Raw genomic sequence first — 288358 nt, 5'->3', positions numbered from 1 at the left:
GGCTTTCCACCAGACTCACTATTGTTAAGCAAATATATGAAGCCGCTAAGAAGAACGTCACAAACATAATCCATGCAGCGAAATCTGCCCACTACAGTACTAAGATCATGGAAAGCTCCAGCTGCAAAGAGCTTTTCGAGATTACTAACAAGCTAGTGTCAAGGAACAAATGTACACCACTTCCTTCCAACTAATGTTCTCTCCAGTCGACCTTCTGGACCTGCTTACATATTTCTTCCGTGACAAAGTACAAACCATTAGAGATAAGCTTGACAACACAATCTCAATTGACTCGTCGTCACCATACAGTTGGGAGACATAATTTCAGCGGCAACCAATAGCAGCATTTGAACCTATCTCTATGGATTTAGTACGTACAGTCATGATGAAGAGTTCACCAAAGTCATGTGAACTTGATCCAATTCCAACATCACTGCTGCTTGAGTGCATAGATCCAGTATTGCCTTCACTAACTGATGCTATTAATACCTCTCTCTCATCTGGGGAATTCCCATCATTTTTCAAAATTGCCATTCTAAAGCCTCTGCTGAAGAAACTACCACCCAGATTATACTCTCCTATTCATATAAAAGAAAACTTAGAAAAGGTTGTTCTATCCCAGCTTTATCTCATCTGAATTCAAACAGTCGTTTTAGCAATGTACAATCTGCATATCGTCCTTGCCCCAGCCAGTACTGAAACTACTCTTCTAAAAGTAGTTAATGACATTCTCTCTGCTTTAGATAGCGACAAGATTACAGTCCTCACCCTCCTTGATTTTTCTGCAGAATTTGACACAATAGGCCATGATGTATTACTTCACCATCTCCAGCATGTATTTGCATTCATGACACAGCCTTACTGTGGTTCAAGTCCTACTTGGTCAACAGGACACAAATTGTGTCTGCAAATGGAATACACTCCAGCCCAGTTAATCTATGTTGTGGTGTTCCACAAAGGCGTGGTCTTGGTCCTGTTCTCTTCATTCTATACATTCAGCCGCTCTCAAATGTCATAGATCATCATCCAGTGTCTCACCAACTGTACGCTGATTACACCCAAATATACTAATATGGCCACCCAACTGAAGTTGATGCTACTATCCAAGGTGTAGAGAGGTGCATTTCTGAGGTGAAATCATGGATGACAAATAATAAGCTGCAGATGAATGATGATACAACTGAGGCCATTCTGATCACCACACAAAGACTTTCTCATTCACATCCTTTACCTCAAACAATAAATATCAGCAACACCAACATTATATTCACATAGTCAGTACGAAACTTAGGTGTTACTCTGGACAGTACTCTCACATTGCACCAACATGTCCTGAACATATGTAAGGCTGCATATCTTGAGCTGAGACGCATAGGCTCCATTCACAAATATCTTTCAGTTGATGACACTAAAACACTTGCGTGTTCATTAGCACTTTCAAGACTGGACTATTGTAACTCAATTCAGTCTGGTTCATCTCAATATCTGCTCCAGAAACTTAAAAAAAGTTAAAAACACAGTTGCTCGGATCATACTTAGAGTACCACGATCAGAGCACACCTCCCCGCTGCTCTGTACCCTACACTGGCTATCGACTCGATCCAGAATCAAACACAAAATTTGTTCTCTGTGCTACGTTTCAATGACGAACTCCAGTCCAACATACCTATCCGACCTCACACATGTGTACACACCAGCAAGATAATTACGCTCCTCTTCTGACAATCGTATACTCAATATTCCCACTATGAAAGCAAAGTCATATGGACAACGTTCTTTTGCATACCAAGGCCCATCAACATGGAATTAATTGCCCACTGAACTCAGAAACAAAGACACAGTGATCCCATTCAAGAATGTTCTTCAATCTCACTTATTTCGACAGCAAGAACAAACTTAAAGACCCAATAATGTTTCCTACCTTAAATATTTTCAGCATGTTTTTTATGTTTTCTAATTTCATGGTGTTTATGTTTTGTAATCACATCATTAGATATGTTTTGTTTTGTTATAGTGTTGTCTAATATTGTAACACGCTTAGAACTTCCAAAGATTAGGCGCTATACAAAGTCCTCATTATTATTATTATTATTATTATTATTATTGTTACAGTTGACATCCATTCGCATTCAATTTTATGAGCCAGTTTTACTTAGCAAAACAAAGAAGATTTTGGTTTTGTGACGGGTTGAAAATCAATACATTAAAACGAAACGATGTACTCTAAATTCGTTTAGTTTCCTTGATATAATTCTCGCATGTTTTAGAAAAAGTTTAATATTTGTCGGTTCTTAAATGCGTTGTCTGGAGAAGAAATCTTATTGTTTCCTTAGAAAAAGCATTGAAAAATAGTTAATTATAAATTATGTTTCCATTTGAATTGCAGAAAGCCATTCAGTTGAAGAAAAGGTTAATGAACGAATATCAAAAATAATTTAGAATGGAAAATATTGACCTCAAAATTTGTGTTTAATGCTTTCTGAATTGGTTCCGTTACCCATTCGATCAGTATTACACTGTGCAAGACATGAAGGAACTTTTTGATACTATAAACGTCTCTGATTCTAAGAAATGACTCTGATAGTATCACCTTGAATGTTTTAAAGTTTATGTACCGTCATTCATACTCAATCCCTTTTCATCTAAATCTTCATTGACATTTACATTCCCCGTTGAACGGGAAGCATTGTATATTACCCTTACCATCTCATCGCTTTGCTTTTAACTGTTTGATTTTATTATCTCTAGTCGATAAGAAACCTTTTATCAGCTGTTGTTAATGCTAAGCATAATTTTTTATACGGCGCTAAATAGCCTAACAGTGCTGGTGTGCCGTACAACTAAAATCAATCAATCAATCAATCAATCAATCAATCAGTCAATCAATCATGATCCATTGAAGATACTCAGTGAGACCACTTACCAGGTATGGAACGACCATATCGCCTTTCTCCCTGCAATGAAGACTGTAGGGTCGCCAAAATGGTAGAAAAATTCCTTATCGGGTGACCCAGGTATGATACAGGGATCAGACAAATTCAATTTTAAAAATCTTGTTTATGCATGAGTGCGTTGATAATATATATATATATATATATATATATATATATATATATATATATATATATATATATATATATATATATATATATATATATATATATGTGTGTGTGTGTGTGTGTGTGTGTGTGTGTGTGTGTAGTTGTATGTCAGTAGTTAAGTGGGGCACATTAGGGACAATGGGACTTAGCATTAAAAAGACCCCTGGGTCAGATTAGGGACAATGGAAATTTAACATGGAGAGAAATCGTGGGTCACTTTAGGGACAATGGGAATTTAACATAGAGTTTGGGTCTGTCTAGGGACAAGGGAAATTAACATGGGGAATAGAGTTTGGGCTTTTGGGATTTTTTTTTTTTTTTTAAATTTTTTTAAATTTAAATTTAAATTTAAATTTAAATTTAAAAAAAAGGGGTAGGCAATGGAAAGACTATCTCTTTTCGAGAAATATGGCTGGCCCTGAAAAGGGCCTTTGGGTTTATGTTAATGTATTCATTAACATAAATGGTACCGCATTGGTCTTCTTCTTGTCCTTAGGCTACGTCTCACTGTTGGTCCGTAAATCAGCACTCTTTTCAGGCATCCTTGTCTTTCTACGTAGATCCTACGTATCCACAGGCTGGTGTTTGTCCTGTGGACAACGGTCCACTTGGATCGGACATACATGGGTATGTCCGTCCGGAACATCATGGAAGACACAAGCGTAGAAGATTGCACATCGGTCCACATCTTGAAGCAACGAAAACAAGTGAATCAATGCACTGAACTGCGCTTATTTATAGGTAGAGGCAGGATTGAAACGGATTGAGTTCATTCACCAATCCAAACACGCGTTACAAAATTCAGTCAGCCCGCATCCAATCCGAAGAGAGCAGTCTGTGACGTCAGTTGGTCTATATAGATTCGCTAGCGCTTGTGTGCAGTCAATCTATGCGACAGTGATTCAACATGACGGAAACTCAGAAAACGATCCATTGGGGTGCACCAGCAGGGGAGACTGCCCAAGAGAACCCGGACTTACTTTCAGAAGAGGTACATTGGGATTTTGTGGATTTTCTTACCTCGCAAGAATTTGTTCCGGAACCTTCGTTACCTTCTTCATTACCGCAAGTGGAGAATTTTAGACAGAGACAGAAAGAAGAATTGAAGAAATTTATGCAACGACAAAAGGAAGCGGAACAAGCTTTTCTCCTACAGCAACAGCAACAGCAACAGCAACAAGAAGAGGTAAGAAAAAAACAACAGCAACAACAGCAAGAAGAAGTAGCAGCAAAGAAACAAGAGGGTGAAAATCAAACGGCTACGGTACTGTTGGACATTTTAGCGGAGTTAAGAAGTCTGAAACAAATGTATCAGACTTCTTTATCACGACCGAAGAGAATACGACCTTCCCGAGCTAAACACGCCAAATCTGTGACTAAGCCTGTCGTACCACCCTTAGTGATTTCAACCCAATCATCAGAAGTAGGCCTTGGCCGTGGCAAAGGCTTAAGGCAGTTAAAGTTGATTGGTTAAACTCACCCCTACACCAAAATAAAAAGGCCCTTTTCAGGGCCACCCACATTTCTCGAAAAGAAATACAATTTCAATTTGCCAATAACTCAAAAATAAACCCCACTCATTTTACCCTTATAGTACGTGTCTGTGTATGAGTGCGTGAGTGTAGCTTCTTATTTTAAAATCAAAACTCAAAGACACTTACCTTATATCATTCATGTATTCTTTTATCCATTTTTTACAATCCAATTCACAATTCACCACAGAACACTTTAATTAAAAGTTCATTGACTTCTTCTTTCTCCTTGTTTAGTCTCTCTGTTTTTTGAATTTCTTCACCGTTTTTTCCTCATTTTCTTCCCTTCTTCTTTTCTTCTCCTGTTTCTTTGCTTCTTTTAAATAGAATTGTCTTCTTTCTTCCTCTTCTTCCTCTGAAGAATCCCTCTCTTCTTTCGAAGAATCCCTCTCTTCTTCCGAAGAATCCCTCTCTTCTTCTGAAGAATCCTTCTTTTCTTCTGACTCCTCTTGTTTCTTTTTTGGGCAATCTGGAGACCAATGTCCTTTTTCTTTACAATAATAACAGGTATCTTGACTTTTGTCTTTTTTAGCCCCTGTTTTTTTTTCTTTTTTGACGGTCTGGACACTCTGAAGACCAATGCCCTTTCTTCTGACAGATATAGCAAGTATCCTGACTCTTATCTCGAAAGGAAGGAGAGTAGTCCGTCGGCTGGTCTGAAGAGAATTTTCTAATGACCCCTCGCAAAGCTCTGACGAAACGTTCCATCTGGGCAGTCTCTTCCATCGTTCTCCTCGGTTTGAGAGTGAAATGAATAGTGAAAGGACAAGACACAAACTTTTTATATACGCTGGTTTGCCATGACTATAAATTAGTCTATGGTGTTTGAACTTGAGTCATTTGACGTTTTGCACTCAAGATGAAACGATCCCATTCATTCGAGAAGAAAGAAGAAGAAGAAAGTAAGAGGCAGAAACGTGATCTATCGCCTCGTACCAGGGCCGAAATCTTGGCACAAATTCATGCCAGTGATTTTGAAGAGGACATGAGTGAACCAGAATCCGAACCCTCTAAACCAAGTTCACCACCCTTAGTCAACCCTGAAAAGTACTATTCCATTCGAGAGACGGAAAAGCGCTCCTCTAGAAAATTTAGAACCACGGCTTACACCTACACGGTGAAGTTTAAAGATTTCAAGGCCGACGTACCCTTGGAGAAAGCAGAAGTGTTTATCACCGAGATGTGGGATTCTTTGCTCACCGCACTCAAGCGACAATGTCAACCCAAAGAAGACGATCGCTTGACACTATCCATAGATCACGACGGTTTGAAATCCCCTGTTTGGATCGAGTTTAGCAGACCCGCAGAACTAACCCCTTCCAAAGTCATGGACAAGATTCAACACGTACAACAATCTAATGACCAGTTTGACATCACCGATGGTAAAGCCACACTGAAAATGGCTCACGTCTCTCTTCCTCAAGGGACAGGACGCAGAAAGGTCCTACTGGTGAACGACCTTCGCAACACCAAAAAGAGTCTCGTCCGAATTAACAACCCTCAAGACCAGATGTGTTTAGCCCGTGGCATCGTGGTGGGACGAACCTATGCCAACAAGAACGACACGGTAGAATGGAAAAGAACCTGGGAGAACATTCGAAAATCGAACCGAACCAAACAACGAAACGAAGCAGAACTCCTGTTGCAACAAGCTGGCCTGTCCAAAGACACACCCTGTGGCATTCCTGAGATGCAAAAATTGCAAGATGCCCTAGCTCCACGCTACACCTTGAAAGTGCACCCTCAAGAAATGCGCGGGTCACTGTTGTTTCGAGGCCAGGATTTTAAGGACGGAAAATACATTCACCTTTATTATCACGATGACCATTTCGATACCATTACCAGTATCACCGGATTCCTGGGATACAGTTATTATTGTGAGAAATGTGATTATGGTTATAACAATCGAGAGCAACACAAGAATTGTGGATTGAAATGCCCAGGATGTTTGGCCTCTCCACCCTGTCTGAGCGAAGAACCAGTGCCTTGTTCGACTTGTCTGCGCACGTTTGTCAGCCCTGCCTGTTACCAGCAACATTTGAAAACACAAGGTTCACAGAAGAAATGTGCTTGTCAACTCCTGAGATTGTGCCCTACGTGTGGACAAGGCATACTTACCAACAATGCCAAGGCACACGTATGTCAAGGAAAGAAAAAATGTCACATTTGTCACCACATCGTGGACTTGGAACACGAATGTTACGTGCAAAAATACCAACCCCCACCAGAGAAAGAGGACGATCACAAGAAGAAAGGCAATTTCATCTTTTTTCGATTTCGAATGCATGCAAGAGACTGGCATTCACATTCCTAATTTCTGCGTGGCTCATCGAGCGTGCGAGAAGTGCATTCAAGAACCTATCTTCAGTCATTGCCCTCACTGCAGCAAGATTCCTGGAGGGCGTGAAAAAATCTTTCGGGGACCGAACACGTTAGCCGATTTTGCCCAATGGGTCTTAAACCCCATCGACAAGACGTGGAGCCAAGAGGACATCGAACGTTACGGAGATTGTCATCGTCATGCCACGGTGATGGCTCACAATTTCTCCGGATACGATGGACAGTTTCTTTTGAGGTACTATACGGAACATGGCACCGAACGTCCTAAAGTGATTTTGAACGGAGCCAAAATCATTTTCATGCAAGTGGGACAAGTGCAGTTTAAACATTCAATGAGTTACTTGGCCATGCCTTTGAGTCGAATGCCTAAAACGTTTGGAATGACAGAAATGGCTAAAGGGTACTTTCCACACTTTTTCAATACGGAAGCCAATCAACACGCCGTTCTGCCCCATTTGCCTGAGGCTCACTATTACGACCCCGACAGCATGCGTACCGAACAACGAGAAGCTTTCTACGCTTGGTACCAGGCTCATGCCTCTGACCCCTTCGACTTTCAGGAAGAAATGTTAAAGTATTGTCGTTCCGACGTGGACATTTTACGACGTTGCTGTGGAAAATTTCGAGAACTGTTCATGGAACACGGAGGGGTCGATCCTTTGAAAGAAGCTTGCACCATTGCCAAAGCGTGTTCCTTAGTGTACCGCCAACGATTCATGCCTGAAAACACCGTGGCTGTCATCAGTCCTCAAACGACCCACTATGTCAAGCATCAATACTCGGTCAAAGCCCTACGTTGGTTACATTACTTGTGCGACAAGGAAGACAAATGGATTCAGCATGCCCGCAACGGAGGAGGCGAAAAGACCATCGGAACGTATTCGGTAGATGGCTGGGACTTAGAAAACCCCAAGATCGTGTACGAGTTTAACGGTTGCTTATTTCACGGATGTCCCGTCTGTCACCCTGACCGTGACACTAAAAATCAGTTTTTGCAACGAACCATGGAAGATTTGTACCAGGACACTTGTCAGCGACGCCTAAAGTTAGAACAGCAAGGATACCAAGTGGTGGAAATGTGGGAACACGAGTACGATCACCGTATGAAAACCGATCCCGAGTTTAAACGCCTCGTGGAAAGTTACCAGTTCATGGACCCGTTGAACCCGAGGGATAGTTTGTACGGAGGAAGGACCAATGCCACCTGTTTGCTGTACCAAGCCGACGAAGAGAAAGGAGAAGAAATCAAATACTTGGACGTGTGTTCGCTGTATCCCTACGTGTGCAAATATTGTCGCTTTCCTGTAGGGCACCCGCAATTGTTCACGGAACACATCGACCTGAAAAACATTCGACAATACGAAGGCTTGATCAAGTGTAAAGTTTTGCCTCCCACGAACCTATACCATCCCGTCTTACCTCACCATTGTCAAGGCAAACTGATGTTTCCCTTGTGCCGTACTTGTGCCGAAACGTGCAACCAGGACCAACCTTGCCATCACAGCCAGGAAGAACGTGCCTTGACGGGAACCTGGGTCAGCGTGGAATTGTTCAAAGCTCTGGACATGGGATACCAACTGTTAGAAGTGTACGAAATTTGCCACTTTCCCAAGACACAACAGTACCACAAGGGTGACCCTACTCAGAAAGGCATTTTCGCCGACTACGTGGATGCCTTTTTGAAACTGAAACAAGAAGCCAGCGGCTATCCTTCCTGGTGTCACACTCCCGAAGACCAAATACAATTCAAAGAGAAATACTACGCACAAGAAGGCATCTCTTTAGACCACATCGAAAAAAACGAAGGCAGGCGATCGTTTGCCAAAGTGATGTTAAATTGCTTGTGGGGTAAAATGGCACAACGACCGTGTTTACCCAAGACGGAATATTTGACAGAACCTTCCCGCTACTTCCAGATGATTCACGACAAAACCAAATACATGAAACACGTGGACGTCGTTCGAGAGGATTTGATCTTGGTCAATTACGAAGAAGATCTGGACTTTGTACAAGACGACCCTTTTGGAAATGTCATCATTGCGGCTTACGTGACAGCTCATGCTCGCTTAAAATTGTACGAAGCTTTAGAACTGTTAGAAGAACGCGTCCTGTACTTTGACACGGACAGTTGCATTTACATCCATCACCCGATTCAACAGCACCCTGACATCGAAGGAGACCGTTTAGGAGCCTGGACAGACGAGCATCCCGACGACAAGATTCTAAGTTTCGTCAGTGGTGGTCCCAAAAATTACGGCTACGAATACCGGGACAAACAAGGAGAAGTGCACACGACGTGCAAAGTGAAAGGACTGACTCTGAATCATCGTACCAGTCGAGTGGTCAACTTTGGGGTATTGAAAGAAGCCTTGCAATCGGGAGAGGATGGAAACTTTAAAGTGACCACCTATCAACCGAACAAGATTGTACGTTTACCCACTCACCACATCGTCAGTCGACCCTTGGAAAAAGTCTATCAAATTGTATACCAGAAGCGAGTGCGACTTCCCAATCACTTCACCTTACCGTACGGTCACGTCGGTATTGGTCTGTATATGAAAAGGAACCCTAGGCAAGATCGATAGTTCATTGTTCATTGAAGTAACTTACCATGTCGTTGACGAAGAAGAAACCAGATTGGTTAGGAGTCAAATGTTGGACATCACCGAGACCAGGGTTTTGAGGCTTGGACACAAGAGGTGGCCCAGTATGCACGAGAGTTATTCAAGGAAAAAAGTTACTTTTAAACCTGTGTTAGTGACGGTGCCAGAAGAACCCGTCACCCAGGACAGGACTGTCGTGGACAGGCCTGAAAGACCCTTTCGGGAGGACACTTGTGTGTCCTTACCCCTACTATAGAACTGGTTAGAACTTTACCCAAAACATGTTGTACAGACACATGTGTTTATTCCACGTTCATGGTTATCATGTGCCTTTTATTCTTGTACCTAAGCCTTTGGCTTTTATGCATTTTTGTCTTTCGTATTCATGTTTGAAACATTCAATAAACGTGTTCTGAAAAAGTATATAAACTCTTGTCTTGTTTGTTTTTCGTGTCACAAGTGACATTTCTCACACCATGGCTACCTCTACTGTCTCTGCTCCCTCTTCCTCTACTGTCAAAGTCATCGACGAACACTTAGATCGTGCCAGTTGGGAGGCTTTGTATCTTCGCCATCCCTTTAACATGCTCATTGCTGGACCTAGCGGTTCAGGCAAAACTGAATTCGTCAAACGTTTGATCGAACATAAACATCATTTGATCGATCGACCCCCTCAACGAATCGTGTGGTGTTACAAAGAGTGGCAATCGGCGTACAGCCTCTTGCGAGAAAGTCAAGGCGATTCCATCGTGTTTGTGGAAGGCATTCCTAAAGAAGACGACGGCATCGTCTCTGACTCCCGTCTAACCCATTTGGTCATTTTCGACGACATGTTAGGAGAAGACGAAGAAGAAATTAAACTGTGGTTCACGCGCAAAGAGCATCACCGTAATGCCAGTGTCGTTTACATCACCCAAAATTTGTTTCAACAAAGTAAAGCCCATCGCACCATCAGTCTCAATGCGCATTACGTGGTCTTGTTTAAAAGCCCTCGAGATAAATCGCAAGTGCAAGTCTTAGCCAAACAGTTAGGAACGCCTTGGCTGACTCAGGCGTACGACGATGCCACTCAAACTCCACACGCCTATTTACTCGTCGATTTGAAGCCTACGACTCCCGAGGATTTGCGATTTCGTACCCACTTGTTTCACCACTGGTGCCAAGACGGAGGGCCTGTCCTGTACACGTCTCCGTCCTCGACTTCATTTCACTCCCCATAAAAAAATCTATAAAAACCTCAGACCCTTTTTCGTCTGTCTCACTCTCAGTGCGAACATGACGTCCCTTCAGTCGCATCTTCCCGTCAAATTGATGGCATCAGTCGAGAAAAAGATCCACAAACACGAGCTCGTGTCTTAGAAGCTAGTCTCAAAGAAGTCTTACGATGGTTCACGGTGACGGCACGTCAATTACTCCAAGGAATCATTCAGATTCCTCATCAAACCAAACGCTTTTTCGATCGAAACAAAGTCGCTTTGGTCCAACTGGCCGATCGCCGCATCGACACTCAAACCAAAAAACAAATCATTTTGAAACCTGGAGGGAGCGGTACTCTAGGAGGGGTCATCATTCGCTCACTCTTAAGATGGGATCCTAATGCCCCCAAAGTTATACCCAAGACAAAAGTCCAACGAATCCCCAAGAAGAAAAAGACCAGGTCCCCAAGGAGAACTTCTCCAGTGGCAGGACCCTCCTCTGACCAGACACCACCACCACCCCGGAAAAAGAAAAGAAGCCCCCAGAAAAAGAAAAGTCCACAGAAAACTATCCGCAAGAGAGGCACTTCGGCCAGGACGCAACCTTACACTCGCAAACCACGACCTGCCACGGCAGTGACTGCGTCTCCGGCAGCTTCACGTTTGTCCACTTCTCCGTTAATGACACCCAGAACTGAAGAGTACTTGGAGACGTTGATCACACCAAGAACTTCTCCGTTGATGACCCCCAAAAGAACTTCCCCAGTGGCAGGACCTTCCAATTTAGTGGCAGTGGCTGCTGCTCACAAAGTACCTTCTCCCAAAATCAAAGTTCAAGAAAGATCGGGCATGTTACAAAGTTTACTGGATTTGTCCAAGCAAGAACTGGCTCGATTTAGTCCGTTACGTACCCCTGCACGACGTGTCATGCCTGTCCTCAAACTAATACGACGTCAAGACAATCAGTGGCGACGCGTTCCAGTATAAAAAAGGCCTGTGACCAAGTCGGGTATCAGTGTTTTTTGGTGCTCCTGAAGACTCAAAGATGTCACCCTCCAGAAAACCCCAAGGAAAGAAAAGGAAAGGACTGCCACCACGTTTAGCCAAACATGGGGACGTTATCTGTCCTGTCCAAAGCTTCTCCACCCCTACGAAAAAAACTCATTCAAACAGCCTCCAAAGAGGTCATCGATACCGTGTGCGAATGTTGTTTGAACGTTTTGAAAGGCACGATCCCTTTGTCCAAACACCAGAAACAATGCTTAGGCAAACATCGTCACGTTCTTCGCCAAATGGTTCAAAAGAAAATTCCCATTCGTCAAAAAAAGAAGATGTTAGTGCAACGTGGAGGTATTTTACCTCTCTTGTTAGGCCCCATACTGAAAGGAGTCTTGGGAACCATGTTGGGAGGACTGGTGGGAGCAAGATAAAAAGGCCTCGGAAGTTCCAAGATCTCAGAATCGACCCCTGACAACCCCATGGAAGGACGAAAACTAGCTTTAGTGCCTTACAAACGATGGATGGAATACCGTCGGTGGCAAGAACAACACACCCCGCATTTACCTCCCAATCCCCATTTGAGCGAGATGTCCCAGTTACAACACGAATTGCAGTCCTTGATGGATCGCCAAGATTTGTCCGAAACAGAAAAATACAAAAGTACGGTCAACTCTTGCAACGACTGCAACTCTTTCACCAGAAAGCTTTAGACGAAACAGCTCTACCCACTCTGAAAGATTTTAAGACCTTGATGAAAAGTCCAGCACCAGTACCAGTACCAGTACCAGTACCACCAGTACCCGTGACCAAGACAGAAAAAGGAGAAGAAGAGGAAGGGTTTCAAACTCCACCAGAAAAAGTACGCAAGTTAACAACACCACCTACCTCCAGAATTGGATGGATTAAAAAGATGATGGCCACCCCTTCTTCCTCACAAGAGAAAAAGAAAGTGAAGACAGAAGTGAAGACAGAAGTGAAACAAGAACCGATATCCCCCGCTCAGACATCCTTCTCCACTTCGACACCTATTGCTGGCCGCACACGCAAAGCATTGCATTCCAAGAAAGTACCCCAAGAGAAAAAGAGTAGCATCCTCCAAGAGTGGGTGTCTTATTAACACACCAACCAACACAAAAAAATGGAAAAAGTCTTAGCCAGCATTTACTACGATCCCTCCCATCCTGCAGGTTACGCAGGAGTTCAAAAATTGTATCGTGCTGCCAAAACGCGACTGAAAAGTCTCCGTTTACCTCAAGTGCAACGATGGTTACAAGAACAAGCTACCTACACTTTACACAAACCCATTCGACGCAAGTTTGCCAGAAGTCGCACCCGAGTGGAAGGCATCGATCATCAATGGCAAGCCGATTTAGCCGATGTCTCTCATTTGGTCAGCTACAATCGTGGCTACAAATATTTGTTTTGTGTCATCGACGTCTTTTCCAAATTTGCCTGGGTCGTATCCTTGACTTCCAAATCGAGCAGCGAGTTAGTGCGAGCCCTGCAACGGGTGTTGAAACAAAGCGGTCGTCACCCTCTTCGATGGCAAACGGACAAAGGCACCGAATTTCTGAACCAAGCTTTCCAAAAAGAATTAAAGAAACGTGACATTCATTTTTTTACCACCGAGAATCCCGAAACCAAAGCCAGCATCGTGGAACGTTTTCAACGCACTTTGAAAGAACGCATGTGGAAATATTTTACGCATCACCACACTCTGAAGTACATCGACATCTTACCGCACCTGGTGCAAGCGTACAACCAATCTTACCATCGAAGCATCGGACGTGCCCCGCAAGACGTGACTCCCGACAACGAAGTGCTGGTGTTTGAGCGCCTGTTTGGTACGTCCCCGACGAGGGCTGTCCCCAAGAAAAGTGGAGTGTTGGCCATAGGAGATTGGGTGCGCATTGGCAAAACCAAACGCACTTTCGACAAAGGTTACTTACCTAACTGGACGACCGAATTGTTTCGCGTCACTGGACGAGTGCATGGCCGTCATCCTGCCGTCTATAAATTGGAAGACATGAACGGAGAAGTGCTCAAAGGAACGTTTTATTTGCCCGAGTTACAACGTGTCACCAAAAAAGAAGACGACGTGTACGACATCGAAAGCATTCTCGAACGCAGAACCCGTAAAGTGGGCAAACGACGTATCAAAGAAGTCAAAGTACGTTGGAAAGGATATCCACCCAGTTTTGATTCTTGGATCGACGCTTCGCAAGTCATCGACTATAAAAAGAAGTGACCATCATGCCCTTTCACACAGCAGACGCAGCTACGTCGACCACTCCTCCTTCACCTAGTTCTTCTGTGCAAGATTTACAAAAACAACCCTTGTGGGTGTGGTGTGGAGAACGTGTGCCTAAAACGCAAATCGTCTTTTTCTGCCAAATCTTCGTGGTGTATTGTGTCATCGGGGCAGCCATCGCCAATTTGAGTTTGCAACAAGGAGACAAACAATTGTGGACCATTTTATTGAGCAGTTGCATCGGTTACCTGCTTCCTAATCCCTCCCTGAAATTCACCTCGAACGGGAACCCCGGGAACCTTGTGTCCAGTGCCAGTGCCAGTCACCTCTTCAATCACAACCAGAACCCCATTTTAGACGGAGACACGCCTCTGACGTCCAGTAACCCCTCGGACAGCCACAGAACTCTGGAATTATGAGTCACCAAAACCAATTTTACTTAACCTTACCCAGTGACAGTTCCATGGAGGTGTTTCCCAAGAACACGTTGTGCTGTTACACGGCCAAATTACCTCAAGCCATCCAGTTAGATCACGAAGCCCATTGGGAAGTGGCTTTAGTAGAAATGATTCACCCGACCCAAGTCCTCAATGTCCTTCCCAATCAAAATTTGTTTGATGTGGAAGTTCATGACGAGCAAATGCAACAGTGGATGGATAGCAATGTCAAATATGACAAGAAAACCCGTACACAAAAGTACACCACCTATCACTTGTTCATTCCCCCAGGCTATTATTTTAGTGGTCAACATTTGGTCAGCACCATAACCTCCAGGTTTAATGTCGTGTTTCTGAAAGCTTTGGAGCATGTCAACAAAAATGTCACCATGGAGTACCACAAAGCAGCTCGTCGCTTCTTGATGAAATTTGAACGGAGTAAAATCCTGTCCATTTTATTTTGTCCTGAATTGTTTGACATGTTGGGCGGAGACATGGACATGAGAAAGACCATGATCAAGAAAAACGAATTACCCATCGTTTACGACAACGAGTCTTTTAGCAAGTTATTTCGTGCCCCGGTAGAACTGAACCAAGGACTGAATTTGATGTTCGTGTATTCCGATGTGGTGGAGTACAACGTGGTGGGACACACCTCCGTACCGTTACTGCGTGTCATTCCTTTCAAAGTGGATTCTGCCACGAACACTGACGAGGAAGGTGGAAACACTTACCACGTCCACCGCGAATTTGTCCATCCTCACTATTTGCCTGTCAGTAAGTCGTATTTGGACACGGTCAACATTGCTATAAAAGGAGATCTGGGACAAAATATTCCATTCACCAAAGGAAAAGTCACGGTGAAACTCCATTTTCGAAAACGGTTCTCTCACGACTCTTAAGTCATGTATCCAGTGTACCGAGGGGTTGCTCGACAGCGAGGACACGGCTTAGGAGATATGTTAAAATCGGCCTTTCGTTCGGTGGCCCCGGTGTTGAAACCGATGGTGACACGCGGATTGCACGCCTTGAAAGATGCGGCACTGACGCAAGGCAAAGAATTTCTCCAAAATGTCATCATCGACAAACAAAACCCTAAAGAAGCCTTCATGAGGGCAGGCAAAAATGTCTTGCTACAAACGGGCAAAGACATTTTAGGCCGACGAGAAACACCTATAAATGCCCTGCACGCTACCGAGTCAGGCATTCAGCAAGGACAAGGCAGAAAGAGACGACGAAGAAAACACCCTTTCACCAGACTTCAAGCGAGAAAGGCCAAGAAAAGAAGAACCGTTCGAGACTTAGACGTTTTCGATTATTGAGAAAAGAGACAAAAAAATGATGCACCGAGAATCTTGCGCTTGTTCCAAGACGGAACTGGATCTGTTTGCCATGCCCCCCACCATGATGACGATGCAAGAATCCCAGTGGGTGGAATTTCACCCCGTCTCCTCACTGACCGATTCCGCTCCCATCGAGTTTGAAATCAAAGGACAGCCCGAAGATTACATCGATCTGAATAGCAGTTACTTGTACCTGAAAGTCAAAATTCTAGATAAGACTGGAGGTGCTATAGACGATGAAGCAGTAGCTCCCGTCAACAATTTCATGCATTCCTTGTTCAGTGGAGTGGACTTGTATTTGAATAACAAACTGGTTAGTAGCAGCATGGATACTTACCCTTATCGTGCCTACCTGGAAAATCTCTTGACGTACGGAATAGATGCCAAGAACACTCATCTCAATGCCTGTGTGGTATGGGAAGCTGACGAACCTACCAAGTTTGAAATATTGGAAACTGATGAAAAGAAGACAACAATGATGGATTTGTAGAACGAAGAAAGAGAATCACGGGAGCCGACACAAGTTTAGAACTGATGGATCGTTTGCATTTGGACATGTGGTTGCAAGAAAAGTATTTGCTGAACGGGGTGGATGTCCGCCTGAGACTGAATCGTAGCAGTGCCGCTTTCCATTTGATGGCTGATAGTGACGGTTACAAAACCAAAATCCTAGAAGCCAGACTCTACGTACGCCGTGTGGAAGTGTTACCTAAAGTGGGAAACGACATCAGTCAGACGTTGAGCAGAACGACCGCCAAGTATCCCATACGACGCGTGGAAGTGAAAACCTTCACCATTCCCAAGGGACAGCGATCCATGATCGAAGATCATCTGTTCCAAGGACAGTTACCCAAACGTTTGATCGTTGGTATCGTCGAGAATACAGCCTTCAACGGAGCTGCCGAAAAAAATCCTTTCTACTTTCAACACTTTGGCGTGTCCAAAATCAAAGTCAGTCGCGATGGCAAGACCTTGTGTACCCGACCTTTCGAACCTGACTTTAAAAAGAAGAATTACTTGAGATCGTACTTGTCTTTGTACGAAGCCACCGGACAGTTAGGAACCAATACCAGTCACGGTATTACGTACGAGGATTATGCAGGAGGCTACGCTTTGTGGGCTTTCGATTTCACTCCAGACCAAGGCAGCGACGAGGGACATTTCCACCCTATAAAATCCGGCCAGATTCGTGTGGAAATTCAGTTTAAAGACCGAGACCCTGATGAAACGGTGAACGTCATCCTGTATGCAGAATTCGATAATACCATAGAAATCAACAGTTTGAGAGAAGTCATCCTAGATTACTAGAAACCATGGAAGACTGTTATCCCTCTTTACCTAGTGGAGAAACTTTTAGTGTTGCATTGTTGTTAAAAAATGTTAGAGTTGTTGTTGTTTAGTGTTAAGTGATTTTTGAATAAAAAATGTTGTGTTTTGAAAAAATTGTTTGATGATATATTGTTGGATTATTGTTAAAAATGTTAGAGTTGTTGTTTAGTGTTAAGTGATTTTTGAATAAAAAATGTTGTGTTTTGAAAAAAAATGCCTTTGTCTTTTGTTTAGCTATAAGAATGTTGGATTGATGCTCTTTCATTTCTTACTATCCCTCTCATGACACTCACTAAACGTTGCTACTCAAAAACCGTGTGGGGGATGTTTTCCTTCACGTCCGCGCTTTGACTTTAAGAACCGGGTTGTTTCCAGTCTAACCATCCATTGTCGACTCATCCTCCTAAGAAGATGTGCTCCAAACTAGCTAAACTCAACGAAGCCTACGTGAATTTGCATACGGTCAGACACAGTCTGATACCGAAGCCAGAAGAAATAGAGAATGTGAGAATGTTAAAAATCACTGAAGACCTGATAGAAGAGCTCTTCAGAGAAGAAATGAACAGGGAAAAAGAAGAATGGACAGAGAAGTACAGACTTCAGAGACAGCAGCAACAACAACAACAAGAGCAGCAGCAGCAACCTGAAGCTGACAGAGGCTTTGTCGATTGTCGTATCGACACCAAAGAGTTCTTCTTCTCTTTCCGAAGAAGCAGACCTATCGCCAGAAAGTCTATCCTCAGAGGACATCGCATTCTTAGAAACTAAAAAGAATGCCATAGCAAACAAAAAAAACCCAGCCCTTTTCAGGGCTACCCAATACTCTAGAAAAGAAATAACAATAGATTTACCAATGTGTGTAGGTAGAGTAGTGTGAAAATAAACACTAACTCTTTTTTAAAAAAAATGTGAGGGTATGTGTTTGTGTGTTTGTGTTTGTAAGTGGTTAAGTAAGTTGGTATGGATAGTAGATTAAAATGATGTCTTTTTTTTTTTTGGTGTTTGAGGTGTAAATTTGGGGTTAGATTGGATTGCTTTGCGTATGTGGATAGTCTATTGAAGTGATTTATAAAAAAATTTTAAAATAGTGATGGGTAGCATAAAAAGTGAGTGAGTGTTTCGTTTAGGTCCACGCGTTGTTGTTTTTTGGTCATGATGTAGGTAAGATCAATTTTATGTTTTTTGGGGATGTTTTCCTTCACGTCCGCGCTTTCACTATAAATTGAAACTCGTTCGGCAGTCCAGCTACCCTTGTTGATTGATCAACACCAAAAATGAACACGAGACTGGAGAAACTGTTGGAACTTCATGTGCATCTGGAATATGCCAGGCGCATATTAAATGAACTGGCCGCGGAAGCCATTGTGGAGGAGGGAAGGATAAGAGAGGAGGAGGAAAGAAGAAACAAAGAAGAGGAGGAGAGAAGATATAAAGAAGAAGAGGAAAGAAGATACAAAGAGGAAGAGAGAAGATACAAAGAAGAGGAGGAGGAGGAAAAGGAGAGAAGAAGAAGAAATTTCAGAATCCCAGAGAGTGAAAATTGGGATTCTGAAGCGACATATCCTGCCTCTGCTCTCTCCCCCAAAAAGGTAAAAAGTAACTGGGGGACAAGATGTGTATGCGGCGCCAGGCCTGGAAGGTGCCACCATTAACCAGGTGTCCATGAAGTTCCAAACAAAAAAACAGCCCTTTTCAGGGCTACCCAATACTCTAGAAAAGAAATAACGATCGATTTGCCAATGTGTGTAGGTAGAGTAGTGTGATTATAAACACTAACTCTTTTTTAAGATAGTGTGAGGGTATGTGTTTGTGTGTTGGTGCTTGTAAGAGCTAAGGTATGTTTGTGGGAATTTCTTTATTGTTTCTTAGCGTAGGTGAAGAGTATAGTTAGGGTTCTGTAAGCGCTCACGTACGATTGTGTGGATAGTAGATTATGGATTAGTTTATTGTTCTTAGCGTATGTGGAGAGTATAGTTTGGGTTTTGTAACCGCTCACGTACGATTGTGTGGATAGTAGATTATGGATTCGTTTATTGTTTCTTAGCGTATGTGTTTGTGTGTTTGTGTTTGTGTTTGTACCCGCTCACGTACGATTGTGTGAATAGTAGATTATGGATTTGTTTATTGTTCTTAGCGTATGTGAAGAGTATAGTTTGGGTTTTGTAAGCGCTCACGTAAGATTGTGTGGATAGTAGATTATGGATTTTGTTTATTGTTTCTTAGCGTATGTGGAGAGTATAGTTTGGATTTTTATTATATGAAATGAGAAAGTATAGTTTGGGTTTTATTATATGAAATGAAAAAGTAGGGGGATGTTTTCCTTCACGTCCGCGCTTTTCGTATAAGAACCCACAGTATTCGTCGTTCAAACCATTCTGCAAAGAATAAAAAAAGAAGATGGCTTCTAACCAAATGGACAAAATGGAAAAATTGCAAAACGTCCTCGACAATTTAGGAATGATAGAGCAAATGCTGGTTAACCTAAACGAGGATCACTATTCTTATAGTCCCCATCGAGTGAAGATGGAGATAAACAATTTACTAAAAATGAAGGTAATCATCAGTGATCTGTTGAAAGAAATAAAGGAGGAGAAGGAGGATGAAGAGGAAAGGATAAGGATGAGAGCATGGAATGAAAAAATTGAAAAAGAAGAAGAAAATGAAAAGAGGAAGAAAGAAGAGGAGGAAGAGAAGAAGAAAGAAGAGCAGGAGAAAAAAAAGAAAGAAAAGAAGAGAAAGAGTGTTGGAGATAAAATAAGAACTTGGTGGAGAAAAAGAAGAAACTAGAAGCAGAAGAAGAAGAAGAAGAAAACCCAAAGGCCCTTTTCAGGGCCAGCCATATTTCTCGAAAAGAGATAGCCTTTCCATTGCCTACCCCTTTTTTTAAAATTTAAATTTAAATTTAAATTTAAATTTAAAAAAATTTGAAAAAAAAAAAAAAAAATTCCAAAAGCCCAAACTCTATTCCCCATGTTAATTTCCCTTGTCCCTAGACAGACCCAAACTCTATGTTAAATTCCCATTGTCCCTAAAGTGACCCACGATTTCTCTCCATGTTAAATTTCCATTGTCCCTAATCTGACCCAGGGGTCTTTTTAATGCTAAGTCCCATTGTCCCTAATGTGCCCCACTTAACTACTTATGTCATGTCCTTGTCATTCTCGTGTCTACTATTTCACTTTGCTGCCATTCATCTCCATAAGGAGGAAATAAATATCAGCAGTATTGGCTATTAATTTAATTATTTACATATGTCTGTGTGTAGTCGTAATTTGTTTCTTTATTTATTCATCTACTGATTTATTCTTCCCTACATATTGTGCATCAAATAAATAAATAACTTGAGTGCTGCAAAATCTTTGAAACAGTATTTGAACAGAACTAATTACTGTATGTGTTTTGGTCCGAGTGGGCGGATAGAACTGGTTTGATACGGCGTGGGAATGTCTAGGTTATCCGGTCAAGACGTTATGTTCCTACGCCGTATCAAACGAGTTCATTGACCTGACACGGAAAAATACTTATTTGGTTTTGTCTTTATAAAATATCTCCTTTTCATTCGCACATTCTTTTAAAGTTTTTAATAAAAGATATGATACATCCCTAGTGTACTGAACTGCGTGCAGGGCTAGTTACGAAACTGTTGCATCATCGGTCTGTCTGCATTGCAGATATTGAGCTATTACAGACAAGCTGACTTTTATCCTAACGTCAGAGCAGAGGTTTTGAACCAGTATATGACCCTTTTTCTGACACTCTACGTATTGAATAGGCAGTCCACTTCCAACTAATTTTATTAGAAAAATTGTAGGTCCTTCCACTTAAACTTACTAGCTCCTTAATTGCTCCTTAAAATATAATTTCGCAGATTTTATGTTTGAAACTCTGAAGCTGAATCGGATTTTAACTAAGTTTGGTATTGTAGATGATTTACGTTGTGGAATTTCTCCTGGGAATTAAACACAGGGTAAAGTATTCTCAGAATATGGGGCGTTTCAAATCAGACCTTGAATCTTGACATAACTCCATGAGTCTTTCCTGCTTTGTCTGGATTTTAAAAAAAAAATTTGATTCAAGATTTTAAAGGCAAAGTACTGCTCTCTCTCTCTCTCTCTCTCTCTCTCATGTTTGATGTCACTTTGCACTTCATATTTATCTCAGAATTCATTGTCAAATATTGTCCAAAATATTGTCGTCCACCTGCGTATTAACTGTTCTTTGCTATTTACCGGCAAATACATCTATTTCCACACAATATAACTGCATTTCTTAAAATTACGAGAGCATTATTTTTGAATAATTTAAAAATATAGCAATAAATCAATCCCGAAATTTTATGAGTGGACTATAATTATATTTAATGATATTTAATGTTGTAAAACTAGTTCCAGGCTGTGTGTGCAATACGGAAATTATTGGTTTCCGATACGGAAATTTGAAGCGTGCGATACTAAATCACACGTTGAACATATATGTATATATCTCTCGCCAGATTAGTCATGTGAGATTGAAAGATTATGTAATAAATTACAATATATGATACTTGATATTTTATTTTCTTTCTTTCATTCATTCTTCCTTTCATTTTTAATTTAGTGGCTAGAGTGTGCGCTCGGTTGCGGGAGGTCATAGGTTCGATCCCTGGCCGAGTCATACCAACGACCTACAAAAATGATACAAACAGCTGCCTCGCTTGGCGCTCAGCATTACGAGGTTAGTGTTAGGACTGGTCGGCCTGGTGTCAAGATAATGTGACTGGGTAGGACATCATGCTACATGTCTGCGGCATGATGACCCAGTGCTAGACATCACTATAACCTGTCACACTTCAGACATCGTAGCGATATGACTGAAAAATTGTTAAAGCTACGTTAAAAATCCTAATCACACACACACACACACACACACTCTCTCTCTCTCTCTCTCTCTCTCTCTCTCTCTCTCTCTTTTAATTTATTTGCTTTATAGGAAGAAGTTAAAATAATGTAGGCAACAATAGTGTTTCTTTACATTTATATTAATCTTTACTTATTTTTGTGTTTATCTTTTATTTCGATTTTGAAACTCTATGTTATAAAAAGATTAAGTGATTACATTATGAGGAAGAAAAACGAAAAATATATTAATATTTAGAAGTAGACAAATTTAGACAGCTAAAGAAATGGAAGTAATTAAATGTATTTTTTTAAATGATTGAAAACAAAACAAAACAGAATTTAAGGATTTTTTTAAAGTCCCTAATAAAATCAAGCTCATGCCACAAGTATTTTTTTAAATTACAATTGCTTTTGTCTGTATTAGCTTGTTCGAAGTTTTTAATCTATGTTTATGATTTATTTAGTTAGATACTAGTTGTTTGTAAACATTATTCAAATATTTTGTTCTGTTCCTTTCGCACTTGACAATGTTACAAATTTAAAATGTTCAATCATTTGAAATATGCATGAAAGAAAATAATGTAAACATAAAATCAGAAATTTCTATAACATAGATCAATTATATTTACAGGTTAGATTTAAGGTCTACATTCGCTTGTTATTCATAATTTCTCTAGATAATACGAGAGTTTTCAAACGAATAAAAATCGCAACATTAAAATAGTCATTCCTCCGAATTGCATGAGATAAGGAGCATATCACACAACGTTAAGGTTTTATCTGACTTGGCAAGCTTCTTTTTGCTAAGAAATCTTTACATTAAAAACGTCTTTCTTTCATGTTTTATCTAATTTGGCTACCTCTTTTTCTAAGATATCGTTTTATTGAAAATGTCTTCCTTCCAGGTTATATCTAACTTGCCAAGCTCTTTTTATAAGAACTCTTTATATTAAAAAAATGTCTTTCTTCCAAGTTTCAGCAAACTTGCCAAACTAATTTTTATAAGAAATCTTTATATTAAAAAATGTCTTTCATCAAGGTTTTATCTAGCTTGGCAAGCTCTTTTTCTAAGAAATATTTGCAATAAAAATGTCTTTCTTTCATGTTTTATCTAACCTAACAACCTCTTTATCTAAGAAATCTTCACATTAAAAAAAGTCTTTCTGGCAGGTTTTATTTGACTTGGTAACCTCATCGTCTAAGAAATATTTACATTAAAAATGTTTTCTTTCAGGTTTTATTTATCTGTCCAACCTCTTTTTATAAGAAATCTTTATGTTAAAAATGTCTTTCTTTCAGGTTTTATCTAACCTGACAACTTCTTTATCTAAGAAACCTCTACATTAAAAAATATGTCTTTCTTTCATTTTTTATTTATCTGGCCAACCTCTTTTCTAAGAAATCTTTATATTAAAAAAATGTTCATTCTTTCAGGTTTTTAAAAATCTAACCTGACAACCTCTTTATCTAAGAAATCTTTACATTAAAAAATGTATTTCTTTCAGGTTTTTATCTAACTTGGTGACCTCTTTTTCTAAGAAATCTTCACGATAAAAATTTCCTTCTTTCAGGTTTATTCTTACTTGGCAAGCTCTTTTTCTAAGAAACATTTATATTAAAAAATTTCTTTCTTTCAGTATTTTCTAACCTGAAAATCTCATTTTTTAAAATCTCTTTACTTTAAAAAATGTATTTTTTCATTTAAGTTTTATCTGACTTGGTAACCTCTTTTTCTAAGAAATGTTTATTTAAAAAAATGTCTTTCTTTTAAGTTTTATCTAACCTAACAACCTCTTTATCAAATATATCTTTACATTAAATAAAAAGTCTTTTTTGTGGACACTTCTTTTTTTTACCAGAGACATATACAGCACGTGTAATATGTGTGATATAAGATTTGGGTAATCACAAAATAACATATGGCACCTGGCACACGACAGTGCCCATTATCATAATTGCTAGTATTTCATATATCCAAAGCGATTAGAATTTCTCGAGAAACACAGAGAGAATATTTCAAAAGGAATTATATGGCTCAGTATTCTATTTCACTATCAGTTCACTTTTTGGCGAATCAACAAAACTGTTGGTTGTATGCGTTCAGGGAGGACCAAGTTAGACCGTTTTGAGTCAGTGTAACGTTTGCTCTAGTCCAATGCATCCCCCTCACATGTTTTATTTGTGATGCTAGAATGTTTACTCATACGTAATACAAAGAGCGTTGAACAGTGAGGGAAAAGATCAGCAAGAGAGCAATAAAAAAGAAAACAGTAGACCACGTTAATTTTGAAGGACATACATTAGCTAGCTCTATTCAAAATGCAATAAACAAGGAAAAAGACCATTGTACGGCAATAAAATTACAGTGTTGACATTCATCTGTTTTTGAATAGGAAAGGTATTCCTCTTGTTAAAAAGAATACAAAGGGAAGTAAATATTACTGAATATATTTCACTGACAATGCGTCACACTTACAGTGTGTCAGAGTTTCCTCTGACCCTTGCCACCCCATTTTTTGATATTTGGAAATTTATTTTGGAGTGTAGCGTCAGAGGCCATGGCCTATCGAAAAGTTGGAATTCGCCCACACCATTTGGTGTCCGCATAGGGTAGCCGCTTTAGGGGCCGTCCATTTAGTACGTACGCATGTGTGTGGGGGGTGGGGGGGGGAGGGTAACCCAACTGCATACGCTTGTGTGTGTGTGTGGGGGGGTCTGCTGATAATGTACGGACGCATAGGAAACGGGGGTGGGGTGGGGGTGGGATGAAGCCTCGATAATAATTTGTTTAATGCGTAGCCTGTTTGACTAGGTTCAGTCGGGGTTTGAATTTTAGCGGCCACTAGACAAACGGTTTAAAGTTGTGCAGCTTATTTCTTTGATGCAGCCAGACATTCGACGTCGGTGAACTAGCTGTTTTACACGTTAATATTATTATTCCTTTTTGGATTCTTCTATAGAATTCAGGAGGGGGAAGGGTGTGTCAAACGTACCTACGCAGGTGGGTATATATGTAAAAAAGTACGCATGTGTACAGGGAGCGGAGGAGGGGTAAAGCTTTGCCAGATTTTTGCGTACGTACTAAATGGATGACCCCTTACTAGCCAGCCTGTCGAACTTGAACGACCTTTTATAAAGATATAATATGGTTTATTTTCTTAGAAGTTGCGATTAGCATTCGTTAGATACTTAAGCCGTTGACCGATGGGACTAAACTACAGCGTTGATGAAACTGGAGCTCGCCATTCTACATGCTACAATCGCAATTTCTGAGAAAATAAATGATATTCCTATCGATTTCATGCAGGTGTATCTTGATGAAAAAGGGTGAGATATCTGGCTTGGGATTAGATTATAACAAAGACACTGTAAGCAATTTTGCGAATGAGATCTTTATTTATAATGTAAATTAAAATGAATTAATTTAGCACCAAACTCGTGCACATTAATTCCATCAAAAGATTTAACTAAATGATGCGTACTGAGTTACACAACTGCTACAAGAAAATGATATCGTCACTAACTTATCAAAATACGTACCTTAAACGAGCATTTAATAACGTATATAACTTAAAAACAAATACAACTGTTTTATGGGTCTATCACCTAGGATGATCAACGTTTCATTTACCAGTAAGTGTATCAAAGTATAAGATATATATATATATATATATATATATATATATATATATATATATATATATATATATATATATATATATATATATATATATATATATATATATATCTTATGTACGCTGTATTAATGATATACCACGAGATGGAAACGAGGATTGCCGAGTTTCCTTTAATGAAAAATTTATACATCGAGTGGTATATCATTGATATAGCGTATATACCATACACACACATACACACACACACACACATATATCACATACACATATTTGCCCTTTGAATAGAGTTATGATATGCTCCGGGCAACTGTGTATTGACCGAGTGAATTAACTTCTCACATTCCTGCGAGTGTGTCCGCTACAAAATCTAGTTTTACCCCTTTCCTTGTTGTTCACAATCACGTATGAACATTGTTAAGTTGATTATTTTCTTTCTGAATTTCTATTTTTATTCACAATTATTAAATCTATCTAAGACGCACTCATGATTTAAACATGAAATATGGTTTTTGTGAAGGAAGTAATGCACTAAAAACACTGTTTTTGTACACTGAACTTGAACTATCTGGCATTCACGTATTGGTGTATGGAAATTAGCGTGGAATAGAAACTAAGCGAAATGACAAACCAACAAGAGGTAATTAAAATATTTTAATATATGGACGAGCAGCAGAGGGGGCGAATCCCACAACTTTCAGAAGCCTCCAAACGCCGAAATAAGCCCTTTATAAAACCAGCGCTTCATTGTAAATGCAATTGTCGCCGCGTTTTGTTGTCGTTTCCCCCAGAAGGGGCGCCCCCTACAACTTCAGTGACTTTGTCGCCGACGCGAAAATGACGCGATGACGAAGTCATCATTGTCGCCGTTGTTGCTGCGTGCTGTTGTCGTCGCCCCATATGCTGCTGTGAATTAAAAATTTAAGTTAACAATAATGGCCAACATTGGAGAAGCGCATTCCGCTAGACTAGCTCGAGAGCGACTAGAAGCAATAAAAAAATTTCTTCCTGTGAGAGATTCTGTAAGACAAAAATTACAAGCGCGGCAGGAAGCACAAGTTGAATTTGCGACAGGTGCAGAACAATTATTTAAACCCGTCACAACAGCTACTGAGAAAGCTGCGGCGGTCACCAAAGAAGCTTTACTGGGAGATCCTAGCGATGAAACAAAGGGTATTCTTCCAGTGCTAAAACAAACCGCCAAGCAGACTGAAAAAATTGCTAGAAGAACTAAAAAAAAACAGAAAAACTTTTACAAGATCTTCCAACTGATATAGCTGCAGCTCAACCCGGTGAAGAAATACTTGAAGGCATTGAACAAATTCGTGCTGAACTTGCGTCTAAACCAATAAAGGGAAATATTGGATTGATTTCAAAATTTAGGGGGGATTTTATTGAAGATATTAGAAATACTAAAAGAAAAGAATTGCCTGAAAAAATATTAATTAGTATATTTGATAAGCCTAATATCTTAAAATCCGGTTTTGAAGGAGTAACCGACGACAATCTTATTAAGTGGATATATCGCATATATAAAAACAAAAAACAGGCCAGAGATGATGATTTAGAATACAGAATTCTTGATGAAGAAGTAAAGAGACTTTATAAGGAATAAATAAAACAACTAGAAGCCCAGCAGGAACTTTCTCCACCTCTGCAACAGATAGAACAACAACAGTCTTCTTCGCCGGAACTTAGAAAAGAGGAGTTTCTTAAAAAAGCAAGATCCTTATCTAAGAAAAGCACGACAGAAGGAGCAACTGGCAGTGGTTTGGGAATTACTTGTCCTGATAATATCATTAACGATGTATCACGGTTAGAAGTTCTCATCGGAGGAAGACGTGCCGGAAACAACTCTCCGGAAATCATTAATGAAGCCGCTGATATTTGCCAGCGATTATTTCGCGGCGGCATCATGGATACTAGCATCTATCGAGAACTTATTGATGAACTCGCGGACAGCGATTAGAGAAATAACAATTAAATAAAATGATTGTACACAATTCCCATCGTAGACCAGTTATGGTCAGGGTTGTAAACTCACGAGTACCCGTATACAGGATGGCTTACGGAAACGGACTTGGTGATGTTGTTCAGGGTTTATTCGCAAGGATGGCTCCTAAAGCAATACCGATCGCAAAACAATTATCAATGAAGGCTATTGATGTTATTCGTGATAAAGCTACTAGCGCTGTTGGTGGCGCCGCCGGTAAAGCATTCCTGGCAATCAAGGACAGACTAGCGCGACTAATACGCAGACCTCAAAAGGGTTCACCGCCGGTAAAATTATCAGCCACCGTAGACATGCCTGCAGATGTTAGAAAAGTAGTAAACGAAGCCGCAAATCAAAAAACTGGCAGCGCTAATATACCCTGAAGCAATAAACACAAGTTTGGTGGCGGGGAGTGGTCTTCGTTTTAGACGATAACTTCTATAATAAAATGTTTAAACGGGAATCCGACTCAGCATTTGACATAGACGAACCGGTCCTTAAAAATGAATCAGTGCGTGATTATCAGTATTATTCTTATGACGCACGAAACCAAAATCAACGAGAGTGAATTGAATTACAGGTTCAAGATACAAGTAGATATTTCTTGCCCGCTGGAGCATTTATTGAAGTGGAAGGTGAAATTATAAAAACAGATGATACAGTATACGGGAATGATGTTGAAATCGGTTTTGTCAATACCGGAATTATGGCCTTGTTTAGTAGCGCCATATATATGATTGATGGAAAAAATATCGAATCGATTCAGAATGATGTCGATATTGCTACAACAATAATTGGTCTAGCGAGATATTCTGATGATTATGCAAGATCAGCTGGTCCATCAATGATGTTTGCCAAGGACACTTCTGATTTTCCTAACAGTGATCAGTACAATATTAGACGACCAAGAAATAATGCCAACAACGCTGACGCTGATGTGTGGCCGGTGGTTCATGGTGCTAATGCAGAATTTAATTTGGGTTTTCATACACGTAGACAAATGTTAAGCGTTGGTCGTATACATTTTTCATGTGCCATTCCGCTGTCGCATATCTTTGGATTTTGCAGAGACGTCAGAAAGGTAATTTTTGGAGCAAAACATACGGTCGTGCTTGTTAGAAAAAATGACGATAATGATGCTTTATGGTGACCTCTAGGTGACGCTGGTAAGGTAGAAATAAAAAACCTATCACTGTGGATGCCGGTAATGACTCCAGCAATTGCTGAAGAACAGCGACTGTTTTCTTTTATGGATCAAGGTGGTAAATTGTTGTTATCGTGGCTTACAACAACCACAGATAGTATTCAGAGTAATAATAATGGTTTATTTACATGGCATATAGCATCACAGCAGGGAGTTTCTGTACCGCGACATATTTTTATTGCTCTTCAGGATGTTACACGAGTAAATTCACAAACACGGAGTCATATGATATTTGATCAACTTGGTATCACTGACGTTTCTCTGAGAATAAACGGACATCAAGAACCGTCTGAGAACATACTGCTAAATTTTGGTAATAATCATGTTGCACGTGCATATCAACGATTTGACGAAATATCTAGCGCGTGATCTAAATATCGATACTGGTTTGCAAATATCACAATTGGATTTTATCTCTCATTATCCAATCTATTACTTCTCACTAGAGCATCTTGATTTAACTAGACAGTCTGTCGTTGATGTGCACTTTCGGGCTAATGTGGATAGAGGAGCTATAGCTAATTACAGAGCAATCGCGGTCATTCTCAGCGATAAAGCAATGTTGATGGAAGGTACAGGGGGTCGAATGAGAGTCATTGATGCACCAGTAGAAAACATTTAACAATTAGATCAATCGCTCTACAATAAATGTCATACAGTCACGTTAATGTCACTCTGACTCCTGGTCAGGCCAAGAAACTACAATCGAAGCACGCAAGCACATGTGGGGCAACGATAACACTAAACAATGATCAGATTACAGGCGGTCCAGACAAGCTATCGCTGACTAAAACACAACTTAATCATTTCAATAAAGCAAAACAAGCAAAAACTGGGGTTCAACTTAGTTTTGCTCCAAAAGCCATCAGCGACATGATTAAGACTGGCGGTATATTTCCTCTTCTTGCGGCGATACCAGCACTGATAGCTGCTGCTGCCCCAGCTGTTGCTAAAGCCGCCGCGTTAGGAGCTGTTGCAACAGCTGCTGGAATGGCACTGAAAAAGGCGACAGGGAAAGGATACAAAAAAGGGACGAGGGTTAAGACTTCCAGGAACTTCACCATCATGGTACCCAAAACGATTCTAAGTGTTTTTACTCCGATGTCCAATTTTGATTTGCTCGATGCTGTTAAACAATTAAATATACAAAATTTCAGAGGCGTCTTTATGCGAGATCAGCTACCACGACAACCGAATAATCCAGAAACTGGAATTATTAATCTTGATAACAGCGATGGTCCAGGAACTAGCGAAGGCAGCATCAACGACAACACTGGATGCGCAACAATACATATATGATCAGGTACGCGAATGGCAGTCAGAGTTAAAAAATACCATCAACGAATGCACAGCAAAGGTTAAAAAATACAAGCGACGTGTGATCGTGTTAGACACAATAGTGTATTCAGTGTCAGCGTTAGTTGCATCCACAGGAGTATTATTGTCTGCGTTAACACCAGTGACAACTGCAATCACAGCTACCGCTGTGGTCACAATTACAGTTTCAGCATCAACGACAATTGCAGGAGTTGCTAATATTAACGCGAAAAAAATATCTTCATGTGCGCTAAGAAAATTGCACGAGTATGAAAAGTTATACAGCGCGGCCTTGAGCGCCTACTCGAAATTGTCGTCGCTGATATCATCTTGTCTTGACGATACAACAATATCAGATTCCGAATTCGCCGAAATGGCAAAGATGTATGAAGACTACACTCAAAGTATAAAGTACTTCGATTTGAAACGACGGCAGATAAATAACAATGTCAACGACATCGACGGAATTAATTCAGCAGATAGTCGTAAATACAAGCCCGGCGCGAACATCTTTGTTAACAGTAACCTCAACTAAGCCAGAATTCAATATTAATTTTCCAACTGTGATTCCAGTAAGTGAGATTTCGTTAGCACAATTACGAGTATATCACAGTTGGCCCAATATCAGATCAGCGTCGTTTGGTGACAATCCATGGTAGTAACTAAGGACAGCACAACATATAGTATTTACAGTATTTACAGTAGTAACTAAGGACAGCACAACATATAGTATTTGCACTATTTACAGTAGGATATAGTATGGACGGCACAACATATAGTATTTACACTATTTACAGTAGGATATAGTATGGACGGCACAGACAGATACAGGGTTATATTCTACGCCCAACAAAGTAGCACGCCCTCCCCCAAAATCAATCCCGCGGAGTGCAAAAGGACACCCTGTTAGGGCGATAACGCGAGAAGTAGTGCAACTTTGTTGGGTTTGAAAGCCCCTGCATAATTCGGACGCTATAGTATATAAACCGACTGATACTTGGAAGTTCAAAAATAGGTCACTCGGTTTTTCGTGCTTGTTTTCTTAAATATAATCGCAGAAAAAATACAGATGAACCATAAAACCGAACAAATGTAATAAAATAAAGATTTCATCTGTGAAAAAAAATATTATTTATTGTACGCCCGCCCGTGTGATAGTATTTGATAAAATCACCTTGACGAAGTCACCTTGACGAAGTCACCTTGACGAAGTCAAAGGGGAAGTAATTGGAGATCGTATAGGTAATACGGAGAACCGTTTACCCGTCTGTAGTGTATATCGTTACAGTTAACAAATTCTAAGCCGCATTTAAATTCTGAACCGAATTTTAACACAGAATTTGAAAAATACCTGCACTTCTAAACGCGGAAGTGTTATAGACTGTGACTCAATTGTTATACCGCTCTGGGTATTGCACAGTCTCAAGGAATGTAACATTCTTCCGCTGTTCAGCGGCATTGACACACACACGTTACGAAATATACATCAGACTTGGTGCAGCGGCGATATGGATGTAAATACGTTTAAACATTTCTTTAGTCGTGCTCAGGCAAAACCACATGGATTTGTAACGATAAACTTACATGATCCTCGAACACAGTATCGAGTTGGGTTAGATACAATTTTCAGCTAGAGAGCAGCAGAGGGGGCGACGACAACAGTACGCAGCAACAACGGCGACAATGATGACTTCGTCATCGCGTCATTTTCGCGTCGGCGACAAAGTCACTGAAGTTGTAGGGGGCGCCCCTTCTGGGGGAAACGACAACAAAACGTTCGATTTTATAGGTGTCAGGCAGGGACATGAAGGAAAACATCCCTTGCAATAACTTCACATATTAGCTACTATCCACACAGAAGGGTAGGGTATAAAAAAAACAATTCTCACTCATGCGACAGATAAATCTAGCTGTTTTGCTAACCTTACTTTTCTTATCTCAGTCTAGTCATCTCAGACCAGTCGTCTCAGTCAAGATGTCTACACGCTCAGAACTACTTAAAAAAAACCGTGTTGTCTTCTGCTGTGCCTGACGAAGTTGTTCTAAAATCAAACAACAACGACAAATATATAAAAAATATAGTAACTTAAGGTCAATCCATCTTCGAGAACACACCATACAAAAACATTACGAGAGAGACAAAGACACACGCATACGATGTCGAGCTTTTTGATATTATACTAGTTCGTTCCACACATCATGGTAAATTTTATCCTATATGCAGGCCTAGCTCAGTACATTTTTCAGGTCAGCGTCATTAAATGTTGCTAAAGCTACCTAACTAGTTTTAAATACTTCGTGTAAAACAAATTAAATACTGTTAGCTACATTTAATGACGCTGACCAGAAAATTGACTGTGCTACAGATATAAAATTCTCAATGCTGTGCGAAATGAACTACGACCGAAAACACTGATCTATGCGTTATACTCTTGACAGCCTCCCAACTCTCTTAACAACTACGTCAAACGTATAACAGCCAGAAATGTGTTGTGTCGAACATGCTTTATTCTAATTTTGTTCAGCATATCCATTGTGCCCCAGTTGAATAAAAAATATACTTACAACATTTAATGACAAATAATGCACTTACCAGCCAGAAGAATAATTTATCAGTCAACACATTAATCCATAAGCAAATTCCACTGTAGCACTTGCCATATTTCCAAGACAGAAACATAAATTTTGAAAGAATCCGTGAACTTGAAAGTTTCGCACATGGTTATCCGCTAGGGTCCGTATTTGGAGGGTCTTTTATACACGGGGGTAATTTTACAATCAATATGAAGGACAATACAAGTATGTCACAAACAGTTTCACCCTATCCTCGCATAAACAAACACACACACACACACAGTCACATCAGGAGAGGAGTGAGTGTTTATAATCATACTGCTCTACATACACACAAATTGGCAACTTGAATAGTCTATTTTCTAGAGATCTGGGTAGCCCTAAAAAGGGCTTTTTTTCAGAACTCCAAATACACATTTCTTAATGGTGGCACCTCTCTGGTCTGGCGCTACAGACACATCGCCGGCTCCAGTCCTGTTCCCAGTTCGGGCTTGCTCTTGGGAGCGCAAAGGATGGTTGATTGACTTCATGACCCTAATCTTCTGTTTGTGGGATTCTGAAGTGTTCTTGTCTCATATGGCACACCCGCGGATGAAGAAATTGTGGCGCTGGTAGTGGCTGCGCTGCATGGTAGAGGTTATGGTGCTGATAGTGGCTGTTGTGCCGATGGTGGCTGAGGTGCTAGTAGTGGTTCTGGAGATGATTGACCATTGCCTTCACCTCACACACAGGTCTTAGCATCAGGTGAGGAAGGATCTCTCTTTTCTTTTTCTCCTCCACTTCTTTCCTTTTCTCCTCTTCCTTCTCCTCTCTCCTGTTTTTTTTTTCGGCTATGGCTTCTATCGCCATCTCGTCTAAAATGCGCCCCGCATACTCCAGGTGCATTTGGAGTTCTATCAATTTCGCTATTCTGTTGTTCATCTTCTTTAGTTGATACGTCAGCACTGGGTAGCCAGACTATATTTCAATCAATTAAGGATTTAAGTCGCCTACGTAACTAATGCTTTCGCGACTGGTTAAGTCTCGAAGGTCGATATTTTCAACTGATCGGGACTGTAGGAAATGGAGCCACTACAGCCCCGCTTTTATGTGCAAAGGTCGCACTTTTTAATTCATAAACATGTATGGCCGAGATAAGGAAGCAAGATCCCGCGGGACGCGAAACTCCACAGGAAAGCTGTACGCCCAGAAACGGCAATGCGCGTAAAATCAAATCAAGTCCAGCTGTACTAGTGGACAGAAATCTATTCCAATGGTGCGTAAGCCACTCGTGTAATTTTCCTAATCCTTTGAGTTGTGTAATTTCATTACTATTTTTAATTAAAGTTGGAATTTGGTGTACATGGTGTACTTTTGATTTTCCGAAAAGTTGTCAATCAGCTGGGGGTCAGGCACCCTATACATGTTTGGGTCACGCTGTGTTTATTTTCGGTTTTCACGTTTCATGGTGGCATACAAAGGATCGGGTTAGGGCTGTGGGGATACAGCTTTTATCGAAAGAGGTCTTCAATAGCCAAAGGAAGAACCTCATATAGATTGGCAATTTGAAAGTCGATGTCCGTTTTCCTCTTTACTCCTTCTTCATTCTGTGTTACCCTCTTTCTTTCTTCTTCTTGCTGTTGTAGTGTTTGGCAGTTTTTTTGGAGTTTGCAGTTCTGCTTCGACTCGACTTCCATTGCCTTAGATCTTGATGTTTGCGACTGGTCTTTAATCGCCATGATTCAGCCAGACTGACAAACGCTTCCCTATATATATATTAGTGAAGCGCGGACGTAAATGAAAACATCACGTGACACCAAAAAAAACTCACAAGGCCCATATTATCACAAAAACATTGAACGCACGATCCTAAAAGAAACACTCGCTCACTTTTTTAATTACAATCACTGACTAAAAAAACCACAGATTTAACGGAAAAGCTACGGACACGAAGTGATTTGAGACACACTCCTATTTTTTGACTTTAAAAAAAAACAAGTGCATATTGACTAGTATCTAATTTCTAGAGTATTGAGGTAGCTCTGAAAAAGGCTGTTGTTGTGGACGAGGAGTTATGACAATCTGTTATTGTCTAAGATTGCGTCCCTGTCTGGCGGCAGGCTTTCCCACAGGATAAGGTCTGCTTCTTCTGTTGATTTCTATGATATCATCGAATTCGGCATTCGCTATCACGTTCAACGTGTTATTCTATGGGTATTGGCTTTGCAAACTGAAGATCCACAGAAATATGGCCGGATTTTATAGGGTGGAAATGTCCCTCGTCGCTGCCTTAGTCTGGAGTGAAATCAAAGGTGCACAAAGTGTAACCTTATGCATATTCCTCGTACATAATACCGTGACTGGTGTTGGTCCCTAACTGTCTCGTGGCTTCGTACAGGGACAAGTACGATCTCAAGCAATTCTTCTTCTCGTCACAAGTCAGGTTAGAATGGTCTGGTACAGAAGGTTGACTTCGATTTTGGACGCGTTGTAGTGCTTTAACTATAAATGATTTACCTCGAAGGTTCCATTGAAGGCTGTAGTTTTCACGATACAAATGATCAAACGTTTGGGTAACCGTCCTTGGAACGGATGATCTTCGATCATCGATTGATGTGCAGCCGAAATTATACAAGTTTACACTTCCACGCGTTGTATCGGATACATGGCGGTCGTTCTGCTCAAAGTGTGAATGATGTCGTTTTCCACTGTAGGTAACACTTCCAGATGTCGTACGTAGAGTCTGGCTTCTTGGAGGAATGTTTTGTAATAGGCAGTCTTAGCTATCAATTGGAAAGCGACACTGCTACGATTCAGTCTCAGGCGGACATCCACACCGTTCAGCAAATACTTTTCTTGTGACCACATACCCAAATGCAAACAATCCATCAGTTATAAAATGTCTGGTCCTTTGATTTGGTTTCTTCCTTCGATAAATCTTCATTTAGGATCATTCTTTGGATCCCTTTTGGTTTCGTCGAAATGGCCTTGCGTGTCAGGTTTCTATACCACACAAGCATCCCGATGAGTATTCTTGACTTCTTTTCCGTAAGTCAAGAGATTTTCCAGGTACGATAGGTAAGGGTAAATAACCATGCTACTACTGGTGGGTGGCATGGCCAACAGATCCAGTTCCGACTTGGAACAGTCGCAAGACTATGTGTGTGTTTTTTAATAATAAAAAACGTCTAAGTCTCGGACGGTTCTTCTTTTCCTTGCATTTCTAGCTCTGGAGGTGTGAGGCCTCTGGAAGGGTGTCTTCTCTGTCTCTGTCTGCCTTATCCTTGCTGTGACATTAAGGAAGTATGAATGCCTGACTCGGCATCGTGCCGGTATTTGTAGAAGTTTCTCGACGACCCAAATTCTCTTTACGCGTTTGAAGCACGACATTTTTGGTTGCTCTCAAGAAGCTTCTTTAGGGTTTTGTTTGTCGATTATGACATTTTGGAGAAATTCTTTGCCGTGCGTCCATGTGGCATCTTTCAAGGCGCGCAATCCTCGTGTCACATTCGGTTTCAAAGCCGGTGCCACCGAACGAAAGGCCGATTTCAGCATATCTCCTAAACCATGTCCTTGTTGTCGAACGACTCCTTGGTACACTGGATACATGACGTACAACTCGTTAGAGAATCGTTTTCGAAAATGAAGTTTCACCGAGACTTTCGTTTTGGAGAATGGAATATTTTGTCCCAGATATCCTTTTATAGCAATGTTGACAGTGCTGAAATACGACTTACTGACGGGCAGATAGTGAAAATGTACAAATTCGCCGTGAACGTGATAGGTGTTTCCACCCTCCTCGTCAGTAATCGTGGTAGACTGCACTTTAAAAGGAATGACATGTGGTAACGGTACGGAGGTGTGTCCCACCACTTTGTACTCCACAACATCGGAGTACAGAAACATCAAATTGAGGCCTTGGTTCAGTTCTACAGGGGATCCAAAAGTCCTGTGAAAATCCATATTGTTGTTGATCTTCGGCCTTATTCTGTACTACCATCCTTAAACGTACACCCAAAATTTCAAACAAATTAAACTTAAACCTGATGGACAACTTTCTTTATCCTGAAATATCACCATTAGGCGACGAGCCACTTTATGGTACTCAATCTTAACACTTTGTTTTGATCTGTTCAGGGCTTTGTCAAACGCTGCCTCGAACCTGTCAGCAATTATGTCCATCAAAAGTTCACCGCTAAAATAATAGCCTGACGAAATTTGTATAATATAGATGCTTAATGATGGATTTTATTCATCACTTTTGCAATTTGACATAACACGATTTCGACCTGGAAATTGTTTTGAGTTTCAGTGATGTTTTTGATCTGTGTATGGTAAATCACTTCCACCAAAGCCACATCCCAATGGCCTGATGGAATTTGGCGGGTAACAACACAAATTATTGTTGGGAATCACCTCCAAAGAACTGTCACTGGGTAACGTTAAGTAAAATTGGTTACTGTTGTTCGTGATTACAGATTTCTGCTGTTATCCGAGGGGTCATTCGAAATCAGAGGAGTGTCTAAAAGAGGATTATTGTGGTTATAATTGGAGTGGTGACTGACTTTGGACACAAGACTCCTGTTCTTCGCTTTAGATGAGTATTTTGGGAAGGATTGGGAAGAAGTTAACCGATGCACTGCTCAGTAAAATGGTCCAAAATTGTTTGTTTCCTTGATGCAAACTCAAATTGGTAATGGCAGCACCGATGACACAATACGCCACACAGATTTGGCAGATAAAGACGATTTGAGTTTTAGGCACACTTTCTCCACACCATACCCGCAGGTGTGTTTTTGTAGATCTTGCAGAGGAGAACTGGGTGAATGAGTAGTTACGGTTGTAGTGGCAGCTGAGTGTTGAAGGTCATTACGGTCACATTTTTTTAATCAGTTACTTGCGAATCGTCTATCTAAGAATCAAATCTGGGACGATAACCTTTCCAACGTACTTGGACTTCTTTGACACGTCGTTTTCCCACTTTACGAGTTCTTCGTTCGAGAATGCTTTCAATGTCGTACACTTCGTCTCTTTTTTGGTCACGCGTTGTAACTCCGGCAAGCAAAACGTTCCTTTTCACACTTCTAATTTATAGACGACAATGTGGATGACGACCACGCACTCGTCTAGTGACATGAAACAATTCAGTTGTCCAGTTGGGTAAGTAACCTTTGTCGAAAGTGCATATGGTTTACCAATGCGTACCCTTTCTCCTGCTTCCACCACTCCACCTTTCGCGGGGACAGTCACTGTCGATGACATACCAAACAGTCGATCAAAAACAGTCACTTCATTGTCGGGAGTCACTTCTTGGGGGAATATCCCATGCTCCAATGGTAAGGTTGTACACTTGGACCAGGTACGGTAAAATAACGTTCTACATGAAAGTGTGTTGATGCGTAAACTATTTATACATGCTTTCTTTCAATGTGCGTTGAAACAGTTCAACCATGGTGACATTGGTTTCGGGATTCTCGGAGGTGAAACAATGAATGTTACGTTTTTTAATTCTTGTTGGAAAGCTTGGTTCAGAAATTTGGTGAATTTGTCGGTTTGACACCGCAAAAGGTGACTACCACTGTGTCAGTTACACGACCAAAGCGAATTGGGAAAAGACGTCGATGACACAAAACAAATATTTATAGCCATACTTGTAGGTGAACAAATGTGAGGCGTCGGCTAAATCAGCTTGCCATTGATGATCGATGCCCTCAGCTCGGTTGTGACTTCTGGGAAATTTTCGTCGAATGGGTTTGTGTAAAGTGTATGTGGCTTGTTCTTGTAACCATCGTTGCACTTGAGGTAAACGGACATTTTTCAGTCGGGTTTTAGCAGTACGATACAATTTCTGAACTTGTCCGTAACCTGCAGGATGGGCTGGATCGTAGTAAATGCTGACTAACACCTTCTCCATTTTTAATAAGTCACCCACTCTTCGCTGATGCTACTTTGGATAGGGCGAAATGGTGTTTTGGAAAGGCTTTACGTGTCCTATGCGCCACGGGAATAGAAGCCGAGGGTAGTTGTGATGGTGGCGGTAATGGGATGGCTTTCGTATTGATTCTTTTCGGACTTCTGGTTTCCCTTTGTTTTTTTTTTACTTCTGCTGAAGGAGAAGTGGACATCATCTTTTTAAACCAAGATCTTCTCGTTTGGAAGTGGGAAAAATGGTCAACAAGGACGCTGAAATCTTACTAGAAATATGGCTGCTGGTGGCATTTAAAAGATTTATCGTGCCTCTTCTTCCTCACTATTCCGTGGCGCTGTGTATGTCTTGTCCGCTGGGGGTAGTCGTGTTGGTGATGAACTTTTCATCATGGCCTTAAAATCTTTCGGAATCGGCAGAGCTGTTTCGTCTATAGCTTTCTGGTGACAAAGTTTCAACAGTTGACCGTACCTTTGCAATTTTTCTGTTTCGGACAAATCGTTGCGATCCATCAACGATTGCAATTCGTGTTGTAACTGGGGCATCGCAGTCAAATGAGGATTGGGAGGCCAATGATCGGACACTTCTTGCCAACAATGGTATTTTTTCGTCTATTTTGAAAGTAGAGGAAGAGGTAACGGAGACAGCAGGTGTAGCCATAGTGTAGGAAATGCCACTTTTGACAAAAAGACAAACAAGACAAGAGTGTTTATACTTTTTGTCATGACACGTTTATTGATTTTATGTAAGAATGAACAACACGAAAGACAAAAATACATAAAAGCCAAATGGTTCAGTACAGCGATAAAATACACATCAAAACGATCAAAGTGGAATATAGAAAAATGACTGTGCAACATTTTTCTGGTATTAGAAAAGGTGTCATAATAACAGTTCGTAATGTTCTTACATACTTTTACATTGGGTACAGTCACACAGGTGTCCTCCCTGAATGACCTTTTGGGTTTTCCTCGGAGACGTTCTTTTTTAACACTGTCACTAACACAGGTTTAAGAATTACTTTTGCCATTAGACTTTTAAATTAGGACCACAGCTCTTGGGTATAATTGGCCACTTCCTTGGTTTTCCTCTGTGACGGTTTTTTTTTCTAACTTTGTCACTAACACAGGTTTAAAAGTTACTTTTTCTACTGGACGTTTGAATTTAGGACCACAAATCTTAGGCGTAATTGGCCACTTCTTTGGTCCAAGCCTCGAAACCCCAACTTTTCCAGTCACGTAGTCTTTCCAGTCCAATACTTCACAAGTTACACACACATTTTCGTGTACATCTTCCTTACATAAAAGTTGACGCATCTTTTTTCCCCGTAGAGGTCGAGAAGTATCCAGATGAAAGCGCCAGGCGTTTAGCAGAATGAATCTCTCGTGGACATTTAAAGGTACTACTTTCATGTTTTGGGGGGTACCCACTGTACATAACGTAAAGAGCCCACAAGGAATCGGCTGGTAAACGAATTCCCAGAAAGCAAGTCACTAAGACACACACCACACGACGAGCCAAATTGATGGGATACAGTGCTTGTAAAAAGAGATGGTAATCTTCCTCAGTTCGAATACTGTCATTGATTTCCTTCCACCTCAATCATTGTATCACAAGTGATAAAGGTTGTGGCAAGGCAGTCCATTTTTATACCTCTTTTATCGGAGGTAATAAGTGTACTTTTTGCACATAACCGGTCGTACTCCAGTAGCGAATCCAAACTTTTTAGTCACTAATTCACAAACCACACATCACACAGAAATTTGATAGCATAAAATATTTTGGTAATCCTCTCACTCTTCTCCGGAACTCATTGTAGTATGGACACCTTGTAAGTAGAAGGAGGGGTAGCCACAAACGTATTTTGGTCCTCGCCCAGTTTAACAATGTCTGACCATTGGAACGATTTTAAATGAATCAGTTCTCATATAGCATTCATATACCAGGTTTTCCAACATTGGTGACGTAACAAATCTAATTGTTCTTTGCGTTGAACTTGTATTTTGACAAGCTCTTGGTAAATGCGTTCTCTCAACTCTAGAGGCAGACCACAAATGTTCTCTTGTAAAGTATCCATGATTATGTCAGTCCGTATTTATACCCATGTTGAGGTCACTTCTAATTGTCCTTTATTATTTAAAATCTTCTCCTAGAGCGAAAGTAAAGAACATAGTGGGAAATTTCTGACCACTGCCATTTAGGGTAACGGTCAAAAATGGTAATAAAATCTTCTGATATAAAGCGGAACGCAGACTTGATCCAGAAAAAACTGACGAGTTTGTTGTTTTTTGTCAATTTGTTCTTGTGAATTTCTCGACACAAAAGTTCCTCAATCACCAATAAAGATTTTGCTCTGACAAGTCCCTGTCAAACTTTCTTGTAGATCTTTGTGTGCAATTTGTTTGGAAATACTTTAATATTTTTGTAATGCGGTTTAAATTCTTGTCTAGATGTTGTCCGACGCTTGACTCCTAGCCAGTCTGGTTCCTTAAACGACATGGTATGCCACTTCAATGACTAGAGTCCCACTAAAGGTAGGTAGCGACAATGCGGAGACCATCGAGCATATTCCAGGTACCCCGAATCTTCTGTTCCCACTCGTGAAGTGAAACACCGCTACTGAAGCACACGACTTTATCCTCTTCGCCAAAGTAGAAAAACCCGGCTCTGGCTAATTCTTCGGGGGTAGGTCCTCCCAGATATTTGGGCCACTTTCATTGTAACGTTTGAAAACGACTTTTAAAGTCACAGTACTCAGGCAAAGGAACGGGGTACTGATATTCGTCTTTCACATGTTCATTTCGACGATGGTACAGTAAAATCCGCATGAGTTTGCTCATTTTTTGGATGACATCCGTAGGGTGGTAGACGCATAGTCTCGCGTGTAGGTTGACATCCACCACAAAACCAATACAAAGTCCACGATAATGAGTATCATCGCTTTCACTTTAATCAGGTTTGACATGCACAGAATCACTTTCCGTGGTAGGTATAGTAGTAGTGGTATTAGTAGTTATAGCAAAGTTCCCATGATGTGATACTGAATCGCTGAGGTGACATAGTACGACATCCCTGCAAACGCAAGGTACAGCATCACACTCCACTTGAGAATTCCCGAACTTGAATGATGTCTGTTTAAAAGTATTCATTTTTCTCGGCTGGTCTTTGTAGTTACAATGAGATATCGATCTTGGACGTTTTCCCTTTGTATATGCGGACCAATATCGACGTGTCCATACGGCAAAAGTGAAGTAGTAGGAAAGTCGTTTTCGCTTGTGGTACACGATTCGATACACTTTTTCCAAAGGTCGACTGACAATTTGGTTTGCGGGTAAAACGTACAATCTTTTGCGGTTCATAAGTGGTCACTTTAAAGTTTCCATCCTGTCCAGAATGCAAACCTTCTTTCAGCACACCAAAATTCGCCACTCGACCTTTGCGATAATTGAAAGTCAATCCTTTCACTTAACACTCCGTATGCACTTCTCCTTGTTTGTCCTGGTATAAGTAGCCGTAATGTTTAAGACCGATACTAGCAAAACTTATAATCTTGTCGCCGAGATGTTCGTCCTTCCATGCTCATAAACTGTCTCTTTCGATATTAAGGTAACAGTGACCTAGGCGATCGATGTATATGCAACTGTCCGTGTCAAAATACAACACACTATCTTCAAACAGATCTATAACTTCGTACAATATTTAGCTAGCATGGGCCGTCACATAAGCCCCAATGATGAGGGAATAGTACACTGACTGGTGGGAGGCAATACTTTACATTTAATCAATCCTTCGTACTGTCGAATGTTGTTCCAGGTTGATGTGTTCAGTCAGCAATTGCGCGTGCCCTGCTTGAAAGTGACAGTATTTGTACACGTAATGTAACAGCGAACACACGTCCAAGTATTTGATTTCTTCTCCTTTCTCTTCATCGACGTGGTACAGCATACAGGTGGCATTCGTCCATCCTCCATCCAAACTGTCCCGCAGTTTCAGGGGGTTCTGGAACTAGTATCTTTCCACAATACGTTTAAACTCGGTACCAGTTTTCAAACGGTAATCGTAAATTTGTTCCCACATATCCATCACTTGGTATCGTTGCTGTTCTAACTTCAAACGCCGCTGACAAGTCTTCCATGGTACGTTGTCAAAACTGACTTTAGTGCCACGTTGAGGGCAACAGAGGGGATATCCGTGAAATAAGCATCCGTTAAACTCGTACACGATATTTTAGCCTCCTCGGTTTTGGGCATGTTGGATCCATTTGTTTTCCGTGCTGCACAAGTAATGTTGCCAGCGTAGGAACCGAGTATCGACGTTTGACAAAGTTCGTTGTTTGAGGGCTTATGACAACCAGTGTGTTTTCGGCCATGAATCGTTGGCGATACATTAAGGAACACGCTTTGGCAACGGTGCATTCTTCTTTCAAAGGATCTGTCCCATCGTGTTCCATAGATGAATCTCAAAATTGTCCACAGCAACGGGGTCGTAGTAGTGAGCCTCAGGCAAATGGGTTAGAAAAGGGTAGAACGTTGTACTGATTGCCTTCAGTATTGAAAAGGTGCGGAAAAAGCCTTTAATCATTTTTGTCATTCCAAACGTTTTAGGCATTTGACTCAAAGGCAAGGCCAAGTAACTCATCGAATCTTTAAACTGCATTTGTCATACTTGCACGGAAAGGATTTTGGCTCCATTCAAATTCACTTTAGGTCTTTCGGTACTCTGTGAAGAAATTGTCCATCGCATCCCGACAAATTTTGAGCTATCACCGTGGCATGGCAATGACAATCTCCGTAATGTTCGATGTCCTCTTGGCTCTATGTCTCGTCGATATGGTTTAAGATCCATTAGGCGAAATCGGCTAGCGTGTCCGGTCCGCGAAAGATTTTCCAGGAATCTTTCTACAGTGAGGGCTATGACTAAAGATATGTTTTAGGATGCATCTCTCGCACGCTCGGTGCATGTATTCGAAATCGAAAAAGATGAAATTGACTTTCTTCTGGTTATTTTCCTCTTCATGTTGGAAATGGTATTTTTAAATGCAGCATTCGTGTTCCAAGTCAGTGATATGGTTTCTTTCCTGAACATACCTGTGCCTTGGCACTATTGGTACGTATGCCTTGTCCAAGGGCACAATCACAGCAGTTGACAAGCATTTTTCTGCTGTGAACCTTGCGCTTTCAAATGTTGTTGGTAACAGGTACGGCTAATTAATGTTAGCTGACAAGCAGGGTAGTGCACTCGTTCTTGTCCATCGTCAATCCTGTGTTTAGAGGCCGAATATTCCTCGCATTTCAATCCACAACGCTTGTGTTGATCTTGATTAATATAGCCATATTTACATTTCTCACAATAAGATCTGTATCCCAGGAATCCAATGATACTGGTAATGGCATTGAAATGTTCATCGTGACGATAGACGTGAATGTATTTTCCGTCTTTGAAATCTTTGCCATGAAACCACAGAGGTCTGTGCACTTCTTGAGGGTGTACTTTCAAGGTGTAGCATAGAGCTGAGACATCTTACAGTTTTCGCACTTCAGGAAGGCTACAAGCAGTGTCTTTGGATAACCCCGCTTGCTGTCATAGGAATTCTGCTTCACTTCGTTGTTTGGCTCGGTCCGATTGTTGAATAGTTTTCCAGGCTCTTTTCCATTCTGCCGTGTCGTTCTTGTCGGCAGAGGTTTGTCTCACTACGATGTCATGGGTTAAACACAATACATCTGGCGATGGGGTTGTTAATTTGGACGAGGATCTTTTTGGAGCTACGAATGTCCTCCACCAATAACACCTTTTTGCGTCCTCTCCCTTGGGGAAGAGGCACGTGTGTCATGAACAGTGTCGCTTTCCCACTGGTGATGTGAAACTTGTCGTTCGATTTTTGTACGTGTTGAATCTTATCAATGACTTTGGAATGTGTCAATTCTGCTGGGCTACTAAATCCGATCCAAACGGGTGACTACAAACTGATGTGATGAATGGAAAGTCTCAAGCGATCATTTTCTTTGGGTTCACATTGTCGTTTTGGTGTGGTTAACTAAGGTTCCCACACATCGATGATGAACTCTTCTGCTTTCTCCAGCGGTGCGAATGACTTGAAATCTTTAAACTTCAGCGTGTAAGTGTGAGGCGAAGTTCTAAATTTTCTAGAGCAGCTCTTTTCCGTCTCTCGAACATGGTTGTACTTTTCAGGGCTTACTAATGGTGGTGAATTTTGTTTTGGTGTAGACCGTCTGGGTCTGGATTCGGGCTCACTATGACATCTTCAAAACTGCTGGCATGAATTTAAGCCAAGACGTCAGCGACTGTGCGAGACGATAGGTCACGTTTCTGTCTCGTACTTTCTGATCCATTCTCCACGAAATGATGCGATCATTTCATCTTGACTGCACAAAGTCAAATGACTACATTTTAAACGCCATGGTCTCCTATATATTCATGCCAGACCAGTGTCTGTCCTATATAAAGGGTCAGTGTATTTCCTTCCAGTATTGATTTCACTCTCAAAACTACCAGAACGATGGAAGAGCCAGCACAGATCGAACTTCTGATCAGAGTTTTTCGAGGTGTCATAAGAAAGTGTTCTTCAGACAAGCCGATGGACTACTCCAACTCCTTTCGAGGTAAAAATCAAGATATTTGCTATATTTGTAAGAAAAAAGAACATTAGGCTACATGATGTCCATACCGTCAAAAAAGCATGACAGGTGTCAGAAGAGACAAAAGTCAAGACACCTGTTATCGTTGTCAAGAGAAAGTACATTGGTCTTCAGTCTGTCCTATGAAACATCAGAAGCAACAGGAAGAGAGGGGTTCCGAACGGGAAGAAGTAGAGGCACGTCTAGAAAGACAAAAAAAAGAGAAGAAAAGTAAAAGAGGAGAAAGTGAGGAATGAGAGGGAAAATGCGTGAAAGTAAATAAATTTAAACAAACCAGAGAGAGCGAACAAAGACACAGAAGAAGTCTATGAACTTTTTAATGTGCTATGTTGTAAATTGGATCATAAATTTTGTACCAGAATATACCAGAGAGAAAACGTGTCTCTTGGTTTTGATTTTTTAGAATAAGGACCTACACTCCCACACTCACACACGTACATCATGGAGCAAAATAAGGGGTTTTGAGTTTTAGTTGATTTTGGCAAATGAATGCTTTCTCTTTTCGAGATAAAATGGGTGGCCCTGAAAAGGATCGTTGGGTGTTTGTTTTTAAGAAAAACAAACTCAGGAACGGGACGTATTCAGCTTTAACTGCCCTAAACTTTTGCTACGGCCAAGGTCTATTTCTGGACTTGCTCCTTTTGATGATTTGATAGAAATCACTATGGTGGGTCTCTCAGCCTTGTAAGAGGGTTAGGCTGTTTGGATCGGCAAGGTCTTTTTCTCTTGGGTTGTATTAAAAGGTCTGATACATTTGCTTCAGACTCCCTAGCTCTGCTAAAATGTCTAAGAGTACCGTATCCGTTCGACTTTAATTTTCTTCCTTCTCTCCTAGACCTTGTTGCTTTGCTTCTGCTTCTTCTTGCTGTTGTTTCCTTCTTCTTGCCTCTTTTTCTTCTCGCTGTTGCTGTTGAAGAAGAAAAGCTTGTTCTGGATTTTATTTTCCTGCTGCTGTGAAAATTTATCCAATTCTTCTTTCTGTCTCTGTTTAAAATCATCGACGTGTGGTAAGGAAGGGGAAGGTGGTGAAGGTACTGGTAACGGAACATATTCTTGCGAAGAAGAGAGAAAATCTACTAAAGACAGACTCCGCAATGTAATGACTTTTGTAACGCGTGTTAGGATTGGGCAAAAATCTCAATCCTTTTCGATCCGCTCTTCCACTATAAATATCCCCGGTTCACTTCATTCCATTCACCTGTTCTCGTCACAAGATGTAGAATAACGTTGAGTCATCTACTATCGTATCGTCGATGCTGTTCCGCACGGACTTACCCATGTATGTCAAATCATCAGGGACAATCATCAAGATCACCGATACGAGCGTTTGGAAAAGAAGGATCTATGTAGAGAGACAAGGTTGTTTGAGGGGTGAGTCCTCATCTACGGTCCAGAAGTCAGACGAAGTTCGAGGAAGAGAATAAGACCTATCTGATGCTCTCTGTGTTAACGGAATGATTTCAACAAAAACACAAAGGCCCATTTTAGTCGATTTTATATGTTAGGTGGGACAGATTGATGTTCAACAATATCTCTCTCTCTCTCTCTCTCTCTCTCTCTCTCTCTCTCTATATATATATATATATATATATGTGTGTGTGTGTGTGTGTGTGTGTGTGTGTGTGTGTGTGTGTGATTAATAGTTAAGTTTTAAGTGTGTCTGCTATCATTTTGTGCAGTTTCCTGAATTTGGGGCCCGGTAGAGTGATAAAAATATCAGAGAAAAAAAATAAAAATTAAACATAGCTGACAGTAGTACGCAAATGAAAATAATTAATCACATTTACAGTCCTTCGATACACGTAAATATTTACAGCAGACAATTTAGCATTAATTCTATTATTATGCAAATCCTAATGTTATTGTGTACAGCAAACGAAAACCCCAATGTTGAATTCTGATTCTAATTCTGAGTCCAGACACAAAACTGTACGCTAATAAGGGATCTGCTCCCAATACTTTTGTTGACGAATGAAATCACAAAGCATTTTGACATTAAAACACTTCTCTTCCGTCTTATATTTCTAGTACGATATTAGGCAGTCATCAAAAACTACGCTGTTATTATCGTTAACATATTTTTCGCCGTTTCAATATGTCAATTAACTAAATTGCATCTTTACCAAATGTAGACGAATTTCAAATGTCAGTTATACTGAGTTTTAAAACTAATTTCTCTGACAAAATGACAGATAATATATTTTCAATATAGACTAATAACTTCAGCCTCGCAATACAAGCCCACAACGCGATGTATTGATTACCAAGGGAATAAAATTGGGGTTTGGTGCAATTTCCAGGAAAACGGTGTTTTGTTCAATTATCTGGAAAGTCATACCTCGGGGACATTTAACACTTATCCTTGTCTAATCAGTGTTTGTATTAAAGGTAATCCTAGGAATTATTAATGATTGCTTCATTTGAAAACGAGAAGCCGGCGAATGTTTGTTTTTTATAACATTAAAATTTCCACCTGATGCTTTTGTTTATAGGGTTTTACCAGTGAATTTTCTCAGGAAATGCAAATGAAGTTTAGAATAACATTAACCACTGATAAAACGATAATGTCGTCTAATATGGTAATAGGGGAATATCGAAAAACTACACGATAAGTTGTGTTAACATTTTTTTTATACCACCTTCCACAGCATTATTCTCTTCCCGCTCTCCTTGTTCAATATTCATATAAACACCTTTTCAAGAATTCTTTTGAAGAATTTATTTATTTATTAATTATTTTGCTTTTTTGTCAGCAGTAGAAGATACATATTTCTCGTTCGATTATCCTATATCCTAAATAAACACAAAAGGGGAAATAAATAATCTAAACAAGTCATACATTAAAGGATGTTGGGTGTAACGATTGTTGTTTTGATCCCTTTTTTGTTGCTCGAATGACCTTATCAGCAGCAATGGATTACAGGTGAGCATATGTTATAGAGTTTGTACTGTTTGATGTTGTGGTACAATGGGGCGAGCTTATGATCCCCATGCATATCTAACTATACCACAACATTCAATAATACAACCACTATAATTTATTCATTGTATACCACAACTTATTAAATAATTAACCGTTCAATAAACATAGGAAGATTTCGTCATTTGAAAAGTAACCGTGATGAATACTAGTAAAGTGTACGACGGGACATGGCGTCATTTGATAAACAAGCTTATGTGTAAGCAAAAGCGCTTACTGTAACATTTCCAAGTCTTGTTGAACGAGACAATCGGGTAACTCCGTGGGATCTTAGCTGATTCTATCTCCTAAACCAGGCTTTCCCAAAAATTGGAAAAGCAGTTTCATTGCTCATTATATAGCATAATATTTTACCTGGTTGTGATGATAAGATGACGTAATGTACATGGACAATTTCATTAACTGATTCAGACACACATCATGCATCAGCATCTGTTTTAAATTATATCCTTTTTGTGTTTTCAGTATTATGTTGGATTCAAGATTGCAGAAAATACATCTTGAACAATTTTGAGATAGTGAGAGATCTCTTCATGGTTTCAGTTTTATCGAAGGGTCTTCTGGCTGTAACCGAATTTATAATGAAACATTGTACCAGACCAGGCTCTCACGGAACCACGCGATAGTCTGATTGAACGGAAATAAATATTTCCAACGTGTTTATTTTTCTCAGATTGGAGCTTGATGAAAAATCGGAATAGTCTCGTGTCTTTCCGATGTGAGACGGATGGCCTCTACATATTGCAAAGGACTCAGAGGCATTCGTAGAGATACATCCCAAATTTGTAAGCTTTTAGCGGACGAAATTCCGGCTCGATGGGCAGAAAAAGCAGATCTTTAAAAAAATGATCGTTGTTATAAACAATACTAGATACCGTTTCAACCATCGATAAAATTCACTTTAGTTTTTAATCTTATTCCTTCAACCTTTCAAGAACATAAATGACAAAATCATTCGCTTTAATAGTACTAAACTATTGCTTATATTGCCGTCAATACTAATACGTCATCGAGTCATTGTTGAATCAGTTTGATATAATAAAACGCGGGCGTGAGGGGAGTTCACAATGGACACAGTTTACATCCGAGGTCGTTTTCTAGCATGCAACGAAAAGAGCCGAGAGAATTCATTTTGGCATGATGATAGACTTATTTTGACATTAAGTTACGTTACAACAATTTTATTTAGTCTAACATCTCTTTAGCAGCGCTCAGTAAGTATCTGACAACCTCCAATAAGTGTAAAATGTGCTAAATTATCACATTAGTCATTTGCACAAGAAGTCGCGAGTTGATTATATAATAACTACATATTACCATGTTTCTACTGGTTGATATTATGAGAGATACTGAAATATAACGGTTCGAGCGTGCGAGCAATTTATTAAAAACAGTTGGAACGAGCATGCAAGCCATTACTTAAAATGAGTTAATGGATAACGTACTACTCCGTATAGGAAAAAGAAATGTATATTATACATGCTATATGCAGTGCATTAGGGAGGATTTATATGTGAAACTATTGTTACAGTACAGACACTGTCCCAAAGCTACCTCGGGGACAATGCTAAATTCATCATTAATAGTACTAGAATATTATAATGTCACTGGAACACAAGATTTGATGATGTCATCATTGAAAACATAAGAAGCTAACACCACGATATGTCGGAATGTCTTCAGCCCAAGGTTGCCCTTCAGCATATATTCCAGTGCCACAGCTGATCATCAGTATTCACCCGAGTCCCCTCTTTGAACCTAATGTACACATTTTCGTTTCAGATCCCCTTAAAAAAAAGCAGGACTGCCTCTCTTTATTCCCTCTCAAATCAATTTGTGCGTCACGTGCGGATGTTGTTGTTATTAGATTAGTCACTAACGGAATTTGTCGATTGTATAATATCCCTACTTTTGGAGCATTCCGGAAAAAAATCGGAATTATTTGCGACTTCGTTGACTGAAATACGGGTAGCACCTCTTTATTCCAAACTAAATTTTCGAAAGTTGTTTAACCATAAAATCTCGACTATTTCAAAGAACAGTTTATGTCAGACAGCTTTTGTAACAAATCAATTTCTTCCTTTCAAACTCTAATTGGATTGAAATATTGGTGAAATTTACGAGAAACTTTGACATTGGGACTTTAATTCTGTCAGAGCCTTATCTTACCTCGTTTCCAATTATGCATCTCAATAGCTATCAAATCTTTCGTTATAAAGAGAAATATCTACTTATTTTGAAAGAGAATATTTTACCAGGGTTTATGATCATTTAAAGAAGTCGATAAAATATGAACGTTTCTGCGCCGGTACTCCATGGGGCTAGGGAACAGCAACAAATAAAACTTTTTCTGTCTCTCACTAAATTCGGAGCTGACATGGTTTTTTTTTTTTTTTTTTTTTTGTATATTATGGATTATGAAAAACAGAATTCCGTCGAGACTGAATATAATTGCAATTTTATCTGCTTAAACAGTTGCATGGCTACGGCCAGGGCAGGCATTCGTTACCATCTCAATTATTGATTATGAAATCCAGTGATTTGTTTAACACGAGTAATTACTGCTTTTAAGGGAATTTGTAGTGAGGGTGAGTGCATTCACTTTGTCAGAACTTAAACTTTCAATGCACATCTTAATTGTATGATATAAAGTTTGTATTTCTAAAATTTAATACTAATATAGTTTAAAGTAAACCTATTAATTCCTGTTTGTTGATTACTTTGCACATTAAATGTCGTCAAAACATTGAAAACAATATTGAAAGCTATGGACTTTTACTCTGATTGCCGGGTACTAAACTAGGATAAGGAAAGAGGACGTCGGTCCATTATTACAAATAGCAGTGTAGTACGACTGTACAAGCGCAGCGGTCATTGTGATATTTGTGAGATCACATCCCTCGACATTCACTCCAGTGTGTACTCTATCACTTCTTTACACTGTCCTCTTCTAGTAACGTGCCCGTACTTAAACAATGATTCTGCAGTATGGATTTTGCGGGGTGTATACTATATCGTGACTTTTCATGAAATATGAAAGTAGAATGATTGAAATAAAGCAAGTAATCGCCATGTTATAAGATGAATGTAATTTTTCACCCCAATACCATCGCTTTGACAAGGTAACACAGACATTTGTTCGTTTGTATGACCTCTCTTTTTGACTTTTCGTTTAAACGGCAACATGTTTTATTCATGATCCGATTCTGCTTACATATATATCACGAGGAAAGAATATATCTATTGACGGTCAAGGAGTTCGAAAGTGACAGAGAACAATTTTTTTTCTTCTGCTCCAGATGGGTTGTTATTGGCTACAAATGCTTACATCTACAATACTATCAATTACTGTCAATATATAAATTGGCATCAGACAAAGGAAATATGTTTAACATAGAATGTAAATAATGTTACGAATGTGGAGGTCAAAACACCAAAGGTCAAGGTCAAATTGGTCAATCTCTAATTTTATCTTGTATGTCTATGGTAGACATTAGACTTTCAGTCAGATGCAACGTTGAGGATAGTATATCCAGGCGTAACGTCTTCAATATTTAGGGTTACAGTGTTACGATCTGTATGAGAGGACAATATGTCTTCTTTTTAATCGTGTGTTGTTATGATATAAACGAGATAATACCGTTCTTTCACTTAATGACGATTGAGGTGTTATATCGTCAAGAATTCAGTGAGATCAAAATAGGAGTTTCGTTTGCTTCTTGGGAATAACAGCTCATAATCAATTTCTAACTGCCGTACAAAGTCCAAAAGTACGATAAGTACGAGCATTCTATATTCCTTTTCTTTTTCGTCTTCTTTATTATTATTATTATTATTATTATTATTATTATTATTATTATTATTTAAAATTGCTCCCAACAGGATCTCTGATGACAATCAACAACTATGCTTCCTAGGTTTGTTAAACATGTGGCCTGTAAGTCAGTGAAGAAAAGATGATTTTTTTTCGAATAGAACAAAATCGCAGAGATGATTTGTCTATCGTGGCGATTGCGTATCGATCACACATACCTGACTGATGCATTCCTCCTGAATGTTAATTCTCGAATTAAGTGCATACCATGCCAGCGTGTTCTGTCAGTGGAACGCATTCGTGTCGAGTGTGTATATTTATACACTGTTAAGACAAAAGTAATTTGACGTGTATCGATTTATACACTGTTAAGACAGAAGTAATTTGACGTGTGTCGATTTATACACTGTTAAGACAGAAGTAATTTAACGTGAACTGCGTGAAGAGACTGTATGTTTTATATACCCGATTTTTACCACACGTATTAAGAAATGTATTGGTATTAACTTTATTTTTTATTTTATATGCATTTTACTGAAATTTAACTTCTTTATGTTTTATATTTCATCTTGTTTTGCTTGATTTCGTCATTTATTCAGAAGGATTTATCTTCATAATATACATGCAATTAATTATACATTTTTGGAACCTTACGTTTAATTGGAATCATGTAGCCAGTTGTGTGCTGATGTGCCGTACAACTCCATACATAATCGAATTAAATTTTCAGCGAGTCAGTGGGATAAAAGATTATCTCTCCATCTATTTGGGCCTACCATATGGCTGCTGGGTTTAGTCATACCCGACTTATCCATGAGTATACAAAGTAAGTCAATCTGATGCCGTACCCTTCACGCTGTCTCAGTGCTGGGCAGAATCTGGATATTTTATACTTTTTTCACTTGGCTCTTTTGGCAATGGAATATGCAGACTAATGCGTAATTCAAAACTGGAACAACATAAATATCAAACAGGTTTTAGAAAATTCATTAATATTTAAGTAATATTTTTTTTCCAAATTAAAATTAAGCATATACATTGCCTTTGAGGCTTTATCAGCCAAAGTTTGTTGAGCTGTGAATAATTTTCCATTGCTTCTGAAAACATGACCAAGGTAATTAAAATTTTCAACCACACCAATATTACTCACGACTATATTCCATACTTCGTGTTGTCTTAAGGGACCAACTTTTCTAAAGATCATAACCTAAGTTTTATCAAAATATTTAGATCCCATTTACTTCAGTAGTCATGTAAATTATGTATGATCTTTTGCAAACCCTCTATTGTTAACAAACAGTATCAAAAATAAAGACAACTCGACTAACTCTATACTGATATCTCCCGCATTCATGGGCGCCAGCACATAAGGGCAAGGAAGGCACTCACCCCCACCCCCCCATTTCACATCTAAACAGGTTTTGGCCTAAATCCGTAAAACAACTTAATAGGTGACTACTGTATGTCCCCGCCCCCAATACTGATGTAGAATTAGCCTTCAACGTGCTTCCTTATCTACAGCAAATAACGTAGTATATAGTATCGGTGACAAAACTTCAAGTCGACGCGGACGCTCTTACCACTAGGCCACCGGAGCGGTCGCTTTTGTTTTCATTAAAGAAATTCCAGAATTTCCTGGGATTTGAATTTTTGTATTAGATAACTCATGCGATAATTTTCATTTACAATTCAACTTTGCCTTACTTACACAATTCTCATTTTTAAAAAATTGTTACAAACAATTGCTCTAAATTTTTTCGATAGATTAATAATTGATCAAATAGCCTATATCTACTATCCTTCCTCCTTACACACACACACACACACAGATTCATAACGGCGAAAATTCAAAACGGTTTCCCAAAGTTTCGAGCTGAACAAGTTCTTCGTAAGGGGAAATATTAACTTACAAATATAAACCCAACACTATCACACACTCTAATCAAACGTATGTACGCCTACTAGTTAGAATCACTAGGTTCAATTTACAACAAGAGATAAAACAATACAAAGTTATGCAAAAATAATAGATAGACACACACGGGCGCTTGTGTCTTTCACATAACGAACCAGTATACAAATAATAATAATATATATATATATATATATATATATATATATATATATATATATATATATATATATATATATATATATTTATACCACATCCATTAAAAATAACATGGCCTTTGAAGTGTTGGTATAAAGCAATTTGATATACCAATAGTATTGGTATACCAAATTGTGATTTGCCCATGGCGTATGAATACGCATAACGAAGATGTTTTTATAGCTATTATACTCTCTAACCATGGATATGAATTTCTTGTAATATTACATTTAAAAAGGAAAAAATAACAAAATAATGATTTTCTTGTAAAATATTTTATAGAAACTGTGGTTTAACAACTCTGTACATTTTGGTTTCAGGGGAGTGAATGAACATTACAATCTGAAATGGGGGGATGTTACACTAAAGAAGGATGTGAATGGCCTCGCATATCTTAACTCAGTGAAAGGCAGACAAAAACAAGAAGAGGAGACAATGTCAAGGACATCAGGGATATTAATCCTAAGATGTATGAAAACAAAAACGACAAAGAGAGAGATCCACCTGCTATCTACAAACGGTATGCTGAGCTAAGACGAGCAGACTTTTGTCAACGTGAAGATCCTTTCTATATTGCGCCCAACACTATGCCAAACTTAGCGACAAACCCAAAATGGTTTAGGAAACAAGTCGTTGGAATTAACAAACTTGGATGCATCATGAAAAAAATGAAAGAGAAGGCAAATATTACAGAAAGAAAGAAATTAACAAACACAAGTAGCCGCAAGTACTTAATTCAGAAGTTAAGAGACAAAAACATTCCCCCAACTGATATCATGCAAATTTCTGGCCACAAAAACGTGCAGTCTATAAACGGCTACTCAAACATTAGTGAACAACAACAACAGACGTACTCCAATTACCTGAGCAACACCGACCACCCAAGTAATGATGATGTTAACACCCACCCCACAACAAAGAAATTTCCAGCTGCACAGCTGCAGACTGCAGTATATCAAGTTCCCAAACGTGTAATATTCAGCAGAATCAGATTATCAGCAACCCATTCTACGGATCAAACATCACCGTACAAAATATGTTTGTTATGAACCTAACCGAAAACATGAACGAGATCCCTAACTGGGTCAACTTTCAACAGGTGAATTCTCAAACAGGGTCCACACAGCGGAAACGTAGGAGAATTATTGAAAGTGACACTGACAGTCAGTAGTAATAACGAAATATGGACATAAACGATATCAATGAAATGTGGTTAAGGTTAAATTGTTTAATTACCTATTGTTCCTTCATTATTTTGATGTTGTTTGGCTCGAATCGTACTGTTCTATAGATGCAAATGCCCGCCCTGTTACTGTTCATGACAACGAACACTGCAAATTAAATGTTTACATGCACATTATTAAAAATATTTTGAATGTTAACTATCAGCCTTGTGTTTTCATTTCATTAATATTGCTAAAGGAAACATATATAAATTAATATGAATGAAGTGTACAGGAAAGTATGAATAATTACAGAACTTCTTTTTTGAGCGTACATACATGCGAGGGGTTGTGAAGAGTTAACTCCCCTAAAGTGCGCTGTTTGTGGCCCTTCAGTTTTATATTCCATATAAAATGAAAACTTTGATGTGGTATAAATAAAATATATGTATAGTATGTACGCTTTATCAATGATATACCACTCGTTGTATACATTTTTCATTAAAAGGAAACTCGGGCAAGCCTCGTTTCCTTTTAATGAAAAATGTATACATCTCGTGGTACTTTTAATGAAAAATGTATACATCTCGTGGTATATCATTGATACAGCGTACATACTATACATACATACATATATATATATATATATATATATATATATATATATATATATATATATATATATATATATATATATATATATATATATATATATATATATATATATCAGCTTTACGAAACAATTGTTTGTTGGTGTAGTAGTCAATAAGTCAATATTATATTTAAAAGTAAGAATCATCAAACAATCTGTATGATTTTATCATTTCTTGTGTTTAGGTCTAGTAGAAGCATCAGGTGAAAGCATTGATTTGTAACGTCTAATATTTTAGTATATTTTACGTGTCACATACATATGGTACTTAAGGAGCTTTTAGCTCTATTTTGAACATTTTTTCACAACTGAGTCACTTACACACACACACACAGACACTAAAAAAGACAGATTATATATATATATATATATATATATATATATATATATATATATATATATATATATATATATATATATGTATATATATATATATATATATATATCACACCGAATATATTTTGGAAAGATGCTCATCTCAAATATGTGTTTTTAAAAGAATGTGGATATCTTTTAAAAAAATCAAGTATTCTGTAGTGACGTAGTTTCCTGAATATCTTTCAAAATCACTTGTACTATAGTGACTTTTTGTTTGAGTACTAACATGAGTATCTTACTGATACAAGCATAAGTGTTGACATATTTCTACACAGCTAAACTGGATGCTGGCACTAATGCTAGATCGGAAATGGTTAATAAACAATTATTGACTAAAGTATCTGCGTCATATCAAGAGAGTGTTTCTATGAATGGTTTCAACGTCCATTGACGTATCTCAGCAGAGTGCTGACAGTATTGCAAGAACGGAAATAAGGTATTAACTACATCGCGTGTAGATACATGAGTGGTGACCTCTTCCACTGACCAAAAATATGATAAATCCATCGGAGTTAGTGCATTAGGGAGCACATGTACGCAGTTTGAATGTTAAAATTCTATTGAACTATGAGACTTTCATATGTTTGTGATCGAAAACTTTAGTGAGTCAAGCAAATAATGTATTCGTAATTTTTCGATTCTGTACTTATATGATTAACGGCTTTATTATTCCGCTGATGAGAATATGTTTATATATTTTACAATAATTTTTGGACAGCAAGTATCGTTTAAACTGTAGCTCGTATATACTGTTTCAGATTGTTTCTTTTGCGATACTAAGAACTGCATTGATACCCAGAAAATAAAATAAAAAGAGTTATATTTTCGTTAACACATTTCTTGCGGTTGATAAAGTAGAAACTGTTTGGGTACTACAATATTAGAAAGTGGTAGTAGTACGAAACTGACGATTTTGCCCCACTGGCCAACTTTACGGCCTTTCCACCCGTGCTCGTTTCTACCCATGACGACCATTTAGCCCTTATGTGAACGTTCTCTGTTGTTCAATTTTAATTTTGAGCTCAAACAACCAAACAGAACACGTAACGTGAGTGACATATTATATGGTGGATAAAGTGCGATAACACTCTCTAGTGATTGTGAAAACGATAAAAACAAAAATCCTGCAGAGAGTGATGTACTCACACAGGCAAGTCTATGATACCGATCAATATACGAAAGCTGCATGATTGTTTTTGTGATAGACTTTTTATACTTGCAATTCCGCGCTGTTTATTATTTGTAACTGTCTCTGATTTTCCATTTCTGCTAGCACAGTCTCAAACTAGTCGGCAATGATTATTTTATCCCCCACGGCTACATAGTACAATTTACTGAGAGCATTTAGACTATTATGTGTGGCCGCAAACAATTCGGAATAGACGCTTAGTCGAAAATGTAGTTGTATCGAAATTAGTTTTGCTCGCACCACCGGACATCAGTTACTATCAGTATAGCTCCCACAACAATATCGATTGGTGTACCTACAATGGTTGGTGTTATCATTATTTCGGTCACACCAAGATCACAGATAGCATCTAAGACTAAACACGCGCGTTTGTATTTCACGATCAGCGTGGTACTCTTGGTAATTTAATTTTGCTGCTGTTGTTTTGCTTTGTTTATTTTTTAACTTCGGTACGACTGAAGGTCCGTCATAGTTCTACTATTAATAATACAATCATGTATTGCAGCACAGTCAGACGCTGTTCGGGCTCATCATCACGCGGAGGCACAATACGCACGTGTACCTTTAGCCAATTACTATTTTGTACCGGCACAGTCGTCGTACAATTATAAAAATGTCTGCCTCGGGAATAATAAAACCTCCCACGATTGTGCGTTCTGGCGGTTTGGCACCCCTTTCATGCAAGAACACACCGATTGCACCAGAACCGTTGACATCTAACAATCATCTTTGTCCAATAATTGTTAACCGAACAAGTTCATCCTTGTTACAGTCGAAACCTTTCTTTTCTTAGCTGAGTTAATATTGGTTTAAACTACGCAATGGTGAACGTAACTGGGGTGGATATATCGGTGAATGACACTACCCCATTGTACAAACAACGCTGGAGTGTTTTTACACCTGATCCGGTTAGGATAATCAAGTATGTTCCGGACTCGCGCACCTTTAAAATGTAAGGTTTAAGACTATCAAATTCATTTCTATCAAGACAAAAGAACATACGTCAGCCTTTTTTCTGAGGTTACCGCATTAAATGGTTTCTCTTCTACTTTGGATAGTTTTCCTGTAAATCCGGTCCGACAACTACGCATGGTGCGATCCACGTATTGTTTCACCCGACATAGCCTTTGATATAAACGTGACGACACGCCGCTGTATGATTCCATCGTTGTCAGTGAACTCAACCAGATTCTCCACTATAAAGTTATCTTTCAACTTGACAGTAATGTATTAAATGTCGACGCATGAGGCTTTCCGTTTTTAGTTTAGGCTTCAAAAATTAACAAGTTCACGTGAATCGTCACCAAGAACACGTCCACTTTGATGGCAAATTGGCACAGATCCACATTACCACCTGTCGTTGAGCTGAATAACGTCCTTAAATGTTCATAGACATTGACGTATAATATCATATGTACTTTTATTTGAAATCAGTAAGTGCTTGTAGTGCAGCTAAACGCTCCAGTGCACGCAACTCATCATTGATAAAATAACCATCCAACCGTGCTTGTACTGGCATAGTCGAATGAAACATCCGTTTTTTACCGTGCTTGAAGAAATAATTAAAAAAAACTGCAACGCAGTCCAGTGGAGTCAAACTACAAACTATATTGAGGTGTTACCAGGTATGTGACCTAGTGAGTTCCAGGGCCTGTTGTTGAATCCAAATTGACGATGCCAGTTTCATGTGTATGTGGAACTATCAATGCAAGTTTCATCTAACATTTTTTTTTATTTTAAAAAACAGTTTAAAATGAATGATCAATTTCGCCACCGCGAGTAAATGAAGATCGGTCAATGGACACTTGAGAAGATTTTTCTGCGACCTGATCGAAGATCTTTGCCTGAGCGTATACGATGACTCGTGAGTGGTAATCGAATGCCCCTTCTTTTTTAAACCGTCACCCACTGCCGTTTTCAGCGCCATCCCGAATGCAGTTCCAACAGCCCATAACGCTGAAGCTTTTGCAACCACTGGAGCCGCAGCTACCAACAATTCCGGAATCGTTGGAATGAATAGAAATATTCCGCAAGTCTTTTGCTTGTGTGGCATTTCTGACTTGAGAGATTCAAATTGCCTATGAGTAACCACTTTGGATTGAAAACCCAATTCGATTAAAACCTTTGAAATTAACTAACTTGCATATGTGGCATTTTTGACTTGAGAGATTAAAATTGTCTATGAGTATCCACTTTGGATTGAAAACCCAATTCGATTAAAACCTTTGAAATTAACTAACTTGGTCCATTAGACTACCGTCCGAAAGGAGTACTCGAATATTTCTTAAAAGAGACCACAAAGCTTTAACAAGTCACTCAGACCTTGTATTGTTTTATTGTTATTTCGGAAGATATATGTGCACTACGTACACTAAATTCTAAAATAGTTCAGAATAGGAAAATTTAAATCTGGTCAGCTAGATCCTAGATAAGATATGTGGCTTACACACAGTTGTATTGAATACCCCGAAAATAAGACGATTAGGCAGAATTTGAACGTTGGTACATCTGTGGTGTTTCAGAGAGGTTTCTCTCACGTTTGGGAATCCCGGCATGATTTGTCCTCCTTTTCCTGGCCCACACATAGTAATTAAGTATCATGTCGTGTATTCATTTATTTGTAAATGGCTTGATCTTTTCTTCGAAAAATTAATTAGTGTGTCGTGTACACATACTTAATTCTGCAAGTGCGTGTTATGCAAGCATTTGAGTTGTAAACAGTTCAATTTAGAAAGCTGAATAGTGTGCTATAATCCAAGCGATTAAATGGATACAAACTAACCAGACCCCGACATCAGTTACTCGGTGTGTTACGAACAATGGAACTGAGCAGCTCTAACGTTAGAGAAAGTTTGACTCGAGATGTTTGATTGAGATATAAAATCCAGACCAAATTAAACAGAATGTAGAATACTGTAATACTGATATCCCTGGAAATAAAAAGGTAGTCAGAGAAAGAGTCCAGAGGTGTACAGCATGATCAAGTAGAAAGATAATCAAATATGGCAGAGAATGTGATAGAAAACAAAATAGGGTGCATACTATGCAATTAATAAAAGCGAATCCGTAGAAAATCCCTCGCCACAAACATGAAAAACCCTTTGGAATCGAAAATGATAAACATAATAAAAACTGGTAGAACACCCCTAACCAACAGTCATATTTTCGACAACTACCCCAAAAATATCCAAGAAAGAAAAAAATTCTAGGAAAGAAAATAACAACTAAAAGCCCATCAAGGCATCCGGATTTCCATAAAGCAAGAAACATCATCGATACGGTGTATATAAAAATTTCCTGGCGTGCATCTCTGATATTATCAAGAAAGGAAAGATATGATCGTCTGACAGGGACACAAGCGCTGAAATAAAAGAAAAAATAACAAACACTAATCTAAGAGATATGGCAAAGAACTGACAACAGGAGAAAAAGTAACGATATTAGCATTACCTTCAGCAAGATAACTCAGATTGAGAACTTATAATTAACAACAGAAATTACCTTAAAATTAGCTCACCTGATTTGTCGGGATAGAGAGAGGATGGTCTCTGTCCAAGGGGAGAGCATAGATAGACTGGTCCCAATACGTCACCTGGCTCAATCACCTCTTTCACGGGAAATGGGAAACTACACTCCTGTATAAAGACATTTAAGGGAAAGCCCCAAAAATTGAACTTTAATGTAACTAGTTAAACTAAACATACCATCCAAGGAAGGTAACTATATTAATAAACATCATAGCTTCCCCACTCCATAAATATGTAATTTTAAGCACGGTTTGTCCTGTATTTCAATATCTCCTTTTAAATCTCCTCTTCACCCAAATCTCCAACACTTCCCAGTTCGCATGGCTTCACTGGCAAAGCACATGTGTACTCCAACTCCACGAATACTACTACTACTCCTCTCTCTCCTCCCCCTCCCCCTCCCCCTACCCCCTCTCTCTCTCTCTCTGTGTTCTATCCTTTACTCCGCACTTCTCACTCCATTAGGTGGCAGTAGCATGTGAGGATCAAAGGAATATTATAAAAAGGTAACTTTTACGCTAAAGGAAACTTATAAAAGACTATCAGGACCAGCTGCAAAATGTGGCTATGTAGAGAAAAATAAGAACTTCTTTAGATGACCCACTCAGCTGACGCACACATACCTGAGATTAAAAAGTTGACAGAAATGTAGACCATTAGGGTACCACTACACAATGCAGTGCCTGATTAACAAAGCTCCCCAAAATCTAGCAACAAGCATTGCCACCATGGCAAAACTAATTCTAAATTATTAAAATTAGACAATATAAGCTGGTTATTAGCCAGGTCATCAGGTTCATAAGGTAATAACGATTGGTTAAATTATGAACAAATCCAACATTAAAGGTGATTGTGTTTACAAAAGCAAAGGATGTTTTGTCTTTGGAAAGTGCTAATAAAACAGTTACTAATAGGAATAATAAACATATATACCATAATAAAGTGCATAGTAAGTCATGGGGGTGGGGGTGGGGGAGAATGTAAGCTAGCAACAACAAAAAAAAAAACATACTGTAAAAAATGTTCACCCGCAGCTTAGCACACACCAAATTAAAGATGATGATCTTTTCTGCTAGCAAAATTTACAAAACACAAAAATCTGAAAATTCTCAAACCTCTTAGGAGAAAAGCTCAAGATAAACTAAGAAACATGCTAAACAAATCGAAGCAAAAATGCTGGTCAATAATAAACAATTTGACTAAAGCAAATGATATCATGCCTATCGAAATGAACACATTTTATGATTATTTTTTGGAGCATAAATGTATCCATTGAGAATAATGATGAGACAGATAAAAATGAGGAACCATTAAATATAGAACACTCCATAGTAATAAATGAACCATTTTTTCCCCTAGAAAATGCTCAGAGTACTAAGAAATTTTAGTACAGGCGTTGTTCCAGAAAAATAGACACCAGGGTTCATTAAACCGATATATAAAAATAAGGGAGATAAATCATATCCTACCAGTTATAAGCCAATTACTCTACTGAGTTGTTTTGGCAAGGTATTTATCGCTGTTCTTAACAATATCATTTCGCTTTTACCAGAAGAAAACAATTTACTATCTTAGGCACAGACAACTTATCGAAAAGGATACTAACAACTGATAGTTTTTCGTCTCTCATTCCATAATGGAGCTTTCAAAAGAAGACATACACCATTGTTTTTCACTATTGTGATTTTTCTATGGCTTCCGATTGGGTATGGCAAGTTGGCATATGTAGAAATTAACACTGGTATAAATGGGAAAACACTCAATGCAATAATAAGTATGCATATGGATGTAAAATCTTTTATATTCCACGATGGAAAGATATGAATGCTATTTACGTGTAGTCAAGGCGTTAGACAAGTCGAGAATCTGTCTTCTGTATTATTTGCCTTATATCTAAATGATATTGAGAAACACCTTTTGAGCTCGAATTCTAATTGCATTACAGTTGATTTTCCGGATTAAAATAAACCGAGATATTTATAACTATTTATTTTACTCTATGCAGACGACAGAGATGTATTTTCAGTTAACTTAAGCGTTATGAAAAATAATCTAAAATTACTCTTTAATTAGTGCCAAAAATATAAGCTTATTAGTATTATCATCAGCAAAAACGAATATTATGATTTTTGGGAAATGTAAAATCAGGAAAAAAAGGAGACACGGAACTTGAATTTTTAAAATAAATTATAAGTATTTAGGGCTGACCCTAAGGGGAATTGTAAATATTTGTCGGGAATTAAGAAAATAATTAGCTAATACATGAAAGCTATCTACCTTCTTAAGAAAAGAATATTAAATCTGATCTTTCTTGTCGATTGTCAGCTTAAATGTTGTGATATGATAACAGTTCCAATTATGACATATGCGGCTGAGATCTCTGTTTTGAGATATTAGATATGACGGAACGTTTTCTTAACATATTCTACAATATGTGCCAAATGTAAAATAATTCACCCCATATATATATATATATATATATATATATATATATATATATATATATATATATATATATATATATATACACATATACTCTATGATGGGCTTCGTAGAACCTACACCTGTAAATAAAAATGAAAATTGTCTACTATACCTTAAATCTCATTAAAGGTAAGCAAACAAAACGACTTAATCTAATGAATCTGATGCTATTGGAGGATTATAATGATGGTTTAGACAGAAGCAGATGGGTTGAGAGCATTCAAAACATCCTATCGGAAATTGGGTTTCAATTAATTAGGTTAATTAAAACATTTTTAACAAATGCTGGCTACATACAATATTTAAGGAAAGACTTCATGATCTGTTTATACAAAGATGGGTATCATCCATTCTTAACTCAACAAAAGCTTTAATATATATATATATATATATATATATATATATATATATATATATATATATATATATATATATATATATAATAAACTTTGAACGTAGCTTTAACAAGGTGAGTGGTCTGCGGTGTGGCAGTTCTGTGGCATCATGCCGCATACATGTGACATCATGTCCCACCCAGTCACATTATCTTGACACAAGACCATCCAGTCCTTACACTAACATCTTAATCTGAGCGCAGAGCGAGGCAGTGCTAGCACCAATTTTAGAAGTATTTCGGTATGACTCGACCGGGGTTAGAACTCATGACTTCCCGCATGCGAACCACTTAGGCCACCGGAACGGTCCTTCAAAACGGAAAATAAGAACATTATTTGTTATAAGGCAAATATGTGTTAAAAGACCTATAAAAATAAGGCAAATATAATATAACTTCGAAAATGTAATCACTGAAGATGGGTAAATTAGCCTTGATATGTTGTTGTTGTTGTTGTAGGGTTTAACGCCATTTTTCAGCACACGATAGGCTATACATGGCGGCCAGTAAAAATGGTGGAGGCAGAACCCAGTAAAACCCCGGAAAGAACCACCGACCCACGAGAAGCTATTGGCAAGCTTTCTCACATACCCATGTTGGCTGAAAGCCTTGATATGAAAGACTTACGTGCGTGGATGATAAACTTTATTATCTAATTGAATGAAGCTATTCAGAGAACAAAGAAAACGTCTACTACCCATGTACCTCTATACGAGATAAAATTTACCAAAGTTTAAATGATAAATGGATTCTGAGAAACTTGGTGTTTTAAGAAATCAATTAAAAAATATTGATATTATTTGATCAAAATTACGTTAATTTAAAAAATCTCTGCTCGATATGTTTAATGATCTTTCTTTATATAAGGAAGACAAATGTAGCAAAGGCTCATAATTGTAAGTCAATGATTTGCTAGAGATTAATCTGTGTTCCGTATATAGTAATGTATAACCTGTCTTCCCAAATATACCACCATCTTTGTAGTCACGTTTCAACATAATCTTATCCCATTTGAGTAATGAATGTAATAATGTAACACTATTGTCAAGTCAAATTGCATTTGCTGTGAGAAACAAATTATATTGTTCATGACCAAAATTAACAGGTCATCTCACGCACTCACATCTAAATATTCCCTACACGCTTTGTTCTATAATAATTGTGCTATGATAATAAGATTATCAACAAGTTTAGTATGTGCTTGTTAACTTCTCATATAGTAACTATCATCATCAATAGCGATCATATGCATTTCCGACCCTACCAATTATAAAAGACACATTAAACTATACAAATATTTAATTATGTGTGCATAAGTCCAACAGTGACTAACTCTGCATAATTCATGATCTATATGTTCATATATTTATAAAGCAAGTACAAGTTCTAACACAATTGTCTAATAAATTCATTTATACATTACGATGCAAAATAGTACCAAATTACTCCAACCAATTTTGATTCCAGTCTAACAATCTACATACGTTAATCTTGCATGTTAAGAATTCGCTGTACGGTACGTTACGATATGTTGATAATTAGCTAAACATGGAATAAGCCATTCCTAATAAATTATGAAAGTACGACAAATGAGGGCGAAGATATGTTATTTCTAACAGCCTTTGTTCTCAAATCCAAAGCTAGAATTTTATTAGAATTCCTTCCCACCTTTTAACGAGCGAACGACTAGGAGTACAGTCTAATGCCTCGGTACCTATCTATGCTCCATCCATGGCGTGGTTCTCACATGTACCGATTGAAAAATTTATTGAGTCCGAACATATAAGTGGTTGCTTAATGAGACTCCGCCATAGATTTGACTCTCTCAGTTTTTATTTAATACGGTCTGGTCTCTTTGAAAATTGTCTTGGGGTAATTTATTACTTACTTGTTAAAATTAGGTTTCCAGTCCCCAACTTACCAACTTTGTAAATGTCGCGCCTTTAATCAAAACAACCATCAATGTACAGCTTATCCTGAGTAAATGAAACTGGTCATTCTGCTTCATTTTTCTGAATCCTGGTAGATACCTGTCAAACTTTATCAATCAGAGAATGAATATATCTGTCATGTTGAACAATTCATTGGCACTTTCTTGTGTTGTCTGTAAATTGTTGATTTTTCCTTTGCATATCTTTGGCTAAATACAGCATCATATTCCTTCTCCAGTTGTTCAATCTCTTTCCGAATCCCTTCTGACAATGGTTGTGGAAAATCCTCTTCCTCTTCTGGCACACGTTTGAGAGTCATCGGTGAAAAGTTGAAGTTTGCAGCTGCTTCATCTGCATTACCCATCATCATTGATGAAACTTCCGTAGAATTGTGGGGTGAGTTTGATTCTGAATAATCAGAGAATCTGCCATCTTTAATTCTACCATCTGGATTTTTCTTTCGCCGTTATGCAAGCTGATTGTCAGCTGCAAAGAATTCATAATTTATAGTAGTTTTAATTCTTTAAAAAATTCATGGCAATACTTGAGTTCACATTTCAGAAGGGTGCTGGTATATGGAACAGCAACAATCACATTTTATCAGTGAAATTAAATTCCCAGCTCTATATTTATTTAGCTAGAAGAATATAACATATTTTGTGCTCTCCATTTTAGCAACCAAACATTTTAAGTTAATTTTATTTTATTTATTGTTTGAGCTTAAGGGAGGTGATATGTTGTCTGATTTCGATTTTTAACATAGCTTCAAAAACGTTTCTTTCATATCGTTACAATTTCCACAGTGTGGCAGTTTATGGTAACATCTAGCACTGGGTCATTATGGCCCAGACATGTAGCATCATGTCCCACCCACTCACATTATCCTGACATCAGGTCAACCAGTCCTAACTTTAACCTCGAAGGTTGATTGCCGAGCGAAGCTAGTATCATTTTTAAAAGCTTTTGGTATCAAACCTGCTACCTCCTGCATCCGAGGTGGAGTCGGCAGGTTCGACTATTCTCAGAGCAATCTTTTCTTCAATTGCTTCCCTTACCATCTGCAGCTTCGCTTGGGGCAAAAGTAGTACGGTATCTCGGAATTGCATAAATCCTTTTATTTATTAAATACATGTACTCGGGTTTCGTGTTTTTTTAGTACAAAGTTACCCGAGGGTGATTTATGTATATTGTACAAAGATTTCGAAATAGTGAGTTCGGTTCATCCCATGCCGCACGTGCGAAATGCTTTCGATGGGAAGAACCGAATACTTCTGGTGCACAGACGATGTATTGCGGAATCGTCTGTGTATAAAATATAATTATTGTACTACCACGTTTATGTTTGTAAATTTTCTATATAGCTTTGGCTTACGTAATGTCATGCAAATATTTTCTATTCTTGTTTGTAACTTAGCAAGAGATTTATATCAGCAATATTTAAAGTTGCATGTTAAGAAACGTTTAGCACCGTAGGATTCTTGTCGGACACGGTTAGGTTCACTTCTGAACTTGTGTATTGCTTTGTAATTATTGTGCCGATGATATAATCTATGTAGCTTACCGTATAGAACGTCATTACGTTTTATCGTACATACCCGTGCCATGCATAGTACACAGTGTTAGATGTATTTTCAACTGATCGGAGTGATCGGAGTCAACGTGGCACCAGTTACAGAGCTAACTATAGAAGCTGATTATATCAGCTGTGAAGCTGAACCATATCAGCCGTAGAGCTGAGTAAACAGTGTTGTTGGTCGAGTAGCAGGCGATCGGGCTTTGCTGACCGATAATGGTGGGCACTGATTGCTTGATTGACCAACATGGAATACTGACTGCTTGATTCACCAGTGTGACTGGTGGCCAAGTGTGCTGGTGACGGAGTGTGTAACTCCACACATGTAATCTTTTAGCCGTCGGCTAACTTTTAGAGTTTGCAATACCCAGTGTGTTTTTGGGACTGTAAATATATTCTGTACATTTGTCCATTTATGTCTGCATCATTTTCACTATTTGAGTGAATTCATTTTTACTATATGAGTAAAATATCACAGTTTTACTATTTGAGCCAAACTTATCATTCTTTCGTTGTTAAATCACGATGAATCATTCACCCCTCGTCCTTGTACTGTGTAAGGTAATTTATTTATATTTTCATTATTAACTTCGTTCTGATTATGTTAATTGATCCAACATTTGGATATTATCTATGCACGCATTAATCACAATTGTTTTCTCATTTAAGTCATTTATTATTAAACATTGCATTTGTATCACCATCAGTAGTGTTCTGTTGTAAGTCCGAAATCACACGGTTATCTTGTTACATAAGGTTTCCGTTGAGCTGGCTGGTCGTCCACTAGCTTTAAGATGAACTCGCCTAGTGACGTTCTCCCTGGTAGCTCCGTAAGTTCATCGGAATACCCTGACAGCAACGTCTCTACCTCCTTTCACTTCTCCCTAATCCGCCTTCGTCAACGGATAGTTCGCAACGGTGTTTTCCGTGGCCTCTCATTCTATATGTTTCTTAAGGAGATTGGCGTGGTAAAGTTCTTCTTTAGTCAGTAGCCATATTCAGTAGGTTTGACCACCTAACCGTCCCGGTTACGACGTCCGGCCCTCTCCACGAAACATGTAGCTTGTTGTGTTTTGGGAGCAACAGCAGCAACACATTGCCTCCGTCCTGGTACTCGCATGGTTTAGCGCGTTTATTGTAGTATCTCGCCTAACGAGATTCCGCCTGCTTGAGATTCTCCTTTGCTAACGTATAAGCTTATTCCAGTTTTTTTTACGCAAGTCAGTGAAATACTGATATGTCGTACGTACCTTTTGAACAACGTGGTCGTCAGTCCACAACTGCCTCAGTACCGCGATATGACCTCGTACGGTCCTCCCATATCGGAGTTCATGGGGGGGGGGGGGGAGGGACCCCAAACTCGCTTGTGGCACTTCCCAACATGCAAATAGCATGACCGGAATATACCGATTCCAATCCTTAGGACGGCCTTCATACACCTTCTTAAGAATGTTCTTCAGAGTCCCGTTACACTGGTGGCTTTTGGTTGAGTGTTTAATCGACATTAGTCAGTTCACCTCCTCCATCACGTGAATCATGAATTACGTCCCCTGGTTAATCAGGATCTCGTCGCGCATCCCGACTCGCGACCAAATCCCAAGCAGATCTTCAGAGACGGTTTCCGAATCGATATTGCGCAACGCAACAGCCTCCAGATAGCGACAGGTTTATTTGGACACTACGGTGGTCAGCAATCGGTCGTCCATTCCCTCCAGGATTTAAAATAGCGTCATCTATATATGCTGATCTAACTTCTACTCGCAGGTTTATGTTGTAATGACTTTTACTTTCTATGACAATTATATGACAATTAACAAAATGAATTAGAATTAGAATTTTATAGGAGACTTTTAATAGGATCCAAACCTTTAGAAGCTTGAACAAACAGGCCTACAAACTGTAATTAGATACCAGATTATATGTATCAGACGCAGTCAGCACAGCTTGTGGTGGATTTTGTGGGAACATTTCAATTGAAAATTAAATTTGTAGTAGAAATTATCATTTATACTTGAACGTATTTACCTAAATATACCTTTACACTGATTGCTAACGCACAAAATCCCCACATACGAATGGCCATGCATAATTTCAAGCTTTTCTCTTTTAGTCAACGCAAATAGATATCCGAATGCTACATGGTATCTAGGATATTATCATGTAATTGTATGGTCGTTTTCTGTCGTCAGAAAGGACATTTATAAATTTCAGAAGGAAGATCTCAGATGCATGTCAATGTCATTACACGACATCAGAATAATATTACCGATTAATATACGCTGTAGAGTATTCTTAAAATCTGCGTTATACTGCAAAATAATATGAAATATTTATCAGTTCGTCACCAGTTTCATTCGTAGTATAAATTGCAATGTTTCATCTATTTAACAAAAATCTCCCTAGTTGACGTGGCTAACAATATCACTACTAACACAGACTAACTCTACGGACGGTCATTTTTTGAGTTGCGACAGTATTGTTATGTGAAGATTTTTCTCATGACCTTCTTCTCACGTCTTGCAATGAGAAGAATTTACTCATAACTTAAGAAGTGTCTTTGTCCATGGAGAGAGAGAGAGAGAGAGAGAGAGAGAGAGAGAGTTCAGTCTCTTTTAACAAAGCTTACCTGTATTGAAGACAGACCTCTCTGATTCTTGATGAACGAACTGATTTGCTTTGGTCTCAATTTATACTTGATTTTTTTATATCTAATCTCAAGGCCAAATATGGACATTCGTCTATCTATATATTGTGTTTTATTCATTTCGAATCAGAGTACGGCTTCTGTCTCCACCACTGATATTCTCTATGTCTGTGTACCTCATCAGACAGAAAATCTGCTGTTTCTATTATACTCAGCAAAATGGAATTTGCTTGTTTAGCATCACACTGGCTGGCTTAGAATGGAAAAGAATTGTTATATAGTGCAAGAGATTTTTTTACAATTTCATATAAAAGCACAATTTTTATTAAAATAATACACTTGTAGTCCTGAAATAAAAAAAATGATTTCAATATAATTTAGTGAAAAATTGCTTTAAATACCATTTAGTGAAAAATTACTTTCGATACAATTTAAAGAAAATTTCAATTCTAATAATTTTACCCAGAAATTCTTTCCTAATAGTATTAATTATTGTGATCAATACTGAATTAAAAAGGATTAAATTAAGAATCACAAGACTATACATGTCAACTGAAATGGTCTCATTTCAATTCAACCTGGGGTGGAAGGTCCTGAAAAGCAGTAAAACCAGGTAATATTCTCTCTGAAACACTAGTGGCAGAGAAGTTTCGAGAAAAGCGAGAGAATGCCTGTGTGAAAGAGTGATTCCGAATAACAGCAAGAGTAAGGAAAGATGAATGTTAATTTACATTATGGGACTCAGGATAATTATATATATAAAATCGAAACCAGTCTGGGAAAACGTCAATATAAAATAGGTCATATACAGGTTTGAAGGGTCTCGATTGGTAGATAATATCAAGTAACATTTTATTAAACAGGATCATCTGAGAGTTGGTCTTCTATGGAAGTGGATAAAAGAGGCTATGTTTCCTTCATGCAATTTAATCTTTTTACAAACTTGTCTTCGGACCACTCGGTACTGAAAGTATCCTCTGATTGAGGGGAGGAATTGGAAACACGTTTCGTACATATTTAGATTAAAACAAACATGCAGTTCTTATAATTTTCTTCACACAAAAGCTTATATCAAAGATGAGTCTAGGCTATTAATGTAAATTACAGGACAGTAGAACTGAATTTAGGCGTCACATACAAGTCCAATTTGCAGTTAAAATTAGCCAAGAGAAGGAATTGGTTGATATATTTTTACAAGGATAAACGAGTTTCAGTTCGATAAAAGATTTTGAGAGTGGGATTGCAAACACATAAAACTAATACTGGTAGAAATATACATAAACACCACCATTGCAAGGATATTCACTGGGCAAATGCAAAAATGAAATAAACAACAGTATTAGCAACAAAACTTGTATTTGCAATAATAATGTCGGCTTTCTGTGGCATTTTCTTTTGAAGTCGTTACAACTGTATCCGAGTTATATAAATAAATTTGTATGCCAGACACATGAACTACGCCAAGGACACATTTATATGCAGGTAAAGGCGCTTTTCTAATATATTGTCTAAAATGTTACTGCAAACTGCAACATACACTAAGTGATGTCATGCTTTCGACAGTATCCGCATATACTTATTTTGATGTAGAAGCCACGCCATGGATTTGTGATTTTCATAGTTCCCACTCTAGACCAATCAGTTGTTTCTGCCACAAAACGCACATCGTTTCACCATAACGAAGATTTTCTTGCAGGATCGCCTGAATCTGATGTCTAAGAGAACATAAATGATGGGATTGGCCACGTTATTTAAAAAGTAGAGTCTGAAGAAAAATGCAAATAAAGCAAACCCACGTGGTGACAGTGTGAACACCATCGCCACCTTAATGGAAAGGCCACAGTAGATGATATAGGTGACGATAAATATGACTGTCAGAATGAACCAAATCAGGGTCTTGTATGGGAAATGTCGAAATCCAAATCCTGACGTTTGGCGGTTGAACATTCGTCGTTTTGCGGCTGCATCATTAGTGGACAATCGGCGGCCAGTCGAAGAGAAATTGCTGAAGACGCTACTTTGTTTTCGGAGGGTTTTCCTTGGTTGCTGTTGTTCTTGTTGTTGCTCAGCTTCAGTCTGAACTCCGCCGCTCGAATTGTTGACATCTTCAGGTCCAATGAAGACTTCATTGACGTTGGATTCCTTTACTGATGAGTCGAACGATCTGCTGCTTGAATCGAATCTTAGAGTGTTACCCGCAGTATGGGCTCCCCAGTTCTTAACGATGACCCTTCCTATCATTATGTACATAAAAATACAAGCTATTGAAACAATCCCTTGCAAAATGAATAAAACATACTTGTACACATCTCTCCACACGCTTTTCTGATATTTTTTCTCCGCTCCACAGAGGTATACTACTGTACGACCACCATACACGTTCTTCATCGGAGCACTTTCTATGCCACACATCTGGGCTGCGGGCCACGATAAGATAATCGAGAACAGAATACATCCCATGCACAGTTTAAGCGCTAAAGACGGCCAAATCTGCCTTTTCATGGGTTGATGCACTTTTCTAAATCTGTCAATTGATATCAGGGTCAGAGTTAGAGCTGCAGAACTAGAACCAAAGACATTGAAATAGCATTTAATTTTGCAAGCAGCTTCACTCTCAAAGGAAAAGTAATGAACGTGTTTCGCAACCTCTGCGGGGATGAGTGAAACACACGTTATTAGGTCTACGACGGCAAGACATAAGACGAAAATTTTGAAGTTACTGTTTTTGTACTCACGGCTGATTGAGAATACAAGAATAACAATAATATTGCCGACGACGCCGATGACCGCCAGGATAGCGAGAAAGACAGTTAACGGAAGAAGCGCTTTTGAATACCTTGCGTTTAGATGATCCAGACTCTCATATTTGCTTGCTGACGATATGTTATTCGTTTCGTTATCCATTATGCTTACGTTTGAGTTTTCTGTGTAATTCGAATTAATGTTCATTGTAGTATTCTTCAAACAATGTCAGCTAGAAATGCCTCTTATCCAGTACCGTAGATAACTACTCCAAACAGTCGTTCTCTTCTAAGCACCACTGACTTATCATGAAAGTTACTAATAGTTATTAGTTATTTAAGATCGGTACGTCCATGTATATGTATACACATATACATTATTCATCGCTAGCTGTAAATAACATTTGCAAACAATGAAAATTTACAGAAATTGAGCCTCGAAATTCAAACACAGATTCGAGCTTGTGCATCCTACATTTAAACCATGATTCGAATTTGATATCTCCTTTGTGAAATACGTGTAGAAATAAAGGCAAAGATTTCATATATCAATAGTCCGGAAAATGTATGAAGGCTTTCGAAGAAATATCCAGAAATGTGAATCACTACAAGCACTAGTGAATGTGCTTTTTACTCACAGATGTCACACAAAGCTTGTACAGAAACAATCTCGCTAACTGAGGCGTCTGCCTCAGTTATATATACTGTAACATTTATTGACAAGGAGGCGCATGTTCCTATTGGCTCGTAAATTAGACACAATTAACAAGCATTTTATAACAGGTCAAGCGGGAAATATATTCGAATGATAGACCTTTACTTGGTTGTGCATTTATGCTTCATTGATAGGTATAGACAGTTCGACTTGGCTCGAGGGAAATAAGAAATTTAGAAATTTGCCAATTACCATTTTCATTATAACGTTATTAATATTTTTATTATTATTATTATTATTATTAAAAGGTACCAAATAGCCTATTTTTCAGCACCACTGACTTATCATGAAAGCCACAGGCTGACAATTTCCCAGCAAAACCATAAATGAATACAGTAACAACTGAACGTCTTACTGACTAGATCACTTTTGTATCAAAGTCAATGGTCGGTAATTTAAAACCATGCACTCTCCATTGTCCAAGGCGTTCCACTCTGCTGTGGTTAATTTTAAACAATTTCGCCTGCGACGCATGGGCAAAAGGTAAAGCATTGCTTCTGAAAAATATGTTAAAAACTCGCTGGTGTAGTGCTTGCTGTTGCTGGTGATTAATTAATGTTATCGGCATTCACTCTAGACCCCTGAAACTATTATATTAAAATTATATAAAAGTTGATGATGTTCGTCAAATCAGCTGAAATCGTTCCAGTCATGTTAAAACGCTCATTTTACAATCATTAGATAAAGTCTTCTTTCTTTTTCTACGTCACTCATTTTTTTCTCAAAAGCCTAAATGATTAGCCCCACCCACCCCAACCCCAGAACACTCCATCATAATAATCGCTATGACTTTAAATCTATAGAAATTTTGAAAATATCAATTTACTTATGTCAATTATTTTCTTGTGATTAATGTCATTGGTTGCATACATATTATGATTGCTCTAACGTATTTAAAGATGTTATTAGAACTTGGCGCTACAGTATTTATGGTGAATATGAATGCTATTTTTTAGCTGTTAAAAGCGACAATTCCCTTTTAACTGTGCATAAACGTGATTGCAGTCCCAACCTAATGGCGTATATTAATGAACTCTGATTCTAACACACGTTATAATGGTTCTACTGAATTCAATGTAGATTTGAATGTAATAGCTTATGTTGATATGTGTGTGTGTGTGTGTGTGTGTGTGTGTGTGTGTGAGAGAGAGAGAGAGAGAGAGGGAGAGAGAGAGAGAGACTATGAAATACAATAAGCTGCCGGAAAAGTGAGAGCGTAACATAAGAGCACAATAATGATCCATCCCCTAAATATCTGTACATGATGATGACAGCTTCAAGGTATAATACAGTTCTTAAATTCAGGTCGATTGCTTAAATCTTAGGCCACAACCTAAACATGTCTAGGCACTATAGTTATCGAAATCATCCTTTCCAACCAATGTTTTATCCTGGTTTAAAACAATGTTGTTTTTAATTACAGAAGCCGATACGTCAGGAAAAATGCTATAATCATTATTATTGTAAGCAACCAGATATGACGGAAAATAAGTTGTGTTCTTTGTATTATTCCAATAACATGTGATACTACTACTCCTACTACTACTACTACTACTAATAATAATAATAATGGTAGTATTAGTAGTAGTAATGCCTATAATAACAATAACAAAACCGACTCCAACAACACTAATAATAATAACGATAACAACATTAAAAGAAGAAGTAAAAGAAAAAGTGCTAATAGATACTTAGAGCTGAAAGAGAACCAAAATTAATGGAGATGTATTTATTTCATACGTAAGTTTTGAAGCCATAATCTTTCAGGGCAAACACAGTTATGGAGTCGTCTTCTATGCCTGAAGAAAATAACTTAGTGTAACATTTTAATTATCTCGATGTTGAGAGTATATATATATATATATATATATATATAGAGAGAGAGAGAGAGAGAGAGAGAGAGAGAGAGAGAGACAGAAAGACAGACAGACAGACTATTTGTATAATATATATGCTGTATCAATTATATTCCATGACATGTATAAATTCAGCAAGCATCGTTTCTTTTTAATGAGAAATGTGTACAACGAGTGCTATATCATTAATACAGCGTACATACTATACATATATGCTATTTATATCACATACATATTTGTCCATTGAACGGAGTTAGGATTGACTACAGGAAACAGTGTATTGATCGAGTGAATGAACTCCTCACATCCTTGTTGATTGTGCCCGTTACAAAATGTTGTTATGTGTCTTTTGTGGCTATGTAAAATCATCTTTGCAAATTGATAAGTTGATTGTTTTCTTTTTTGAGTTTCCATTTTTAGAAACTCATGGTTACAGTCTGAATATACCACCCCATTTTTTTTAACCACCACCAAACGATTTCAATAATGGAATTCTTTAATATGTCAAAAAGTACACAGATCAATCAATTCATCCATTGATTTATATTTTGTCACCAGACTGTGACCAAAGTGGCCCTAACACTTTATAATGCATAAGAGATTTTCCATACTAAGACAGCGCCCTATTGCGTACACTATGGGAGAGTCTATTTTTCGATTTGGTAACTGCCGGATAATTCCGTAACTACCAAAATGTTGAGAGTTTAGAGTTATATCCCTTTGCACACATGACCAGATAAATTACATCGCTTGTTAAATCCATGTGAAAGACAAGTTTGTAATTCTCATTCTTTTCCTTTGGCTGATTCGACATTGTAAATATCGGAAGCAGACGACGTAGTATTTTTCCTTCTATGTACATACTTGTGTAGTCATGCTTACACCCTATCGCGTTAAGGCCCATCTGAACATAATAGTGTTTGAAATTATAAATCAGTAAATGAACTAAGTTATGTGTATCTTTAAATCTCATTTGTGATTTTCCTTTTTTTAATCGGTGGGAGGGGGTACAAACAAATGGGCAGACATATCCAGAGAAACACTAAACTGAGCCATTCATGTACCGGCACATGGAAATTAGTGTGGAAATAGAAACTAAGCGAAATGGCCAAGTTTGATCTAAGTCATTATTATGCTTTAATTAACATTACTACTGGCCACAATACTGTTTCTCTTGACCATATAATTGGTTCTGTCTCTCCCTGAGAGAGAGAGAGAGAGTTTTGGACATGTTCATAATTAATAATAAATGTCATTGATTTTACAACATTATAATAAGTTTAAGAAACGACAACAACAACAAAAACAATGCATTGTATGTGTGGCTCGTAACCAATAAATTTACAGTATAGCGTCCACAGGCTATTGTAATTTTGTATCATTGATGATATAAATACTGTAGAGAAATGACAAGGGAAATGCACACATACAGTTACGACGAATCACATCCTTGTAGGTTACTTGGTTTAAAATCAGTTTCAAGGTTTACGTCCACCACAAATCCTTTTGCTCTCTCACTCCAGATTTCTGCGTATTTTGACCCTTACGCTTGAGAGGGGAAGGGGAAACGAAAAAAAAAAACCACAAAAAAGCCAAAGCAAAAAAAAAAAACAACAGGATTGCGATGAAATTGTGTACGACGTTAATTCATTTATAAAAAACGGTGATTATTAATACCCTTTTTTAAAACGTTATTTTGAAACGTCACTAATGATTAATGAGTGGAAATTCATCATTGATCTATAGGTCTAGAAACGACAGCACACAGCTGCAAGAACGTTTATATATGCCAATTATTGTGCAATAAACGGATCACAATTTAATATTCCAAAAGTATTGATAAAAAAACTTGCTTTATACCAACACTTTAAAATCCTTGAGATGAGTTGAAGTAATGACTGTAATAATGTAATAATGCTGTCAATCTGAGTTATATTGCATTTGCTGTGATACAAAAATTACATTGTCCATGGATGATGTACACGCATGCAAAATGAGGTACTAATATTTTCCTCATATGTTTCGCACTGTATCCTGAGTGGAGTAAATAAGTTGTCATTGTCATTGAATGAAACGTTTCTGCACTAACTTTCTTCTCTATTCCCAACCTTAACTAACAATCCTCAAACAATAGCCACAACTAGAGGAGTTTTCCAGACGGATGCTCAGATATTAAATAAGGTGCAGGACAGCAGTATTTACTTGTGGCAAATGAAAAGAAAAATTAAATCCTGGAGCCCACAAAAGACGTCGACGCTCACTACTACTGCACATTTTCCTCCTTGCCTCTCCTGGACATGGGTATTTAATAAGTGTGCTGTGCACACAGGAAACTTGACCAAGCCTATCAGTTGGATGGAACGAGTGTAGCACCTCCTGGATCGGGTACAATAAATGGGGTGCAGCAGCACCTGAGACTGAAAAAATCTCTCCGTAAATTGCTAAACAATTAATCAGTAAATCAAATAGAAGAAGGAATATGTGAAAATCAAGAGGGCGTGGGGAGAAGAATGGAGTCTGAAGGAATGATTAATGAAACATTCATATACAAATCTATGTGAGAGTTAGTGGTTTTTTTATCGTAAGGTACTGAAATACTGACTGTGAGATAACCTGTATTTTTGACAAGTCTGATCTTTTTTTGGTTTGCAGATTTGTATGACACCTGCTCTGTTCGCTTCATAATTAACATACATCGGATGTTCTTAAATTCATCGAGATCAATATCTTTTTCAGCTTGTTCCATATATAAATTTATCTTCTTCTAAAGAACATTATTTTTTTAGCAGTGGAGATTCTTTCGAGATAGTCTCTTGTGGTTTTTATTCTTATGTCATCAGAAGCGTTTCGTATCTCGTAATATCCATGTAGTGCTCAATATTTTCGTCCACCACAAGATACACATAATTGTGTTTTCCACTTGAAGCCAACTCCGCAGTTTAATCCTGGTTGTGGTCCAAGAATACCACGATGGACATTAGCCATGGGATAATCACATTACTCAACACGATAATTTTTTCCACATGGTGTGACTGATCCGATCATTATCCACTGACAAATATATTTTGCCTATTGCATATTATATTATTGGAAAAAGTTCAACCGAACAATCACTTTACCTAATTACATAATAATAAGTAATACTACTGTTGCAAAGCAGCTGAGAGAACAGTATTTTAAACTAGCTGGAATAACATCACCTTTTCCAAGGTCGAAAATGGCACAACAGTTTACAAAATAAATAAATGAACCGCCAGTGAAATTGAGAGATTATCGGCAAAGGAACCAAAAAAGGAAGCAAACAAGTTTTTCTAACCAAAACGAAAGAGATTGGACCACAAAACACCAATAAATTTGACTAACAGATTACTAGGTGACAAAAAAGTCCACAATTTGAATTACAGTTAGATGAATTTATCAAAATGGCAACAATTGAGTTTGCGTAAGATGTTGTGTCTCGTGTTTTTTTTTAAAATAACATTTAGGACAGACAGCGATGGTATTTTAGTTGACTCCACCATGAACGACAAACGAGCAGCGAATATTATTAACAATCTTGTGAATGACGGCAAAAACATATTCAGAATTTTTTTTATTGTCGAACACGTCAGCCAAGATGGTCCAACTTGGATTATTCGTGATAAGCCTGACCCTGTGAAGAATCACGGCGACAAAACAATGTCGTTAGAGTGGACAAAAACTCCAAACCAGTCACGTTTCCCGGAATAGACAAACCATATTACAATAACGTGTATCCAGTGTCCGTTGTTGTTTATGCACTATTTAAATAATCCCGATATTAATGTTCTTGCCCCGATGCGCTGTCACGGGTACAGGCACACTAAATTGTGTCTTTCAGCGTGTCAGAGAACATTTTATTAACTTGAGACGTGGAAATGGACTAACAGAATAACGAATACAAATAGACGAATGAGAAGATATTCTTATCCACGGAGCCAAAATAAATGACGTAACAGTGATGGAATATCACTGAAGTTTCCGATCGTGGTAAAAACAATGACAAACGAGATTTTGTATAATTCTGGCACATAATATAGTAAGGGCACCCAAATAGCGATTATATACATATACCATAATTCATACGTCTGGACTGAATCATTAACAAAATTTCCACTAGAGAGAACAAATAGATTTTAAGACAGCGATATTTTTGAGGAGATATTTAATATTAGTGCGCGTGAGACTGTATCTGTCTGGCTATTTCACAGTGCCGACGAAGATTTATCTGGCGCAAATTTGTCTGCCACAGATGAATCAACATTTGAACAGTTTGTGTTACTGTCTGGTATACTTTATCGGAAGCAATCTCTCCAACGTGAGATGAAAGAGATTGAGGTAAAATATGTCATCGACGATGACGAATTATTCACATACTGTTTTACTTGGTCGACTGTTCTGGCTCATCTAGCACAACAAAAATATCCATGGCTTCCAAATACAAAGGAATTTCTTAACGATATATCAGGATCTTGTGTCGAGTTTGGACATGGTGGTCTCTGGAACACAAAATATATTTCCCCCTTAATGACAATTTGGCATTTGATCCGGCGGGGTTTATTGGATGCGGTGAATGTCAACCGTATTTTGAACGATTCGAACATCCAACACACGAAATGACCAGAGTAGCAATAAACGACTCACTACCTTGTTATAAATTGTACTATTACGGTGTTTATTAGAGAGTGGTATTTTAACGTAGCTGACTGTAACTTCTGCGATAATATCATGCAGGCCACATATATATCTGGCTTCCTCAAGATGATAAAGATATGTGCAGAAAATTATTGATAAATATATATTCTTTGCGTCATCTGTTACTAAACGCAGCTGGACAAGAGTAATTATGGACCCAGCATAACGTGATTTTGTGATCGCAGGTACAAAGTCGGGAGGAGCATTGATGTCGCGGCAAAGTGCAATCACAAAAGACCGAACACATATTGGCACAATAGGCAGCTACTACGACGGTGACTCGCCGCAGTACATTCATCGGAGGTCTTCGATTCTCGCATATTCGTCAGTAAACCTGTCATCGATGATTAAACGACGATAAGCTGTTTGACTCGCATGGATTCTTTTTACATAAATCAATCAAAAATGGATCTTGTGAAACCGTTTACCGATGTCAGTGATAATCTGGGTTGGGGTAATTGGATTTGGATTTTTAACTCAGCTTTCACAATTATTCAGTCATATCGCTACTATGTCTATCGTGTGGCAGTTTATAGTGATGCCTAACACTGGGGCATCATGTCGCAGACATGAAGAATAGTGTCCCATCCAGTCACATTATCCTGAAACCAGGCCGACCAGTCCTAACACTAATGCTAAGCGCCAAGTGAGGCAGATGTTAGTATCATTTTTGTAAGTGTTTGGTAAGACTCGACCGGGGATTATTTGAGATTCACAAAGAAATATTTTCAGCTCTGCCAATTCCACCTCCACGCTTGAAATTTCATGTGTAGTTACACTCCAGACGGGAACAGTTTCTCTTGCTGAATCACCTTCACGTTCACCAGGATCATATGTGTCAACGGTTACAGCTTAGCGCTGGGTCCGGCATTGGACGTGTTTTTTCGCAATTACCTCAATGGGTTTCATGTTACTTTCACGAGTGACTTCATTGTTTGACGTGGCCACCGCATGAGGTAGTCTCGGAAACCATAGTCGGGATCTGTCCTTGCTCAGTAATTCCTGTGCGTATTGATGTCCAAACAATCGCACAGCGAGTGTTAGGTATAATCGTTCAACGATTTACTGACCACGATGTAATGCACTGTGTCCACGTCTGATTTTAACGTCATATTGTTTCATCATCATCGTTACTGCACCAATAAATTAATTGCCGAGATGAACCTGTAGCAACTGTGGACATCGCAGGTCTATGAGTTGATAATTCGTTCAAACGCGTCTGCGACTTCAGTTGCTGTTTTAGGCGGCTTCGTTTCATTTCATCTACTTGCAACGTCGGCGTCAGTCAACGGGTATTGGTAAGTGCGCCGTTTAAGTGAGGTGCCAATGACATCATGTGGTAAAAACAAGATATCTTTCTGATGAACTTCATTGTGTGTGCTGATATCAAACCGTCCACGCTGATCCGTTTTGGGACATGACAGTTTAATTTGTCATATTGCCTGTCGTGACAACCAATCTTTGGCGACAGCAAGTGTGACACCTGCTGGATCGGCGAGTTTGCTGATCGCTGCTGTAACTCTCTAATATCCTCTTGGACCAAAATAAATCGACTCCATTATGTAATTATCGGACAATTAATTGCCTGTACCCACCGCTAACCTGCCACTCATTGCCGATGTTATCAACCAATTAGCGAGTGATTTTCGTACGTTCTGTTATTATCGAATTCAGCGCGCGAATCAGCCCGACGTCTGTGATATATAATTCTTGCAGATCCTTGTTTTTGTACGAGACATTATGAGTATGGCACACTTGATCAGTCGCATTTACCGGAAATTCTCTTGGTTTTGGTTGATTTCTTTTGTCAAGTCTAATAGCAAGTCGGGTTCCAGAACCACAACCATTATATATTAATTAGACTTGGTGTCCCGGCGACATGGCCAATAATAAATTTAAGACATTTTGCACATAATTAGAAAACTCTTGCATGAATTCATCACAATAAGTTTACTCGAGTTAGGAACACGTTATCGAATTTGTCTCGATTAAATCTTGTATTAAAGAAATGTAGTTATTGTATAATGAACCAAGAAATATTAATGATAATATGTTTAAGATTGAACAATTACAGCAAGATTGTCTCGTGCTTCAACTTGATGCTGATAAAAATCAACGATGATTTTGAGATGATACAGCAGTGGAAGAGGGTAAATATACACTAGCGGCACTGCATATGTTTATCAAATTACTCCATCGCGAAAGGGAATTGTCATCGGCGGATTTACACGAACAACATGAGATATCTCAGTTTGTTCCACTGGCAAGCGCTATTGAAGATTACAGATCTCTCGACAATATAATACTGGAGTGGCTGTAAGTGTTTGTGCAAGACAGCTAAAAGAAAACGTGTGTTGGAATCCGCTAATGAATCTGGATCCGCCAAGGTGGAATATCAACTTCACCGGTACCAAAAAATAAATTATAAAAAGTGATCTGTTATATTTTTTGTTTATAATTCTTTTTTTTACTGTTGGCCGTTTCACGGCGGACCATTGCATGGTTGACCATTTCATGGTCTGTCACGCACATACAAACTAACAGTCTATTCTTCACCGCAAGCTTCAATTAAATTACCGTCTTGGTTGGTTAGACGAAAACGTAGTGATGGATTATGACAGGATTAACGGGTACCGACACTATGAAATGACCCAGCGGGACATCTGAAGAAAAGCTTAAAGAACATATCCCTTCTGGTCTTGCCATTGGGATGCTTGCCCAGACGAGACAAAACTACCATCGACTATATCACATATGAGATTTACGGAAATCGGCGATGTGATATTGACAAAGCCAGGCGGTACATGGCGACCACCACCGTTGGATCGTTATCTGGAGGTCCTCGTGTCTTCTCCCATGTAGTATGAATCTTTGGAAAATATTTATCAGTTAGATCATTGAGATCCTCATTTTAAACGCACTCAGTTGGCATTCGGTAATCTTATAATGATCAAGAAATAACTTTTTAAAACCGGAAGTTTTACAGGTTGTTTCGATAGCCATTTAAATGTGTTAAACTGCAAGCATCGGCTCATATATGGTTTATATGTCGTACTGTAATAATGATTTCTTCTTTAATATGATTATTCGGTTATTCAATCACATACTTCTCAATAGCGCCCGTAGATTACGCTGTATATGTTCATATTCCTGCGGAATCCTGTTGACAGTTTCTTCTATTTGAGAAGCATTCAGTGTACGATAGTCATGTTTGTGTAACTACTCAGAGAATGGGTCCCTGTATTCTGTTTCATTTTGTAAAGCAATATCCTGTTTGTGAATAATTACATCGCGATGGTTGTGGTTTTCCATTATAAATCGGTACTGCCAGAGGCCAACCCAGCACAGTTCTGATCGACAACTTATATATGTCAACGGCGGCACTCATGTTGGTTCATGTACTTTGATTCTTTTCTTTTTATATATTTGTTTCTATGCTGATGCTCATCATTGATCTGTTTGATTTGATATGATCCTTTAGGAAAACAAACAACTTCATATACAGAGCCCGATCCATCAGAACTGGTTTTATGTGAGAATATCAGCAAATTGTTAGCGTAATCCACCAAATGATTTTTCTCTGATATTTGGCCAACTATACTAAAGTTGTAATTCTGCCAATGTGATTTCAAATGACCGACTATTAGGAGCTTTTATCGGAGTTGGAAAACCAATATTAAATTCCGACCGCGTTGACGTTACTGATATCGTTGTGGTAGTCAGAGGTGTTGTGTTAGCGATAATCTATTGCATTCGTGTTTTCATTTTTGCTGTCATTGTTATCTGTTCGGCGGATTCTACATTTGGCTTTGGCATATTTGCATTCTTTTGAAGCCGATAATAAATATCCCTAATTGCAGCAAATTCATTGTCTGATATTGCACCGTCCTTTAACCCCACTGATAATATCGATGATATATTTACGCGACGAATTTTAGACACCCTAATACGTCGTTGCGGTTCAGTCTTTTATCTACTGTTTCTAGTATGAATGTTTCTTCGGTATTTTGATTCAACATGACAGGGACGGTTCTAGAAAATCTGTTGGTCGAATGACGCTATGAAAATATGGTAAATATCCTAAATCGCGTAGCGTTAAACACAGAGAGCCTGTACACCCCGGTGACCTCAGCGGTATGTCTAATGTAGCTGTTTTGCTGTGACCATGTTTCTGATCCAGACGTTAATATGCTTAAAAGGAAACTTATGAGCAACAGTAGCGGTAATCTTTTTGATTTTGTAGTAGATGTTGCCGAGTCTCACAGAGCCGAATGTCGACGACATTTGGAACTGAAAAATACCATTAGCGGCTTTTTTCATGTTTCTGCGAAATCCGAAAACACGTTCACATGATTATTATGTTCAGATTTGAATGCGGCCAATCCTTCACTGATTGTTATTAACGAGGGCACTCACGTGTAACAGATATTCCTTAAATATCTACCATTATAAATTATTAAACCTGCTTAAAACGACGCTGTCTTATGTATACACGTGCACGACTTAATTAGGCGGAGCTGATGACCATGACACGGAGTTAAGTACAGGAAGTACTTGTAGACCGCATACTGGTGGATCCATTAATATCTGTGTTGGTAATGTTGAACACTAGACAAACTTTCTAGATAATCCTATGATATACTGTAAAAATTCTTATTGTGGTGCCAATTCATACGAATTGAAATAAATAACACCGCGTGGATCTACCGCGTATACAACCCAAGGAGAACTAGCTCGGCCATCGAGATGTATGATACCAATTTCAACACAGTTTGGTTTTTTGTCGGTAACTGATTACACATGAAAATAACTCTGAAGTTTTTTATATTTAGTCGCAAAGCAGCATCAAGTAAATCAAAATTGAACATGGGAAACTTTCAACGAAGCGTCCCTGGCAGTCTCAGATGTTGACCGTACCAGTTCCTGGCAATCTTAAACCGTGTCCCTTTTTTTTATATCTTTAAGCATTTTTCATGTTGCTTTTTCAGTGCCATGCCGGTAGTAGTTCCAACGGCACACAGTGCAGCTGCTTTTTCAACAGCTAGAGCTGTAGCAGCAATCAGAGCTAGCAACTCCACTAAAAGTGGAAATATGAAACCGGTGTTTGCATACTGCTGATCGTATTCGTGGAAAGATCAAAGTTTAGATTTATTAGCGTCATTAGAGTGTTTGAGTTCACTTCACTCAGCGATAATTTAATTCGCACTTGCAACGCCGGTTATTTCAGAGATATTTTTGCCCCAAGATTCTTCTTTGATGTCGATTGCAACTTTTTATCTCACCAGGTGTCAGAGTAACGTTGACATGATAATTTGACATAATAATATCATTAATGATCCAAAAACGTGCTTGGAAAACACTTACATGTTTTCCATCGACGCATCAATGACTCTCATTCGCCCATCAACACCTTCAGGCAACATTGTTTTGTCTGACAGTATAACAACGATTATTGTGCAACTACTAGGACCAGCAGTTGTATTATTGACAGTAGCTCGCACGTGTATGATATGCTCGTGCTACTTTGTTTTCTTCGAAGCTTAGTAGTATGGCTTCAGATTTTCCGAATGTCCGTTTCTTCTCAGAGAAGATGTCAAATACCGTTGAGTTTCATAAAAATAAAATGATGAGGTGGTCTGAATAATGATTTTTCGGACTACAATGGAGCCTTTTTATTTTTTTAAAAAAAAACATTATTTCCCAAATTTGTCAAATTAATTCTTGATTTGACTTATAACATGGTACTATCGATGCACAAGAGGAGTCCAGTTATTTTTACAACATTAGCGATACTTGGGTCTAATTATTTATCACGATCTGGATATCCTATATAAGCAGTCACTATAGGGTTCTCACAGAGTTATTTTTAATGAGCTTCTTCCGCAAATTGGGCAAGAGTTTTTGTTTTAACAGGTTAAGGTTCTGGTGCAGCAATATCCCGTACATCACCAATCTTAGAAGCATTTGATCGATATCTATATTGCTTGCTGGATTTCTTGCTGTGATCATGGTTGAACAGCAGCTATTTCAGCTGGAAGCTCTCGGATATATTTTTTATTTATTTCTGCTATTTTCCCTGTAGCTTTAGTTTGTTCCATCACCTTTGGTGGCTTTTGGACTGGTTTATTTGGCCGCTGTTTGACAGAATCATGTAGTGGGAGACTTATTTCTTAAATGCATTGAGTCTTTCTCTAGCTAATTTAGATGTGTGAGATGCCTTAGTAAGAGCCAAATCACCATTACTATACTACTACAACAATTGTATTACTTTTCCTAAGTCAGTGAGTATCTAAATGTAACGTATTTTTTTCTTAACCAACTGTAATTGTCGGAAAAGGCTCTTCTTGCCAGAACATAGAATAACCAGTCATGTGATTAGTAACAGCCAAAAATAACACACAGCTGAAATTACAAAAAAAAACACCCTTGGCCGACTAAATACAAATTATGCCTGTACGGCGGAAGAGGTGTGGTCAAGTGGATACCTAGTCAGCAACTAACATTTTTTCTGTGCGTGTGAAAAATGCAAAATTTCATATCAGTGATGAATAAATATTACAAATGGATATTTAGATTCAGAAATAAACTTAGTTATAAATTATCTATAGTCAGCGACTAAAGTTATTGATTTTTCGCTAAATAACATTACTAGTGACGCGTAAATATAACACACGGCTCACATCAACACAATAGGCAATTAGCCGACAGAATGCAAAATATACATAGCAGAAGTGTGGTTCAAATATGATCTTTTTGTGTGAATATCACCGCTTATATATTTTATTTCATCAATTCTCAAGTACGTGGATAGTTATACATTATTTCTAGTCCTCAGATAAAGTTATTGATTTATCGTCAACAGGTATTTCTTTATGGATTACGTTTTACCAGATATGCATCGAACTCGCAATAATCTTGCGGTAAAAACGGTTGGGTTTACATGTCGATTGTGAATCTTCGTGTGTTCGAACACCGCGCTGGGCCTACCGTCTCTTGGGTTACGATAAAATTATAATGCGGAGGTGGGGGTGGCGCCCCAAGTTCTCGAAAATCAACAGGAAAACGTACTGATCTTTAAACATTTGCGCACGCCGTACACCACGGTAAACAACGTGGTGATGCGATTTTGCACTCCTCGGGTCTCGCTTGGGGGTGGGTGTGCAAAAAATTCTATCCTGTTGACCGTAAAGTCATGCTCGGAAGAATTCTAGGACAACCTTCTGAATATCCAGTATCTCGTTTCGCATCTAGATTTTCACCGGAGGTTTGTACATGTGACCATGATGGGAATACTCTCCCCCATTCCCTTCATGGTTAAAATAGACGGTGAGGGTAAAAAGCACGAAAATAGCCTAAAATACATGGAAAAGTCAGAAATAAATAGGGCCACGCGTACAAAGAAAAGCCTCATTGAGAGGTACCCAATAAAGGAACCCCATGAAGGCACTCGTATAAATTGGCTAAGTTTGAAGTTTGACAATACACTAAACTGGCAAAGTTTAAGGGTACCCCATGATATTATTATTATTAGTAGTAGTAGCAGTAGTAGTAGTAGTGGTGGTGGTAGTGGTAGTAGTAATAAGAGTAGCAGTATTTTTCGCGTGCCGTGCATGCCCAAATTTTGAACAGCGTCATCATCAGCACGGTGCAGAACTTGCATTCTACCTGGAAATTTAGTCAGTGGACAGTTATTCGCAATGTTTGACATGGTCTGTAGAGCACGACAGCTACACAAAGAGTCTGCGGCCTGGCCCTATCGGACAAGGTTGACTGCACATTGACCCTGTCCTGTCCGGAAACACTTCAGCTTCGTCTACATATGCTGTGGATTGTTGAAGCCAGGAAGGAAGACAGCTGGCTTGGCTACGAGAGAGTGGTTTACAACGTCTGCTGAAGCTCACACATCACTTGAAGCCAAGCGGACTGCTGGTCTTTGAAGTGATCTCCATGTTAAGTGGAAATTTCTGTACTGCCATAAGCCGTAACCATTAGTTTCGTGGCTGCTTCCTGGCGACGGATATGTGGGGAGGAATGTTGCTGAGTACCGGCAGCCATGGTAAAGGAGCGGAACGTAGTGTTCCAGAGATAATACGCATTGTTCTTTTGAACTGGGTATAGGACGATCTAGCGCAGACAGGAGGTCAATAATTTGCTGTTGAATAACCGAGGGTTCAGTGTTGATGTCTTGAGTGTCTGTGCACTAGAACCCCAGGTTGAGCCAGCCAGTTTGCGGAGTAGGTCGTTTCGAGTTCTCAATTTGGCTGAAGTTTTCTTCAGGTGTTGTAGAATGTCAGTGATCTGTCCAGAGTCACACCAATGTATGTTGATGTTTTATGTGCTGCCAATTATAGGGGATACAAAGCTCACAGTTTGCAATTGCATTGTTAAGGTGGAAGACGCCGAAGACTATCTTTGTTGTGCTTGGCTGTAGGTGCCCTTTCTTTAAGAAGCCCGTAGCAGCAGAGAGGCTTAACAGACCAGGGCCGTTCGCCAAATAAAACGCTCCTACGAGAAACATTCGCCAGGAAGGCACCAAATGTAAAAATAAACGCTGCTGGGAGATGTTATTAAAACAGACAATCTGCCGCATACACATAGTATATCACAAAAATATACCCACGCAGACAAATTTTACTACCCCCCCCCCCAAGCAAATGGAAAATTACTTAAATAGATTTTGGTTTTGTTTTTAGCACGAAAAATTGGTCTCGGCCTCTCTGCTGCTGTACAAAAGTTAAAATATTTGGTCAAGTCCAATTCTATATCTTGATCGCGGATCATGCAAATTTATCGTTATAAATCCATGTGGCGTTGACTGCGCACGACTAAATAAATTTTTGAATTTTACAAAATCCATGTCGCCGTTACACCAAGTTTGGTGAATATTTCTTAACGTGTGTGTGTCAACTCCGTTAAATACCGCCAAAATATTACAATTATCTCTAATTACCTTTGGTATTTGCGTGTATCTTTGTGTTACATAAATAACATCTGTATTTTTATGCCGCCCACGAGAAAATATCCTAGACGGATTTGCTTGTTTGTCCAACATTATGTCATCATAAACGACTAAATTATTAATTTCTCCATCAAGATCATCAACTGATGGCGCTTCATCAATATCTGTAATAAATTCAGCAATATTATCACCAATTTCTGATGCATTATCGCTAAATTCCTTTAAAACTTGATAACAGCGCTGGTCGTCAACAGACGGAGCAACTAAATATAATTTGTCCCACTTTAACCATCTCATTATCAAATTTAGCAACAATTGAGTTTTACCAGACCCGGACGGACCAATTATTATCATCCTGATTGAATTTGGTAATGCCGTGTGATGTTTAACTTGCTCGCGTTTTCTTGTAGCTGAAAAATCAATTACATTCATGATATATTAATAATTTCATGGATTTATATTGTGTTAAATGTCGCACGCGAACTCCAACATTGGAATTAAACGAGGTCATTACAAAGAACAACAGATCTGCTATAACAGGCAGGTGTGAAATTTGTAAAACAAAAAAGTTTAAATTCACTGCGAAAAAAAAAGATACGGAGGTGATATTGCCGTAGGATTAGCTTCACTGTCAGGATTGCCCTGGGCAAAATACCCCGGAGAAAAACATATGCCAGGTTATAATTATTGCGGTCCCGGCACTCGTCTCGATATCAGATTAGACAAAAATAATAATCCAAAAATTGGTGAAGTTCCCGTAAATGCAATTGATGGCGCTTGTTATGTTCATGATTTAGCTTATCGTAGCGGAGATTTGGCGCAAAGACATATTGCTGACGTAAAATTAATTCACGCATTAAATGCAATTCCTGATAAAAATTTCAAAGAAAAATTGGCTTCGTGGTTAATAAAAACAGCGATGAAAGGTAAATTAATTTTCGGCGCGGGTAATTAATAATGGACTGAATATATTATTCTCCTCGTGGATACTGGCGGGGAAAAGCAGCAATTGCCAAACTTGCCAAAGCTGCTAAAGTAAAATATCAAACAGCAGCGGATTGGTTAGCCAAACAGGCAATCTGGCAAATTTATCTTCCTCCACCTAAAAAAAATCAATCACGCATTTTTTGATGTTAGTGTACCAAATGAAGTTCATCAGGCTGATATAATGTTTCTGCCTCACGATGTTGTTGACGGTAAAACTTACAAATATGTTTTAACTGTTGTTGATATCGCTAGCAGATATAAAAAAGCAATGCCGTGAGCAACTAAAACAGAAACTGAAGTATCAGACGCATTTAACAGAATTTATCAACGAGGACCATTAACCTGGCCAAATTTACTTCAGGTTGATCCTGGTAGGGAATTTTTTGGTTCTGTTTTATCGTTAATGAAAAAAAAATAACACAAATATACGACGAGGTGGTGTTGGAATTCACAAAAATCAAGCAATTGTCGAAAGATTTAACAAAACATTAGCTGAGCGGTTATTTGGATATCAATATGCGAAAGAATTTATCTCAGACAAACGATCAAGTGACTGGGTATCAAGGTTACCTGAAGTTATTAATGCGATCAATAATGAAAAAACTAGAACAATAAAGATGAAGCCAGCAAAAAAATTAAATATTCCGATAATTAGACGAGATTTTTCAAAAGATCCTGTATTAGGTAGTATTATTGTTAGATATTTATATAAGCAAGGTGAGGCTGAAGGTGGCCGAAAAAGAGCAACTGACCCAAATTGGAGCGTGACAACACACAAAATATCTACCGTGACAAGATCATCAGGACGACCTGCAATTTATATTCTTGATTCGCTGGCACCTCAACGTGGTTTTACTCGTGAAGAATTACAAGTAATTCCCGCTGATACTCAGTTGCCGCCAGAATCACTTAGATAATAACTCTTCTGTTACATTCCAAGCAAGACAGATTAACATTACTTCGCAAGTGACCGATATCATTATTTTTCCTGTTGACGGTGAATAGTCTTGGATCATTTTTTTGATACTGCCAGGCCATAACGCAATTACAAATGGCGCAATTATTATTTTGTTCTCGTCGAAGCGTCAATATAAAATCTACGTCAAGGTCAGATTCATAATTGTTTTTTCTGTCATATCGATTGTAACTAAATATTTTTTTCCTGATTATATTTTCACACGTTTCATCGTTAATTACCGCTGCATCTAGAACAATTCGTCTCAACTGAGATAATTTTCTAACTCGTGAAACAACTAAATAAACCAAATTTGACCACATAATTCTGTCATCGACAATCCAAACAGTACCATCAATAGTTAGTCCTTGCGATGAATGTATCGTCATGGCGTATCCTAATTTTCACGGTGATTTTTCAACATTTAATGCGTCATTGACAAGATCAATATCAACAGTGACAATATCATTTAAAACTAAATTTTTTATTTCTCCTCCCGGTAAAACAACATCAATATTTTGTCGTCGCGTATCATTTGGTCGATAACATAATGGCACTGGCAGTGTTGGAAATTTCTCTCTATGATGTTGTAAAAGTTTTTGTTGAAGTTCATCACGAACAATTTTTCTGCTAACAACAACTAAATGATCAGGCTGCCATAAATTTAGAAAATCTGTCATTGAAGTTTCATTAATTATTTTTCTCATCACGTCACATTGAATTTTATCTGGCTGTAGTCGAATTAATTTTTTAAAATTAGTTAGTGATATATCTAAAGATCTAAAGTCAGTTTCAACTTCTTCATAATAATCAACAAAATTCTTCAACCAGTCATGAGGCGACATTCCGTCTATAGGATTTGGTTGATCGTGATCTCCGCACATTACCACGGAGGTATTTTTCGTCGATAAAAACTCGAGGAACAATTTTAATACCGTTAAATTTATCGTACAAACTTCATCAATAATTATTTTTTTATTCATGTATTTCTCTCCCATGCGCAAACAATTCCAATCTCCGCCGCTGTATTTGAAATAGCTGTGATATGTGCAAGAAACAACACCACGCTGCTTCATTTCCTTTGCTAATCTGTGTGTCGGCGTTAATACAATCAAATCAGTATTTTTCAATAATTCAATGGCTCGTGTTTTTCCGCTACCACCAGGTCCATTTATATACACAAATTTATGTCGCGAAATAGGATCATAAACAGATGGTGCCATAGAAACATCCGGCATTATATTTTGATGAAATTCATCAGCATCAGCAACGTCGGCAGATTGACTATAATTCAGGATGTTTTCATTTTTAATTCTCCAAGTGCCCCAGCTGCCATCACCAACTTCTAGGAATGACGCGTGTTTGCCATCAATATAGAACGAATCTGTCGCTACCCTAACCGCGTCTTTAGGAAATTTATTTATCATCGAAAGTAAATTTATGCTAACATAAGCCAGCATCGAGGACCTTAAATGGGTATATTGCGGTGATTCTCCATCAACATAGTTAATTACGGTACCAATCTTCGTGTCGTCAACATAAATACTTTCGCGATTGCAGAATGTACCTTTTGATGTTGTATCGGCGATTATAAAATCTAATTCAGCGTCGTCCATGATTAATCTGGCATGATGCCACTTGTGATCGTACGCGCCACCTTGAGTGAATTTACCTATAATTTTTCTACCTAGATCTTTCGCGTTTTCGTCGTATGTTGGTAGCCAAACTTTTGTTTGTTTTTTGTATGAAAACATTGCCTCGCTGACCGTCAACAACGTCAACATGGCTGAATCTAACATATACTGCAGCAGCGCTATACTAACCCAACGTTGACATGTGAAATGTTTTCCAAACCAAATATAGCAGATTTTATGCAAATTATCGGCAAATTTAAATGATACAACACGAGCAAAACCTGTTAAGGAAAAATTTGGTAACGGTCCGTTAATCGCAACACGGGTCATTTCGCTTGTTGGATGACCAAATTTAGCAAAATATTCACCACAATCTCCTAACCCTAAAAATCTTCCAGGATAACACGCGGCCATATCAAATGATATCATATTTGTGTGGTCATATTTAGTGTTCCAAAGTCCACCGTGGCCGTATTCAACGCAACTCATTTGAACATCTTCGAGAAATTCACATCGCGTTGGCTTCCACGAGTTTTTCTCTCTAGCGGCATGAGCTGCAACAGACGAACAAGTAAAACAATTGGTTAATAGTTCTGAACTTGTCGAGTATTTATCAATTAATTCTGTTATTGAGTCATGTAGAGATTTTATTCTGTAAATTTCACTATTAGGCATTACAAATTGATCGTATTTATCTTCGCTGCTGAATAACCAAACTGAAACGGGTTCAGATTTACTTATGTCATGAATAAATTTAAACATATTTAACGAATTATCCAGGGTAGAATTTTCCAGTGGATAAAATCTAACAACACGATGTCGAGGAAATATAGTTACCGCATTTGTCCAAGCATGTGAATTATGATCGATAATTTCTATAGAGGCACCTCGTGATTTATATGCTGAATCAAATAAAATTTCACCAGTAATTGTTTTAACTGTTATAGGAAATTTTAATTTGCACGATAACGCAGCAACATCAGTTATCGACGCGCCATCAACAACTGATTCGGCCCAATTGTTAATTTTCGCTAACCTTAGTGAAGTTAAACCCGACCCGCGTTTCGAATTTTTCAAATGTTCTATCACTCGCTAGGCTACACAATTAATTACCGAAGAATTTTTCATTAAATTTAATTTTCCAATGTCAGGTTTGTCATTTAACTTATAAATTCCATAGACGACTGCGCTAACCGGATACGATCTAGCATAATACGGCTTATCAATTCCTGTTAATAATCCAGGTCGGCTATTTGCAGATAAAATTATATTTTTTTTTTCTTTAACAATAGGGTCTCGTTTGTCGCGAATTATCCACACGCCATCGTTCATTTGTACGATAAATTTTATTGAAAAAATAAATTGTTCCTCGCCATGATTTTTTTAAATATATTTGATTATTTCATTAGCTCGCTCGTCCGACATTGTGTTATCGATCAAGTTTGTTTTCCAAGTCGACCACACATGAATCGCTCCATCGTCATAAAATTCCTTTTTGGCCTGATTTGTTTCATCAATAACATATTCAATCTCATCAATGTCGAACAATTTCATTATACTTTATTTTAAACATATGTTTAAATTATAAATGAGCAATCAACTTTATTGTAAACATAGGTTTAAATTATAAATGAGCAATAAATGCAAGTGGATATTGGTTGGATCATTAAATTGCTGCGGTAAATCTTGCAAAAATGAATATTGTGGCGAACACATGGTATTTATAAGAAAAAACAATTACGGACCACAACGTTGCATGATTTGTATTGTTGGATTGCGAGGCAAAACTCACTTGTGTCTAAATTGTGGTGGCAAAAAATATCGCGAGCTAAAACGACATTATGACAAAAAAATTAACGTTAATGACAGAATAATTAAGTGTGAAGAAGATTATATCAACAGATTTAAAACAAACATCAATTTAAACAAATGATAAATTACATATGGAAGCTGCATTTGCGAGGCATCCAGCAATCAATAAATATGAAGCTATCCGAGATGGTTACGTCAGACATATCAGAACGAAAAAACTAGTCGGTAGTGTTGATAAATTTGGTTATCTTCGTTTTAGGGTAAATAACGAAGATAAAAATTATTATAATCATAGATTCGTATATGAAAGTTATTTCGGATTAATCCCAAACGGACTTGTAATTGACCATATTGATGGCAATAAATTAAATAACGCGATAGAAAATTTAGAAGCAGTCACCTCAAGTGAAAATTCAACACGAGGAAAAACTGGCAAACATCCCAAACACGCCAAAGCAATTATATCACTTAATACAGATACAGGTGAAGAAATGACATTTCAATCAATAACATCTGCTGGTAGACATTTTGGTATTAATCGCGCGTCAGTGAAATGTGTTGCAGATAAAATAACTAACGAAGCTTATTCACATAAAATTGAAATTTGGATCAAATTTTCCTACAAAAATAATTGAAAAAAAACCAACAAATTTTAAAAAACCAACAAAAATTAAAATTATTAAAAGAAATATAAATTTTACTGAATTTTGTATCATTTTTTTGTCATTTTTTATGGTAGAGATTATCAATATTTTACCAACAAATTAATATTTAATGTCTCCCCGCGCATGTCAAGCAAATTCCCATGTTGATTTGTTAGCCTAAAATTTATCCTCGGCAGTAATTGATTGTGGCATCGAGGATAAACGGGATTTATTGGTTCCTTCACAATTAATGATCCAGGAGGTGTTGTTGGTGAAAACGAATATAATATCGATCCCTGTTGAACTTGATTTGATATTGAAGCATCTGCACTATAACTACCGTCGATAATATCTGCGTGTAAATTAACCGCGATAACATCAGAAATATTTACAATTTCAGTTGAAATATGCCTGCAATGACCTAATAACGATTTTGGTGGCGATTTTTTTCTCAACGCGGCATGTAATTGAGAGAATAATTCACCAATAATATCAGGAACTAATTTTCTTACTTTGTGCGCATTATAGCCAGGTAATTTTAATGTTTCCTCAGTTAATTTCTCTTTATCTAAAAACATTTGTTTATTTTTTGTTTTATCGTCAATTATTATCTGAACTAATATTTTATTAAAATGTTCCATATTTGATGCAAGCTGATTTAATACTTCCGCGTGTTTGATCACCTCACTACATGACCCTGACACGTTAATTACGCATTCGTGAAAATATCGTTGTAGCAACCACAAATATTTTATATGTAATTGTTTAATCTCTGCAAAATATATATTCATGTTACTCATATGAATTGATGTTATTCCATAGCTGGACCATTTTTCATGTTGCCTAAAATTCCATGCTGGATCGTCCATGAAAATAAATTCAGTTATTTTGTGATTTTTTTAAATCTCATCTAATTTCTTTTTGTACGATGGAATAATTCCATGATAATTTTGATTATTAGTGATGAAATCACCCTTGTTAGGTTCTGGTGACGCCGGTTGTATTTCTGGTTCTATGTCAGGCCAACCTAGAACTGTTCTAATCGAAGATTGATAGATATCAACGATATATGGCGATTTTTCCTCAATAATTGAAGTTAACGTTGGCTCATGTGCAAATATTTTAATTCCTGGTTCATTATCGCCCGTCAGGTTCTTAATTTTGTTTAATATTTCATCATTAATTTGCTCAATCTGATAACTACCTGTTGGTAGTCCAATAACGATCCAATCTGGAGTACCATCTGGTTTGTTTTTATTAGCAAAAACAAATGAATTATTCGATAATGAGCTGCCAAATGACTTTGATCTGATATTGGGCCAGCTATGATAAACTCGCAATTGTGATAGAGAAATTTCATTAACAGATATCGGAATCGGAAAAATCACACTAAATTCCGGATTTGTTGAGCTCGCCGATATCATTGTTGTTCTTCGCAGATTTGTGTTCGTTACAATCTGTTCCAGCGACATTATTAGTAATCATCACTATAATAGCAGAAAATTCATCATCAGAAATAACTCCGTCATTTAGAAATTCCGATAACAATGAAGATAATTTTGCATATGCAACTGTTGCCGCGTTAAGTTTATTTATATTCGAAGTTAACTTTGTGTTCGCGCACGACGATATTTTTTTGCAATAATATTTAAAACGCCAGCAACTGCCGTAATCACACAAACTGCGATAACAGTGACAGGTATCGCGGATAATATTATTCCTGCACCAGCAACAGCAGCGCTGACTGAATAAACAATTACATCAATGACAACCAATCTTCGCTGGTATTTTTTTATTTTTGCTAAATACAGATCTATGGTGAGTTTTAACGAATCCTGCCATGATCTAGCTTGGTTGTATCTGTATTCGGTCATTATTTAATTTTCAAATATCTTCAAATGATGGAATTTTAGTGATAAATTCTACAAACCACAAATATATAACTGAATCTGTTGTTGTTCGATCTGGTGGTTCTAGCGTAAAATTTGATTCAACATCTTTGTTCGTTATAATAATGAAGGAATTTGGATAAGTTTTGTCACTAAAAATTATCTTAAATTGTGGCGAAGAAAAAACAGTTATTCTACACAAGCCAATAATTGGCGACATATAAGTAAATTTATTATCGGTTGGAGTCCAGGTACCTTTTCCGGACGCCACAGTAAACGTTAAATTTTTTATATGACTTTGTTCTGTTCCAGGTGGAAATTTAATAAGTTCATTTTTGGTATTAATTTCATTAATCTGCCAGGAAAATTCATTAATTCTCCTGATAGATTCATTAATAATTTCAATATCGCCTCTAATATCTTTAATGAGTTTAGCTGAATCTTTGTTATCCTCGTTGATTTTACCTTAAGCTATTTCAAAATTATTTTGTAAGCCAGCAAAATCACCCTGAATTTTTGTAATAATTGCATTAGCTTTATTTATCTCATCGATAGCATCAGCAGCTCGTTTAGCAGCTGTATTAATTGCTAAATCTGTTTCAATTTTTGTTTGAGCGATTTCATCAACAATTTTTTTATTTGCCTTAACAGTTTCATTCAATTTATTAAATTCATTTACATGACTAGTAAAATCACCTTGAACTTTTGTAATATTTTCGTCAGCTTTACTAACAGTTCCTCGTAAAGTAGTAAAATCAGTTATATGTTTAGTAAAATCACCTTGAACTTTTGTGATTATTGCATTAGCTTCACCAATTTTTTTGTCAGCTTCACCTCGCAAGGTATTAAATTCAGCCACATGTTTAGTAAATTCACCTTGAACCACTGCAATTTCTTCATTAGCTGTTGTAGCATCATTTTTAAATTTTTCAAATTCTTTTCCAAATTTTTCAACTGATTTTACATAATCTTCGAAAAGTTTTACAAGTCTTTCTTCAATTTTTTTAACAAGATTATCTTTTCTTTTTTAACATCTTCGTTAATTTTACTAATTTCTCCGATAGATTTTGCAACAGTTACTCGCCAGGTAGTAAAATCACCTGTAATTTTTTTGTCAGCTTTACTAACAGTTTCATGTAAAGTATTAAATTCAGTTACATGTTTAGTAAAATCACCTTGAATTTTTGTAAGATCATTAAAATCACTTTCAAATTTTGTAATTTTTTCGTTAGCTTTTGTAATTTCTTCATTAGCTCGCGTAATTTTTTCTTCATTTTTTGTGATAGAATCAGCTTGAGTTTTTTTAATTTCTTAGAATTTTTCGTGCATTATTCTGTTGAGATCTTCAAAAACTAATCGAGTATCTTTCTCAAGTTGGGCTTTAGCTTTTTTATTTTCTTCATTATCTCGCTCAATTTCCCCTACAGTTTTTGTAACAGTTTCTTGCAAGCCAGCAAAATTATCTTGGGATTTCGTAATTGCCAAGTTAGCTGCAAGAATTTTTTCGTCAACTTTTTGGGTAAAATCATCTTGAGATATTTTTATATCTTCGTAAGCTTTTGTAATTTTTGCATTAGCTGATCCAACAGCATTTTGTAAGTTAGTAAAATCACCTCGAGATTTTGTAATTTTTGCATTAATTTCATTAATAAATTTAACCTGAGATTCTTTGATATCTTTACTAATTTTATTAATTTCTGCATTAGCTTCATTAACAGCTTTTTTAACTCAGTAAAATCACCACCACGAGAATTTTCAATTTCTTCAACTTTTTTATTAAAATCATCTTGAGATTTTTTAATTCTTTTGTTAGTTTCAGTAATTTCTACATCAGCTTTTCTAACAGTTTCTTGCAAGCCAACAAAATCACCTTGGGAGCGTTCAATTTCTTTCTTTGCTTGTTCAATTTCTTCATTAGCTCGCGCAATTTTTTCATTAGCCTCATTAACAATTCCTCGTAAATTAGTAAAATCAGATACATGGCCGGTAAAATCACTTTGGGATTTTTCAATTTTTCCTTTAATATTTTCAAAATCTTTTTTTAAACCATTAAAATCAGTTATATGGCCAGTAAAATCACCTTGAACCGCTGTAATTTTTTTGTTAGCCTCACCAACAGTTGTTCGCAAATTAACAAATTCAGTTACGTGGCTAGTAAATTTACTTTGAACTTCTGTAATTTTGTTGTTAGCTTCACCAACAGTTGTTCGTAAATTAGCAAAATCAGTCACATGACCAGCAAACTTTTTGTCAGTTTCACCAACAGTTGTTCGTAAATTATTAAATTCAGTTACATGACCAGTAAAATAACCTTGAACTTTACTAATTTTTTTGTCAGTTTCACTAATTTTTTTGTCAGTTTCACCAACAGTTGTTCGTAAATTATTAAATTCAGTTACATAACCGGCAATTTTTTTGTCAGTTTCACCAATTATTTTGTCAGTTTCACCAACAGTTGTTCGTAAATTATTAAATTCAGTGACATGACTAGTAAAATAACCTTGAACCTTACTAATTTTTTTGTCAGCTTCATTAACAATTCCTCGCAAGCCAATAAATTCAGTCACATGGCCAGTAAAATCACCTTGAACCTTACTAATTTTTTTGTCAGCTTCACCAACAGTTGTTCGTAAATTAGCAAATTCAGTTACATGACTGGTAAATTTTTTGTCAGTTTCACCAACAGTTGTTCGTAAATTAGCAAATTCAGTTACATGACCAGTAAAATCACCCTGAACTTTACTAATTTTTTTGTCAGCTTCACTAACAGTTGTTCGTAAATTAGCAAAATCAGTTACATGGTTGGTAAAATCACCTTGAATTTTACTAATTTTTTTGTCAGCTTCACCAATTTTTTTTGTCAGTTTAACCAACAGTTGTTCGTAAATTATTAAATCAGTTACATGGCCAGTAAAATCACCTTGAGCTGCTGTAATTTTTTTGTCAGTTTCACCAACAGTTGTTCGTAAATTAGCAAATTCAGTTACATGACCAGTAAAATCACCTTGAAACTTACTAATTTTTTTGTCAGTTTCACTAATTTTTTTGTCAACTTCACCAATCGTTTTGTCAGTTTCACCAATATTTTTGTCAGTTTCACAAATGTTTTTGTCAGTATCACTAAATTTTTTGTCAGCTTCATTAACAGTTGTTCGTAAATTATTAAATTCAGTTACATGACTGGTAAAATCACCTTGAACTTTTGTAATTATTTTGTCAGCTTCACTAATTTTTTTGTCAGTTTCACCAATTTTTTTGTCAGTTTCACTAACAATTCCTCGCAATTCAGTCACATGTGCCCGCTGAACCACATCAGCAATTTTAACATTACTTGTTTTTAATTTTCCATGTTGAACTTGAAAAATAACAATCTTTACCAGCTAAATCACCAACAGCAGCGGTAGCTTTATCACGAACAAATCCAATTGCTTTCATCGCTAATTGTTTAGCAATTGGTCCAACTTTAGGTGCAATTCTGGTAACTAAAGTAGAAATTCCGCTGCCGTGAACAAGTTTATATACGGGCAATCTGGAATTAACGACACGAATTTGTGCTGACCTTCGGTGATGTTTATGAACTATCATCTTTATTTATATTATTTATCTAACAACTAATCGCTATACCCTTCAATAATTTCATTGATTAAATTTCTGTAAGTGTGAACATCTATAATTTTGCCGCTAAATAATCTTTTGCAAATATCTGCTGCCTCATTAGTTATTTCACGTGAATTATTTCCCGCTCGTTTCCCTCCAATAAGTACTTCTAATCGAGATACGTCGTTAACAACACTATTAGGGCAGATTGTGTTGTAACCGCTACCGGTAGCGCCAGGTGATTGTGATGGTGAGTAAAATTCTTCTTCTTCCTTAGGTTGTTGTTTACTTTTTTTTGCCCTGGATAACTCACCAAGAAATTTTGCATATTCTGGATCTTTTAAGCTAATTTGTTTCCTTTTGCTGGCAAAATACACCGCTGGAATCCAATCACCAGGTTCAAGTTTTTCGATACCTTCCTTTAGATATTTACCTCTATATTTATAACCAGTAATAACGATATTAATCAGTTTATCTTTATTTTCAAATTTATTTAAACTTTCTCCGGTAAATATTTCATGTGGCAATTTTTTTCTGGGCTGCTCAGGGAAAGAAGCTGATAAAGGTTCTGGTAACGGCAATTGTTTTTTATATTTCTCATATGAATTTAACAAGTTAATAAATTTGTTATATTCAGGATCATCAGATCTGACTGAGCTAACACCCTTATACACGTAAAATATCCATCTTGCCCATTTTTCTGCAGAAACATTTTTGTAATATTCACCTTTCATGACATTTTTTCGTTTATTTATATCGTAATTATCGATGGTAAATTTAACTAGATCAATTAGTTTCATTGATTTTATTTCTTCAATAGCATCATCGGTAAATTTTTCAGCTCCGGAAACCCCACCAACAGCTCCTTCTGCCTCAATATCAACCTGAGGTTCAAATACAGCCACAGGTGCATGTATTGCAGTTTGTTCTTCAATCTTCTTCAACACAGGAAGAATTCCTCTTTTTCTTACTTCAGGATCTTCAACATCTCCTAGCATGACTCGCTCGGTAGTTTTAGTTACTGGCTCGAATAATTCTGTGGTAAAATCCTTAAATCCAAGTTTTTCATCCTGATACGCTCGTATTTTTTTTTGACAGATTCTCTAACAGGAATTAATTTCCTTTATGCCGCTAAATGCTCCTTTGCTATTATAGCTGAATGTGGTTCTCCAACAGTCATGATATACAAAATATTTTACTTCAATAACTTTAACAAATTACTTTAACAATTGTACAGCAGCAGAGAGGCCGAGACCAATTCTTCGTGCTAAAAACAAAACCAAAATTTATCTAAATGGGGGGGGGGGTTAGTAAAATTTGCTTGCGTGGGTATATTTTTGTGATAAACTATGTATATGCGGCAGATTGTCTGTCTTAATAACATCTCCCAGCAGCGTTTATTTTGACATTTGGGGCCTTCCTGGTGAATGTTTCTCGTAGGAGCGTTTTATTTGGCGAACGGCCCTGGTCTGTTAAGCCTCTCTGCTGCTAGCCCGTCGTTTCCTCAAGGTCCTTGTTTTGTACCTCCTCAAGCTCAGCAAATGAGCGACTTTGGGTCCGAAATGCGATGTCATCTGCATACATGACTTGCGCGACTGTGTTTCAGGCAAGTCATTGATATAAACATTGAATAGACTTGGAGAAAGAACAGGCCCAAGTCAGAATCCATTAGTCTGACTTCTCCACGTGTTTATGCTCTCTAAGATGTGCTCTCTGAAGCGTGAATAGTTCGATAGTGTTAAATATCCTGCGCGGCAACACTCATGTTCAACAACAGCCCTGCATGCCAGACCGTGTCATATGCCGCTGTTTGATCAAGGAAAACAATTCTAGTTTCAAGGTTCCTCTGAAAACCGTTTTAAATAAACTTCGTCAGTGGGGACTTGATCGCAAGTTCTGAGGCCATGCCTGAAGCCTGCCTACTCAAGATTTATGATTTGCTGAAAAACCGGACCGACTCTTTGGAGAATCTTGAAATAGAGAGAAATCAAGGATAGCTCACCTCATTATGGGGTCTTTGCCAGGATTTAGGATTGCAATAATCTTTGCCTGGCGCCATAAAATCGGCATGCACTTTTTCTAAACAACCCTGGAGTATAGCGAGGCGAGTCATACCTTTGCCTTCATACCCTGCTGCTTCGCCTGATTTGATGTTGCATAGCAGAGTTCCAAGCTCTATTGTTGTATATGTCTCTAGAGAACTCTGATATAGTTTATCTGTCGTCCGACGGTAGTACTGTCTTCACTCATATCATACTTGACGTCGTGCTGCTTCCCCAAGGTGTGGTTTTGCGACATGTAGTAAGTGGCTTGCAACATCAATTGGTTTGACAACAGGGTGTATTTTAACTTGCGGTTGCTGAGCGATGCCAAGTAGGCGAATCAAGCTGCAGCATTTAATACTGGCGCACGTGAAGTTGTGTGACCATGTAGTTCACCCCCAGCAAGTGTGCCTGGCAGTGTCCATAGATTCAATAAGGTGATCTGCTACATATGGGCCTCTCGGTGCTTCATACTCTTTGAAAAGGGACTGACACTCTTCATCCAGACAGGGTGTATAAACTGGGTGACGGCCATGAGGGACAGACTGAGTGGTTTCCTTGAATATGGCTCTTTGGAAGCTGCTGTAAGCTTCCTTGATTGGGATGCAGTGAGATTGTATAGTGACTATTCTATGCTACATTATGTCACTGTACTTCGTCCAGTCTGCTTTCCGGAAGTTCCAACGCCGCTGTGAAGAGCTGTGCTAGTCGTCAGTTGAAGTCCAGTATGGGTAAGTCGTCTATAACCTCGGCTTACTGGCTGAGGATGTTCAACAATGGAGCTGACTCAACAGAAGTCCGGTGAGTAGTTCGTTTCCCAGGGAAAGGTCCCAATTTGCTTGGAGTCGGGAGTCAGAAGGAGATCACCGTTCATTACCCACTCTACCAAATGTTCCCCTTCATCAGGGTGATGACTGTTGAAGTCCCCAGTATAGAGGGCTGGGTGTTCAAGAATTGGAAATAAAATGCTGTCACACTTTGGCGCTGGGCGGTTTGTAGATATAAGTAATCTTGTACCTTCCAACCTGGACGACATAGCAGAATCTGGTGAATGAAACTGTAGAAGCATCATAATTCTGAGTCAGACGTTGATGGAATGAGGTCAAAGCCGCTAATGACGTATTATCCTGCTACTTGGTGTGCTTTGTGAGTATCATGCAGACAGATTAGATCAGTATTATGTTGGACAGATGATGATGGTTCGTTTGGTAGCTAAGAGACCCTCAACGTTAAGTTATAAAACTAGTACTGTCGGTCTAATGGCTAGAAAGTCAGGGGATATTGACATGTCGGGGGCTGCTTTTGGCAGTGGCGTGTAACCGGGATTCATGTGACGAATTCGGTTCGCAAGTTGTATCCTTTTTCAAGGCGGATAGATAAAGATAACAATACTAAATTCTCTATCGCATTTACTTTAAGTAATTATCGCAGCTGCATTAAGATTATGTCACTCACATATGCATTTGAATTAACATATATTACTTCTGTCCAAGATCAACATATATCAACATATATCCCAGATGCCACCTTAGAATTAGAATGAATGAATGAATGAATCAATGAATGTTAGGAGGTAAGATTTTATTGTTAACAATAGGATATCTCTTTACCCATGGTTAGAGAGTGAAGCCATGCGAACTGGGAAGTATTAGAGATTTGGGTGAAGAGGACATGAAAAAGGAGATATTGAAATACAGAACAAACCGTGCTTAAAATTACATATTTATGGAGTGGGGAAGCTATGATATTTATTAATATAGTTACCTTCCTTGGATGGTATGTTTAGTTTAACTAGTTACATTAAAATTCAATTTTTGGGGCTTTCCCTTAAATGTCTTTATACAGGAGTGTAGTTTCCCATTCCCCGTGAAAGAGGTGATTGAGCCAGGTGACGTATTGGGACCAGTCTATCTATGCTCTCATCTTGGACAGAGCTCATCCTCTCTCTATCCCGACAAATCAGGTGAGCTAATTTTAAGGTAATTTCTGTTGTTAATTATAAGTTCTGTATCTGAATTATCTTGCTGAAGGTAATACTAATATCGTTACTTTCTTTCCTGTTGTCAGTTCTTCGCCATATCTCTTAGATTAGTGTTTCTTATTTTTTTCTTTTATTTCAGCGCTTGTGTCCCTGTCAGACGATCATATCTCTCCTTTCTTGATAACGTCAAAGATGCACACCAGGAAATTTTTATATACACCGTATCGATGATGTTTCTTGCTTTATGGAAATCCGGATGCCTTGATGGGCTTTTAGTAGTTATTTTCTTTCCTAGAATTTTTTTTTCTTTCTTGGATATTTTGGGGGTAGTTGTTGAAAATATGACTGTTGGTTAGGTGTGTTCTACCAGTTTTTATTATGTTTATCATTTTAGATTCCAAAGGTAAAACCCTTTGTGGCGAGGGATTTTCTACGGACTCGCTTTTATTAATTGCATAGTATGCACCATATTTTGTGTTGTATCACATTCTCTGCCATATTTGATTATCTTTCTACTTGATCATGCTGTAAATCTCTGGACTCTTTAATCCGTTTGACGTATTTCCGACTCGTTTAGCTTACGTTTGGCTTCTCTGTCTACCTTTTCATTTCCAGGGATATCAGTATTACAGTATTCAGTATGGTTAAGATTTTATATCTCAATCAGACACCTGAGTCAAACTTTCTCTAACGTTAGAGCTGCTCAGTTACATTGTTCGCAACACACCGAGTAACTGATGTCGGGGTCTGGTTAGTTTGTATCTATTTAATCGCTTGGATTATATCACACTATTCAGCTTTCTAAATTGAACTGTTTACAACTCAAATGCTTGCTTAACACGCACTTCCAGAATTAGGTATGTGTACACGACCCACTAATTAATTTTTCGAAGAATAGAACAAGCCATTCACAAATAAATGAATACACGACATGATACTTAATTAATATGCGTGGGCGAGGAAAAGGAGGACAAATCATGCTGGGGTTCCCAAACGTGAGAGGAACCTCTCAGAAACACCACATATGTATTAACGTTCAAATTCTGCCTAATCGTCTAATTTTCGGGGTATTCAATACAACTGTGTGTAAACCACATATCTTATCTAGGATCTAGCTGACCAGTTTTAAATTTTCCTATTGTGTGCTATTTTAGAATTTAGTGTACATAATGTACATATATAACAATAAAACAATACAAGGACTTGTTACAGTTTTGTGGTCTCCTGTAAGAAATATTCGAGTACTCCTTTCGAGCGGTAGTCTAATGGAACAAGTTAGTTAATTTCAAAGGTTTTAATCGAATTGGGTTTTCAATCCAAAATGGATACTCATAGGTAATTTGAATCTCTCAAGTCAGAAATGACACATAAGCAAAAGACCGGCGGAATATTTCTATTCATTCCAACGATTCCGGAATTGTTGGTAGCTGCGGCTCCAGTGATTGCAAAAGCTTCAGCGTTATGGGCTGTTGGAACTGCATTCGGGATGGCGCTGAAAAAGGCAGTGGGTGACGGTTTAAAAAAGAAGGGGCATTTGATTACCACTCAGGAGTCATCGTATACGCTAAGGCAAAGATCTTCGATTACCAGGTCGCATAAGATCGGGCCGTTGGTGGGAGCGAATATTTTCAAGTGTCCATTGACCAATCTTCATTTACTCGCGGTGGTGAAATTGATCATTCATTTTAAACTGTTTTTTTTAATGTTAGATGAAACTTGCATTGATAGTTCCAAATACACATGAAACTGGCATCTTCAATCTGTGAGAGAGAACGAAAAGAGAGAGAGGGAGAAAGAGGCTCCCTTAAAAACGGGTGTCACTCCCAACAGTGTAGATAAGCTTCTATCTTGGGCAAGGCATAATGATTTGTACGGGTTGTATATAAGAAAGACGAGTCTTTGAGTTCTGGCTAATCAAACTAACGTTATTCAATTTTTTTATATTATGAAATTTCATTATATATATATATATATATATATATATATATATATATATATATATATATATATATATATACACACACATCTAAGTTAATTCTACGTTCTAGATATGAGAAATGGATATAAAATTACATTTCGTGAAGGTTTCAACCTTTATACAATTCTGTAATTTATGTCTTTTAGAGTATAATACAAATAATTAAATATCAAATCAATTCACAGTATTCAAAAGTGTAAAAATTAAATATTTGTGACTAATACAGCAAGCAATTTGCAGAAATGCATTTTACTAAATTTGACCTAAAATGCTAATTATTTATAAAATTCAACTTTCCATTACATTAAAATAGACAATAAATATTAAAATAATACAAAGATCTTAGATCGAACGCTTGCCTACACATTTCAAACTTTAAATATATAAATACTCTTTAGAAACTCTTTCAAACACGACAGTTGCTTACCTGCAAGAAAGGCAAGCCCTTTGTGTTCTGGCGAATTGAATTAAGTAATAATACTTTTAATAACAAAAACACCGAAACCAACAACAGTAATAAAAGAAACGATAGCAACACGAGTAAGAAAAAGACGAAAAAGAGCTAGAGACTTCGAACAGAAATAGAAACAAAATTAATAGAGATATAATTTTTATACGTAAGTTTTGAAGCCGGAATCTTTCAGAGCAAAAAATGATGTAACGAGTCATCTTCTTTGCCTGAAGAAAATAAGCGAGAAAATAGTTTTAATTACCTCGCTGTTGAGCATATATAGAGTAATGAATGATTTGTTTTACCTCACACTACATAATCAAATTTCACGTCACCAAAGACACAATGAAATGTCCAGGATGTGTCTTTGCTTAAATGGAAAATTTCATAATTTCCTACAACACATTTAGAAGTTGAACTTCAAGTATAAAATACAAATTGATTGCAAATTACATCATGACGAAAATCCGGAACACAAAACATAACAATAGTCCGATAGTTCAACACTCTCAACTCAATCATGGACAAAGGTCAATCACGTAATACAAATTAAATGTTTATAACAGAAGTCAAAGTTAATTGTTTGAAACATAATTTGCTGTAGTTTCATTAAAGAATATGGGATTGGATACGAATCCAAAATATATAAAAATGATCAAAAGATGATATGCACGTTACAACAGCTCAAGTACATTTGAATAACAAGGCAAAATATTTCCTTTACTAAAGGATACGAAACATTTCAAAGCTAATACTAATACAGACATAGGTATGTAGATAATTAAATAAACAATTAATATGAGCGTGCTTGCGTGTGTGTGTGTGTGTGTGTATGTGTGTGTGTGTGTGAGAGAGAGAGAGAGAGAGAGAGATTGGGGAAAGGACATAACAGTGATTACACTCACTTTAGTCCATTCAGCTGATTTGTTTATTTGCAAATTTTATACTTTGGCTAGTGGATATATTTCTGAACACTTAGGAGTATGACACATTTTTTTCTTATATTAAAACCAAACTTACACAACATATGTGTGAAAAGAAAGAGCGAACGATTTTGGGGTATTACATAAGATGCAATAGACGCAAACTGTTCAGCATCTAAATTATCACAGTCACATTCACACATGGGATATTTAGCTAAATTCGCTTTGTAAGAGGCAAATTTGAGGGGATTAGAAGAGTGGTTAAGTTTAGTATTTAAGACATTAAGATGACCTATGACAATATCATAAATTACGGTCATAAGCCCGTTAGCGAAATTAGATAAATCGTTTTCAAAAATATAAAGATTAGGAGCTGTAAAATATACAGATTACGATATCTTCAGAGACAGGATGCCAAGAAAAGGCATACATGGGAGAAAGGAAGTCTGAAAGAAGGGAATGAAAAACAAATCTGGTCTAGATAGAAGTGATACTTTCGGTTTAAGTAGACGAAGATGAGTTGCCTCATATCTCCTTAATTAGGTGTTTGAGTACTTATGATCAAGCACGAAATGCAGAATCTCTTCTTTCTTATCGATGCATGAGTTTAACAACCAATTAATGCATAAAAGCTCTCTAGAAGAATAATTGGGCGCAGCTTCCAGTTTAATATTTCTCTAATCTATTAGAATCATCAATAGATTGATTATTTTCAACTTGAGAAAAAGTATTTAGTCACGCGTAACGTACACACTTTTATGCGTTATAAGTAATGACACTAATATGATCAGTCCATTTATTGTTAGTCCAACGTGTGTTTGTATTGTGTGACTGATCCTTATCCTAGTCATCTTACTGAGACTTAGGTATATATTATTAGGGTTGTTTATAGTAAAATTATTAATTCCTATCCTGACATATGAAGTGGAGTCAGTTCTTTAGTTGTGATTAGATTTAATTTGAGGAGATTTAAATTTATTTAAATTATTCATTGGAATTACAGATGTCAAATTTGCTACATAGTGACACGCACGTATCATACACAACTCAAAATCGGCTTGATAGCTGTGAGGTATGGTTTCAGGTGTTAGTGATAACAGTCCATATGCAAATTTCATATTGTCATTTTAGGTTGAAATGATTGAAGGCAACTTAATCAGCTTCAGAAATTTAAAACAGAAAAAGAAATAAATAACTACACTATTTCTTGAAAACATAATTTTAATGCCTACATTTCTAAAAGTAGGAAGCAGACTTTTTGCAACATTTAAAAACAGTAGAATGTTGACATTGTATAAGCGTTAAAAAAACAATGCCTTCGAAACGGACAAACGATCGCCTTATAATCGCACCCCTATTGGAACAAACGTTAATAGCTTCATGCGTTTAATGCTATAAATTTAAATTGTGCTAGGCAGACGTCATTCCTGTACGTGAATTAAAATCTCTGACCAAGTGCGACTTCAAAACACTATGCAATTTCTCGAGACAGGCCACAAAAATCGGAATGAATTCCATGCTGCTGAGAGCAATTTCTCAAGAATAGGCCTTTTCCTTATTGCCTTCCGATATACGTTCAAGAGAAATACAGGTAAGTATCTAAAATGAATATCAACGTGTGTGGACATTTATGTACTATCGTAACTGTTGTAATAGAATGGTAATTTTTCGATTGCACATTAAAGTTACGATTCATGTAAATTTTAACCATAGTTACATAAAGTCAAAATAATACATAAACACTGTCTGGCATAAGACCAGTAAATACGGTTGTATATAGAAGAGACTGATGATTTTGTTTAACCAAAATAAGCCAGGTTTAAATATTGTCAAGTTAAATATGTCTTGCATAAAACATTATTCTTTATGTTTATTGGCAAAATCCTTTGGTTTCCCTTGTTTCTTTTCCACTTCTGAAGAAGAAGGAGTGGACCTCATCTTTTTAACACAATCTTTGAGTTCTTCTCGTTGGTGAGTGGGGGAAGGGTTCAACAAGGAAGCTATCCTTGTGATTTATCCGTTTCTGATAAATCGCTAAAATCCATCAACGACTGCAATTTGTGTTTTGTCTGGGACATCTTGGTCAGATGAGAATTGGGAGGTAAATGTGTGATGCGTTGTTCTTGGCAACGATGGAATTTCAGCTATCATTTGGAAGAGACTAAAGTCAGTTTTCGTCCTTCCATCAGATTACAATGTACACGTCTGTGATCTTTTCACCCAAGAGGTTCCTTTTATCTACTTGGTCACTATTTTATCTTGGACTGCTTTGTGAAGCATGAGTTTCAACGAGTCCTGAAATCATTGTTCCAAATACTCGTTTCAACAAGGGTTCTAACAACAATGCACAAATCCTCCACGTTGCAACAATATCTATTTTTTGAAGAATGGGCAATTTCTTTTTGACCATTTGGCGAAGATCGAGTCGCTGGTTTCTGATGCTCGGACCAAGGTTCCTTACAATACATTCAGGCAACATTCGCACACGGTATCGATGACGTCTTTTGAGGCTCATTGAATGAGTTGTTTTCGCATGGATGGAGAGGCTTTGGACCATTTAGTGTGCTGGTAAACGTGCAATCTTGTGAAGTTCGTAGGTGGTTACTTTAAAGTCTTGATTCCATCAAGATTCCAAGGCTTCTTTCAACATGCCAAGTTCAAAACTTGACTCGTTCGATGACTTGGAGTAAATCCTTTCACTTTACACTCGGTGTGCGCTTGTCCTCGTCGGTCCCGGTGATCGTATCCGTAGTACAGCTAGCGAAACTTAGAATCTTGTCTCCTGGATCCTCGTCTGTCCAGTCTCATAAAAGGTCTTCTTTAACTTCAGGGTGATGGTGACGATGGAGATCGATGTAGATGCAACTGTCCGTGTCAAAATACACCACACGATCTCCTAACAGTTCCAAAGCTTCGTACAATTTTAAATGAGCATGTGCTGTCACGTAGGCTGCAACGATGAAATTTCCGAATTCGTCGGCCTGTACAAACTCCAGTTCTTCTTCGTAATTGAATAAAATAAAGTCTTCACGAATAACGTTAGCGTGTTTCATGTATTTTGTTTTGTTTTGAATCAACTGGAAATAGTGGGAAGGTTCTGAAAAATATTTCGTTTTAGGCAAACTCGGTCGTTGTGTCATTTCCTCCCACAAGCAATTCAACATCACCTTGACAAACGATTGACATCCTTCGGTTTTCTCGATGTGGTCTAAAGTAATGTCTTCCCGCTCCCAGTATTTGTCTTTGAATTTATCTTAGTTTTTGGGAGTGTCACAACAGGAAGGATAGCTGTAGGCTTCTTGCTTCAGTTTTTAAAAGGTATTCACGGGGTCAGAGAAAATGCCTTTCTGAGTTTCTTCACCGTTGTGGTACTGTTCTGTAATAGAAAGTGGTAAATTTCGTACACTTCTAATTATTGGGATCCCCAGTCCAGAGCTTTGAACAATTTTACAATAACCCAAGTTTCCGTCACTGCGCGTTCTTTCTCAGTGGGATGACAAGGTTGGTCTTAGTTGCACGTTTCGGCACAAGTGTGTTACAAATGAAACATCAGTTTTCTTGCAATGTTAAAGTAAAACAGGGTGATACAAGTCCGTGTGAGGGAAGACTTTAAATTTAATCAATCCTTTGAATTGTCGGATGTTTTTCACATGGATGTGTCTCGTCAGCAATTGGGGGTGACATGTGGGATATTGACAATACTTGCACACGTAAGGATACAGCGAACACACATCCAGGTATTTGATTTCTTCTCCTTTTTTCACGCCGACGTGGTACAGCAAACAGGTGTCATTCGTTCTTCCTCCATACAAACTGTCCCGCAGGATCAGAGGGTCCACCACTTTCCACGATCTGTTTAAACTTGGTATCGGTTTTCGAACGGTGATCGTACTCGTGTTCCCACGACTGGTATCCTCGTTGTTCTAACATTAAGCGAAGCTGACAAGTAACCTTGTACCAGTACGTTTTAAAAACGGATTTTAGTGCCACGTTCATGGTAGAAGGTCTGTCATCATATATTAAGAACTGTTAAATTCGTACACAACCTTAGGATTTTCTAAGTCCGAGCCATCCACTGAACAATTTCAAAAAGTCTTTTCGCCGCCTCCGTTTCGGACATGTTGAATCCATTTGTCTTCCTTGTCTCACAAGTAATGTATCCAGCGTAGGGCTTTGACCGAGTAACGACGTTTGACAAAGTTCCTCGTTTGAGGGCGGATTACAGATAGGGTCTTACTGGGCATGAATCGTTTGCGGTACACTAAGGAACACCACGCTTTGGCAATGGTGCAGGTTGTTATTATGGGGTGTATCCGTCCGTGTTCCACAAAAATTTCTCGAAAGGTTTACACAACATCGTCGTAAAACGTCCACGTCGGAATGACAGTACTTTAACATTTCTTTCTTAAAGCCGAAGGGGTCAGAGGCGTGAGTTTGGTACCAAGCGTAGAAAGCTTCTCGTTGTTCGGTACGCATGTTGTCGGGGTCGTAGTGTTGAGCATCAGGAAAATTGGGTAGAACGGCATGTTGATTGGCTTCGGTATTGAATAAGTGCGGAAAGTTGCCTTTGGTCATTTCTGTCATTCCAAACATTTTAGGCGTTTGACTCAAAGGAATGGCCAAGTAACTCTTAGAATCTTTAAACTGTACGTGTCCCACTTGTATGGAAATGAGTTTGACTCCGTTCATAGTGACGTTAGGACGTTTTGTTCTTATATACGTATATTATTTAAGAAGAAATGTTCCATCGTAACCCGAGAAAGTGTGAGCCATCACCGTGACATAGCGATGTCAATCTCCGTAACGTTCGATGTCCTCTTGACTCCACGTCTTGTCGATAGCGTCTAAAATCAATTGAGCAAAATCAGCCAACGTGTTTGGTCCCCGAAAGTTTTTATTTCACGTCATTCAGGAATCTCGTTACAGTGAGGACAATGACTAATGATAGGTTGTTGGATACACTTTTCGCACGTTCAATGAGCCACGCAGACGTTTGGTATGTGCATGCCAGTCTTTTGCGTGCATTCTAAAGAATAAAGGATGAAATTGCCTTTCTTCTGGCCATCTTCCTCCTCCTTCTCCTGTTGGGGTTGGTATTTTTGAATGTAGCATTCGTGTTGTAAGTCCACGATTTGGCAACAAATGGGACACCGTTTCTTTCCGGAACAAACGTGTACCTTTGCATTATCGGTAAGTATAACAACTTGTCTTCAAGTACGGCACAATTTCGGGAGCTGACATGCACTTTTCCATTGTGAACCTTGAGTCTCCATATTGTGTTGGTAAAAGGTAGGGGTGAAAAAAGTGTGCTGACAAGCAGGGCAATTCACTCGTTCTTGACCTTCGTCAAGACACTGTTTAAAGACCAAATATCCTGGACATTTCGATCCACAATGTTTTGCGTTGCTCTATAGTGTTATACACATAGTCACATTTTTCAAAATAATAACCGTACCCGAGGAAACCGGTAATACTCGTAATGGCATCAAAATGTTCATCGTAATGATAGACGTGAATGTATTTTACGTCGTTGTAATCTTTGCCTTGAAACGACAGAGGTCAACACACTTCCTGAGGGTGTCCTTTCAACGTGTAGCGTAGAGCCAAAACATCTTGCAATGTTGGCATTTCGGGAATGCCACAAATGATATCTTTGGATATGCCAGCTTCACGTAACAGGAGTTCTGCTCCACTTCGTTGTTTGGTTCTGTCCGATCGTTGAATAGTTTTCCGTTATCTTTTACATTCTACTGTTTCGTTCTTTCCGGAATAAGTTCAACCCACGACTATGGTTCGGGCTAACACATATTGTCTTGAGTGTTGTTAATTTGGACGAGGCTACGCTTGATGCTGCGAATGTCGTCCACCATTAACACTATTTTGCGTTGTCCGGTCTCTTTAGAAAGAAAAACTTGTGTCATGTACAGTGTCGCTTTTCCATCATTGTTTTTACCATGCATTGTTTTAGAATGTATTTTTTTACCATGCATTATTTTAGCATGCATTGTTTTTACCATGCATTATTTTAGCATGCATTATTTTAGCAGCATGTATTATTTTAGCATGCATTGTTTTTACCATGCATTATTGTACGATGCATTTTTTAAAACCATGTCTTGGTTTAGCGTGCATAGTTTTTACCATGAGTTATTATAGCGTGCGTTATTATAGCGTGCAATATTATACTATGCATTGTTTTTTTCCATGCATAGTTTTTTCCATGCATTGTTTTAGCATGCTTTGTTTTAATTTGCATTGTTTTTACCATGCATTGTTTTTCTATGCATTGCTATTGCTTGCATTGTTTAAGCATGCATTGTTTTAGCATGCATTGTTATAGCGTGCTTTGTTTTTACCAGGCATTGTTTTAGCATGCATAGTTATAGCGTGCTTTGTTTTTACCAGGCATTGTTTTAGCATGAATTGTTTTACCGTGCACTGTTTTTGCCAAGCATTGTATTGTCATGCTTTGTTTTTCAATGCAATGTTATAGCGTGCATTGTATTGACCATGCATTTTTTTCCATGCATTGATTTTACCATGCATTTTTTAGCATACATTGTTATAGCGTGCATTGTTTTTACCAGACATTGTTTTAGCATGCATTGTTTTTACCAGGCGTTGTTTTTCCATGCTTTTTTATAGCGTGGATTAATTTTACCTTGCATTGCTTTTGCAATTCATTGTTTTTCAATACATTGTTTTTACCATGCATTGCCTTCCAATACATTTTTATAGCGTGTATTGGTTTAGCATGCATTTTTTAATGCATTGTTTTAGCATGCAGTGTTATAGCGTGCATTCTTTTTACCAGGTGTTGTTTTTGCCATGCATTGTTTTACCGTGTGTTGTTTTTGCCAAGCATGGTTTTTACCAGGTATTGTTTAGCATGCATTGTTTTTACTATGCATTATTTTACCATGCATTATTTTAGCATGCATTGTATTGACCATGCAATGTTTTCACTATGCATTGTTTTTACCATGCATTTTTTACCATGTGTTGTTTTTGCCATGCATTGTTATAGCGTGCATTGCTTAAGCATGCATTGTATTTCCATACTTTGCTTTAGCATGCGTTGTTCTTCCATGCATTATTTTTACCATGTTATTTTTACCATGCATTGTTTTTACCATGTTATTTTTACCATGCATTGTATTTCCATGCATTCTCTTTCCATGCATTGCTTTAACATGCATTATTTTTACGCCATATATTGTTTTAGGATGCATTGTTTTTCCATGTGTTGTTTTTGCCAGGCATTGTTTTTACCATGCATTGTTTTAGCATGCATTGTTTAAGCATATGATGTTTTCTCCATGCATTGTTTTAGCATGCATTGTTTTTGCCATGCATTGTTGTGGCATGCATCGTTTTTTCCATGCATTGTTTTAGCATGCATTGTTGTTGCCATTTATTGTTTTAGCATGCATTTTTTTTGTCATGCATTGTTTTTACCATGCATTGTATTTCCATTCATTTTTTTCCATACATTGATTTAATATGCATTATTTTTACGCCATGCATTGTTTTAGGATGCATTGTATTTTCATGCATTGTTTTTGCCACGCATTGTTTTTCCATGCATTATTTTTGCCAGGCATTATTTTCCATGCATTGTTTTTACCAGGCATTGTTTTTCCATGCATTACTTTCACCATGCGTTGTTTTAGCATTGATTGTTTTTTCATGCTATTTTTTAGCATGCATCTTTTTATCAGGCATTGTTTTAGCATTCATTGTTTTTAGCATGCATTGTTTTAGCATGCATTGATTTAGCATGTATTGTTTTTACCATGTTATTTTTACCATGCATTGTTTTTTCACATGCATTGCTTTAGCATTTGTTGTTTTTGCATGCATTGTTTTAACATTCGTTGTTTTTGCATGCATTGTTTTAGTATTCATTGTTTTAGCATGCATTCTTGTTTCCATGCATTTTTTTTAGCAAATTTGTTTCAACGTGCATTGTTTTAGCATGCATCGTTTTTGCCATGCATTGTTTTAGTATTCTTTGTTTTAGCATGCATTGTTTTTCCCATGCATTGTTCTAGCATGCATTGTTTTTAACATGCAATGTTTTAGCATGAATTGTTTTAGCATGCATCGTGTTTTCCATGCATTATTTTAGCATGCATTGTTTTAGTATTCTTTGTTTTAGCATGCATTCTTTTTCCCATGCATTGTTTTAACATGCATTGTTTTTACCATGAATGAATAATCTTTCTAGTTACAAGATTATATAATTCTCTATTTGATCTAAGTTATTTTTAAAAAAGCCCAAAAACTATTGCCTCATGGAAAAAAACTTTTTAGAAATGTCTTAATCTTTAAAAAATAAGATGTTAGTTATATTTAGAAAGTCTGTTACTAGAATTATCATATCAGTTACGTCAGGTAAATTGTAGGGGAAAGCCAATAACATAGACCCAGACCCAAATAAACATGTGTTTGTATTAATAATGATCCTGATATTAAACCCATTCACATAGAGAATATTTTAGACTTGGTGAATGTGGACGATTCCCTTTACATCGCTTGAGTTGACCTCTGTTTACATACGTTAAGTCCTATGTTAAAATTGTCAGTGGGTTATTATGCAAGTACTAATGTTACCAATATTCCATTTTTCTCAGAATGATAAAGTCATTTCCATGTTGAAAATGCTGTTAAAAAGCGCACCACTGACTTATCATGAAAAAAGCAGGCTGACCCCGTTATTTGTACGAAAGCAATTACCGGTGATTTCAGACCATGCACTCTCAGTTTTCCTGACGTTCGGCTGTAATGTGGGTACTTCTAGTAATTTTCCTTCGACGCGTGGGCAAAACAAAGGCGATATTTTTGAATAAAATATGTTAAGGTGCTTGTTCTTGCAGGGACAAAATATATGTTATTGCCATTCACTCTAGACCCCAGAAACTATTGAATATCATAAAAATTGATGATGTTTGTCAAATCGTTTGAAATCGTTCTAGTCAATTTAAAATGCATATTTTGACATCATTATTCAAAGTCTTATTTCTTTTCTGCGTCACCCAGATTTTTTTCAAAAGCCTACGAGATTTTTCCACCACCGAACAGCTCCCTAGCTAAATAACCGCAAAGACTTTGTAAATTCATGGGAATTTTGAAAATAAAAATTTACATTTGGCCATTGCTTAGATACAAATTATCATCGATTTAAAGCATTTCAAAACGTAAATCGACTTTGGCGTTCAGTATTTGAATACGAGATTTGAATGATATTTGGCTAGCTTCAAATAATCGATAATTGCCGTCTAACTGAACATAAAATTGATTGCAGCTTCCCTTGATGTAGTATGTTGATGAACTGTGATATTTAAACACGTCGAAATAATGAATGAAATGGAGATTTCAAAGCAAATGGTTAATTGCATGTGTGTAAGAGAGAGCGAGAGAGAGAGAGAGAGAGGGAGAGAGAGAGAGAGAGTATGAATTAATGTACCGGAAAATGGAAGGCGTGAGATTAGAGAAAAACAGTGTTTCTTCCGCTAACGATAGGTACATAAGTATGACAGCTTCACAGTATAATACAGTTCTTAAAATCAGGTCAATTGCTTAAGTCTTAGGTCGCAAACTCTCTAACATCGTTTCTGTTATTTCTTACTCGTAATGCGCTGTTGTACCGTGCATGTTTCACTTAATACAGGTTTGAATTTATATAATATAATAGTCTTTTAAAAATGGAGTGGAAAGCTTGAACACTTAGGTTTCTCTGGGGAAAATAAATGTCTGTGCAACTTCCATTATTCATCAGTTTTAATTCTTAACTTCCTTGAAATCATCATGTGCTACAGCCTTTGCCCACATAAGTTAAAATAAACGATTTGAAAAAAATTGTTATTAAATACAGAAGCCGATACATCAAGAATGAAGGACATATATATTATTACTGTAAGCAACCAGATATGATGGAAAAACATTGTTACTTGGAGCACGACAATAACGTTACAAACGACTACTAGGGGGGCCCGTGTATCCGTTGGTCTAAAACGCTCACCGTTCCGGATCACTGCCATCTCACCTCTGTCTGCGTGGGTTAGAGTCCAAGGCTCGGCTAGCGTGGGTACTTGGGAAAGCCTGCCAGTAGCTTCTCGTGGGTAGGTGGTTCTTCCCTGGGTTTTCCAGGGTTCTTCCTCCACCAGTTATACTGGCCGCCATGTATAGCCTATCTTGTGCTGAAAAATGGCTTTAAACCCTAGAACAACAACAACAACAAACGACTACTACTACTACTTGTCATTTTTAAGATGTCATTACTGATGTAATTAATATATTATAACGATTATTATTATTATTATTATTAGTAGTAGTAGTATCAGTTGTAGCAATAGAAATAATAATAATAATAATAATAATAACACCATTAACAACAACAATAATAATAATAATAATAATAATGATGACGATAATAATAATAAAACCAATAATAATAATAATAATAATAATAAGAAGAAGAAGAAGAAGAATAAGAAGAATAACAATGATGATACAAAATAGTAGTAGTTATAGTTATTGTAGTGTTTAACGGGATTTTTTAGCACAAGATAGGTTATACATGGCGGCCAGTATAAATGGTGTAGGAAGAACCGGGAAAACCCAAGAATGAACCACCGACCCACGAGAAGCTACTGGCAAGCTTTCTCACATACCCACATTGGCCGAGCCCGAGACGCGAACCCACGCAGACAGAGGTGAGATAGCGTGATCCGTAACGGAGAGCGCTTTAGAATAATTATAATAATAATAGTAAAAAGTAGTAGTTGTTGTAGAAGTAATGGTAGTTGTAATATAAATAATAATAATAATAATAGGTAGTAGTGTAATGGTAATAGTAGTAGTAGTAGTAGTAGTAGTGGAAATAATAATAATAATAATAATAATAACAATAATAATAATAATATAACAATTAGAATTAATAGTAGTAAAATTAGTAATAATAAGTAAAAGTAGTATTAGCAGAAAATAATAATAATAATAATAATAATAATTGGCGGCTCAGTCTCAAGAGACCATGCAAATGGCGCCATTAGTGTGTCGTATGTCCCTGCGGTTTTGGCATCTTCTGCTGTGGCCGTGCCGGCCTATGCGCGACTGACAATCCGTATTTCAGTTGGTGCAGACATACTGGGAAGTCTGAGTTGCTGGGGTTGATGCCTCGCTATTTTTTTTTTCTTACGTTCCTCTGCCGCCAACTGGCCTCTCCTTACATCAGCGACTGCTATGCTCTTGCTTACCGTCAGTCTTCAGGTGCCTCGGGTCTCGGCCTGCAATTCCCAGCCGTCGGGTGAAATGTTGCGCGCCTTCATGTCCCTCTTGCACACGTCCTTGAAACGGAATGAGGGGCGACCGACTCTTCTGGTGCCAGCGGCCAGCTGTCTGTATAGGATGTTTTTTCGCACCTCTCATCCTCCATGCGTCGGAGGTGTCCCAGTTTTCGTAGGCGGCGTTTACTCAGCAGGAGTACATGCTTGGGATACTTGCACGTTGCAGCTGTGTGGGAGGTAGTCTTGCCAGATGATTTTTAGGATGCAGTTTAGTCGCCATATATGGAAGGAGGTGAGCCGGTGTAGTGTTAAATTTTGACCCTCGTTGAATTCTGACCCGCAGGATCATTTTTCAACGACCGTGATCAAAATTTCACGTTAAAATCTGACCATTTTTTAAATGTCCTGTTAAAGAACGACCCAGATGTAGTATCACATTTTGACGCTCGTTAAATTCTGACCCGGTCGGTAATTTTTCAACGTGATCAAAATTTCACGTTAAAAACTGACCCTTTTTTAATGTCCTGTTAAATAACGACCCGTTCAGGTGAAATTATGACCTTAGGGTAAAATGTTCTGTTATCAAAACTCAACGTTGATTTTTGAACCACTTCTAAATTGAAATCAACTTATTACTCACTGAGCTGTGTCTGTCTTAATTTTATTTTTTTTCTTTTAAGGAAACAATTGTGTGCAATAGAAAGTTGTTAATCTGTCACTATCGTAATTCTCTCCGTTATACTTTTTTTTTAAATGTCCCAAAATGCGGAACATTTTCAAAATAGCTTAACTTTGCTTTCGACAAATTGGACAAACTGATAAATGAATGACTATGTTTCACTTCGGTAAAGTCGCAAGGTTCAACAGGGCAGGTAAACAACTGAACAGTATATTAGCAGTAGTGAATGGGGGCACCCTACGGACAATGGGAATTAGCATTAAAAACACCCTTGGGGCACTCTACGGACAATGGAAATTTAACATGGAGAAAAATCGTGGGGCACTGTACGGACAAGGGAATTTAACATGGGAATAAATCGTGGGGCACTGTACGGACAAGGGGATTTAACATGGGAATAAATCGTGGGTCACTCTACGGACAAGGGAATTTAACATGGCAATAAATCGTGGGTCACTCTACGGACAAGGGGAATTTAACATGGGATTTTTTCTTTAAATTTTTTTTAAAAAAAGGGGTAGGCAATTGAGAAGTCATTCTCTTTTCGAGATATATGGCTGGCCCTGAAAAGGGCCTTTGGGTTTTTTCTTCTTCTTTTAACTTTTTAACTTCTTCCACCATCCTCTTATTTTGTCCATCATTCCTTTCTTCTTTTTCTTTTCTGTTTCCGGCAACCAGTCCGGGTGGCCCATGGCCCGGAACTTCTCTTGGATTTTCATCCAGTTTGTGTTCAGTTTTTCAAATTCATCCTTTTTTTTTCTATTTTCTTCTTCTTTTCTTTCCTTTAACCACTTTTCTTTGATCTTCTTGACCTCTTCGGTCAGCACATTCCTCATTAGTTCTTCAGCTTTCTTAAGTTTTTCTAACCCCCACTTCGCGAAACACCAATCTGTCCATTCTGCAATGTCTTCTAGAAAGCACCTTGCACTCGTCACATGATCTATCGCTTCTTTTAACTTACCCACTTTGACATACGGTGGGTTAATTAAACCTCTGATTCTCTTCTCCTCATCATCTATCATTTCTTTTACAATATTTACGGATAAGTGGAGGCTGGTTACTTGTCTTGAGACGAAGTCTTTTGTCACTGCATACCTCCATTCCTGTTCAACCCTTTCTACTACACTCAATCCATCTACCATCCAATACCAACTTCCCATAAGATCGTTGTATAAAGCTGAAGCTGCTGGCATCTTCTTGTTTGCTTATTCCGTAGAATGGGTTCCAATGGCCAACACTGTTAGTTTTATACTCAAAGCGCGAACGTGAAGGAAAACATCCCCTAAAAACATAAAATGGATCTTACCTAGATCATGACCCAACAACGCGCGGACGTGAAGGAAAACATCCCCTACTTTCTCATTTCATATAATAAAACCCTAACTATACTCTTCACATACGCTAAGAAACCCATAATCTACTATTCACACAAACATACCTGAGCTCTTACAAACACACAAACACACAAACGCATACCCTCACACTATCTTAAAAAAGAGTTAGTGTTTATATACACACTACTCTACCTACACACATTGGCAAATCGATCGTTATTTCTTTTCTAGAGTATTGGGTAGCCCTGAAAAGGGCTGTTTTTTTAAACTCCAGATGCACCTATCTAATGGTTGCACCTTCCTGGCCTTGCGCCGCACACGCATCTTCTTCCCCAGTCTTCTTTCACCTTTCTTCTGGGGAGCGCAGAGGGAGGATGATTCGCTTCAGCACCCCAATCCTCTGTTTCAGGAATATTAAACGACATCATCTCTTCTCTTTTCTTTTCCTCCTCTTCCCTCTGTCTTCTCTCCTCTTCTTCCTTCTTTACTCTTGCTTCTTCTACTATAGCCTCCGCTGATAGTTCGTTTACTATCCGCCTGGCATATTCCAGGTGCATCTGGAGTTCTAACAGTTTCACTATTCTGCTAGTCATTCTTCTGGCTGTGTTGATTAATCAACAAGGGTAGCTGGACTGCCGAACGAGTTTCAATTTATACTGAAAGCGCGGACGTGAAGGAAAACATCCCCTAAAAACATAAAATTCATCTTACCTAGATCATGACCAAGAAACAACAACAACGCGCGGACCTAAAAGAAACACTCACGTTTTTATGCTACCCATCACTTCAATAGACTATCCACATACGCAAGGCAATCCAATCTAACCCCAAATATACACCTCAAACAGCCAAAAAACTAACATCATTTTAATCTACTATACACATCAATCTATTTTTTCACTTACAAACACAATTACACAAACTCACAAACTCATACCCTCACATTCTTTAAGAAAGAGTTAGTGTTTATTTTCACACTACTCTACCTACACACATTGGCAAATTAATAGTTATTTCTTTTCTAGAGTATTGGGTAGCCCTGAAAAGGGCTGTTTTTTGTTTTGCTATGGCATTCTTTTTTAGTTTCTAAGAATGCGATGTCCTCTGAGGATAGACTTTCTGGCAATAGGTCTGCTTCTTCGGAAAGAGAAGAAGAATTCTTTGGTGTCGATACGACAATCGACAAAGCCTCTGTCAGCTTCAGGTTGTTGCTGCTGCTGTTGTTGTTGCTGCTGTTGCTGCTGTCTCTGAAGTCTGTACTTCTCTGTCCATTCTTCTTTCTCCTTGTTCATTTCTTCTCTGAAGAGCTCTTCTATCAGGTCTTCAGTGATTTTTAACATTCTCACATTCTCTATTTCTTCTGGCTTCGGTATCAGACTGTGTCTGACCCTATGCAAATTCACGTAGGCTTCGTTGAGCTTAGCTAGTTTGGAGCACATCTTCTTAGGAGGATGAGTCGACAATGGATGGCTAGACTGGGAACAACCCGGTTCTTAAAGTTAAAGCGCGGACGTGAAGGAAAACATCCCCCACACGGTTTTCGAGCCGCAACGTTCATGAGTGGGATAGTAAGAAATGAAAGAGCATCAATCCAATATTCTTATAGCTAAACAAACCACAAAGGCATTTTTTTCAAAACACAACATTTTTATTCAAAAATCACTTAACACTAAACAACAACAACTCTAACATTTTTTAACATTAATCCAACACTATAACATCTAACAATTTTTTTCAAATCACAAACATTTTTTTCTTCAAATACGATCTACTTTAAACAAGGCTGACAACGTTGTGAATGAAATTGTGATTTCCACTGTTGGAAATCATTAGGCCATTGATGGACACTACGTTTCCTAGCTTGAGACAAAAGATAAGCATAATGGTCACAAAACCATCGATCTACTTTCACATCGTTTCTAGCAGAAGAACGAGGATCAAAATGAGTCACTAAATGTTCTAAGGAATAGCCCAGGCTGCGATGATGCAGAAAATACACACAGTACTGTCCACACACCAAGGAATCTGTGCCTTGTAATTTCACGTTATTGAATCGGGTGGTTTGAGCATTTCTTCTCATAAAGTCGATGATATCGTCTTCCAAAGGGGGCAATCCGTACGAATCGAAATATTCCACACATCCTTCTTGAGGAAAGTAGACGGCTACCCAGTGGGTTCCTGGGAGATGACTTTCGTCCGTGTTGATCACGTAAGCTTGATGGTCTTTAGGTTTGCGATGAGGGAGTTCATCTTTAGCACAGACGACAGGATTCCAAGAAGCCGTATACGAACTATGGTTCAAAAGGTAATAAAGTTCCCAGGTATCCATTGATTTGTGTTTTTTTTCTTCTTCACAGGTAATAATAAGTCGTCAATTCGATCCTGACTTTTTGCTTGAAAATGTCTGACGAATAAACGGTTATTCGTTCTGTTTCCTCACTCTGATTCAGGAGAGCTTCGATACGATGGATCTCTTGAGTGGTTAATGGTGGACAAGAATGTTCACGCAAGTCTTTATACCACTGGTGCAACACGTCTTTGTTTGAGATGAGACTCCAAGCTTCGTCCAGATACTCGTCCAATTTTTCTTCTTGACTCAACATCAGGCATTTATCGTGTTGAATTTGACTGGGATGATCGTTTTGACATCCATAACAATTTTTCTTGATCAATTCCGTCATTTTGTCGACCAAGTGTTTGGCAAAACAGGAGACTAAATGGGCTTCTTGTTCTGGCCATCTCGACTTCATCATGACAATTTCTTCGTCTTTGTCTTGGGATTCTCCTTCCACGGTCTCCTCACATTTCATGTCCAAAGTTTCTTCACTAGGTAAAGAGGGATAACAGTCTTCCATGGCTTCTAGTAATCTAGAATGACTTCTCTCAAACTGTTGATTTCTATCGTATTGTCAAATTCTGCATACAGGATCACGTTCAACGTTGGATCAGCAGGGTCTCGATTTGCAAACTGAATTTCCACACGAATCTGGCCAGATTTTATAGGGTGGAAATGTCCCTCGTCGCTGCCTTGGTCTGGAGTGAAATCGAAAGCCCACAAAGCGTAGCCTCCTGCATAATCTTCGTACGTAATACCGTGACTGGTATTGGTTCCTAACTGTCCGGTGGCTTCGTACAGGGACAAGTACGATCTCAAGTAATTGTTCTGGGCAAAGTTAGGCTCAAAGGGTCGTGTACACAAGGTCTTGCCGTCACGACTGACTTCGATTTTGGACACGCTAGAGTGTCGAAACTCAAAAGGATTTTCGTTGTGAAGTCCATTGAAAGCTGAATTCCTGACGATACCAACGATCAAACGCTTGGGTAACTGTCCTTGGAACAGATGATCTTCGATCATGGATCGCTGTCCAACAGGAATGGTGAACGTTTTCACTTCCACACGTCGTATGGGATACTTGGCGGTCGTTCTGCTCAACGTCTGACTGATGTCGTTTCCCACTTTAGGTAACACTTCCACACGGCGTACGTAAAGTCTGGCTTCTTGGATAACAGTTTTGTATTCGTTGGCATGAGCCATCAAATGGAAAGCGGCAGTGCTACGATTCAGTCTCAGGCGAATATCAACTCCGTTCAGTAAATACTTTTCTTGTAACCACATGTCCAAATGCAAACGATCCATCAGTTCTAAACTACGTCCTTGCAAAATTTTAGTTCTACGTGTGTTAAACCCCACATTGTGAGGATTGTCATCTTCTGTCAGGGCTGTGTCGCTAAACGTGCCTGCACCTGCCGTGTCAGGTTTCCATACCACGCAAGCATCCAGATGAGTATTCTTGGCTTCTTTTCCGTAGGTCAAGAGATTTTCCAAGTAGGCACGATATGGGTAAGTATCCATGCTGCTGCTGACCAGTTTGTTATTCAAGTACAAGTCCACTTCGCTGAACAAGGAATGCATGAAATTGTTGACGGGCGCTACCCTATCATTGGCTCCAGGATTGGTGTTGTCAGTTTTGATCACTTTGACTTTCAAATACAGGTAACTGCTATTCAGATCGATGTAATCTTCGGGTTGTCCTTTGATTTCGAACTCGATGGGAGCGGAATCCGTCAAAGAGGAGACGGGATGAAATTCCACCCACTGGGATTCTTGCATCGTCATCATGGTGGGGGGCATGGCAAACATATCCAGTTCCGTCTTGGAACAAGCACATGACTCTCGGTGCATCATTTTTTTCTGTGTCTCAATAATCGAAAACGTCTAAGTCTCGAACGGTTCTTCTTTTCTTGGCTTTTCTAGCTTGAAGTCTGGTGAAAGGGTGTTTTCTTCGTCGTCTCTTTCTGCCTTGTCCTTGCTGAATGCCTGACTCGGTAGCGTGCAGGGCATTTATAGGTGTGTCTCGTCGGCCTAAAATGTCTTTACCCGTTTGCAGCAGGACATTTTTGCCTGCCCTCATGAAGGCTTCTTTAGGGTTTTGTTTGTCGATGATGACATTTTGGAGAAATTCTTTGCCTTGCGTCAGTGCCGCATCTTTCAAGGCGTGCAATCCGCATGTCACCATCGGTTTCAACACCGGGGCCACCGAACGAAAGGCCGATTTTAACATGTCTCCTAAACCGTGTCCTCGCTGTCGTGCAACCCCTTGGTACACTGGATACATGACTTACTTACGAATCGTGAGAGAACCGTTTTCGAAAATGGAGTTTCACCGTGACTTTTCCTTTGGTAAATGGAATATTTTGTCCCAGATCTCCTTTTATAGTAATGTTGACCGTGTCCAAATACGACTTGCTGACTGGCAAATAGTGAGGATGGACAAATTCGCGGTGGACGTGGTAAGTGTTTCCACCTTCCTCGTCAGCGTTCGCGGCAGAATCCACTTTGAAAGGAATGACACGCAGTAACGGTACGGAGGTGTGTCCCACCACGTTATACTCCACCACATCGGAGTACACGAACATCAAATTCAGTCCTTGGTTCAGTTCTACTGGGGTACGAAATAACTTGCTAAAAGACTCGTTGTCGTAAACGATGGGTAATTCGTTGTTCTTGAGTATGTTCATTCTCAGGTTCATGTCTCCGCCCAACATGTCAAACAATTCAGGACAAAATAAAATGGACATGATTTTACTCCGCTCAAATTTCATCCAGAAGCGACGAGCTGTTTTGTGGTACTCCATGGTGACACTTTTGTTAACATGCTCCAAAGCTTTCAGAAACACGGCATTAAACCTGGAGGCTATGGTGCTGACCAAATGTTGACCACTAAAATAATAGCCTGGGGAAATGAAAAAGTGGTAGGTCCACTTTTGAGTTTTCTCATTATAGGTTTTATTGTCATATATGACTTTCTTATTCAACTCCTGTTGCAATGGCTCGTCATGAACTTCCACATGAAAAAAATTTTGATTGGGAAGGACATTGAGGACTTGGGTTGGGTGAATGATTTCCACTAAAGCCACTTCCCAATGGGCTTCGTGATCTAAGGGGATGGCCTGAGGTAATTTGGCCGTGTAACAGCACAACGTGTTGTGGGGAAACACCTCCATGGAACTGTCACTGGGTAAGGTTAAGTAAAATTGGTTTTGGTGACTCATAATTCCAGAGTTCTGTGGCTGTCCGAGGGGTTAGTGGATGTCAGAGGCGTGTCTCCGTCCAAAATGGGGTTCTGGTTGTGGTTGTGGTTGGAGTGGTGACTGGCACTGGCACTGGACACAACGTTCCCGTTTGAGGAGAATTTCAGGGAGGGATTGGGAAGCAGGTAACCGATGCAACTGCTCAATAAAATGGTCCACAATTGTTTGTCTCCTTGTTGCAAACTCAAATTGGCGATGGCTGCCCCGATGACACAATACACCACGAAGATTTGGCAGAAAAAGACGATTTGCGTTTTAGGCACACGTTCTCCACACCACACCCACAAGGGTTGTTTTTGTAAATCTTGCACAGAAGAACTAGGGGAAGAAGGACTGGTCGACGTAGCTGCGTCTGCTGTGTGAAAGGGCATGATGGTCACTTCTTCTTTTTATAGTCGATGACTTGCGAAGCGTCGATCCAAGAATCGAAACTGGGTGGATATCCTTTCCAACGTACTTTGACTTCTTTGACACGTCGTTTGCCCACTTTACGGGTTCTGCGTTCGAGAATGCTTTCGATGTCGTACACGTCGTCTTCTTTTTTGGTGACACGTTGTAACTCGGGCAAATAAAACGTTCCTTTGAGTACTTCTCCGTTCATGTCTTCCAATTTATAGACGGCAGGATGACGGCCATGCACTCGTCCAGTGACGCGAAACAATTCGGTCGTCCAGTTAGGTAAGTAACCTTTGTCGAAAGTGCGTTTGGTTTTGCCAATGCGCACCCAATCTCCTACGGTCAACTCTCCACTTTTCTTGGGGACAGCCCTCGTCGGGGACGTACCAAACAGACGCTCAAACACCAGCACTTCGTTGTCGGGAGTCACTTCTTGCGGGGCACGTCCGATGCTTCGATGGTAAGATTGGTTGTACGCTTGCACCAGGTGCGGTAAGATGTCGATGTACTTCAGAGTGTGGTGATGCGTAAAATATTTCCACATGAGTTCTTTCAAAGTACGTTGAAAACGTTCCACGATGCTGGCTTTGGTTTCGGGATTCTCGGTGGTAAAAAAATGAATGTCACGTTTCTTTAATTCTTTTTGGAAAGCTTGGTTCAGAAATTCGGTGCCTTTGTCCGTTTGCCATCGAAGAGGGCGACGACCGCTTTGTTTCAACACCCGTTGCAGGGCTCGCACTAACTCGCTGCTCGATTTGGAAGTCAAGGGCACGACCCAGGCAAATTTGGAAAAGACGTCGATGACACAAAACAAATATTTGTAGCCGCGATTGTAGCTGGCCAAATGAGAGACATCGGCTAAATCGGCTTGCCATTGATGATCGATGCCTTCCACTCGGGTGCGACTTCTGGCAAACTTGCGTCGAATGGGTTTGTGTAAAGTGTAGGTAGCTTGTTCTTGTAACCATCGTTGCACTTGAGGTAAACGGAGACTTTTCAGTCGAGTTTTGGCAGCACGATACAATTTTTGAACTCCTGCGTAACCTGCAGGATGCGAGGGATCGTAGTAAATGCTGGCTAAGACTTTTTCCATTTTTTGTGTTGGTTGATGTGTTAATAAGGCACCCACTCTTGGAAGAGGCTACTCTTTTTCTCTTGGGGTATTTTCTTGGATTGCAAGGCTTTGCGTGTGCGACCAGCAATAGGTGTCGAAGAGGAGGAGGATGTCTGTGCAGGGGATATGGGTTCTTGTTTCACTTCTGTCTTCACTTTCTTTTTCTCTTGTGATGAAGAAGGGGTGGCCATCATCTTTTTAATCCATCCAATTCTGGAGGTAGGTGGTGTTGTTAACTTGCGTACTTTTTCTGGTGGAGTTAGAAACCCTTCCTCTTCTTCTTCTCCTTTTTCTGTCTTGACCACTGGTACTGGTACTGGTACTGGTACTGGTGATGGTGCTGGACTTTTCATCAAGGTCTTAAAATCTTTCAGAGTGGGTAGAGCTGTTTCGTCTAAAGCTTTCTGGTGAAAGAGTTGCAATCGTTGCAAGAGTTGACCGTACTTTTGCGATTTTTCTGTTTCGGACAAATCTTGGCGATCCATCAAGGACTGCAATTCGTGTTGTAACTGGGACATTTCGCTCAAATTGGGATTGGGAGGTAAATGCGGGGTGCGTTGTTCTTGCCACCGATGGTATTCCATCCATCGTTTGTAAGGCACTAAAGCTAGTTTTCGTCCTTCCATGGGGTTGTCAGGGGTCGATTCTGAGATCTTGGGACTTCCGAGGGCCTTTTTATCTTGCTCCCACCAGTCCTCCCAACATGGTTCCCAAGACTCCTTTCAGTATGGGGCCTAACAAGAGAGGCAAAATGCCTCCACGTTGGACCAACATCTTCTTTTTTTGACGAATGGGAATTTTTTTTCGAACCATTTGGCGAAGAACGTGACGATGCTTGCTTAAGCATTGTTTCTGGTGTTTGGACAAAGGGATCGTGCCTTTCAAGACGTTCAAACAACATTCGCACACGGTATCGATGACCTCTCTGGAAGCCGTTTGAATGAGTTTTTTTCGTAAGGGTGGAGAAGCTTTGGACAGGACAGATAACAGGTCCCCATGTTTGACTAAACGTGGTGGCAGTCCTTTCCTTTTCTTTCCTTGGGGTTTTCTGGAGGGTGACATCTTTGAGTCTTTAGGAGCACCAAAAAACACTGATACCCTACTTGGTCACAGGCCTTTTTTATACTGGAACGCGTCGCCACTGATTGTCTTTACGGCGTATTAGTTTGAGGACAGGCATGACACGTCGTGCAGGGGTACGTAACGGACTAAATCGAGCCAGTTCTTGCTTGGACAAATCCAGTAAACTTTGTAACATGCCCGATCTTTCATGGACTTTGATTTTGGGAGAAGGTACTTTGTGAGCAGCAGCCACTGCCGCTAAATTGGAGGGTCCTGCCACTGGGGAAGTTCTTTTGGGGGTCATCAACGGAGAAGTTCTTGGTGTGATCAACGTCTCCAAGTACTCTTCAGTTCCTGGTGACATCAACGGAGAAGTGGACAAACGTGAGGCTGCCGGAGACGCTGTGGCAGGTCGTGGCTTGCGAGTGTAAGGTTGCGTCCTGGCCGAAGTGCCTCTCTTGCGACTAGTTTTCTTCTTCTGTGGACTTTTCTTTTTCTGGGGACTTTTTCTCTGTTTCTTTTTCTGGGGGCTTCTTTTCTTTTTCCGGGGTGATGGTGGTGGTGTCTGGTAAGAGGAGGGTCCTGCCACTGGAGAAGTTATTCTTCTTGGGGACCTGGTCTTTTTCTTTTTCTTCTTGGGGATTCGTTGGACTTTTGTCTTGGGGATAACTTTGGGGGCATTAGGATCCCATCTTAAGAGTGAGCGAATGATGACCCCTCCTAGAGTACCGCTCCCTCCAGGTTTCAAAATGATTTGTTTTTTGGTTTGAGTGTCGATGCGGGGATCGGCCAGTTGGACCAAAGCGACTTTGTTTCGATCGAAAAAGCGTTTGGTTTGATGAGGAATCTGAATGATTCCTTGGAGTAATTGACGTGCCGTCACCGTGAACCATCGTAAGACTTCTTTGAGACTAGCTTCTAAGACACGGGCTCGTGTTTGTGGATCTTTTTCTCGACTGATGCCATACAAGGCACGAATCAATTTGACGGGAAGATGCGACTGAAGGGACGTCATGTTCACACTGTGTGAGACAGACGAAAAAGGGTCTGAGGTTTTTATAGATTTTTTTCATGGGGAGTGAAATGAAGTCGAGGACGGAGACGTGTACAGGACAGGCCCTCCGTCTTGGCACCAGTGGTGAAACAAGTGGGTACGAAATCGCAAATCCTCGGGGGTCGTAGGTTTCAAATCGACGAGTAAATAGGCGTGTGGCGTTTGAGTGGCATCGTCGTACGCCTGAGTCAGCCAAGGCGTTCCTAACTGTTTGGCTAAGACTTGCACTTGCGATTTATCTCGAGGACTTTTAAACAAGACCACGTAATGCGCATTGAGACTGATGGTGCGATGGGCTTTACTTTGTTGAAACAAATTTTGGGTGATGTAAACGACACTGGCATTACGGTGATGCCCTTTGCGCGTAAACCACAATTTAATTTCTTCTTCGTCTTCTCCTAACATGTCGTCGAAAATGACCAAATGGGTTAGACGGGAGTCAGAGACGATGCCATCGTCTTCTTTAGGAATGCCTTCCACAAACACGATGGAATCGCCTTGACTTTCTCGCAAGAGGCTGTACGCCGATTGCCACTCTTTGTAACACCACACGATCCGTTGAGGGGGTCGATCGATCAAATGATGTTTATGTTCGATCAAACGTTTGACGAATTCGGTTTTGCCTGAACCGCTAGGTCCAGCAATGAGCATGTTAAAGGGATGGCGAAGATACAAAGCCTCCCAACTGGCACGATCTAAGTGTTCGTCAATGACTTTGACAGTAGAGGAAGAGGGAGCAGAGACAGCAGAGGTAGCCATGGTGTGAGAAATGTCACTTGTGACACTAAAAACAAACAAGACAAGAGTTTATATACTTTTTCAGAACACGTTTATTGAATGTTTCAAATATGAACACGAAAGACAAAAATACATACAACCCAAATAGTGATGTACAGGAATATAAAACACAGCAAAACAATCAAAGTGAAATATAAACAAGTGTCTGTACAACATGTTTTGGGTAACGAAGATGTCCTAGGGACAGTGTGTAATGTTCTTACAGTCTCTACTTGAGGTATTGTCACACAAGTGTCCTCCCGGAATGACCTTTCAGGTATGTCCATGACAGTCCTGTCCTGAAGCGAGTGGTTGTTCTCGGTGACGGGTTCTTCTGGCACCGTCACTAACACAGGTTGAAAAGTAACTTTTTTCCTTGAACAACTCTTGTGCATACTGGGCCACTTCTTGGGTCCAAACCTCAAAACCCCCCTTTTTCCAATCACGAACATCTGTCCAATGAGGGTGTAAGTCACAAGCTACACACACATCGTCATACACGTCTTGGGTCGCTAAAAGTTGACGAATCTTTTTTTCCTGTTGAGGTCGAGAAGTATCCAGATGAAAACGCAAGGCTTTGAACAAAAGGAGTTTTTCGTGACCATTTAAGGCCATGGAGGTGGTAAGTACTGATCGTAAAGAGTCCACAAGGAATCGGCTGGTAAACGAAATCCCAGAAAACAAGTCACTAAGACACACACCACTTGTCGTCCAAAATTGAATGGATACAGTTCTTGTAATAATTGATGGTAATGATCCACGGTTTGAATATGGTCATTGAGTTCCTTCCACGGAATCTGTTGGATGACATGTGACATAAACCGTGGCATGGCAGCCTGTTTTTATATTCTCTTTTTTTCGGATGCAATAGACGTACTTTCTAGCCAGAGATCTTCGTTCTCCAGTAGGGAATCTAAATCTTGCATACTGTAACCGAAACGTTAGAGATCGTTTAGGTGTTTCCTCTTCCTCTAAGTAGATTCCACGTAAAATATGTTGGTAATCCTTTAACTTGTCTTCCTCAATGCATTGCACTAGGTGAATCTCGAAGTAACCATAATCATGAACATGTCGATCATTAGCGACCTCAAAGTTTTGAACAATGTCTGACCATTGAAAGAATTTCTGACGAATCAGTTCTCTTATACCCTTCAGGTACCAGTGGTTAAAGATCTGGTGACGTATCGGATGCAATTGTTCTTTACGTTTCACTTGTATTTTGACCAGCTCTCGGTAAATGCGTTCTCTCAACTCCACAGGCAAAGCACGAATGTTCTCTTGTAAAGTATCCATGAATAGGTCATACTAAATCCTCTTTGGTCTGACACAAGAAATGTACTCTTTGCACAAACATGGTTTCACTTCAGTGTCGAATTTAAATCGTTGAGTCACTAATCTACACATTACAATTCGTTCAGAAGTTTCCTCTTTCACCAAGTTGACATTGTGTTCAAGATGTTGGTAATTCGTTAACTCTTCCTCTGGAATTCGATGCAGTACGTTTACAATGTAGTAGATAGAATCGTCAATACCAAACCAATCCTTTTTATAACCAGGAGGTCGTTGATCAATGTCTGTCCAATGGAACACTTTCAACTCAATCAGTCCTTGTATAGCCTTCAGGTACCAGTGGTTCAAACACCGGTGACGTAACGGATGCAATTGTTCTTTACGTTTCACTTGTATTTTGACCAGTTCTCGATAAATGCGTTCTCTCAACTCCACAGGCAAAGCACGAATGTTCTCTTGTAAAGTATCCATGAACAGATTATTATGGTAAGAAGTTACTTCAATGTCTCGGTCCCACTAAGGGTAAGTAATGACAATTCGGTGACCATCGAGCATGTTCTACGTAGGCCGAATCTTGCGGTTCCCAGTGGTGAAGTGACACACCGCAACTGAAGCACTTGACTTTATCTCCTTCGTCCAAGTAGAAAAATCCGGCTCTGGCTAATTCTTCGGGGGTCGGTCCTCCCAGATACTTTGGCCATTTTCCTTTGAACGATTGAAGACGATTTTCAAAGTCGCAGTATTCCGACAAACGCACAGGAAACGAATATTCGTTTTTCACAGGTTCGTTTCGATGAGGGTTGAGTGACATGGGCAGGAGTTTGCTCAGGGCTGGATGACATCCGTAGGGAGGTAAACGTGAAGGTCGACATTCCCCTTTAAACCCGGTAAAATGTCTAAGAGGACGAGCAGCATCGCTTTCGCATCCCTCAGGTTTGACACGCACAGCATCACTTTCCATGACAGGGGCAGTGAGAACAAAGTTCCCATGATGCTTTACGGCATCGCTCAGGTCACAACGTACAGCATCGGTCCCATCGCAAGGCTCACAATCGCACTCGTCTGCAAACTCCGTTACGCAATTACAATGGTAACCACATGGACAATCGCAGTTTCCTTCCGGACATTTTCCGTCGCAATGCATGGGTCTTATCCATCCAGTATTAGTCACACTAGAGGAAGATACAACTTTTTTACAATCCCCAAACTGAAACGATGTCTTTTTCAAAGTATTCATCTTGTTCGCTCGGTCTTGGTAGTCACAATGAACTATCGATCTTGACCATAGCCCCCTTTTTATACTAGTCTCAATGCAGTCTCCAACATGTACATCTTTCCTTTTTTACGTTTTTTATGTCCTGTTCTGGAAGGTACCGTCTCTAAGGTACCGTCAACATTGTACCGTAGTGTGATGGGTGGAAAGGCCATAGAAAGGTAAGGGCAATTCGGAGACCATCGAGTATGCTCCAGAATAGCTGAATCTTTATAGATACATAGATCCATTCGTAACTTCAGTCCGCAAGCGAAACACTGTACCTCGTATCCCAATCCTGACTCAGGTCCCAAGTAGACAAATCCTGTTCTAGCTAAAACATGCGAAGAAGGTAATCCTTCCCTATCCGTAGGCCATTTCTGAAACGTGTCCAATCGACGGGCACAATCACAATAGTCAGGTAAGAAGACTGGAAAATGGTAGGGTTTGAACTTGGAGTTCTCATCGGTTTTCTCACTCGATTCTTGCTGTGGCGAAGTCATCTTTCTGGTGGGGTAACTATCCTCTTACAACCAATGTTTTATACCAACGTGTCCATACGGTAAGGTGAAATGATTGGGAAGTCGAACTCGCTTCTGGTACACGATTTGATAGACTTTTTCCAAGGGCCGACTGACGATGTGGTGAGTGGGTAAACGTACAATCTTGTTCGGTTGATAGGTGGTCACTTTAAAGTTTCCATCCTCTCCCGATTGCAAGGCTTCTTTCAATACCCCAAAATTGACCACTCGACTGTTACGATAATTCAAAGTCAGTCCTTTCACTTTGCACTTCGTGTGCACTTCTCCTTGTTTGTCACGGTATTCGTAGCCGTAATTTTTGGGACCGCCACTGACGAAACTTAGAATCTTGTCGTCGGGATGCTCGTCTGTCCAGGCTCCTAAACGGTCTCCTTCGATGTCAGGGTGATGTTGAATCGGGTGATGGATGTAAATGCAACTGTCCGTGTCAAAGTACAGGACGCGTTCTTCTAACAGTTCTAAAGCTTCGTACAATTTTAAGCGAGCATGGGCTGTCACGTAAGCCGCAATGATGACATTTCCAAAAGGGTCGTCTTGTACAAAGTCCAGATCTTCTTCGTAATTGACCAAGATCAAATTCTCTCGAACGACGTCCACGTGTTTCATGTATTTGGTTTTGTCGTGAATCATCTGGAAGTAGCGGGAAGGTTCTGTCAAATATTCCGTCTTGGGTAAACACGGTCGTTGTGCCATTTTACCCCACAAGCAATTTAACATCACTTTGGCAAACGATCGCCTGCCTTCGTTTTTCTCGATGTGGTCTAAAGTGATGCCTTCTTGTTCGTAGTATTTCTCTTTGAATTGTATTTGGTCTTCGGGAGTGTGACACCTGGAAGGATAGCCGCTGGCTTCTTGCTTCAGTTTCAAAAAGGCATCCACGTAGTCGGCGAAAATGCCTTTCTGAGTAGGGTCACCCTTGTGGTACTGTTGTGTCTTGGGAAAGTGGCAAATTTCGTACACTTCTAACAGTTGGTATCCCATGTCCAGAGCTTTGAACAATTCTACGCTGACCCAGGTTCCCGTCAAGGCACGTTCTTCCTGGCTGTGATGGCAAGGTTGGTCCTGGTTGCACGTTTCGGCACAAGTACGGCACAAGGGAAACATCAGTTTGCCTTGACAATGGTGAGGTAAGACGGGATGGTAGAGGTTCGTGGGAGGCAAAACTTTACACTTGATCAAGCCTTCGTATTGTCGAATGTTTTTCAGGTCGATGTGTTCCGTCAGCAATTGCGGGTGCCCTACAGGAAAGCGACAATATTTGCACACGTAGGGATACAGCGAACACACGTCCAAGTATTTGATTTCTTCTCCTTTCTCTTCGTCGGCTTGGTACAGCAAACAGGTGGCATTGGTCCTTCCTCCGTACAAACTATCCCTCGGGTTCAGCGGGTCCATGAACTGGTAACTTTCCACGAGGCGTTTAAACTCGGGATCGGTTTTGATACGGTGATCGTACTCGTGTTCCCACATTTCCACCACTTGGTATCCTTCCTGTTCTAACTTTAGGCGTCGCTGACAAGTGTCCTGGTACAAGTCTTCCATGGTTCGTTGCAAAAACTGATTTTTAGTGCCACGGTCAGGGTAACAAACAGGACATCCGTGAAATAAGCAACCGTTAAACTCGTACACGATCTTGGGGTTTTCTAAGTCCCAGCCATCGACCGAATACGTTCCGATGGTCTTTTCGCCCCCTCCGTTGCGAGCATGCTGAATCCACTTGTCTTCCTTGTCGCACAAGTAATGTAACCAACGTAGGGCTTTGACCGAGTATTGACGCTTGACAAAGTGGGTCGTTTGAGGACTGATGACAGCCACGGTGTTTTCAGGCATGAATCGTTGTCGATACACTAAGGAACACGCTTTGGCAATGGTGCAAGCTTCTTTCAAAGGATCGACCCCTCCGTGTTCCATGAACAGTTCTCGAAATTTTCCACAGCAACGTCGTAAAATGTCCACGTCGGAACGACAATACTTTAACATTTCTTCCTGAAAGTCGAAAGGGTCCGAGGCGTGAGCCTGGTACCAAGCGTAGAAAGCTTCTCGTTGTTCGGTACGCATGTTGTCGGGGTCGTAATAGTGAGCCTCGGGCAAATGGGGTAGAACGGCGTGTTGATTGGCTTCCGTATTGAAAAAGTGTGGAAAGTACCCTTTAGCCATTTCTGTCATTCCAAACGTTTTAGGCATTCGACTCAAAGGCATAGCCAAGTAACTCATCGAATCTTTAAACTGCACTTGTCCCACTTGCATGAAAATGATTTTGGCTCCGTTCAAAGTCACTTTAGGACGCTCGGTGCCTTGTTCCGTATAGTACCTCAAAAGAAACTGTCCATCGTATCCGGAGAAATTGTGAGCCATCACCGTGGCATGACGATGACAATCTCCGTAACGTTCGATGTCCTCTTGGCTCCACGTCTTGTCGACGGGGTCTAAGACCCATTGGGCAAAATCGGCTAACGTGTTTGGTCCCCGAAAGATTTTTTCACGCCCTCCGGGAATCTTGCTGCAGTGAGGGCAATGACTGAAGATAGGTTCTTGAATGCACTTCTCGCACGCTCGATGAGCCACGCAGAAATTAGGAATGTGAATGCCAGTCTCTTGCATGCATTCGAAATCGAAAAAGATGAAATTGCCTTTCTTCTTGTGACCGTCCTCTTTCTCCGGTGGGGGTTGGTATTTCTGCACGTAACATTGGTGTTCCAAGTCCACGATGTGGTGACAAATGTGACATTTTTTCTTTCCTGAACATACGTGTGCCTTGACACTATTGGTACGTATGCCTTGTCCACACGTAGGGCACAATCTCAGGAGTTGACAAGCGCATTTCTTCTGTGAACCTTGCGTTTTCAGATGTTGTTGGTAACAGGTAGGGCTGACAAACGTGCGCAGACAAGTTGAACAAGGCACTGGTTCTTCGCTCAGACAGGGTGAAGAGGCCAAACATCCTGTGCATTTCGATCCACAATGCTTGTGTTGCTCTCGATTGTTATAACCATGGTCACATTTCTCACAGTAATAACTGTATTTCAGGAATCCGGTGATACTGGTAATGGTATCGAAATGTTCATCGTGATGATAAAGGTGAATGTATTTTCCGTCCTTAAAGTCTTGGCCTCGAAACAACAGAGGTCCGCGCACTTCTTGAGGGTGCACTTTCAAGGTGTAGCGTGGAGCTAGGGCATCTTGCAATTTTTGCATCTCAGGAATGCCACAGGGTGTGTCTTTGGACAGTCCGGCTTGTTGTAACAGGAGTTCTGCTTCGTTTCGTTGTTTGGCTCGGTCGGAATGTTGAATAGTGTCCCAGGTTCTTTTCCATTCTACCGTGTCGTTCTTGTTGGCATAGGTTCGTCCCACCACGATGGCACGGGCTAAACACATCTGGTCATGAGGGTTCTTAATTCGGACGAGACTTGTTTTGGTGTTGCGAAGATCGTCCACCAATAACATCTTTTTGCGTCCAGTCCCTTGAGGAGGAGAGACGTGGGTCATGTCCAGTGTGGCTTTACCATCGGTGATGTCAAACTGATCATTAGATTGTTGTACGTGTTGAATCTTGTCCATGACTTTGGAAGCAGTTAATTCTGCAGGGGTGCTAAACTCGATCCAAACAGGGGATTTCAAACCGTCGTGTTGTATGGAAAGTCTCAAGCGATCGTCTTCTTTGGGTTGACATTGTCGCTTGAGTGCAGTGAGCAAAGAATCCCACACCTCAGTGATGAACACTTCTGCTTTCTCTAACGGCACTTCAGCCTTGAAATCTTTAAAAACTTCACCGTGTATTTGTAAGCCGTGGTTCTAAATTTTCTAGAGGAGCGCTTTTCCGTCTCTCGAATGGAATAGTAATTTTCAGGGTTAACTAAGGGTGATGAACTTGGTTTAGAGGGTTCGGATTCTGGTTCACTCATGTCCTCTTCAAAATCACTGGCATGAATTTGTGCCAAGATTTCAGCCCTGGTACGAGGCGATAGATCACGTTTCTGCCTCTTACTTTCTTCTTCTTTCTTCTCGAATGAATGGGATCGTTTCATCTTGAAAGCAAAAAGTCAAATGACTCAAGTTCAAACACCATAAACTACTTTATAGTCATAGCAGACCAGCGTATATAAAAGGGTGTGTGTCTTGTCCTTTCACTATTCATTTCACTCTCAAGCCGAGCACAACGATGGAAGAGACTGACCAGATGGAACGTTTCGTCAGAGCTTTGCGAGGGGTCATTAGAAAATTCTCTTCAGACCAGCCTACGGACTACTCTCCTTCCTTTAGAGATAAAAGTCAAGATACTTGCTATATCTGTCAGAAGAAAGGACATTGGTCTTCAGAGTGTCCAGACCGTCAAAAAAGAAAAAAAACAGGGGATAAAAAAGACAAAAGTCAAGATACCTGTTATTATTGTAAAGAAAAAGGACATTGGTCTCCAGATTGCCCAAAAAAGAAACAAGAGGAGTCAGAAGAAAAGAGGAATTCTTCAGAAGAAGAGAGGGATTCTTCAGAGGAAGAGAGGGATTCTTCTGAGGAAGAAAGAAGACAGGTGAAGAAAAAGAAACAGGAGAAAAAAAGAAGAAGGGAAGAAAGCGAGGAGGAAGAAGAGGAAAAGAGTGTGACGGTGAAGAAATTCAAAAAACCGAGAGACTAGACAAGGAGAAAAGAAGAAATTAATGAACTTTTCTTTATTAAAGTGTTGTGTTATAAATTGTGAATTGGATTGTAAAAAATGGAGAAAAGAATAAATGAATGATATAAGGTAAGTGTCTTTGAGTTGTGATTTTAAAATAAGAAGCTACACTCACGCACTCATACACAGACACGTACTAAAAGGGTAACATGGGTGAGTTTTTTTTTTTTGAGTTATTGGCAAATTGAAATTGTATTTCTTTTCGAGAAATGTGGGTGGCCCTGAAAAGGGCCTTTTTTCTTCATGGTGTAGGGGTGAGTTTAAGCAATCAATTTTAACTGCCTTATGCCTTTGCCACGGCCAAGGCCTACTTCTGAACTGCGTAATGCTGATGATGATTGGGTTGAAATCACTAAGGGTGGTACGGTAGGCTTAGTCACAGGGTTGACGTGTTTAGCTCGGGAAGGTCGTATTCTCTTCGGTCGTGATAAAGAAGTCTGATACATTTGTTTCAGACTTCTTAACTCCGCTAAAATGTCCAACAGTACCGTGACCGTTTGATTTTCACCCTCTTGTTTCTTTGCTGCTACTACTTCTTCTTGCTGTTGCTGCTGTTGTTTTTTTCTTACCTCTTCTTCTTCTTGTTGCTGTTGCTGTAGGAGAAAAGCCTGTTCCGCTTCCTTTTGTCGTTGTATAAATTTCTCCAATTCTTCTTTCTGTCTCTGTCTAAAATTCTCCACTTGCGGTAATGAAGAAGAAAGTAACGAAGGTTCCGGAACAAATTCTTGCGAGGAGAGAAAATCCACAAAATCCCAATTCACCTCTTCTGAAAGTAAGTCCGGGTTCCCTTGGGCAGTCTCCCCTGCTGGTGCACCCCACTGGATCGTTTTCTGAGTTTCCGTCATGTTGAATCACTGTCGCATAGATTGACTGCACACAAGCGCTAGCGAATCTATATTGACTACGTGACGTCACAGACTGCTCTCTTCGGATTGGATGCGAGCTGACTGAATTCTGTAACGCGTGTTCGGATTGGTAAATGAACTCAATCCGTTTCAATCCTTCCTCCGCCTATAAATAAGTGCCGTTCACTGCATTGATTCACCTGTTCTCGTCGCTTCAAGATGTGGACTACAGTTGAGTCATCCACCCTTGTGTCTTCCATGATGTTTCGGACAGACTTGCTCATGTATGTCCGATCGAAGTGGACCGTTGTCCACAGGACAAACACCAGCCTGTGGATACGTAGGATCTACGTCGAAAGACAAGGATGCCTGAAAAGAGTGCTGATGTACGGACCAACAGTAAGACGCAGCCTAAGGACAAGAAGAAGACCAATGCGGTGCCATTTATGTTAATGAATACATTAACATAAAACCCAAAGGCCCTTTTCAGGGCCAGCCATATATCTCGAAAAGAGAATGACTTCTCAATTGCCTACCCCTTTTTTTAAAATTTTTAAAAAAATCCCATGTTAAATTCCCCTTGTCCGTAGAGTGACCCACGATTTATTGCCATGTTAAATTCCCTTGTCCGTAGAGTGACCCACGATTTATTCCCATGTTAAATCCCCTTGTCCGTACAGTGCCCCACGATTTATTCCCATGTTAAATCCCCTTGTCCGTACAGTGCCCCACGATTTTTCTCCATGTTAAATTTCCATTGTCCGTAGAGTGCCCCAAGGGTGTTTTTAATGCTAATTCCCATTGTCCGTAGGGTGCCCCCATTCACTACTATTAGCGATGATCAGGAGCGTAGCTGCGTACAAGGCAGCTGCATACACAGAATTTTGACGATTTTTTTCAATGGTTTAAGTTTCACTCACGAAACCGATATGAAATCTATATTCATATAATACAATACATACGGAAAAGAGGATTCATTAGAAGCAAAAACACGAACAAGATAGTAGCAAACTCGATTTTATTGAGTCTGTTCATAAGAATTTGATGTTTTCTTTTTATTTTTTGCAGTATTAAAACAGTACCAAGGTTCAGAAAGTCTCAACAAGATGCATGAAATGCTATCTGAGAGCCTCTAGATTGTAACACTGTTGCCCCGTACCCACACACCCCCCACTCCTCTAGCAGTTCGAGGCTTCACCGTTCAACATGCCTAATCATCAATCATATACTAGCTACGTCCCTGAGGATAATTATAACAGTAAATAAGAACCCGTGAATAATGAAAAAAACAAACATCTACAGTCGGTTTAAAGATGCATACTGATGAACGACTTTGTCTATTTGTTACTGTAGGTAAATCGGGTAAAATTAGGATTTTATTAAATGAAAATGCAGGTTATATATATATATATATATATATATATATATATATATATATATATATATATATATATATATATATATATATATATATATATAAGAATCAACGTTCAGTTTAAAGTTTGTGATGGATCAGTTGCCTAGGCGGTTCAGCGTATTATTTAAGAAAACCATATATATATATATATATATATATATATATATATATATATATATATATATATATATATATATACATATGTTTAGTATGTGTATAAGCGTTCGAATCCCAGTGAGGGCACTCTTTTATTAATTTATTTCAAATCGAATTTTGAAGTATTGATATGCAATTTGTTCTAACGTTTATAATGTTTATAATGTATTTTTGAAATTATTTTTGGGAAATGCATATTATTTTATTATCATAAACATTCTGCATTGTAAATTACAAAATAATATTCAAGCGATACGACAAAAAAGGCGTGGCAGTGTAACTCATGTTAGACCTAATATGCCGTGTATGTTTCTGAAGTGACCGCGTCTTCGCTTGCAATTTATATATACGTGCATTTAAGATATTTTGATACGATCTTAAAATTGCACACCGGTACTCTTAAAATCGATAATGCTAACTGTTTTGTCATGATATTACATCAAATAAAAATCTCAGATATGCATCGGCATGTATTATGCATTATATATAAAAAAATTAAATCATATCGATTGGGAATAGAACCAATGACCCTTTCATGATAGACAAGATTTTAAAAAGCTTACAATGGCATGCATTTTAATGTGAATCATTTCAACTGTTATCAATATACATAGGTATAACTTATCTCTGCTTCTCTGTATCCCTATAAATACAGCAATGTTTATAACGGTTATCATGTAACTATTGGCCGACAATACAGAGAAGCAGAGATCAATTGGCATTCTACGGAATAAGCGAAAAGAAGATGGTAGCAGTATCTGACTTGTTTAACCAGTTGAAGGAGAGTTGGTATTGGATGATAGATCCGGAATATGTGGTGGAAAGACTTGAAAGAGAATGGAAGTTCCCAGGCAGCTTGGAATTTGCAAACAATCTGAAAATAGCCAGGGAGAACATTGAAGGGATGATAGAAGAAGAGGTAAAGAAGTTGACAGGTTTCATCTCGCCTGAATATGTAAGAGTCGGAACATTGAAGCAGTCTCTTGAAATTGTTATCAAAGTCAGGTGTTTTTTGGATGATATCTTGAATTTGGCTTTTGTCAAAAAAAAAAAAGTCCATAAAGCAGAAGAATTATGAAAAGGGTATTGGAAGAAGAAGTCAAGAACGTTAAAGACACATGGGCAAAAGATAGGAAAGAACAAGAGAACAGAAAGAAAAAAGAAGCATTTGAGAGAATGAACAAACACTGGATGAATGTCCAGGAGAAATATAGAGCGATAGGTCATCCAGACTGGATTCCTGAGCCAGAACACAAGAAAGGAATATTGGGAAAATTTAGGAGATGGATAAAGAAACGGAGAAAGTAGAAGAAGAAAAAGCAGAAGAACCAAATGACTTTCATGCCTAACCCTCCAGAAAAAAATTATATTTTAAATGTGGTATCAGTGTTTATAATCCACGATACATTCCCATGTTTATTTCACCTTGACGCTAGGCAGGTCCATGATATATTCCTATGTTAATTTTCCCTTGACGCTGTACATGCCCAGGTTGTACTTCAAAGTACTTGTCGCTATATCGTCCCACGGGACCTTGTAATGGTAATTCCCATTGTCGCTATAACTCTTGTCGCCATATCGTCCCAGGGTGGTTTGTAATGCTAATTCCCATTATCGCCCTTTCGTCCCACTATACTACTCTGATGTCTTTCTTTAAATGTTGGTCTACATCTGAAAGTGCTCTACAGGCGTAGGCAATAATCTTTCCATTATTAGTTAATAATGTGCGTAGACCGACAGGAATTGCATGTACAAGTAATTGCGTTTCCTTATTAAGATCGAATTACACTATTATTGCGTTATTTTATTAAATTCTGTTTGAGTTTTTCAAACGCTTTATCGTTTTTCACTCCATTCCCATGGTTGATTTTGTTTGGTTAAGGCTCGAAGAGGGTCATTGATTGTTTGATGGAACGCAGCAGGCGAAGTGCAAAAAAAATTACATTATATCCATTTCAAATATGGAAGATAACTATATTCATAATTTCATTACTACATATACTGCATTACATTGCTTTTGTTGATTTTATACATACTAGGCATTTCCTTATTGACGATTCATAAACCCATGTATGTATAACTTAAAACAATATCCGTTAAAAAATGACCCGGAAATATGATCAAAATTCAACGCTGCCATCAGTTTTCAACGACTGTGAAAATCAAAATTCAACGTTAAGAACTGACCCTGGGTCAACTTTCAACGTTAAAAGCAGACCCGGAGGGTCAGAATTCAACGATGGTCAAAATTTAACGCTACACCGGCGCTAGTAAGGGGGGGGGCTGTTTACTGGCAATGGGAAAATACATTGCAGACCCCCTTGTGACTGTTTACGGACAAGGTTTTTCAGATCAACCTGTAGCTGTTTACTGACAACGGGAATTTAACATTGGGAATACTGAGCCTGTTTACGGACAAGGGAATATTGGGTTTAACAGGAATGGAACAGGCGAGGTGACGTCACAGTGCTGGACATTGGCAATTCCAGAGTGCTGACCTAAATTTTGTGTCTTGCACGAATTTTGAATTTTGAATATAGAAATGCCGAATTTATTTATTGAATTTCTGAAATTTTTGAAAAACTGTTTTGTGTTTATTGGTTAAGAGGTGATACCTTGGATGACAGCAATTTATGTCTAAGGTTGAATCTTACATTAAGGACTATATTATTTTTGTTTAATTATGTTTTGTTGGTTAGTCATGTTTTATTAGTTTAGTTTATTATGTTATGGTATGTACTATTAAGATTAGGGTTTTTGTTACATAGACATTCAGGGTTTGTGACTGAGGATCCAATTTTTTGTGTGGTGCAATTTGGAGTATTTTCCTTTCCGATATATGTAGTTGGGGCAGATGTTAAATATATGTTGCAGATCTTCCGGGATTTTGCAGTGGAAGCAGTTGATGTTTGTCGGTTTGGGCCCTATGTGCTTTCCCAAACTGCTGGCTAGCTTGGTTTTTCCCGATGTAATCCTGTTAATTAGCTTTTGTTCAGAAATATTTACTTTGGGTGGTTTAATGGTTCTGACTGTTGTGCTTATGACGGTAAAGAGTTTCTGTCCATTGGTAAATTGATTACATTTTTTCTGCCATTTGTTACTGACGTATATTCTAATAATGTTGTGCATTTCTGTTACACTGTGCTATAGGGGCGCAGGGTTTGGGTCTTTTAGTTTTTATTTAGCAGCCTGGTCAGCTAGTTCATTTCCTAAAATTCATATGTGGAATGGTATCCACATACATTTTATTTTTCGTTTGTTCTTATTAAGTTCCTTTATTAGTAGGTATGTTTTTCTTCGGAAATTTTCTCCCGAGTCGGTGTTGCTTGATGTGATTGATATGATACTGAGCAAGTCATTTATTATTACAGATTTGTTTATGTTATTATTTTTAACCCATTTAGGTACCTCAAGGATGGCCCATAATTCTGTTGTGAAGGTCGAGCAATGGCCAGGAAATCTGTCTCCCATCTTAGTGTTGAATTCTGGGATTACTATAACTGATGTTGTCCTGGGTGGTGTAGTTATTTTAGATCTATCAGTGAAGATTTTTACAGAACTGGAGCAAGTGTTCTGTATTTCCATTTTAATAGTTGTGATATTTGGAACTAGTTTACGGCTGAATGGTTTATCGCACTTTTGGATGGCTATTCTGGTGGGGTGGGTATTTGGGTGGATCGATTTTCGTGCTGTTTATCTTAAAATGAACTCATGTCGCCTTAGTTTAAGCGGCACTTCTCCAGTGAGCACTTGCAGTTCGTCTAACGATGTTGGTAGGAGGGTACCTGTGCAGATAGCCAGTGCTTTTATTTGTATTGTGTGAAGTTGTTTAAGGTTTTGTTGTTTACCTGAGCTATATACCTGGCATCCATAGTCTAGTTTTGATCTGATGAGAGCTCTGTATATAGTTATCATTGTTTCTTGATTGGATCCCTATGTTGTTCCTGTTAGATTTTTTTTAGTACGTTTAGGTCTTTATTACAGCTATTTATCAGATTTTTGGTACGATGGCCACAATTTAGATGTTCATCATAGTACAGTCCTGGGAATCGTACTATCTTTGCATATATTTGACAGGATTATTTTGAATGAAAAGTGTTGGATATATTAGCTGGTTATTACATTTATGGAGAAGATAATCGCTACTGTTTTTTCGTGTGATATTTTGAATCCCCATTTGTCAGCCCATCTCCCTATTTTATCAATGCTTACCTGGATTTCACTAATTATGAGGTGATTTGCCGGGTCGCCTGCTCGCTAGATGCCGCTATCATCTGCGAATTCTGAGATATCTATTTTATTTGTGGTTATGTTTTGATCTAGGTGCGCTCCCTTGTGGTGTACCATTGTGTGTGTGTGTGTGTGTGCGTGTGCGTGTGCGTGTGTGTGTGTGTGTGTGATTTGGATTTTTAACGTTGCTTTAACAATTTTTCAGTCATATCGCTACGATGTCTTCATACCATTTTGTAGAGAGAATGACTCAGTCAGTTTCTCCCACTCTAGTAATAATTTTCCGGTCTGTTAGGACATTTTCTGTCCAGTTAAACATGTGGCCTGTTATTCCATAGTTGTTAAGATCAGCTATTAGGCCTTTAGTCCAAACTAGGTCGAATGCCTTTTCAAGGTCCAGGAAAAAGGTAATTAGGTTCATATCAGATTTTTATTTATTGTTAAAAGATAGTTTTATGTCTGTTTTGAGACAAATTAGTTGATTGATGGTTGATCTTTTGTTTCTAAGAACGCATGGGTTATCAGAAAGTAGTTATTCCTTTCGAGGTGATATTTCAGTCTATTTGCAATTATTATTTCCATACTTTTACACATATTGTTTGTAAGGGATATGGATCCGTATGAGTTAATGTTATTTGCGTCTTTGCCAGGCTTGGGAATCAAGATTACAATGGCTAGTTTCCATTTGTCGGGTAGTTTTCCGACCGCCTATATTAAATTTAACAGCTTAAGTACTGATGTCGTGATGTTTTCGGGGAGATCTTGTAGATTACATAGCCAATTAGGTCTTCTCCAGGGAAGTTTCTTTTTTTATAGAACTTAGTGATATTTCCCATTCATGTATAGCAATTTTACTATTGAGGTTTGATGTGTTTGGTCCTAAGTCCTTAAGCGAATGTTTAAATGTTTCTTCTACTTTTTCCCTATGTTGTTGGAATTTGATGGTGTGATTTTTATTGCTGTTCATGTCGGAGATGTGACTGGCTAACTTGTTTGCTCTTACTTGGTTAGTGTTCGCCCCAGGGATATTTGGGGCAGTGGTTACTGTTTTCCCTTTAAGTGATTTAATTTTATCCCAGACTTGTATTGAGTACGATTTAATGTTTAGGGTTGAGCAGAATTTTTGCAATAAGTTTTCATTTTCTTGTTTAATTATTTCTTTTAGGATTTTTCCCTGTCTTTATAGTGTTGGAAGTCTAGGGAGGTATCATTGGGCTTGAATCTATTTAGTACTTGATTTTTCTCCTTATGAGCTAGTTTGCATTGTTCATTCCACCATGGGACTGTTTGTTTAATTTAGGTCCCACTTGATTTTGGTATACTTCTAGTGGCTGTCTCTTCTTTGGTGGTGATTATGTTATCATAATACTTACTGATGTTGCTGTTTTCTAAATTTTTTATTTTGTTTTAATTGTAAAAGATGTGTCTGAATTTTTCCCAGTCAGCTTTATCATATTCTCATTTAGGGTGTTTAGTAATGGGTTTAAATTGGACTGCTATCTGTAGGGTGGTGATGATTGGGAGGTGATCATTGCCTAGCGTATTGGTTTGATCCACTTTCCAATCAATCATCTGGGCTAGCTTTGGAGAGCATATGGTAAGGTCAATGGCAGAGAATAATCCATCCACTGGGTTCTCAGTCTTGTTTGAGACTCGTCGTTGAGTATGGTCAGGTTGGCTTCAGCAGTCCATGCCTCAATCAACCTGTTATCATTCTCAAGAAAAAGGACATTGGTCTTCAGACTGGCCCAAGAAACAACAGGAGCAAGAGGAAGAGAGGGGTTACAAACAGGAAGAGAAAGAGGTACCCTCCCAGAAGGAAGAGCTTAGACACGTCCAGGAAGAGACAAAAGAGAAGAAGTGAAGACGAGGAGAAAGTGAGGAAGAAGAGTAAAAAAATGGGTAAGTGATGAAATTATTATTACAAAAAACAGAGCATGAACGAAGGCACAGAAGACGTCTATGAACTTTTTACTTGTTTGTGTCGTGAATTGGATCGTAAAATTTGTACGAGAATAGACCAAACAGAAAACGTATGTGTCTCTTGGTTATGAATTTTAGAATAAGGACCTACATTCACGCAATCAAACACGTACATCATTGAGCGAAAAAAGAGATTCTGAGTTTTATTTGATTTTGATAAAATGAGAACTATCTCTTTTCGAAAGAAGTGGGTGGCCCTAAAAAGGACCGTTGCGTGTTGGACTTTTTAATATAAAAAAAAAACTCTGGAACGGGAAGCAATCAGCTTTAACTGCCTTAAGCTTTTGTCTTTGGATTCAATCCTGTCGATGATGATTTGGTAGAAATCACTAAGGGTGGTATGTCAGAAGTAGTAACAGAGTTGTGCTGTTTGGTTCGAGCAAGTCTTTTTCTCTCAGGTCGTATTAAAGAAGGCTGATACTTTTGTTTTAGACTCCTTAACTCTCCCCTAGACGTCGTTTCTTCTCTGCTGCTTCTTCTTCCTATGGTTTCATTCTTCTTGCCTCTTCTCCTTCATGATGTTGTTGTTATTGAAAGAGAAACACGTGCTCTTCTTCTTTCTGCAGCCTAAAAATAAATCTCCAATTCTTCTTTCTGTCTTTGTTTAAAATCCTCGACGTGTGGTAAGGAAGAAGAAGGTGACGAAGATGCTGGTACCGGAACAAATTCTTGAGAAGAAGAGAGAAAATCCACTAAATCCCAATTAAAATCAGTCTCTTCTGGAAGTAGGAATATGCTGACTTTGGTTGCAGCTGCTGTGCCATCGCTTCTCGTGTCCACGGCTGGTGCATCCCAATTCATCGTCTTCGTAGTTTCCGTCATGTTTGAAAACTCTGTCGCATTGATTCTCTGCGCACAGACGCTAGCGCATCTATGTAGTAAACGTTACACCACAGTCAGCTCTCTTCGGATTGGAAGACAGAATTTTGTAACGCGTGTTAGGATTGGTAAAAATACTCAATCCGTTTCAATCCGATCTACCATGAAAAACCCCGATTCACTTCATTCCCTTCGCTGGTTCTCGTCACAAGATGTGGACTAACGTTGAATCATCTACTGTCGTATCGTTAATGCTGCTCCGTACGGACATACCAGTGTATGTCAGATCATCAACAACAATCATCCGGACCACTGATACGAGCATTTGGAAAAGAATTATCTATGCGGAGTGACACGGCTGTTTGAAGAGAATCTTCATATACGGTCCAGTAGTCAGAAGACGTTTGAGGACTATAAGAAGACCTATGTGATGCCCTCTATGTTAACGAAAATTCAACGGCCCTGTTCAGGGTCACTCATATGCCTCAGAAAGATTTGCTATTTTGCCTGAAAACATTTTTAGTCGATTTTATGTTTTAGGTGCGATAGATAGATGTTCATCACTTTATGCATCTATTATAGCTATGTTTACCTAGAGTAGCGCGTATTCAGGTCAGACCCTTGCCACATTGTTGCTAATATCCAGTACCGTGACGTCACCTCACCTGTTCCATTCCTATTAAACCCAACACTCTCTTGTCCTTCAACAGGCCCAATAGTCCGAATGTTAAATTCCCATTGTGCGTAAACAGACCCAGGGGATCTGATAAACCTTGTCCGTATCAGCCCCAAGGGGGGACTGCAATGTATTTTCACATTGTCCGTAAACAGCCCTCCTTTACTACTGGCGCTCTTGCCTCCTGTAGATACTCCAGATGTCACTTCCATATAAAAGGGTGCTACGAACGCACCCTGGTAGACTTGGATCTTGGTGTGCTCTGTGAGCACCTTGTTTTTCCACACCCACTTTGTTATTCGTGCCATGATGGTGTTTGCTTTTCCAAGCCTTCTGTCCAGCTCCACATCACGTACATACAAATACCCGTTAATTGTCGTTGATGTTGCAAGTATATATAAGGAAGAAGAGCCTCTATCAACTAAAACAGCAGCTGAAGTTGTATCTGCTTTTCAACGAATTTATCAACGGGGACCCTTACGATGGCCACAGTTACTGCAGGTTGATCCTGGCAAGGAATTTCTTGGTGCAGTATCATCTCTGATGAAAAAATATAACGTCAAAATTAGACGAGAATATACTGCAATTCATCGTAATCGAACACTTGCTGAGCGGTTAGTTGGATATCAATATTCAAAGGAAATAATTCAGAAAGATATGAGATCTCGCGAATGGGTCGCGAGATTACCAAGCGTGATAGCTGCTTTAAATAATGAAATTACTAGTGCAATTTCTATGAATCCCATTAATGCAATTACAAAAAAAAAAACATATACCAATACAACGACATGACTTTTCAAAAGAACCAATACTAGACAATGCTACTTTAAGATTATTTATTGAACCTAGTGAACCTGAAGGTGGTAAAAAAGAGCGACCGATCCTAATTGGAGTATTACGACACATGCAGTTTCTAGCGTGCGTTAGATCTACGTGTAGACCTGCAATCTACAGATTAGATTCAAAGGCTCCTCAACTTGGATTTGTACGTGAACAGTTACAAGTAATTCCTTAAGATACACAATTACCACCGTATTTACTTTTGTAAACTAGCACCTCGACGTCGATTACATTCAAGACAGGTCAGCGTAACATTTTCGCGTGTATAACCAAAATTACTATTAATTCTGTCTACGGTAAATTCCGATGGATTAATATTTGAATACTTCCACAACATTACTCTGTTACAGCTCGCATAATGATTAATTTGCTGTTGTTTCAATGTCATGATAAATTCAACATCGAGATCAAAGTCGCTCTTACTTTTTTGTCACTCTGTTTATAACAAATTCTTATCTTACTATATCATCCATAGCATCGCTATTATCAGCAGTTTCTGTGAAGTCTATAATATCCTTCTGCGACTGAGATATTTTTCTGACTAGAGACACAGCACGATAAACTAAATTTGACCATTCGATACGAACATCGACGATCCAAACATTTGTACCAGAGATGGTTAATTCTTGTGATGAGTGAATTCTCATTGCGTATCCTAGAGTCCATGGAGTTTTGTTCATAGTTAACGCGCTCTCAACAACACTGACATGAACTAAAACAATATCATTTAATACAAGATTCTGTTTTTCTGACGATCCTGGTATATCAACGTCGATATTTTGTCGTCGCGTATCTGCTGGTTGATAACACAATGGTAAGGGTAGATAAGAAAATGTTTCTTTATGTAACATAAATAATTGTTCTTAAAGTGTATCACGAACTATATTTCTGCTTACCACTATCAAATCATTTAGTCTCAGTAAATTCCAAAAACTGTTTACAGGAGTTTGTGAAATTATTTCACGTATTATTTCACATTGAATTTGATTCGGTTGTAGTCTGAATAATTTCTTAATATTAATCTACGAAATACCTCAGCCATTTATGTGGAGATATTCCAACAAAAGGCGGTGGTTGATCATAAATGCTGCACATTATTACAGCAGTATTTTTTGTCAATAACCAATCAAGAAATATTTTCAACGTTTCTAATGAAACAATGCATATTACATCCAAACAATAATTCTTGGAGACTATTTCTCTCCCAATTTGCTCAGGAGTCCCTTTATCTCCCTTCCATCGAAATAATTTGTGATAAGTGCATGATTTAATACTTCTTTCTTTCATTTCTCTTGCGAGTCTTTGTGTAGGTGTTAATGCAACATTTCTGAACAAGTGTTCACGAATAATTTAATCACACGAGTTATTTTACCACAGGCCCATTGAGATAAACTGTTTTATGTCTACCTACAGAATTATATACCGGCTGTGCTGATGACAAGTTTGATATTGATTTTTTGTAATAAATATTCTTAATTTCAACGTCGGCTGATTCAGAATAATTAAATATATTTTCTTGCTTTATTCTCCAATCGCCCATGATGCAAAAGTGCCGAAGTCCAGTTGTTCTAGCAATCCTGTATTCTTTATTTGATATAAAATGAATCCGTAGCAACTCTGGCAGCAAACTCAGAAACTCTATTTATCATCGATAATAGATTTATCTAAACGTACGCGAGCATCGAATATCTTAAATGAGTAAAATGCGGTGACTCACCATCAATATAGCTCACAATTGTACCTAATTTAGGTCCGTCTGTTACATTAACATTACTTCGACTTATAAATGTGTTTCTATTCATTGTATCAGTAATTATAAAATCGAGTGCAGCATCATCCATAATTGATCTGGTACAATGTCGTTTATGATTATATGACCCTTCTTGGGTAAATTTACCAATTATTTTTCTGCCAATATATTTTGCTATTTTATTCTCAAAATCAGTTATATTATAATTTTCATCATCAGAATGTTTCTTTTGCTGTGGTAACTTCTTTCTGCTGGTGATAGGATACAATCGCTTCAATTGCAATCAATGATAACTTTTTTTTTCATCGAGCATATACCGTAATAATGCTGTTGGTGCCCACATTTTTCTGAACATTGTTTTCAAAACCAGACATAACAAATCGGATGAAGATCTTCGGCAAATTAAAATGAATCAATTCAAGCGAATCCAGTGAAAGCAAAATTTTGTAATGGTTCATTTACCGATACCCTGATCATCTCGTGTGTTGGATGTCCAATTCGCTCAAAGTACTTAAAACACTCTCCCATGTCAAGAAAACTTCCCGGACAACATGCAAACATATCAACCGAAATAACATCCTTATAATCGTATCTGGTATTCCATAACCCGCCGTGTCCGTATTCGACACAACTACGTTGAATTTCTTAAGAAAATCAAATCGTGTTGATTCCAAGAATTGTTCACTCTAGCCAAATGAGTAGCAACTGATGGAACGGTAAAACAATTACTCAGTAATTGTTCCGAATCGTCATGGGTATATTTCAGCGCAAGATTTTACATTTCTTCATGGAAAGACTTTGTGCGATAAATATCTCCATTAGGTCGTACAAACTTATCATAGTTTCCATTATCTGAACTTTGAAACAGCCACACGGATACAGGATCATTTTTACTTATTTCTTTAATAAAATCAAATATTTCTCCTTGGTAAAATTTAACAATTCGATTTCGTCGAAATATTGTTATTGCATTAGTCCACGCATGCGCATTATAATCAATAATTTCAATCGAAGCTCCTTTTGAGTTATACTTTGATTCGTATACAATCTCTCTGGTTCTCGTTCTTACTTTTATTGGTAATTTTAATTTCTTTCCTAATGCAGCAGCGTCGTTTATTGTAGTTCCTTTATCCTTGACTGATTCAGCCCATTTGTTGAATTTTTCACGTCGCTGATCTGTTAGTTGATTTTCATGTATCGCGTTTGTAAAATGCTCCGTTACTCGTTTGGCAACACAATTCATTTTCAAAACTTTCATCTGTTTTAAATCATGAGCGCTGGGTTCATTATTCAGCGGATAAATTTGAACAATAACCGCGGTTACAGGATACGCTCTTTCATAATACGGTTTGTCAATACCAGTCAAAGTTCCTGGTTTGGAATTTTTACTTAATACGGCTATTGTTTCATTATGAATGACAAGGTTACGTTTGCCAATGATAATCCATATATTGTCTACTTCCTTAATAAACTTTACTCTGAAAAAATATCTTTGCTTATGAAGATAATTAATAATCGTCGCCACTCGTTGGACGTTCATTGTAGCATCACCACCATCAGTGTTGCGTATGATTTTAAATATTGACCACACACATCTATGCGTAATTCTATTTAAGCATTATTAATACTTTTAATCAGAGTTTCCGTCGTATCAACCGAAGGTCGTCTTTGTGGGTCAGAGGCTATTCTACCAAGATCAAATATATATTCAGGCTTAATCTTAATCGATGATAATAACTCTTCCATATTAAAATTAAGACAAGTATATATTTAAAGTGAAATATCATGCATATATAATGTGGTGTTTGGGTTAGGGGAATACACAGTTGTGTGTGTAATGTGGTGGTAAAAGATACAGAGAGCAGAAAATATATTATGATAAAAAAAATTAATACTGATAAAAATGACCAGGTCATAAGAAATCGCTAGATTTTCAAAATAATCATTTAGACAAATGATATTATATAAATGGAGGAAAAAGAATTTGTGAAACATCCTATCATCAAAAATTATGAAGCATCCCATGATGGTGTAATCTGGCACTGTTGACTAAAACAACCAGTCGGTACTGTCACTAATACTGGATATTATTATAATCAATACCGGGGGAAATAAAGAATATATTTGACATACATTTATTTCATCAAAAATTATGAAGCATCCCGTGATGGTAGTGCACTGTTGACTTAAACAAACAGTCGGTGCTGTCACTAATACTGGATGTTATTATAATCTATACCGGGGGAAATAAAGAATATATTTTTCATACATTTATTTACGAATGTTTTCGGAGGGTAATCGATCATGTTAAATGTCAAAAACTCGATAACTCACGAGAAATAAGCTGTAATGATAAGAGATCCAAAGCAGTTGTAACTACAAATGTAGAGAAAAAATAGAATTTCAATCGACATATGCAGCGGGAAAATGTTTTAATATTTGCTGGTATTCAATATAACTTGTTGCAAATAATATAACCAGGTCAGTGTATTCGAAGAAAATGAAACAAAATATAATATTGCGGTATCTCTCGATTGTGTTGGCTGCAAACACTCCAGATAACAAGAGATAACTCTGTCAAGCAAAGCTCTCTCCGGTAGAGTAATTAAGTGCTTATCCCGCTTGTTACTTCGTTACTAACTAGTGCGATCAAAGGAGATATTCTGTCAAGCAAAGCTCTCTCCCCTTGTTACTGCGTGACTAACTAGCGCGATTATTTATTATCCTTTTATGTCATCATAAACTAATTGTAGACAAATAAACGATCATTTAACCATCTGCGTAATAATCGGTATCATTGAGGTAATACAATTTTGCAAAAATTATTTACATGTTTTGATTTTTCCTCGAAAATAATTTCGTATCTCTTGCCAAAATCAATAACCCGCTTTGTAATACAGTCGTTATTTTTAGATCTCTGTTATACATAAATACGTGTATTTTAAATATGACTTTGTCAAGTGCAAAAATAGGTATATATACAATTATTTAATACGATGTTTTTGGGGAAAATGGAAAATAAATCCACGCCATGCTTCATTTGCAGGAAATCCAGCATAGGTAACTTTACAATAATTTCTGAAACATATTATGTGTACGATGTGTACAGTGGTATAATGCTAGAGTGTCGACGGTGGCATTATTTCGCAATTTTTCATTAAAACATGGGGGTCCAACCCAAGCTCACACTTCGACAGAAAAAAACACTATCCCCACCATGTCACCACTGTGACATGTATATATGATTTAATTATATATGATTTAATATATATTTTTATTTCAATTGAATTGTTTGTCAGTTTTAATTTTTTTATTGCATGCTATTGTAATGTGAATTTATTCTCTAGAGATAATACCTTTTTCAGAAAATAGTTTGACCTTGACTGATCGTTTTATAAACACCAGGTATTGATCTAGATCCTGACCTTGATTAAAAATGTGTAGCGTAAACAATCGTGTGTTTAAGATGTAAACAATTTTTCTATTTTTTATTTCCTAGAGTAAAATGGTTTTCTGCAGGGTCACACTGGGTGTACTTGACCTTTAACAAGTACATAATTTCTCTAAGCTTCTAGAACATGATCACGTGACGACTTGCTTACGTTTCAGGAGACGATATAACATCTGTTTTGGAGATTATTCTCAGTAGAAGCTGGGCTGTTACACTAAAAGTTGTATTTTGTGATGTTTGGAGTTATTTCAAATTACTTGGATTGGAGTTATTTCAAATTACTTGGCTTCAAAAGGATTAATTCTTTATTCTTGGAAAATACATGAGCTCGTGTGAGATTCTTGATCAAATACAGTTCTTTTATAAATATTTATTCAGCTTTCCATTACCGGAGTTATATTTCTTGTTTCTACAAGGAAATGTAGACCTCAAAACTACAGGTTACAGCATACGTCATCGTCTTGGATACTTCGTGGCGATTCGAACTTGAAATCAGCAGAATATTTTGTTATTAGTACTACTAAAATTTGAGTCTTGGATTATTTTTGGATTTGATACTATAAAACCGTAAGTTCATATTTTTTCTATTTTACAGAATATTTCCAGGGGAATAACTTATTGTATTTTTCAAAGCTTGTTGTTTTCACTCTTTTTTGTGTTACTGTTTATTCGAGCCTAAACACGTCACATAATAAATTGACGAGCTCGTCTAAGGGATAATTTTGAATTTAGATAGAATAAATCAGAAAACTGTTTTTTGAAATTTGAATTTCCCATCTTTTTTAAATCTTAGTGAAATCGGCAAGCTTTTTATGAAGTGCCATCAAAAGTGAAACCTTTCTTTTAAATCCTACCCTGGAACAGTTAGAGATCTTTTTAAAAAAGACGACTTGATTCAATTTGCCAGAAAATACGATTTTTCTAACCTAAAAGCTTCCTTAACGAAACAGGTAATAAAATATATTTTGGTTCAGTATTTGGTAGAAAAGAATGTTTTTGATAAAAGTGCTTTGATTTCGATCATTATATCTGTATCAGAAATTAGAATTAAAGTAGAAGATGTAATTGTAGTTGAGGAATCTGGAACTTCAGAATGATAAGAAGAAAAACAAATGCAAATGCAGTTGGAATTGGAAAAAGGAAAAGAAAAAATGTTATTAAAAAAGAACAAATAAACTTGCAATTTGAGAAAGACGAGAGAGAGACAGGAAAGAGAGAAAGAAAAACAGCTGTAAATGCAGTTAGATAAGGAAGAAAGAGGGAAAGAAAGACAAATGAAGTTACAAAAAGGACAAATGCAAACGGAAGAAAGAGAAATAGAAGGAATACGAATGTATAATGTTAGAAATGGAACTGGCAAGTGCAAAGCACATTCATCCATCAAATTCAAATTTTATTTTTGACCTTGCAAAGAATATTAGATTAGTGCCCACTTCCAGAGAAAAGAAAAAAGATAAATACTTGACTAGTTCTGAAAATGTTGCTGAAAATTCGAAATGGCCAAGGGAGCATTGGAATCAGTTATTACAGTGTGTACTCATTTGTAAGGCTAGTGATATCTACAATTCACTGTCAGTTCACCTAAGTGGTAACTATGATTTGGTTAAAGAAACCATAATACAAGGTTATGAGTTAGTCCTTGAAGGTTATCAGCAAAATTCAAAAAATATATAAAGAAGCTGGACAAACTCGAATTTGCTAGAGAAAAATAGCATTTATTTGATAGATGGTGCAGAGCCAAGAATGTTGAACGCGATTAGGAAAGTCTCAAACAACTTGCATTACTTGAAGATTTCATAACCTGTGTCGATAGTGACATTAAGTCTTATCTTGACGAGCATCATATTGAAACCTTGGAAAATGCTGCTCGAGCTGCTGACGAGTATTATTTAACTCTTAAAGTTCCTTTTGTAAATAAGTATTCTACTTAACAGTCTTCAGGCAGAAAAGTATTTCAGCCTAATACAAGCCCTTAGAAAACTCAAACAAACCCAACTTCTAATTATCAACTTCAGAGAAGCTTGGTGGTCTAAGGTTGACATTGCCCGGGGTGGGAGTGGGAGACAAGCGCCCCAATCCTCCAGAAATGCCCCATACGGCTTGCGACTCTGATTGCCTCTGTCAACTAAAATTCAGCTCCTGGGCTTCGCGAGTGGAGTATATTTGAAGTTCGGCAGACCACGTTTTCCACTAACAGGAGAAGGGGTGAAGGCGGGCCACTGGCGCCTTAAAACCAGTTTCTTCGGGTAGATGGGACTCGTAAACCTTGGATGGTAGCTCATCTAGGAGAAGGAAAACTGATTCCAAACCTCTGCTGCAATGTGGCTATACCCACTCATGTGAAAGGCTAAGGGAGAAAACCCCGACAGAAAATCCGGAGACGGCGTCCCTAAGGCGGTCTGACATTGACTTCAACGTCATTCCGGCAACTCCTGCGATGCCGTTGGTGCCAAGTTGTATCGGTATTCGTCGTTCCCTTGGGTCCACCAGCTGTGTGGAGAAGGGGGATCTGCTGGAATGACAACATCTGATTCTCCATACCACCCTGTCCAGGCTTCAAAGTTCCACTGGAGAGGACACTCCAGCGTCGTCGTACGGCGTCGGCACAACACGAGAAGTAGCAGTTTACCGGTTCTAAGTCAAACCTCGATTGGCGTAGAGCTTGGCGCCAGGGGTTACTTCTGACGGTGGGAGAGATCACCAGGTCTCACTTGACAGCTACCGCCCGCCTCAAGCTGGGCAGCTCCCAGTCAGTAAGGTGCTGCCCGCCATGGCCTGCTTCCTTCACTGGGTGCATATAGAACCATCTCGACAAGTGGGCCACAAAAAAACTCCGCACCAGGAAAGACTAAAAGAAGAAATAAGAAGACTCCAACTCTTCGTTTTGCAACCTGGAACATCAGGACCATGTATCCTGGGTTGACCGCTGCCCTACAGCAGATCGACGATGCACAGAGAACTCTCCCAAGTGAAAATCGACATTGCCTGCCTCCAGGAGACCCGACCATCAGGAAAGCCAATTACACGTTGTTTTGGCAGGGGAAGCCCTCAGATGAACCTAGGCAGCATGGTGTAGGCTTTGCCGTAAAGAATACGCTAATCTCCTTCATTGAACCTCAGTCATCAGGTACTGAGATAATCCTTGCCCTCCGGCTGTCAACATCTTTAGGCCCGGTCAACATCTTCAGCGTGTACGCCCCAACCCTCTGCTCCACCCACGAGGAGAAAGACAGTTATATGAGGCTCTCGATCAGGCAATAGCCAGTATCCTCAGCAATGAAGGCCTTTACTTACTAGGAGACTTCAATGCTAGAGTGGGAGCTGACCATGGGGCCTGGTCCACATGTCTCGGCTTTTACGGAAGGGGCAAGATCAACGAGAATGGTCAGCGACTGTTGTAGATATGCTGCTCCCACAGCCTATGTGTGACCAACAGTTTCTTCAAATGCAAGGATATCCACCAGGTGTCATGGAGACACACACGTTCACGCCACTGGCACAAGTTAGACCTCATCATCACCACGCATGCAGAACTGGTCAGTGTCCTTCTCACCCGCAGCTACCACAATGCCGACAGCGACACGGACAATTCACTCGTGGCCAGCAAGGTGCAAATATTACCCAAGAAGCTGCACCACGCCAAGAAGATGGGTCACCCACGCATCAACACCTGCTGTGCAAGCAACCCAGAGAAAATACAGCAGTTCATCAGCAAACTGCAGGAAGCCTTCACCAAAGTGACACCTGACGACACCATTGAATCCAAATGGTCCCATATCCATGACTGTGTATAATTCAGCCATCACAGCTTACGGGAAGAGGGAGCGAAAGAATGTCGACTGGTATGAGGCAAACTGGGAGGAGATGGAACCAGTGACTGAGGCAAAGAGGAAAGCCCCCCTGGCATACAAGGTTGCACCTAGCCCCAGAACACTACAAGCCCTCAGGATTGCAAGGAACAACGCCCAGAAGACTGCCCGCCCCTGTGTCAACACTTACTGGCTGAACCTTTGCAACAGTACAGACAGCTGTCGACACCGGGGATGCAAGAGGAATATATGAGGGTATCAAAAAGGCAACAGCCCCCCCCCCCCCGATAGAAGCCCGCCCCCCTCATGTCAAAGTCCAGGGGAAACAACTGCAGCGATGAGTTGAGCACTATCTCGACCTATAATGCAACCCAAAACAATGTCACTGACACTGCCCGGGACGCCATTCCAGACCTGCCTGTCATGGAGGAGCTAGACACACAGCCCACCCTGGAAGAACTCAGAAAAGCCATCGATTGCTTTGCTTGTGGGAAGGCTCATGAAACGATGGCATTCCGCCTGAAGTCCTCAGGAGCGGAAAACCAGCACTGCTCCCTCCCCTACACAAACACCTCTGCCACTCCTGTGAAGAGGGATACATCCTACAGGACATGCGTGACGCCAACATCGTCACTTTGTACAAAAACAAAGGAGACCGTAGCGACTGCAACAACTACCGGGGCATCTTCCTCCTCAGCATCGTCGGAAAAGCTTTCGCCCGTGTTGCCTTGGCGCGCTTGCAGGTCCTAGCCTCCCGCGTTTACCCAGAGTCCCAGTGTGAATTTCGAGCCGGCTGGTCAACTGTAGACACGATCTTCTCACTATGTCAGCTGCAGAAGAAGTGTCGCGAGCAGCAGATGCCCCTCTACATTGCCTGCAGTGACCTGACGAAACCGTTTGACCTGGTTAGTCGGAGTGGAGTCTTCAGATTCCTGCAGAAGATCGGCTGCCTCCACGTCTGCTTGCTGTCCTCATGTCGTTCCACGAGAACATGCACAGCACAGTGTGCTTCAATGGCGTAACATCGGAAGCCTTCCCAGTCATCAGCGGAGTCAAACAAGGATGTGTCCTTGCACCGACGCTATTTGCCATCTTCTTCTCCATGCTTCTCCAGTACGCACTGAAGGACTGCAGCGAGGGTGTGTACATCCATACCAGGGCTGACGCCAAGTTGTTCAACATCGCCCGTCTCCGTGCTTAGACTAAAGTCACAGGGATACTCATCCGTGAATTGCTCTTCTCTGACAATGCAGCCTTAACATCACACTCCCACGCTTGTAAGGAATTTGAACTGACCATCAGTTTGAAGAAAACGAACGTTATGGTGCAGTACGCAGACTCCCCTCCATCTGTCACCATCGATGGGTATAACTTGGAAGTTGTCGACAACTTCACATACCTCGGGTCCAACATCTCCAGCTGAATCTCCATTGATTCTGAGGTGAACGGCAGGATTGCCAAGGCAGCAGCGGTGATGGCCAGACTTAACCAGAGAGTCTGGAACAATTCCAACCTCACCGAGAAGACCAAACTGCGTGTCTACCAAGCCTGCGTGCTCAGCTCACTTCTCTACAGCAGCGAAACATCGACCACCTATGTATGACACGAGAGGAAACTCAACAGCTTCCACCTGAGATGTCTGCGGCGCATTCTGCACATCCAGTGGCAGGAAAAGTACCCAACACAGAGGTTCTAGAACGCGCCAACATGAACAGCATGTTCTCCATTCTCAGCGAGAAGCGCATTCGCTGGCTTGGCCATTTCAACAGAATGGTCCCATGCCGCATTCCCAAGGACCTGTTATATGGGGAGTTAGCAGAAGGTGCACGACCAACTGGGCGACCACATCTGCGCTACAAAGATTCTTGCAACAAGGATATGAAGACGGCAAACATCAATGTTAACGACTTGGAGAGCTGTGCAAACAACCGTTGCAGCTGGCGTCTAGCAGTCAGGCAGGGAGTTCAAAACGCAGAGGAAGACAGAAAAATAAAACAAGCTTAAAAGAGAGCTACAAAGAAGGATGAACAAAAGCTTACTTTGGAGCTACGCCATCGTCTCACCTAGATGGACGGATGCCAAAAGAGAGAAGCTTGATTCAAGATCCTAGTCTCTTCCTACGTGTACCTATTACAAGATAAAGGACACATTATTTATGATTGCTACAAATTGAAAAATAGGCATCAGGATCGAGACAGACCTATTCTAAATGCCCTTATTTCTAAGAGGTCAAGGTCACGGTCATGTGTTGAAAGAAATATTTTTGTAGGGTTTAATAAACCCCATTCTGATTTTATTATGGATAACTATGAATCATTCATATTGAACAGTTGTACATCACTCTTGGTTGATTCAGCAAATCCTATCCTTTATTAAAGTTTTAAGGGACACATGTGCTACTCAGTCTTTTATTGTCAGATACTTTGCCTTTTTGTGAGAAGTCTTCTTCTAATGAGAGTGTTCTTATTTAGGGTGTACAGTGCGACTTTGTTAATGTTCATCTCCGTTGTGTAAATTTGTCATCAGTCTTAGTCTCAGGACCCGTGACAGTCGGAACAGTCTCTGTTTTACCCGTTGAGGATATTCATTTATTACTAGGCAATGACCTAGCTGGGGACAATGTTGTGGTTAATCCACTTATAACTGACAATCCTCGCTTGGATCGAAAGTTGATCCAACTGAAAAAGAATTCCGTGATTTATTTCCAGTTTGTGAAGTTACCAGAGCTACGGCAAAAAAGCCCTTGAGAATATATTGATAAGGAAAGTATTCCTTTACCTGACACATGTACTGGACAGGGTTTAGATGAGATCACTTGCAGTCCGTGTTTGGATCAATCAGAAGGTATTGATCACAGTGATCCTCTTTTAATGACTCATTCTCTTTATTCTAATCCGGGTGATAAACGACAATCACTTGTCTTCGAACAGGAAAAAGATCCTGAGATCTGTTTGTTTCAAAGGGCCATTGGTGAAACTGAATCTACTGAAGTTCCTGTCTGTTACTTCATTAAAAATGGAATTTTTATGAGAAAATGGAGACCTCCCGAGGTACCTTCTGATAATGAATGGTCAGTTAACCATCAAACTGTAGTTTGAAGACCTTACAGGCAGGAAATTCTTAGTCTGGTCGATTAAACTCCTTGGGCTGGTCATTTAGGGATCAGTTAAACTTATCACATGAACTTGACTCACTTCTTTTGGTCAAAAATCAAAAGTGATCTTTGTAAATACTGTAGATCTTGTCATACCTGTCAAATGGTAGGAAAACTAAATCAGAAAATTCCCAAGGCTCATCTAAAACCTATTCCTGCCTTTGACGAACCAGTTAGTAGATATACGGTAGATTGTGTTGGTCCCTTACCTAAGACCAATTTAGGTAACCAATATTTGTTGACCATTATGTGTGCGTCAACAAGGTTTCCAGAGGCAATTCCTTCGAGGAATATTAAGACTTTGATAAAGATGTTTAATAAATTTGGCCTTCACAAATCTATCCAATCGGGAAAATGGTAATATTGTAGGTCTGGAACTTTCCAGCCTATTATGCCTGAATCTGGCATTCAGCAATTCAAGTCAAAAGTGAAATTATGGTTCGACAGAACTTCAATGGAGAGGCGTTTTGAGTTTGTTAATAATGGGGATCTATCTCTATTTCTAAATCTTCATAATTTTCTTCATATTAAATATTACGGCCCTTACAAGGTTAAGAAGAAAATTAATGGGTTAAATTATAATATTGGTGCGCCTGGAATCTAAAAAACATGATAGGAGTACCAGTGTATTGAAAGAGATAGCCAGGTTAAACATGCAATTAATTTAGTTGTACCTGTCCCACTCAATGAAGATTTAGGTGAAGGAATATCATCGGACTCTACCGATAATGGAGTGAAAAATCTTCGGAACTCAGAAATTATGAAAGATCTGGACAAGAAACTTTCACATTTACAAGAGCTAGAAAGAAATAAACTTAAACAGCTGTTATTTGAATATGAGCACTTATTTCCAGATGTTCCTACAAGAAGAAAGAAAATTTTCCATGACGCTGAAATTGTAAATTCCAAACCTGTTAAACCACACCCGTACAGGATAAACCGTTTCAAACAGGAATACTTGAAAAAGGAAATTCCATATTTGCTGTTGAGTGATTTTAAAGACCCCAGTAAAAGTGACTGGAGTTCACCAGGCATATTTATTCCAAAACCAGATAAACCTTTCTGTATGTGTACTGATTATAGGAATGTGAATAGTTGACAAAACAGATTCATTCCCATTACCAAGAATTCATGACCGTATTGATAAGCTTATGAATGCCAAGCAGGTCACCAAATTTGAACTTCTGAAAGGATTTTGGCAAATTCCACTAACGGAAAGAGCAAAGGAAATTTCGGCATTAGTGACTCCAGATGGACTTTACCAATACACAGTAATGACCTTTGGGATGAAAGGGTCGACAAAATACATTTCAACGTCTTATGAATACGATTAACTCTCGTCTGGACAATTGTTATACTTACACCGATGATGTCATCATCTATAACGATACCTGGAAAGAACGTTTAGCAACATTTCGGAAATTCTTTGACAGATTCACTGATGCATGTTTTACAATTATTTTATCTAAAAGTGAGAGCTGCCGTACTAGTGTAACTTTTCTAGGAAACATCGTGGGACATGGACAAGTTAAACCTATAGATGCTAAGGTCAAGGCTATATCTGAATTTTCCGCGCCTGTTAATAAAAAGCAACTGATGCGATTTTTGAGTATGGCCGAAACTCTCGAAAATTTTGTTCCAATTTTTCTATAATTGCAGAACACCAGACGAATTTATTGAGCAAGAAAAACAAATTTCTTTGGACTGAGAAATGTTAGGACGGTTTTGGCAAGTTTTAAGCCATACTTAAAAGCGCGCCATTTTTTACAGCTCCAATTTTCAGCCAATCATTTAAACTGTCTGTTGATAATAGTAATTATAATAATAATAATTATAACAATAATAATAATAATAATAATAATAATAAAGACTTTATTTAGAGAAGGTAACTCAGTTAGTTACAGAACTAATCTACCTTGAGGCCTTCTGTTATGTGCAATATATAAAGTATATACAACATGATGTGAAGAGTCTGGCTTAACACTAAATAATTAAGGTATTTTAAAATTCAAAGTATCAAGCCTGGAACACATACACAGGCATCAGTGAAAACATGGACATATATAAAACATGCAAGTGATGTTGGGGTTGGAGCAGTTTTGATTCAAGAAGATGAAAATAGCATTGAGCATCTAGTGTGCTATTTTTCTTAGAAATTAAATATGCACCGAAGAAATTTTTCAACAATGGAGAAGGAATGTTTAGCTTTGATATTGGCATTACAACATTTTGAAGTTAGCCTTAATTCAGCTCGTTCTTCGATTATTGTGTTTAGAGACCACAACCCCCTTACTTTCATCGGCAAGATTAAAAATAAAAATCAAAGACTTGTAAGGTGGAGATTGTTGTTACAGGAATATAATCTTGACATCAGGCACATCAAGGGAAAAGATAATTTAATATCAGACGCACTTCCCCGTGTATAACCATGTATTATTTACAATGTATTATTTCATATACACCGTGTGCAATTCATAAGAGTTCTTTTTATGTTTGTCTTTAATCTATGGTAGAAAGAAAGCTTTGTCATATAAATCGTTCTTTTTCTTGATGGGGTAAGTGCTACATATATTGGATTTAATTTATATTTGATTTAATATGTGTTTGATTTCATTTGATTGTTTGTGGGTTTTGGAATTTTTTTATTTTCTTTACATGTAAATGTAATGTAATTTTGTTTACTAGGAATTTGATATTTTCCAGAAAATTCTGTTTTTCCTTAGATAGATAATAATAGAAACACTTGTTTCTACTTTTGACTTAGTTTCTGGCCTTGATTGAGGGTCAAGTAAACAACTTTTTCTCGGAGAAAAATGATTGGTTCTTATTAAGGACCTACAGGAGCTATGTGACTTTTACATGTAAACATGATCACGTGATCATCTTTTTTGCAATTAGGCATTTCCGAAATTGTGAAATACTTAGTATTAATAGTGATGTTTAGAGAGAGAGATCTGAGAGTCCTGGCTTGTAAGCACTTGATGTGAAGCTGTTTTCTTCTGTTGTGACCAGTGGTGAAGTTTTGAGTTTTTTAGTTATATGTTAATATTTCTTCAAATTATTTGCACCGTAGAATATTAATTCGTTTCTCTGGAAATATTATTGTATTCATACACAACTCTTGAACAAGGACTTTTCTTGAAAATATTAAGACTGGAGGATTCATTATTATGTTTCTTCAAGGAACTGTCGACGACAACACAGTACAGGCTACAGCATACCTCAGCGCCTTCCATCTTGTATTCTTCGTCTGGACTAGAACTTGGAATCATTAGAACATTTCAATATTAGGAATTCAAAGATTATATTCATGGATTATTCTAGTATTATTTTTGGATTTAATTCTGGAAACCGCAAATTCTCATATTTTTTCATTTTTACAGTAATGTTTCAGGGAAATAAATTATTTGTTATATTTTTCAAATCATGTTGTTTTCACTCTTTCTTGTGCTACTGTTTATTCGAGCCTAAACACGTTAGATAATAACCGTATATTCGTCAACGATATTTTTTAGTTTTGTTTGCCATTGAGGTCCTTTATTATATCCATTAAGTTCTCTGCACGTTGCGCGTTGATTGGAATGCTCATTACATTTTAATTAGGTGGAAGTTTGGCGACTAAATCTAGACACCAATAATAAATCGAGCCGAGTTGTTTTCTTCGGGTTCTACAGTAACGGTTTCCTCGTTGTGTTGCCCCAACATCACTAACATATATCCAGGAGATCCACTTGACTGGTCAGTTGATAACGGCGTGAAATTGTGATAGATATTGTAAATGCAATAACGCCAAGTACTGAGAGCCAGAATATTCCGATACCCTCAGCGCGATGTTTGATAAATGTATTACGTGGTGACCGTAATGCTTGTACAGACGCTACTGTGTATACTACATTGTAGGTAAAAAAATTTATGTCAGAGTGTTTAATATCGATGGGTGGTAGTTTTAAAAAAATCATGAATAGTCTCACGTATTGTTTTACGAAAACCTAAAAATGTATTCACATGAGTAGTACAATCAGTTCTAAATGAAGTCATTTCATTATTAACTGGAACTAACGAGTTCATAATTGGAAGGATGCAATTTTTCGTTACAGCGTCATTATCTGATTATGGTTCGTCAAGACCAGTAATTTCATTGTTAGACATATTGAGAAAACCATTCATTGTGTCACCGGGCTTTTGTACTCGACCGCAAATACTATCTAATATCGTTGGCATGATAACAAGGGGTTTAATATTTTCATTATTATGAAACACAGCTATGTTATGTTCTGTTACTCCATTAATTTGAACGATATCTTTCGATGAATGATTGCTTGTTTTTAATTTTCCTTGCTGATATTTAAATACAACAACTTTGTTAGGATCTACATTTGCAAGATTTAATAATTCAGATATTTCATCACTAATCTCTTTACTTATATTTTTATGAGTCATTCCGTCGGTTTTTTGTTTCTGTTTAGATAAAGGTCTTCCGTAGATATCAGCCATTATACTTTAAGATCTGTTTAAAACGACGCGTCTACTTGTATAATAGTGCACGACTTTATGAAGTGGTGACGTTGATGAAAATACATGGTCGAGTACAGAAATAACTTCACTGCCGCATATTGGCGGATAGGTTATTGTATGTGTTGGTAATGTTGAATACCAGACTGGAGTGTTTATTGTTTTTACGTAATTTAAAAATTCTTTTAGTGAAACCAGTCCATACGAATAAAAATGAATAATTGCACGTGGATTAATTGCGTATGCCACCCAGTGAGTACCAGGACCAGAACTAATTTATCAGGATTAATAATACAAGTTTCAATATTGTTTGATTGTTTGGGTAATTGATTACGCATAAAAACACCTCTGAAATTTTTTGATGTTTAATTTTTTAGCGGCATCAAGTAAATCAAAACTTGACATTGGAAAGATTAACTAACTGTTCCTGGTAGTCTCAGACCTTTTCTGTATCGATGAGGGGTGCTTGGTAATATTGTACCCTGACCGCGTCTTTTTTAAATCATTTCTCTGTTGCTTACTCTAATGCCACCAGAGCAGCAGTTCCAACAGTACCAGATGCAGCTGTTTTTGCAACACCTGGGGCTGCAGCGGCTATTAACGCTGGTTGCTCCAATGAATGTATATTTATCAACTGTTTTAATTGAGTTTGTGACTGCACCAGCTGAAAGATTAAGTTTAACGTCTCTTTTTGATAGTTTGGTGTCATTGAAATGCCTGATGTTCTGACAATGATAGTTTATTTTGACCACCTGTGATTTGATCGTTTTTTAGTGTTATTTTTATTCCACAGTTCTTTGCTGAATTTGATTGAAGCTTTTTAATCTGACCAGGTGTCAGACTGATATTAACATGATGATATGACATTTTTATAAGTAATAGGTTATTTTCAACTGAATGGTTACATGTTTCTATCGGTACGTCAAAAATTCGCATTCGCCCGCCAGTGCCTTCAAGTATCATTGCTTTATCGCTGAGTATAACTGCAATTGCTCTTGAATTAAAACCAGCTTCGTTTACGCGAGCTCGAAAATGAATATCAACAACATATTGTTTTAATAATTCTATATGCTCTAATGAAAAATCATATATCGGATACAGATCTCTAAAATCTGTGATATTTGTAAACCAATACATATATTTTGATCAGGCCCCATAAATGTCATTAAACGATAATATGCACGTGCTACATGATTATCATCAAACTTTAACAATATATCTTCAGATGGTTCTTGGTGTCCATTATCCGTAAAGAAACTTCACTAACTTCAAGGTCGTCAAATATAATATGACTATATGTTTGTGAATTTAATTCATTATTATCTTGTAAAGTAATAAATATATGTCTTGGTGCAGAAACTCCTTATTTTGATGCTATATGCCATGTAAATAACCCAACAACATTACTCGGAATTTTATCTGTAGTTACTGTAAACCACGATAACAATGTTTTTCCACCTGAATTCATAAAACTAATTAACTTTCCTTCTTCAGTAATTGTTTGAGTTATTACTGGCATCCACACTGAAAGTTTTGCTAATATTTATTTACACCAGTAGCAGCAGCAAGAGCGGTTAGTCGCCAGATTGCATCATCATCATTTCCTTTTCTCAGAAGTACTACAACTGTATGTATGGGTCCAAAGATAACCTTTCTGACATTTCTACAAAATCCAAAGATATCAGACAATGGAATTGCGCATGAAAATCTTCTTTTACCTTTAACATTGATTTACGTACAGCAAAACCTAAATTATGTTCTGGATTGGTCTTAACATTCATATTTTCAGGATCAATGTCACCAGCGCCTACATGGTTTCTTGGACGTCTTATAAGATACGGTCTATGATCAGGACTGTCAAAATTATCTTAACACACATCATTGACGGACCAGCTGATCTTGTATAATCATCTGAATATCTTGTTACATTTATTATCGTTTTAGCAACATCGTCTTTTTTAATTGTTTCAATAATTCTTCCATCAATCATGTACGTAGCGCTATAAAACAACTACATAATACCATTGTTAACAAAACCAAATGTAGCATCAGTTGCATATGCTGCATTAAGAGGGACATATTTACAAGTTCTCCGTCTACGTCGATAAATGCATCAGCAGGCAAGACATGTCTGTTAGTATCTTGAACTTGTAGTTCTATTCGACCACCTTGATCTGGTGGTATACGTGCGTCATAAGAATAATATTGATAATCACGAACAGATTCACCTTTAAGACCTGGTGCGTCCACATCAAATGCTGATTCGGATATACGTTTAAATTTTTTTAGCATAACTATCTTCGTCTAACACGAAGACCACTCCATGAAATAAAACTTATATTTGCCGGGATTAATATCATTAGTCAATTGTGTAGGAACAACTTCATTAACATCCAACTCTGCTAGTGTTTGATTGGCAGCTTGATTTATTATTTTACTGATATTTGCAGGCCTAATTTCAGTACTGGGTAATCTTACTGGCAGTGGTTTTCTTCGTACAAATCGAACTAATCTTTCTTTGATTGCTGAAAATGAAATGCTTTACTGGCAACATTACCAACATCACTGATACCTTTATCACGAATAGCGTCATTAGCTTTAATTCCTAATTGTTTTGCAATTGGTACTGCTTTTGGAGATATCCTCTTGAATAAACCTTGAAAAACGTCACCAAGTCTACCTCCGTAAATAACTTTATATGTTGGCAATAGTGAATTTATTAATCTGATCATTTCCGGCGCGCGCTGAGCATTGTGTATAATTATTTTTTAAATTACATGTTGATTAATTATTTTTTTCAGTAGCTGTAATAATCATCGACAATTTCATTAATGACAGGGTGATAAACATTATTATCCACAACACCTCCTGTAAATAATCTTCGGCAAATATCAGATATTTCATTATTAATTTCTGGAGAATTATTTCCTGCACGTTTTCCTCCGATCAAAACTTCTAACAGTTCAACTTCGGCAAGAACAAGAGCCAAATAAATATAAATCTATGGCGTAACATTTATTCCTGTTCGTCCCCAGAGTGCGATAAAAATGTAATTGTATGGCGTGATGCCAATCACCGTAAGTCCCTTGGGTGCAACTAGAATGCAATTCTGTGGCGTAATGTTAATTCCCGTATGTCCCCAGAATTCAATATGTTACTATTTACGTACACTTCTTTTAATCTATTTACATTATATTATTGTTTAGCAACAAAACTTCGCCTCGGTTGCATTACTGGATCACTTTGCTTTTTATGTTTACAGGTTCATTGCCCAGCAAGTAATCTCTAATTGACTTGGGATTGTGGGTAGGAACCACGTCTATTACACCAGATGCTCTTGTAGAATATACCAAGGTTATAAATTTCAATTGAGGTATTGTACGCCTGTATTGAGAAAATTAAAAAATTAAAATTAAAAACCTGTTAATGCTGAATATACAAACATACAGATAGATAGACAAAACATTGATGATCGAGAAATAAAAATACATTAATATTAATGTTTAATGTTCCAACACAGACAGTAGATTTAACAGAACAAACGTCGATAGCAGTAAAGGGGGGCTGTTTAAGACAATGGGAAAATACATTACAGACCCCTGTTTACGGACAAGGTTTTTCAGATTACCCTGGGTCTGTTTACGGACAATAGGAATTTAACATGGAGAATATTGGGCCTGTTTACGGACAAGGGAAAGTTGGGTTTAATAGGAATGGAACAGGTGAGGTAACGTCACCGTGCTGGACATTGGCAACAATGTGGCAACGGTGTGACCTGAATACGCGCTACTCTAGGGAGAGACAAATACAGTAGAGATATAGACATATATAACAGATATACATATATTGATTAACATCAATCTAACACACCTAGAATGTAAAATCGACTTAAAAAATTAGGTAAGAGAATACATTTTTTAGAGGCAAAGATAAAATATGAAATATAAAATCTACTAAAAATATTGTAGGCAAGAAAGCAAATCATTTCGAGTCATATGAGGGGCCCTGAAAAAGACGTTTGAGTTTCCTCTTCATCTTATTCTTCTAGTTTCTTCTTTTCCTCCACCACCTTCTTGGTTTTGTTATTGAACTTGTTTTCTTCTTGTTTCATTTTTTCCTTCTCCTGGTTTTCCTTCTTCTCTTCCTCTTTCTTCATTTCATTTTCTTCCTCTTTTTTCTATTATTCATTCCATGCACTCATTCTTAGTCTATCTTCTTCGTCGTCCTTCTCATCGTTTTCCTGTTTCAATAACTATTTTAGTCTGTCCTTCGTCTTCTTTAAAAACAAATTCCAATTTGAGACAGTGGGCACTATAATAATAATCGTCATTTAGTTTGAACAACATCTCCTCCACCATACCCAGATCGTCTACTGCCTCTAGCAACGTCCTCATTTTGTAAATGTGGCTAGTTGCCATTTTGGTGAATTCAATATTGAATGGCGCGAAAGATGAACGCTTGACTTTATATTTATCAAGCACGGACGTAAAAGAAAACATCCCTTAAAATAAGTTCACATATTTTAAACTATCCACACAGAAAGGGAAGGGAAAACAAATACAATATCTACTATCTACACACACCTACGCGAATGCATACAAACCCCAAATCTACTATCCACACAAACGTACGAGAACGCATTAAAACCCAAAATCAACTATACACACAAGGGTAGGAAAAAAAAACACAATATCTACTATCCACACAAACGTACGCGAATGCATACAAAATCAAAAATCGACTATCCACACAACGTACAATCCCCAAAATATAATATCCAAACAAGAAAACAAGAAGAAAAAATACCAACAATGTCTACTATCTACACAAACGTAAGCGAACGAAAACAAACCCAAACTCTACTCTCCACACTACGTACGAAGACGTATACGAACACACAAATACACACACATATCAGGAAAGGATAGAGTGTTTATAGTCACACTACTCCACATTCGCACAGATTGTCAACTTGAAAAGTGTCTCTTTTCTAGAGATCTGGGTAGCCCTGAGAATGGCTGTTTTCAGAACTCCAGATGCAACAGATTAATGGTTACATCTCCCAGGCCGGATCCAACAGACACATCAGAGGCTCAAGTCCTTGTTCTATTTGAGTGGATGGATGGAAGCGCACAATGGGTATGCGTCGCCTTATCATCTGTTTTGACTTTCCAGAATGGTGAAGACTTCTGTCTGTCTTCTACTATTCCACACGCGGAGATGATGATGTCTCCTTATTTCCTCTTCCCAGTTTTCAGTCTGGCGAACCACTGGTCTGTGTACTAGTGGCAGAGGATGTGGTTGTGGTGTTGGTACTGACCGTGGAAGCCTTCTCACCTCATGCTTGACTTCAAATTCCGGTATTCTGCTCCTTTTTTCTAGAAGTTCATGAATCAACTATGGGTTGCCAGACTGACGATCGCTTCCCTTTATATTTGTGAAGCGCGGAAGTGAAGGAAAGAATCCCCTGATACCAAAACTCACATGAAAAATATCATCACCAATAACAACATGGAACGCGTAGACCTAAAATAAACCAATAACGTTGAACTTTTTTTTACTTATACGCAGAAAGAAACATTATTTGACAAGCAGAAAAACGAACCGTGGTTAGACGCACTTCTATTGTCTTAACATAACACAAAAAAGAAGTGGTAATATATACAGTTCTATTTTTGGGACATAAAACAAAGAACCTAAGTGCTTATCGAGACATTTCTATTTTGTTAACGTAGAGACAAACACAAATACACAAATTTTGGCAAATGGACAGTTATCTCTTTTCTAAAGTATTGGGGTAGCCCTTAAAACTGCTGTTTTAGTGGATTGGGAGTTATGATAATATTTGATCGAATAAGAATTCTTCGGAAAGAGAAGTATAAATATTTCGTGTCTACACGGCGGTCAACAAATTCCCTGTCTTGTTCCAGCTGTTGCTGTTGAAGCTGATCTTTCTGCTCTCTTGGCTTCTGAAGCCTGTACTTCTCCGACCATTCTTCTTGTTCCTTCTTGATTTACTCTATGAAGAGCTCTTCTATCAGGTCGTTGGTCACTTTCAACACTCTGACATTTTCTATCTCTTTAGGCTTCGGTATCAGGCTTTGCCTGACACGATATAAATTTACGTAAGCTTCGTTCAGCTTGGTTAGTTTTGAACACATCTTCATAGGAGGACGAGTCACCAATGGATGGTCAGACTCACTGACTGGCTCACTTAATTGAATTAAAGTGATTATTGTACTTTCGTACATGTATCACTGTTTTATTCCTGCGATGCAGGATATTTAATTACTCATGGGGGAAGGAATTGGTGCCACATCCCCCAGGCAATTACGTGCTCACAGAGCACTATTTAATTAAGCCTTCAGGTCGTGGGATGAAATGCCCCTAACGACCTGAATTGAAGGGTTTTATGAGTGGGAATGGACCCAACACGCACTCATGCTAAATTATTTTGTTTCAGTCTGCTATCAACTGAACCAGGTGTCGAACAAAGCAGTATGTGACGCACATAGCGAGTGGTCGCCACTATGACGTCACATCGGGTCACCTGGGTTTGGACGGGTGGAAATGGTTCTATATCTCATTCACGGTACAGGATGTCCGGGAGAGACAATGGAGAAGAGGCAACCGGCAGCAGAAGCCAACGCACAGGGCCCTGAAACGTCAGCCCGTACCTAACCAAATCCAGTCCAGTTATTTTAATGGACAATAAAAATACCAATTATGTGTAGGCCACGTGTGCAATGAGTCAAATCAACTAAGTCAAAAACATTTTGAAAATGATTCATTTATAGAGTTGGAATTTAGTCTAATAAGTGTACATACGATAAACTAATTAAAATTTAATCTGTGAGGTCGGAGTGACTTATGCATGGTTTGTATCCCGTAGTCTTCGCCAGGAATGCTTTGGACAACACGATGGAATCTCTTTGACTTTCTCGCAAGAGACTTTACGCCAATTGCCACTCTTTGTAACACCACATAAATCCATTGAGGTAGTCAATCGACCAAATGACGTTTATGTTAGATTTAACGTTTGACAAATTCAGTTTTGCCTGAACCGCTAGGTCCATCAATTAACATGTCAAAGGGATGACGAAGATACACGGCCGCCCAACTTGCACCATCTAAGTTTTCGTCGATGACTTTGAAAGTGGAGGAACAGGGAGGAGAGACAGCAGAGTTAACCATAGTGAAGGTGTTAAAAATTTTGACACGAAAACAGATTAGACAATATTTTTAAAATACTTTTTACAGGACACGTTTATTGATTTTTTAAAATAGAATAATACGAAAGACAAAATTACATGAAATCCAAATGGTTAGGTACAGTGATAAAATACACATTAAAACGATCAAAGTGGAATATAAACACATGCCTGTAAAACATTCTTTTCGTAACAAAGGTGCCCTAGGGACAGTGTATAATGTTCTTAAAGTCTCTACACTGGGTACAGTCTTACAGGTGGTCCTCGCGGAATGGCCTTTTGGGAATGTCCATGACAGTCCTGTCCCGAAGGGAGTGGTTGTCCTAGGTGACAGGTTCTTTTACCTCTGACACTGTCACTAACACAGGTTCAAAAGTTACTTTTTGCACTGGACATTTGAATTTAGGTTCACAACTCTTGGGGATAATTTGCCACTTCTTTGGTCCATGCCTCGAACACTCTACTTTTCCAGTCACGTACATCTGTCCAGTGAGGGTGTAAGTCACAAAACTACGCACACATCGTCGTGCACATCTTCAGCACTTAATCTTTTTTCCCGTAGAGGTTGAGAAGTATCGAGGTGAAAACGCAAGAATTTTAACAGAATGAGTCTCTCATAGACATTTAAAACAGTTTTGTGTTTGTTAGCGGTACCTCACAGTACAGAATGTCAAAATCCACAAGGAATCGGCTGCTAAACGAAATGACAGAAAGTAAGTCACTAAGACGCACACCGCACGTCGACTCCAACTTATTGGACACATTTCTCGTAATAAGTATTGGTAATCCACCACAGTTTGAATACTCTCATTGATTTCTTTCCACGGAATCTGTTGTATCACAACTGACAAAGGATGTGGCATGGTAGTCCGTTTTTGTACCTCTTTCTTCGGAGGTAACAAGTGTACTGTTTGCATAAAACTGAACGTACTCCAGTTGCAAATCAAAATGTTTTAGTCACTGGTTGATAGCTTAAATGATTTTAGTAATACTCTAACTGTTCCTGTGGAACTCTTTGTAGTATGGCCACCTTGTAAGTATAAGGATGAGAAGCCACCAAAGTCTTCTGGTCATCGTACAGTTCAACAATATCTGACCACTGGAACGCTTTCAAATGAATCAGTCCTCTTATAGCATTCAGGTACCAGTCTTTCCTACATTGGTGACGTAACGGGTGCAATTGTTCTTTGCGTTGAACTTGTATTTAGACCAACTCTCGGTAAATGGGTTCTCGCAATTCTAGAGGCAAACCACTATGTCAGTCAGTATTTGTACCCATGTTGGGATCTGTTGCGTGTTTAGACTCTCAAAAACAGTAACACGAAACACGTGAAAACAACAAGCTTCGTAAAATTTAACAAATAATTTATTTCCCTAGAAAAGCAAGATACAAATGAGGAAAGCAACTTACTGTTTTAAGAAAAACATCCAGAAATATTCCAAGAATAATCCAAGACTTAAAAAATCAAAGTATAAGCAATAAAATGTTCTAATGAATTTGAATTCGAGTCCCGACGAACATCCAAAATGAAAGGCGATGACGTATACTGTAGTCAGTGTAATACTGAAGTATCAACAGTTCTTTGATGAACCACATAAAATAATATTCCGGTGATTGAATTCTGTAAACTTCATTAACTATCTTTGTCCAAGAATTAATTCCGAGAAGTATTTCCAGGAAAAATAATATCTTATAATCCAAATAATCTGATGAAAAATTAAAATTAAAATCTAACTGTTCACAACGGAAAAACAACAGATTGACGTCTAAGTGTTTAAAATCCCAACTGAAATTATTTCTCTAAACATCACTATTAAATCTGGCTACTGCTCAATTCACGTAGGACCAGAATTTCGAAATAACAACGTAGAAGCTATTCACGTGTCTAAATCACGTACTAGCAGCAAAGCCTCGATTTCGCTCTATAAATCCCCACAAATAAAGAATAAATGAAAATAAAAATGTTGTTTACTTTAACTCTTACTTATTCTGAATGAAGGCCAGGAACTTCGTCAGCTTTTGATACAAAGTTTAAATATTAGATTTTCGAAAAACTGAACTGAATTTCTGGAAGATATCAAATCCAGTAAATACAATTAAATTAAGATAGCATATAATGGAATAAACAAATTTGAACTAACGAACAATCAAATAAATAAGATCAAATATAAGTTGCATCAAATATATATAACCTTGTCACTTCTAAGTGTCTTACTTTATTTTAAATCTTCCCCTAGAGGGAAAGTAATGGACAAAATAATAATAATAATAATAATAATAATAATAATAATAATAATAATAATAATAATTATAATAATGAGGACTTTGTATAGCGCCTAATCTTTATAAACTCTAAGCGCCTTACAACATTAAACAATACCTATAACATGCAAATCATATAATGATATCATTACTAAAAAACAAATTCCATGAAATTAAAATCATAAAATATATGCTGAAAATATTTAAGTATAGAACATTATTAGGTCTTTAAGTTTGTTCGTACAGTCGAAATAAGTGGGTTTTAAGAGCAATCTTGAATGGGATCACTGTGTCTTTGTGTCGGGCAATCCATTCCACGTTTCCGGGCCCTGGTATGCAAAATAACGTTGTCCATATGACTTTGTTTTCGTAGTGGGAATAATGAGTATACGATTGTCAGAAGAGGAGCGTAAGTATCTTGCTGGTGTATAAACATGGGTGAGGTCGGATAGGTATGTTGGACTAGAGTCTGACAGTGAAAAGTAGCACAGAGAACAAATTTTATGTTTGATTCTGGATCGAATGGATAGCCAGTGTAAGGTAGAGAGCAGCTTGGAGGTGTGCTCTGATCGTGGTACTCTTAAGTATGATCCGAGCAGCTGTGTTTTGAACTTTTTGAAGTTTCTGGAGCAGATATTGAGATGAACCAGACAGAATTGAGTTACAATAGTCCAGTCTTGAAAGTACTAATGAATTCACAAGTGTTTGTGACATTAACTGAAAGATATTTGCGAATTGAGCTGAGGCGTCTCAGCTCAAGATATACATCCTTGCATATGTTCATGACATGTTGGTGCAACGTGAGAGTGAATGGCCTGTTTTAACATCATTGGCTAGATTTGTATATTTGGGTGTCGTCAGCGTACAATTGGTGAGACACTGAATTATGATCTATGACACTTGACAGCGGCTGAGTGTATTTAATGAAGAGAACAGGTCCAAGAACAGACCCCTGTGGAACACCACAACATAGGTTAACTGGGCAGGTATGTATTCCATTTGCAGACGCAATTTGTGTCCTGTTGACCAAGTAGGACTTGAACCACAGTAAGGCTGTATCATAAATGCCAAATACATGATGGAGACGGTGAAGTAATATATCATGGTCTATTGTGTCGAATGCTGCAGACAAATCAAGGAGGGTGAGGACTGTAATCTTTCCGCTATCCAAAGCAGAGAGAATGTCATTAACTACTTTTAGAAGAGTAGTTTCAGTAAGGTAAGGGCGATATGCAGATTGTACATTGCTAAAAAGATTGTTTGAATTCAGATGAGATACAGGCTGGTATAGAACAGCATTTTCTAAGATTTTTTATATGAATGGGAGATTAGAAACTGGGCGGTATTTCCATAAATCGTTATGGTAGAGTGTTGGTTTCATTAGCAGAGGCTTTACAATGGCAGTTTTGAAAAGTTATGGAAATACCCCAGATGAGAGAGCGGTATTAGTAACATCAGTTAGTGAAAGCAATACTGGATCAAAGCACTCAAGCAGCAGTGATGTTGGAATTGGATCAAGTTCACATAACTTTGGTGCACTCTTCATCCCGATTTTACGTACTAAATCCATAGAGACAGGTTTAAATGCTGCTAATGGTTGCCGCTCAAATTCTGTATCCCAACTGTATGGTGACGACGTTTCAATTGAAGAGGTTGCTGTCAAGCTTATGTCTACTGGTTTGTATTTTGTCACGAAATAAATTTGCAAACAGGTCCGGAAGGTCGACTAGAGAGAAGGTACTTGGAAGTGGAGTACATTTGTTACTTGACATTAGCTTGAAAGTAATCTCGAAGATCTCTTTTCAGCTAGAACTTTCCATGATCTTAGTACTGTAGTGGGCTGATTTCGCTGCATGGACTATGCTTGTGACGTTCTTCTTAGCGGCTTCATGATTTGCTTAATCAATAGTGAGTCTTGTAGAAATCCAAAGCCTCTCAGCTTTACGGTGGTCTCTTTCAGCAGTGCGAAGCTTGTCCCTAACACTGCTATACCATGGAGAACACTTTTGAATTGATACTCTGCACTTGGTGGCTGGGGCATGTTTGTCGAGCAATGAACGCAGGCAGTTATCGAGTTGTTCTACTGTGGGAGGTAGGCAAGTTGTTAGGTTTGCTTGGATGCCATGCATTAGTTTGATTCTGTTTATCATACGGAATTTTCTTTTAGAAGCAAATAAAGGTGGAGGGTTAGGGACTGATACGTCAATATGGCATGTAATGCAGAGGCGATCTGATGCAAGTTCGTGGGATACCAAGGAGGAACGTAGGTTATTATCATCAGGTCTATGGAGAATCCAGTCTAAAATGTGACCATGTTTTCTGATGGGTTGGTTAATTGGCTGTTTGAGGTTGAAAACATTAATGGAATCTAGTAGTTCTGATGTGTTTGGGTTTCCGGGAAAATCAAAGTGAAATTTGAAATCCCCAAGAATAATCGGGTTGCCTCCTATCGAATTTCCATACTCCAGGAGATTCGGAAAATGCTCCGAAAAGAGATTCAGTCAACTTGTTTTTCTAACAGGAGGAGGGCAGTATGGGCAGAAAAAATGGACTGACCTTTCTTCCAGTGTAGGTGTGGTTTGGACTAGTTCAAACTGTATGGTAGAAATTGGAAGTTGTGGTGTGGTTAAGACGTTTGATCATTGAGTTCTTTGTGATGACATAAATTACATCTCCGCGAGAGTGGCGGGGGAACGACTTGATGGAGTAACCGGTGGGTGTTAGATCCGCGCACCTGGGCCCATCGCCTGTTATCTTTAGCCATGTTTCTGTCAGGAAAAATACGTCGACATTCTGATTGTTTATAAAATTAACTATTTATGTGCGCTTTTCCGGTGGTCCTACTAACTGGGCATTGAATAATACAATACGCAGAGGAATCTCTTGGATAGTTGACACAAAAGTTGATGATTTAATAGGGATTTGAATTAGGTTATCTAAATTAACGGTCGAATTTTTAAATTCTTGAGCCGGAAAGGGCATAAGAGAGATAAGTGGAATTCTTCGTCCTGTTCTACGCCGGCCTACTTTGAAAGAACGTTTCTTTATTCGCTTCTGTTTGCATTATGTAATGATGTATATAATCTTAGTTCTTTTAGTCTAGAGCACAATGTAGTGTGGAGAGCCAAGGAGTGGTCATTTAAAGCAATTAATGAGGGTCCATCATAGCATGAAAGGATTGACTGGTGAATATCACGTGATAGCGATTTGTTCAACAACAAAGAAAGTTGTAGCAATGGAGCAAGACGACTGAGAAAAATTCTAATTGTTTTCGTTTTCAAAACAACGAGATGAAGAGACACATACGACTGAACAGCCAATGCATGTGGAACACAATAACGTAGACGAAGTCAGGCAACAAGCACATATATCATGAAAAACGGCACAAAAAAGACAAAACAGCTGCTTCAAGCCGGTTAAACGATAACGGCCATCTTGAACAAACAATATGAGTAATTTCTGATCACTGCAATTCAGGGTAATGGTCAAGAATGGTAATAAAATCTTGTGATATAAACGATATAAAGCGGAATAATCGGATGAACGGAGAATTGATCCAGAATAATTTGACAAGTTTATTGACTTTTGTCAATTTCTTCTTGTTAAGTTCTCGACACAAACGTTCCTCAATCTTCAATTGAGATTTTGCTCTGGCAAGTCCTTCCAAATTTCCTTGTAGATATTCTCTTGCAGATCGTTTGATAATCCTTCAATATTATTTTTAAATGGTGTTTAATACTTGCCTAAGTGTTGTGCAATGTTTGACTCCTAGCCAAGCTGGTTTCTTAAACGACATGGTATGCTACTTCTATGACTAGGGTCCCACTGAAGAAAGGCATTGACAATGCGGAGATCATCGAGAATGTATCACCTTCGAAAAGTAGAAACATCAGGCTTAGGCTAATTCTTTGGAGTAGGTCCTTCCAGATATGTAAGCCACTTTCCTTAGACGGTTTGAAAACGACTTTCAAAATCGTAGTATTCAGGCAACTGAGAACGAATATTCGTCTTTCCCAGTTTCACTTCGATGCGGGTACGCAGGAGATTCCTCAGGGTTGTATGACATCCGTAGGGTGTTAGGCTAATGGTCTTGCGTGAAGGTTGACATCCACCATGAAAACCAGTAAAGAGACCACGATACCGAGTGGCATGGCCTTCGCATCCGTCAGGTTTGACACAAAAAGCATCACTTGACAAGGTAGGTAAGGTAGTAATGATATTAGTAGTCATATCAAAGTTCCCTTGATGTGAGAGTGAATCGCTGCGGTCACTTAGTACGCCATCCATTCAAACGCAAGGTACAATGTTGGACTTCACAAGAGATTCCCCGAACTTGAAAGATGTCTGTTTAAAAGTATTCATCCTTCTCATTTAGCCTTTGTAGTTTTAAAGAACTATGAGTCTCTGGCGTTTTCCCTTTTTATATGCTGACCAATATAGACTTATCCGTACGGCAAAGTGAAGTGGTTGGGAAGTCGCACTCGCTTGTGGTACACGATTTGATAAACGTTTTCCAAAGGTCTACTGACAATATGGTGAATGGGTAATCGTACAATCTTGTGCTGTTCGAAGGTGGTCACTTTAAAGTTTCCATCCTGTCCAGACTGCAAAGAGTCTGTCAGCACACCAAAGTTCACCACTCGACTGGTGTGTTAATGGAGAGGCAATCCTTTCACTTTACACCCTATGTGCACTTCTCCTTGTTTGTCCCGGTTTTCGTAGCCTTATTATTTAGGACCGCCACTAGAAAAACGTAGTATCTTGTGGTCGGGGTGCTCGTCCGTCCAGGCTCCAAAATGGTCTCATTCGATTTTAAGGTAACAGTGACCCAGGCGATCAATGTATATGCAACGGTCTGTGTCAAAATATAGCACACCATCTCCTAACAGTTCTAAAACATTAAGCGAGCATAGGCTGTCACGTAAGCCTCAATGATGACATTTCCAAATTGGTCAGTTTCTACAAAGTCAGATTATTATTCGTAACTGACTAATATCAAATCCTCACGAAGTACATACACGTGTATTATGGTCTAGGTTTTGTCGTGAATCATCTGGAATATAGCGGGAAAGTTCTGTCAAATACTCTGTCTTGGGTAAACATGGTCGTCGTGCCATTTTGCCCCACAAGTAATTTAACATCACCTTGGCAAAAGATCGCCTACCTTCATTTTTCTCGACGTGGTCTAAAGTGATGCCTTCCTGCTCCCAGTATTTCGCTTTGAATTTCATTTGGTCTTCGAGAGTGTGGCACCAGGAAGGATAACCACTGGCTCTTTGTTACAGTTTCAAAAAGGCATCCACGTATTCTGCGAAAATACCTTTCTGAGTTTGGTCACTCTTGTGGTATTTTTCTGTAGTGGGAAAAATTCTACGCTGATCACAGCTCCCGTCTAGGCGCGTTCAACCTGGGTGTACTGATAATGTTGGTCTTGATTTCACGTTTCGGCACATGTACGACACAAGGGAAATGTCAGTTTTCGTTGGCAATGGTGAGGTAAAACATGATGGTACAAGTCGGTATGAGGCAAGACTTTATATTTAATTAATCCTTCGGCTGTGGAATGTTGTCCAGGTCGATGTGTTCGGTCAGCAATTGAGGGCACCCGATGGAAAAGTGACAATATTTGCACACGTAAGGATGCAGCGAACACACATCCAAGTATATGATTTCTTCTAGTTTCTCTTCGTCGGTATGGTACAGTAAACAAGTGGCATTTGTCCGTCCTCTGTACAAACTTTCTTTCGGATTCAGTGGGTCCACCACCTGAATCCGAGGGACAGTTTCGGACCACGTTTCCATCACTTGGTATTCTTGGTGTTCAAATCTTCCATGGTCCGTTGTAAAAACTGATTTGTAATGTCACGTTGAGAGGTAGCAGACATGACATCCGTGAAATAGACATCCTCGTACATGATCTTGGGTTTGTCTAAGTCCCCGTCATCCTCTGAATAACTCCCGATGTTCTTTTCGCTTTCTCCGTTGCGGGCGTATTGGATCTATTTGTCTTCCCTGACGCACAATAATGTAGTGAGCTTAGGGCTTTGATCGAGTATTGACGTTTGACAAAATTTGTCGTTTGAAGGCTTATGACAGCCAGGGTGTTTTGGGGCATATATCGTTGGCGATACACTAAGGAATACTCTTTGGCAATGGTGCATGCTTCTTTCAAAGGATCGATCCCTCCGTACTCCATGAACAATTCTCGAACTTTTCTACACCAACGCCCCAAAATGTCCACGTCTGAACGACAACACTTTAAGATATCCTTTTGAAAGTCGAATGTGTCCGAGTCGTGATTGTGGTACCAATCGTAGAAAGCTTCTCGTTGTTCGGTGCGTGTGTTGTAGAGGTCATATTAGAGAGACTCAGGCAAATGGGAGAGAACGGTGTGTTGAATGACTTCAGTATTAAAAAAAGTGCAGAAAATAGCCTTTAGTCATTTATGTCATTCCAAACGTTTAGACAATCAGCTCAATGGCATGGCCAAGTAACTTATCGAATCTTTAAATTGTACTTATCCCACTTGCATGGAAATGGGTGTGGCTCAACGTTCAAAGTCACTTTTGGACGTTCGGTACTTTGTTCCGTATAGAATCTGAGAAGAAATGGTCCATCGTATCCCGTGAAATTGTTAGCCATCACCGTGGCTTGACAATGACAATCTCCATTGTATTTGATGTCGTCTTGGCTCCACGTTTTGTCAATGGGGTATAAGATCCACTGGGCAAAGTTGTTCATGGAGTACGGAGGGATCGGTCTCGAACTATTTTTGCACGTTCTCCAGGAATCTTGCTGTAGTGTGGGCAATGACTAAAGATAGGCTCTTGAACGCACTTCTCGCACGCTCGATGAGCCACACAGAAATTAGGAGTGTGAATGTCAGTCTCTTGCATGCATTCCAAATCGTAAAAGATGAAATTGCCTTTCTTCTGGTTACATTCCTCTGCATGATTCGAATGGTATGTTTGAATGTAGCATTCGTGTTCCAACTCTACGATTCGGCAACAAATGTGACATCGTTTCTTTCCTGAACATATGTGAGCCTTGGCATTATTGCTACGAATCACTTGTCCACAAGTGGAGAACAATCTCAGCAGTTGATAAGCACTTTTCCGCTGTGAACCTAGCGTCTTTGAATGTTGTTGGTAACAGGCAGAGCTTACAGTGATAACTGCATTCCAGGAATGGGGCGATTCTGGTGATTGCATCAAAATGTTCATCGTGATGATAGACGTGAATGTATTTTCCGTCTTTGAAATCGTTGTCTCGAAACAACAGAGGTCTGAGCACTTATTGTGGGTGCACTTTCAATGTGTAATGTGGAGCTAAGACATCTTACAATTTTTGCATTTCGGAAATGCCACAAGGTGTGTCATTTGATAGCCCCGCTTGCTGTAACAGGACTTTTCCTATTCTTTGTTGTTTGATTCGGTTCGATTTTTGAATAGTATGCCAAGCTCTTTTCAATTATACCGTGTCGTTATTGTCGGCATACGTTCGTCCCACCACGATGGCACGGGCTATACAAATCTTGTCTTGAGGTTTGTTAATTCGGACAAGACTCTTTTTGGTGATGAGAAGGTCGTCCGCTTAAAACACCTTTTCGTGTCCTGTCCCTTGGGTAAAAGACACGTGGGTTACGAAAAGTGTCGCGTTTTCATAGGTAATGTCAAACTTGTCGTTAAATTGTTGTACCTGTTGAATCTTATCGATGACTTTGGAAGCTGTCAATTCTGCCTGACTGTTAAATTCAATGCAAACAGGTGACGTCAAACTGTCGTGATGAATGAAAAGTCTCAAGCGGTCGTCTTCTTTCTTTTCACATTGTCGTTTCAGTGTGGTTAACAAAGAATTCCGTATCTAGGTGATGAACTCGTCTGCTTTCTCCAGCGGTACGTCGGACTGGAAATCTTTAAACTTGACGTGTACGTGTAAGTCGTAGTTCTAAATTTTCTAGAGAAGCGCTTTTCGATTTCTCGAAAGTGGTATTACTTTTCAGGGTTTACTAATGGTGGTGAACTTTGGTTGGGTGTACACTCTCTGGGTCTGGATTCTGGCTCACTCATATCATCTTCAAAATCGCTGGCATGAATTTGAGCCAAGACTTCAGCTACTGTGCGAGACGATAAATCACGTTTCTGCCTCTAACTTTCTTCTCATTTCTCAAGGAGATGAATCGATCATTTCATCTTGACTGACTACAAAACGTTAAATGTCTACATTTCAAAACGCTATGGATCCCTAGATCAATGTTAGACCAGTGTCTTCCCTACATAAAGGGTCAGTGTCTTTCCTTCCAGTATTCATTTCCCTTTCAAACCTTCCAGAACGATGGAAGATCCATCATATATCAACTTCTGATCCGAGCTTTGTGAAGTGTCATACGAAAGTTTTCTTCAGACATGCCGACGGTATAATCCCCATCCTTTCGAGATAAAAGTCAAGATAGTTTATATATCTGTACGAACAAAGGGCATTGGGACACATAATGGCAAGACCGTCAAAAAAGCAAGACAGTTGTCAGAAGAGACAAAAGTCAAGATACATGTTATCATTATCAAGAGAAAGGACATTAGTCTTTTGATTGCCCTAAGAAACAACAGGAGCAAGAGGAAGAGAGGGGTTCCAAACATGAAGAAGAAGAGGTACCTCCCAAAAGAAAGAATTCAGACACGTCCGGAAAAAAAAAAGAAGAAACCCAAAGACGTCGAGAAGAAAGTGAGGACGAAGAGGAGCAAAAACCTGTGAAAGTGAAGAAATGTATTCCATATAAACAGAGTGAACAAAGACACAAAAGACGTTTATGAACTTTTTAAAGTGTTATGAATTAGATTGTTAGGTGTTAGTTTTTGTTTGTTCGTTTTTCTAATTAAAAAAACACTGGAACTGGAAGCAAACAGCTTTATCTGCCTTAAGCCTTTGCCACGGCCAAGGCCTACTTCTAGACTTGCTCCTGTCGATGATTTGATAAAAGTTGCGTAGTAACAGGTTTGGGGCGTCTTGCTCCTGATGGCCTGTTCTCTTAGGCCCTAAAAAAGAAGTCTGATACATTTGTTTCAGACTCATTAACTCTGCCAAAATGTTTAAGAGTATCATAACCCTTTGACTTTCACTGTCCTCCTTCTCTCCGAGACCTTGTTTCTTTCCTGCTGCTACTGCTTCTTCCTGTCGTTTCCTCTTCTTGCCTATTATTTTTGATGTTGTTGTTAAATGAGAAAAGCTTGTTCTGCTTCTTTCTGCTGCTGTTAAAATTTCTCCAATTATTATATCTGTCTCTGTTTAAAATCCTCGACGTGTGGTACGGAAGGAGAAGGTGGCGAAGGTGCTGGTACCGGAACAAATTCTTGAAAATAAGTGAGAAAATCCACTAAATGCCAATTAATATCGGTCTCTTCTTGAAGCAAGATAGCGTTGATTTTGATAGCCGCTGTTATGCCATGACTTCTCGTCTCCACGGCCGGTGCACCCAAATTCATCGTCTTATTGGTTTCCGTTGTGTTTGAAAACCCTGTCACATTGTTTCACTGGTACCGCATCTAGATAGGGAATGTGACGTCAAAGGGAGTTCTCTTCGGATTAGAAGACAGACTCCACTCTGTGACTGAATTTTGTAACGCGTGTTAAGATTGATGAAAAAATTCAATCTGTTTCGATCCGCTTTTCCACTATAAATAATCCCGGTTCACTTCATTCCCTTCACCTGTTCTTTTCAAAAGATGTGGACTAACGTTTAATCATCAAATGTCGTCTCGTTAATGCTGTTCTATACTGACTTACCCATGTATGTCAGATCACCATGGACAATCATCCGGATCACTGATACGAGCGTTGGGAAAAGAAGGCTCTATGTGGAGAGACAAGGCTGCTTGAAGAGAGTCCTTATCTACGGCCCAGAAGTCAGAAGAGGTTTGAAGAAGATAAGAAGACCTATGCGATGGGCTCTTTGTTAACGAAATGGTGTTAACGAAAACCAAAGGCCCTTTCCAGAGCCACTCATATGCCTCGAAAAGATTTGCTTTCTTGCCTAATAAAAAGTTTAGTCGATTTTGTATTTTATATTTTATCTTTGCCTCTAGAAAATGCATTTCCTTGCCTAAAACTTTTTTTTAGTCGATTATATATTTTAGGCATGATATATGTCTATATCTTAACTGTATTCGTCTCTTCCTGGAGTAGCGCGTATTCAGGTCACACGCTTGCCACATTGTTGCCAATGTCTAGCACCGTGACGTCACTTCACCCAACTTTGCCTTGCACGTAAACAGGCCCAATATTTTCCATGTTCAATTCCCATTGTCCGTGAACAGCCCCATTGGTGATCTGATCCGTAAACAGCCCCAAGGGGGGGGGGGGGGGTCTGTAATGTATTTTCTCACTGTCTGTAAACAGCCCCCCTTCACTACTGTCGATATCTGATAAAATTAATTACAGATAGATCAGGTAAAACAGACAGACAGACCGTTTTCATAACAAAGCAAGCATTAATATCTGACAATTAAAATACGGAGAGATGCTATAAAGCAGAAAGATATACAGACAGATTTCGTCTGATAAATTCATTGACAGAGATATACCGTAACATGTTTAGTCAGTAGTCGCACTGACATAGATATGCTGTGACAGACATATAGTCAGTAGTCGAATTTGAAGAAACATTGATATCTGACCAATTTCATTCATTTGCAGAGATATATTGCGACAAAGACAAACATACAATCAGTACTGGTAACAGAACAAATATTGAAATCTGATCGATTTCATTCGTTTGCCGAGATATACTGCGACACAGACAAACATACAATCAGTACTGGTAACAAAACAAATATTGAAATCAGATCGATTTCATTCGTTTGCAGAGATATACTGCGACACAGACAGGCATACACTCAGTACTGGTAACAGAACAAGCACTGATATCTGATCGATTTCATTCATTTGCAGAGATATACTGCGACACAGACAGGCATACAGTCAGTACTGGTAACAGAACAAGCATTGATATCTGATCGATTTCATTTATTTGCAGAGATATACTGCGACACAGACAGACTGATTGGTTTCATTCATTTGCAGGGATATACTGCATTATAGACAGACACCATTCGTAATAAAACAAATATTGATATCTGCTAAATTATTTCATCTGCAAATATAAATTACACTACAGACACAGGGACAACAGGTACTCGTAACAGAATACGCATTGATATCAGATATACAGACACTACAACACAGATTGGCAGGGAAACTAATACTCACAGAAAAGACTGGAAATTATAGTGTCAATATCCTACTTCTTAACCCCGTTGGTTTAAGCCAAATGGTTGTGACTCCTGTGTGTTTTTGTCATCAGTGAGAGCGTGAATGAGCGAGTGATCGATCAGTGCACGGGGCGCATGGAGGGGAAGATACGTCTAGCGCCAGGCACTTAGTAAAGGCCCTAGGTGCACATTGTTGTTCTTGTTGTTGTTGTAGGGTTTAACGACATTTTTCAGCACACGATAGGCTATACATGGCGGCCAGTATTAGTGGTGGAGGAAGAACCCGGGAAAATCCCCAGAAAGAACCACAGACCCACGAGAAGCTACTGGCAATCTTTCTTACATACCCATGTTGGCAGAATCCGAGACTCGAACCCACGCAGAGAGAGAGAGAGAGAGAGAAAGAGAGATGAGATGACAGTGATCCGTAACGGAGCCCTAGGTGCTCGTCGTATCGTCTCTGGATGAACGACATCTTATTCATTGTGTCTATGCCTATGATGGTGAATACAATTCGCGAGAACTGTTACATCTGTTTAGGGGCTTCGTGTCTGGTAAGTTATCATTTTTTATATTATCGTGTTACTATATATTGAAATACTGGCTTGTGGGTTGTGTATCATATTTGTCTCGTTTGAAGTACTGTATATTTAATTATTTGTGCTGTTTCTTTCTTTATTTTTTTCCTGTTTTTCTTTTGTGTCGTATCGATGACGCTAAATAAACCCTACGACCCGAAGGTGATGAATTCGTTTCTTTTGTACAACGCCCGGTTAACAAGTTTTTGATTCAATACTCTCATCCCTCAAAATATTTTTCTGTATTACGCTGAGCTCATCTTGGTACCAAACTAATGGAACATAAAAAGCCGTCACAAATTAATAGGTTGAAAACAAGCTGGTTGCCACGAAAGCTTTTCGGAGTAATTTAACTGTTAAAATGCTATTGAAAGGGAGCTAATCTTGTGTAAAGTACATGTATTAGGAACACTGTTACCCATGGTAAAAGTACAAAAGGCCGAATAAGCCACCATGTAAAACCAACCAAGCAGCCTATGTCAGCCTGACAGGTACTGGGATGGGTGTGTGTGTGATTAGGATTTGTAACGAAGTTTTAACAATGTTTAATGCTGACCGCCAATCGATGGTGTTACTTGGATGGTGCTACCTTCCAGCAGGACTCGCACGAGTAGTCGTGTGAAAATAGTACCACAAGAATGTCCTTTGTAAAATGTAACCATAATCAGGTTAGAGATTATAGGTAGAGAAATGTGAACAAGAACATACTTTACGGTAGAAACACCAAGATTTATACGAATGTTTGAGAATACTCAACCTTGCTTAATATGAAAAATCCGTTATTAGGTTATGTGAAGAACATGATGGAGAGAAAGTTGAACCAATGAAATATTATCAAGAGCAGGATCAATGAAAATAATGAACATAGCTGAGATGGATGACGTCAGTGAATGTTTGTCTGACGTGAGTAGTGAAGTGGGGCGATTCAGCCTCAAGGGGAATTAGCATTAAAAACCACCCTGGGCCTGTTTAGCCTCTATTTAAATTTAACATTGGCAAAAACGGTGGGCCTGTTTAGCCTCAAGGGAATTTAACATGGAAAAAAATCTTGGGCCTGTTTAGCGTCAAGGGGAAATGGAACAGGGTCGGGACCCTATTTTAATACGGTCCCGACCTGATGGGTCTATGGAAATGGAACATGGGAAAATTGAAACAGGGAGGGTCTATATTTTTTTTAAAAAAAATAGGGGCTAAGCAATGAAAGTCAAGGTCTTTTCGACACCTATGAAGGGGCCTTGAAAAGGATCTTTGGGTTTATGTTAACATACCCTATTGTTAACACAGAGAGCACCGCATTGGTCTTCTTCTTGTCCTCAAGCTGCGCTTGACTGCAGGGCCATATATTAAGACTCTTTTTAGGCATCCTTGCCTTTCCACATATATTCTTCTGATCTACAGGCTGGTGTCTGTCCTGTGGACAACTGTCCACTTGGATCGGACATACATCGGTATGTCCGTCCGGAACATCATGGAAGGTACAAGAATTGATGATTGCACGTCGGTCCACATGTTGGGGTGCCGAGAACAGGTGAAGGAATGCAGTGAACTGCTCTTATCTATAGGGAGAGGAAGGATTGAAACGGATTGAGTTCATTGACCAATCCAAACACGCGTTACAAAATTCAGTCAGCCCACATCCAATCCGAAGAGAGCAGTCTGTGACGTCACATGGCCTATATAGATTCGCTAGCGCCTGTGCGCAGTCAATACATGCGTCAGTTTTTCAATTTGACGGAAACTCAGAAAACAATAAATTGGGGTGCACCAGCCGTGGAGACTACCCAAAGGAACCCGGACTTACTTTCAGAAGAGGTGAATTGGGATTTTGTGGATTTTCTTACCTCGCAAGAATTTGTTCCGGAACCTTCGCCACCTTCTTTACCAAACGTGGAAAATTTTAGACAGAGACAGAAAGAAGAATTGGAGAAATTTATACAACAGCAAAAGGAAGCAGAACAAGCTTTTCTCCTACAGCAACAGCAGCAAGAAGAAGAGGTAAGAAAAAAACAAGAAGAAGAAGCAGCAGTAGCAAAGAAACAAGGGTGTGAAAGTCAAACGGTCACGGTACTGTTAGACATTTTAGCAGAGTTAAGAAGTCTGAAACAAATGTATCAGACTTCTTTATTACGACCGAAGAGAATACGACCTCCCCGAGCTAAACACTCCAACTCTGTGACTAAGCCTACCGTACCACCCTTAGAGATTTCAACCAAATCATCATCATCATCATCAACATTACGCAGTCCAGAAGTAGGCCTTGGCCGTGGCAAAGGCTTAAGACAGTTAAAGTTGATTGCTTAAACTCACCCCTACATCCAAAGGCCCTTTTCAGGGCCACCCATGTCTCTCGAAAAGAGATAGACTTTCAATTGCCAATAACTAAAAAAAAAACATTTTACCCCTATAGTACGTATGTATGAGTGCGTGAGTATAGCTTCTTATTTTAAAATCAAAACCTAAAGGCACTTACCTTTATATCTAATTTATTCTTTTATAAATATTTAGAATCCAATTCACAATTCACAACATAACACTTTAAAAAGTTCATAGACTTCTTTTGTCTCATTGTTCACTCTCTCTGTTTTTTCAATTTCTTCACAGTTACAGTCTTTACCTCCTCTTCCTCCTCACTTTCTTCCCTTCTTCTTTTCTTCTCCTATTTCTTTTTCTTCACCTGTCTGCTTTCTTCCTCTTCTTCCTCTCTATCACTCTTTTCTTCTTCTTGCTCCTCTTGTTTCTTAGGGCAATCTGGAGACCAGTGTCCTTTTTCTTGACAATGATAACAGGTATCTTGACTTTTGTCTCTTTTTACCCCTGTTTAGCTTTTTTGACGGCCGGGACACTTTGAAGACCAATGCCCTTTCTTCTGACAGATATAGCAAGTATCTTGACTTTTATCTCAATAGGAGGGTGAGTAGTCCCTCAGCTGGTCTGAAGAGAATTTTCGGATGACCCCACGCAAAGCTCTGGTGAAACGTTCGATCTGTGTAATCTCTTCCATCGTTGTGCTCGGTTTTGAGAGTGAAATGAATAGTGAAAGGACAAGACACATACCCTTTATATACGCTGGTCTGCCATGACTATAAAGTTACCCATGGTGTTTAAACTTTAGTCTTTTGACTTTTTGCTATAAGATGAAACGATCCAATTCATTCAAGAAGAAAGAAGAGGAAAGTAAGAGGCAGAAACGTGATCTATCGCCTCGTACCAGGGCTGAAATCTTGGCACAGATTCAAGCCAGTGATTTTGAAGAGGACATGACTGAACCAGAATCCAAACCCTCTAAACAAAGTTCACTACCCTTAGTCAACCCTGAAAAATGCTATTCCATTCAAGAGACGGAAAAGCGTCCCTCTAGAAAATTTAGAACCACGGCTTACAAATACACGGTGAAGTTTAAAGATTTCAAGTCCGACATACCGTTAGAGAAAACAGAAGGGTTCATCATCACCGAGATGTGGGATTCTTTGCTCACCACACTCAAGCGACAATGTCAACCCAAAGAAGACGATCGCTTGAGACTTTCCATACAACACGACGGCCTGAAATCCCCTGTTTGGATCGAGTTTAGTACCCCTGCAGAATTGACCGCTTCCAAAGTCATGGACAAGATTCAACACGTACAACAATCTAATGACCAGTTTGACATCACCGATGGAAAAGCCACATTGGACATGACCCACGTCTCTCCTCCTCAAGTAACCGGACAGCGCAAAAAGGTCTTATTGGTGAACGGTCTTCGCAGCACCAAAAAGAGCCTTGTCCAAATTCACAATTCTCAAGACCAGATGTGTTTAGCCAGGGCTATCGTGGTGGGACGAACCTATCTCGACAAAAAACGACACGGCAGAATTGAAAAGAGCCTTGAAAACTATTCGACAATCGGACCGAGCCAAACAACGAAACGGAGCAGAACTCCTGTTACAACAAGACGGCTTCCCCAAAGACAAACCCTGTGGCATTCCTGAAATGCAAAAATTGCAAGATGTCCTAGCTCCACGCTACACCTTGAAAGTGCACCCTCAAGAAGTGCGCGGACCTCTATTGTTTCGAGGGAAAGACTTTAAGGATGGAAAATACATTCACCTCTATCATCACGATGAACATTTCGATACCATTACCAGTATCACTGCATTCCTGGGATACAGTTATTACTGTGAGAAATGTGACTATGGCTATAACAATCGAGAGCAACACAAACATTGTGGATCGAAATGCTCAGGATGTTTGGCCTCTCAACTCTGTCTGAACGAAGGACAAGAACGAGTGCGTTGTCCTGCTTGTCTGCGCACGTTTGTCAGTCCTGCCTGTTACCAACAACATCTGAAGACGCAAGGTTCACAGTATAAATGTGCTTGTCAACTCCTGAGATTGTGCCCCACGTGTGGACAAGGCATGCTTACCAATAATACCAAGGAACACGTTTGTCGAGGAAAGAAAAAATGTCACATTTGTCACCGAATCGTGGACTTGGAACAAGAATGCTACGTGCAAAAATACCAACCCCCACCAGAGAAAGAGGATGGCCACAAGAAGAAGAAGAAAGGCAATTTCATCTTTATAGATTTCGAATGCACGCAAGAGACCGGTATTCACATTCCTAATTTCTGCGTGGATCATCGAGCGTGCGAGAAGTGCATTCAAGAACCTATCTTGAGTTATTGCCCTCACTGCAGCAAGATTCCTGGAGGACGTGAAAAAATCTTTCGGGGACCTAACACGCTAGCCGATTTCGCCCGATGGGTCTTAGACCCCATCGACAAGACGTGGAACCAAGAGGACATCGAACGTTACGGAGATTGTCATCGTCATGCCACGGTGATGGCTCACAATTTCTCGGGATACGATGGACAGTTTCTTCTGAGATACTATACAGAACATGGTACCGAGCGTCCTAAAGTCACTTTGAACGGAGCCAAAATCATTTTCATGCAAGTGGGACAAGTACAGTTTAAAGATTCGATGAGTTACTTGGCCATGCCTTTGAGTCGAATGCCTAAAACGTTTGGAATGACAGGAATGGCTAAAGGGTACTTTCCTCACTTTTTCAATACGGAAGCCAACCAACATGCCGTTCTACCCCATTTGCCTGAGGCTCACTATTACGACCCTGACAACATGCGTACCGAACAACGATAAGCTTTCTACGCTTGTTACCAGGTCCATGCCTCCGAACCTATCGACTTTCAGGAAGAAATGTTAAAGTATTGTCGTTCCGACGTGGACATTTTACGGCGATGCTGTGGAAAATTTCGAGAACTGTTCATGGAACACGGAGGGGTCGATCCTTTTAAAGAAGGTTGCACCATTGCCAAAGCGTGTTCCTTACTGTACCGGCAACGATTCATGCCTGAAAACACCGTGGCTGTCATCAGTCCTCAAACGACCAACTATGTCAAACGTCAATACTCGGTCAAAGCCCTACGCTGGTTACATTACTTGTGCAAAAAGGAAGACAAATGGATTCAGCATGCCCGAAAGGAGGGGGCGAAAAGACCATGGGAACGCATTCGGTCGATGGCTGGGACTTAGAAAACCCCAAGATCGTGTACGAGTTCAACGGTTGCTTATTTCACGGATGCCCCGTCTGTTACCCTAACCGTGGCACTAAAAATCAGTTTTTACAACGAACCATGGAAGACTTGTGCCAGACCACTTGTCAGCGACGCCTGAAGTTGGAACAGGAAGGATACCAAGTGGTGGAAATGTGGGAACACGAGTTGAAAACCGATCCCGAGTTTAAAAGCATCGTGGAAAGTTACCAGTTCATGGACCCTCTGAACCCGAAGGATAGTTTGTACGCAGGAAGGGCCAATGCCACCTGTTTTCTGTACCAAGCCGACGAAGAGAAAGGAGAAGAAATCAAATACTTGGACGTGTGTTCGCTGTATCCCTACGTGTGCAAATATAGTCGCTTTCCTGCAGGGCACCCACAATTGTTAACGGAATACATTGACCTGAAAAACATTCGACAATACGAAGGCTTGATCAAATGTAAAGTTTTGCCTCCCACCGACTTGTACTATCCCGTGCTACCTTACCATTGTCAAGACAAACTGATGTTTCCTTTGTGCCGTACTTGTGCCGAAACGTGCAACCAAGACCAACCTTGTCAGCACACCCAGGAAGAACGGGCCTTGACGGGGACGTGGGTCAGCGTAGAATTGTTCAAAGCTCTGGACATGGGATACCAACTTTTAGAAGTGTACGAAATTTGTCATTTTCCCAAGACACAACAATACCACAAGGGTGACCCACGCAGAAAGGCATTTTCGCAGACTACGTGGATGCCTTTTTGAAACTAAAGCAAGAAGCCAGAGGTTATCCCTCCTGGTGTCACACTCCCGAAGACCAAAAGACATTCAAAGAGAAATACTTGGCACAAGAAGGCATTACTTTAGATCACATCGAGAAAAACGAAGGCAGGCGATCGTTTGCCAAAGTGATGTTAAATTGCTTGTGGGGTAAAATGGCACAACGACCGTGTTTACCCAAGACGGAATATTTGACAGAACCTTCCCGCTACTTCCAGATAATTCACGATAAAACTAAATTCATGAAACACGTGGACGTCGTTCGCGAAGAATTGATCTTAGTCAATTACGAAGAAGATCTGGACTTTGTACAAGACGACCCTTTTGGAAATGTCATTATTGCGGCTTACGTGACAGCTCATGCTCGCTTAAAACTGTACGAAGCTTTAGAACTGTTAGGGGAACGTGTCCTGTACTGTGACACGGACAGTTGCATCTACATCGATCACCCGAGTCAACAGCACCTAACATCGAAGGAGACCGTTTAGGAGCCTGGACAGACGAGCATCTCAACGACACGATTCTAAGTTTCGCAAGTGGCGGTCCTAAAAATTACGGCTACGAATACCGGGATAAACAAGGAGAAGTGCACACGAAGTGTATAGTAAAAGGATTGACTCTGAATTATCGTGCCAGTCGAGTGGTGAACTTTGGCGTATTGAAAGAAGCTTTGCAGTCTAGAGAAGATGAACACTTTAAAGTGACCACTTATCAGCCCAACAAGATTGTACGTTTACCCACTCACCATATCGTCAGTCGACCCTTGGAAAAAGTCTATCAAATCGTGTACCAGAAGCGAGTGCGGCTTCCCAGCTACTTTACTTTGCCGTATGGACATGTCGGTATAAAACATTGGCTGTAAGAGGATAGCCCCCCACCAGAAGTATGACTTCGCCACAGCAAGAATCGAGTGAGAAATCCAGTGAGAACTCCAAGTTCAAACCCTACCATTTTCCGGTCTTCTTACCTGACTCTTGTGATTGTGATCGTCGAATGGAAACATTTCAAGCATGGCCTACGGATAGGGAAGGATTACCTTCTTCGCATGATTTAGCTAGAGCAGGATTTGTCTACTTGGGACCTGAGTCAGGATTGGGATACGAAGTACAGTGTTTCGCTTGCGGACTGAAGTTACGAATGGATCTATGTATCTATAAAGATTCAGCTATTCTGGAACATACTCGATGGTCTCCGCACTGCCCTTACCTTTCTATGGCCTTTCCACCCATTACACTACGGTACAATTATGACGGAACCTTAGAGACGGTACCTTCAAAAACTAAACATAAAAAAAGGAACGATGTACAAGCTTGAGACTGCATTGCGACTAGTATAAAAAGGGGCTATGGTCAAGATCGATAGTTCATTGTGACTACCAAGACCAAGCGAACAAGATAAATACTTTCAGAGAAACACAAGACAAGTTCAGACAGGCACAGTTCAAGTTTGGGGCTTCGGAAGTAGAATGCGATTGTGAGCCTTGCGATGGGAACGATGCTGTACATTGTGACCTTAGCGATGCCGTAAAGCATCATAGGAACTTTAGTGTCACTACCCCTATCATGGAAAGTGATGCTGTGCGTGTCAAACCTGAGGGATGCGAAAGCGATGCCGCTCGTCCTCTTGGACACTTTACTGGGATTCGTTTTAAATGCGGATGTCCACCTTCACGTCTACCTCCCTCGGATGTCATCCAGCCCTGCGCAAACTCCTGTCCATGTCACCCTACCCTCATCGAAACGAACCTGTGGAAGACGAATATTCATTCCCTGTGCGTTTGTCGGAATACTGCGACATTGAAAATCGTCTTCAATCGTTCAAAGGAAAATGGCCTAAGTATCTGGGAGGACCGACCCCCGAAGAATTAGCCAGAGCCGGATTTTTCTACTTGGGCGAAGGGGATAAAGTCAAGTGCTTCAGTTGCGGTGTGTCACTTCACCACTGGGAACCACAAGATTCGGCCTACCTAGAACATGCTCGATGGTCACCGAATTGTCATTACTTACCCTTAGTGGGACCGAGACATTGAAGTAACTTACCATGTCGTGGAAGAAGAAGAAACCAGATTGGTTATGAGTCAAATGTTGGACATCACCGAGACCAGTATTTAAACTCCATTTCAAAAACGATATTGAATCATTACCTAAAGAACTGCAAGAGAAGATTTACAAGGAAGTTTCTCAGGGACTTGCCAGAGTGAAATCTCAATGGGTATCTATAGAATTTTTGTGGCGAGAAATTCACAAGAGGAAAGTGAAAAAAGTCAACCAATGTGTTAGATTTCTCTGGGTCAAGTGTGCATTCATCCTATTATATCACTCTAGACCGTTTACATCAAAAGAGTTCAATGAGATTCTTGGACGTTACCTTGAGTGGCAGTGGTCAGAAATTACTCACTCTGTGGATTACTTTTGCTCTAGGAGAAGACTGTGAATTGTACTGACTGACCTGTTTATGGATACTTTACAAGAGAACATTCGTGCTTTGCCTGTAGAGTTGAGAGAACGCATTTATCGAGAGCTGGTCAAAATACAAGTGAAACATAAAGAACAATAGCATCCGTTACATCACCGGTGTTTGAACCACTGGTACCTGAATGCTATACAAGGAGTGATTCAACTGAAAGTGTTCCATTGGACAGACATTGATCAACGACCCCCTGGTTTAAAAAAGGATTGGTTTGCTATTGATGATTCTATATACTACATTGTAAACTTACTGCATCGAATTCCAGAGGAAGAGTTAACGAATTACCAACATCTTTTACACAATGTCAACTTAGTGAAAGAGGAAACTTCTGAACGACTTGTAATCTGTAAATTGGTGATTAAACGATTTAGATTCGACAATGAATTAAAACCATGTCTGTGCAAACGGTACATTTCTTGTGTCAGAAAGAGGATTTAGTATCACCTATTCGTGGATACTTTACAAGAGAACATTCGTGCTTTGCCTGTGGAGTTGAGAGAAAGCATTTACCGATAGCTGGTCAAAATACAAGTCAGACGTAAAGAACAGTTGCATCCGTTACGTCACCAGATGTTTAACCACTGGTACCTGAATGGTATAAGAGAACTGATTCGTCAGAAATTGTTTCAGTGGTTAGACATTGTTCAAAACAATGATCGACATGTTCATAATTTTGGTTACTTCGAGATTTACCTAGTGCAACGCATTGAGGAAGACAAGTTAAAGGATTACCAACATATTTTACGTGGAATCTACTTAGAGGAAGAGGAAACTTCTAAACGAACTCTGAAGTTTAGGTTACAGTTTGGAGCATCTACATTTCCCAAATAGCCTTAAATGGTCACGAAAGACTCCTTTTGCTCAAAGCCTTGCGGTTTCATCTGGATACTTCTCGACCTCAACAGGAAAAAAAGATTCGTCAACTTTTAGCTACCGAAGACGTGTATGACGATGTGTGTGTAGCTTGTGACTTACACCCCCATTGGACAGATGTACGTGCCTGGAAAAAAAGGGGGTTTTGAGGCTTGGACCCAAGAAGTGGCCCAGTATGCACGAAAGTTGTTCAAGGAAAAAAGTCACTTTTCAACCTGTGTTAGTGACAGTACCAGAAGAAGAACCCGTCACCCAGGACAGGACTGTCGTGGACATGCCTGAAAGACACTTTCGGGAGGACACTTGTGTGACCTTATCCCCTGTTGAACTGGTCAGAACATTACCCAAAACATGTTGTACAGAAACTTGTTTCTATTCACGTTGATGGTTTTCATGTGCCTTTTATCTCTATACTTAAGCCTTTGGCTTTTATGTATTTTTGTCTTTCGTGTTCATGTTTAAAACATTCAATAAACATGTCCTGAAAAAAGTATATAAACTCTTGTCTTGTTTGTTTTCGTGTCACAAGTGACATTCCTAACACTATGGCTACCTCTGCTGTCTCTGCTCCCTCTTCCTCCATTGTGAAAGTCATCGACGAACACTTAGATTGTGCCAGTTGAGAGGCTTTGTATCTTCGCCATCCCTTTAACATGCCCATTGCTGGACCTAGCGGTTCAGGCAAAACCGAATTCGTCAAACGTTTGATCGAACATAAACATCATTTGATCGATCGGCCACCTCAACCCATCGTGTGGTGTTACAAAGAGTGGCAATCGGCGTACAGCCTCTTGCGAGAAAGTCAAGGCGATTCCATCGTGTTTTGTGGAAGGCATTCCTAAAGAAGACGACAGCATCGTCTCTGACTCCCGTCAAACCCATTTGGTCATTTTCGACGACATGTTATGAGAAGACGAAGAAGAAATTAAACTTTGGTTCACGCGCAAAGGGCATCATCGTAATGCCAGTGTCATTTACATCACTCAAAATTTGTTTCAACAAAGTAAAGCCCATCGCACCATCAGTCTCAATGCGCATTACGTTTAAAAGCCCTCGAAATAAATAGCAAGTGCAAGTCTTAGCCAAACAGTTAGGAACGCCTTGGCTGCCTCAGGCGTACGGTGATGCCACTCAAACTCCACACGCTTATTTACTCGTCGATTTGAAACCTACGATCCCCGATGATTTGCGATTTCGTACCCAATTGTTTCACCACTGGTGTCAAGACGGAGGGCCTGTCCTGTACACGTCTCCGTCCTCGACTTAACCCTACAAAAAAATCTATAAAAACCTCAGACACTTTTCGTCTGTCTCACATAGTTTGAACATGACGTCCCATCAGTCTCATCTTCCCGTCAAATTGATTCGTGCCTTGTATGGCATCAGTCGAGGAAAAAATCCACAAATACGAGCTCGTGTCTTAGAAGCTAGTCTCAAAGAAGTCGTACGATGGTTCACAGTGACAGCACGTCAATTACTGCAAGGGATCATTCAGATTTCTCTTCAAACCAAACGCTTTTTTGATCAAAACAAAGTCGCTTTGACCCAACTGGCCGATCCCCGCATCGACACTCAAACCAAAAAACAAATCATTTTGAAACCTGGAGGGAGCGGTACTCTAGGAGGGGTCATCATTTGCTCTCTCTTAAGATGGGATCCTAATGCTCCCAAAGTTCTCCCCAAGAAAAAAGTCAAACGAAGCTCCAAGAAGAAGAAGAAAAGAGCCACGGTGTCAAGACCAGGTCCCCAAGGAGACCCGTGTCTGCAAGAACTTGTCTAGTGGTGGGACCCTCCTCTTACCAGTCACCACCTCGGAAAAAGAAAAGCCCACAGAAAACTAGTCGCAAGAGAGGCACTTCGGCTAGGACGCAACCTTACACTCGCAAACAACGACCTGCAACGGCAGTGACCGCGCCTCCGGTAGCCTCAGGTTCATTCACTTCTCCGTTGATGACACCAAGAACTGAAAAGTACTTGGAGACGTTGATCACACCAAGAACGTCTCCGTTGATGACCCCAAGAACTTCCCCAGTGGCAGGACCCTCGAATTCAGCGGCAGTGGCCGCTGCTCACAAAGTACTTTCTCCCAAAATCAAAGTTCAAGAAAGATCGGGCATGTTACAAAGTTTACTGGATTTGTCCAAGCAAGAACTGGCTCGATTTAGTCCGTTGCGTAACCCTGCACGACGTGTCATACCTGTCCTCAAGTTTATACGCCGTAAAGACAATCAGTGGCGACGCGTTGCAGTATAAAAAGGCCTGGGACCGAGTAGGGGTATCAGTGAACTTCCAAAAGATGTCACCTCAAAGAAGTCAAAAAAGAAAGAGATAAAGGCAGACTCGTCATCCGACAAAGCGCTTAGCCAAGCTTTGACGTTACCCTACGAAAAGATACAGTCGCTCAAAGAAAAAGAGGCGTCAACAAAGGGGAGGATTCCTTGGCGATTTTGGAAAAAAACATTGTCATCTTTATGACAAAGCGATAGTTCCAAAAAAAAGATAAAAACGCGTGTGTTAAGTCATCGACGTTAGTGTATGTTTGGTGAATGTCCCGGAACCCACCAGCAAAGATGTCACCCTCCAGAAAACATTCCTCTTCTAAACCCCAAGGAAAGAAAAGGAAAGGACTGCCTCCACGTTTAGTCAAACATGGGGACATGTTATCTGTCCTGTCCAAAGCGTCTCCACCCCTGCGAAAAACACTCAATCAAACAGCCTGCAAAGAGGTCATCGATACCGTGTGCGAATGTTGTTTGAACGTTTTGAAAGGCACGGTCCCTTTGTCCAAACACCAGAAACAATGCTTAGGCAAACATCGTCACGTTCTTCGCCAAATGGTTCAAAAGAAAATTCCCAAAGAAGAAGATGTTGGTCCAACGTGAAGGAATTTTACCCCTCTTGTTAGGCCCATTGCTGAAAGGAGTCTTGGGAACCATGTTGGGAGGACTGGTGGGAGCAAAATAAAAAGACCCTCTGAAGTCCCAAGATCTCAGAATCGACCCCTGACATCCCATGGAAGAACGAAAACTAGCTTTAGTGCCTTACAAACGATGGATGGAATACCATCGTTGGCAAGAACAACGCACCCCGCATTTACCTCCCAATCCCAATTTGACTGAGATGTCCTAGTTACAACACGAACTGCAGTCCTTAATGGATCGCCAAGATTTGTCCGAAACAGAAAAATCGCAAAAGAACGGTCAACTCTTGCAACGACTGCAACTCTTTCACCAGAAAGCTTTAGACGAAACAGCTCTTCCCACTCTGAAAGATTTTAAGACCTTGATGAAAAGTCCATCCCCCACACCATCACCACCACCACCACCACCACCACCATCCCCAGGGGTCACCAGAGATGCTACCCCACGAAGACCTGAGGAAGAAGAGATGCGAGAAGTGTTTCAAACACCGTCAGCAGCTCCCATGTCTAGTAAGATTTCAGCAGCCTTGTTGACCCCGTCCCCCCCACCCCAACGAGAAGAAATGAAAGCTTGGGTTAAAAAGATGATTTCCACTCCTCCTTCGACAGAAGTGAAAAAGAAAGAAGGGAAACCAAAAGTGAAAAAAGAAAAGAAGACCAAAGCCATTCCATTGCCACTTCAACCACCACTACCTTCGACTTCTACTCCCTTAGCCCATCGGACACGTAACTCCGTTTCCAGACCACCCTTTCGACCCACCCAAAGTAGCATCCTCCAAGAGTGTGTGCCTTATTAACAAACAAAAAAAAATGGAGAAGGTGTTAGCCAGCATTTACCACGATCCCTCCCATCCTGCAGGTTACGCAGGAGTTCAAAAATTGTATCGTGCTGCCAAAACTCGACTGAAAAGTCTCCGTTTACCTCAAGTGCAACGATGGTTACAAGAACAAGCTACCTACACCATACACAAACCCATTCGACGCAAGTTTTCCAGAAGTCGCACCCGAGTGGAAGTCATCGATCATCAATGGCAAGCCGATGTCTCTCATTTGGCCAGCTACAATCGTGGCTACAAATATTTGTTTTTTGTCATCGACGTCTTTTCCAAATTTGCCTGGGTCGTACCCTTGACTTCCAAATCGAGCAGTGAGTTTCTGAACCAAGCTTTCCAAAAAGAATTAAAGAAATGTGACATTCATTTTTTTACCACCGAGAATCCTGAAACCAAAGCCAGCATCGTGGAACGTTTTCAACGCACTTTGAAAGAACGCATGTGGAAATATTTTACGCATCATCACACTCTGAAGTACATCGACATCTTACCACACCTGGTGCAAGCGTACAACCAATCTTACCATCGAAGCATTGGACGTGTCCCGCATGAGGTGACTCCCGAGAACGAAGTGCTGGTGTCTGATCGCCTGTTTGGTACGTCCCCGACGAGGGCTGTCCCCAAGAAAAGCGGAGTGTTGGCGGTAGGAGATTGGGTGCGCATTGGCAAAACCAAACGCACTTTCGACAAAGGTTACTTACCTAACTGGACTACCGAATTGTTTCGTGTCACTGGACGAGTGCATGGCCGTCATCCTGCCGTCTGTAAATTGGAAGACATGAACGGAGAAGTGCTCAAAGGAAAGTTTTACTTACCCGAGTTACAACGTATCACCAAAAAAGAAGACGACGTGTACGACATCGAAAGCATTCTCGAACGCAGAACCCGTAAAGTGGGCAAACGACGTGTCAAAGAAGTCAAAGTACGTTGGAAAGGATATCCACCCAGTTTTGATTCTTGGATCGACGCTTCGCAAGTCATCGACTATAAAAAGAAGTGACCATCATGCCCTTTCACACAGACGCAGCTACTACTGCTACCACTCCTTCACCCAGTTCTTCTCTGCAAGATTTACAAAACAACCCTTGTGGGTGTGGTGTGGAAACACTGTGCCTAAAACGCAAATCGTCTTTTTCTGCCAAATCTTTGTGGTGTATTGTGTCATCGGTGCAGCCATTGCCAATTTGAGTTTGCAACAAGGAGACAAACAATTGTGGACCATTTTATTGAGCAGCTGCATCGGTTACCTGCTTCCCAATCCCTCCCTGAAATTCTCTTCCAACGGGAAGAACGGGAACCTTGTTTCTAGTGCCAGTGTCAGTCACCACTCCAACAACAATAACAACCCTATTTTGGGCGGAGACACGCCTCTGACGTCCAGTAACTCCTCGGACAGCCACAGAACTCTGGATTTATGAGTCACCAAAACCAATTTTACTTAACCCTACCCAGTGACAGTTCCATGGAGGTGTTTCCCAATAACACGTTGTGCTGTTACACGGCCAAATTACCTCAGGTCATCCAATTAGATCACGAAGCCCATTGGGAAGTGGCTTTAGTGGAAATGATTCACCCGACTCAAGTCCTAAATGTCCTTCCCAATCAAAATTTTTTTGAGGTGGAAGTTCATGACGAACCATTGCAACAGTACTTGGATACCCATGTCAAATATGACAAGAAAACCCCTGGCACAAAAAATGAAAAGTGAACCACCTATCACTTGTTCATTCCCCCAGGCTATTATTTTAGTGGTCAACATTTGGTGAGCACCATAGCCTCCAGGTTTAATGTCGTGTTTCTTAAAGCTTTGGAGAGTGTCAAAAAAGTGTCACCCTGGAGTACCATAAAGTAGCTCGTCGCTTCCTGGTGACATTTCCTGAGGGGGGTAAAGTGTTGTCCGTTTTATTTTGTCCTGAATTGTTTGACATGTTGTGCGGAGACATGGACATGAGATCCGTCGCATCGAAACTCTCGTGAACCAGGGTCCGAAGTCAGAGCTAAACGCCTTTTACTTGTCAGACATTTTCCAAGAGAAAATCAGGATCGAATTGATCACTTATCATTACCTGTGAAGAAAAAAAACCACACAAATAAATGGATACCTGGGAACTTTATTACCTTTTGAACCACAGCTCGTACACTGCTTCTTGGAATCCTGTCGTCTGTGCTAAAGATGAACTCCCTCATTGCAAATCTCAAGACCATCAAGCTTATGTGATCAACACGGACGACAGTAATCTCCCAGGAACCCACCTGGTAGCCGTCTACTTTCCTCAAGAAGGATGTGTGGAATATTTCGATTCGTATGGATTGCCGCCTTTGGAAGACGATATCATTGACTTTATGAGAAGAAATGCTCAGACCACCCGATTCAATAATGTGAAATTACAAGGCACAGATTCCTTGGTGTGTGGACAATATTGTGTGTACTTTCTGCATCATCGCAGCCTGGAATATTCCTTAGAACATTTAGTGACTCATTTTGATCCTCGTTCTTCTTCTAGAAACAATGTGAAAGTAGATCGATGGTTTTGTGACCATCATGCTTATCTTTTGTCTCAAGCTAGGAAACGTAGTGTCCATCAATGGCCTAATGACCTCCAACAGAGGAAATCACAATTTCATTCACAACGTTGTCAGCCCTGTCCAAAATAATGTGTTAGTTGAAAAAAATGTTTGTGATTTGAAAAAAATATTTGATGTTATATTGTTTGGTTATTGTTAAAAATGTTATAGTTGTTTGTTAGTGTTAAGTGATTTTGAATAAAAAATGTTGTTTTGAAGAAAAAAAATGCCTTTGTCTTTTGTTTTGCTATAGGAATGTTGATTCATGCTCTTTGACTTCTTACTATCCCTCTCATGACACTCATTGAACGTTCCGGCTCGAAAACCGTGTAGGGATGTTTTCCTTCACGTCCGCGCTTTGACTTTAAAACCGGGGAAATCTCCAGTCTAACCATCCATTGTCGACTCATCCTCCTACGAAGATGTGCTCCATACTAGCTAAGCTAAACGAAGCCTACGTGAATTTGCATCGTGTCAGACACAGTCTGATACCGACGCCAGAAGAGATAGAGAATGTGAGAATGTTAAAAGTCACTGAAGACCTGATAGAAGAGCTCTTCAGAGAAGAAATTAACAGGGAGGGAGAAAGAAGAATGGACATAGAAGTACAGACTTCAGAAACAGCAGAGAGAGCAGCAACAGCAGCAACAACAGCAGCAGCAACCTGAATCTGACAGAGGCTTTGTCGATTGTCGTATCGATACCAAAGAGTTCTTCTTCTCTTTCCGAAGAAGCAGACCTTATCCTGGGAGAAAACCTATCGTCAAGGGAGGCCGCAATCTTAGAACCTAAAAAAGATTGCCATAGCAAACAATAAAAACTGCCCTTTTCAGGGCTACCCCAACCTCTACAAAAGAAATAATTATGAATTTGCAAATGTGTAAATGTAGAGTAGTGTAAATATAAACAATCACTCTTTTCTGGTGTGATTGTATAAGTGTGTGTGTGTGTGTGTGTGTGTGTGTGTGTGTGTGTGTGTGTGTGTGATTGTAAGCGCTCACGTACGTTTGTGTGGATAGTAGGTTATGATAATGTTTTTTGTTGTTTGAAGTGTGGGGATAGTAGATTTGGGTTTGATCTGACTGATTTAAGTATGTAGATAGTATATTATATTTTTAATGAAAATTTTTTAGAATAGTGATGGGTAGTAAAAAAGTGAGTGAGGGTTTCTTTTAGGTCCGCGCCTTTTAGACCATAATGTAGGTAATATAAGTTTAGTGTTTTAGGGGGATGTTTTCCTTCACGTCCGCGCTTTTAGTATAAATAAGAAACTAATCGTCAGTCGGGCTACCCATCGTTGACCTGTTAACAGCAAGACAATGAATACAAGGATTGTAAAACTTCTAGAACTCCAGATACACCTGGAATATGCCAGGCGTATAGTGAATGAGCTGGCTGCGGAGGCCATTGTTGAAGAAGAGAGAATAAAAGAGGAAAAGGAGCAAAAAAGGAAAAAAGAAGAGGTGGAAAAGAAAATAGGAGAGAGGATGTCGTACAATATTCCAGAGACAGAGGATTGGGGTGCTGAAGCCAATCATCCTCCCTCTGCGCTCCCAGTCAAAAGAGTCAACTGGAAAGATTGGAGTAGAAGATGTGTGTGTGGTGCCAGGCCTGGAAGGTGCCATCATTAACCAGGTGTAGTGGAGTTCTTAAAAAACAGCCCTTTTCAGGGCTAGCCAAAAAACTTGAAAAGAGATAGCAATCGATTTGCCAATGTGTGTATGAAGAGTAGTGTGAATATAAACACTGACTCCTTTTTCCTAGTGTGAGTGTATGTGTTTGTGTTTGTAAGCGCTCAAGTACGTTTGTGTGAATAGTAGATTATGGTTATGTTTTTGCTGCTTGGCGTGTGTGTGTGTGTGTGTGTGTGTGTATGGATAGTATATAATGAGGTTAGATTATATGACTCATGAACTTTGTGTGGATAGTAGATAATATGAGATGAGAAAAGTAGGGGATGTTTTCCTTCACGTCCGCGCTTTTTAAGTGATGATCTAGGTAATATAAGATTTGGGTCTTAGGGGGATGTTTTCCTTCACGTCCGCCCTTTTCGTATAAGAACCCACAACGTTCGTCGTTCGCACCATTCTACAAAGAATAGAAAAGAAGATGGCTTCGAACCACCTTGATAAAATGAAAAAATTGCAAGACGTTCTGGACAATTTGGGGATAATGGAACAGATGTTTGTAAGACTGGACGAGGATCGCTATTCTTACAGGCCACATAGAATAAAGATGGAGATCAACAATTTAAGAAGACTAAAGGAAATCATAAGTGATCTGCTGAAAGAAATAAAGGAGGAGAAGGAGGATGAAGAGGAAAGGATAAGGATGAGAGTACGGAACGAAAAAATTGAAAAGGAAGAAGAAAATGAGAAGAGGAAGAAAGAAGAGGAGGAGAAGCAGAAAGAGGAGAAAAAGAAAAAAAGGAGGAAGAAGAAAAAGAAAACAAGAGAAAAAGTGTAGGACAGAAAATAAGAAGTTGGTGGAAGAATAGAAGAAATTAAAAGAAGAAGTAAACCAAAGGCCCTTTTCAGGGCCCCTTCATAGGTCTAAAAGACCTTGACTGTCATTGCCTAGCCCCTTTTAAATAAAAAAAAATAGAGACCCTCCCTGTTTCAATTTTCCCATGTTCCATTTCCATAGACCCATCAGGTCGGGACCATATTAAAATAGGGTCCCGACCCTATTCAATTTCCCCTTGACGCTAAACAGGCCCAAGATTTTTTTTTCCATGTTAAATTCCCTTGAGGCTTAACAGGCCCACGGTTTTTGCCCATGTTAAATTTACATAGAGGCTATACAGGCCCAGGGTGGTTTTTAATGCTAATTCCCCTTGAGGCTGAATCGCCCCACTTCACTACTGACGTGTGACATATCGCATTTGATACTACAATTCAAACTTGTATGGCATGGACGGTGTCACAAAGGGACAACGCTTGCATCAAAATGCAAAGACAGCGAAGAGAGATAAGGATATCCCATCATGATTTTTCCATGTACGTTGTTACAGACGAACAGTTTACAGCGGCACTGACTACATGCAAGTGCTACACTTTTGGTCAGGTAGTATACCTAAACTGATCTGCAACGCTCACTTCAGTTTTTGTGCATGAAACAGAACATGGTGATCTTACGAAGAATTTAAAGAGGGGCGGCCATTTTTGTTTACTCGGCGTGTCCTTATGAAGGATACTAAACCCCATTGAGTGTTTTAGCTATTATTGTGTTCAAAGTGTTGTTGAAAATGTCCCCCACACCACCACGTGATCGAATGGCCGATGTTTAATGTACCATGAGACTCCTTTAATGTTATATAAAAAAGTATTTCATCCGACCTTCAATTTGTCAAACAAAACAGGATTTGTAAATATAATGTACACTATATGCAGCAAAAGACTTTAAGATGAGTCATTATAGAGAAACAGTGCTGTTTACAAAGTAAAACTTGATTCATAAACTGTTGCAGGGTCTTTCTTTTCTGTGTAGATGCTAGAGGTCTTTTAGATGGTTTTATATGCAGTATTCTTGTACATTCTGAAACGGACGATCGATGGACCTTCACGCGGATGTTTGCTTAGGTGCAATTGACAGAAATCGGAATACGTGTACTATTTTTAAACAATAATGATTTTTCAGTTAAATGCAAAAGATGTGTGGTTGTATCACTCCTCACTACCACCCAGGTGAAATCTTACGCTCAGGGAAAATATGACATGGAACTGAAATGCCAACATAGGCAAATTATGTCTGTCATTCATTATTTACCGTGTTGGTTAGTGTAAAACGTGCACCAGATCTGGTTGAAATTCAGCTCTGATTAACCAGACATTCCATTCTGTCATTCATTATTTCTTATACATTCTCTGTCATTTAGAGATGGTGTCACACTAAGACGGCAGCGTATCAAGCAGAGTCCAGCAAGTTTTTCTCTAATTTATTCTGAATACATCCACTGAAGTATGTTAACAAATCTGAATTCGTGTGTGTTTTGTATCTCTTTCCGTGACCATAGTGCACCAAACTACGGCAATATAATATTTACACGATCTCTAATTCAGTTTGAACCCCATGAATAATTTATGAACACAACGAATAACTCATGAACCCCAAGAATAATACAGAACAAAAAGAGCTTATGTTCCATTTTCATAATTGTAAATCCCACGTGGCGTATTATGGTATATACGCCACAACAGATGCATGTTAAGATCGCTTAGTTTTTGCTTTCATCGACATTTGCAATCACTTCACGTAACTAGCCGACAAGATTTTGCATGTAATTCAAGCTTGCAAGAGGATGTGGAGTAATTTATATTTTCATAGCAGCAAAAACAGAAGTTACTCCAGGGTGAATTACTACATTTTCAACCCGATGATCGAGAGGATGTCATGGTTGAGGTCCAGAATTCATTGTAGACATTATACAGTTTGAACCAAATCGTTTTTAAATAAGTTATAATTACTTCCACCAGTAAGAAAAGATACCACGAAAACTTTGTAACCATTAGCTTTCATATTTCAGTCTGATTAAAATATGAGAGAGAGAGAGAGAGACAGAGAAAGAGCACAAAAATGTTAGAGTAAAGAATTAGAATATAATTTGAATTTTGCGTTCTACATTTGGTGGCACATATCTGGCTACTTATATTCACAGATGTTGAAAAACTTCCAATTAGTTCATTGTGCACATCATTCATAGCAGTGTATAATGCAGACCATTCATAGCAGTGTATAATGCAGACCATTCATAGCAGTGTATAATGCAGACCATTCATAGCAGTGTATAATGCAGACCATTCATAGTAGTGTATAATGCAGACCATTCATGGTAGTGCATAATGCAGACCATTCACAGTAGTGTATAATCCAGACCATTCATAGCAGTGTATAATACAGACCATTCATAGTAGTGTATAATGCAGATCATTCATAGTAGTGCATAACTCAGAACCTCCATGATAACTAAAATGCAACATTCATAAGAGTTTGCAAAGCTGAATATACTATGCAGATTATTTACAGCGCAAGACCGTTCCATACTAGTGTACAATTTAGAACATCCATACTAGTGTACAATTTGGAACATCCATACTAGTGTACACTGTAGAACATACATACTAGTGTACAATTTAGAACATCAATATTAGTGTACAATTGAGAACATTTGTAATAGCCTAGAGCTCAGAACATCTATGCTAGTGCACAAGCAGAATTTTCATTGTAGTGTACATCACATAATATATATGCTAGCTTTCCATTAAGAACATTCATAATAGTATAGAGCGCTTAACATCCAAGTTAGTGCAGATTTTTCATTGCATTGTACAGCACAGAACATTGATGCTAACGTTCACTGCAGAACATTCGTAGTAGTGTACAGCACAGAACTTCATTGATAGCGTACAATGCAGAACATTCGTAGTAGTTTACAGCACAGAACTTCAATGATAGCGTACAATGCAGAAAATTCATATTAGTGTGCAATGCAGAACATTCATAATAATGTACAGCGCAGAACGTTCATAATATTGTATAGCACATAACGTTTATGTTAGTGTATAATGCAGAACATTCATAACAGCGGATAGCACATAACATTTGTTTGCGTACAATGCAGAACATTCATTATAGTGTAGGGCGCAGAACGTACATAACAATGCATGCACAGTGCAGAACATCTATGTTAGTGTACAATGCAGAGCATGCATACTGATGTATAACACAGAAAATCTATGCTGTTGTACAAGTTAGAACAGTTAGTATAGGTTACTGCATTTGTATGGGAAAATATGAACGAGTTTTTCGAATGGAAATACTGCACGACCATGGGAGTGCAGTATATCCATCCGGCAAAACGAGTTCATATCTTCCCATACAAATGCAGTAACCTTTTTATTATATGCGCATTTTTTAAATTCTACATAAGGCTTAATTATGTAAGTAAATATACACTACAGGAAACAAAGTAACTGAATGCTTGCCGTATTCCGAACTAAATACACAAGCGCAGATTCATCATTACACAACAAAAACAGTGTTAATGCGCACATAACTCCGCCCAGATAAATTTGAACTTGGTCGCGCGCTAAACATAACTTTCAAAAGAAAATGGCGTTTTGTTCTACTTAAAATTGAAATTAGGAGTCATAATGTGAATGAATGCACATTGCAACAACTTTTTCATTTGATCTGGAATTAATAAATTTTGGCATTTGTTTCGTTTCTACGACATTTCGTGATTATGGGCTGGATTTATGTGCCAATTCTACATGAAGTACATCGGATTTCAGCGGCGACGGAGCAGCGTACTGTTGACATCTGCAAATGTCGATCTGTTCTGCCACTGAATGTTTGAAATCATAATGTGGGAAAAATATGAAGTCATTCAATTGCAAAGATCTAAAAGACGCAATGGTATATGATGTTTATTTCATTTTGAGTGCAGTAAGGAGAATGTAATTGCAATTGGAATATAGTCGAAATTACAGTGCAATTTCGAAATACGTAATCAAGCTTGAGAATCCATGATATGGCTAATGTAGTTCGGATTTATAGAACTAAGAAAGTACATTTCGAGAAAATTCAGGAAGTAAAACTAAGTATATTTTTTGCTATTCTTATCACCAGCTAAAGAAGACAGTGTATGTCTTGCCACTTGGATGTTATTTGCAAGGATCCTGTGTGGCCTCTTTAGCTTGCCTAAATCCGAAACATTGTATCAAAAAAGTTAATGCAGATTGTGCCAAAGCAGCTGGAATGTGGCAGTCCACGAAACATCTGCTTTAGTTCATTCATTTAGTTTACTTCATCGACAGGCAAATAAAATAAATCAAAAGTGCTGGCGTCTGCTTCCATTGTTTGTTTACAATAAAAAGTAGTTCGTTTATTCACGTGAGTTCAATATCAATTGCACACGAGTTCAGTATCGTAAAATACTGAACGATTCTGACAATGCAAAGTTAACGGAGAAACAAAATGAGCATAAAATAATGATAGTTACAATGCAACTTGCATCATAATTTGCAAAGCAGAAAATACATTATTATATACTCATTTTTCCCCGTTAACTTTGCAATTAAGAATCATGCAATATTACCCGAAACTGAACCCGCGCGCCAATACACATATAGCATTCATTTGCATAAACGAACTAATTTCTATTGTAAACATACAATGGACGCAGACGCCAGCACTTTTGATTTGTAAACAAATCATGTACACTCGTAAGAAGAGGCGCTTTACGTTGTGGTTGTTCAAATTTATTTCTGAATGAACTAAAACAGATGTTTCGTGGGCTGCCAGATACCAGCTGCTTTGGCAAATTCCTCGTTGATACAATGTTTGGGATTTAGGCTGGCTACAGTATACAACAGACACAAGAAAAGGTCCTGACAGGTAACATACAAGTGACAAGTGATAAGAATGGAAACAAAAAAATACACTTACAGTTTTACATCCTGAATTTCCTCAAAAACGTTTTCTTAGTTCTGCAAATCCGACATGAGCCATATCATAGGTTCACAATCTTGATTAAACATTTCGAAATTGTACTGTAATTTCGATGATAAGTGCAATTACATCCTCCTTACTGCACTTAAAATGAAATAAGCATTAAATTCCATAGCGTCCTTTTATAATTGCAATTGAAAAACTTCATATTTTTCTCACATTATGATTTCAAACATTCAATGACAGAAACAGAAACACATTTGCAGATGTCAACACGCTTCTTCCTAGCTTCTTCAATCCCATGTATTTCATGTGGAATTGTCAAATACAATTCTAGTCTGTAATCACGAAATTTCGTACAATCGAAAGAAAAAAATACCAAAATCTATTCATTCCAGATCAAATGGAAAAGTTGTTGCAATGCACATTCATTCACAATATGACTCTAAATTTCAACTTTAACTAGACACGTCATTTTCTTTCTAAAGTTATGTCGAGCGCGCGACTAAGTTCAAATTTATCTGGGCGGAGTTATGTGCGCAGTAATAATGTTGTGTAATGATGAATATGCGCTTGTGTATTTAGTTTGAATGCGGCATATATCGGTTACTTTGTTTCGTGTAGTGTATTTTGTTAATATAATTAAGCATTATGTAGAATTTAAAAAAAAAAAAACAGCATATGATAAAAAGGTTACTGCATTTGTATGGGAAAATAAGAACTCGTTTTGTCGGATGGATATACTGCACTCCCAAGGTCGTGCAGTATTTCCATTCGAAAAGCTCGTTCATATTTTCCCATACAAATGCAGTAACCTATAAATATTGAACATCCATAGTAATATAGAATGCAGGAAAACATCTTAGGTGCACACAGTTTTTAACGAGGGGTGGGTGAGTGGCCGGGGCGACCATCGCTGGGATTTGCTTTGGAGTTGAACCATTCATATTTAGGACAGTCATATAGTCATCTTAGTATATTGGATAGAATAGGTAGACCAAACCAAAATAGTTTATTTAGCTGGAGAGACGCCATAAATTTTATTACGTTCTCTATTCGATATATACTCTAGTTGGTGTCTTTAAAATACTATTAAGCTATTTACTTGCCAAATTAATATCACATGCTCTTGACGAATGTTTTTCGTGGGCGGGATGGAAAACGGTGGTGGTGTGGCCTATGTGTTGAAAAGTAAACTATTTGATGAACAAGCATTTTATTATAACTGCCAGAAGGATGATTCAGACGATCACATGGAATAGTGGATTGTAAAGTAATAAAGTTTATTTTTATGTCATACATTTGCACCAAAAGCTACCATAAAACAAAAACATTTATTTATTTGATACGATATATTGTTTTCATTTTGTTCCAAATATGGCATGTTGAAGGTTAATTGTAAATAAGTCCTCAGAATCTTCAGATTTTGAGATTTCTTTTATTTATAGCATTGCTTAAATTTTCAAAAATACCGTTCCGATTATTCTTGTATGTATCAACGCGGCAGTCCATTATTAGTTGAACATCAAATCTGATTGTTCCCTAGTGGAGTACTAAGGGTAAATGGCATCCGGGGCGACAACGATGGACCCGCCAATGATTTTGCTGCAATTTAATTTTTATCAGCTGTTTTGGAGCACCAAGACTACTGGCACCCATGGCAACCGCCCCCTCCTCTTCCGTTAGCACACCACTGATGCTCCCTCATCCTTTTAGTACAGCTATAATTGATGGGGCCCCGAGTGGCCGAGTGGTCTAAAGCGCTCTTCGTTACGGATCACTGCCATCTCACCTCTGTCTGCGTGGGTTCGAGTCTCGGATTCAGCCAATGTGGGTATGTGAGAAAGCTTGCCAGTAGCTTCTGCGTGGGTCGGTGGTTCTTTCCTGGGGTTTTCCTGGTTTCTTCCTCTACCATTAATTTTGGCCGCCATGTATGGCCTATCCTGTGCTGAAAATGGCGTTAAACCCTACAACAACAACTACAGCTATGATTGCTTACTGATTCACACCCAACCAGAACAAATATTGGCGGGCTGTCCTAACCATTAAAAAACCGTTAAGAAAGAGAATATATCATACTATAAGTTAGAGTTTTTCATCAAACACTCATTCTTCACTTCTTTAATTGCACTCTTTTTAGAAACATCAGCAACAAGAAAATCATAACCCCGGCAAATGTATTTGCACAGGAAGGGTTTAATTTCTTTGCCCACTATGTACGTGCCTATGGGATATTCGCGTAATCTTTATGTGATTTTAGTTTAACAGCTAAATAAAAATGTTGCAACAGCATCAGTTCATGGCTAAAAAACAAATATTTTCGACCATATGCCAAAATATTTGTATATAGCTTAATTGGTCATATGAGTGGCGACTGATAGAATATATTGATATCTGACCCTGGTTAACTGGAGCCCAGAAGACAGTCATGATTTTTTCTTTTCCAACAAATCATTGACAAATTAAGTCCCCAAATACCTACTCAATAACAATAACAACAACCAACTTAAAGAACAACAACGATGACAGGTTAAAGACCTTACTGACCCATAACTATTAAAACTTCGTGCTTAGAACAGATGTATATCTTTTCCCACGCTCGTTGACTTGTTTGCTTCAAGCTTATTTACCTGTTAAATAGGTGCAACTAGACAGTCCTATATAAATATACATTATACATTTCCGATGTCATACGTTGTTGTAAATAGTGTTACTCTTAATAATATAAAGAAAGCTGTGTACTAGTTCCAACCATTACCATATTCACACATGCGTATTTGTTCGCAGAAACCATGTGTCACGTGCTTAATGTTAGTACTGCAAGATGCGCAGCTCGTTCAACATGTACACGGATGGTTCATGGAATAAAAAACATAAAAATTCAACCGCAGTTAAAATGTCAGGCGTATTTACTCAGCGAAACTTGATCATCTATGATATTGAATTCACTCTTATCAAATCGATTTTATGATAGCATCTCTGCATTAGTTCAAATGGTTCAGCCATGCAATCCGGACTTAGCGGCAAAGCTTGGAAGCCCTTGAAAAGGTTATCCATCCAAGTATGAAATTTAATAATTTTTCGATATTTCCTTGCACATTTAAATTGCCCTTTCCCTGCTAAAGTACATGTCGTAGAACAGCCCAAACTTTTCCTTCTCACACATTTATTTCAAAGAAAACATGCTCACATAAAATTGAATATTGTATGGATACGTTTATCTTCTATAAAATACCAGAAATGGGAGTAAATATGAATAATTTATGAATTTAACTTTTCAGAATCAGCGACCGCTCCGGTGGCCTAGTAGAACATCCACCTCGGATGCGGGAGGTCGTGTGTTCGATACCCGGCCAAGTCATACCAAAGACATAAAAATGGTACTAACAGCTGCCTTATTTGGCGTTCAGTATTAAGAGGTTAGTGTTAGGACTGGCCAGCCTGGTGTCAGGATTTTGTGACTGGGTGGGACATCATACTAGACATCCCTATAAACTGCCACACTAAAAAATCGTAGCGATAGCACTAACAATCAAAATCATACACAAAACACACACTGTTCAGTGATAGCTGTTATCATGTTAAATTTGATCGCATTTTAGCATTATTTGAAGGCATCTTGCCTGATATCCCCAGGAGACCAGTTTATCACACTCAGGAAAATTTAACAATATTTACATTTCTATGATGGCATAGGTAATTCCCACGATCCAGTTTTATTGTATTAACGTTTCTCTTGATTTCTGTTGCTGTGAGTTATTCCAAAATATATAGGTACTGAGAACGACATTTTGACATTTTTACTCGATTTAAATAAATTGTACATAGCGATAAAAAGGATGGAAAGGTACCACTACGGTGGAATAAATTTTTGTCTACTCAAAATCGGTGTCATTACAAATGAATAAACTTTCTTAAAATGTTTGAACAATGCACAAATACCAGAAAAACTATAAGATCTTAAAGACAATGATACAGTGTAGGTAGTGTGGTAGGCATAATGCCTCAAAAGGATTCTTTTGCATATTACAGAAGAAAAAAAACCCAAACACATTCTTAAATTTAATTTGATATTACGCATGGTATGTATTATTATTTTGTAAGGACCATAAATCAACAATACAATGGTAGAGAAAAAATAATAACAAACAAGTAAATAAAAACTCCTAACCTTAATGGACAACTGTTGAATTATATAACTAGAAGAACGTGTGAAGTAGATGTACAGGTGTCTGGAAAAGCACTTGAACTATACGTATAAGAAGAATATGTGAACTAGATGTATATATGTATGGCAGAACATATGAACTAGCTGTATATACGTATGGCAGAACAGGTAAACTATATGTATGTAAGAACGTGTGTGTGTGTGTGTGTGTGTGTGTGTGTGTGTGATTTTGATTTTTAACGTAGCTTTAGCAATGCTTCAGTCATATCGCTACAATGTCTGCTTTGTGACAGTTTATAGTGATGTCTAGAACTGGGGCATCATGCCGCAGACATGTATCGCGATGTCCCACCAAGTCACATTATCCTAACACCAGGCCGACCAGCCCTAATGCTGAGCGCCAAGCGAGGCAGTTGTTAGTATCATGTTTGATAGTCTTTGGTATGAATCGGCCGAGGATCGAACCTACGACCTCCCGCATCCGAGAAGGACGCTCTAAGCGCTAGGCCACCGAAGCGGTCCTAAGAACACGTGAACTAGCTGTATATATGTATGGTAGAACATATGAACTAGCTTATATATGTATAGAAGAACAGGTGAACTAGATGTATAGGAGAACACGTGAACTAGATGAATAAAATCATGTAACTACATGTATATATGTGTAGAAGAACACGTAAACTATATGTACATATATAGAACAGCGCATGAACTAGCGATATATATGTATAGATGAATATGATAACTAGATGCATAAATGTACAGAAGAACATGTGAATTAGAAGAACGTGTAACTAGCTGTATGTATGTATAGAAGAGCATATGATCTAGCTGTATATACGTATAGAAGAACACGTGAAATAGCTGTATATACGTATAGAAGAACACGTGAACTAGCTGTATATGCGTATAGAAGAATACGTGATCTAGTTGTATATATGTATAGAAGAACACGTGAACCAGCTGCATATACGTATAGAAAAACACGTGATCTGGTTGTATATACGTATAGAAGAACACGTGAACTAGCTGTATATATGTATAGAAGAACACGTGAACTAGCTGTATATACGCATAGAAAAACACGTGCTCTAGTTGTATATATGTATAGAATAATATGTGAACTAAATGTAAAGAAGAACATGTGAACTAGAAGTATGGAACAACATGTGAACTTGCTGTATAGATGTGTTGAAGAACATGTGAACTAGATGCATGGAACAACTTGTGAACTTGCTGTATAGAACTGTTGAACAACATGTGAACTAGATGCATGGAACAACATGTGAACTTGCTGTATAGATGTGTTGAAGAAGATGTGAACTAGATGCATGGAACAACATGTGAACTTGCTGTATAGATGTGTTGAAGAACATGTGAACTTGCTGTATAGATGTGTTGAAGAACATGTGAACTAGATGCATGGAACAACATGTGAACTTGCTGTATAGATGTGTTGACGAACATGTGAACTAGATGCATGGAACAACATGTGAACTTGCTGTATAGATGTGTTGAAGAACATGTGAACTAGATGCATGGAACAACATGTGAACTTGCTGTATAGATGTGTTGAAGAACATGTGAACTAGATGCATGGAACAACATGTGAACTTGCTGTATAGATTTGTTGAAGAACACGTGAACTAGATGCATGGAACAGCATGTGAACTTGCTGTATAGATGTGTTGAAGAACGTGTGAACTAGATGATGCATGGAACAACATGTGAACTTGCTGTATAGATGTGTTGAAGAACATGTCAACTAGATGTATAGAAGAATATGTGAATTAGATGAATAGAAGAACACGTGAACTAAACAAAAATTAGAGACAACGAAAAATTTTTTGTAAAATTGTTTTACATTTACGAGTCAATCTGTGTTCGGTCAACAGACTGAAAATCTCAGAAAGAAGCAAACAGTTTAAATATGTGCAGCTGGAAATAGTTTCTTTAAAATGTCACTGCGTTCTAGAAATGGTTTTTCTCCATGCCAGTCTACGAAGATTCTAATGTATTGTTTGTCCTCTTTTCATTTGGTGTTATTATTAAAATATTGGGGACCGATCCTTGTAATGTATTCGTTATTTTACAGCATGCAATGTTTGTGAGCATTTAATATGATCCCAAATCTCTGTGCTACAATTCCTGTTATCTAACATGTTTTTGTATTCATGAAAATGCTTAATAATTATGGAATTGTGTTAGCTGCATCATTGCCGCTCTGATCAGTGCATTTAAGGTTACCATAAACTTGCTCCGTCCGTGTCTAATTATATTTTAAGTTAATATCCCCCAAAGTCTTTCGTATTTGAGTATCAGCACGTCTTTGTACAAACCAACTAGTAGCTGCATCAATAATTTTGCAGGATCAGTAAAATGTACCGCTTGGTGTTAAGTTTCAATTCAGTGTTAATTGTATTATGGCACTATGGTCTTAAACTAATTAGTAGAAAGGAGCAAAATCCAAAATAATTTATAAAATTCAACAAATAATGTATTTCACTTAGATACAAAGTGAACATTTTAGAAGAATTTACAGCTAGCCAGTTGAATCCCAAATAGCCCGAAATGTTTTATTACCAGTCCTAATTTTAAAAAATCTAATTAAGATTCAGTAATATTCATAATAAGACTCTGTGCTGAAGGTGTTGATGTAACTATTTTCGAATGTAACAATGGCCTGAATGCTAAAAATATAATCCAAGGTATCCTTGCTTGTATTCAGTATAATTCCAAATTATTGTCTCTGTACAAGAATATTATAAATGGGCACTTTGTTTTTACCGAACATACTCATTCAATAAATAATTTCAGCCAAAATCAAATACTGAACGCAACAATAAAACTGATTCTGACTAAAAATATTAAAGCATGAATGAAAATATTTATCATGTTAAAAATAATATATAAAAATTGAGATGCAAAAGATGAGCTAAATGGTAGGACAAAAGTTCATTTCCAGAACAATTCAAGTTAGAATTAGACAAGGGTTGTTACTAAAATTATAATAAGGAACATGGTAACATGATATCATTGACTGAGACCAAGATATTGATCTTAATATTTAACTCAAGCTGTTATAGGAATATTAACCATGTATCAGTTGCTTACCAACTTAATAATATCAGTGTCCCCTGTCAGGAACATTTTGAACTTGATTTTTTTCAAGGTCAAGTCCAAAATACAATTATCCATATCATATAATGAATTTATAAAAGTAATGAAACAATGAAAATTAAATATACATAACAATGATTGACTTAGTGCTATATGTTTGCCCATGATTTGGTCTTAGCATTTAACTATTAAACGAACCAGCTAGGTGCAATCAAATAGTTTTCATTATAGTGATTACTTGACCTGAAAAACATATGATAGAATTCAGTGAAAATCTGAAACTTTTTCATCATCATTTTTAATGCTGATATTCATTCTGTTAATTGCACCTCAACGCAATTTCATTGATCCAATCAAAATGACAGTAGAAAATATATTTTAGAAGGAAATGCTTTATTTATGTGCATTTCTATATTGTCAAAGCGATTGGAAATAAAAACAATATGATGTCGAATAGCGCAATCTATTCTTTATAATGGAATGAATAGTTTACCATTTTTGTCGTCAAAAGGATTGTTTGTACAAACTTCTTTATCAGCTATTCTATCATTAAAATAGTTAAGGCTGTCTCTGAAAGGTAGTTATAATGTTGTTATTAATTTGGGATAGGCACAATTTAAGCAGTCAAGAATTGTGCCGAATGCATATTATCGCGCCATAGAAACTTTGACTATTAATTTGCATTGTTTGCGATTTGCATTTTGAAAATAAAATGCTCCCCAACGTTCCTGAAATCTCTCTAATTAATTGTGTTTTCTTCTCTAAAATTCTATTTTCTTGAATTGCTATTGGCTTTTGCTTTCCTCGTTGTTTATTGCATTATGATTGTAGTTTTGATAGATCTCTTTTAACGTGTAGTACCAGTTGATGATTGTATTTTGATATCTCATTATGAATGTCGTATTAGTTAATGACTGTAGGTTGACATCTTGTTGTATGTGTCGTACTCGTTGATGATTGTATTTTGATATATCATCATACGTTCTGTCTGCGTGGGTTCGAGTCTAGGATTCGGCCAATGTGGGTATGTGAGAAAGCTTGCCAGTAGCTTCTCGTGGGTCGGTGATTCTTCCCGGGGTTTTCCAGGGTTCTTCCTCCACCATTAATACTGGCCGCCATGCATAGCCTATCGTGTGCTGAAAAATGGCGTTAAACCCCACAACAACAACGACAACAATCATCATACGTGCCGTACTCATTGACGATTGTATTTTGATATCTCATTATACGTGTCGTTCTGGTGAATGATTGTAGGTTGATATCTCGTAGTATGTGTCCTACTCGTCGATAATTATAGGTTGATATATCGCTGTATGTATCATACTCGTCGATAATTATAGGTTGATATATCGCTGTATGTATCATACTCGTTGATGATTGTAGATTGATGTCTCATTGTATGTGTCGCCCTCGTTGATGATTATTATACATTTATTCATCACTGATCGCCCTAATTGTCACGTTTGTCGATAAAGTTTAACTTAAAAAAGACAGCTATTATTATTTCATCTCGTTTGCTGTATATTATGTTTTCCTTGGAGTTTAAAAAAAGAGTAAATCCTATCGTCATTTTATGAAATAATCTACATAATCACACCTGCAGCAAATCCTGCAACACCTAATCCAGCTAACGGTAACGGAATATACATACAAAAATACATACATACATAATACATACATACATACATTTTGAGAAATAATATTAAAATACAGAACTAATTCCCTTATCCGCAGGCCCCTGCCTCCATACAACCTTGAACAATGCACACATTGCTGCAAAAAGCATGGAAACATGCCGCTGATAAAAGTATTCTAGCGTATCAGCAACACTCGAGTGCCGACACGGTAAATAAACTCCCATCCCAATAAAGTCATACCTTATTCACATGACAGAAATTATGGCATATATACATTAATATAGATAAGTACAAATATACACTAGACAGAGTGGAAAGTGTAGTCCTGGTATAGAATCCAGGAATAGTACTTTGTTTATGTGCACTGTTATATCTATGGTGGCATCTGACACTTCGTTTTCATGGTCCTTTTTCACATTTTATTTAACTCTTTTCTTGCTTTTGGAACAAAATGTGTTCGTTTCCCTTCTGATATTCTATTGTGTTTACATAGTAGTGAAGGTTTGCTTTTCAAAAAGTATATGCTAAGTAATAGTTTTACTGTCTACAAGCTTGGTTCGTAAATTGTAAACATGCCAACATAAAATTAAAATGATGTACTGCTGTACTTTTTACCTTCTTATACAAAAAAAATTAAGTGCATAATTCAAACATCTGCTATGATAAACCTAGGTACTACATGGTGAACATCGTTATTCATATGTTTTGTTTCATTCAGCATATGTCAGCTAGGTAAAAATATGTCATGTTTTTACAGGAAACACTGGTTACAGTTCAGGAATAGGTTTTGTACAACTCCTTGTTCCACTGTTACATGTGAATACATTATTGTCATGGTTCTTTTCAATTTTGCTGATTTTCTTGATCTGCGGCCCTGTTTATGTGCCGCTGTTTCATTTAATCGTTTTATAGAACAATGACAATGTTTTTAACCAAATTAATACGATTCTAATAATGACAATTTTGAAACTACCAAAATCGAATATGTTCTTGAATCGTGGAAAGATATCCCCTGTATCAATCTCCTTTCATAACGTTAGCGTCCTCGAAAATGATAAATGTGACACAGTAATAGTACCTTGTAGTGTAAATATTTGACGAATACCGTATAGCCACATTAGACAAGCACTGGGTCATTTCTGTTTTATATTTATTGGAACAATGTACTGGCAAGTTTCTTGCCACGTCATAATTATAAACATTATAAATTCCCTCCCCCTCCACCATCAATCTCTCCCTCTATTACCCCTAAATCGATGTGCCCTTAAGGTCATAACTTTATCAATGTGTCACTTCAAGTCATAGATTACTAATCGAATGAGGCAATAGTTCCCGATCAAAGGTTCTGATAATATATAATTGACTAACGTCAGTTTTGAACACTTCTGTGATTTGTCTCATTATGAAGGATTTAATTCCTCTGGTTGGCACATACTTTTTTGTATTTAATATCATTGCATTACAAATTAATGTGATGTGTATATTTAATTTTTTGTATTTGTTTGTTCTTTTATGTAATAATTATGTTATGTTTATCTGAATTTATGGTTGTCAACTGGAAACCACAAGCTACATACATTTTATTGTTGATTCAGTTATTCAATATCATTATATGAGTGAAATTAACAATTCAATATCGCTATACGAGCGTAAATAAATAACAGATATATCCTATTCGTGGATGAAACATTTTTCATACCTTGTACAAATTCTGTACTTCGATCACCCTTGGCGACAGAATCGTACCTTGTTCATAGTTGCGTTTAAATTCTATACTTTGATACTCTTGGAGATCATATTTGTGTTAATATTGTAAACATTGATCATCCATAGTGATAGATCCATATATCAACCTTATTTGTTTATAAGCTCCATACTTTGATTCATGTTTTATTACTTGCAGAAGTTGCATGTTCTGATTAGGTCTAGTTAGGAGCGATATCATTTCCTTATCTCAGTTTAACTCCGTGCGTATCATTATGTGAAGTCCATTGTTGGACATTCTTCGCACGACTATGATGTCATATTAAAATATCATTCAATGAAATAACTAATAAACTTTTTTTTCACGAAATCGCTTTGAGAGATTCGCTAAATCCAATCCCATCCCGGCTTCATCCTCTAGTTGATCCATAACCACACAATAATGAAAGCGATCGACTGTAGATAGAAAAAACACTGACGCCATGCATCGAGATCCAGTGGGCATCTCGCAGCACACCGTAATTACTTTTGTTGTGAAACAAGTAATTTCTTTGAAACATTTGTCTCTTTTCCATTATTTACACACCGAGACGACTATAGCATAGATATTTGCAAATGGCCGCCGGTAAAAATATTTCGTTGACATTTCGTGCCCAGTTGAGCAGCGATATCGCGAGTCAGCCGCGGGTACAATCGTCTTCAAAATTTGTCTCTATGTGCGATTTGATTTTATAGTTTTATGATATCCTTGAGAAATATCATCGATATTTAGATTGAAAACAAAAATCGTGTTACCATTTGCATGTTGGTGTTTTTATCTTAAGTTTGACGAGACAAAGATGTTACTGTGTAAAAAAGAAATCCAAAGAGTGGGTGTGACTTCGATTGTCATATCGGCTGATAGTGTCTCCGTCGCCTATAGTTTATGCATTACTTCATCTTCCATTAAATTAATTATATTTGGTATCATTTTAAGCCAAATACATATTCTGTAAACTTCTATAGCTTACAAAAGATAAAAAAATTTAATTGTATTTTTATCGCGGGTCTAAAAATGACACTCATATTCTATTGCTAAATAATATTGACATCTTTCCATCTCAAGTGTTTCAATGCATATTATTTGCTCCATTGTATGCATATATTCATCTTTGATTAAATCCACTTATATTTGGAACCGTTTCAAAGTTAATCAATTGTTCGTAAATGGCATAAAATTTTGATAATTTTAACTTTGGTTTATACATAAGGAGAACATTCGAGTTTTGAAATAACTGAAACCGCTTTAACGCTCAAACAAATACTGTTTGGTCTGTTTGATGCGTAATCTCATTTTCCATTTGATCAGGTCGTTCATGTTAAAATTTCAAAGATAAATAAAATTGCCATAAACTGCACAAGCTTATATGAAGCTAATTTTAACATTAAGGACCGTGTCTAATGTGTCACCATAAACATGTTTCTATATTTCATGTAACGAAAACCGCTTTTCCGTCGCCGATAATTTTTTTAAACCGATTCCACTGTTCTATGCACTTCAATTTTCATTAAATCAAGTCATATTTTGTATCATTTCAAAACGAAATAAATTTCTGCTAATTGTTCTATGTTCAGTTTTTATTATTCGATTTATAAACATTTTTTAATGGAAAAACATGCATAGAATTTGAGATACAATCATAGCGCATTTTTTTTATATCCGTTTTGTTTGTTTGATTGTGTGTGAGTATATTTAAAATTCTGACGCGTTATGTTTATTTACATATAAATAAACAATTTTGAACGATTTAATGTAAATTTTACTTATAGTCGTCTTCAGATTAATAATTGATATATTTCTTTCTATGCTTATTGTTGTTGGTGTTATGATCGCGTTTTCCAGCTTTCAGAAACTTGATAGTGGAGACAAGACAGTACCACGATATCTCCAGACAATTAGGTTTACAATATTATATTATTCGAAATGTAACTGATTCTGACTAACAAATACATTACTATTTAACACTCTTGTACTGGTCTTGTTTACTATTGTACTATTACCATAAATGTATTGGACAAAACACAAAAGGGCAAACTTTACAATATCTCTATTTCAGTGCTATTTATTACAAGAACATCTCAGATGAACTGAATTCTATTGACATAACATGAATATTCCCATATGAAATGTCGACTGGTTTTATTATCTCGATATATGCAGTTCAAATTACCTGGGTTGTATTGATGTTTTCAGTTGACTCTTGTAACAAGCAAGGATATTATTAAATGCACTCGAAAACGTTTAAAAAGGCATTGAATGAGATGTATGATGTTACATGTTTCTATGACGTGATCAACATTTCTACAGAAGTCATTCACACGAGGCACGTTGAAAGAATATTGGTTAATTGTAAATCAATATTGAGTCTCCAGACTCTTCAGTCGGTGAGATCTGTTTTAAAATAGAAGTAATTAAATTAGTTCTGTTTGATGTATATCTGTAACGTAAAGCATGTAAACACATTATAACGTAGTCTGCAGCACTTAATATGTCAAATGCAAGCTGGAAATCACACAACTTGCTATGAGCATCCACCCTGCTTGGCGTAGTCGTTTCTTCCAAATAATCATGTTCTCCTCTCTCTCTCTCTCTCGTTTTATTTTCCTCCACAGCAGTACTATTTGATATTGTTCATTGTACACACACTTTGTAGCAATGGTATGTTGTATTTTGTCTTCAACTTTTATTTCATTATACTTTTGTTGCATTTTACAATTCATTTAACTATTGCGCACTCTTGGCATATGTTGCTACTGACACTGTTTAACTTCTTAAAAAACATACAATATTGTTTGAACCATTGATTTATGTTCCTTTATTACAATTGCTACCACACGTCAGATGAACGTTCTGTGATAATTGCATCTTTAAAGAAAACTCTGTTAAGTCTACTGGTTTCTACTTCATCCGAACTGTCAGCAAATCAAATGGCATTATTTGGTAATTCGTTGGAAGAGAAAAATGGACAGAAGAGTTAGAATCAAAAACGGTAAACAAATTTGATCCAGAGCAAAATAGATCGTGGACAATGTCGCTTGTATGAATGCTGAATCTTGTCCGTCTCTACATAAATAATCTAGACACGTTTTAGTGCCTCCATGGATATATCGACATTTTTACCATTTGCACTGACTTTGAGTTCCTCACAATATCGTAGATAATATCACACGGATTTTTAGATTCATCCAGATGGCGTTGAAATGATCATGATATGTCTTAATGTTAGCTTCTTTCATTTCTTTGTCAGTATCATGTATAACCATGTTAGGATTTTATCTGTACTTTGTCTTTTAGAATCATGGTAAACGTATCGTAAGTATTGTTCTTTCTCTGTCATTTAAACGACACCGAAAACAACATGAAAATGCTTGATAAGACGCATACAGGTGTTACGAAAAATTCACCAGGCGAATCATATGAAACATCAGTTTATTTTTTGTACTTGCCTCTTTTTGCAATCATTCCAAATATTTGAGTGGATGGTTTCATATTCATGTCGAATTGTGTCATTCCTTCCAAATACCTGAGTGGATGGTTTCATATTCATGTCGAATTGTGTCATTCCTTCCAAACATTTTAGTGAATGGTTACATATTCATGTCAAACTGTTATTCACTCAAAACATTTTAGTGAATGGTTACATATTCATGTCAAACTGTTATTCACTTAAAACATTTGAATGGATGTCTGCATATTCATGTCAAACTGTGTTATTTGCATGTTTGATTTTACAACAGCTACTTCATTTACTAAATCATCTTCTGGTGTTTAAAATCAAAGATTGTCTCCCATAAACTATATCAATGGTTATGTCCGATCGTTGTAGATTGAACCTGTAAAGAAAATGAGAGCTTAAATATTTACTTTAAATGTATTCAAATACATATTTATATATTTATCTCCATCAAATACTTAATTTGTTCCGTGGAAGTGCATTCTTTTTTAAATTATCGTTGTGTCAGGGCTGGTGCTATTTATTAGATGCACCATCGTTAAATATAATCTATAAATCTGCATATTTCTTTCTAGCATCTTGATATTAGCTAACCGTAAATTTCAACCTGCCCTGAAAAAAACCGAAAATGAGAATTTACAATATTTGCTGCATTTACCCAGTAACTATTGACCCAAATTGCCAGCTACCATTAGCTTCTGCTACCTCTTGACACGTGTGAGCAATGTTTGCATCCCTATCAATGTCAATTTCCGGTCAACACTTTATCACGGTCGGTACGGCTGGTGACATTTAGGCGATATTTACATAACTGTCAGATGAGGTCTCTTAATTATGCGGATGCCATAATTCACCCTGGGATCCAGTTACACTGTATTGAAATTTGTTACTTGGTCATTGTTGCCGTCGATTATTTAAAAGTCCGATCGATGAAACTATGGTATTGTTTGTTTTCGGGTTTTGTTTGTTGTTTGCTTTTGTCAGTGACACCGGAACTCTTACTCTTGACTTACTGATACTGTAAGGATTATAATTTTTCTTTTGTTACGTTTCTTTTTCTATGCTTAAACGACCATGAGTATCCTGACAGGGTCACTATAAGCCTTGTCTGAAAGTTTTAATTTCTATTATTCCATGAAATTCAGTTATCGATGATAGATAAATATTTCACCGTATTACAATTTATTTTACATTTTACGTTACGACAAGCTTTTAACATATTTGCTAATTCATGTAGTTTGCTGATACCCGGACGAAACTGGTAACCCAGTGTCATAGGCCGGTAAATAGCAAATCTATATCTCGAGATAGGTTTTCTTTAGCGTCATTAACACAACAGTGACGTCATTCCTACCACAGCTAGTCAGGAATCTTCCACCAGAACTGCAGTGATTGGTTTGTTGGTTCACACAGCGTGGTGCATCATGGGAATACAAATAGTTTTCCGTACATTCACTAAAGATGGGGGATGAAAGCTATTTGAGTCCCACGAGAAAAATGAATTCTGATGCAGTTATTTGCAAAATGCACGGAATTGACCTCATGGATGGCCACAACATTTGTCAATCAACTGTCGGATAAAAAACATCCAAGGCCATCGTTGTGCAATCTGGGACCGGTATCATTAAATATCTTAGTTATGTGTCCTCAGTTTTTGAGATTTTCCACATTTGTGATTTTTTTTTCTCAAATTCGGTTTCACAAAGAACAAATGAGAAAAATCTCAAGTCGAATTTGGGTGGTGTCTTCAAATACCTGAGGTTTGGGCTATGCTTCCTCTAATGAAGAGGTTCCAATATGACTTTTCAACGATGTTGATGTCAATGTCATCAAATGAATCGTTTAGAAATGTGAATTTTTAGGGACAAAGCGAACCCATGGACGTCGATGACACTCTTTGATTGCTAGCTATAGAGTTACCAGACTTACTAAATACTCGTAAATACTGTAACTTAAACGCTTGATTCGGCTTTTACGATGAGGAACTTGGCGTTGCCTTCCCACAATAAAGTGCTTTTGGCCTTATGCTTTTTCTCCACTTACGCTCACTTTCGTTATATTGTGGATTCCGTGGGTGTGAGTGTAGCCAGTGTATGCCAATTTATATTGAAGTGGTACGAACCTTGTTGAGACAGGCTAAGAGGTTTATACAATTTCCCCGACAAGAGGTGACATAAGCTACAAATTACATATTATATATTTTCACTGCAATTTTCTTTACCCATTTCGATTATTTAAATACAAAAATAATTCGTGTCTATTGATAACAACATCCGCTGCTCATACCCCATATGAGTCATGACGCCAAATAAAATTAGTCGATGCTATCAGAGAGGGTTTGAACAGAAGGAAAACTGCAGTAATATTTTAGATGGAGTTTATATTGCGAAGCCTTCCATATTTTTTCTTCGTTTACAGAGTGCGCGATTTAACTACAGATAGGATTGTGCGATTAAGAGTGTTGTTTAACTAATGTTCCGATTTTTATCTGGGTAGCAGACTTTGATCTAATTACGTACGGTGAGTTGGAACCTCGGGTGGTGGCGATTTTGTAATGATAGTATTCGCACATCCTCATGTTTATTGTAGCGGCCTATCGGTTTTAGAAACGAAAACAATCAGGGATATATAAAATTCACAAAACATCATCATGTCAGTCATCAATTTATTTTTTTAAGCTAATTATCGAGATGGGTTCTCTAACACCGTCAACTTGGGGTTTTAACAAAACAGAAACAAAAAAACGAAGGTTGTCTGTGTAAATAAGCAGACAGGCTGTACATCGTCCATTTCGGGTTTCCAGAAGAGTCAATTTCAGTTTTAAAAAAATACATATATTTTTCCTGCGTCCAATATTTGTAAAGTCGAATTTAATATTTCTAAAACAAATTGAACAAATAAAAATGAGGCTATGCAACTACAATATTTATAGATTTATTAAGATTAACAAAGACGATGAACTAGCTTACAGCTGTTGCTTGAAAACATAGACTTGTAAATGTAACTATGACGACCGTATTACTAAAAAAAATCCAGTTCATTCAAAAATGGTCCTGGTATACGAAAAAATAAATAGGATAACAATTTGCACGTATTGCCCAATAGAAAAGGGTAAGTTGGCTTGGCCCATACTGAATCACAACACAAACGTTACTTAGTTTCATGCCTTTTTTGTTCAGCAGGTACTCGCTACATTATCGTCTTCAGACTTTATTGAGAAAAAACCCACTGTCTACACAAGCATATACTTCATTATGAAGCATGGTTCTTTCTATGCTGTGTTTTAGCACCTATAATTATTTTTATCCAGCTTTGACACAGAACATTTTATTCCATGCAAACAGTTGGGCACACAATAAAGACCAAATAAATTAAAGAGAAACTAGCATGACAATTATCTTTAAACTTAGTAATGTAATTAATGTAATAAAATCCGATCATTGCCGAAGAGTCATAACACAATTTCATTTGCTGATGGATATCTCTTAAGTGATTTTGATTAGCTAGGGCACCAGTCAAGAAGGTGGAAAATTGATATACCTATAATCAATCATGCCTTTTCAAAGTCGTTAACAGTTATGATTATAGGTAGACAAAAATGTCCAAAATAAATTCTAGAGGAAAATGGTTACTGGAATTCAAATTCAAATGCCATATAGAATGTTTATGAAGTGGGTAGACTAATAATCACATTAGGGTTGAGGATTATAAAGCATTTAAATACACTTAAATCATTTTATAATATTATAGTAGTATTTTAAAGTACTTTCGTAAAATAACTATTAGTGGTGGGTGGGATATACGTATACGTTGAAATGTATATTTGATCCAACTATAGTAATACTTGTTAGGAATCAAACCATAAAGGTGGATATGTAGCACTTGGTCACATATTTTACCTAAATGATTTGGGATTTTCATTTATCCTAGGTAGTGGTGGGGTGGATTATGTATGAGGATGTAGTTAGAAAAAAAAGATTTTACCCTTTCAAGAGCAAACATAATTTTTTTTACACATAATAGATGTTCTTAATATGATAACATTTTTTATACGATGATGTTTACCTGATAAATTTAAATTGCTGGTGTAATGGTGTTACTTTATCCTTATAATATATTTTACCTTATTTAGCAATTAGAAACCAATATAAAATGTTTCATATATAACTGTTAATATTTTCAGGTGAATATGATAGATTTCTATTTGGTGATTGGTTGTCGGAAGTGTCTTATGACAGCATGCACTGCACCTATCACGACCGCACAGAGGAAGTACAGCGATGCCTTGTGTAGAGCAATCATAGTTTTTCCAGATAAAGCTGTCTTGTACACATTCTCGTGTGTTGTCCTTGATAACATAGATATATGCAAGGATAAAATCATTCCAGTGAATACATTAATTACAGATAATGAAGACAATTTCAACGCACATGAACAAGGAAATAGAAATGATTTGCATTTGACATATTTTTCATGAATGTTTTTCTTTTCTGAAATACCAACTTAAATACATGCATTCAGTGTTTCTTGTTTTTATCTGTTTTTAAAAATTTAATACAAACGAAATCAATTTGGTATAAATAGCACATAATTCAGGCATCATATTATTCAATCTTTTAAACATTGTCCAAAATCAAGTTCATTTTCTACCTGACCATTGATTTATTGTATCCTCTAAACAATAAATACATATCTAAATAGTTTCTCCACGGTTTCACTATTAATCATTCGAGCATTAAGATCTTAGCAGAATCAACTGTGTTATCGTTGTGTCCATTATTTCAGCTGGTCTAGAGTTTATTTACTCAAAATATTAAATTCAAATGATTCTTTTCTGGAAATACAAAGTGCTCTACAAAAAATATCGTTCTTGGAAATGGAGACTTGAGTTTAAAGTGAAATTTCAAATAAGGATATATTCTTAGTTTGCATAATTGTAATTCAACAAAAGACTGTTGGCACATTACCACTCCACGGGAGACCCCAGGCATATCAACAATTCCAGCGTTGGATTTGATTTGGATTTCCGTACAGTTTCTTCAGAACTTTAAGAATTATGACTTGTGTGTGCAATTATATGATAACGTTAATTTAATTTGTAATAACGCAATGAGGCAATCAAAATTTACATCGGATATTTCATCTTAGTTTAAAAGTATTCGGTTCTGCCCACGTATGTTTTTGTTTAACTTTAATGAGTCATAATGACTACACGATAAACCGAAATCAGCTGCTTGTTGCGCAATTAGCCTGTCGTCAAAGCAGAGATAACCATCCCTGTTCATTAATACAGAACGTAATAGAAAATGAATCATATTATTCTCACATGCAAGTGCTCCCCATTCCCCAAGCTCTCTCCCACATGAATGACTTTTAGAATTAAATATCTATTGAATATTCCATAAAACCTGGATCCAAATGTGAAAGATACGACATACGACCAGACAAATCATTTAAACTATCCAAATGTTATAGACGCGAGATACGACCAGTCAAATCATACAAACTAAGCGCCGATTATTTAACGGAAGAAATATATATATATATATATATATATATATATATATATATATATATATATATATATATATATATATATATATATATATATATATATATATGTTTGGCATTTTGAGGTATAGAATGGCATTTAAAGTGAGAGAAACCTTGATTAATGTAATGGAAAACATTTGATCTCCGACGTGATAGTATGTATACGAGTTTTAACTCCAGTGCCTCGAATTACTGTGGTCCATATATATCGCAAGGCATCATACTTAGGGACTATTTTCGGTAACGGATACTGTATCACGAAAATAAACAAAAACTCAATTAGCTTGTCTTATCAATAAATAATTTACGTTATGGCAGCTGCACCGGATCAAGAGTTCCAACATATTTTCGCAGATGCGTATTGCTTTCACTTAAACTCTGCAACAGGAGTTTTCTCATTTCTATATTCATTGTCAGTCAGGGCTGGGTTGCTGAATCAGTTTTATCCATGCAAATACTATGTGTGTGTGTGTGTGTGTGTGTGTGTGTGTGTAAGAGAGACATACTTTATGTAATGCATCGACATCTGCATACCAATGCAAATGCGATAAATATAATCTTAAACATCTACACAGCTGACGATGAAATTTATTTGCAACGATAATCGAATATGCTACTGATAATATAATGGTTTTATGCATATTAACGGATAATTAGGATACTGTCAACTGTTCTAACAAATGCTTGCATACGGCAAAGTTTTCCTGCCTAATCTTTAAATCTACATAAATTGTGATCATATCAAAATAGTATTTGCGACTTAATGACGTAATTGTGCCCGTTCCAAGCATGAAATTTTTTTTTAAAAGGTTTCTCTGTTTCGTAATCGGATGTTTAGACGCTTATTTATCAAAGAATTTGATTTTCATACGCATGCAGGCGCCATGTTGCGTATATCCGTATAAGGACCATATCAAGGAAGCTGCGCCTTTAATATACATGTAGGGACCATGTCCAGGAAAACATGCTTTGTATATCCATATAGAGACCATGTCAAAGAAACCACGCTTTTCGTATGCATGTAGGGGCCATGTCAAGAAAACCGCATTTCGTACATACGCCTAGACCGTAGCACGTAAACAGTCACGGAAAAATAATAGTGAGAAAATTTTGGGTGATTTTAATGAGGGTGATTCTTTGTTTGCAGAAGATTTTCAAGCGTAGGGACCATTGCCAAAGCTCGACTGAACAAAATCCACTAAAATACGAGACTTGAAACTATAAAACTCGAATATTGAAGGACTTTATGAGTATAAAGATGACGGTCAATTCGTAAAGTTTGTAGTTTTTCATATTTTAGGTTCTTTTGAAGCATAGTGAAAAGGAAATTGATTTTGATGATTTTCTTTCGGTTTATGATAACTTTAGGTCAGTAAAAAGTAAACGAAGAAACAAGGAATGCACTCTGGAGGAGCAAGAGTCTTTATTAGAGAAATATATATGTACAAAAACGTTTGTATAAAGAATTTATGTAACCTTAAAGATTGTAAAGTAGTACACTTCTCAGAAGCGTTTGAAGAATAACGTATACTGCATGTGGAAGGATACTTTGGAAGGCTACTTTTACGTTACTTAGAAGTAATATAGATGACCGATTCAATACATTTATAATTTCTGATAGATATGTGTATAGAATGTAACATGCATATTATCAATGGCAGATTGCATTAGGATTTTGCTGCCAATTTTACACGTATAACTCACAATAGGAAAAGCGCAGTGGATTATATTACACGTTCTTCAGAATAAATAGAATTTGTGCCAAGCTTTGGCGCTGGGAAGCAAGGTGACTAATCGTATTTTCCAAATGCATTACGCATTAAACGTGCAAATAACTGAGACGAACGGGAGACAAATACGACAAGCTGCGAAAGACAAAACTGGAACTAATTCTGTCCTAAAAACGAACATAGGGAATTTTTGCAAAAATATTTAATGAAATTTTCAGACGACGAAGGAACAAAAACACCAAATCTTCTAAATACTAATATTGATGATTCTTTGAAACAATTTACTTCGTTATAACGATATTCTCTTATCCATCATGAAGAATAAAGTAAAATAAAACCTAATTCGCAAATGCGATCATCGTTGTGTGACAACCTTCGGATGCACTTATCTTTAAGGGTCTACAAGGTACTACTGATACAAGTTTTAAGAAAATGTATGCATCCTTGAACATTTGCGTTATAACTCCTACTGGTTTGACAGGTTATTTTAGTTGCACTCTTAGATAAGACAATGTTGTGTGTTAAACCCAATTTCATTTAGTAGGTTTATAAATGACCTGTAGAAAGTGTTAAGAAATAAATGTAATAGACACATATTTATCACTTCCGATTTTGAAAAAACAATTTTGCTTTACTGTATGAAGGCCGTAAAATAAAGATTGGAACATATAGGAGGAAAACATGAATAAATCATTCAAGTTTTGGGATCTTTGCAAGAGAAATAGCTGTCTTAATACAAGAGAAATTTACTTGTGTTGTGCGTGTCCAAACTAGGACCATATCAGAAGATAAACATGCATATTATAAACAACCAAGCGTTTAAATTTTTATTTCCCGTATGCCTAGGAATAATGTAGTGTCATCGTTCAATTTATCATAATGCTTATAAAAATCATTTGGTTCGAGAAAGTCTATTTTGTTTCCATCTTAATGACATCATGTGTAAACATCACGGTTCAGAATAAAATGTATAGGAACATCAAGCCTTTATAACTCATTCGCATTTAAGACAATGTGGCGTTCTAATTGGGTATGACTTATTTGGAAAACAATGTTAAGGATCAGACGCCTAAATTTTTGAAATAAAGTGTATTTTTAATATAACCAAATTAGTAATAAAGTGATGATTGCAAAGTCAGGTCATCATCACATGGCTAATAATGACTGAGTTAAAACAATGGCAATGAAATGATGATTATAATACATACGAACATCCATCCATCCACCCATGCATGCAAACATACATACATACATACTTACATACATACATACATGCATATTTTCGTTTTAATTGATTCCTACCTTCATGATATTAGAAACTAAGGCACCGATTAGAAGCCGATCTATAAATCATGTTTCCAATAAAATCGCTCATGTGAACTAACATGATGTTATTCAGCTGTATTTATATGAACTAACATGATGTTATTCAGTTGTTTTTATATGAACTAATATGTAATTCAACTGTAATGATGTCTTATCGACCAATCGGTTATTTAACATCATCTGCCGGACTCTAGGAGAATATAACAATTTATGTTAACGTTACGAATCTTGCCTTAATAACATCCATTTATATTGGCTTTTTTATGGATCATGTGTCGCTTTCCTAGTCTGAAAAATGATTTTTTTCCTCTTCTTTACTGCATCCTTAAAGGAGAATGACATGAGCATACTGAGTTTTGTGTATTGTTAAAGACTGAGTTTTGTGCATTGTTAAAGACTGAACGATTGGGCGTTTAGACTATGACTTACTAAATATAGATTCCATTATTCTGTGAGCTTAAACATTTTAAATACCAGCTTATTGTTTAAGTTGTTGCCTCCTGTGCTTTGGCAATATGAGATGGTAAAGAGATTACTTAACGACCCTAGCTGTATACATGAAATATTCGATATACTTGAATAGTGGTTGTCCTTCATGGTTTATTTTCCAAAAGTGGAGAGTTCCAACACTTTTACTATCTCAAGACAATAAACTTTGTCTTTATTTAAAAAACTATGAATATGGTAGATTTTTTAAGATGTAGTAATAATTTTCGATTGTGAAAGTTTATAGACTAAGCCCACGTGAACGAAATATTCTTCTCCCAGACTATTTTATAAAACTTGTCTTGTATGTGTTTTTATAGTTCAGTCGTTGTAAAGCAATACTTAGTCTCATATTAAGGTGATTAAGCTTATATATATTCATAATATAGTCGCTATAAAGTAATCATAACTCTAATATGAGACAGATAGAATCTTTTCTTCGTTCCTTCCTGTATTAAATTATACAAAAAGTCGAAATAAAAAATCAAGAAGGCCAACAATTTTACCAGAACAAGTGTTGTTTCCAGTAAAAATAATGAAGATATTAACAACACAATCAATAATGTAATTACTTGATTCTAGTAATATGTAAGTCTAAAAGATTCCAATAGGTTAGATCATTCGTTCATTTAGAACTTCCATATCAGATTTGTTTATTTTCTGTAAATACAATCTTATTCCTCTTCCATCTGACCGCTATTCGCGTGAATTTGAGTCTAGGGATCGGGTAATGTTGGTATGTGAGAAGGTTTGCCAGTAGGTGGATAGTTCTTACCTGGGTTTTCCTGGTTTCATCCTTCAGCAATCAAACTGGCCGTCGTTGATAGCTTATCTTGCGCTGAAATATGGTATTCAACCCAAGATAACAATAACAACTAGCTTATCTGGTTTGCATTTATGCCGTTATATTCAAAACCGACACATGCACGGATTACGCCAAGTTCCTTGAATATATGTTGTTCAGCGAACATAATTAGACATGTATAGGGATTTTATCAAAGTGCTCTCCCATGTTAGATGGTGTCTTGTCCATTTTAAATTGTAAAAAATCTACCTGCACTGTACGTTTGACTCCTGAATTTTTACTGATGACAAGGTAATTATAAATAGAACTGTAAGAGTATACTGCATCATTACAACTAAGACCGGCATTAGCTCTGAATAGTAACATGAGCAAAACTGCAACAAGTAGGCTTCGAGTGAGAAAAATGTGTAAACTTTAATATATGGCATATCTCGTGTTAATTTCATGCTTTTACCACATTCTAACAAAAAGAAAGCTTTTTATTAATGCAAATACAGTACATCATTGATATGTTTAGCTTCCAATCTGGCACAAATAGTCCAAACACAGATAGCTTAGTGGTAGCGTCGAATATTGCGTGATAAGCTCGTACCGTTGTATTGCTACCAAGCTGACCTATTTGAACAAAATATGTCATAAGCGTAATTTGCTGAGTCGGATAGTTTCATTACAATAAACATGTTCTACCATTTATTTTTATCTTTATTTTGGGAGGAAACAAATGGGTGTGTGGCCATCTAAGACATGATAGTTGGCTGCTAAAAGGTAGGTAATAACCTAAGTTTACAAAGGGATGATTTCAACCCATGCTTGTAACAAGATTACTAAAAGTCGTTCTGGAATAACTTATCAAAGCATGTACGGCATAATGTTAACGATTCACAAATTTTACCATCTTCCTTACTTTAAATACTAAAATGAATCCAAACAGTGGTATCTTCCCGCTTGTTGAGTATCTAATCTGGTTTAGGCTTATTCGACAGTGATTGATCGTCAGCGATTTCTAAACCACGTCAATGACAGATTTCATTATTATTTGAACATATCCAATATCAATGTGAGTGAACCAAGATAGTTCCAGCTTAGGTAAAAGACTTTCGGGTAAAATCCGATATGGAATAATTTATATTGAGACGAATTGAGTCACTTAATTGTACCGATATATCGATATATCGTGGCGCTACAAATAAGTACTTGTTCTAGAACCAGCTTTATACTTTTGTACTCACGAGAAATGAGATGTATACATAAGTCACTCTTGCCAAGGTTCTTGACTGTCACTTGACGAATTTGACAAGTTGAGGGTTCTAATAGGCCTAGATCATTGACCAATAATGTCACTAGCGAAAGTTGGAGTTATTACATGATCGTACAATTGTATTATATATTTCATGATGAGATATTGAAATATATCAGTGGGAGAAAGCTAACATAACTACAGTAACAATACTAAGTTTATCGCTATAATAGTGATATTACTTTTAGAACTACTTTTTGCCCTTTTCATAAATATATCCACTCTAATGAATGTTATTAAAACCTACATTTTCTATTTTACCCCTATTTGGGTTTCTTTTTCTTCTGCTCCCCCTCCCATCTCTAAAAATGAACTACGAACAGCAAATGTAGACTTCAAGTACTAACAATTTATAAATAGATTTCTGAATGAATCATGGAGACTCAGTAATAGAACTATATGCTACGTATCATTCGTTTAGTATTGTATCATATAATATACCTGTAACAATCTTGGACAAACGGTACGCATTCTGCAGAGACAAACTCCTGATTAAATATGCAAGTAATATTCTTTGTAAGTTGCAATTTTAGCTCGCATCAAAATCTTGTTTGAAAACAATGGACACATCGGCGTTGATTTAGCTTTGATTGAAACCCGAAATTAAATGACCATCAAAAATTGGTCTGCTACCGAACTGTCAGCTTGCCAAGGCGATACAAACAAATCAAACAACAAAAATTCTTTTTCAAGTAAACTCACAATCCTTAAAATCTTTTGTTTAAAGAAGGTACACTCTGAAACGTCTGTCAGATATAACCGGTATGTGATAATTTGTCATTACCCCACTCCAACGGTATAAACTCCGCACATGAAATGTGTTAACAAAAATCTATATTTTCGCATGAATAGCTTGTGTTCACAAAGCAGAGAATAGGAAGCATTATATGTAAAGGCTAAATTTGTACAATGTCGCTGTCCCAAAATTATTTTAAAACTTAGGAACTTCTTTTTATCAGTGTAGTAATGCAACTGTTAAATGCAATGATCCACAATGCATTAAACCCCAGCAAGTCGAAGGTTTTAGCCATTATAAATATATAATTAGAAAACCACATACGATTTATGCGTAGATATACGGGAATATTTCACTTGTAAAGTGGAACAAATGGGTACTGTGATCATCTGCTCTTGACAATGCAGTGATTCTACCTCACTCATGAAATATTTCCGTATATCGATTCAAATAAACCACTCTATATGTCTGATGTTTCGACATCTAGTTATTATCAATATAAATAAAAATTCAGTTTGTCCTTACATTAGCCGTTTTTGTTCCATGTCCAAATATTTCTTCAGAATAGAAGACTTAAAATGTATTTGAAATTATAAGTGGATTATTAAAAAAAAATGTTAAGAAAACGAGTACACATGGTCGTCTCAGTTCTAACTATCGGTTGAGTAGCAGTATCAATCACATATGTGTCGCGGTTACCATAAAACGACTTTTCTTAATTGTCATTGCTTTAATTTATATTGGTAAAATATCCACGTATAATTTGGATAAGGTCAATGTTATATCGATATCAATTGCTAATTTATTATAAGAAAAGGAGGGGGCTTGCGTATATACGAATTTTAAATCTTCAGGCAGCCGTGCTCACTCAATTTTCTTTAGAATAAAAGTTCAGAATAAACCTTAAGAACACGAATCACATATCATAGGACTTTCAATCTCAGTCTTTGGAAAGCTTATTACTTTTCGTATGTCTTTTAGGATCAGTCATTAGCATACCTGAAACATATATATTTGTCATTGCCAAAGAATTAAGCAGATTTGAAGACTTCAGGAACGACCTCACTCCAAGGATAATTAATCTTAAATCAAAACATTATAAGTTGCGCTAGTTCAGAAGGGATTCCTTATTTAGGCATTATATGACTGTATACTGCATGCAAGATTTACTGATCTACAAAACTGAAATCTCGAAAACACGCAAAACCTACGCACCTCTGAACCTAAATATTTCACAACGGAAGCGCTACAATGAGCCAGGGCAAGTTTACATTTTGGAAGATCATATTGACACATTTCTACGAAAGATTTGTGTCGTTTAAGAGTGACCCTAGCGAGTTAGCACAGGAAAATATGAAATGTTGTCTATTAGAGGGAAGTATTTTGTTAGAATATAAAACTACATGTTATAGACATTGGTATGTTTCATCATTGGAACTAAATATAAAACTACATGTTATAGACATTGGTATGTTTCATCATTGGAACTAAAAGCTCCATCACATATCTAGCAATGAGCCTCCGCGGAAAACTCGTGCATGTTATGACTCGTCATAATCATTTCTGCGGGATAAAAAGCTTTTGTCGGATACATTTCGCTCTAACCTTGAGTCATTTAATAAATACCTCAACCAATATTCCTTGCCGTGGTTCAACAGCTGCTCCGTCGCATATGGCAACAGCCAAAACAGCAAGGCCCGCACGAGACTTCAGTAGCAACTTGTGTCGTATTTGATTGAACCGTGGGGATTTCTTGGTCGCTGGAACTTTCTGTTGTCATTGGAACGTTTAAAACTACATGTTCCGTGTAAATCAAATATAGAACTTTCATCTCCCGTCCACCGCTTTAATTTTTAAAACATTCTTGTCAGGCTCTGGTATGATTATGCTGCAGCTTCTCGCTGACTCCCCAGCAGTAAAAGTCAACTAACTGTTGCTTGCTGAATAATGTAAGCAACCTCGAAATCTCTTGTATGCACATGCTACGATAACGCGCCACTATGCAGTCAATGTTGCCCATCAACAACATATCAAATCTGAAGCGGTGGAATTTTGAATCAGTTGAAGGCATTTATTCCATGCAAACACATTAATTGATATATTAGGGTTAAATCGTTCAAATTTACTAATGCTGCTAACCTGCACAGAAAACTCTATGCTATCAAGGTTGAGATCACTCAGATGGTGTTTTGAGCATGTTGTGTATGACTGCCTGCAAGATCAAGCGCGGATAAGATCGCCATTTTAAATTAATTACTGCTCAAGATGAACTACACACATATGTTGGAAAATAAATCAGCCTGCGAGAAGCCTTGCACGAAGACATAATTTCCGCGCGTCCGTTCAGAATTTGCTTTCGTGTATTTTTTCAGACTTGTGAAGAATCTATGCAAAAGCTTTGTCCATTTCAATCTGTATAGCCTCAACGTCTTCACCATTCAAGTTTATAAAGGAATCACTTCGAAAGCTACGAGCTTGAGATCTTTTTGCACATCGGTGTCTGGTGTTTCGAGGCTTCCTATATGTTAAATAGTCATAATAAATTCACAATGTTCACCTTTATTCAAGATGTATTCCGCGTACTGTAATGTTGATACATTTTCCTCGTCAGCAACCGCACGTGCGATTTCAGCCGACCTGACGCATGGGGAATCCTGATATATAAATGTGCTGCTGTTGTACGAAGCTGTATCTCAGTCAGACGCAGCTCCTCTGGAGGAGGTCCTGCCAGCATAAGTATGAATGTTTTTGTTATACCTTTCTGTACTCATATTCCACTTTCTACATTCGGATAGTTTGAAGTTGATTCAGAGTTGGAGCAGCCGTTGCAATGTACCATGGCACAGGGGACTTTCCTCACAAACAATCGTGGCTCATCTGCGAGTCCTAACAGAAGCAACTAAACCCGCTTGTTCATACCGCTTAGAATGCTTATTCCACGCTCTATCGCAAATTCTTTTGAGTTGTATCACAGTGGGCATGCCCGTATATAATGGAAACACTATCTAACTGCGTTTTACCAATTTGTTTTATACACAACAATCATTTTGTTCATCGGCTTTTACTTTTAAGACATCGTTGGCTTTTTATGAGAGCGCGTTTGCAAGTCTTCGCCACCGAATTTGCAATATTCATAATGATATGTTCTGATGCAGAGTTCTCCTTATCAAAGGCACACAACGATGAATCGACTGCATGCCAATGCCACTGAAATTGTTCTATCTACACACGGAAACGTTAAGTTGCTAATTTGACCTTACCTTTTTCGCGCTTCATTCCTTTGTCTGTATGCCTTTTTCTTTCTTCCTGTTTTACTTGTATTGGTATCGGTGAGAACTCAGAATAATTTAAATGATAATGCGCGATTTCGCGGCCACAAATCATAGGATGTCCTATAAAGATGGTGATGCATGCTGCTACATTTAGCTCTGCTACATAAATACACACGTCTTCGCGAAGCCAGCCTAATGATATGAGGTTCCTGCATGCTTGGTAATTGATTTTCCACAAGGTCATTAAGACAAATTACCCCTAATCAACTTAATATTACACATATCGTACCCAACCATCCGTTGTTTGTTTGCACCAAACATGGTAAACGACTTGTCTCGCTGACAGTTCTATGTGTTAGTGATCTTTGATGTCTTCGCTTGTTGTTGCAATAACTTTAATGTCTTCGCTAGACGTATAGCCCTATATTGTAGACGTTTCGTTGTCTACTCTCGCCAGTCGCTTAAAATTTTCTTGTATAATTATCATACAATGTCTTTTCTGACTTTTTCTTATATTCATCACCATGCTTTACCCGTCCCAACTCCAGCGAGTTTCATAACCCTATGAATTTCACAAGGATAGGTACAGTACATATACACACGTATGACAGATTATCATCAGAGCGTCATATGGAATCTATACTGGATTTTGGGTTGGGCAAAACCGAAATTGGTCAATCGGTCTAAAATACTCATTAACGCACTACTCAGGGTTTACTATACATTGTTTCCATCAGATCAAAGTGATCGAGAACAAACGTATCACAGCGACCTGTACATTTTCTCTTCAATTAGGTTCCATCTGAAACACACAAGTTCTGTTTTAATTGTATGCTACTAATTATCAAAAATGCGCTGATAATGATCTGATCTATAACCTTGTATTGCAAATCACGGTCATATATTGCTGATTATATTAATTAACGTGACATCGTTCAATGTACTCAACGTTCATACGACTATTACGGTTGGCGATGTATAGTAGCTATGCCAGCATACTGTTTTGTTGATCCTCTATAAATAATGGATTTAAAACCAGACTGTTTTGTCTGTTCAATTGTTGGTAACGAGCTGGCCAAAATCAGTTTAGTATAGCCCAGAAGACATTATAAAAAACATGTTATTCCAGGAATCCATTTTTAAGGGTAAACATTTCTTTCACAAATTTCCACTGTAGTAGCTTGTATTTACAGGCCCTATCTACATATGAACAGTCCAATATTATATATACTGCAATTACGACTGTCCCTTCTTTTCTATTTTTTTCAAGTAAAGAGTTAGAGTACCTTCGAAATCTCATGAAATATGTAAATAAAGGTTTTCTTTATTGAACAAAATATCCATCTATTAAACCTACTAAGTTCAGTTCTGCATGTAATTTTACATAATGAAATATTGGTTTAGAGCATGTTGAGTCACACACGTGAGTGAAACATTACTCGACAAATGTATCTTCTGTCATGTTCTGCATCTGTTTTCCAAGGAAAATTGCTATAAGATAATATTTACTCTTAACTGGAAGGGATTTAAGGTGTATTAATAAAAGTGTTCTTTCTTTATGTTGATATATTTTTTATATTTTGCCTCCCCCCACCCCAATGCACACACATCCCCCACCCAAAGTAAATATTATTACCGTTCGGCCAGTTGACTTAGAAGGAGTAAAATTAATTTGACCGCTCCATCAGCTGACTTAGTAGGGGTCAACTTACTTAGTAGGGGTCAACTTAACGTTGACCTCTCGATTGGTTGAATTAGTAGGAGTAGATTTAAATTTTACCACTCTATCAATTGCCTCAGTAGGAGTAAAATAATCGTGGACAAATTTCGTTACGATGATAAATATTTGTAAAAGTAACTCAAAGAATTTTATTCATTGATATTGAAACTATAATGTCGTGCACCAGGTTACTAAAAAACTAGTTGTTCAAAAACGAAGCAAAAATTCAAGTTCGATACCGTTTCTGTCGCGCTCTCCCCCCCTCTCTCTCTCTCTCTCCTGAACCCAGGCGCATTATGAAGTAAGATGCGCATTGTACAGATTTAAGTTTGGTAACTTAACCTCCGTCCGAATACCTGCTTGCCCTTACCGTACCGTTGTTTTAGCGGACACGCCATGCAATCGTCTGTGAAAAAAGTACACGCAGAGTCTTTAATTATGTTAATTTAATTATTCTCGGAACAGATAATAAAGTTTTTGTTTATCACCTCTGAATGTCAATGACACTGAAAATTTGAAAGATAATTAAAACAGGACTAATTGCATAAAGTATGCAAGACACTTACACAGCTTATTCTAAGTTCTATAAACCATAATTGAGTGTCCTAGAAACTCTCACTTCTTACACTACTTTGAGCAAATGAAGTGTGCCCGAAACTGTTTTTAGTACACTATACTCAGTTGTCCCAGAAATTCAAATATCGTACACTACTTATATTAAAGCTTAATCAAGTGGGCCAAAATCTCTCATACCCTACACTACTTTTAACAAACCAGAATCAAATGTCCCGGAAAATATCATACCCTGTACTTCTTTTTTCTTGTAAACCATAATCAAGTATCCTAGAAACTCTCTCTCTCATACACAAACTCCTTCATTTGGCAAATCATACTCAAGTGTGCTAGAACCTCCCATATACTAAACTTTTAATTTAGAAAACTATGTGTCCCAGAACTCTCATACCGTACACTTATGTTTGTAAACCATATACAAGAGTCCTTGAAACAAAAAACTACACCTCTTTTAGTAAACCAGTATTAAGTGTGCTAGAAGTTAATGTGTTCTTTACTACTACATCAATCATATTAAATGATCCAAAATTCAATTTAAGGAACTCTATAATAGACCTTTTGGAAAAGGGCTAATCTCGTTATGAATAGTTTTGATAACAACATGGCAGTGTTACCTATACAATTTAATTCTTGCGTTGTTCAGATAAAATATATCTTACGCTTCTTGTTTGCTGGTATCATTAACAGATTTTACGTAATTGTATTTCAATCGTGCAAATCTTGATTGCACCTCTTGTGTACGTTGTCTCTGATGTGATCTACAAGACGTTTAGTAGCTGATGCATTCTGTATTGAGTAGCTTTCTTTGCTTTTCTACTTAACGTGCAACAGGCTGCACAGTCGACTGCTTTGGTTATGCGCCTTTTTTGTGACCGGTGTAATCAATGCCAGCAAACAACATAGAGTTGGATACAAAAGACCTAAATTTTACATTTGCATCTCGTTTTGTTTCTGTTTGATTTGCTCTCATGCACACACTCAGTGAGTTCAAGATCCTCGTCGATCGTGTCAAGGTCGGTCGAAAGCAGATTATCGATTTATTCTATACTTTTATCTTCAATATCTCTTAAAATAATTAGTCTATTCAATAAGTTAAACTATTTCATTTTTCTGCATTGTTATATCATTCGACAGTAGATTTTGTGTTCCAAACATTTCTATTTATTATTTAGTTGTTGTACTTTATGTGGATTTCCAGTGTTTGTGCAATTGCAGGCATATATATTGCAATTGTTACAGCGCTGAATTCGGTTAGCTCGTTCAGAAATTTGATTTTAACATGCATCGTTTGATTCCACGTAACCCATGTTGAGCAAAGGCAATAATGGCACTTTCTACTGAAGTAGGATAATGTTACCAATAGGCACTCACAGTTAATATTAGGTACTAATATATATTAACGGAACTGTAAGTTATGAACTCATATAAACTAATACGCACTAAAATGTACTCATTAATAGACAGTACTAACTGCTAATATGAAATATATCCTTAAATAAATTGTAGCCAGGAGCCATCTGGCAAATATATCTAGTATATATAAGCCATTACGGAACATTAATAAGAAAATTGACGAAATAATAATAATAATAACAATTTGCAAACTAATTCAAGAAAAGACATGATAGTTAGATTAGATTACAAACTCCACAAACAAATCGAACAGGCAAGGAATAGAAGAATAAGGATGAGAACGTAAAACTATAGGATGACTCTGTGTAAATGTGGAAAATCCTAAACTTATTTTTGTCAAATAACAATTAAAGTAAAAGCAACATTATAAAAGAAAGCTGGAAAGTGTTCCTGTATAATAGAGATGAGCATTCCATGACTTCCACTTGACTAAATTAAAGACAGTTTCTCTATATAACTCAAGAGAAAGATTTACTTGTTGATATAAATTGAAAGGTTCACTAACTGCTAGCGCAAATCAAAAACTAATTCTCAAAATGTATACAAGAATAACAAATATGTTATTCGTCCAAGAAGCAAGACAAAATGGCAAATATAAGAAAGTAAATAGGAAATATTGATTTAAACGACATAAGACAAATAATTAAATGAGCTCAGACACTAAGTCTGGGTGCAAGAAACAGAAAATAATGTTTCAGACATTGAAGCAAAGCACAATTCGAAGACTTGAAAGAAAAAGAGCGCCAAAGTCTACCAAGGTACTTTCACAGAAAACGAGATCTAGTAAATATTGAACTGAAATTCTTATTCATGTATAAAGATTATGAATCCAAATTTTATGCTGGAAATGATCAATTACTGTATGCATTCGTTGGTCAAAACAAATGGGCATGATAGCTGTTAAGGAACTAGGATAATTAGATCCAGAACAGCGTCAACTGATATTAACCGACAGATTCAGATAAATTAGATCCGGAGGAGAGTCAACTGATATCAACCGCCAGACTCAGATAAATTAGATCCGGAACAGGGTCAACTGACATTAACCGCCAGACTCAGATAAATTAGATCCGGAAGAGAGTCAACTGATTTAACCGCCAGACTCAGATAAATAAGATCCGGGACAGAGTTAACTGATATTAACCGCCAGACTCAGATAAATTAGATGCGGAAGAGAGTCAACTGATATTAACCGCTAGACTCAGATAAATTAGATCCGGAAGAGAGTCAACTGATATTAACCGCCAGACTCAGATAAGTTAAATCCGGAACAGGGTCAACTGATATTAACCACCAGACTAGGATAAATTAGATCCGGAATCAGGGCCGGCGCGAGACTATCTGGTGCCCTAGGCAAGGTTAGATTCTGGAGCCCCCCCGCCCCGAAAATATCAATTTCAAAATTTATAAACAATAAATTTTTTTAAAACGTTTTCAACATTTGAGCACAGACCAAGGGTAATTTAAAAAAATTACCCGTCTGTGCTCAAATGTCCGGACAGCCCCCCAAAAGCACTACTTGATACTATTTTATTTGCAAAATTAAGACAAGAATAAACAAACATAAAGATAGACATTAGTGATGAACTAACAGCATAATGGAAAGTTGAACAGACACTCAATACTCATACACCTGAAACCACATTTGGCTAAGGGATAAATGCAGACAGAAAGACAATTCAAAATCTCACTTTGGTTTCCGCGGCAAACTGAAGGTTTCGTATACGCGTGATTCCACGGAAAAACTCGTGGCCTATAAAAACACGCGAACGTAATTGCGTCCTGAAAGTTTCGTATTCGCGCGATTTTCACTCACTCATTTTGCTTGTTCCGGTCAGCCTGGTGTTTCCGTCAGACTGAATCTACCCGATTATTTGTCCCTGTATGAAATAAACCAGGATAAAAAACGACCCTCAATAAAACTGAAATTTATTTATTTATTTTTCAAAACTGTTGTTGATTTGGAGAAATGCGCCCCCTGAAAGCAGCGCCCTAGGCGGCTGCCTAGTTTACCTATATGGTAGCGCCGGCCCTGTCCGGAATAGCGTTAACTGATATCAACCGCCAGACTCCGATAAATTAGATCCGGAACAGGGTCAACTGATATTAACCGCCAGACTCAGATAAATTAGATCCGGAACATAGTCAACTGATATTAACCGGCAGACTCGGATAAATTAGATCCGGAACAGCGTCAATTGATATTAACCGCCAGACTCAGATAAATAAGATCCGGGACAGCGTTAACTGATATTAACGGACCGACTCAGATAAATTAGATGCGGAAGAGAGTCAACTGATATTAACCGCTAGACTCAGATAAGTTAAATCCGGAACGGGGTCAACTGATATTAACCGCCAGACTCGGATAAATTAGATCCGGAATAGCGTTAACTGATATTAACCGCCAGACTCAGATAAATTAGATCCGGAACAGCATCAATTGATATTAACCACCAGACTCAGATAAATAAGATCCTGGGCAGCGTTAACTGATGTTAACCGCCAGACTCAGATAAATTAGATCCGGAACTGGGTCAACTGATATTAACCGCCAGACTCAGATATCTCTCCTCACTTGACGAGGTAAACGCTTGTGTCTTTATTCGGCTAATTTTAAACAAAATTACGATGCTTTTGTACTTGGTAAAGCGTGAGATGACACGCATAGTCAATTTGAACAAACTGTAATTCATCACACGAAGAAATATTGCATAATAATGTGTAGATCTGTTAATGTTTACGACATATGCACTAAGCAAATTTGGGAGATGAATAACGACAATGACAAACCCAGTCGACAGCTTAATTCTATTTCAATAGAATGACGTTAATAACTACCTTAAGGAAATGTATCATTACCTAGGAATTTAAGATCTTTCGAGATTAATACTGTAAGGCCCTTTTTGGTTCTTAAGGGTGCTACATATTTTTGTACATATGAACTGAAAGTGTTATGTTAGAAAAGGTCAAAAGCTTGGGGTTATATCATCAACATAAAATCGAGAACAATTTGACAATGTTTAATGAATTGTGAAAATAAATAAATAAGAGCTATAGTTAGTGTGTACAACCAGATTATGTAATTCTAATATAACAAACTAGAAGGGAAGGGGGGGGGGGGCTGTCAGGTAAGGTGGGAGACAACTGCTACAATCTATTTTTATTGGAATAAATGTATTATTCTTGTTTATTTGATATTGTAAAATGTGCTCTTTTTAAAGATCCAAAATGTACTAACTTGACACTTTGCTTTTTCATTTTGTCACTTTGAATTTTGGCGCCGACTGTACTCGTCAGTTGTCTGACCAACAATAACAGCGCTCCCCTATTTATAACCTTCCCCAGACACCACGTGACGCAATCCAACCAATCGCTGAATGCACGGCAAAACCCATGTAACCAATCAGTGTCTTGTATGGTGTGCCGTGTATTGCATTGTAAACAATACAGTTTTTGCATTGTGTACCATGTCAACATTACAAATACATAAATTACATAACAATAAGTATTTGAATACTGTATGACTTGTCTATGAAATGAATAGGAACATTTTATGAGATCACCTTTATGTGAAATTAAACTTTATGATGATAACTTAAGCCTTGAATAATTGAATCGATTCATTTAGACGCGGGTTCTGCACTTGATGCAGACGACCGCTATTGTCACATCAAAACATGAAATGCATACATCGATACAACGGTACTGCAATGATGTTATCACTAAAACATGCAAATTACTTTCTATCAGTACCCTACTATCATTAGGGAAAATAATTGCGAATGCGAAATTATAGAATTTCTAAATACGAAACACTCATGCTAATCCAAAATGGCAGACATCGTGATACAAGGATACACATGGACTTTTCTAGTCATGATTTTGTAGGTATTTTATATAAGTTACAAATAGTATTAGCATAAGAGCATGTAGCAGATAAGCTAAACAGTACGCTCTGAAAACTTTATGACAGACTTTCAAAGACGTTTTACCGAAAGAACCTCTACCTCGAAAATAAGTTACATATGTTAAGATCGGTTGCCAGGATTGGCTGCTAGTTTGACAGTCCATAGACATTAGAGATAAATACAATTGCTATGCTTTGTAAGTGAACATTCTAATTCATATTCATATTCACCATATTTATAAAAACAAACTTAATAGAAGCAAAGACTTAAAATAGTATCCAAGTCATTACAATATGAAGCCATATCAACAATCACAACGGACAAAAGTATATTTGTAAAAATGTTGAATTAAAGTCGAATGATTATTCTACGCCTAAGGTAATACAAAAGGCATAATGTTTGATAAAGATTATGTTCATAAATTCAAATTTGCAACATGAAGTAAATGTTCCATTCCATATTGATCTTGAAAGCATGACGTGTAAAAGAAGTAGAAGCAATATGATGGATAATACAACGGTGCTGCAGATACAATGTGCCTTCAATACATTTTTTAACAGAACGCATATGGCATGCAGATTTCATCTGAATTATGCCCGCTAAATGCGCTTATGATGATTACAGTTTCTTGCAGAGGAAAAGACCGGATAAAGATACCCTACAACCTTCTGAAAAAATATTCAACCTCAGTATAGTATGTTGAGACCTACAAACATGCAAAAGCCGTAATATTGGCAGATGAAAAGGAAGAGCATTTTAGCACAACCAAAATGTTCTATCTGTGCTAAATGATAATGAGTATGAACTTACTGACGGGGAATTAGGTACTAAGTTACATATGACGATCATGCCAGGTAATTACAGATGTCCTTGTTTATTGCATGTACAATTTTAAACATCTTCTTATCCATGACGTGTCCGGTTATATGAGCTACCATTTTATCAAGACGTTGTAGAAAAAAGCTAGATCAGATGAAATGGTAAAGATCAATGCAAACAATGATGATATAAATGTATTTCATTCACCAAGGATTGCATTGCTGATAGGTTCAGTTTAGATGGGGTAAATTCATAGTTACGTTATAGTTAAGTATGCAGACAGTTATTGCTTTATGAGTCAGTTATTAGAACAAGTAACAAAGAATTGAACTGATGAACATTTTCAGTAACGTTGCTTCGAACCTAAATACCTGGGTAAATATACGTATCCTTATTTAAATACAGACACCTATGAAAGTTTATTGAAACAGCTATTCTACCGATGGAATGTTTCACTAGTCTATAAACAGATATTCTACTGATGGAAAGTTTTACTAGTCTATAAACAGATATTCTACTGATGGAAAGTTTTACTAGTCTATAAACAGCTATTCTACCGATGGAATGTTTTACTAGTCTATAAACAGATATTCTACTGATGGAAAGTTTTACTAGTCTATAAACAGCTATTCTACCGATGGAAATTTTTACCAGTCTATAAACAGCTATTCTATCGATGAAAATATTTACTAGTCTATAAACAGCTATTCTACTGATGGAATTTTTTACTTGTCTATAAATAGCTATTATACCGATGAAAATTTTTACTAGTCTATAAACAGCTATTCTACCGAAGGAAATATTTACTAGTCTGTAAACAGCTATTCTACCGATGGAAATATTTACTGGTCTATAAACAGCTATTCTACCGAAGGAAATTTTTACCAGTCTATAAACAGCTATTCTATCGACGAAAATATTTACTTGTCTATAAACAGCTATTCTACTGATGGAATTTTTTACTTGTCTATAAATAGCTATTATACCGATGAAACTTTTTACTAGTCTATAAACAGCTATTCTACCGATGGAAATATTTACTAGTCTATAAACAGCTATTCTACTGATGGAATTTTTTACCAGTCTATAAATAGCTATTCTACCGATAGAAATATTTACTAGTCTATAAATAGCTATTCTACTGATGGAAATTTTTACTATTCTATAAATAGCTATTCTGCCAATGAAAATTGATACTAGTCTGGAAACATCCATTCTATCGATGGAAATTTTTGCTAGTCGGTAAACAGCTATTCTATTGATGACAACTGTTTATAGTCTGTAAACATGTATTTTACCAATGGATATTGTTACTAGTCTGTAAACATCTATTCTCCCGATGAAAATCGTAACTAGGCTCTAAACAGCCGGAGTATAAACATTTCTGAACCCAGCAAAATTGTGATCTACACGACTTTTCTACGTTAAGAAATATATATTGATGTAAGAATTAAGAACGGTAAACTTAACCCTGCTTGCTATCATAGCGCTACCGGTTGGAATATAGCCGGTACAACTGAAAAAAAGAATTTGCATGATGTATCATTGATACGTTGATGCGAGTGAATGGAATTAGCATGATACCTCGGATATGTCGATTGCATTGAATGAGATTAGCATTGTACTTAATTGGCATGTCGATGACATTTAATGGGATTAGCATGATACCTAACTGGTATTTCGATGCCAGAAAATGGAATTGCAACGATATCTCATTTAAATGTCCATACAAGTTAATGGAATTAGCATAATACCTCATTGATTTGTCGCAGCTAGAGACGAAGAAAGTGCAAATGGCAACAGCAAAATTGCAACTTTTTGTGACGGACAACTCCAAAGCAAAATCCTTCACTTTGTACCTAGAGGTTAGCAATTTGTAGGAAAGAAGAGAGCTGATGAATAAATTATATTCATACAACAAAATTTATTAGATAAGATGAAATAAAATTATAGTAGCTCTAACGCAAAACAAAGTTGCTTTAGATAGAATTACACGATTATTTCAAGACATATCCACTTTCACCTTAAAAAAAGTTTTATTATGGTTCCAAACTTAGAAAGTATTTGAAAGAACGAACAAATAACATGCTATCTGCATCATCACCCCACCCCCAGTATAAATCCCATCTGCATTATACTCTATATAAACTTAAACTTCTATATACAGTTATGATTACACCTGAAATATATATATATATATATATATATATATATATATATATATATATATATATATATATATATATATATATATATATATATAACTCTTGTTTCAAAATCAAATACTACTTTGAACCAAAAACAAGCTTGGAATAGAAACCACTACTGATTTTCAGAGAACATTTTAAACTGACACACATCAGTATATTGTAAAACATGTTTAGAAGCCGTTACCTTTTTCCATGACAAGGTTACCTAATTACAATGATTTTACTGTGATGGAGTTACCTGTTTACAATGATTTTACTGTGAAGAAGTTCCCGATTTACATCGATTTTACTCTGATAGATTTACCTATTTACAATGAATGTACTGTGACGGAGTTACCTATTTACAGTGATTTTTCTTGACGAAGTTACCTATTTACAATGATTATACTGTGATGAAGTTACCTATTTACAACGAATTAACTGTGATGGTGTTACCTATTTACAGTGATTTTTACTGTGATGATGTTACCTATTTACAGTGATTTTTCTGAGTTGGAGTTACCTATTTACAGTGATTTTTACTGTGACACAGTTACCTATTTACAGTGATTCTGCTGTGGAGGAATTACCTAATGACGGCGATTTTACTAGGATGGAATTATGAAAGCAACTGATGTAAGAACTTCTCTACAACAGGACAACTACCACATATTGCAACATAATGCAACATTTTGTGGCCAATACAGAATCAATATGTATCCGTATCCACAGTGAAAACTTTTACCATGAAATAACAAATATTGAATATTATCGCACGAGGGAGAAAAAGGTAATCGGTATGAGCAGAACATACACGGGCCATATATCAAATAGTTTTGTAAACTAATACTAAATTGTAATTGTTTATGAATAAAATTGAAGAGAAGCGAAATGCAAAGTTAATGGAAATGAGCAATAAAACATGTTGCATTCAATATGTACACAAAACGTTTATTCAACAACAAGGTAAGTTTTAATAAATGAAATTTGTCAATGTCTTATCGTTATGAAGTCCATAGCATTACAACGATTATGACATTACAACTCTAATCAATATAATTTTATGCAAACATGCAATTAAATCAATGACAAGATTAAACGATGTAGCAGCCGTTGACCAAATGTAAAGAACATAAATTAACAAAATTTACATAGGCCATGAAAGTATATAACTATGGGGAATATGCAGAGCACAAAGTTGAAAAAGTCAGCAATGGGCCATCCAATTACTTTAATCTAAATGTATTTTATAAACAATATTCGATGAGATAGAAGGTAACTGATTATGATCAGTAAATAAATGTTTATTGCATTCAGTTATTCATCTTCACTCTGCTTGTTACGTTTAGGCTCTTACAAAACGCAACAAGGAAAGAATAAAGACAACCGGCTTTGTAAAATTTAACAAATAATTTATTTCCCTAGAAAAACAAGGTAAAAATAAAAAAAAAAGAAACTTACGGTCTTACGAATCAAATCCAAGAATAATCCAAGAATTAAAAAATAGAAGTCCTAGTAATAAAACGTCCTAATGAAACTGAGTTCGAATTCCGATGAAATTCAATATGGAAGGCGATGACGTATGTTGTGGTCAGCGTCATATTTATGTCAGCAGTTCTCTGTTGAATCACATAATATTACAGTGTTTGAATTCTGTGTAAATTTCGATAGCTGTCCGTGTCAAAGATAACTGTCCGTGTCCAAGAATAAATTTAGAACAACATTATTTACAGGCAAAAATAATCTCTTAGAATCCAAATAATGTGAACAAAATTTAAAAATTAAACTCAAACTGGTCACAACCAAACACCTTTGAGAATTAATACTTTAAAAATAGACTGCCAAAATTCTCTAAAGAAAACAGTTATACATTAATGTAAGACGCAAAACAGATTCCCATATGAGGGTCACATAATCATGTTTTTAGGACAAGATGGAAGCTTTTTACATGTTTAACATCATGTACTCCAGGTATGCCTTGACAAAATCCAAAGATTTTAACTCTGGGAAGGAATAAAAAATGTAAAAAGAAGTTTTGTTTCTTCTCCACCTCTTACTGATTCTGAATCAAGGCCAGGAACTAGATCAGCATTAGATACAAGTTTATATTATTACTTGTTTACGAAAAACAGTCAGGTCAAACAGAACTGAACTGATTTTCGGAAGAATGTCAAATCCAGTAATTAAAGTTACCTTACAATAGCATTGATAATTAAATTAAATATAAATTAAATCATATATATATATATATATATATATATATATATATATATATATATATATATATATATATATATATATATCATGCTATTTCGTGTCAAATAAATTAATGTAATTGCGAAATATTTCGAGTAAAGTAAATGAGCGCGATTGCACACTATTTACCCGATTCAGAATTGTTGCAAAGGCATTAATGGAATTAAGTGACTGTATTAGCCACACCTTATGCACAACAAAGGCAAGTCTACTGATAGCCTCCCACGCTTCGTTCTATACTTATACAACTAAAACATATTCGTTGATGGCCTACTATGCTTCGTTTTATACGAACATAATTAAGACACATCAGCTGATAATCTACCACGCTCAGTTATATACGTACAACAGTAAAACATATCCGTTGACAAACTACTACGTATCGTTCTAGTTTCACGTAAAGCATTGCTAAAATCTATAAATAAAATGAAACATGAATTAGACTGATGTAAGCAATAGATACAAGCGTTATATCAAAACGAAAATGGATGATTTAATTAACACGTATCGTAATAAAACAAATGTAATAGTTCAGTGGGAGGATATCATGCAATACCTAGAGATAACAATAACTGTCTAGTGCACAGAAAAACAATTATAAGTAATTATTCTCTTTTTCATTTCGAGATTTCGTTTTATTATCTAATATATGCGTATATTAATCATTTATTTTTAGAAATATTTTCTGGTACATATAATGGAAAGATTCAGTGTGCACTTTCATTTTCCAGTGTTGTTGACACTATTGTGAAGCACTGCCTATGAGCGGCGAGCAGGAGAGCTGCATATCACGAAATTCTAAAGTATAACATATAGGAAGAGAGCGAACAGTTATATGACCTCGAGCTTTCATATCCTATACTACTATGAAGTATAATGTGAAAGAGACTTTTTAGGGTTCATGATATTCATTCCAATACGATACTTTTTCAAGAACAATGTACATTTACTACATTTTTGCAATTGCACCAATTGCGATAAATAAAACAACTTACGAAGTCCTCAGGTCACCAGTTTAACCAAGGCTAATCTAAATTGTGTGTCTAAAAAAGCATAAACAAATGGATTGATAACATGGTTGATAAAATAAAGTCGGAAGAAGAAAAAATACAGTACCCTCTGGTTGGAGGACATTGAACGAATGATATTTTCCTGTCTTGCAATCTGGGATAGGAGAGTTAGATATAACACCGTGCTGACAGTAAAAACTGCAGACAAAATGAACATTATCATAGTTTTTCGCTTCATGCTTCGACTTATAGCTCCTCTTTTTAGCAATGTTACCACCATTTTCGCTGTGTCTATTTTAGAATTATTTGGTTCATTACCACATTCCAAGTAACTGTTTATTTCACAGGTTTCACCGTCCTCTTCTTCGAAGCGATTATCTTCATTTTCATTGCTGTTTTTCTCACAAAGAATCTTCTCACTGCCCAACGATGATCGTGTACTTTCATAATTGAATTCATGACTTTCATCTCTAGTCCCACTTCCGATCGAAAAATATGCGGTTTTTATTAATTTTTCCTTCTTTACGGTCAATGACGTATATTTTGTATATTTCATTTCGCACAGGATCTTCTTGGCAATCAAAGTATAAAGGATAAGCATGAGAACCATAGGGATACTAAGTATAACGATAAGACAACTGGAATAGATAAGAGGTTCCGGCTCGTTCTCAAACACGGCGTCTTTTTCACAAGAAGTCACATTAACTATCATTCCATTGTAGGATTTCTCGTAGTTTTGGGTACCCCAAAGAAATGGCACTGGCAATGCCACAATGGCGGACATAAAAAGAGCCATGAAGCATAAGCGTACAGCCATTATATTTCCAATTTGCCATCCAAATGGTTTACAGATTTTTCTGTGTCTGTCCACTGCGATCAGCAACAAACAAAGAGCCGAGGCACAGACTGTGAATACGTTGAAGAAAGATTTAGCCTTGCAAAGATTGGGGTCAGGGTAGGTGTACCAGAAGCGTTGGGTAAATGCTTCCCCTGGAATGGTAGTCAAACAACTAGTCAGATCAATAAAAGCCAAAACAAGCACAAAGTACTTAAAATTGCATGCATTGTACTTGAATGAGAATACGTACATTATAACTGAGTTTCCCAAAACTCCGACACAAGCCTCTATTCCGAAGAAAATCGTCATAGGTAAAATGCTGCTTGTAAAGTTTCCATTCAATTCTTCTGCAAAAGTTTTAATGCTGTCGTTCTCTTCCATGCTTCCAGACAGCATTCAACGCATCACTAACGATTTATAAGAAAATATAACGTACTTCAAAATAGTTCCTCTAATTCTCAATCTGACGGTTCCTCTATTTACAGCTGTCGCTTGATGCAGGCGAACTTTATGTGAGAATGTAAATTGCACGTGAATATCAAATACTGTTCTGTAGCAACTGTCGTTACAGACTTACGTATGCCAAATAATGAACATACGTTTCCTATATGACAAGAAGATCTCTCAAACTCATTTTGGCTTGAAATTAGAAACGCACGGTGTGACTCGACACTCCTATAAGCTGAACATACGCCGCAGTCTATTTACTCTATAAAGAGCCATTTGCCATAAATATTTGATTTAATATCAGCACCAGCAGATGCAAGATGGAATATTTAGCACAGGTATGGATCATGTTATTGTGAGGTAAACATAACTAGGCCGTCAACATACTGACATCGATTTCTAGCCGAGTTAGAATGGCGTGTAAGCCCCAAGCGTGCTCTCGATGTAACGTTCATGGTGGTGATTATACTTGCTACACAGATTTATCTTTCCGAGAACTCAGCAGTGTTATTGTAATCGTATTTCCTTCTAGTCAATAATCTAATATGTTCCAACGACCAGATTTACTGATGAGAAGCTGCTAACAGAATTAGAGAAGGAACGGTAGTAATTGCGTTTTGCAAAAGTGTGTTTGTCATTTGCTGAAGTTAACCGACTAAGTTTTGGAAGTCACGTTCTCAAGCAGGCTTGATCAGCTTTTTATAGGAATTCTAGTTATAGTTGATAGGGTGGTCGCATAGAGGGAGAAGGATTTACTTTATAAAGACTGTGAAAAAGAAGAAAGTGTGTTTTATTTGTTCCTGTAATTTGTTCTTTTTTCAAACTTGAGAAAGGTAATATTATTATCTGCGTACATATGAACATTTTCCTCAATAAATGTTCCTTACACCCAAACGATATATTTTTCTACGCATTTTTAATAAGAAGACAATAAGAATAGTTTTTTTTTGGTTCCCTCCCAAGATTTGCATCAGATCAAATTGTTTCTCGAGCTATATATTCCAATAATATTCCCATGGGGAAACTTGGAAATATTATAATTACTCAGCAACATATACCTAGACTTAGAAACAAAGTGGAACAGATAATGGGAAGCATCACATACCACAAAAAAAATAAGTTTTTATGTAATACTTGTGAAGCTTGACAAATGGGCAAAACGTCGATGTTCTTAAATATTCTTTATATAATCCTCCCCCTTTTTCAGCTTCTTAGAACGAGGTATCGAGTGAAGATGTCGAGGTAAATAGTACATATTGTCTCCCTTTTTGCGTAGAATATATAAGTAAATCGGTCCTTGAGGACACCTTAAAAGGAAAGATACACATTCTCACAAGAAAATGACACATCACCTTGCTTACTTTTGTTTTATATATTAAACACCGAAATGAAAGACAACAATTAATTTACTGTTGCTTAACTTAGCGGGGGTGATTTCAAAAACAATAATTTTGAATTGTACTGGCGCATGTTTAAGAAATACAAAATTTGTTTTGCATACGCTGTTTTTGTCTATCCATCTTTTACTTTTTTCTAAGGCTTGTGTAATTCATCACGTCGGCTCCTAATTGTAGATTCTCGATCAATCAGAATGTCTGACATATTTAATTTTCATGCGTATTTTTACAATTTGTAAAATAAAACTACAAACAATTATCAATTTTTCTTACAATTTGTTAAAGTAAAATCACAAATTTGTTAATTCATCGGTGTACCTTTTATTCCTGGTTAAATTCGGTGTAACTTTCTTTCACTTCTACTACTGACAAAGCTGTACATTTGTATAAAATTAATTCACTTTTTAAACCTTTTATAAAACAATTAAGCGTTCCGTTTATAATAATTTACATTCTGAGAAATGTTCTTTATAATATTCGTAAACTTCCGTTTGTTTAGGTTACCCACGGCTTTCTTAGGTTATGTGCACTAACTTAAAGGAGACCAGAAATCAAACTTTTCGTTTTACGTATGTAATTCTCTACAGATTGTAATTCGACTGCAATGTTTAAAGTTCTGGTCTTTCCACCCTGTTATTAAGGGAACCGTATTTATGTTTGAAGGCATGTATTAATCAGTTGTTACTGCGTGTCACCTGTCCATTGAAAATTTCCTGAATAAAGTACGATAGTTTTTCAAGAATAAAATGTTGTAAATTGTAACAATCCTTTGCATATTTATACGATTCGCTGGATTTTTGTTGAATGTCACAGAATTGGCACGCCAGGTGTACATTTTCGCAGCAGTTCCGTGTTTCGCAATACAATATTCCTTCGCCAATTTATAAGGTTTCATTTCTTCTTCACAAGGTTTACGAGTGTACCCTCATATACGCCTGCTGGTTCTAAGTAGAAAATGTGTCAAATATGTCTTCATATTCCTGATTGGGAATGTGTCATTTTTGTGTGCTATCAATATTGTCAGGACAAAAATTTAGATCACAGTATAAAACATCATCTTCTTTATAATTTGAGAGAGGAATACGAAAATTTCGATGTTGAGCGTCGGATGTAATGTTCAAGCGATGATGGCTAGCAGGAGGTGATGAGGGTGACAAATGAGCACATTGAGAAGACGACTGATCCGAATTGATGGTACTAACTGACATGCAATTTGCTGCAGCGTAAAGCAGCAAAAGTCTTCGGGACTTAGGTTGTCTTCAGAGCGATACATCTACCTTGCATCGACAGCCGTCATATTTCGTGATATTAGTTGAACAAAATAATTGTCTTGCACTTAAAATAAATCAAAATACCCTGTTGAAATGAAAACCCCAGAAAACCGCTTCAAAAAAAAATTAGTTCAAATGGTCCTTGTTTCAATTAAAGTTTGTATGTCATTGTCGACGGCTCAGACAGGATTTTGGATTTGACCTCTGCATGAAATGGGGTGGTAGTGATGGTTGTCATCATTTTCAAGAGCTTTCCATTTCTAATATTTTGGTGTTCTATGCATTGCAAGTATACATATCTGGCTGGTTCCCAACTGGAAGATTTCAAATAGTCCTTAATATCAGTTCTTTTGTACGTGTCATGGAGGATACTTCAGCCCTACAAAGTACTTTTCTGTTTTAATATTTGGGGTACTTGGCAGTCAAAGTCAGTGTATAGCACTTGTAAAGTATTTCTGCATCAATATTGACAGAAGAAATTTGCTCTGGTATGAGACAGCCATTTTTGTTTATACTTACTGGTCAGAAATCTAGAGTATGGAATCCTAATGGGCTCAGATGGCCGTTTTCGGCAAACTAATCAATTTTGATCTAAGGTAAAAAAACAACAACAACCTGAAAACAGTATAATTCAAGCTATTGTGTACTCTTAAACTCATGAAACCCACCAGATAATTGCTAAATAATGACTAAACAATTCTTGCGTTGTTAAAATTGACGCAGAAAAACTCTATAGCCAGCATCCGTTGTCACATTTTCAATACTGGAAAATGTTCAGAAATTGTCAATGCTTTCGGTTTTCACTACAAAATCCCAATTATTATTAGTAAAGTCACTGCCAGATGATTTTACGCATCATTGATCAGAAATTTATATGTGCTGAGGGCAAGCAGCAGCATGATGAGGGCTCCATAGTTTACTTACTCCTCTATATCTTTACTCTCCTTGTGCATTGGGGTGGGGGGCAACAAAGTGGTTGTGGGCCGTGAAATCGTTCTACTACCATATCCACCACTGAGCCCTCTTGCTGCTGTGACACGTGTGCGTCAGCGCGTATGAAAAATGACCTTTTAGCCCATCCACCTGAAATTAATTAGAAAGTTACAAAGTTACAATCTAATAAGTATGAAAAAACAACAACAAGTGTAATGGATCCATATGAGGGAAACAATGCAATGTGGTCAACAACGCGTCGGCGAATACTGTAGGATGCACACTGATAGAATTAGAAACGGTGGAGGTCTAGTTCTGTGTGAACTACATGGTGCCCGAGGGCGAAGATGGACGAGTTGGTATGAAAATATATGTTCTACATGGTGGCCGAGGGCGAAGATGGACGAGTTGGTACGAAAATATATGTTCTACATGGTGGCCGAGGGCGAAGATGGACGAGTTGGGACGAAAATATATGTTTTACATGGTGGCCGACGGCGAAGATGGACGAGTTGATACGAAAATATATGTTCTACATGGTGGCCGGGGGCGACGATGGACGAGTTGTTATGAAAACTCCAAGCTAAATGAGAAAAATAAAGTAGAACAAACGTCATAATATAGATATCGAACTGTAAGTATGCAACGCGACTATCAATGATCAGTGAACGAAAATGCAAATGCATCTGCCCATTATTCGACGATATTAGCGACAAGAAAAAAAACTCATGGAAAAGATGCATAATAGCCTTACTGACGATATGGATGATTGTTCTTTTCAGCATGCAGTAAACTATTATCTCATTGTTTGTTTTAGTTCATTCTTATGTCAAGGTTTTACTTTACTAGATTACACATTACTAGTACATGTATGTGCTGATGCCGATGAGAAACAAATCCGTCTTGGTCTTTATCACCCCGCGATAACCTGAATATAATAAATGATTATAAAACCTCGCCAGACCTTCACCATATGTACAACAAGGTAAACTCACAATCTGGGCTTAAGACAAAACATTTTTATGGTAGCTTATGGCACGATGACCACAAAGGAAGTATGGAATATGCTGGGACATCATTCGATGAGAAAACTTTATTGAGTATAACAGCGCTGCTGGAATAAACCCAGTAATGTTTATTTTGTTACACGAAAATTATATATATATATATATATATATATATATATATATATATATATATATATATATATATATATATATATATATATATATATATATATATATATATATATATATATATATATATATATGATGACAATATCAGATCGTCAGAGGAGGGCTCTTTGATTCAAAATATGTATTCTAAGTTTAATGGAATAAAATTTTCATGGCCATGTTAAATTTGCAATTCGATGACCTTTATGTAAACCTTTGTAACATTCGCATTATAAGAATGCTGCCAAAATCATGTGGTCTAAGGTTGACATTGCCCGGGGTGGGAGTGGGAGACAAGCGCCCCAATCCTCCAAAATGCCCCATACGGCCTGCGTCTCTTACTGCCTCTGTCAACTAAAATCCAGCTCCTGGCCTTCGCGAGTGGCTTAGATTTGAAGCCCGGCAGACCATGTTTTCTACTAACAGGAGAAGGGGTGAAGGCAGCCAAATGGCGCCTTAAAACCAGTTGCTTCGGGTAGATGGGACTCGTAAACCTTGGATGGTAGCTCATCTAGGAGAAGGAAAACTCCGATTCCAAACATCTGCTGCCTTGTGGCTATACCCACTCATGCGAAAGGCTAAGGGAGTAAACCCCGACAGAAAATCCGGAGATGGAGTCTCTAAGGCGGTATGACATTGACTTCAACGTCATTCCGGCAACTCCTGCGACGCCGTTGGTGCCAAGCTGTATCGGCATTCGTCGTTCCCTTGGGCACACCAGCTGCGTGGAGAGGGGGAATCTGCTGCATGGGCAACAGCTGATTCTCCATACCACCCTGCCCAGGCTTCATAGCTCCACTGGAGAGGACACTCCAGCGTCGTCGTACGGCGTCGGCACAACACGAGAAGTGGCAGTTTACCGGTTCTAAGTCAAAGCTCGATTGGCGTAGAGTTTGGCGCCAGGGCTTATTTCTGACGGTGGGAGAGATCATCAGGTCTCACTGGACAGCTACCGCCCGCCTCAAGCTGGGCAGCCCCCAGTCAGTAAGGTGCTGCCCGCCATGGCCTGCCTGCTTCACTTGGTGCGTGGAGCTTAGGGAACCATCTCGACAAGTGGGCCACAAAACTCTGCACCAGGAAAGACTAAAAGAAGAAATAAAAACACTCCAACTCTTCGTTTTGCAACCTGGAACATCAGGACCATGTGTCCTGGATTGACCACTGACCTACAGCAGATCGACGATGCACGGAAGACTGCTATCATTGACAGAAAACTCTCCCGACTGAACATCGACATTGCCTGCCTCCAGGAGACCCGACTGGCTGACAGCGGCACCATCATGGAAGCCAATTACACATTCTTTTGGCAGGGGAAGCCCTTGGATGAATCTAGGCAGCATGGTGTAGGCTTTGCCGTCAAGAACACGCTAATCGCCTTCATTGAACCTCCAAAATCAGGTACTGGGAGAATCCTTGCCCTCCGGCTGTCAACATCCTTAGGCCCGGTCAACATCTTCAGTGTGTACGCCCCAACACTCTACTCCACCTACGAGGAGAAAGACAAGTTTTATGAGGCTCTGGATCAGGCAATATCCAGTATCCCCAACAATGAAAGCCTTTACTTACTAGGAGACTTCAATGCTAGAGTGGGAGCTGACCATGAGGCCTGGTCCACCTGTCTCGGCTTTTACGGAAGGGGCAAGATCAACGACAATGGTCAGCGACTGCTGCAGATGTGCTGCTCCCACAGCCTATGTGTGACCAACACTTTCTTCAAATGCAAGGAGATCCACCAGGTGTTGTGGAGACACCCACGTTCACGCCACTGGCACCAGCTAGACCTCGTCATCACCAGGCGTGCAGAACTGGCCAGCGTCCTCCTTAACGTCAGATACCACAGTGCCGATTGTGACACGGACCATTCCCTCGTGGCCAGCAAGGTGCGAATATTACCCAAGAAGCTGCACCACGCCAAGAAGAGGGGTCACCCACGTATCAACACCTGCTGTGCAAGCAACCCACAGAAAACACAGCAGTTCATCAGCAAACTGAAGGAAGCCCTCACCAAAGTAACACCTGATGACACCATTGATAACAAGTGGTCCCATATCCGTGACTCTGTGTACAATTCAGCCATCACAGCTTACGGGAAGAGAGAGCGAAAGAATGTCGACTGGTATGAGGCAAACTGGGAGGAGATCGAGCCCGTGACTGAGGCAAAGAGGAAAGCCCTCCTGGCATACAAGGCTGCACTAGCCCCAGAACACTACAAGCCCTCAGGATTGCAAGGAATAATGCCCAGAAGACCGCCCGCCGCTGTGCCAACACCTACTGGCTGAACCTTTGCAACAGTACACAGACAGCTGCTGACACCGGGGATACAAGAGGAATGTATGAGGGTATCAAAAAGGTGACAGGCCCCCCCCCCAGCTACAAGACCGCCCCCCTCAAGTCCAAGACGGGCGAAGTCATCACAGACCAGGGGAAACAACTGCAGCGATGGGTTGAGCACTATCTCGAGCTATATGCAACCCAAAACAATGTCACTGGAACTGCCCTGGACGCCATTCCAGACCTGCCTGTCATGGAGGAGCTAGACACACAGCCCACCATGGAAGAGCTCGGAAAAGCCATCGATTGCCTTTCCTGTGGTGGAAGCGACGGCATTCCGCCTGAAGTCCTCAAGAGCAGAAAACCAGCACTGCTCCAGCCCCTACACACACTCCTCTGCCTTTGCTGGAAACAGAGATACATCCCACAGGACATGCGTGACGCCAACATCGTCACTTTGTACAAAAACAAAGGAGACCGTAGCGACTGCAACAACTATCGGGGCATCTCCCTCCTCAGCATCGTCGGAAAGGCCTTCGCCCGTGTTGCCTTGGCGCGCTTGCAGATCCTAGCCTCCCGCGTCTACCCAGAGTCCCAGTGTGGATTTCGAGCCGGCAGGTCAACTGTAGACATGATCTTCTCACTACGTCAGCTGCAGGAGAAGTGTCGCGAGCAGCGGATGCCCCTCTACATTGCCTTCACAGAAGAAGGCGTTTGACATGGTTAGTCGGAGTGGACTCTTCAGACTCCTGCAGAAGATCGGCTGCCCCCACGTCTGCTTGTTGTCATTATGTCGTTCCACGAGAACATGCACAGCACAGTGTGCTTCAATGGCGCAACATCTGAAGCATTCCCAGTCATTAGCGGAGTCAAACAAGGCTGTGTCCTTGCACCGACGCTCTTTGCCATCTTCTTCTCCATGCTTCTCCAGTACGCATTCAAGGACTGCAGCGAGGGAGTGTACATCCATACCAGGGCTGACGGCAAGCTGTTCAACATCGCCCGTCTCTGTGCTAAGACTAAAGTCACAGAGGTACTCATCCGTGAATCGCTCTTTGCCGACGATGCAGCCTTGACATCACACACGGAAGATGGACTTCAGCAGCTGGTATGCTGCCTCTCCCATGCATGTAAGGAATTTGGACTGACCATCAGTTTGAAGAAAACGAATGTCATGGCACAGGACACAGACTCCCCTCCCTCTGTCTCCATCGATGGGTACAATTTGGAAGTTGTCGAGAACTTCACATACCTCGGGTCTAACATCTCCAGCTCACTCTCCATTGATTCTGAGGTGGGCGGCAGGATTGCCAAGGCAGCAGCAGTGATGGCCAGGCTTAACCAGAGGGTCTGGAACAACCCCAACCTCACAGAGAAGACCAAACTGCGTGTCTACCAAGCGTGCGTGCTCAGCTCACTTCTCTACAGCAGCGAAACATGGACCACCTATGCAAGACACGAGAGGAAACTCAATAGCTTCCACCTGAGATGTCTGCGGCGCATTCTGCACATCCAGTGGCAGGACAAAGTACCCAACACAGAGGTTCTAGAACGCGCCAACATGAACAGCATGTTCTCATTACTCAGCGAGAGGCCCCTTCGCTGGCTCGGCCATGTCAAGAGAATGGACCCAGGTCGCATTCCCAAGGACCTGTTATATGGGGAGTTAGCAGAAGGTGCACGACCAACTGGACGACCACATCTACGCTACAAAGATGTTTGCAAGAAGGATATGAAGACAGCAAACATCAATGTCAACGACTGGGAGAGCTGTGCAAACAACCGTTCCAGCTGGCGTCTAGCTGTCAGGCAGGGAGTTCAAAACGCAGAGGAGAAGAGAAGAATAAAGCAAGCTGAAAAGAGAGCTAAAAAGAAGGATAAGCAAAAGCGTACTTTGGAGCTATGCCATCGTCTCCCGTAGACGGACGGATGCCAAGAAAATCATGTACTGAACATTTTTTCAAAGGTTATCAATGGATACAATGGCGTGTGTAAATCCATTATTCGATCTTGATAGTCGTGTACGTCAGTGTCAGTATTTTCTTTATTCAAAAGATGAATTTGATGTTGACAATGCCATACGTTGAGAATGCTGTGCATGTTTGTCCTACACAGTATTTGAGACAGAGACAGCAGAAAGTTTGCGATGGTCGAGCGAATGAAGCCATAACTGCATATATTCTATCTAGAATACACGTTATTGCCAGTGGAAAGAACAAAGGGTTGGCTGTTAGAGGTAAAAAGGATCCAGTACGTGTTGAACGATGTCAATGCGCGTCTGTTGTCAATGTCATTTCTTAGACTCCTCGAGTGGTCTTAACCGGTATTGACAGTATCTGCTACAATAATGTATACCCAGTTACCGTTGTGATATATGGAATTTATCACATGACTGCCCTTAATAAGAATATATTGGCCCCAATGAAAACGGTTGAAATTATGTGTGGCGGCACGAGTGACCGAACATTTTATAAATTCATCATGAGGTTTTGGATTGACCTAGCATAGATGTGCAAAGATACCACAATGGGAAATCAGTGTAACGAAACTACGGTGCTAAAGACCATGACGTTACTGCACTAGAACAGTCACGGAAGACTCATATTATTATCACTAGAACGATGACCGGAGATGTTATTCCTGATGGTGGAAAATATCGACATAGAAAGTCCGAAAACAGCGGGGGAGGGTGGTGGTTGCCAAAAAGCATATCGACCATAGTACATCGTCGGCTAATTTACAACTTCCATCCAGTGGTGTTGTTAAATTTTACCATAGTGATATTTACGACGCAATTTCAAACTTGATCAGGAACGACCCAGTATCTATCCGGCTTCTTCGAAGTAAGTTTCATCAGTTTCTTCTTCCTAACGGAGACTGCTACAGATCAAAACCCTTTCATGACGCATTAAAACGACTCATACATTATCAAAGAGTTGCCAAGAAATTTGTTCACAGACACATCAGTGGTTTCTTATTTTCATGGCAACGTAATAACTGGAAACCAAAATCCTGCAAGATTTCTTGGACGCGGTGAGTACAAATCATAAATTGAACGTTTTGGCCATCCACCACATGAACCTACTAGGATTTCAATAAAGGGCCAGCTTTCAGATATTGACCACCAAAAAAATATAATTGCAAGTACAGGAGATGTGTAGGTTTTTCTTTCCATGCAATGCACTTTTGGATGTTGAGGGAAAATACTTACTGGTTGATGGTACTGATTATTCTGTCAATACCACAATTTGATTTGTTAACAACGGAATCATGGTGTTGCTCAACAGTGCCCGTTATCCCGCTGATGGAAACGAAATGGAATCAATTCTTTGTAGCATTGATGTTGCCAAGACGATTTTTTGGTCTCAGCAGATACAGTGGTGATTACGCGACATCAGCTGGTCTAACTATCATGTTTATTAAGGATACATCTGATAATACTAATTACCAACCGAACTCAATTAGGCGACCTTAAAATCATGCAGGCATTCGCATAGCGTCAAGCACAACTTCTAGCAGGCTCATTGCGACTTTAGTTTTGCAGTTCCTCTCAGGCATATATTTGGTTTTTGTAGATATGTTCATAAGGTTATTTGAGGCACCAAACATACAGTCACATTAGCATGTTAGAACAACTCCGAAGATGCGATTTGGCGTGGTGGTAGGGTTGTATTAGAAACATTAACATTGTAGATTATGTGTTATCCGCTTCAGTGACGATATAATCATTTTTATTATCATTTATGCAATCTGGAACAGGCTTCAATGCCATCATTTCTCGCACATACCACAGACGCGTACCCACTAACTGCTATTGTGGGACATTTTACATTACAAATAAGCACTCAGCATGGTTTTACCGCTTTGAAACCAATCATATTGCACGTGCATATCACAATCTGTTGTCGTGTATGGATCTGAATTAAAACATAGATAGATTTCCTAACACAGATTTCCTAACGCTGATTTCCTAACGTAGATTTCCTAACACGGATTTCCTAACGCAGATTTAATGACACTGTACTCGATTTATTATTTTGCACTGGAATACCTGTGAACCGACTGAGGTCAAGCAAGTGATATATATACCTTTGAATATTATAGGTTACTGTATTTCTATGGGAAAATATGAATACGTTTTTCCGATTAACAATGCATGACCTTTGAGAGTGAAGTATTCTTCCGAGAAAACGAGTTAATATTTTCCCATACAAATGCAATAACCTTTATATTTATATACTAATGTTCTTATACGACCTAAGGCTTAACAATAAAGTACACTTCATAAAAACAAAGTAATTGAATATATGCTGTATTCCAAAATAAATATACAACCGTAGATTCATCAATACGAAATAACAATATTAAATGTGTAAAATCAAGTTTTAGAACCCATCACATAGCTCGTGTAGTTTGAGTTTGTAGAACTAAGAAAGTACATTTTGAGGAAATTTAGGTTGCAAAAATGTATCTATATTTCTTGACATTCTCATTACCAGCTAAAGAAGACGTGTGTATGCCTTGTCACTTGCATGTTCTTTGTAAGGACACCAGCTATGCTATGAACTTATGGCGTCTATCGCTAGCCTAAATCCAAAACATTGTATCAACAAAGTTAACGCGGAAAATTGCAAGGCATCTGGTGTGTACAGTTCATTTAGTCGGCGGAAATAATATTTTTCGTCACCTTGACATATTCTCTGAAGTTCTTGTTTCCTAAAAAAGCTTCAGGTGCATTTCTAGTACTTTGACTTGCAAAATGATACGTCTCTAATATATATGCGATAGCCCTCGGCCTCAGTATGCTTTTCTATACTATATTCTTATAAACCATAGAGAGCACTGGTCATAGCCTGAACCATCCTATTCGCAAAAAGTTATGAATATTTTTCCTAAACAACTGTATTTTCAATTTGTACGTCACTCACGTTTGGTTCTGACACTGCGAGTATCGCGTCATTCGTGTTCTTGTTTGAAAGTGTCATTTCTGACTCAGTAAACTCGTCGACATCGTTAACATTATCATCTATACTTGAAAATAGGCAAAGCAGATTGTTTAGTTCATTTCCAAACCAATTTATTCAACCAAAACTTAAAACATCTATTACATGAGTGCACATGGTTTGTTTGCAAAGTATTTTCTAATATACTATACTATTGTTAGACATACACGTCGTGCACGTGCGTGCAATATCAAGGTGTGCAATATTGTACAAAATTCTGCATTATTCGATAATGTAAAGTTTACGGAGACAAAAAAGAAAAAAGGATTATATAATAATTTAGTTTAATTTATTAATGTTTTATCTTTTCTGCAATTTCTTCACTTTTAATAATACAGACCATAACTGTATGAAAATTTCCACATATGGAAATTTCGACAGCCATTTTGGTTACATATATGAGTCTAATATGAATCATAAACATGGGACTGTACAGATCGGAAGAAGTCGAACATAGCAGACTCCATTATGCTGCATCATGGTGTTTGTTACTTGCGGTATATGTGGTCCCATTTGTATGTAAACTATAGCACTCGTTGCATCATGTCCAGACACTTACTATCCCATCACCTGTGGTATCTCATATTGTTATCTATTGGGCTCTGTATGCAATATCAAGCTGACTTGTTATGGTCTTTTTAATATCTTTCCTAAAAGTAGGTAAATAGGTTGTACCTGCACATTCAATGGACAGTGTAATTTTTTTTCTAAAGTAAACAAATGAGTATTTTCGACTTAATACGTTATATGGCACCCAAAGCACCCACCCTATGAAGTCTGCTGGCTATTACCCATAGTGCTTGATATAGCTCAGGAGTTCCATAGACAAAGCTTTAACAAAATAAATAAGCCACTGGATGTGAATAAGGAATGGATATCCAAATGTGTGTGAAAATGGTTAAACCGGGAGTAAGTAACTGGTTCCTTATTCTTTATTGAGTCGAGAATAAGGAATATGGAATAAGTAACTAACTTGATTTCTGTCGATGGAAATCAAGTTGATTACTTATTCCTATCCCAATTCAACTGGTTACTTATTCCAATTCAAATATTTTCATATACATTTGAGTACTTATTCCTTATTCACTATTTATCATTATTCAAATTCAGTGTGTAATTGTTGATCACTTTGTTAATGCAGATGAAAGCTCTTTAGGGCACCCATTAGTCTTATTCTAACCCAACTGTTGAGATCTTTATATCAGATCCTACCCAGGAGCAGTTAGACTGTTTGCAAAAAGATGAATTGCTTCAGCTTGCCTGGATACATGATCTTTCTGAGACAAAAGCTTCTTTAAAGAAAAAAAAGTTTTGGTCAAATATTTTGTGGAAAAGAATGTTTTGGATCAAAGTGCTTTGACTTTAGTTAGTAAATCTGTATCAGACTCTAACATAAAAGCAAAGGAATTAAAATTAAATGCAAGATGGAACTAGAGTTAAGAAATCTTGAACTTCAGAAAGATAAAGAGGAAAAACAAATGCAATTAGATAAAGAGGAAGAGAGATGAGAATGCAATCGGAGAAAGACGATACACAAATGCGATTAAATAAGGAGGAAAGAGAGAGAGGGGAAAATGCCATTGGGGAATGAGGAGAGAGAGAAATAAATGCAATTACAGAAAGAAGAAATGCAAATGCAATTGGACAAAAAGAAAAGAGAGGGACAAATGCAAATGCAAAATGAAAAGGACGAAATAGAATTTCAATTTAGATTAAAAGAATTAGAGCTGGCAAGTGAAATGTACATTCCCACTTTAAATATAAATTCAAGTTTTGATGTTACTGAGAATATTTGGTTAGTGCCCCCTTTTAGAGAAAAGAAGTAACAAATATTTTCCTCATTTTGAAAATATTGCTGAAAATTCGAAATGGCAATGGGAGCATTGAACTCTATTATTATCGAGTGCACTTGTTGGCAAAGCCCGAGACATGTATTCAGAGTGCTGACTATAATCTGGTAAAGGTCTTAAAAGGTCATGAGTTAGTCCCTGAGATTTATCGACAAAACAAGCTGGAAAAACTCATATCGACTTTGCAAGAGAAAAAGAGCAGTAATTTGATAGGTGGCTTAACCAAGAAAGTTGATCAAGATTGCGAAAATCTAAAACAACTCGTATTACTTGAAGAGTTCTAGAAGTGCGCCCATAAGACATTTAGACTTTTCTTGATGAGCATAAGGTTGAAACTTTAAAACATGTTGATCGTACTGCTGACGAGTATTTTTTAGTTCATACCGTTTCTTTTATAAGTAGGTCTGCCACTCAGCCGTCTTATAGAATAAAAGTATTACAGCCTAATACGAGGCCTTCTAAATTTAAATCTGGCACAACTTTTAGAAATCAAGTTTCTAATACGATTTATCAGAATTCCGTATCACTTCCTACGTGCACCTATTGCAAAAGAAAGGATACGTTATACCTGATTGAAACAAACTGAAAAATAAGCAACATAATCAAGACAGATCTATTTCAAATGTTCTTATTTCTAAGAGGTCAAAGTCACGGTTATGTCTTGAAAGCAATACATTTGTTGGGTCTAACAACCTCCAGTCAGATTGTATTTTGGCGAATTATGAACCATTCATGTCAAACAGTTATATATCACTCATGAGTGATTCAGCCAATCCCATCCCTATTAAAATTTAAGGGAAACGTGAGCTTCTCAGAGTCTTTTATTATCAGGAACTTAGTTTTTCTGAGAATTCGTCTTCAAATGAGTGTTGTTATTCAGGAAGTAAAGTGTGGCTTTCTTAATGTACCTCTCCATTGTGTAAATTTGTCATCAGACTTAGTCTCAGGACCCGTGACAGTCGAAACAGTATATGTTTAACCCGTTGAAGGCATTCATTTATTACAAGGCAACGACCTAGCTGGAGCAAAGGTTGTGGTTAATCCACTTGTAACTGTCAAGCTTTGTTTAGATCATAAAGGTCATCCTGTTGAAAACTATTTCCCTGATTTATACCCAGCTTGTGCATTTACTAGAGCTGTAACAAAGAAAGCTCTTGAGCAAGATGTTGATAAGGAATGTATTCCTTTAGCTGACACATTTATTGCTCAGGCTTTCGATGAGTTATACTCCTTGTTTTGATCAACCAAATTGTATTGATCACAGTGATCCTCTTTTAACCTCTCATTCTCTTTATTCAAATCAGGATGATAAACGATAATCACATGTCGTCAAACAGGAAGAAGATCCTGAGAGAACCTTTGAGTCTGCAGATAGAATACTGTATCTTTTGCTCATTGATCAAGCTTCTTTCACATTAGGTATTATGGCCCTTACAAAGTTGAGAAGAAAATGAATGAGTTAAATTATAACAATAGTACTTCTGGGATGAAAATAATAATCAAAAGGAGTGCCATTATGTTGATAGAGATAGCCAGGTTAATCATGCTATTAATTAACTTGTACCTGTTCCACTCAGTGAGGATTTAAGCGAAGAAATGCAATCGGACTCTATTGATTTTGGAGTAACAAATCTTCGGAATTCAGAAATCTTGAATAATCTGGACCAGAAACTTTCACACTTGCAACAAGAAGAACGAATTTAAACAATTATTACTTGAATATGAACCGTTATTTCCAGATGTTCCTACAAGAAAAGAAAAAAACTACCATGACGTTGAAATTGTAACTATGAAACAACACCCGTACAGGATGAACCCTCTCAAACAGAAATGCTTGAAAAAGGGAAGTTCAGTATTTGCATAAAAATGATTTCATAGAGCCCTGTGAAACTGATTGGAGTTAACCATGTTTACTTGTTACAAATCTAGATAATACTTTCCGCATGTACATTGATTATAGAAAGGTAAACAGTGTGACTAAAAGAGACTCATTATCATTACCAAGAATCAAAGACTGCTTAGATAAAATTGGAAATGCAAAGTATGTCACAAATTTGACCTTCTGAAAGGATTTTGGAAAATTCCACTTATGGAAAGGGCAAAGGAAAGTTCGGCATTCGTGACCCCGATGGACTTTATCAATGTAAAGTGATGCCGTTAGGGATGAAAGATTTGCCAAGTACTTTTCAACGTTTAATGAACACGATTACATCTGGTCTATACAATTGTGATGTTTTCATCATCTACAACGAACCTGGAAAGCGACAATTGGGAAATTCTTTGACAGACTCACTGATGCAAGTTTGACAATTTATTTATCCAAATGTCAGTTTTGCCGTACTCATGGAACATAACTAGGACACATCGTGAACATGGACAAGTTAAACCTATAGATGCTAAGGTCAATGCTATCTCTGAATTCCATGTGCCTATCAATAAAATGCGACTGGTGAGAATTTCCGTTATGGCAGGATACGATCTAATCTTTTACTCCATTTTTTCCATAATTGCTGAACTCCTGGCAATGAAATTTCATTGTGAGGAGGCTACTGATACGTTAAAGGCTATACTTAAGAATGTACCAGTTCTTACAGCTCCAAATTTCAGCCAATCATTTAAACTTTCTGTTGACACAAGTGATGTTGTGTTTGGAACACTATTGATTTAAGAAGACAAAAATGGTTTTGATCATCCAGTGTGCTATTCCTTTAAGAAATTAAACAAGCACCAGAGAAATTATTCTAAAATCAAGGAGTGTTTGGCTTTTATATTAGCATCACAACACTTTGAAGTTTACATTAGTTCAGCTCCTTCTCAGATTAGTGTGTGTTATCGATCACAAACCGCTTACTTTCATCAGAAAGATTTTGCAGAAATATAATACCGACATCGGGTACATCAATAGAAAAGACAATTTAATAGCAGATGCACTTTCACCTTTATAGACATATATTTTTCATGTATATGTTATGTTATTCATAACATGTGATGTTATGCTAATTTTTAAAAAGTGTATATTTGACCTATAACAAAAAGAAAGCTTATTGTATGATATGTATATTTAATTTAATTGTTTGTCTGTTAGTTTAATTATTTTTTTAATTACATGTTACTGAAAGAAACATTGTTTACTGGACTGGACCATGTCCAAAATTTAGTTCATTTCTACTGGATCTGATTATTTTGTCTAGCACATTAAGTTGTATTATGTTGTGACCAGTTTAGACTGAATTATTTTTTTCAGATTATTGAATTCAAGTGATCAATTTCTCTGAAAATACAAAAGTGCTCTGACAAAATTCTTGCATCAAGACATTCATTGTAATTTATTCTGAATTCAAACCTGGAATAATATTTATGTGATTCAACAACAGACTGTTCACACATCAGTACTTTGCAGGTTTAAACAAACACGAAATCGCCTTTAATTGTGGGTCTCTTCGGGACTTTAAATTAGTTTCATTCAGAATGTTTTAGTACTAGAACTTGTGTCTTTAATTCTTGAATTATTTTGGATTTAACTCCTAATACCGTAAGTTCTTTTTCTCATTTTTCACTTTTTATTTTAGGGAAATAAATTATTTGTTAAAATCTACAAAGCTTGTTGTCTTCACTCTTTTCTGTTTCTTATTTTAAGAGCATAGACCCGCAACACTATTTAGATTTTGATTTCAACGTCCCTTGCACAATCTCTAACTTGGTACTCTGTTTAACAGTAGCAGAAGTTTGAAAACAAATCGAGATAAAAAGGAGGACGCGTACATGTCGCAAGAGGATCATATCTTATACATTTGGATCATTAATTCCCCTCTTTAGTGTTTTGACATGTAACATTCTTTGATATTTTCTCTTTAGAGTATAGATTCCACCCACGAAGGAAGTCCCGACGAATTTCGTCATTACGAAACCGCTATATAAGGGGCCTCCGATGGGTACCGGGTAAGACAAAAACGTAAACCTTAATATATTTGTATCAATGGTTTGTATTAATTGTATCAATGGTTTGTATTAATTGAATCTCTTCTTAGAGGATCTAATTTCAACGCTTGTTGGACAGTATCTGGTTAGGCACCCGCGCTAACAGAAGGAAAAGTTTTACCAATAATACGTTGAGCCGATTTCGAGAAAGTTGCAGCATGGACGTTTCTTTGATATTTATCACTGGAGAGGTTTAGTCCATCCACGAAAGAATTCATGGCAAATTTTGTCGAGAGGAAACAGAGAAATGAGGGGCGCCGGATGGGTACCGGATGTGAAAAACACGCAAATGTTTGTAGATTGTATCAATAGTTTGTATTAACTGACCCCTTGACTTATTTGGTGGATGGACTATATCCCCTAGAGATAAAATGTTAAAGAAGTGTGCACGTCAAAACTCTAAAGAGAAGACGTAATGGCCCAAATATCTACATAAGATATAATCTTGTTACCGCATATGTTATACCCGACCTCCTACATATAGCAGCAAATTTCTCGAAACAGGCGCGATGAATTTTCTTCATATATTTTCTGCTATAAAATGGATCCCTAACTAAATAATATCCAAGAGACTTTGAAATCATATTCCTCTGGGTATAGGTTCAGTTAGCACAAACAAATGATACAAATATATTCAGATTTACGTTTTTTTTTTTTACCTGGTACCCATAGGACGCTCATTATTTTGTTGTTTCCTATCGACGAAATTCGTCTGGACTTCCTTCCTTTGTGTGTGGATTCCATCCTATAGAGATAACATATCAAAGAAGGTCCATTGTGAGAACTCTTTAAAGAGGGGACGTAAAGGCCCATCTGTATACGTTAGATATTCTTATAGTATGTGTCGACCCAATATCGTTTATCTAGCCGCGAATTCCTCGAAATCGTCTCGACGAAGTTTCTTCCAACCTTTCCTACTGTTTGGACGGATCCCTCTCTAGTAACTTTCAAATAGGGGTTGAAATCTAAATTCTCTAAATAAGGGTTCGTGCATCGCAAAGTTTGGCTGCAATCTGTTCATAGACGGTAGCGGTTGTTAATACTGCTGGTATCCTTAAACACCCTCATAGTTTTTCGCTTGCTTTAGACTAACACCGTCAAAAATGTTTTTTTTATTTTTTTATTTTTTTTTGGGGGGAGGGGGGGGTTGTGTTGTTTTTTTGTAGTCAAATATATCCCTGCGTAGAAGATATCGAACAATGATCAATGTCAAAATCATTTTAGGAGTGATCTGTAGGAACCAGAAATGGACTGTGGATGTAATCTCCTAATGGACTTTGTTATACCGCTGATATATTAATCATCTGATTTCTAGAAATCGCCTCGACGAATTTTTTTTTAAAATAAATTTTCCTACAGTTGAAACAGATCTCTATCTAGATACTCTCCAAGTGGCGTTGAAATCAGTATCTTCTAAGTAGGGTTTAATAATTACAACCTATTTAATCAATCCAAATTGTGCGTCTTTGTAATACCAGTTGCCCGTAAGGTACCTCTTATTTCGCTGAATCCTCTCGACGAAGTTTGTCAGGATTTCTTTCGTGCATCAACACTATCTCTCAGAGATAAAATGTCAAAGAAAGGTCCATGTCAAAATTCTTTAAAGAGGGGACGTAATTGCCCACCTTTATAAGTAAGATAGGTATCGTTTTACAGCATGTGCTGTACCGCTTTCCCCCACCCACCCACCGTCGTATGCAGACCCAATTTCTGGAAATCGGCAGGACAGTTTTTTTTAATAGCTTTGGCTTCTCTTGGAACAGATCTCTAAATAAAACCTATCAATGAGACGTTGAAATCAAAATCGTCGTTTAAGTCGTACGAAGTATTAATAGGTTTGATATACTCTGAGCGTGTTTTCATAGTTCTACCTGTATGCTTGTTTCCCCAGTTCCAGGAACCTCAAGTCAGCAGTCTATGTCAATTGAAAGTTCGCTAAACTCGTAAATACTTCAAATAATTCTCCTCTAAGCACATTATGGTCACACAAGAGAAATCCCCAATTTCACTCTATTGGTTTTTGAGGTTTCACGTTTGCTTGAGTCACTAGTAAGTTTTTCGAATCCGAATAGTAATAGTTCATGCCATGCAATACAAGACACGACCGAAACAACTATCACAACAAAATTAATCCTATCTCAAATTATTAAATATGTATACCCACTAAGATTCTAAAACCTTCCTACATACAGTCCGTGATCTGTCTCTGTTCAGCTTTATATAGGAGTTACCAATGGAACCGATTACTTATTGAACTGGGAACAAGGAGGTATTAGCCAACTGGACGTGCATAAGGATTACGTAGCCAAGTGTATGTAACAATTGTTGAATCGGGGATTAAGTAACAGGTTATTTATTCCATATTAAATCGGTAACTGGTTCCTTCTTTCTTATTCAACCGGGAATAAGAAATAAGTAACCAATTTGATATCAATTACGAACTGGGGAATCTGTTAACCTTTAAATCGGTAGTACATGAGTTAATAATTTGTTTGCATTATACCATGTTCGTGTACAGTCCTACCACGATTTGATGGCGATTATCTAAGTCTGAGATTTAGATGTATTTAGCTTTATAAGATTCTATACTGTCATAGTTTGTAAACAAGCAAGCATGACCAAAATAAACTTAGTGGAAACAGATAAGCAAGTGAAGGTGTGCTCTTTTGTGTTGTAACCAGCTTTTTCACGCATCTATTATAGGAAGAGACATGTGTTCATTCCTAACTGAGCAGAGTAGACTCATCTGCTTAATCTCTAACCTTGACTTGAAATTAAATTTAAAAAAGCTTGTTATCTCCAAGGACAATGCACATTAATCCAATTCATCAGTGCGGTATAACATGTTGTGTGTTGATGAAACAATAAAATAGCTGCCGATTTCCCATCAGGCAGACAAAGCAGTTGCCTGGAGTGACAGATGTCAGGCGGAGGAAGGTTATGAAAAATTGACTTAGTTTAAAACACATATTTGATAAGTAAATGTAATACTTACGTTCAATGTTGCCATTATTAAAAAAAAAGGTCTTCAAATAATATGATTTTAAGGCCATGCGTTAGGCAAGGAGGGGCGACAACTCGGACAGTGCCTAGGGGGGCAAAAACGTCATAAATCCCTAACTGACTACAAACACAATCAATTTATGCGTTTGAAGTCTTGCATTTCGAACACATACTATCCACACAATCATTATGCAGAATTCTATTTTCGTTTCGACCGCTCCACTGGCCTAAGTAGTTGTAGCGTTAATCTCGGATTTAGGAGGTCGCGGGTTCGAACCATGGCCGAGTCATGCCAAAGACATAAAAGTAACACCTGCAGCTGCCTCGCTTGGCACTCAGCAATAAGATGTTAGTGTTAGGAATGGTCGGCCTGGTGTCAGGATAAATGGTACGACAGGATGCTACATGTCTGTAGCATTGTGTTTAACTGTCCTTTTGTAAGGCTTCGTTGAAATCCAAATCTTACAAACACAAAGAGACACAGACACACATATAATAATATGTTCTTGATTAACAAAGATTAAATGTGCGCGAAAAGATGAGAAGTAAAATTATTCTGAATGGTACACTGTAAGACCGAATATGTTTAATTGCCTTATATGAAGGTTGTTGAATCTAGAGAAAGCCCCCAGCAGGTCTCTGTAACCTTAATTATAGGTATGCGTTATTGAACTCGAAGTCCTGCAATGAAGCCACTAATATTTAACATGACCTTCGACTTTTCGACCCCTAATAGATTAAAATGTAATTCTAACCTATGTGCATTAAGTCCACACACACTGGTCACGATACATGGTTTAGAAACATAGTTATAATATGCAGAAGCTATCACAGTGACTTTGACAGCGGACCTTTAGAGCCGAAAATCACCAATATGCTGCTTTAAACCGATCGTGTAAGCCATTCATTTGTGAAGGTACAAGGTTAAAAAGTAACATGTTTGTGCAAACCATTCTTCCTTTTTCAGTCACTGTAACATTGACTTTCTGACTGAAAATCAATAGACTTAATGCTCACTCTAAATGATATTCATCATACATTAGTTGACATTCTTTTGGGGCTAGTTGAGAAATTGTCTCAAGTGGCTTTTTATAAAATTATTCCAACTCAGTGTGTGTCGATAGTTAGTCGAGAATTGGTTTGACATATAATGAATTACTATAAAAGCGGCTATTATTACGTCTACTTTCCAACAGTTATACTTTCTCCAATAATTTCACTTTAGACGGTAGAAAAATTAACTTTACTGTTTGTGCGATTTCGTTGAATGAAGATATGTAGTTTACTTAGACTTCTCTGTGCATGCGTTTTAGACGCGGTAATTGGTAGTATATCAAACTTATTTCCAGGCCATCCAGATTAATATCCTCTTATTTTTATTTAAAAATCCTTTGCCACCTACCTTTTCATCCCCTAATTTGTTTGAATGAATAGGCTACTATGGTACTTCAGTATCTTTCTAATACTCCATCGGGCCCCTAATGTTATAACTGTCACTGATGACATCTCGTTTTAAATTGATTTTAATCGTTGGGTCATTGTCAATCACGATATAACATCCCTTGCGTAAAACATTTCTCATCTGAAATGTCTTCAAGCGAATCGAAAAGTGATCTTATTGATGAATATTTAACAGTATAGGGTACACATTTGATTAAAATGGCAGAACTGAGCGTATATTCGAATATACAATTTTTAAAGTCTTTGCCATCGACAATGTGATTCGTCGTCGAATCCCTTCAGTGATCGATTCTATGTCGTACGCATCAGGGAAAGTCTAATAGTAATCTAGATGACCCGACTGTCTGCAGAAAACATAACTGAGCCATTTACACCAAGATTCCCAAACGGCCGTGCTCGCATATTATGATAACAGAAATACACGTGCAACGACGCCAATAAATTTTCAAGTATGGTGCAGTCACATTAAATTCTGGTTTCGTTGATGTGATTGTCATAAGCTACGTAACTTTCTGGTTTGCATTTACTGCACGTTGCAAAACAACATGAATTTCATGTAGACCATGCTACATCGTCTCGGAATTCTATATCAGTGTCGTAATATAAATCACTGATGCATTTAACGCGCAAATTGTGTTCCGGTCCATCGTGTCTTTTGTGAACATGTGAACAATCATTCACAAATCATTGCATCTTCAATAATCACTTCTGGTACGTTGTTAAGGGAACGAACATACCTAGCTAACGTTTCTAAACGAATTTAATATTTGTCTATTTCAAATGTATGCAAGAGACCGGCATTCACATTCCTAGTTTCTGTGTGGCTCATCGATCGTACAAGAAGTGCATCAAAGAACCGATATTTTGTCATTGTCCTCGCTGTACCTAGATTCCTGGAAAACGTCAAAAGAATCTTTCGGGGACCAAACACTCTAACCGATTTTGCTAAATGGATTTAAATCCTATCGACGAGACGTGGAGTCAAGAGGACATCGAACGTTACGGAGATTGCCATCGCTTTGCCACGGTGATGGTCTACAATTTATCAGGATATGCTGGATAATTTCTTCTGAAATTTGATACGGAACAAAGCATCGAACGTGCCAAAGTGACTTTGAACGGCGCGAAAATCATTTCCATGCAAGTAGGACAAGTACAGTTTAAAGATTCGATGAGTTACGTGGCCATGTCTTTGAATCTAATGACTAAAACGTTTGAAATGACAGAAATGGCCAAAGGCTATTTTCCGAACTTTTTCAATAAAGAAGCCAATCAGCACTCTGTCCTGCACCTTTTGTCTGATGCTCACTTCCATGACCCCGACAACATGCGCACCAAACAATGAGAAGCTTTTACGCTTGGTACCAAACTCATGCCTCTGACCCCTTTGACTTTCAGGGAGAAATGTTAAAGCAGTGTTGATCGGACGTGGACAATTACGTCATTGCTGTGGAAAGTCGAGAGCTGTTCATGGAACACGGAGGGATCGATGCTTTGAAAAAAAGACTGTACTATTGCCAAAGCGTGTTCCTTAGTGTACTGCCAACGATTCAAGCCCGAGAAGACCATGGCTGTCGTTCGCCCCCAAACAACCAATTGTGTTGGCTGGCAACATTACTTGTGTGACAAAGGAAGACAAATTGATCCAACATGCCCGAAACGGAGGAGGCGAAAAGACTATGGGAAATTTGTCAGTGGATGGTTGGGACTTAGAAAACCCAAGATCGTGTACGAATTTAACTGCTGCTTGTTTCGTGGATGTACGACCTGCTACCCTTAATGTGACACCCAAAATGAGGTTTTACAACGCACCATGGAAGAACTTTACAAGGCTACTTGTCAGCATTGCTTAAGGTTAAAACAGCAAGGATACAAAGTCGTGATAATGTTGGAAAAAGAGTACGATCGCCGTTTTGAAAACCGATCCCGAATTTAAGCGGATGATGCAAAGTTACAAGCTGATTTACCCTCTGAATCACAGGGAAAGATTGTACGGAGGACGAACGGATGCCACCTGTTTGTTGTACTACGCTTACGAGGAGAAAGTGAAAAAAATTAAATGCCTAAACATGTGTTTGCTGTATACTCACTTGTTCAAATATTGTCACTTTTCCGCAGGGCACCCACAATTGCTTTCGAAACACATCGACCTGAAAAACATTCAACAATATGAAGGATTGATTAAATGTAATGTCTTGCCTCCCACCGACTTGTACCATCCCTTTTTACCTCACCATTGCCAAGAAAAACTGTTTCTCTTGTGCCGTATTTGTCCCGAAACGTGCAACCAAGACCAAACGTTTCAGCACACACAGGAAGAACGCGCCTTGATAGGAACGTGTGTCAGCGTGGATTTCTTTAAACCTCTGGACCTGGGACAGCAATTGATAGAGGTGTACGAAATTTAACACTTTCCTAAGATAGAATAGTACCACGAGGATGAGGAGACTAATAAAAGCATTATCGCAGACTACGTGGATGCCTTTTTGGAACTGAAACAAGAAGTAAGTGGCTATCATTCCATCTGTCACACTCCCGAAGACCTAAAGAAATTCAAAGAGAAATACTTTGAGCGGGAAGGCATCACTTTAGACAACATCAAGAAAAGCGAAGGACGGCAATCGTTTGCCAAAGCCGTGTAAAATTGCTTGTGGGGGAAATGGCACAACGACCGTATAGGCCGATTAATTTTTAAAAGTGATACTGGAATACGATCAGCTCTGTGCAGAATATACATGTATTACCTCCAACAAAAGGGGGTATAAAAACTTCCATTCATGTCACGACCTTTAACATCAGCGATACAACAAATTGCGTGGAAGGAAGTCAATGACACTTGTCAGGCTGTAGAGAATTACCAACACTTTGTACAGGAAATGTGTCCTTTGAAGTGGGGACGGCGTGTGGTGTGCCCCTTAGTGACTTCCTTTCTGGGCTTTCGTTTACCAGCCGATTCCTTCTGGACACTTTATGAATATTACTTACTACAAAAACATGATGGCATTTCATTTAAATGCGTACGAGAAATTCATTCTGTTTAAAGCGTTGCGCTTTCATCTCCAAACTTCTCGACCTCTGTTTGAAGAAATTTTTCTTTCTGAAATTTTAGCAATTTCAGATGCTTAGGAAAATTTGTGTATAGCTTTCTTATTACACTCTCACTGGAAATACGTACGTAACTGGACAAGTTTTGGTTTCGAGACTTGGACGAACGAAGTGGCTTACTTTGTCCAAGATTTGTGTTATGCATTCAAAGGTTAAAGTTAACTTAAAGTGTTCAGTGAAAAAAATAACTTTTAAGCCTGTGTTAGACACAGTGCCAGAAGATCCCTCCACTGAGGAAAACCACCCCATTCAGGAAAAGACCATCACTGACATCGACACATCCGAAGGACACCTGTGTGACTGTGTCAAGTGTAGAGATTCTAAGAACATTACCAAGTGTCCCAAGGACACAACACCTTCGTCATAAACAATGTTCTACAGTGATTGTTTATATTCCGCTTTGATCGTTTAAATGTGTCTTATCGATGTACTTAACCATTTGGCTCTTATGCCTTTTTATTTTCGTGTCGAATTTTAAACATTGAAATAAATGTGTCATGAAATTAGAATACAAACTCTTGCATTGTCTTTTCTAGTTTTAAAGTTGGGATTACCTTTGATATGGCTACCTCTGCCGTCTCTTCTACCTCTTCCTCGCTTTTCAATTGACTTTCAAAGTCATCGACGAAAACTTAGAATGTGCCAGTTGGGAGGCATTGTATCTTCGCCATCCCTGTAACATGTGAACTGCTGGTTCTAGCGGTTCGGGCAAACGCGAATTAGTCAAATATTTGATCGAACATAAAATCATTTGATCGATATTCCACCTGAACACATCGTGTGGTGTTAATAAAAGTTGCGTTCGGTCTCCTGAGGAAAGGTCAAGGAGATTCCATCGTTTTTGTGGAAGGCATTCCTCGTGATGACGACTGGATCGTTCAACGGCATGTTAGGAAAAGACGAAGAAAATAGAAATGTGGTTTACGTACAAATAGCATCACCGTAATGCCAATGTCCTTTACATAACCCGACATTTGTTTCAACAAAGTAAAGCCCATCGCATCATCAGTCTCAATGCTCATTACGCAGTCTTGTTTAAAAGCCCTAGAGATAAATAGCAAGTGCAAGTATTAGCCAAACAGTTAGGAACTCCTTGGTTGATTAATGCGTACGACGGTGCCACTCTCACCCTTCATGCCTATTTACTCGTGGATTTTAAATCCAGTACCCCCGATTTTCTGCGATTTCGTACCCATTGTTTCATCACTGGTGCCAAGACGCAAGGTCTGCTGCCGTGTACAAGTTCCGGCTGACTTAAAAATTATAAACATTTTGGACACTATTGTTCTGTTTTACAGTCGTCAACATGACGTCCCTTCAGTCTAATCTTCCCATCAAATTGATTCGTACCTTTTACGGCATCAGTCGCGAAATCATTTACAAATAAGTGCTCATGTCTTAGAAGCCAGTCTCAACGAAGTCCTACGATGGTCTAGGGTGACAGCACGTCTATTAATTCAGGGCATCATCCAAATCCCTCATCAAACCAAACGATATTTCGACAGAAACAAAGTAACCTTGACGAAATTGGCAGTTCCGCGCATCGACACTCAAACCAAAAAGCAAATCATTTTTAAATCTGGAGGTACCGATTCTCTATCGGCTGTAATCATTCACTGCCTCTTAAAATGGGTTCCTAATGGCCCATAATTTACACTCAAGAAAAATTCTCTCCCCGCCCCAAATGTACCCAGAAGGAAAGGGGCAGTGGTGTCAAAGCCAGGTCACAACCGCAAAAAAGGTCCCAAGAAAAGAACCCAGAGGCATTACAGTCCGAGCACAACCTTACATTTCAAAACCACGACGTGCAGCGGCTGTGACAGCGTATCCAGTAGCTTCAGGTACTTCCTCTTCACCGTTGCTAGCGATGCCAGCTAAACCCGATTTGAGACCCTTTCTTCCTCATTTGATGAAAAACGATACCGGTGTCTCAATGAACTTCTCCATCGGCGACACCCTCCTCCTTTCCTCCTTCTCTTCATCTTTAGCTGCAGCGGCAGCTACTAACAAAGTAGCTGCCCTCAGAATTAAAGTCCATGAGGGACCATGCATGTTAACGAGTTAACTGGACTTATCCAAGCAAGAATCGTCCCCATTTATTACTTTGGAAACCATTCAACGTCGACTGTGGCCCGTCATAAATTTGATACGACGTAGCGACAATCAGTTTCGACGCATTCCACTATAAAAAAGACCCGTGCCAGACAATGGGTATCAGTGTTTTTGTGCTTCTTAACGCACAAATATGTCACCTAAAAGAAGTGCACACCACCACCACCACCATCATCGTTGTTATCCTGTCCAAAAAGGAAAAAGAAAAGGACAGTCTCATCGTTTGACCTAACACCAGAAAAAAAATGTCTTGTCCAGCATCGTTCACCCAAGAAAAGACTCAATCGTGCATAGAAAAAGAAAAATAACCAAAGAGGAGGATTATTTGATGGCATGGTGAAAGAGTTCGTCAAACAGACTGGTTACAAGCCCTACGACCTACTAAACAATACTTCCCAAAAAATAAGATTAAAGGACGTGTGTTACGTCTTTGACGTCAGTGTATTTTGTGTGCACAATGATTACAGAACTAGTGACGGGTGTGGCCTCACAAAGCTGTTAAATATAACAAAGGTTCATGAAGATAAAATGGATCACTTGGGTAAAAAGATCTCAGACCAGTACTTTGGAATCTGATGGAGGGACGAAAAGTGAATTTAGTCTCTTACAAGTTAAGAATGAAATTCCATCGCTGGTAAGAACAACGGACCACGCATTTACCTCCAAATCCTCAGTTGACCGATATGTCCCAGTTACAACATGAATTTCAATCGTTGCTCGATCGCAACGATTTGTCAGAAACGGAAAAATAGCAACGGCATGGCCAAATGTTGCAACGTCTTAAACTCTTTCACCAGAAAGCGTTAAGCAAAACAGATCTACCAACTCTCATAGACTTTAAGACCCTGACGAAAAGTATATCACCATCACTGCCACCCCTAATGACCAAGACAGACACAGCCTCGCGGTAGCCTGAGAAAGAAGACGCACGAGATGTCTTTCAAACAGCGTCTGTTGCTCCCATACCTAGTAAGATTGCAACGTTATTATTGACCCCTTCCTCCACAACCGAAATCGGAGAACTCGAAACTTGTGTAAATAATATGATGTCCACTCCAGAGATGAAAAAGGAAAGCAAGATAAAAACCATTCTATTGCCACCACCACTGCCATCGACATCTACTCCTGTGTCACACGGGACACCTAAAGCCGATTCCAAACCACCTCACCCCGACCAATATAGCATCCTTGAACAGTCGGTGACTTAATTAAGAGAGAGAGAGAGAGAGAGAGAGAGAGAGAGAGAGAGAGAGAGAGAGGGAGTCTTAATGGGGAATTTGTTAGCCAGCATAAATACTACGATCTATCCAATCCTGCGGGTACGGAGGAGTTAAAAAAAAAATTGTATCGTTCTACCACAACCCGACTGAAAAGTGTCCGTTTACCTCTAGTGCAACGATAGTTCCAGGAACAAGTCACATATACCTTACACAAACCCATTTGACGAAAAAGCCGCACACAAGTGGAGGGCATCGATCATACTGGCAGGCAGATTTAGCCGATGTCTATCATTTGGCCACCTGCAATCATGGCTAAAAATATTTGTTTTGCGTCATCAATGTCTTTTCCAAATTTCACTGGGTCGTACCTTTGACTTCCAAATCGTGCACTGAGTTAGTGCGAGTATTAAACCTGGTGTTGAAACAAAACGGTCGTCACCTTCTTTGATGTCAAACCGACAAAAGTACCAACTTTTTGAACCAAGATGCTAAAAATAAAGAGACATTCGTTTTTTCACCACCGAGATTTCCGAAATCAAAGCCAGTATCGTGATATGTTTTCAAGGCACCGTGAAAGAACGCATGTCGAAATATTTTACGCATCTACACACTTTCAAGTACATCCACGTCTTACCTCACCCGGTCAAAGGGTAAAACCAGTCTTACCATCAGAGCATCGGATGTTTCCTCGAAGAAGTGAATCCCGACTACGAAGTGATCGTCTATTAGCGTACGTTTGGTACGTCCCCGACTGTGGCTGTCCCCAAGAAAGGTGGACTGTTGATGACGGGAGATTGGGAGCACATTGGCAAAACCAAACGCACTTTGGACAAAAGTTACTTACCAAACTGGACCACCGAACTGTTTCTTGTCACTGGACTAGAGCGTGGCCGTCATCCTGCCGTCTATAAATTTGTATGCCCGAGTTAAAACTAGTGACCAAAAAAGAAGACGAAGTGTACGACATCGAAAACATTCTCTATCAAAGAAACCGTAAAGTGGGAAAACCTGGTGTCAAAGAAGTCCAAGTACATTGGAAAGGATATTCCCCGAGTAGTGATTGTTGGATAGACGTTTCGTAAGGCATAAACAATAAAAAGGAACTGACCATCATGCCCTTCAACACAGCCTAAAAAACTGCAGTGACCACTCCTTCCCCGAGTTCTTTTCTGCAAGATATACAAAAAGAACAATTTGATTTTTGTGTAGTCTGATATTGTGGATACCAACGTTGTGGGACACACATTCGCAGCGATACTGAAAGTCATTTCTTTCGAACTGTGATGTGGAGAACTTGTCCCTAGAAAGCAAATAATTTTTTCTGCCAAATATTTGTGGTGTATTGTGTTATCGGTGCTGCCATTGCCAATTAAAGTTTGCAACAAGGAGACAAGCAATTTTGGACCATTTTACTAAGCATTTGCATTGGTTTCTTTCTACCCATCCCTCCCTCAAATACTCTAACGGTAACAACGGGAGCATTGCGACCAACATCAGTCACGCTCACAACAGTCATCATCACAATAACACGATTGTTTCCAAATTCAATGCTTTGTTTGGCAAAACCTTGGCCAAAACGAAACGAAACGTCCCCATTGAGTACAATAGAGTGGCTCGTCGCCTGCTTTCTGAAAGTTTCGGACGTCAAAACGTTGTCCATTACATTTTGTCCTGAATTGCTTTACATTTTGGGTGGAAACCTCAAGATGATCAAATATCTATTCCTACCACCCATCACAAGCCACTTTTTTCGGTTTCTCTGTTGAAATGAACCGAAGATACAATTTCATTTTTGTGTACTCTAATATTGTGGAGACCAACGTTGTGGGACACACATTCGCACCGATACTGCAAGTCATTTCTTTCGTGGTGGATTTGTTCACGAATGACTAGGAATGTGGAAAAACATATCACGTTCACCGCGAATTTGTACATCCTCATTATTTTCCCGTTATGCAGTCGTATTTAGACAGTGTCAATAATCGTATAAAAAGAGATCTGGAACAAAATATTCCCTTCTCCAAACGGAAAGACAATGTGAAACTCCATTTTTGAAAACGATTCTCGAACAACTTGTAAATCATGCATCCTGTGTACCGAGAAGTCGTTCGACTGCTAGGACATGGCTTACGGATATGCTGAAATCCGCGTTTCGTTCGGTGACCCCTGTTTTGAAACCCATGGTGACACGAGGATTGCACGCCCTGAAAGATGCAACTTTGAAAGAAAGAAAAAAATTCTTATAAAGGTCATCATCAAAAAAAGAAATCCCAAAAGAAACGTTTGTGCGAGCAGGCAGAAATATCTAGCTTCAAACTGGAAAAGACGTTTCGGGCGAAAGGGAAACTCCTATAAATGCACTGGACGCTGCTTGCATCCCTGGCGCCACAGGAAGGACAAGGCAGAAAGAAACGACGAAAACACCCCTCCAGAGGACCTGATCATATTCAGATTCAGAAAGACAAATAAAAGAAGGACCATCATATAATTCGACGTCTTTGAAAATTTACCCGAAAACAAATGATAACCCAAGGGTCCTGCGAATGTTCAAGGTCAGAACTGGATCTGTTTTCCATGCCACCCACTATGATGACGATGATGATGGAAAATCCTAATGGGTAGAATTTCATCTCGCCTTCTCTTTGACGACATCGGCCCCCATCGAATCTGAAATCAAAGGACAGCTCAAGGATTACACTGATCTGAATAGCAGTTACTTGTATCTGAAAGTCAAAGCATACAAAACAGACGACACCATTCTAAGAGTCGATGCCAGAGTAGCTCCCGTTAGCAATTTCATGCATTCCTAATTCAGTGGAGTAGATTTATATTTGAAGAACAAACTAATCAGCAGCAACATGAATACTTACCCTCAACGAGCATACTTCGAAAATTACTTGACGTACGGGAAAAACACAAAGAATACTTATCTGGATACTTGCGTAGTATGGAAACCTGACACAGCGGGCAAGTTTCTCGATAAACTTGTGGTGGCCGACCTGGGAGGTGGCGACATTAACCAGGGGCATTTGGAAATCAAAACAAAAAAGCAGCCCTTCTCAGCGCTAACCAGATCTCCAGACAAGAGAGATTGATCAATTTGCTAAAAAATATATTTGTGTGATGGCATTGAGTGTGTGCCTTTTATCTCTAACAAAAAACCCTATGTTCCTACACTAATGAGTGCATGTATGTTTGTTTTGCGTGAATGTGGAGTAGTGTGAATATAAACACCTACTCACTTTGCTGCTGTGATTGTAGGTGATGGTGTGTTTTGCAAATAATAAAAAATATCCTTTCTCCACTATCTGTTAGTATGGAGTATTGTTGATTTGTTTCTGTTAGTGTGTTGGTTTGTATACAGAATGTAAAAAAAAGAGTTTTTTTTAGATTAGCACTCTAATCAATTATGAATCTTTAGTATGTGATATATGTAGTTGGTATAACGGGATTTTCGCCTCACGTCCGTGCCCGAGATATGTAGAGCGTAGCGTTCATCAGTCTGGCTACCCTCGTTGACCAGTCAACGCTTTGAAAAATGAATTTAGTGAATAATTTAAAATATAATTTGAATTGGATGATTACATCTGATTGCAGGTATTTAGTTACCCTAGACTTCGTGACAAATCAA

The 288358-nt window shown here is 38.3% G+C and overlaps 3 protein-coding genes across 4 annotated transcripts; 1 reads left to right on the top strand and 2 right to left on the bottom strand.

The window, feature by feature from the left end:
• Positions 1-71470: 71470 nt before the first annotated feature.
• On the bottom strand, positions 71471-73551 carry LOC149774555 (uncharacterized). The gene has a single exon (XM_089945057.1). The coding sequence runs from the start codon at positions 73078-73080 to the stop codon at positions 71770-71772; it is 1311 nt and encodes a 436-aa protein (XP_089801183.1). The 5' UTR covers positions 73081-73551; the 3' UTR covers positions 71471-71769.
• A 45402-nt stretch (positions 73552-118953) lies between these two features.
• LOC149774554 (uncharacterized) lies at positions 118954-230590 on the top strand. Of its 2 annotated transcripts, none has more exons than XM_089945077.1 (2): positions 118954-119591; positions 229751-230590. In XM_089945077.1, the coding sequence occupies exons 1-2, from the start codon at positions 119550-119552 to the stop codon at positions 230042-230044; spliced, it is 336 nt and encodes a 111-aa protein (XP_089801203.1). In that variant the 5' UTR covers positions 118954-119549; the 3' UTR covers positions 230045-230590. The 2 variants fall into 2 exon arrangements, with proteins under 2 accessions (XP_089801203.1, XP_089801202.1); XM_089945076.1 differs by lacking the exon at positions 118954-119591 and adding an exon at positions 187873-187994.
• Positions 230591-253706: 23116 nt separating this feature from the next.
• On the bottom strand, positions 253707-256171 carry LOC149774553 (uncharacterized). The gene has a single exon (XM_089945055.1). It carries the CDS (start codon positions 255895-255897, stop codon positions 254656-254658), a length of 1242 nt encoding a protein of 413 aa, XP_089801181.1. The 5' UTR covers positions 255898-256171; the 3' UTR covers positions 253707-254655.
• Between the last annotated feature and the right edge of the window lie 32187 nt (positions 256172-288358).

Source organism: Sinohyriopsis cumingii, unplaced genomic scaffold, assembly GCF_028554795.1.
Source record: "Sinohyriopsis cumingii isolate HCF-2022 unplaced genomic scaffold, ASM2855479v2 utg000198l, whole genome shotgun sequence".
NCBI classification, from domain to species: Eukaryota; Metazoa; Mollusca; class Bivalvia; order Unionida; family Unionidae; genus Sinohyriopsis; species Sinohyriopsis cumingii.
The sequence above is the reverse complement of the archived record's forward strand: the minus strand, read 5'-3'. Positions and strand labels throughout refer to the sequence as shown.

Excerpts from the sequence above, each read along its gene's own strand:
- LOC149774555 (XM_089945057.1), bottom strand. The coding sequence starts at position 73,080 with ATGAACATTAATTCGAATTACACAGAAAACTCAAACGTAAGCATAATG.
- LOC149774554 (XM_089945076.1), top strand. The coding sequence starts at position 187,905 with ATGAACGACATCTTATTCATTGTGTCTATGCCTATGATGGTGAATACA. Across the intron at positions 187,995-229,750 it reads GTTTAGGGGCTTCGTGTCTG|GTGAATATGATAGATTTCTA; the intron begins GTAAGTTATCAT and ends TAATATTTTCAG.
- LOC149774553 (XM_089945055.1), bottom strand. The coding sequence starts at position 255,897 with ATGCTGTCTGGAAGCATGGAAGAGAACGACAGCATTAAAACTTTTGCA.